Consider the following 288,358-nt stretch of genomic DNA (forward strand, 5'->3'; position numbering starts at 1 on the left):
TTGCGGGCGCAAGTCAGCCCGAATAAAGAGTTTTGTTTCGAAGACATCCTCGTTGTGTTCCTGTTCGCCGGACTTCAGTCACCACTACGTGACAATATTAACGTGCACAAACTGTTTCGAAATAAAATAATTATTTCCAAGCGTCCTGTTGCGAGTTCAAACAATTTTGTAAATTAAACATTTGTTATCAATGACAGTAAATTGCATTTAACCAGTTGCTGAGTCATTTGCACCTTCTTACGCATCACCTCCCCTCGACATTTACTCATTCAAATTTTGGCCGCCGCGGTGGCTCAGCGGCTATGGTGCTCGGCTGCTGACCCAAAAGACGCGGGTTCGATCCCGGCCGCGGCGGCTGGAATTTCTTTGGAGGAGAAATTCTAGAGGCCCGTGTACTGTACGATGTCAGCGCACGTTAAAGAACCCCAGGTGGTCGAAATTTCCGGAGCCCTCCACTACGGCGTCTCTCATAGCCTTAGTCGCTTTGGGACGTTAAACCCCATAAACTAAACTAAACTAAACTCATTCAAATTTTGTTTTTTTCCTACGGTCACCACCGCCGTAGCGTGTAGTTAAAAGCCTAAAACTGCCCTTCCTCACCTTTCGTGGATTTTCCGCACGTTTCATTAATTTGGAAATTGAGCAGCATCCTTGCGCTTCAGTGATTGGTAAAAAGTACATAGAGAGTCAATTCCTTGCGCACGGCTTGCTTATGTTTGACTTTGGACTGTTTTGAGAAAACGGGACGAAAACAGCAAAACTATTTTCTACATTTTGATATATTATGTTTTGTTCAGTTTGAAATTACACCTTCATCACGCATAACAATTCCGTTTCTCGTTCTTTTCATGGATATATATGCCATAATATAGGCCTACGGCGTTTCATGACGAAGCAGTAGTTGCTTCAGTCACATGAAGCAGTCTACCCAGTCATGAAATCCTTAAACACGGCCGTAGAGTGGACAGCATGTCTGTAGTCACTTGGGAAAACGCCGCTGGTACAATTCTGCAAAAAGAAAACAAATTGCGAAGCTCAGAATCTTAGCATATTAACTGTGTTTATGTCGCACAAGGAACAAAACGCATGTTACACTCCGATAGCACTACACAAATGCAGCATACAAGCGTAGCAAGCACTTCTTTCCATGCCTAGAGAGAATGTTTCCAGGGTTTGAAAATATGTTGTTGAAGTTGGGTCCACGTTGAAAACAGACCACACATGAAAGCACGTGCATCCCATTAGTCTTAAAGGCGCCGGTCTGTCACCCCTCCTGCTCCTATCCCGGGTTAGTATCTTCATTGATCTTCACGTCAGTCATGTCAGTGTGCATTTCTTCAGCCTCTACTTTTAAACGGATCACTACTGTGATCAACGCCCAACAAAGTGTACAAAAATAAACAAAGAATTCAAAGTGAACCACCCGCACATTAGGTTGGTAAAGAAGTGCTCAATTCGACTTCAAGAAAATCAAAATTTTTGTCAGCCACAGCACAATCTCAGAGGAAGCTTCCGGCTCTCAATGTGTACAGCTGTTAAATAGTCCATCTGAAATCACTAGGCGCTGATCGCTGATCATGTGACACCTTGACCTTTTTAAGTACTTCGCTGAATCTTTTGTCGCAACTGTCACAACAACTTCTTTAAAAATGCCTCAGTAAGTAACTCAGTAGAATAGCGCCTCATCTCTGAAAAATGGAGGGCTCAATTCGTGTAAAAGAGAACTAGTACTTTTTGGAGCACTGTAGATATACAGTGCAGTAGATATACGCTTCTCTTTAGTACAAGGAAGGGCAGTATGTTCAGATCCAAAACTAATCGACGAATTAGAGAGTTTATTCGTTTTATTACACGTGAGATTACAGTAAGTGAAAGCCGTTTATCAGATTTGTAACCGCTGAATATACCAAAAAACACAGTAAAATGAAGGAACCCACTCCCAGACGGACATCCCAGCACCGAAACAAGGGGCCATATGATGGCAACGCTATCTCGTTTCACACGCAAGATTCTGGTAAGGAAGCTGACAGACTGGAGTACGCATACGAGGTTGTAGTGGAGCTGGATCTGAAACAGCGTGTTATGCGTGCGTAGTGCCATCCACGTGCTTGTTAGCGTACTTTATTGATTTGCGTGTGCCTTACGCTGTAGCAAATCTGCCTATTCTGTCGGGGCTGACAAGAACTTTCACCGTCTCCTGTCCTACGATCATGAGTTCTAAGGTTTTTGTAAGAGTCCACCTACATGATTTAGTAGCACACCCGTTGGGCTTTACATTTGTGACAGAGGGTGTACTTTTGTACAATCACTGAACAACAGTGCTAAACAAGTGCGTTGCCATTCAATTGCTGTGGCGTTCTGAGGACACGTTGCCTTACGCCCTGCACGCTCAGCACAAAAGCAATGAAGGTGTAAAATACTCCTTTTTGGTGTGCATGATGCCCACTCTACGGTAACCATACAGGTGTAACTAACTGGTTTTTCATGCATGCGATGCATTTACCATTTACAGCTGCTTTTTGAGAAGTTGCATAGCTCATGCAAACCGTATTTTCTCTGCAAGTTTTCATTTTTTCAGCACAGGGGTACAAAGAAAAATGCTGCGGAGTTAGTTCTGAACATAGCAATGATATCTCTTGTTACTTGAACATGTGGTTCACTGACGTCGGTGGCCCTAATTGTCCGCTTACTGACAAAGGCCGTTCCCTATTAAGGCAGTGCGACATGCGAGTTCACGTGGTAAGAAACGCCGCGGCGTCGCGACGCACGGAACTCGATGGAGGACGCTAAATGGATCTCACAAGGGGAGGGCAGCTGCCACTGTGAGTTCCTCGATGGCAAAAACGACGCGATGAGCAAGTGCTAGATACCTCTGATTGTGCAACGTGGACACTTTTCGTAAAATTCTGAAAGCGCTCATCTGTGTCGCCTTACAATAGCTTTACAACCCTTGAAAAGAGTTTGAGCGGTCGAAAGTCCGAATTCACATTCTGTGGGACGTCCGAATTGAAATTAAGTCGTTTTAGTTCCAAGAAGCGAAGCTTAATTCTTTGGAGAATTGCTCGTTATATGGCGAAAAACACAATTCCGTGTCCTACACCATGCGCAGCACGTCCACATTGGCTGCCATATTGGACCCGGTAGACACATGTTGCCAAACCACAGAAGGACAGGTCGTCTGCGCTATTGGCTTACGTCAACCACCGCTTCCAATTACATCTGACGCAGCACGTGAATATCTGGCGGGCCCAGGTCGTCGGCAGCGGGCGTGTTTTTCGATGCTAGGCGCTCTTCACGCCGCATGGTCCGCCCGGCGCACGAGCTAGCGCTGTAAAATTTCTCTTTATATTAGATAATCATGACAACGCAGTAGCATTTTTTCACGGGCTACTTGGTTCTTGATTTTTGAAACCCATCCCCTCCACGGCAGCAGAAGGACGGAAACACAGTGACGGGCGCTTGCTCACAGGCGAAATTTATTGCTTTGCGCGCATGTTCAAAAGCGCAACGGTAAACATAGAAATAGAATCCTTAGAAAAGAAACACTGGCACGCACGCACAGACAGACAAAAGAGTATCGCGAAGCAGCGCATTTTGTTTCTTTGTGCAGTGGGCTTTCTTTGCGTCTTTGTTGCGTTCATCTAACAAAACTGGCTTTGAAACAGTAATATCTAGCTGCGAATTTGTTGCCGGCCTTGTGTTTCTGCCCTCTTGTCATCTTCCCACAGCAGACTTTTCAATTGGATGCTTGCACAACCTGCCCAACTTTTATTTATTATTTTGTGAAAGATATTTTAGGGTTGGCAAATTGCGACTCTTTAAAGGGGCGTAGTGCGGGGTTAAATCGAACGCCGTCCAAACAGACGGGTTGGAGAGATTTCGCGTAGAGCAGGCTAGGTTACTATGTACAGTTTTTAGAAATTTCGAAGAGGACAACCAATGACTGTAACACCACCACTAACACCACTAAGAACACCAGCGTTTATTTTTTACTTCCCCATGCCTGGCTAGAAAGAGAACCTTTCTGCACATACGACAAAGAAATGTGAGACGCCGGAGTCCCGCCATTCCTAGGTTCAGCTAGTGGGATGGACAACGGTGAAGTTAGACTCTATTTTGAAGCTGTCATGAACTTTGGATAGCTGCCCGCAAATTTTGCTTTGTAAAATGACATAATAAAGGTCATAAGCGTCAACTTACAATCAGATGGTGGAACCAGTCTGTTAGCGTCATGTTCCACCCTTTAGTGAGATCCTGACAACGTACAAAAAAAAGGCCAAAGTTTATGAGATGGGTCACGGTTATATAACAAAACGTGCTTCCGCACGAAATGCCCATATCTTGCCTCGAGAGTTTATTTTTTCGGACCTAGCGTTAGGCTAGAATAGCCGTTTCTGTCTGTGTTAATTGTGATCAATCCCCAAGGGGACGTCACCTGTGAAGAGTGCTGTATATCTGTGTGATTATTCAAAATATATTTCTCTTTGTGTAGTGTGCTTTCCAGCTAATCTGAAAACACTTTCAGAAGCATTAATTAATGCATGAGTTAATGCTCAGTTGTACCAGTAAATAGTTCGTAACAAAAACCAGGGTCTGGGCCCCCAGCGAGCACAAAATTGCGCGTTGTCACGTAAACGCGAAAATTAAAACATATGCTGACTCACTAGGAATCCGATTCGTTATTTTCCTTTAATTTGTAAGGACAGCAAGGCAGAAAAGGTACCTTGTTGTAGCCAGAGACGTAATAAATAAAAATCATAAATATAGCGATTACAGAGGTCATAAGATGAGTATTCAGCGTAGCGAGATATCTGCAAAATGGGGTATGCAAAGTGAAGGGGAGAAAAGCAGCTACGCAACAGAACATCGTAACGAAAGTACATATTATGTTCAATTAAATGCGTTTACTTTTTATTTAGTGCCAAATGTTTTTCAGAATAACACTTCACATCTACGGTAGCAAGTGTAGTCATTTTTAGTTAAAGCACAAAAAGCCAAAGCAAAAACGGCACGGAACCCACAAGTAACACTGAAGACAGGACGGGTGCGGACTACGAACAGGTTGTTGTGCGGACTACGAAACTCATTACAAAGCCGTAACAAAGACAAAGTGGCAGTCAAAGAGCCAATGAAGCCCAAAGGCAAAACGGAAAAAAGACAAACAATAGTAGGGTTTTTTCTTATTATATGGCTAACAATAGTGAGGTCAGTGGGCACGGCGTGAAGAAAAACAACAAAAACATAGGAATCAAGCATGAAATGCGAAAGCCGATTCACATTGCAAGAGTATATAAAATGATTATTGAATGTTTATGAGGGCCCACAAAGAACGCGACTAAACAGTGAAAAAAGAATAAACTAATCAGGCGGTAATCAGAAAGTAGATCTCAATTCGCTAAAACCATCAATATTGAAATAGAAGTGACTCAGGTTTCTTCATATTCGGTAGGCCGGTGACTCGTGTGTCAGTACACCATTAGTTTCATCCCACGAAGTAGAAATGGGCTTCCTCGCTCGTGGCTACACTTTTTGTGTCCTCCTGCTTGCGTACACTTTTGTCAGTGCAGTACGTTTTCCTTGGATGCGCATAGCGTGAACTTGCTTCTTTCAATGTTATCTTCGTACTTTAAATATACACGAAACTTTTTAATGTTTTCGCCATTGTCACCATTGAGAAAGGTGTTTTACTGGATTTCTCGATACCTTCAATGAAGCTGGAATGTCTTTCCTTACGCGCTTTGCATATGCCTTTGCTTTAATGATTTTAGCGATTTTTTTTCCTCTTTCCGGATTTCCCCCTGATTACGTTTTATTCTTGTTTTTACTGTTTAGCTGAGTTGTTAATTGTGCTTCCTAACGATTGAATAAGCTTTTATCTGTTTTTAGATTGAGACACTTCTTTAGTTTTGCTGTGTTTATAGTTTTTCATGCTCGTTTGCCATGAGACCGCCTTTCGGGGTCCCAATTGTTAGCCATAATCACAAAGTGAACAATGGAGGGGAAAGCCTCAGGGTGCTTGCCAACGTTTCGACAAGAGGACTTGTCCTCGCCTGACGAAGAACAGTCCTCTTGCCTAAACGTTGTCAAACACCCTGGGCTTTCCCCTCTATTGTTCACGTTGTGATTGCCAAGAGCCGTCGAACCAACCTCGCTCTATCATAGACTCCGGTTAGCCACTTAGATGCAAAAACTGTACTTTTTTGGTTTTGGTACGCTATCTTTTATAATGGCCATTCCCCGCATTCGGACGTTGTGTATTTGTCTGTTTGTCTGAAGACGGTTTCGTGGCAGGCTGCTGATCTGCCCACCTGTTGTTGGGCAACATGCTCACCGCGTTAGACGGCGGCCCGTTTAACCCTTAGAGGCTGCTCGGAAAGAGCAACTTGGGTCGCTACTCAACCCAAGCAACCCAAGTGCCACCTATGTCAACTCCTGCCGTAGCACCTGTTTTGTGCAACTGCGTTCTGTGTTCCGTGTCGTTTTTGCGCTGCCCTCTAATGTTTTAAATACGAACCCGATGGCTAAAAAACGAACTTTAATTTAGTCTTTGCAGCAGCCTGTATAAGGACAAAGCATCTACTGAGTAGTACGGAAACATCTGGGGTACTTCTGCTAGAGTGTGGTCATCTGTCAAAACGGCCTCAGCTTGATAATGCAGCGGACAGGACTAAGGCGGCGGCAGTGGTCCTCTAGGCTAATCTAGGATGGCGAATAAAGAGCCACTGGGTGGAAATTTTCCGCAAGATCCTAACGGCTGGCATCAATATGTTTAGATGGTTGCTTTTGAGATTGTAGAAAATGCATCGTGCCCAAAAACATCGCGGATATGTCCAGACACTCACGAGAAAGCAGTTCCTAAGCGATACTGCCCCTCACAGAAATAGCTGAACTGTACGCAGTTAAAAGGAGCCGGTAGCCTTTTTGACCACACTATGTTTTCGTGAGCGGGTGTGACGTTAAGCAAATAGGGCTACATTGATTTTACTGAAGATATTGGTAACCTCATAGGCTTTTTTCAGCTGTATGATTCAATAGCCTTCCTTTGTAAAGTAACTTCTATATCTATATGAAACATGATGGAAAGCATGCTTTATATAGATATTGAGGTTACTGGAAAGCATAAGCTTTGGGTGGCATGTACGGCGGCATTTTCCAGAGCTGAACATGCAGCAACAGCCCTCTTTTCGGATGGAGCATATAGTAAACTATTTTGATGTTGCATGCTAGTGCATTACCTAGCTATATGCGGTAACTGGTTTTGGCCTACTATCGCTACAAAAAGCTTACGGGACGCGAGTGTGCAGAAATACATTCATTTCTATGTAATCACGGATTACACTCGCCTGAAATCAATTCAGATATGAGAGGCGTGCATGCTCTATCCGCTAGTAATAGTAATAATACCACAAGACAGGGTGGCGAGGTAGAGCTACAATAGAGATTTTCCCTAAGAAGTCATCCCGTAATATTTTCATTGCGATAGTACATGCCACCACGCTCGTTTTGCCACACTATAGTTTACGGAAGAGCGCAGAAAAAAGACACGGATGCAAACAACACTATGACGCGCGCGCTCGTGTCGTCATGTCCTTTTCTGCGGTGTTTCGGAAAAAAATCAATTACCAAAATCCCAGTACTCCGTCTTTTCAGCTGTCATAATAGATATTTGCTTTTTTTTTATGTCTTCCATCATTCAGAAATATTGTTACTGGCGGATTAGAGGCATACTAATAACGCCGCTCGTCTTACGTATTCATCAACCGTTTATGCAGAATTGAAGAATGACTGGAGTATTGATTCGATAATTCGTTATTTTGTTTCCGACTCAAGCTATCGATCATGGTGGTGTCTCTCAGTGTGCCAAACTTAATGTGATGCTTTTCTGCGTCTTTTTATTGATGTCGCGTTTTCTATTTAGTTAAAATTATGAATGGTTGTTTATTTATTTACTTATTTATTTCAAAATACTGCAGGCCAATAGATTGGCCCATGCAGGAGGGGCTGTACAAGGCATTGAAAATGACAAATACTAAGAAAATGCATGGGGTTACAAACAATGAGGAGAATAACAAAATACAACGCTCATTCACTCTAGAAAATGCTTCTCAAGAGCTTTACTAAAATTTGAGGACTGGAAAATGGCCTCGAGAAGAGAGCTCCAGTCGGAAACAGTCCGTGGAAAAAAACTGTGCTTGAATGAGTCTGTCTTTGCAAAAATGGATTCCAGCAAATGAATTCGTGAATGGTGTGTTCGGCGCGACAATTGTTTGTGAATTACAGGGCGGGGTATGTTTAGTTTATGTGTTAAAAGGTTATGCATAAACAACAGACGGGAAATTTTTCTGCGTTCTTCAAGTAATGGAATATGATTGGTTTTCATTAGTGTTGTAGGTGAGTCTAACCTCCTGTATTTGTTATAAACAAACCTAACCGCTTTCCTTTGCACCATCTCTATCTTGTATATGTCTTTCTTTATGAATGGATCCCATAATACCGAAGCGTACTCTAATTTGGACGTAATGAATGTTGAGTATGCAAGGAGTTTAACTTTACTTGGGGCATCTTTAAGCTTCCGCCTTAAGTAGCAAAGCTTAGAAAAAGACGAGGAGCAAATGTCTGCAATGTGTGAAGTCCATGTTAAGTCATGAGTTAACGTTACCCCTAAATATTTATACTGTGTAACCTCGTGGATTACATGACTTTGCAGAGTGTAAAAGAAAGAACTAAAATGTTTTTTGCGCGAAATACGTAAGAGAACAGTTTTATCAAGGTTCAGTTGCATATCCCATTTTACGCACCAGTGATGAACAGCTAGAAGCGCATTTTGCAAGATGAAGTGATCGTTCTGGTAATTTATGGTCTTAAAAATTATGCAATCATATGCAAAAAGCTTTAAAGAGACATTTCCGGGGAAGGAAGCAGACAGATCGTTTATATAGATTAGGAAAAGCAGTGGCCCTAAGACGCTGCCTTGAGGTACACCTGAAGTAATTGGAAGATCGTTAGATCTGCCGCCATTAACGTCTACGTATTGTTTCCTATGTTTAAGATAAGCATGAATCCAGTTGAGAAGATAAGTAGGGACGCCAGTACCATCTAATTTAGAAATGAGTTTGCCGTGAGAAGCAGTGTCAAAAGCTTTGCGGAAGTCTAAAAAAAGAACATCAACCTGCCCGGATTTATCAAGAACAACTTGGAATTCATTAACCGTAGAAACCAATTGCGTCCCGGTGGACATACCCTTTCTGAAGCCGTGTTGCAAAGGGGATAAAATGTTATTTTCAGCTAGAAACGAATTAAGGTACCCAGAGACTATGTGTTCTATTAACTTACAACAAGAAGAAGTAATTGAAATCGGTCTGTAGTTAGAAATACTTAGCTTATCACCTTTTTTATGTATTGGTACTACGCGGGCCATTTTCCAGTCCTCCGGCACACCACCAGAAAATAAAGTGACTTGAAATATCTGTGTTAAAAACTCGGATAATTGTGTTGCAAAACGTTTAAAAAAAGCAATTGCAAGCCCATCAGGACCAGAACATTTCTTATCAAGTTTACGCAGCATCGACAGAACACCATTCACAGAAATAGCCGGTACGTTACCAAGATCTTCACCTCGAATTCCAGCTGTGGTTGCCCTCTCCGTCAAGTAGTAGTAGTAAAAACATTTATTTATTTATTATTATTTTTTTCAAAAGGAAGAGTTAGGGAGTAGGGGGAAACGTTGCCGTTTTGCTGCTCGCAACCTATTTTTTTTTACTGCATATTGCTGGAATGTTGCGTACAACTTGTGCGTGTCATGAAGTTTTTAAAGTCGGCCACAGTGGCAGCGCTTTGTTGTAACCGTCTTGTGCAGAAGAAATTCTTGTAGTGCTTTTATAGCTGTTTTTAATTTATTCTTTGCATCTATTTTCTTGCTTTTCTCTTTTGCCTGTCCTTTATCGCACTGCCCACTCCTGCCTATGGCCTGAGACCGAGGCAGGCAGTACTGTGTAATGAAAAATTAAAAATTCTTCATTGAAATAGCCTTCAGGGTTGAAGAACATGCTCATTATAGCTGATTTTTTACTCCTCATGCAATTTTCACGAAATATTAGCGAAACATTGTAATCATGCTTACAGGATAGAGTACGTCTCCAGCTTCGCTAATCTTCAGCAAACAGTTGGCTACGTGTTGGCGTAGTGTGCCTTCACCCTGCAGTAACACGCAGACACACAAAATAAATAACTCAGCGAAATGAACGCGTACAGTGTTCGCATCAGTCTGCGACGAAAGACTGTGTTTATCCGTCGCTATAACTGTTTCCAACAGTTCAAATGCGAAGGCAATACAGCTTGTTAAGGGGAAACATATTTTGCATTCGACATATATGAAATATATGCGATAAAATGGAGAGACAGTTACAATAGTCGGCATCGAAAAATTTGAGCTCAGCTCTTTATATGCCACCTATGCTACGCTAGGGGATCTTCCCGTGGCAGCCATCTTCCCGTTGTCGATTCCCGCGCTCTCACCTCTGCCAGCACCGTTTTGTTCTGCTACTACCTGCTAGCACGCGACCTCTCGCACGGCTACACAGGCCACCTGTCAGGTGGCGTGTTGTGTAAACTACACCGACTACTACGATGCGCAATGAAGGAACGGGCGCCTAAGAGTCGCGCTCTCAACACTATCGTCTATAGGAGGCAATCAAGTTCGAGCTAACAACACATTCATCCCACTATGGGGATGAGAATCGTACTTTTTAAAAACGAAATTGAATACGACTACTGCAGCTTTGCTACTGAGTCTAATACGAACAAGTTAGTGATAAAAGCAAACCGAATGGGAACAGGGTTGTTTTAGAAAAGTTACTACTCCTACGAATCATGCGAAACAGCGGAGAGCTAGAGGTTAGTGAAATAGTATGGTGATATAACTTGGGGAAGTTATAGTTTTAGCTGGCAAAAGGCAAATCACGGAACTCCACAAACGGTTATGTGGAAGTATGCCAGTATGACGGTGATGTCATACGTACAGACAAAATAGCAATTACTCGTTATGACGAATACAAGTAAACTAGTTACAAATGTAATGGTAAATTCACCGAGATCAAGCGATATTGTTGGGGTTGAAATAGGCTTATTTGCAGGTGACACCTGGGCAGACTGGAAGAAATGGCGCAGGCTAACAAGCGAATGTCCTTCGAGCGCCTTCACCTTCGTCCACATTTCACACGGCGCCCGCGTGCTTCGTTCTCTTCCAACGCGGTGGCTGCGTGGCGCGTGACAATTTCCCTGGTGGCCAACAGAGCTCGTCCTCGATCCACTCAGGATGGCTGACGGTGGCAGCACTCGAAATGGGCCACATGGGCTACTCGGGTCTTGTGAGAGCGGCGATTGTTAGCGGTTACTTTGGCAATGACGTAGTTTACATGACTCAGTCGACTCAGAACGACGAAAGGGCCAGAATGCGTAAACAAACATTTTTGCCACAAACCGCGTCGCGCTTGACACAACATGACGCTCGTACATGACGCTCGTAGCTGCAACATGACGCTCGTAATAGCTTTCTTTCGATCGGAGTTGAGAAGACGAAGTGCGCAAGCGGGCCAGTCGCCGAGCTTCTTCATCGTGACGTAATAATTGGGGGGTGGAAATTTCTTCTTGAAACGAAAAGGGAAAGATCGTGCCCAGAAATACGCGCGGAATCATAACGTAGAGTAGGTACAAAGGAGAATATCCGGTGACCTCATGCTTCTCAGTGTTGTATGCAAAGGTCACGAACGGTAGCACGGAGTCCTAGTTCCGGTGATCAGATGCCACATACACGAAGAGCATGTTAGTGAGGGTGCTGTTAGTGAGCTCTGTAAGGCCGTTGGTCTGTGGGTGATAGGATGAGGAGCGGCGGTAGTTAGAGGCGCTGAGCCTAGAGCCGCTCAGACGGTCGCTGATAGCACGGGGAGCACCATGACGAAGCACAATAGAGTGCAGCAGAAAAGATGACACGTCACTTGTCTTCGCTGATACAAGCGCTGCAGTTTCCAGTTGTCTTGTCAAATAGCCTATGCAGACTATAATCCAGCGCCGGCCTTCTGAAGACTTGGGAAAGGGGCCAAGCAGTTGGACGCCAACTTTTTCAAAAAAGTGCCGGTAATGGCCTGACAGGCTTTAGAAGGCCTACAAGAGAGCTGTGCTTGGCTTTAAACATTGATATTAGGGACAGCTTGCCACGTAGTGTTTAATGGTCGTATACATGTTGGGCGAGTAGAAGCGTTGGAGAAGTCTGTGCCGCGTACGGTCGAACCCAAGATGACCCGACAGGATGTCGTCTTGCATGGCGTGGTGCAACACATCGTTGCGAAGATTCTCTGGGACAACCAAGAACACGGAGGTACCATCGACCGAATAGTTCTGGTACAGGATTCCGTCTTAAAGGGTGGACTGCGTAGAATGTGCCCTCGTGTGCGCCGCAGCAAGAAAAGGTTGCAATGCGAGGTCCTTCTGTTGCTCTCGCCAAAAAGCTTCTCTGTTTGGAACGGTGGTGAGAGCAAAGCCAAACACCCTTCGAAGTCCTCCTCCCCGCTAGTGTAGGTGGCAACGGATGGCGTGAGAAGCAGTCTGCGTGAGTCTGGTGGCGGCCACTGTTGTAGGCGACAAAAAAGTCGTATTCCTGAAGGCGCAGAGACCAACACGCCGGACGACCAGCCAGGCCCATGAGCCAGCATACGGAATGATGATCGGTCATGATTGTAAACGGGCGTCCTTGCAGGTACGGGTGGAACTTGTGGGGAGCAAAGACAACAGATACGCTTTGCAATTCAGTTGCAGCATAGTTGCTCTCGGGCTTTGTAATGTGTGATTCGCATACGCAGCAACGTGTTCGGCACCACTTTAAATCTGGAGAAGCAGCCCCCCTAGGCATATACCACGGGCATCAGTGTGGACCTCTGCCGCAGCAGTAGGATCAAACTGGTGTAAAAGGGGCGCCTAAGTCAGCAAATTTCAGCTCATTGCAAGACGAATCAGATTGAGGAGTCCACACAAACTGCGAGTCCTTATGCACAAAAGAAGTGAGCGGGTGTGCATAGTGCGCAAAACCGGGAAAAAAGCGAACCGGGAATAACCGGGAAATATGGCAACAGGACGAGGAAACTCTGAAGGCCTTTCAGGATTTGTGGCTTTTCAAAATTCCGAACTTCAACAGCTTATTCACATAGGGTCGCATTCCTTCCTTATCCACGAGGAATCCAAGAACGATAGTTTGCCGCTCTCTAAACTGTGGCTTCTTGAAATTTAAGACAAGTTCAGATGCAGCTGAGAACTATACCGAGGCGTTCGTTGTTCTCTTGAAAAGTCTTGCCGAAGATAACGACGTCACCCAAATAATACATGCATACATTGAAATTTAAATCCAGAGAGAAACGTAGCCATTGAACGCTTGAACGTCGCGTCGCAGGTGCATTACACGTGCCGACCGGCATTACACTGGATTCGAAGAGGCCGTCCGGAGTCACGAAGGTGGTTTTCTTTCGGTCAGATGGATGGATCGATATTTGCCAAAAGTTCGATTGGAGATCAGCGGACGAGAAATATTGTGTCGTGTGAAGACATTTCACAGAGTCATCAATGCGCGGTAATGGGCACACGTCCTTCTTTGTGACCGCATTCAGCGACGATTATCGACGCAAAATCACCATGGAGTGCCTTTCTTCTGCACTACTATGAGAGGCGCGACCCATTGATTGGAAGACTCCCGCAGGACCGTCCTGCAGCCTCTGTTGGACCTCATCGCGAATGATTTTGCGCTCGGCCGTAGAGACTCGATACGCTTTCTGACGGATGGAATTGGTATTGCCCGGGTTAAATTTATGATATATGCGAGAGGCTGGCGAAGAAAAGAGAGATCCGGTCAGGGTAAAGTAGAGCACTGGGCATGAAGCACAAGACAAGCACGTCGCTCAGGAGATGGAAGAGATTTGTTGATCAAATGTCGCAACTGAGGAGAATAGCCCGACGGCTCGGATTCAGTTCGGGGTCAATCGAAAACGGCCGAGACAGTGTCAGCAACGTAGCCGTAATATCTGGCAAGTTTAAAGCAAGACCGAGGCGCATTAGTTATGCAGAAGGGTTCAATACCCACACGTGGGTGCAACCGAATGATGCGTCCATCACAACATGTGGGACCAATACATTTTCTTTAATACTCTAGGTATGTTCGGTTCAATTATTATGTGACAAGGCGCCAGTCGCATGCCGGAATATTTAATGGGGACGAAGCTGCTGTCTGAGCTGGCAGGAAAACCTCTTGCCTGAAGAAAAGCAGGCCGTTACGACTCTGGGGCGCATCTCTGACGAACGCAGAAAGCAACCGTAGTTACACATAAATTTCGCCAGCTCCAATGCCTAGTGTAGCTCCACACTCGCGCAAAGAGTCAATGCTCAGGATTACATCAAGCGTAACACATTCTAGTACTGCAAATTCTGTCCTGAGACGTTCCGAACCCACTGCTACAGATACAGAGCAAAAGCCGAGAGGAAATAAATTTTCATTCCCTACGCCGCAAAAAGTGTCGGCTCAGTCCCGTGTAAACATTACTTTTTGCCCAAGACGATGTCTAGAGGAAAGTGTTCTCACAGACATCGCGGCACCAGTGCCTACCAAAACAACTGCTGTAACGTTATTCACGCACACTGACACTGTTCTTCCGCATGAGAATGGGAAGAGGTATGGGTGAAGTATACCGTCCTGCGACCTTACCACCATCAGTAGCACAAGTTAGTTTCGCTGTAGTGGCGAACTGGAACGGCGACGGGCGACGGAGAACAGTCGGGTTGCAGTGGAGGCGGAGTGATGCTGCGCTAGGACACGGGAGACTGAGCAAGGCCGGGAAAAGGCTGCTGCCACGGCACGGAGTCTCGGAAGCGGGAAGAGCGTCTTTCGGAAGGACGCGTAAATCAACGGCGCGGGCAATAGCGGAATATGTGTCCACTGCGGCCGCAACTGTAACATACCAGCGCCTCTCTCTTGTAGGAGTAGATAGGAGGCCGCGTCGACCGAGAATACCCAGCAGGTGCGCATCGAGGTATTTCAGAAGGCATGATCTCGGGTAGGTTAACGGGTAAGTATTAGCCAGGTTGATGTCGGTGTTGGGAAAAGAGAGACCGATCTCCTGCGCCGTAATTGTAGGCGCTTCATAGGCGCGTCAATGCCAGGGATTGGGCTGCTCCATAGGTGGCCGAAGCACGGTACCCGGGGGGCACTCGTGATCGTGAGTGGCAAATTGCAGCTTAGAGGCCAACTCTTAACGCACTATACAGTGAACGACTGAGGAGATATCCTCAGATCCAGCAAGGACGATGCCGGCTACACTTGTGACATCTGCTCCCCGACCATTTTTGGGAGAAATCCGCCGCTACTTTAGTACCTACGTCTGCTGTAGATGCAAAGTTTTTTGCGTGAGAAGAAAGCTGTAGACAACAGCGGCGGGTTTTATTTGACCATTATGAAACCATTATTAATGACCATTATAAAAAAAAGGAACATTACCAAACTTTATGATATTTTCAAAGTGCGAGCTGCTTCAGGAAAGCCAGCCAGTAGTTTTTAAAAAGAGGGTTTTTGAGGCAAAAAAAATGCTTTTTGGGCCACAGTAAAACCACTGCTGGCGGATGTCAGAAAGCAGTTAAATCATGTTGACAAGTAAAGTGATTAACAAAATTTTAATAGTTAGCTTTTTAGCCGTTGCAGATGGCCGCCCGAGTGTTTATAGAATTTGTAGGGGGCCGTTAGTAATAGCCATTTCGATTTTATAAATTTCGAAAACGGCCTCACCTTCGCCGCTTTGTGTCATCGATACTAAGAAATTCCTAGCGCCGAGACTCCGTGATGAAGTGTCATGTAACAATCACTGCCCCGCCCGCGCTGCGGGGACGCCCGCTTTTCAACAGTTCGTTTATCTGGCGTGGGCGGGGCAGCGATTGTCACGTGGTACCTAGCCACAGAGTTTCGCGATTTTATGGACGTCGCTTCGTGCTCTCCGCTGGCACGAAGTTTTCAAAGAGTGCCAGAAACAGCCGCAATTTGTTGAGCCGTCGCGGTGATGGTACTCGCATTTTCGAAGTTCCAAAATTTAATATGGCAGTTACTAACGTAAGGTTACAAATTCGTAATCGTTAAAAGCCGCCTATCGGTTATAGTTCAAAAGTTCACTATTAGAATGTGAACTTCTGAACTATCCGCTAGTTTTTTGACGTCCACTACATTGGTATTACTATGTCGCAAAAAACGTTTCTTTACGCCAAAAACGCTGTTTTGGAAAATTAGCGGCGGACTTCAATGAAAACCCTGGTATATTCGATTCGCCTCAAACAATATTCAAATTACGCTATCAAAATCGTTCAGGGAGTTCAATGGCAGGTGATTCGATTCGCTATGAGAAAACTCCAATTTTTGCACACAGCTAGGCATTGTTGCAAAGGGAATGATGCGCCTCTAAGGAGCGGCTTTTATGCCCATTCTTTTTTTTTCAGCCAAGAATAAGCCATTCTTTGTTATCCTTACCTTGCTTTGGTCTTCAGCTAATGAGTAGCACAAGCGGAGCACAGCACAAAGTCTTTCAGCCTGCTGTAAAATAGAGGTTGCCTTTCCAGTTCTTGCTTTTGCACACAGAAACATGTCGCCAAGAAAGCGTCATTGCAATAGTCGCTTCGCGTGCATGATCAAAACGGTACATGCTAAGAATGATGCTTTATCAGTTCTGCTTCATTGAACACTCATAGTGAATCATTACAACCCATTATATCGCTGACTCTTGGAATTCATTTAAGGTATGGCGTTGCCTCTTGAAACACTAGAATATTCCGTCCGCAGAACTATGTCCTCTATAGTAGATATACTAAGGCAGGAGAAACGTATTTACTAGGTAAAATAGCAGTTAATCGAAGTCTAGTACATTTCACTGTAAACATAAACTAGCCTGAAAGACGGTATGAATGGATACCGTTCGCTTTTAAACTCCTTATCATAAAATTCTGCGACCCGCAGTAAGTGGTGAAAATGAGGAAATCCCCGTTTTTTACAGCCGACACGTTACCAAGAAGTAAAATGCAGCATACACGTGATTTATTCGCTTCCCAAAAGAGCAATACGTTGGCTTGAGGACTCCTTCAAACCTCTGAAAGCTCCTTAGCGGATGCCCGCCGCCTAGTGGCAGCTGCTGGTTAGCCGAGCTTGCAGGTGACGCCGCCACCTCCATCGTCGGTAATTGACCGCTCCTCTCCTCTGCTCTTGCTACTTCGCGGACGTTTGCCATCCAAAAAGAGACCTGGTCCCTGCCGCCTTACGCAGCAATGTACAGACTGCACAGACTCTGCCTCTGAAGCCGCCAGCGTATTCGCGGAACGCTGGGTATTGCTTCGTATGCGCCACCAGTGCGCGAGAAGCCTTGCCCAGTCGAGCCAATATAGTGCCGTGTGACGCGACGGCCTACCTGCAGCCGGCGGCTTACCGAACGCTCTTTTACGCACGCTTGGCGTGACATAAGACACTGGACATTACCTGCCTTGGTAGCAGCATGCTGCACTGAACGTCTCACTCAAGCCGGCAATGCGTATGATGCCAACAACTGGACATTTATTGTCTACGCAGCATACCAATGTTGGCGGCTGCCATTTCCCCGCGCCAACATGGGGGTGTGTGTGTGACGCATAAGTTTTCTCGACACCGACGGCCCCTCGTTCGTTCCCTGTCTTTTCACGTAAAGCTGCAGGGATACAGCCACCGGATTATCATCGTCGTTTACAGCGGTAAGCAGTACTCTACGGTCATGCCACTGACGAGCATACACTTAAAGCACTCTTCAGTGTGCAGCGGCTTGCTGTGATTCCCGGCTGCACCGAGACGAAAGGCTGAATCGTTTTCCCGAGGAGCCAACTCTCACAGCGGTCAGTAAGTATCTCAGAAACGTATTGTCGCATGCGGCTAAACAAAATATGTAGCAGTACAGGCGTGGCTTATTATGTTAATATGTACCACTTTAAGTATGATCAGTTTTCCTAGAGACCAAATTTTTTCCATCACTTTAGGCCCATGAGTAAGGCAAAGCTCTACGGGCAATGAACCGTAGGAGCCCGTGAAATTTTGTCACGTTATTACGAACAGCGATGAGAACAGAACGTCGCCTGCCCTAATCGGTCGCTTCGTTTCCTCCGTTTTTAGAGGGCCTTGTGATGAAAACAAAGCAAGCGATTTTATTCTTTGTAGTAGTAGCATAGGACATTACGATTCCTTAGCGCCCAAGCACATTGCCTAAATTGTTACATTTTCTGGGGTGGCATGCAACGTCAACGACGCAACACTTGTGTACAGGCAGACGAAGCTCTTCCTCGAGCGAGTCACGAAGACCCACGATTGCAGCGCTTCAACCTCATTCTCTTCTACCATGCGAACAGCGCCACGCCACGCAGCGCAATCGGCGTAACACTTCCGATAAACAGATCCTGGACGTGTTGAAAAAATGGGTTATACGGGATTTCGCAGACTGCTTCCATCATTTTGGTGAGGAAGAGACAACCCTTGGTGATTTTCTCTAGGTGATCGTCAGTTAAACGGCCTTAAGAAGAAGAACATTCACCCTCTTCCGCTTATCGATGATGCCATGGACTGTATTAAGTCAGGGTCCTATTTTCCAGTTGTACACATGAGGTCTGGCTAGAAGATCCGAACGCATCCGTCAGTTCGGAAGAAAACAGCGTTTGTGACCCCTGATGGTCTTTACGAATTTAATGTGAAGCCCTTTGGGCTGTTCAATGCCCCAGCGACGATTGAACGATTTATGGACACCATCATGCATGTTTTAACGGGGAAATATGCATGTGCTACCTGGATGCTGTGACCATTTATGGGAAGACATTTTTCGTGCATAATGAGCAGTTTATCCTTGTGATAGACAGCATTGAACCGCGTGGTCTACTTTTACACTCTTACAAGTGTAATTTCGATGAACGACAAGACCATGGTGCTGGGATTCCTGCTAAATCAGGATGGTATTCGACCGACCCACAAATGATTGGTGCAGTGCGCGACTTTCCAGCAACTGAAAATGCAAAGCATTTGGAAGATTTTGGGCCTAAGTTAATATTTCCGCCCTTTTATTCTAGGATTCGCCCAAATTGCCGAATCGCTCACCTACATGCTGGAAAAAGACGCTCCGTTTGTGTAGTCCCCGGCCTGTGAGTCATCCTTTCCGAAAGTCAACTTTATTTTAACCTCTTGTGCCTTTTTACGCCATTTTGGTCCGGCTGTTACCACCGAGTGTCATACCAACGCAAGCGGCGTGAGCGTCGGCGCGGGGCTGTTAGCGTCTTCGCAAGCCGCTCGTTAACAAAAGCCGAGGGCAACTACACGGTGACAGAAGTGGAAATCCTCGTCGTCGTCTTTGCTGCTAACATATTTTGCCGTTATCTATACGGCCGCCACTTCTACGTAATCACTGGCCACACTCACTCAGCGATCCTTATGATCGACCAGCTCGTTGGGCATTCCATCTCCAAGAATACGACTTTTCTGTATTCTCTCTGAGCGGTCGTCGCCACGCTGGCGTTGACTGCTTGTCCTGATATCATATTGTACACGACACCAAAGCGCTAAGTCACAAGTTGTGCCCCCTGCCAAAGCCTGAAGCGGTGGACTACGCTACCTGCTGACCATTTTCAGGCGTGCAGACCATGCATCACCTTGTAAGGGAATTAACATTGAGTTGATTGGTATTTTCGCCAAGTCGTCTGACGGCTGCCGCTGAATTATCCTGGCTGTTGACTACTTGACTCCATATTTGGAAACGGCTGCGCTCGTTTCTGCCAAAGCAGCCGACGTATCCCACTTCTTGCTTCTCCGAACCATCCTTAGCCACGGCGCACCCCTAGTGATCATCAGTGACCGAGGTCGACAGTTTGCTGCTTACATTGTAGAAGAACTGCTCCGGCTATGTGGCTCAGTATACCACGACCCTACTCCCTACCATCCATAGACAAATGGCCTTACAGGGCACCTCAACCGGACACTCATCAACACGATGCCGATTTATGTAGCATACAGCCATAAGAACTGGAACGCCGTCTTCCCGTTTGTGGTGTGCACCTATAACACCGCTAAGCATCAACTAACCAGTTATTCTCCTTTCTTCCTTCTTTATGCACGTTTACCGTAAACCTTCTTCGACATCGTCCTTCCCTTCTCCATACACGATGACTCTTCTTTCTCGCAAGATCTCTGCCTCACTGAGTTATCCCGTCGTCATGCTCGTCTCGACACTCTCGTATCAAGACCGTTACAAGGCCCGATACGGTGCAGACCATGTTACAATCACCTACGATCCAGGAGAGCTCGTTTGGTTTTGGGCAGCATTACGACGCCGAGGCTTGTATCAGTTCTTTTGCAGCTACACCAGGCCCTTTGTTGTCATCCCTCGGCTGAGTGTTGTCACCTATGTCATCGCAAAGGTGACCTGAATGAATCGCTGCTGACGGGAGCGGCCGCACGTTCTCAAGTGAAATGCTGCAATCCTCGGTCTTGTTCACTTGCTCGAGAGCGAGCTTCTGCCCACGTACAAGTGTTACTCCGAATACGCTGCGTGGTGTGGCTCTGCGCATAACATAGGAGAGAACAAGGTTGAATGGCGAAAACTTTAGCTGCAGTTAGCCTGACGCTTGCTGTTCCTTGTTTTGACTCATTTTCCCGCTTATCTTGCAAATAAAGCCATGCCCTGAACAATATATTGTCGTCAAGCTTCGTACTTTCCATTCGTTCACGCTCAAAGCTACCAGCTCTTCTGCTTTATCATTGTCTTTGATTAGCAAGATGCGAACAAATTTATCTGGAACGATCGCAGCCATGCAAAGTGCTTGCACAAAGCTCCGGGTTGTTGCAGTCGCTTGTGATGCCTTATCGGGAGGGTTGCTTGCAGCTTTAAATTTAGCGTGGCCGAGAGCGGCACGTATACTGTTCGACGACCGTCGAACACGTTTGTTGCTACAGGCGCCGCCGAGCTGTTCAGATCTTTGTGGGCGCAAGTGTGCCCCAATAAAGTTTTGATTTTTACGCTATTCTGATCGTCCTTTGTCCACGGCGTTGTAAACCACGCAATAGTAGCCATTTATAGCGCGCGAACGCTGGTGTGGGTGCATGTTTGGCCTTTACCAGAGTACCATAGAGTGGAGAAAAACTCTTTTTGAGACCGCAACAAAACAAATTTTTGGAGCCCTGAAAATAATCACGGTTTACAAACTTTCCAAGATTAGTATGACTTACATTATTGGAGTCTGCTGGTATGTTTATGGCAATTATTGTGCTCTTACAAGCCCAAATGATATCTGTGGCAACTCGCATCGCCTTGGCGTAGTCCCAGGGGTCTACGAAATGGGAAAATAAACTGTTTGTTAAATAAATGTACAGGGCCCCATTTTCGGGGCACATAAAACCGAACAGATACATATAAAACATTGATAATTTTTCGATGGCTGCATTTTACATTATGAAATGCTGCGTAATTAAATGAAAAATAATATACTACAGTTGCCCGGTTCTAATACGCACCTTTGTTAAGGCAATCCAGCACTGAAGAGGCTTGAGCGCTACAAAGTAATGAAACACCGATGCCCACGTACGAATAATCCCAGCGTGTTTTGTCTTCTTGACAACCTGATTCAGCCTTTCTGCGCTGGCAGTTTGCATAGTTGCTAACACTGAAAGCGTATTGCCGTGCTTAGGTCATCGCTTCCATCCATCCAGAAATGTAAGGCCGTGCCGCGTTCACGCAAAAAACAGTGGTAAATTCATGCCAAAATCGCTTCCGCTAAAAAAGAAATCAAACAGCCTTTTTTGAGCACCCAGGCTCGTTGGGCCCTCATATTTTCAGAGGAACGTTAGATATCGCGAGGGCAAACTTCTCGTTAGGGACCTCACAACCGGTAACATCCCTAGTGAATAAAAGGGGGGTACTGCGCACAAAAAGACAAGGACAAGAAGATAACACAACAAACGCAGACTCGCGACTTGTCGCGAGTCTGCGCTTGTTGTGTTATCTTCTTGTCCTTGTCTTTTTGTGCGCAGTACCCCCCTTGTATTCACCATGATTGACCGACTAGCCCAACAACGTACGCTCTTAAACATCCGTAGCCTGCGTCGGGCTGAAGTAGCGAGTATATGGCCCAGTTTTCAATTGGTCGCTTTCCATTGTAGTTGGCTGTGCCGAACACGACTGTGTATTTCGTAGAAGGTGCGCTCTGTTATTTCCTTCTATCCTAATATTCCTTCTTCAACTGCTGCCATTGCAATTTTGTTCCGTTTTGGCGGAAAAGAATAAGGGTGAATACAAATACGAGGATGACCTTAAAAGCCAATATGAACGTTTCTGTGGGCTTCTGAGTGAATATTATTCTTTTTTTCGCCAACGGTAGCACAATGAGGATAACGCCAACAACAAAAGCTTTTGTGTAATACCGTCGGGAAATGGCAGCATAATATTGGCGTAGTGTACTGGCAACTATGCACTGTTATTTTTGGATGGAAGCAATATCTTGGCCCAGTGTACTGCAAATTATGGACTCTGTTATTTTTGAAAAGTCGGCCTGCGTTGCAAGACGGAAGATACTCCCGAAGAACTAAAGCAATGATTAGACCACCTTGTGTAAGGCAGCATTGTAAGCCGCGTGGATATTTTTCTGCATAGCAGTACGTAACGGCGGCAGCTATCTTATATCTTCACTTAGTGATATTCGCCACTGCCAACACACCATCAAGTATTGTTTATTTTGCCCCCGGGGTTACGGGGAGGGGGCACGAGAATGATGCCAACTTGCTAATAGAGCTCGGGCTGCTCAATCGAATAAGAAAATATTCACAACACACTCTGAAACCTCAGTTTTTCTAGCGCACAGAAAGAGCAAAGATAAAATTTTGTGACAGATTAAAGAAAATAAAGCACTACCTTTTACAAACAGTCTACATTTGTGCACGTGCACACTACTTTTAACTAAAAAAATAAACGAACATAGCAGACAAGTATTGGGCTCGTTAAAAAATAGCTTGAAACAATTAACATGAAAACCAAAGTTTCCTCTCGGCGCGCTTAATGGCGCATTATAATCGCCGGTGCGAAGCACGGTTTCTTCCTCATTGACCATGAAGCGGGATTCTATGAGAGATTTGGACTCAAAATTTGGTTCGCGCTAGGCGGGACGGTCAAACCACACGATATACATTAACAGCAAGTAAGCACATTTGTGTACGTGTCACAAACTACTTGTAACATAAAATTTACAATTCAAAAAAGTTCGTGTAAGAAAATATTCGTTGCTCACTACCAAAGAAATGATAATGTTATTGTTTGCAATACTTTATGGCCTTGCCCATTGCGAATGCCTTTTTATTTGCAAAAGACCAACTCATACATGCACTACTTTATGACTATCCCTACCATGGCAGAGAAATACTGTAACGCTATAAGGGGTATAACATATCAAATATAAATCCTACCATTAAATGTAGAAACGAAGAAAAGATACCAATGCTTTACCAAAGGAACCAATAGGGCTCTGTCGCTGCCCTCAGGCTTATTAACTGAAGAGCTAATTTTAGTGTTATCTATAAAACCAAATAAAAAAGCATTTGTGAAAACTCACTCATTCGTACGAAGCAAAAGTCAACAGCTCCTCGTTTTAGACTTTCAGCGTTTACGGCCACGCAAAGAAGCAGGGCGGTGGCGCAGTACTTTCCCATAATCACAGCCATTCGCGAGATCCTTGACCAGCCGTTCGAAGTGCACGTTTGCGCCGAGGCTTTCTTATGTGTCTGACGCCTGCAAGAAACGACAGAGAAGTGACTTCGCGATGGCTGTCGCAAAGTAAAGCGCTAGAAAAAGATGGACAGCTGCTCTTCACTGGGTTCTGTAAACACTAAATGATTCATCATGAAAAAGCTATTGAAGAGTTGTCTTCTCCGGAGCGTTAAATGCAAGCAATGTCAGAAGAACGTTATTGGAGGCTGACAACCTATTCAAGCGCCATGTTTAGAGTTCCTCCAGTTCCCTTGCACAGTGTGAGTCTACGTGAATATGTAATTCACCCATAATGGGTAGCGCGAGCACAACGAATGAGAGAGAAAGTGGTACGCACACTTTGTCCTTCAGCCTGTTCACGCTAAACACCACGGATCATCGTTGCCGACTCGAACTTCAACTTTCTACACTTGTGAATGTTATTCACGTGGTTATTCAATCAACGACGCTAATAACTAGACACACGAATCGAATAATATATATACTCAGCTAAAAAAGAAGTGCAGGTAAAGTAAAATGGAGGAAATGCTCGAAGGCTCGAGGTTATTTTTTATAGTGTATTATGCCATCACTTGTGTGCTGTGACAAGCACAGCGCTCTTCACTGAACACAGATGCACGGCATGAGTCTTGTGTACAACAGTCTTTCGACACGTTCATATGTTTCGACGATATATATATTTGCAAGTCGTATAAAACTCCCTTCATATAAAATGAAATCACTCATAAAGCGATGACTTCGAAAGGCTAAAAGCGAATCGATGGCAAGGCTCGTTGCTTTTCCTGTTAGAGTTGTATTTGGGGCCGAACGGCCCCTAGCACCCGCCCATAATTCTTCTGCGCCGTTGGTTTAATTTTTAGGTTGCTTGTAAATAAACAAACAATGTGATGTGTCCGTACTCTCCATTTACTATACCATCACATATATCACCATTGACACCGTTGATGAAATTTTGATGTGCCATGTGCTGCTTTTGGTAAAGCAGGCTGGAACCAATGAAACAGAATGTTTTCACAATTCCGTAGTCACTTGCCCTTCACATAGCACACTACCTCATGTTCTACGTTAATTTTTTTTATCTCTAATGTGTGCACTTCTGCAGCAAGATGGAGAATCAGCATTTATTATCGTCCTAATACGTTACCTGCGAGCATTAAAAACTTCAATTAAAATTTTTAAGGCTGCTCATTAGGGCAAGCGATTGAGTCGAAACATCTTTTTAGGTCATAAGAGCACCCGAGTTCTGCACATGCGCTTCCACGCAAATGGTCAAACACTCTAGAATAAATTGCTATCTTTGAATTCCTTTCATTCCTATAATAAAATTTCTGCAAATATTTCTTTTTTGCCTGGTACCGAGGCAAAAGGCGACATAAAAGTCACCCCCCTAGGCTTACAGCACCGCAATAGATAACAGCAAGCCAGGAACAATGGAACGAAAAGTAGTCGGTTAACGATAATCATTCTGACATATATGCGCGCAATAATAATCAGGCACAGCACCACACAAAAGCGACCATTCTCTGACCATAATCGAGCAATTTGTAGTAGAGTAATGCAAACTGCAACGGACTCTAGCGCTGTGCATTGCGAATCGTTGTCTTCATTGAGTAATACCATTGGAATGAAGAAGATAATCATGCGCCGACGCCAACGACACCGAAGCTCTTCAGGCGACAGGCTGACGCTCATGCTTCAGAACTGCTATTGGTGTCCCTGCTTCTCACCCCGGTGCTTCGTCGATTACTTTGAAAGAGTCTTCGTCACCAGCACTTCACACATGAGAGTAAACCACACTTGATCGGACTAATTTATTTGCCCGACGTGCCGACGACCTAGGAAAGCAAAACCACGAGCCAACCTGGCTAAATACAAGCTTTAGCACGTCCACTCTGTTTAACTATCTTAAATTCCTACCACATTCTTTAGTACAGCTCAATTGCGACGATCAGGGTAATACCCGATGCCGTACAAGAACCGTACTCTGGCCAGAAGTCAGGGAATGACACACGAATGCACGACTACAACCGCCGGTCTCCGAAATGCTAGCAATATAGCCTGCCAACCACGGAGAAACTTTTTTCAGTGTCACTAAAAGGTCGTCAAATACAGCACCTCGGCACGAGCTTCTTTGATCTAAATTGCAGGAAGTCGGTAGTCATTACTGATAAACGGAATTCTCCGAGACCTTTGAACTGTCTCAAACAACCACTCGAGACCCCAAGAAGGTATTAAGGCGGAAGCCTTTAATGCCTCATCGTTCTAAGCAGGAGCTGTCGACAGAAATGTCGCGCTTTTCAGTTGGTCGAAACGGTCGTGACGTCACACTGCGCGAATTTCAAACGGGGCCAATTGTACTTTGGCTACTAACCATGCAACCAAGTAGAGGGATCGTATAGTGATGCTCCAAGTAAGTTTAAGTTTAGTTAATTGCTTACATAACCAATTAGTCCAATTAGTCCAATTAACCTTTCTAGTCAGACCAGATAAATAAATAAATCCGAGTAAGAAATTGGCCGAGCTTGGGAATCGAACCCCGGTCTCCGGAGTGCGAGTCGAGCACGCTACCACTCCGCCATGCCAGTTTTTTTTTTTATAAAGAAAATGAATTGCCCCCGTCTTATGGTAAATCCCATACAGTGCTAATCCCTAAATCCGATGACGCAGAAAAGTTAAAGCAGGTCACAGCATATCGTCCTATCGCCCTCACAAACGTGGATTATAAAGTTTTCATGAAGATTTTAGCCTGTAGACTACAGTCAGTAATTCAGGATATAGTCGGTCCCCACCAGACGTGTGGGATCAAGGGACGCTCTATTGTTTCCAATATTCATAAAGCGAGGTGTGTGCTGAAATGTTGTGATTACACAAATAGCTGTGTAGCCATCCTTCAGCTAGATCTTGAGAAGGCATTCGATTGTGTTTCGCACGATATCCTGTTCTGCATACTCGACCATGTGAATTTAGTGTCCATTATTTGTGAGGGAGTTGCCTTGGCGTACCGGAGCTGCACGACAAGATTAATTGTAAATAAGAGTTTGGGGGCCCCCATTAGCCTGCAGCGTTCGGTGCGCCAGGGTTGTCCCCTCAGCCCTCTTCTATTCTGCATTTACATTGAAGCGTTGTGTTTGAATATCATGGAAAGTGAAAAAATTCGAGGATTCCAGCTACAGGCAGCAGAAGCTCCGCCATGCCAGTTCGACGGTTTGGAATGAACAAAGGTGCGTCTAGTGAATACGGTGTCTTCGTTCACTCCGATCTTTCTCCCTTCCCGTTACGGCGAGGTTTAGGTGTCCACCGAGATATGAGAGACAGATACATTTCCTTTCCTCAAAAACTTATTTACCGACGAGCAAGGCGTATTGTCCGCGTTTCAGATTACTCCAAATTGTCGTGACGTCACCACGCGCAAATTTTGACGGGTGTCCACCGAAGTATGTGACACAGTTACTGCTCAACTTGCTTTCCTCAAATACAATTTTCGACTAGTGTCTACAGAGATATGTGAGACAGTTAATGCATAATTTCCTTTCCTCAAATACAATTTTTATTTTCTTCACTACGGCCCCTCTTTCTTCTTTCACTCACACTTCCTTCCTGTACCGTGCGGCTCAGGTGTCCACCGAGACGACAGAGAATTACAGCCACATTTCCTTTCCTCAAAAAGCGTTGCGTTCAAAGGGCAACGCATCGCGCCGAACGGGTGGTGGCGTTCCGTGGACTCCCGGCAGCGCTACAACACGCTGTCGCGTTCCACTCCTAAAGGCGAAGCTTAAGCGTCATTTATTGGCAGTTAATTAATGCACCCACAAAATGTGAAGTGAACAATCGCGTAGCAGAATGCAGCACTCAGGCTTTCGCCTTTCACCACTTTAGCCGCTAAAGTTCCTCGTAACTTTTTAAGCAGTTTCTTGACCACCATGGCTGCTCTCAGGATTAGCACCCTTACAAGTGTGCCCAGCATGTTCCAAGGAAATTTGGTAGGCTATTAGCTGAATGTGGAGCCAATCAGGCTGCTAACATTGAGCCCATACTATGCCGAAAGCAACGGACAAAATTCGAGAGTCATCTGGAAAGCCAAAAATATTCTTAGTTGATGTGGAGATACGGCGAACCCACTGTAAAAATCGAAAGATGGAGGGACCTGAAGATTTCTTCCCGGCAGAGCACTTTATGGGACTGAAGTTTTTCTGCACCCTTGCGGTTTTTCCAAATACCCTGAGACCCCGCTGGCGCCACACTTAAATTAAAGAGGAGCGGGAGGCAAGAGAAGCGCGTTACTGGAACAGGTGGCACTGCACCAGGGCAAGTGTTCCTACCACCACGTTCAGTGGTTTGGAGCACAACTGGCGCAGCAATAATCTTCTCCACGCTCCAACGCCTGTCAGGCCAGCCACGCTCACACCTGGTTCTCTCTGATCAAGAGACAGTACGCCATAGGAGGCAGCACTTTCAGCCTACGACACGACAGCAGCGCCACATATGGAGGCAGCTGGCTTGCCAACCACCGACAGTCACCATTCAGGTAAAGGGGCTGCCGGAAAATTAAGCCACTCGACCGTTATGGACAACGGTGGTTCTAAGGGAGGAGATGACATGTAGCTTGGGCTCAAAGTGTACATGTCATTTCTCATTTTTTGACGTGTCAGTATTCGCACACTGCAACCAGCGTGTCTCGGATGCCCCCCCCCCCCCCCCCCCCCCCCGGCAGTCACCTATACCCCAAACTACCCCGCCTCCTCCTGGAGGGCTGCTTTGTCGAAATCCAACATGTGCGATCAGCTCCGGCTGAACACGCAGGCCCGCAGGATAGCAAGATCGATCGGAGTTCTCCTTGAGAACCACATCCTCGAAGACCGGTCCTCTAGTCAACCTGTTCCCCATGACCACTTCGTCTAGAGCACCCTCTTTTGTTCTTGCATGAGCAGAAGGAATTTTGTATGAAATGACAAAGTAGACAAGGTAGATGGAATTTTTTTAAGAAACGCATTAGAACCCATGAAGAACGTGTACGCTATTTAAGTAGGATGCCTGCAAAGAATGGAACGCATTGTTTAGGCGAACAGATACGCGTACTATTTGCTAATAAGTGGCGAGGACTTATTTAGCATTACATCGATGCTTAATAGCCGCTCAGATCAATTCTAGCGCGTCATAAAGCTCAGCTTCTACTACACAACAAACTCGACTTATCTCATTGCTTAATGTTGCCTGCCTCCACTGCTCTGGGGCAATGAGCCAAATTTTTTAATCTTGGCACTTCTGTCAAACAGAGCGCCTAAAGCATCTTTGGTTTACTTTCTCATCAGTGAAAACAATATTCATTGAACTTAATAGCACTCAAATAATTTTGCATGTCCTGCTTAAACGCTTAATCATAAGGATTAAGGATAACGATTAAGGATAACGTCTTGAAAACGACAAAATATATTCCTCTGTGATAATTCCTGGTATCTATGGGAAACAAGTTTTTATTAACCCATGGTCGTGTGTGTCTAGATCTGATAGAAAGCTGTCACCGACTAATACGAGGATTGCGTTAGAGTGGATTGCGTTTAATCGCAGATGTTTCGAGTGCTAGATGAATGTGATCGAAATGTTTCGAGCGCTCGTGAATGATTACTAATTATTGATCGAAACATGACGTTCCTTATACGAAGTGCAAAATGCTTTAGGGGCTGTTTGACAGTGATCCAACAAACCAGTGAAGCATACTAGCTTTTTGCTACTGCCATTAGGTATCCCCTGCACACTCTTTATTCTTCTGTGCCAACATTTCGTACATGGTAGTTTTACTAACTGTAACTGGAAGAGAAAAAGAGCTCAATATATCAGGCTTGTTTGCAGCTCAGATGGTAGCGAAAGAATTGAATGGTTACCGATGGCAACACAGGGGCTTTTTAAAAGTTTTGCTTACGGATCACTCAAGAAATCGCTCGTCTACTTTTAGTTTCTCATGTGTTCTCATTCTCATAACATACTCATGTATTCTTCATAAGGGCGCGCTGCCAACAGTGAGTTTCATGGGGAAAATGGCATGGAATTGCATAGAAAACAGAAAAAAAACATCGTGATTTGTTGCACACAGATGCTGCCTGGTTTGGCGACAAGACTGAAGAAGAAATATTTCAGCAGATCAAGGAGCTGCCATGAAACATTTCAATACTACTATGCTAGAAGAAAGTTGCGCATCTTTCGTTTTCAACAAGCCCATTGGCCTATAGAATTCAGGCAGGCCTTTGCAAGATAAAGAGAACGGAAGCAGGTGTTCAGTAGCGTGCGCTTATCGAGCCATGGCGCCTACAGCGCTGTGGCATGCTCACGTAGAGAAACGCGCTTTGGCAGTGTTTTGGGCATGCGAAAATTTCCATGTGGGAATTGTGAGGCGCGTGTTTCATACGAACTGTCCACAAACAACTCGACCTATTTTCTCAGCTAAATGTACTGACTAGAAGTACAGAAACGTGGGCAAGTTGGTTATTACTATCCATGGTAAAACAGCGTGGAAAAAACACGAGGACGGAACAAACACGACAACACGAGCGCTGACTTTCAAATGACGATTTATTACGCACATGTGTACATATATAGCATTCCCGCCAAACACTAAAAAGAACAAAAAACACTGCGTCATCACTGAAAATATTAAATCTACATATCTACAAATGCATGCTCCAAAAAGGTGATTTCGCGGTTAGCCAGTGATAATGAGGGCTTACTAATGCATGCTGTACCCCCTTTGTCAGCGCTCGTGTTGTCGTGTTTGTTCCGTCCTCGTGTTTTTTCCGCGCTGTTTTACCATGGGTACTGACTAGATTACGCCAAGGCTGCCGGCCTTAGGTGGCTGGTAGTTGCGCCAAGGTTGAAAGGTGAGGTTTGCAGTAAACCTCAGTTGGGACAATCAGGGTAAAGTCTGATGCCGTACAAGAGCCAGAGGCTCTGTATAGTTGCCGGAGATAAGTACACAAATACAAACTATAATAGCCGATGCCCGAAGTGACCGCGATATCGGTCGTCATTGATGAATGATGACCGGCTGGTAGTTGAACCAAGGTTACAAGGTTAGGTTTATAGTACAGCTGAATTTTGACCATCGGGGTAATGTGTGATGGTGGAAAAGAGCTAGAGAGTCTGTCTAGTGGTCATGGACAAATACACAAATGCACACTATAATACTCGGTGGCTGAAATGCCAGTGGTATCGCCAGCCATACAGGGAGCTTCTTCTTTAATCGTCATTGTCGGGTAGTTCGCTGCAGGAGACCGGCACGAGCTGAATTCTACTAGATTATCGAACTCGTCAAACTACCACCCAAGACCACACCAAAGTGGTCAGCAAAATTTCTTTCCCGACATGGTTGCTCTGTGGTTATGCGTTTTGAAAATGGTGCCCAGCTCAGACTAATGCAATTTCGAAGATTCTTAGCTGACATGGAGCCCTCCTTCTAAGGTTGAATTTATACTGTGGCCAAAGCAAAGGAGTAGCTGCGGAAGTAATCCGGACCGCTAAGAAATAAAACGTAGTTCTGGTGACCCGCCAAAAACACTGTTAGCAAACCGAGAGATGGAGGGACCTGCAGTGCCTCCCCTGCAGAGCTCCTGATTTTCACTGAACTTGAAGTCAATCCTCAATAGTTTCATTTGCTCCAAAGAGTCTGAGACCTCGGTGACACCGGACACAGAAGTACCAGCGGAAATATGAGAAGCGAGAGGCAAGGAAAGCGTCTTACTGCAGCTGGCGGCACCCTAGCAGAGCAAGCGTTGCTACAACCATGCTCGGCGGTTTTGGCCTATGGAGGCATAGCAATAATCCTCCGTGCTGTACAATGCCATTCACGCAACAACGCTCACACGTGGATGAAACTCATCAAGGTACAGTACGCCGTACGCAGTACCACTTCCAGCCCGTGACAGAAGAAACGCCTACGGAGGCAGCTGGTTCGCCAAAAAAGGACAGTTCGCCACAGGACTAGGAGAGGTCAGAAAATTCGAGCATCTGACCGTTAAGGAAAACTGTGCTTCGAAGAGAGCATATGATATGGAGCTTAGGAACGCAGTGCACATGCCATCATTTCTCAGTTTTTGACGCGTCATTACTCGCGGACTGCAGCCAACCTGTCTCGAATGCTCGCGTGATAAAGAGGCTCGTTTATACTTCACGGGCCGAGTCTTCCATCATCTTCCACCCAAGGCGCTTGCTACTGGGCACCCAAAAGCAAAGAAAAGTATGAAAATGCTCTCCGATAAAGTAATTTATATTCCATAGGCCATTTGTATCTCCCCGTAGGTCCGTGGACACGCACTGTGCTTAAGTACACATACAATCAAAGCACCATTCTTGTGGAAACAGTCATCCGACAGGAGCTACTTTTCCTACGAATAATTGCGTTTGCATGAAATATGAATGCTTAAGGAGAAATGGTTTTTCTCCGTTTTGGCTTTTCCAAAGGCTCTAACCGGTAAAAATGAATCTTGGTGAATTATGCATGGTTCAGAGAAAATAAATGTGGCAAAAAATAACCTGCCTGCTTTTCCCACTTGTGGCAGCGCAGGGATGCATGACGCAGTAAGCGGGCGATTGACGGGCGCACATATCAGCGCTTAATAATCTCAGCCGCTTACCTCTCCTGCAGAGCCAGAACCGCATTTGCGGGGTGATGTTACGTGTGCCACCCATTTCGTTGATTGCGTAGTTTGTTACTTCGTGCTTTCGGTGCGTAAGGCATTGCAGTAAGTGGTTCGATCTTATCACGATGTGCTTACAAAAAATTCCCTAGTGTAAACTTGCGTTTGGGGAGTCTGTGTCGTAGTTTTTGCTTGTGCTGTAGGAACAGAGTGTCATTTTATCTCACGTGAGTCGATATTATTGCGATTCCATCATTACTAGGAGCTGCATCTTCATTTGTATATAAACATTGTTCAATGTCTGATGAAAAAACGTGCTACTGCCAATATCAAGAAAAAATTAACATAGTGCTTAGAGTGCGCACTTTAAATTGGAGGTATCCCGGCATCCCACTGCACGTGGCAGTGACCGAACTCCGACTGCCCCCTCCCCCAGCAGCCACCTACACCCCACACCCCACACCCCCACCCCCGTATGGAATGCTGCTCTGTCCTGCTCTAACTTGTGCGATCAGTTACGGGTGAATGCGTAGGCCCGCGGGATAGCAGAAATTATCAGACTTCTCCATTCAGGACTGCACCAGTGAGGTCCTCTCCCCTAGTCACACTTCTTAAGAGTGAGTTTTTCCTGCCGCCACCTGGGTTAGAACGCCCTATGGCGTTCTTGTATGAGCAGAAGGCATTTCATATAAAGTGACTAACTAACCAAGAAATGGAATTTTTTTTCAAGAAACACAATGGTACCGGTAAAGGATTTAACCGATTTAGGTTGAGAACTGTGCTGTCATACCCGCGGAGGTTGGAACACGTGTTTTGGTGAAAAAATCGGCGGATCATTTTGATAATTAGTGGGAAGGACTTATCTACCATCTCATCAGCGCATATAAGCCGTTCAGACTACTTCCAGCCCGTCATAGATCCCTCCCCCTATTACAAAACAAACTATATTGACCTCATCGCTGAATATTTCCTGCCTCCACTGCACAGTGGCAATGAGCCAAATTTTTGAAACTTTTTTCCTTCAAAGAGATTCACCGCCTAAAACATGTGCTTTACTTTGTGAGAGATGAGAACAACAGTTGTTGAACTGAACAGCATCGAAATCATTTTTCTTATTATCATTAAACACTACAGTGTACCGAACATTTTAATAGCAATAAATTCTTGAAATAGCAAAACATATTCCTGCATGACAATTTGTGGCATCTTTCGGATATATGCGTCTGTTAGCACAATGTCCTGTGCCTAGAGGATCTGAAAGCTCTCACCAACTATTAAAGGGGTGAGCATTACCCGCAATAACTTAACTTCATAGGTTTCTTGAAAACCTCAGTTTTCACACCTGTAGAGCGCGGGTTCTCAAAAAGTTTTTTGCAAAACTCTGCTAGGATACATCACACCGAAACTTTATAACCTTACTCATCGTCGGTATATAGCCGACGATGGTTTTATCATGTAACCAAAAAACGATACAAAAAGTGTGCCGGATATATTACTCTGCTGTCTAAGCCAGCTACGTGCAGGAATGTCTCGGACAATTTATACATTTTCAAACCAAATGATCACACTTGGGGCGCGCAAACAATTCTTACCCAATGTTATGTGCTGTCTATTCCGAGCTAGTGATAATGGTTGAGCCCCTGCATCTTTATAATTTGTTTTTGTGGACACGAATGTTTCTTTTCTGGTGTGCAACTATGATCTAAGGATGGCGGGGCCTGCTGCAAAACAAACCGCCCACTTACTAATAAACTATAGAGTAAACAATGTGGCAGACTGAATGAACAACTTTGTATATTAATTTAATTTTAGTTTCTAAGGTGAAATTTGCTTAAAATCACACTAGTGAGTCGCTGTTTTTTGTCTGCGCCCAAAGACAGATGAATAAACATTGCCCCATTCACTTCACCGAACAGAAGCCAAGTGCCAGACTTTATGATTTCCTCTTGTGTATAGTAATAGATGTCAATGTTTAGAAAAGGAGGATCCTAAGTTTTTCTCAAATTACTGATGGTTCCTCGTCTCACCCCTGTCCTAACATAGTTTTCGAATTAGCTACATGAAGTATAATATTTGCGCTAGCATAAAGGCCATTTCTTCCTGGACTTGATCGTCACATATTGCAGAAGTTCGTTTGGACAACTAATTGCTTGTGTTACCGTGACCAAAACTTATTGCCATGCTTTAAAGTTTAAAAGGTATGTTTTAAAGCATGCATGCATGCTTTAAAGTTCAAAGCTCGCAATAGCCAAGATGTGGTATAAACAAGGGCAGGGAAGGAATTATGAAAACAAGCCACACGCTGACCCCACCGGTAATCTTCTCAGTTTCAAAAATAGCTGAATAAGGGTCTATGATGTATTTCACCAGGAAATTTTTTATAGGGTCCACCTCATAATGGCTTCGTTCCTGTACACGGTATCACAGCACTATTAGACATGTTTGCAGAGAACAGTATAGAGGGACAAAAGAAATATGTTTAAAAGGGCTGGACCTCGGTTTCAGAAACTCACTTGACTTTATGAGCCGCATTACTCTGTGCATATTTCGTGTGTTGCGGTCCCTTAGCCTGCATATATTGTTGTGAGAAATTAGTTTCCGGGGCAAGAACTATATTCCTAGCTGTGGAAGTTTGCTTCGTAGTAATTCACTTTTGCAAACGGCAGTCCCGGAAAGTAGAACTTAGGCCACACGCTTTTTTTGACATACATAAGCGGCATGTCGACAGGTACTTGCGAATTCTATGAATTTGAGCAAAACTTAAGTTACTTGCAATGCATGGTTGCTGTAACTGTGAAAACATTGGGTGTTTAAAAGGCAATGTAACCAAGTTATTCAGCCGAATAGTACTAGTCCGACATCCGTGTTTGGCCAGCGAAAAAATTGATCACCGCATAGAGGTCAGACCGATGTCCATCTGACATTAATTATGGACGTACAAGTTTAAAGCCTACCGAGGGATGTTGGCTGAGCACATGCAGCGACGAGTGGCCGATCAAAGAATATAGGAATAGGCTTTCCGCGCAGCGCACATCAAAGGGGGCCTCTAATATCGGCGCTGACTAAGCCGGCCATGAGCTCCCACCAGCTGGTCGGGCAGTTTGTGCTGTTTTTGAAGCGAAAAGCTTCATTAGGCTAGTCAACACCGCACTTCGCGTGAGCCGGAGCCCAGATATGCCACTTCTGCGCATGCGCGAAACCGAGTGACGTCACGCACTGCGCAGGTAGCCGCCGCCGCTGACACAAACAAAAATAAAAAAAGACACGACAGAAATAGAACATCACACATAAAATAAACTAAATGAAAGACAAGCAGTGCGCCAGGAAACTCTCATATCTCGGTGGACACCCGAACAGCGTCGTAAGGGAAGGAAAGTGAAAAGAAAATTGGTCTTAAGGAAAGGAAACAACGCCTGTCTCCATCATATCGCGGTGGATACCCGAACCGCGCCGTAAGGGCCTTGAGGAAAATGAAATTAAAATTGCTTTTAAGGAAATAAAATGCCTGTCTCTCATATCTTGGTGTACACCCGAAAGGAATGCACACCACATGTCTCTAAAGCAATCTTCTAAGACGGCACCGCATTCACTACACGCGCGTCTCCTCCTTCGCCTCCGTACAAACCTTGCATACCTTAGACAATACGTTTCGGAAAAGCCAGAAAGCTATACCCTAAGTGTAACCGTAAGTATAACCTTAAGCTAAACCACGAACATCGCCGCAGCTTTTCTCTTCGAGATATCAAGGCTTAACCTTAGCTAAGCCACAACCAATTTCTTTTCCTCTTCTGTGAACACATGTGTGTGTTTGTGGGCTCTGTGTGAAACCGTGAACGCAGTGACTGTGGAACAGTGTACACTCTAAAGCTTTGAAATTTTCACACAATGTGTTCTGTGCTCGCGGTTCTGTTGTTTGAACTGAAGTTGTCCTTTAAGCCACATTTTGCTGCTGTTTTCTAAGTTCTTTCCCCTGGAAAATCTACACTATGCGCTGGCCAGCATTGGCAGCGATGAAAATGACGACGCCCGCATGTGGCATGGGCCCCTTTTACTCTTTTATTCTTGCTGTCAGAAAAAGTAAAAACGACATAAAACGAACAGAAAGGGAGCCTGGACAGGCAAAGCTTTGCCAGGCTTCACGCCAGTTTATGATAAATTAAAAGGAGCTACATGCTCGAAGGCAAAAAAAAAAAACAATTTAAAGAGAAATCACAGCAGTAAAAAAAAAACAAAAAAAGAGGAAACAAATGGCACATCACAGTTAAAGTCAGCCACAGGCAGACAAAGCACAGAGTGCAGCCAACGACGAAAAAAATGGAGAAAACTAAAGACACAGTGTAGTCATGGTCTGCGTAAGAATCACAGACAAAGCAGAAAGTTCTGGCCACAACAAAAATCAGAGAAGTAAAAACAGAATTATAACAAAGCCAGAAAAAACCAAAGTCACAACACAGTAAAGGTCACAGTCACACAGTCAAAGCACAGTATACAGGCTACGACGAAAGGCACCCATGCCCAACAAAGGAGCATGGAGCCCTTCCCTGTGCGGTGTTTGTAGACGAGAAATGAGAGGAGACAGAAATCGACGTCGATAATTGTGAATTGTGCTGCGTAAGAAGTGAACCATTTCAAGGAGAAGAGCACAAGCAGCAGGATCTCTCAGAAGGGAGGGGAAATTAGACGTTGTAATGCGTGATGAGCAAAGAAATTTTAAACGCGAAACTAAAGAAGAAGTACGGAAACAATCCCGGATGTAGTGACGGAGGTCTTCGAACAACATTCCACAGAACAACTTAAAGATGGAGAGAGGCTAAATTTATTAAAATAGAAACGAAATCTACGATGTCCAGTACGTAGAGTAATAAGAGGCTTCGCAAGTAGACAAATAAGGGGAATATTAAGTCTCTAAGGGGTCCAATGGAATAATTCTGTGCCGCCATTTTTCTCGCGCCGAAAAGTGCGCCATATGAGAAACGAAGAACGATGTAAACGGAAACCACCCAGTTGTGGCGGCATAGGTAATTGCGGGAAGAACAACCTGGTGATAAATTTGCTGAGTATGAGAAGGAGAAACATGAAAACGAAAACGGAACGAATATATGAGCATGGTGGTAGACGCAAGAATTTTCTTTTGCAAATGATTAACATGTGGAGTAAATCTTAAACGAGATTCAAAACGAGCGCCTAATAATGTAATACTCCGTTCACACTTGGGACTAAGAGTCTGAACACCGCACTCTATTAAAAAGTAAAACTGAAAAAAAAAAACACTTTTCTGCATTTCACTTAACGTGATACGTGGTAGAGCATATTTAGATCAAAGCTAAAGGATTTCAACCTAGCGTTGACAACTTGCGGATTGTCTTACGAAGTACCAAATGTTGTCATTTGCACATGTGTCCCGAGTTTGTAACGCGTCCCCAACGGCAGAAGGGGAGCGCAATCACGCACAGGTTCGAACGAGGCAATAGAGAGATCAAACAAAGCAAAACAAAGCCGTGTTTATATTTTAAAGGCGAAGAGCCAAGACGAGATGAAAAGCAAAAAAAAAACACGCACACACAGCACGCGCGACACTACAGGTTAAAAGAAAGAGTTGATCACATCTTGAAAGTCCCAGGTGAAGCGGGGATGCCTTGCAGACAGGGGGGACGCAAGTGGATGAACTGCGATGCGTCGCTGGCGTTGTGGCGAAGGAAGCGGCGGAAGGGAGCCAGAAGGTGGTAGGTAGTGAAGAGGAAGACAGAAAGGCGCCGGTGTAGTCCCGCCAGTAGCCCCAGGAATTCGGCAGCATCAGGAGCAGCGTAGCCATGACCCGTCGACGGCGTCACGAAATGCCGTTGCGTTGGCTTAATGCGGACAATCCAAGGTAAATCCACAGCAGTAAGGACCCAACGTACGACGGGTGCCACTTCCACGCTTGAATGCCGCGTCCTCCGCGGCGCTGTCTCCCTTCCCACTTCGGTTTCCTCACACATCTGTTCTCCACTCCTCGTGCTCGTCATGCTCTTAGTCGTCGTCGTCGTCTTGCATTAATCATTCGCACGTGCGCACGCGCCTGTTAAATAGTGTTATGGTGTTGTATAGTCCTGATTTTTAAGTACAATGAAAGTATTAGAGCTCCAAAGGCTTCAACGTGAGTTCGTTTAGAATCAGTGATATTTCTGCCCCATAAAATTTCTTTTGCATATAAAATCCGCTCAAATGATAATTTCATCAGTGGGTGAAGTCTGTATACAAGTGTTCAGCAAAGTCTTAGAGGATCCAATATCCGCACGAGGCAGTGTATACACTAGTATAAAGAGAAATCGATATGTCACTCTAGAACATAAGATAGGAACAACTTCCGGAGAAATAAATGTTGGAAAGATATCAAAGTTAGGATTATATACCAGTACGACATACTGGGGGTTTTTAGGAGATCAGATTTTGTGAAGAGTGGAGAGAATGCCTACAAATTATTAGTCGCATTAATATATGGGTCACCCAGAGTGGTTGTGATCTCGTTGTCCCGAATATATTTAACCATCGGGGAAGTCGCACAACGGGTGTGATCTAAATTGTCTCGGAGTAAATTGATGTGATAGGGCAGAGAACGCGGAGTCACTTGAGCGCTAAGGGCGATAATAAGTGCGCGCACGGACGCTATCCGCGTGTTCGCGATAAAGCGAATAAGACACATGCCGCACAGGATGACTGCGCAAGGGGAGCACTTCCATTTTGGATGTTGGAGGGAGGGATATGGGGCGACCAGCCAATGAATGTGAGCCCACACAGCGGATGCAACAAGCCTTCGAATGATCATTCTGCAGCTTACATGCATTCAAAGCATGGCGATAGTACGCGTAGCAGGTGCAGAGCGGCGCATGCAGGGAAGCCTACGCGGACCTCGACGGAAGTCCATCCGAGAGACAGGCGTCGTGCCGCGCATAGACGTGTGAAGGCAAGGGTGTCCACCTCGAGTACGTGGACGAACTGTGTCCGGATCTCTAGGGAAAGGAGAGCCTGTACTTGCAGGAGAATAGGTCCAGATGCAGATTAGGGTTCTGGTGATTTGGTGCCATGACGAGGCCCTGCGGCGGAACTTCGAGGTCGACTCCAGTCAGGCGAATGTGTGGGTTGCTTTGCCGGAAGCTGAGACATTAATCGAGGTTCTAGTGGCCTCGGTTCAAGTAATCACGGTATTGAGGCGGTCCAGGACCGCAGTGGCCCTGGAGACAACCGTGAGGGCATGACGGAAAGGCCGGAGGGCAACAGCTTTGATGCCTTCGATCTCGGAGTCGATGTATGCGTTCATCACTGCTGCCACATCGCGGCCAACGTCCACCGAGGCCACGACTGAAGTTAATAACAGCTGATGCCGCAGTTCGTCCGATCGGCAGTCGCCGGCAGGAGGAGGCTTTGGCGGGTCAGGGGTTGCGTGCAGGGCTGCAGTTCCCATATTCTTGTGTAGAAGAAGAACCGGAGCACCACGCACGGCGTCAGCGAATGTATGGGGAACGAGTGCCACCTGCCTCTGGTCGAGAAGTTCCGCCTCAGCCATGGTGACCCTGGAGGACATCTCTGTAAGCCGTGTTCTAACTACGTCCAGCTCGCGCAGTTTAGCTTGCAAAGAGGCCTGGAGCGTCCGTGAATAGTTTGTCTCGGCGACCGCGCACGCACAGAAATGAGCCGTTTGGCGGTATAGGTCGCAGACCAGAGACAGGAGAATATCACAGGCTGCACGACCGGCTTATCTCGTTTTCCTTTCCCACCGCACTGATAACCTGCTCATGTGATCTCATGGCGTCGGCGTCTGTGCCCAACTCTGTGCCCGACACTGTAACCTCAGCAGCCGGCTGCAGCCATATACCTCGCTGCTTCTAAAGCTGAGAGACTGCAGGGTCCAAAGCAAAACAGGAGGAACCTCCGGAGCGGATGACAAGGTCGGAGTCCTGAAGCACACTAGGAGGTAGAAGGTCATCCGAGTGGTCGAGGACTGGTCCGAGAAAGTGTCAGGATTCGCCCCAAACTAGGAAGAGACGGCCGCTGGCAACAGGCCATTTGGAGCAGCCCAAATAGTTCAGAGTATTAACTTGTAAGTGTTTTTATGGCCATGGCAAGCATGATAATCTGGTTCTCATGGACGTCCACTCCTCTACTCGAAGAGTCTCGGCGCTACCGCCGCTATAACTTTGCGGTGGACTGCATGAAAACCTCAGAATCCCAACGAATTTTAATCCCACTTGTTCAGATAGGTATGCCTCTTGACCTTCATCTACTTTGCCATGATTAGGCTTGTTATGGAACGCGCTAACTTTGGCGCAAAAATACCAGGACACCGAGTGTATCCCAGTCCTGACTGCGAATTTTTTAAACATGCCAATCTTGCGTAATAAACTTAGCAAGCATAAGAATCATAACTCATGATGTGTAATTCCGGAGCGAAAATGAATACGTTTTATATTTAGGGCGGGATATTTATATTGCATTGTAAACATATCTTGTATTCTTGAATGCAATAAAAATATGCAGGAAATACGTTCCTGAAAATTCCTTTTGGGTATCCGAAATATATTAAGATTCGTCCAAAGTTCCTAACTTCAAACAGGTTTCGAGCATGTTTCAAATACGTAAAAAAATAGAAATGCCGTTTTAGCTTCTTGTAAATGAATTAAAAGCGTAGTTTCGAAAATAGCAAACAAATTTGTTGAAAGTACGCTTGAATTTTAACAAAATGGCAGTGCTCGTAAACATATTTGCAGCACACTTCAAGCTTCCATGGAAGAATCTGGTGCACAATATCATTTTCGAGGAACAGTTAAAACTGTTCCTTTTCTGTCGTCCTTTCGTGAATAATAATTTTTAGCAGGATGACAACCACCAGTTAATTACGTTAGGTGTGAAGAACGCGATAGCATCAGGCCGGTAATTTCGTCTTGGGCACCACCTGACCCGAACATACGAACAAAAAGGACGCTGACCCTAAGTGTGACCGACTCCCAAGTACACCAATGTATTTGCGGGTTGAGATTTCTGAGCTTGACCGATGTTTGAAGCAAGTTATGACTAGCAATTTGGTTCTATAGATCGGCGCCAGATTCAAACGCGAACAGTCCCGCGCCTGTGCAACAATTTCGCGGCCCACACTCTATGCTCCAGAAAAGGCTCGCCGGGCAACATAATATGCCGCCTCTCGGGAGATGGGGAGGGCGGGGGGGGGGGAGGGGAGGTCATATTATAAGGCTAGCCAAGTATTACACTCGTCTGAACACATCAGTTTCCTGTCGTCATTATCTCTCGATATTTGTGATGTGGCCACCTGTTTCCCGTTTAAGTGGCGCCACGTCACCTTGCAACGTCATCGAACTCTTGATTGATGACAACGCCTCGTTTTCTTAGAGATAGGGAACCTTATACTTGTCCCAATGAAAGTGCCATCGTCCAAACCATTGTCTCGGCGGGTCCGTTTTTCTATCGTTGACTTCTACCGTTGGCAACTTTTCCACTCTCTTCCTGTAATGGCGACTGCAAGGCCGTTTTTAAGCTAAGCTGAAGATAATTTAGTGTATTTTTAATGTTATTTATTGCGTATTTTCTGTGTATTTGTAATATAAATTGTAGACACTGCGCTGGCAAAAGTTTTATTTTTGACATATTTGCAAGAATGTTCAAACTATTCCTCCTAGCATGCTTAAAAAGCATTGGTTTTGTCATTGAGTATAGGGGAAAAAATCCAAAATTATTGCGGAAATTATTAAAGTAGGTTTGAAATGCACATTTAGTACAGCGTTTTTTCGGTAATGGCTGAGCAGTAAATAATAAGCCGGGGCGTTGAGATCAATAAAATCGAACACTTCGAAAATGTATAACCACGACAGTAACCTGGCAAAAATACTACATGATTCATGTCACCCTAGTTACGCAATAATCGCATGAATGCCCTTGTGGTCACTGCCGGGTTAGTCGCCTGCCCAAGTTAACGTTCACCCGCCGCGGTGGCTCAGTGGTAACGGCGCTCGGCCGCTGACCCGAAGGACGCGGTTTCGGTCCCGGCCGCGGTGGCTGAATTTTGATGGAGGCGAAATTCTAGAGGCCCGTGTACTGTGCGATGTCAGTGCACGTTAAAGAACCCCAGGTGTTCGAAATTACCGGAGCCCTTCACTATGGCGTCCCTCGTAGTCTGAGTCGCTTTGGGACGTTAAACCATAATAAATCAAACCAAGTTAACGTCCAGAAGGTAAACTTCACCTATGAGGGACGCCATAGTAGAGGATTCCGGATAATTTTACTCAGCTGGATTTCTCTAAAGTGCGTTAATAGTGCAAAGTGCATCGCTTATTTTGGTTTTACTACCCATTCCCAGGGCTCCAGCAGTGCCTACTCTTTCGAACGCCTGTAAGATCGTGTTTCCCATGAAAGCAGCGCGGACGCCCTGTAAATAGTTCGTGAGCGATGCGCCTCGCTTCGGCGTGCTCCGGCAGGATATTCACGTTACGTCACTGCGGTGGTGAGCCAGAGAATGTACCGCACCACTTCCTGCAGCTTCCGCGACACAGCGCGGTGCGGAGGACCTGCTTGACCTGGTTGAGCCTAGATAGGCTGAAATGGTAGCCAGCGCGGAAGCGCCGGCAGGAGGGGCAGAAAAGCACGATGGTTGCCATTTTCGGCTGATCTGACAGCTACTGATGAGAGAGGAAACATCACTGGGAACCGTAGCGATGGAGGCCACCACTCCACGAGTAGCTTACGGCGAGTGCCACGTGAAACGTGGTGACGTTTCACATGGCGCTCGCGGTAAAGCAGGGCATACTACGCCTGCCGCAGATGGTGAGGGTGGCGCTGGTGAACACTCTCAAGGTCAGCCTAAACTAAACCCAAACACCCCCAAAAAGAGAAGGTTGGAAAGGCGTCGCGATAGCTCTGATGGTATTACTCCGGTCGCGAAATTCGGAGCTCGTGGCTTCGGATCCAACCACTGGCATGTGGTTGCTTTTCTTCTGCTTTCGAATTGGTTATCTTTAAATAACTGCCCTATTGATATCACCTTCAAGAGGACACACACACACACACACACACACACACACACACACACACACACACACACACACACACACACACACACACACGCACGCACGCACGCACACGCACACGCACACGCACACGCACACGCACATGCACGCACGCACACACACACACACAGTATGAAGCGATTGAATTTCTTGATGCTCTTTCGGTTGCACAGAACTATGGTTGGTAGATGTAAGAGTGCTTAGGTAACGTAATATATAGAAAAATCTGCAATATAATCACTGATGACTAGTTTCAATTCACTATAGGCCAGCCTGCTGCGAGAGTTGGACTGAAAAACGTAAGCATTAGCGGTTATGTTGCCCTATATGTGATTTATATATTTCTTACGCCTCGCAGCAATCCTTCGGTTGTTGTAACGAAAACAGCACGAGCGAAATTACTAAGTTTGTTATTTAGCGGTCGTAAGCGAATACCATATGGTTATTAATGTATCTTAATGCTTCGTGCATTATAGGCATGATAACAGAAAATATAATATATATCTATATATACAAAGCCGTTATAGTGCATTTACAATGGTTATGCGAAGTGAACGACGATATATAATTCCTTAGACAGTGAGCAAAACGCTACATTAGTTTGCTATCCCTAAACAATGAATAAAAATATACATATTTTTGCAACACTAAAAATTAAGCATTAAAATAATATTAGAATGTTCACGACATGAAACAAACAATGTTCCTTTCTTTTGCACTCAGAAAGGGCTTGAGAGAAACGGAAAATAGGGGTCTCAATAAGGTTTAATATGTTGAAAATGGGACAAAAAAGGAAAAAAAAACATGATTCTCAGAAATATATGGAGGTTGTGATGCTGTGTTAATTACAATGCAATCACATGCCACCAGTTTCAAATGCTATCCGTGATCGCTGCTCGCTTGTAATGGCAAAATTGAATACTGGTAACTAAAAGAAACATTCTGTGCATTAGAATGCGCTTTATAGTTTAAGGGAAGCTAATGTAAAACTACCTTGCAGGCCTTCAACTACCAAGTACTAAATTTCTTTCCGATAACTTTTAAAGAAAATCGGAGGATAGTGTATACTCTTTCAATATTAGTAAAAGTTCGCCATTTAGCGCGATGTGTAAATTCTAGAAGCATTTTACTTTGAAAAACTTACTTCTCTAGCACTATTTATTTTGCCCAGCATAGGAAGAAGGACCGACAAAGGCTGAGAAAAAATTTCAGCTTCATGTTCTAATTCCTTTTATCTGTCTATGACCTGAGAAATGCTCTGTGTGCTTAAACTTTTTTGTACTGTTTGAAATTTTCCCTCCCGACTTACACCAAAAATGTTTTGGCACTGTCCCCAAAGCGCAGAAATTAAATATATTGGCGCGTGCTCATGGGCGCGCGCCGACGATGAAGACGAAGTGTGCGTGTGTCGGTGGACGAAGACGAAGTGTGTGTGTGGTTCGGAAAGCCATCTTGTGAGTTCTCTGCTGTGCGCTGAACTTCGCTAAAACTGTTATCTGTGCCGGTCCTGTCCTCGTTACATTTTTGGTGGAGGTGCGGGGTGCTTTACAACATCTACGCGCCCCGAAGGCTGTCTATGAACACGGATTTGACTCCGATTCATCGCAGTGCGAGCCGCCGACTCCAAGGTCAGTCACCAGAGTTCGGCCCGTTATCCCCTAAGACCAGGGCTCCAGCCGCGACGCGCAGGACTGACGCGGCACTTATGGCTAACAACGGAGACGCGGCAGCTATGGCTGACAACGGAAACTCAGCTGCTCATTTCCTGGTCCTCCAGCCGCGAACACCGCCGACCTTCCATGGCGAAGTGTTTGAGGACGCGGAGGACTGGCTTCACCAGTTCGAGCGCGTTGCCAGGTACAACGGCTGGGATGCGGAGCGGAAGCTGCACAATGTTTACTTCGCTCTTGACGACTCGGCGCGGACGTGGTACGAGAACCACGAGACAACGTTTCCTTCTTGGGAACGGTTCCGTAGCCAGTTGCTGGCGACCTACGTCAGCAGCGACCGTCGGGAAGGAGCTGAGTCGGCACTGCAGTCAAGGAACCAGCGACCAAATATGAGAGCGTCGCAATGTATTATGAGGACATGACACGACTGTTCAGAAGGGCGGATCCAAACATGGCCCAGAACAAGAAAGTGCGCCACCTGATGCGCGGGATAAAAGAAGAAGTGGTTGGTTGGTTTATGGGGTTTAACGTCCCAAAGCGACGAAGGCTATGAGAGACGCCGTAGTGGAGGGCTCCGGAAATTTCGACCACCTGGGGTTCTTTAACGTGCACTGACATCGTACAGTACACGGGCCTCTAGAATTTCTCCTCCAAAGAAATTCAAAACAACTGTTCGCTGGGCTTGTGCGAAATCCACCTAACGCCGGAGTTTCTGTCAGAGTTCTATCGGAGGCTACTACCGTCGAAAAGACCCTGCAACAACGCGCCCGCTATTGCAATCGCGCCGTGAACACCGTATCTACTGCCGACTTTGCGCCAGCCTCCAGCGACTCCGCTGATACCCTGCGGGAGCTGGTTAGATCTATCGTCAATGAAGAGCTGCACAAAATGCACCTCTCTGCCCAGTCGCAGCCGCAGTGTCCGTCGTTAGCGCAAATTATCCGGGAGGAAGTGCAGCATGCGGTCGCTGAACCTGTTGCCCCAGCTGCCCTAAACCGACGCCCCGCGCCAGACGTACGCGTCGGTACTCCGGCAGAACTGCGACCTCACGCCTTGGAGCGCAACCCCATCCGCTTTCCAGCCGAGGCCCCCGCCTGTCACTGTAGTGGCCGAAGCGCGGCTGCGGAAGACGGACGTGTGGCGGGCACCTGACCAGCGGCCCCTTTGTTACCACTGCGGTGAGGCTGGCCATATCTTGCGGTGGTGCCCTTATCGCCGAGGTGGAATTCGTGGATTTCATCCGCGAGTCCCCTTTCCGCTCAATGGCGAACGACCCCGCGAAATTGAGAAGCACCTGTCAACACGCCGGGATCACACTGATTTCCCTCGCCCTGACTACCGCCCACCAACCTCTACCCGCTATCGTTCGCTGAGTCCCCGTCCTTCGACAAGCCGTTTCAGCCGCTCACCGAGTCCTCGCTAGGGAAACTAGACCCAGCGGCCTACGGAGGTAAGGCCGCTGACGAACGAACAGCCGAACATCCTCCATCGCGTTCCCGACCAGACGACGGCTATCAAACGAGGACACGTGACGATCACAAAGGATGTGCAGCTTCGGACTTACCGGTCGATATCCACGATTTAGCAGTGACGGCATTGGTTTATACGGGAACGGACTATTCGGTTATGAGCAACGAGCTAGCAAAGGAACTGAGGAAAGTTTTAACCGCGTGGACTGGGCCTCAGATTCGCACAGCTGGTGGGCACCTAATCACCCCTGTTGGCCGGTGTACGGGGAGAGTTACAATCGACGGATTTTTTACGTTTGTGACTTTGTTCTTCTACCTCACTGTTCGCGCGATGACGTTTTCGCTGACGCAAGCAATTGAAAGAGCCGACCCAGACGACTCCAGGATGCCCGCCCTGCGTATTGCTTCTGATGACGCGACGGTGCCTCCGCGGTGCAGCATGATGGTCCCCGTGAAAAGTGACTCGCCCGGTGATCGAGATGTTATGGCAGAGAGAAACGGCAGTCTTCTACTCGAGAAAGGAATCTGCGCTGCAAGAGGGCTTGTTCGCTTACGGGATCGCTCTGCGACACACTTGATCACCAACTTCGGTACCGAGTTCCAGCCCATTGCGAAAGGAACGGCCGTCGCATACGTTACCCGCCGAAATATGTGCTCTCGAGTTACCGTCGCCGGACGGACGCGATGCAGCAGCCGTTCTGTCTACTGTGGACATTAATCCCGGCTTGTCGGTGGGTAAGAAGCAGCGCATGTTAGAGCTCCTTCACGATTTCGCAGAGTGCTTCGCCACGACATCAAAGGTAGGGCGCACCCCAGTAGCCAAACACCGCATCATCGTCAACGAGGAGACTAGCCCCATATCCTAACACCCGTACAGAGTGTCGCCGATGGAACAGGAAGCTATACGATCCCAAGTGCAAGAAATGCTTGCAGACGACGTAGTCCAGCCGTCCACGAGCCCCTGGGCTTCGCCTGTGGTATTGGTGAAGAAAAAGATAACACCTTGCGATTCTGCGTCGATTATCGGAAGTTAAATCGTGTCACGAAACGTGACGTTTACCCACTTCCCCGTATCGACGACGCCTTGGATCGACTGCGTGATGCTAAATATTTTTCTTCACTCGACCTTAAGAATGGCTACTGGCAGATCGAAGTGGACGAAAGGGAGAGGGAGAAGACAGCGTTCGTGACAACTGACGGCCTTTATGATTTCAAAGTGCTACCCTTTGGACTCTGTTTGGCGCCAGCAACCTTCCAACGCATAATGGACACCGTTCTTTCTGGGCTGAAATGGCGGACATGCCTAGTGTACCTTGATGATGTCATTTTTGCTCCAAACCTCGCAGAACACCTCAACCGGCTGCCAATGGTGTTACAGGCGCTCCGTTCGGCACAGTTGACGATAAAGCCACAAAAGTGTTACTTCGGTTTCGAAGAGCTCAGTTTTCTGGGTCACATGATAAGCGCTGACAGAGTCCGACCTGACCCGGAGAAGACTGCCGCTGTGGCACAGTTCCCGCGCCCAATCGACAAAAAGTCCGTTCGTAGGTTTCTGTGCCTATTACAGACGTTTCGTTGAAAACATTTCCACAATTGCCGAGCCCTATACAATGCCTACTAGAGACAATGTATCTTTTGTGTGGCATGATGATCAGGAAGCTGCCTTCAACGAGCTACGCAGCCGCCTACAAACTGTCCCAATACTCGCCCATTTTGATGAACGAGCTGCCACTGAAATTCATACTGACGCCAGCAATGTTGGCCTCGGCGCTATTCTCGTTCAGTGGCACGACGCCAACGAGAAAGTCATAGCGTACGCCAGCCGCTCCCTCTCGAAAGCAGAGGCAAACTACTCTACCACAGAGAAGGAATGCCTTGCGGTAGTGTGGGCGATTAGCAAGTTCCGACCGTATCTCTATGGTCGCCCGTTTCGAGCTGTAAGTGACCATCATTCGTTGTGCTGGCTAGCCAACCTCAAAGACCCTTCGGGACGGCTTGCGAGATGGAGCCTTCGGCTCCGGGAATACGACATCACGGTCGTGTACAAGTCCGGCCGTAAGCACAATGACGCCGATTGTTTGTCACGTGCACCTGCCGACGTTGCTCCGGACGGAACAGAGGACGACTTCTCCTTTTTTGCTCTCGTCATGTCGTCCGATATGGCCCGGCGTCAACGGGCTGACTCAGAGTTGCGTCCGCTAATCGAGCATCTGGAGGGCCTTAACGTCGCTGTTCCGCGGCTTTTCGTTCGAGGTTTGGGTTCCTACAGTCTCCGAGATGGCGTCCTTTACAAGAGGAACTTCGCGCATAACACAGAAACCTTTCTTCTGGTTGTGCCATCCCAACTCCGTCCAGAAATCTTGCACGCCTGCCACGACAAGCCATCGGCTGGCCATTTGGGTGTTACGCGGACGTTTGCGCGCATTCGTGCGAAGTATTACTGGCCAAAGTTGCTCTCATCAGTCCAGCAATATGTGAGGACCTGCCGTGACTGCCAGCGATGAAAGACACCACCGGTTAAACCCGCAGGGCTTCTCCAGTCCATCCCACCGCCTACAACACCTTTCCAACAAGTGGCCATGTACTTGCTGGGCCCATTCCCATTGTCTTCCTCTGGGAACAAATGGATTGTTGTGGTGACGGACTACTTAACGCGGTACGCCGAGACACAGGCGCTCCCCACGCTAGTGCTGCAGAAGTGGCTCAGATTTTTATGACATCCATCGTCTTGCGTCACGGTGCGCCATCAGGTCATCATGGACCGTGGAACCGCCTTTACGGCGGCATTAATGCAATCTCTCTTCGAACTTACCCACACCAGTCACCGGAAGACAACAGCCTATCATCCCCAAACAAACGGCTTGACTGAACGCCTCAACCGGACGCTTGCAGATATGCTTGCTATGTATGTCGACGTTGAGCATCGCACGTGGGACGAAGTTCTCCCTTATGCAACCTTCGCCTACAATACGGCAGAACAGGAGGCTACCCGTCTTACACCTTTCCAGCTGGTCTACGGACGGTGTGTCACTACCATGCTGGATGCTATGCTACCCGCTGGTCACAACGACGGAGACATCGGCCCCTACGCTGACGTTGACACATTCGTCCAGCGGGCTGAAGAAGCCCGCCAATTCGCAAGGTGCCGGATTCGACATCAACAACAACTCGACGCTGGTCGCTACAACCTCCGACACCGATGCGTTCGGTACGAGCCCAGCGATTCTGTGTGGGTATAGACACCTGTGCGCCGCCGCGGACTCTCCGAAAAGCTCCTCCGACGCTACTTCGGTCCGTACGAGGTGGTTCGTCGTGTAAGTGATGTCACCTACGAAGTTGTTCCGCGGGACACGAGCTCCTTACCACGTCGGCGCCATCCGACCGAGACTGTCTACGTGGCGCACATGAAGCCCTACCATGACACGCTGCAACCCGCCGCTTTACCAGCTTAACAGCTCTCTGTGTTCTCTGCCCTCCGCCATCTCTACCGAACATTACCTTTGCCATCGGTGTTCGTTTCCGGCGTCGGGCCGCCGCTTTGATGGAGGGGTTAATGGCGCGTGCTCGTGGGAGCGCGCCGACGATGAAGACGAAGCGTGCGTGTGTCGGTGGACGAAGACGAAGTGTGTGTGTTGTTCGGACAGCCATCTTGTGAGTTCGCTGCTGTGCGCTGAACTTCGCTGAAACTGTGATCTGTGCCGGTCCTGTCCTCTTTAGAATATTATAATTATTATATTATAAATATTGTGTATATATATATATAGTGTAGAGCTATCCACATGGCGCCGTTTCATTTTTCGTTATGCCGAGCAGAAAACTCAAGATTTTCCGGAATCGAAATCAATATTTTCAGTCTGTACTGGCATAAGACTTTTTTTTTCACAAAAAAAAACTACAGATTTTTTTGCGAAACTAAGCTTCATTCTTTTCTTTCGACCCATTTGCCCATCATGCACACAAGTGTAATTGTAAATAAATGCGGTACTGACCCTTGACTACCGCCCTCATCTCAAGCACTCAGACTGTACAAATATCAATAATTTTCTCATTTATGCGAGCAGCACTATAGCATTTCTTGAGATTATTGTAGCAATTGCATTCTAAACATATCTTGAAAAGAATGTCAAAGTGGAAGGCACATAGACACCAGCCGAGTGCTGTGTGATCAATTGCAGGAAAGCTAGCCCTAGCGACAGAATATACTAAATCGCTGACGGTCATACCTCTCAATCTTATTTTCATTCAACAGTTCTGAACTTTGTACTTCATTTCTGGCAACGGGTGTTTAGTTCAGCGTGGTTCCAGCGCCCATTACCTCACCCAAATATCAATTTAATGGAAAGTTTATTTACGGAGCAATAAGAATTATCGATTGAAGTATATGAGATATTTAAATTTTTGCTGCTTAGGCACCACTAGTAATGAAAGGTTCATTGCTCATGGGTTTTTCTCCTCGGACAATTTCATTGCTTGTGGTTGGAACGCACAATATGTTAAGCTGCGCGAGCATTTGACAGTGCAAGAGTTAATAAATTTCGTCTCGATTCTTTTGACACCAAACCGTAATCGTTATGGTAGTGGTTGAGGTTTAACACTTTTATGTGAGAGAGAATGGACTCGGAAACATTATGTTCTTCAAGTTCGCAACTTTAAAGAGCTGATAAAGGGAAATGCAAAACTTAGATCTTCAGACAAGTTATACCCCTGAATTACAGCCAACATTTTTGTGTGAGCGGAAAGCAGACTGCATTCCCGAGAAAAAAGCAACTGACAGTCCCCAAACTTTTCCTCCTCTGCTCCCGTCAACGCCATTTTTATCGCGTTGTCATGATCCCACTCTCTGGCAAACCTGAGCGAGATACCCAAGACTGTGTTATATGAAATGATGCCTGCCGAGTACGGCGACGAAAGTTACAACGGCTCCGCCGATTGGCAGATCTCCGGCTGGATTGCTGTTAGAATTTCTTAGCATGCAGCAACTCTGCTATTTTCAGTGTTTTTTCGCGTTCAGGAATGATAATAATTTCAACAGTGCATGCTACACAAGGACACAAGACGAGGAAACACACACACGAGCGCTGAACTGTAACTTTATTTGAGAAAGGCGCCAACCTCTACATATACACCCTCAAGGAACCGCCCACTAGAGTAAAACCTAAAATCACTGCACGTGTCAAGCCACAAGCAAGAAAAAATATTCAAGAGTTAAGCATACATTAGACAGGTGACCAAGACCGGGATGATGCATCAGGGATGATTCACGGGTTACGTGGATTTCATTACCAATTATTCAATGCTCCGTCCGCAAGTTGACGTTACCAGGCTTGTGTATTCAAAATGAAAAAAAAAAACACAGGAAGCTAAAGTACGGATTTCTTTGTAGGTTAATTCGTCGTCAAGTGGCACTAAAACACTCACCTGCACTGTTTTCTTTGTCGTCAAGCACGAATCACCGACACTATGGTCGTCGCTATCGACGAATCAGTGTTCCGTGCTCTCTTGATGAGTTCTTGTTGCTGTTTTAATCCAGAAGCGGGGCACTGCAGCGAGTTAATTTATTCTTGTTGGACTTGTTTTCGCATAGAGCCCACGCAGTTAGGTATTCAATGCACGTCAATATAATTTATATTCAGGAATAAGAATACAAATTGTGGTCGGTGCTGAACCTGAATCTGTAGTGCGGATGCAAGAATTTCTGGAGAAATTGAAGTAATAATTGGAAGGAAATAAAGCAGGTGTCAGGAAAAAAATGCAACCTGTCGAAGGCGTCCGCCGGTTTCCATCAGCCAGAGTGCCCACTTGTTGTTCATGAGTAAAGAGCGAAAGCAAGTATGGCAAATTACGAAATTGCGAATGGCATGATGTTTATAACCCGTCCCAGTGTATTTTATTGTGCGCTTGTCCTTTAGAACCAATCTGAGATTATTTCTAACCATTGAACGACGTACAGAAAGCGTACGTTCAGCTTATGCGTTTGTTGCGGACTGAATGTTCGTGCACTATTTGCAGAATATTGATGAATATTTAGTCCTCACAGAATGTCAAACGTGAATAAATTTCACCGCTGTTTACTATGCGGATGACGTTTATTGGCCTGTGTTTATTTCTTGCTATCTTGTCCATTTTGACAGGGCTTTATTGCTGCTTTTTTTGCGTGATCATGGCGATGTTATTTGCACTTTGCATGTCATTATGAACACACACTCACGAAAACATTATTCCATGTTATGAATTGGTACTGCCTATAAACACAGATTAATGATGAAATGCAGCTGTTTCTCAGTCGGTATAGGAACGCTAATATATTATCCTGACCCATCACCTTGAGGCCGCTTCTTTTGGCTTTTCGGTTTTTTGTTGAGTAAAAGAAACGACCTGTTTAGCTTGCCGTGATTCACTGCGGTCGAGTACTGTCTTCTTCGGACGAAGTACACGTTTCTAGATTCACTCAGAGGCAGCGTCATGAGGCGCGTTAGGCCATCTACATATCACGCTCTCGCACCACTTGTTTAGAAACAGAAAATCATAGAAGCGCACTACCAAAAAGACGAGGTCGATTCACGGACGATACTTGCCCAGTGCATTCGGAAGGGCCATGAAGGAAGAAGCGATGAACCGATTTCAGTCGCAAGCAGGACCACGTCACCAGGCACAGTTTCTGGAATCCGCAAATAGTGTCGCCTCATGCGCTTCACTTTTACGCAGTTTTTTTCCTTATCAGTGCCCTCTTTTCAGCAATAGTGACTTATTTACTGTCACGCGACGCTAACATATCTTTGTACTTCGATTATTATTCCACCTTAGTGTCCATTTAAAACATTCACACTTAAAGCTGTTTCTGGAATCGGAAAGACCGACCACTGAAGCTCCAAATCTCTCTCTCCCCCAACCCCTATGCTCCAACTCATATCTTCCGAAATAAATGAGTTAACTACTACTACTAAGGATGCTTTTAAGGCGGTGCATACGAGACAGCGATGGCTGTTCCTGTCCTTTCATTTGATGGCGCACTCTTTTCCTAATATATCAATGCGCACACCTCGCGACTTGGACAATGCACACTTCCCAAACCAGCACCTAAATGACCAAAGCTAACTTGGGTCGCGCAGAATTTGACTAGCACGAGAAGACTAGGATTTTCGTTTCAAAACCAGCATGCTAACATTCCCGGCGCACCGTCTTGGGAGCGAAGCAAACTTTAGTGAAGAAATACTAAAGCAAAATATTGCACCCTTGCCCTTACAATAGTCGCATACAACTTAAGTCTGCAGTAAAGCTCCGCCCACATTCAGCCTCCGCGCACAGAATTCCTCCGAGACGAAAAAGTTGTCCGCTGCTTAAACGTTTCTTGTTGCCTAAACAAGAAGCTTATTACAAGAAAAAAATTATGAGCTCTAGAATTTTGTTACGTGGATTGTTTGATGTAGTCAAACATTAAGAAGCCGATTTCGTTCATTGTTGCGATTGGCCAGCGGAGTAATACAGGACACCGTGAACCGCAGCCCAGTGTAAGCAACTGCTGTTTTTTTAAGTTGTATCCTACTATAAGCTCGAACAGCCTTACTTTTCAAGAAAAGCGCGAAATGAACTGTGTTTTGTTCTCATGCCCACACAGCCTCCGATATCAATAAATGTGTCGAGATTTAAACAGAAAATGAGGCTTGAAATTGAACAAGACGATACAGCTAGTTGTCTGTGGAAACAGATTCTGTTGGCGCTCAGGGACAGGCAGAGGGTAGGGAGCAAGCACCATCTTACGACATCCCAGTAGAAATGAAGAAACGGAAATGGACACGAATAGGGCGAATCTTAAAGGGCAATAGGCACCGAGTTTTAGATGTCTATTTTCTTTTAAATTATAGATTTCAATTCACCATAAATAGATCAACGAGGGTATTGAATTTTTATGGCAGGCTGTTTTCGTTTTGGTTTCATCAGCCGAACAATAGTGCCGTATAGCTGACATTTCAGACAGGTGAGGTTCGAAAAAATGTGCGATATAACCACGATACGTAGTTTTTATTTCCTAAAGCACATACATCAGCTTGCTTCAAGCATTGCAATGAAAACAACCGACGTATCAGCAGTTACACTGTATGGCGGATTTTTCGCGCCTGACATGACCTAAAGGCCAACTACACATCAAAACCATCATTCGTTCGAGGGAACGAAACGAACAGCGGCAAGAAAAAATTCAATTATAAATTATTTAGTGACCATAGACGAATATTATGTGGTCATACATGTATACTAAAGTCCATGAAAACATTTGAAAGAAGAAAGCAAGCAATAAAAAATTTAGTGTCTGTAGACCTTTAAGCGTAGAGCCGAGAACCCGACGTGTTTCGGGCAACGGAAGGCATTTGAAGAAATGCAAAAGTAACAGGTGGCGCCAAATAATGTGATGTACGGGTGGTATTAGGATATTTGCGAGGATTAACAGGCCTGTTGTGACGTCGAGATCATAAAAGTAGTGCATCAGCACTTTCTGGCATCGCCGACAACAGGTGTCCGTAAAAAAAAAAGAAACTTGAACCAACAAAGCCAGACCAAAAAGGAGACCGTGACGTAAACAGAAAAAATTATATACATAGCAGACATCTGCTTGGTAAAAAAAAAAGTTGGTCACGGTAGCAGATAACCTTACAGCTTCTGGACACAGGGCTCCCTCGTTGACGGCGGGCCAAAGCCCACTCGCTGTGTCGCCCTCTCTACGCATCTCTCGGCTGGGCTTCGTGCTTACTTTTATATCTGCAGCGTTGTGCTAGCATTGCCCACTTAGCCATGTGGGATTCCTGACACGGAGATGCTCCCACATTGCACCATTGCACATTGCCGCCCCGCAGGTGAGCCTAAGAGTCTGAAGGAGGGTGACGATGATAGGAGGTGTTGCACTGCATCAGATGGCTTCCCGGCGGTTCAATTGCGCGTCGGGCTCGGTCCAGTGTGATGGCGACGCTAGTAGGCCAGCAGACTGAGTTGCACTGCGCGTTTCGCACAGCCTCGTGCTTTAACGGGCAGCCATTTACAGGAACTATTGTTGCAATGTCGCGTGGCACAACAGGCTGCAGATGGCGTTCGATATGGCGTGGCAATATATGAGAGGCCTTTTTAGAGCAGTGGGTGCAGTTGGGCTGATGATGCTGAAATAAAAAAAAGCCCTGACAGCCAGGTTGTTGGGGTCCCTACACCAGACATCCTTAGAGCGGGGCTGATAAGGAATTAGCGGACCTTTGCTGCAAAAAAATAAAACATGGAGGGCTAAACAAAGAACGCAGAGTCCAAAATCGCCAAGTTGCAGCCTGAATTTGTGCCTTATGTACGAAAGCTTCCACAAAGTAAATATATCTTGTACCAAGGCGGAATGATCAGCTGGTGTTTCCTACCTCTTACAAGCCTTGAAACCATGGTTGACAAATAACGAGTTCGAAGCATCAAAGGAAAATTAAGAATGAGTGCGGCGTTCAGAGGTTTGGGACAAGGATGCCTTCCAACACAACCCTGACCTGCCGAAATCTACCATAGTTAAACCAGCCGCTGCATTAACGACCTCCCACCGGCACATGGGCAAAAAGTAAAAGAGATTGCAGAAAGTTATAGACACTTACAGGCGCATCAAAATTTTGAGCGCTTGCTAACCCTTCGAGCGTTCACCTGGTATGCTAGAGGAACTGGGCTCGATCCCGAGGGCCGCGGGATACCCACCAGTTTTAATGGCCAGGTTCAAGCTTATTGTCGGCCTGGTACTCGGCTTTTCAGGTATAAAAAGCTTAGGAAAAGGGTCTTTACCTTTTCACCACATTTCCGCCTAAAACTAACGTAGGATAAGTCACAAAGTTAGGTGAAAAGGAACTTACTGTAGTAACACTTTTTTCGGATTGTGATAACTGAGGCTGGCCGCGTGAATATTTCAGCGATCCAGGCTGAAAATTCTACTCGCATGCAACACTCTTTTGAGAGTTGGTACGGGCGATACAGGAAAGCAGTGCTGAGCGCTCTGGCGAGATGCATGAATGCTGCGCATCGCCGGTGTTTCACACCGGCCAGTTGCACGGCAACCTCTTACGCGACACCGCGGCAACAGCTTGCGCGGCAACTTCAGCAGGGTATGCCCGGTACAAGCTTTCTGCGCTGTTCGCCCTCTTCCCATACGGCGAAGGCACCGTTAGCATGACGAGCAATAAACGGGCTTTATGGAAATTCCTGTCATTGCACCAACTAACAAAGGTCCGGGTAACTCGTCAGAAAAGCTGTTCTCTTCTCCACCGTATTTTTTGTTTACTTCGATATGTACGGAGAATGTGGGACTCGAGTACGAAACCGGACGCCCCCCCCCCCCCCTTTATTGCATGAGAGAAAGCTGTCATTAGAGGAAACAATGCATACGCAAGACAGGCTGACACACAATGGAAAATAATTGCTACGCAATAAGCAACCATAACCACAATAAAGGTAAAATCCAGTGAAACGATAAGAAAAATCCGCTCACACACAAGGACGTGGCGACTTGGAAAAAAGTAAAGAACGTGATCATCGGATTTCATCCTTTTCTCTGGAAAGATGGAATCATGAAAATGGCGAAGGAGCCGAATTTTCTTAATTTTCGCTTTTTCAGAGGCGTCTAAACGGAGAAAGATACTGCGGGCAAGTTTTCAACTACGTGAGGAACACTCTCGTCTTTGCACGCCGGTGCAGCTCCCGTAGTGTAATCTCTATGTCTACTGTGAACATGGCCAGTTCTAGGACGCTACCACCTGGCTGTCAAACAAACGGCTGCTGAACGACCAGCGACGAAGAAAGGTGACGAAGCAGCCGAGGATACCCAAATGCGCGGTAGGTTCTCACCGTTTCCTTTGTTGCACCGCTCCGCTTTGTAAGAGTGTTGTATGGCCGTTTGTTCCAGACTCTTGTGATAGTGTTGAAAATTTCGTAAGGCGTACCTTCACGTTTCTTCTTTATTAGTAGGAAAACATTTCTTATCTAGTGAACGGCGTGTACAGGACCTGTCGGCAAGTTTGTCCAGACGAAAATTACCAATCGAAAAAAGAAATGCGCCGGCATAGCGGTTGGAACCCGGGCCCTGTGTACCAGGCAGGCACTGAGTGAAAGCGCTGTGGTGTGTACGACGGCAAAGTGTGTTGAGGATGTGTACTGATATTAGACAGCAATAACTTGCAAAAAAATGTTGCTGACGTCATCCAACGGTTACGTGATAAGTGTCACGTGCAAACGATGACCTGCAAGAAAATATGGTGACGTTGAAACGCAGATGCTTTTGCATTTCTTCAGTGCAGCAGACTCCGGTACTGTTCAATCTTTTTCTCTTTTAACCACATTGAGGTGACGAGCAGTCGTTCATCTAAGAAATTACTGGTTTCATGTCCTCTCCAATTGAAGCGAACTGAAAATGCCTTGCATACACAAGTGCTTCTCGCAAATTTTTCAAGTTTTCCGTGTCTCCAACAGTAGTTGTTGAAGTTTTTGTCTCCATTTCACTGCTTCAAATTTTCATCACGCTACGAGTGTCCCGCTCAGTGCAGCATTTTTTAAAACTTTAATTGATCTTTTCATGTATCGCATCTCCTGATGATGAATATACTGACTCCCCGGGGGGAATCGTTTTTAATGTACGGCCTTGGTCGTGCTGAAAATTGAGATTACTGGACGTTCTGCTTCTCTTATTCATATCACGCGCCTCAAATGTTATATTCCGTTCGTAGGCAGTATACAGCAGGAAAGCATACCATATATATGCATATGTATGAACACGCTGCGAATATAGGAATATTTAATATTCTGCGAAATAGGAACACTCTATCATTCCGCATTTCGTAACTCTGATACGAACTCCTGGGAAAATAAAGTGGCACAATAATGGCAGAATTATGATTTCAATTCGGCTTTTTTTCAATTAAATTCAAGTTTATTTGCATCTATATATGTACAGATGACGGGAGTACAGATGACGGGAGATGACGGGCTTAACTTTCAAGCTGCGCAGGTTGTTCTTTTGCATAAGCGTCATTTCACGAAAGAAAACAAAACGAAGTGTGTGCTGGTCTAGGAGTACTTAAACTCCCAATCCTAGTCCACTCACTCAATGCTCCTGAAAGGGCGTCAAGCTCATTGCTTGAGTCATGAAGAGACGAATCATACAAGCGATAGCTGGTAATGCCTATGTTTTCGCAATTATCACCTGTGCATCCGCGACACCCTACGAAGACGACCCGCGACATTTTCACAGACAGCGGGCCGCTGACGTAAGTTAACTTAAAATTAGCAACGTTATTTTGCTAGCGACAGATGAGACCGCTTGCCCACGCGATATGGCTTATTTTTTATGGGAATGAATGTTCTAAAGCGACTAAGGAAGATGAACGCGGTATCTGAGAGCTCTGGATAACTTGCATAACCTGCGGTTCTTAAATGTGTACCGACATCGCACAGCACACGGACCTCTAGCGCTTCGCCTGCATCGAAATGCGACCGTCGCGGTCTGGATCGCAACCACGCCTTCTAAGTCCGCAGCCAAGCAACATAAGCACTGAGCCCCCAGGGCGGCTGCTTGCACGCATTCTCTAAATTTATAAGGCAGAATGCTTAAGTGAGGAAATATATGCTACTTATACCCCTGTCACACTAGCAATTTTAATGTCATTCGAACCTAATGGCATTCGATGCATCGAATGTCATTTGGTCTCTTTCGGTGCTACACGGAAAAACACAATGTCATTCGAAAATGGTGGCATCGACGATCAGTGAAGAAAACATAGTCCAACTGAACGACATCAGCGCGCATAAAAGATGTTTGAAATGTTGTGCAGTGTTTCAAAAGCGAGTGAGAACATTTGTGTGCCGTATTATAAGCTTAAAATATTATTTCCGGCCATTCTGCGCCACTTTAGACAACAAAAGCCAAGCCAAGTGCAGAGTCGACCACAAATCTGACAAATGTAAACAAACAAAATGGCTGACATGGCGGCGCATGACTTCCAAAAGGTGAACTGCTCAGTTACGTCTTTAAGTACCTTCGAGCTTAACAAACATGGCACGCCTACCAGCAAGAATCACGCAACCCAAAATGACCGACGGTCGCGGGAAGGACGCTGCCTCACGCTCGGCCGCTGCTGTTGGCTGCTGCTTAGCTATCCACGACAGCCTGTAGTGTGAACAGATTCACACCAACATTACCTTTTTTTATCAGAACTAAATAAATGCACTTTCTAAGTTCGGCAGTGTGCACATTATTTTTTCGCGTCGCTTGTTCCTGCTGCGTATCTGGTGTCCAGAGTACGCATTCGGTTCGAGATCGAATGCGAATGAGTTCCCCTAACTCATTCGATGGCGAATGTCATTCGAACCTAATGGCATTACATGTTCCCGTGTAGCAGCCGATTAATGACATTAGGTGCTAAGGTTTTCGATTCGAATGACATTAAATTTGCTAGTGTGACAGGGGTATTAGAATGGCAAACGTTCGTGGTTTTCATTTTGCAAAAGCTTCAATGCGCATTTCACACAAATGGTTGCTGCAAGATGCTACGTGCAAAACGAGGTATGATGGGCCCCTGCACATCACCTCACTAGTACAAGCTGAAGCATATATTAAATATTCCGCTTCTACTCCACCCGTAGCGAACTAAAGTTATATTCGTCGAGTAATGTGTACAACAAAAGTGATGTGTTCGCTTTTTGTGAGTGTATAGAAGTAATCGAAGTTGCTACTTCGGCATGATCTGCTGCTTCTAATGCATCGGTAGCGCCCCGAGCCTGTTGAAAGTCAGACCACTGGTCCTTCGTAGCGCTGCATAGCTGAGGACTTAAACGAATGCAGCGTCTCTTACTACACTTCATAAAACCAAACGCCATCAACTCCTTATATTTGACAGAGGGTGCACCTCACGAAAAGAAACCTTCACGACTTCGTTGATTTGGTTTATGGGGCTTAACGTCATAAAGCGACTCAGGCTACGAGAGACGCCGTAGTGGAGGGCTTCAGAAATTTCGACCGCCAGGGGTTCTTCAACGTGGATTGACATCGCACAATAAAAGGGCCGGGATCAAGCCCGCGCCTTTCGGGTCAGCAGCCGAGCGCCATAACAACTGAGCCACCGCGGCGACTCCTCCCCGACCCGTCTTTACCCATTGCATGCCGGCAGCCTTGAGCATGAACAAACAAAATTCTAAAGCTTTGTGGCGATAACGCTTCGACCATGAGGACCCATATTACCGCACAGAAGCGCTCAACGATATAGGTTGCACAACTGAGCAATAAATGGTCGGAATAAGAACGAACTTTATGTACAAAAAACCACACTGCTCTTCATACAACATCGCGTCTTTAGTTTTGAGAGAGAGAGAAAAAAACCTTTAATGCCTAAATTGGTTGTGCGGGCCCTCATTTCAGGAGCCCATTGTCTTTTGCCGCTGCTCTTCCCCAGCTCACCAGCGAAAGCTTGTCTTCGTAATGTCAGCTGGACAGCGGCGCCTCACAGTCTTTATATATTGGGTTATCGGTTCTTTCTATAGCTGGGTTTTTCTCGCAAGCCCATACCATATGGTATAAGTGAGCCACTTCATCATAGAGGGCGGAATGTGGGTCGTACGAATTTGGAAACGTATAGCTGAATTCGACAAGATGGATATAAGTATTCGATTGCTATTTCATTAAAATGACCCCTGGGCCTCGGTTTAGATTTCTGTGCGGCATGGTGTGTACTTTCCTCTTTAATTTGAAATGTTGGAATAAATGCCTGTAGTTGAATAGTGGCTCAGAATAACTATGTTCCTTCGAATGTTCGGGGACCCGGGTTAATAGCGCGGAGGCAGCGCAGTGAGATGCTTTGTTTCCAACATCCACACAGTGTCCTGGAGTCCATATCACTGTGGATTAAAGGTCTGTATCTTCTTTAGTTCTCTGTATTCTCTTTGCGTGTTTTCCAATCCTTCCTCTTGTATAGCTAGTACATGCGGCCTGGGAGTCCATAATTGCACACGAGGCCTTCCTGAAAACCATCGCCAGAGCTATCGCTGCTTCCTCAGCCTACTCGATTCGTTGGCATCGAATTGATGCACCATTAACTAATTTCTCTAGCGCATCTGTGCATTCCGTCGTTTATACCGCGTTGACCGGTCCTGGCGCGTCCACATAACTTGCCTCGTCCACCACGCCCCATATTCTCCTGATGGCGTTCGCCCTAGCCTTTCTTCTTTTCTTATCATATTTGGGGTCTATATTTCTGGGAATGGGCTGCACCTCGAACTTTCTGATAAGCTGATATCCAAGTCCTCTCTGTCCTCCGTAGACCAAATGCATGGGATCCCTAGTCTATCTAGTACGTCCTTTCCTGTCCTGCTTCCTGATAGCCGTATACTCTGGGGTATCTAATAGAATTCAGCAATTTTATCTACACTATTGTGCATTCCCACGTGTAGTAATCTTTCGGTTCCTGCGTTGACCAGTATATCAAGTGCTCTTTTATACAGAAGGGTTGAAATGCGGGCCAGTTGGTACATTGTAAACGAAAAAAAAAACAGTCACACAAGACGAGGGACAAGAGGAGTGTACACACCACAACGACTGGACTAACAACAGAAGTTTATTTACACTTTTATACACTTTGCGTATTATGCCGTCCAGTTTGTTCTTCTCACTTTTCTTCCATTTCAGATATGGTGCTGTGTAAGCGATCCTACGTACAATAGAAGCCTGTATTCGCTTTATAGTTTCTTTTCCTTTAAGACCATGCTTGTGTGATGCCCTCCTAATAATTCTCGGCACTTGCTTTGTTGTTGCCTTCAATCGCATAATCACTTCCTTGTTGTTGCCCTTGGCGTCTGTTAACAGACCTATTTTCGAAAGTGACACCTCTTGAATTTTTGCTCCCCCACAAATATTATAACAGGATGAGAGTCTTCTATGTTTCTAAACATTAGTAACTCGAATTTCTTGGCTGCTCATTGGAATCCACAGCTATTAGGCTATTGTTGCACGGTATCCGCAGCTTACTGTAGTCTTTCCTGCGTGCTCCCAGTTTACCCACCGGAGGTCCATATCTTAATGTCGTCAGCATACAGCACTTGCTTGACACCCTGTGTGCTGTCCAGCCTACTCGGCAGTCATAATAGGGCAATGAAGAAGAGCAAAGGGGCCAGCGCTGCCCCCTGCGCTGTGTCCCTATTTTCCAGTCGCGTGAACTCCGACTTTACGTATCCGATATTGAGCCTAACTCTTCGGTTCGAGAGAAATTCTTCGATATAATTATACGTCATTGCACCGCAATTGCAGTTCTGTAATTTTTTGAGAATGATATCACGTTTGACATTATCAAATGCACTCTTGAGTTCTAATGCGAGAATTAGCCTTGTCGGATAGCTTATAGGCTTGTCAATTTTGACAAAATTTCAGGCGCTCTCACATCTTCTCTTTGGGCTACCAGCGTAGCAGCAACGCCGGCTAGTGTGCGTGCAAGAAAAGGTAAAGAAAAAAGAAAGAAGTGCGGAAGAGAGCACGTGTCTCTTTGGAAAGACGGGCTCTCGACTCGGCTCTGTCACATAGAAGCCGCAAATACTCTTGCATTTTTTTTTATTTATTACTTAACACTATATTCAATGCCCTCTTTTGTGCCTATTGCGTAAGAAAAAAATGGAGCTATTCAATGATTCGAAAGTAGGAACACGAGATGTATTAATCTGCCTTCCAGATACCTCACCATTAAAAATGTCAAAAATTCTAGTTAATCAAAAGTGTGTAAATATTAAGTTACGAGATCAGCCAGCCAATCTGTCTCCCCGCGCTACTTGCTTGAGTGATGTTTCAATAAAATGCGTTCTGGGGCTAGTTGGTACATTGCATTTTAAGGGATCTTTTAGCACACAAAAATACGACACGTGAAGGCAAGAAATGCAAGAGAGAGCGCTACTTCCAACTAAAAAAACCGTAGACTTATGTACCCCTAAAGAGGGAGGGTGGGGGGAGGTGAACAGGTACATCAGCCCGTGCGAGGGCAACAAGTTAAAAACCGAAAGCCAAGAAAAGGCACAGGTTCATCACCTCTTTTCAAACATATCCAGATACGTGAAATATTTATCATAAATTGTCGCAGAAGGCGTGCTGACACTTGCGCTACCACACTTCCTGATATCATACGCCTCCAAAAGCCCCCGCGCAAGCGTACCAGTGCTCCTGCAAAGGATCCTCGTGCCTTGGAGCCTTGCATCGCAAGTTTATTATTGGTTCTCTGGTTACCATTTTCTTCTTTTCCAGTCTTTAATGTGTGCCGGCAGTACCTTTCCGCAAGGAAAAAGTGTGTTCCCTTATTCACTCAAAAGGGAATAGCATACAAGATTCCTTTAAAATGTGGGGAGGTGTCGGGCAATCGGGCCGGGGCTGTAATGAGCGCCTAAGGGAACACAATTTACCCTTGAGGAACGGCGTAGGTTCCCACCAGCCGTCAAACATTAAATACTGTGGAAAAAGAATGATGGTAAACAAAGAGCCAAGAAAAAAACGTGTGATGCAAGGCTCCAAGGCACTAGCATTTTATGCAGAAGCACTGATACGTTCCGCAGTAGCTCGTGGAGCGGATCATGTAAGGAAGTATGGGAGCGCATGTGTCATCACGCCGTCTGTGAGAATTTGCGATAAAGGTGTCGCGTTTGTGGATATGTTTGAAACGAGGTGATACACCTGTGCCCTTTCTTCGTTCTCGGTTTTTCAATTGTTGCCCTCGCACGGCCTGAAGTACCTATTCACACCCCCCCTCCCCCCTTTTAGGGGTATATAAGTCGACTGAATTATTCCGAATGAAATTAGTTGCAAGTAGCGCTCTGCCCCGTATTTCGTGTCTTCACGTGTCGCCTTTTTTGTGCGCTAAAAGAACTCTGATAAAGTGTGATGTTTGTTTGTAATGGAACATGAGGCATTTTGGACTTTCATTTGTGCAGTAGTTCACAGGATGTGAACTTACCATATATAAGTTATCAGACAGAAAATTCATACGCAACAATTCATTTTCAAACAGCATCAACTCCGCCTCTTTCCCTTACTTGAGTTAGCTGCAGATCACACACGTGCACTCGTCCACTGATGGCTGACAACCTCAGTGCTTCATTTCTGAAGCAAACTTCAGCTTATGAACTCTTCTCAGTCGTCGCTAAATGCCATCCCCATTCTTTGTCACAATTTCTTCTTTCTGTCCCGAAGTCAAAGGTCCAAATTTCAAAAGAATAAAAATTTAGGGGCGCCTAATTCAGTTGCGCATTGACACTGCGTTAGCATTTGAAGCCGTTGCGCATTATGTAGCGGTTTGTGTGGCTTTGCAGTTTCTGGGTGGATTTACGCATTTGTCAGAATGCTACCGATTTTTGAGGCTATACATCTGGCTAGTCGTTCTTTCATTTTGCTTACACATTTTTTGCGCCTCAATACTCGTTATTTTCATTTTTTAATCATTGTTAGCCATTTTAATTGTTCTGATTTTTAGTAAGTATTAGTCATAACCAATTATACAAAATAATTTCCTTTATCACACTTTCCTTTCTTTCTTATATTGACGGGGGGGGGGGGGGTTCTTCTGAGTGCAACGACCTTCCAGCCACTCACTACACTTTTCTTAAATTTCAAAGCGGGATTTTCTTTTGTCTGATTTGCCACCTGCCATTCTTGGCAGGGGACTCCATGTCCAACATTCTGCGATAAAAAATTTGAATATTGGTTGGGGGGCTTAACCCTACAAGGCGAGTGGTGCTACGAGGAACTCCGTAGTGAAAGACTCCGGAAATATCGACTGCCTAGGGTTCTTTAACGTGCACTGACAATGCACAGTACACGGGCCACTACGATTTCGCTTCCATCGAAATGCGACCGCCGTGGCCGCGATGGAATCAGCTTATTTCGTTTCAGCTGCCGACTGCCATTACCACTGAGCCAAAGCGATGGCTCAAAAAACCTTGAATATTGAAAAATTCTACCGTATCGTTCTACCAGTATTGAAGGTAATGGTCCATTGTTCCAATGTGTAGCAAAACCTTTCTTTAAAAGTTTTTCCATCGCTCGCGTCGAGCAGTTAAGGATGCCATAGAAAACCAATGGGGAAAAGTTGTTAAATCGTTAATAGCAAAAAAAAAAATGCAAGCGTGCCGACGTAAGATCTGCGGTTATATTGATTGTTGCAGTGAAATCTTACAATATATCAAAACATTCTGTTCATAAGCTCTCTCCCGTCCAATAAGATTTTTGTCCCGAAGTGTTGGCTATGTGCAGTTTACAAAACCCTGTATACGCCGACACACGTAGGAGGAGGAGGATATAGAAGAGGAAAGGCAGGGAGGTTAACCGAAAGAATAATCGGTTTGCTACCCTACACGGGGAGAAGGGGGTGAGGGGATAAAAAAAAAGGAAGAGAAAGGAGAGTAACAGAAAATTGAAGTCACTATAAAACGTCACTGTCCGTTAAAGTCACAGCCTATCGTGCAGGCCAGAAGTTCTCAAGAAGCGGAGCAGTGCCTTGCAGGTCTTCTCCGCCGACGACCGCCGCGGCCAGTAGCCGAGAACCTTCATTTCCGTGAAAGGGCGTGGATCTAGGCGCTCCAGCGCACGGCTGAGAGACTGCCTTTCGGTGGTGTAGGCAGGGCAGTCACAAGGAATGTGGGTTATGGTCTCGTCATGCCCGCAGATGGAACATGCAGGACTATCAGCCATACCGATTAAGAATGAGTAGTGGTTGGTGAAAGCTACACCAAGCCAGAGCCGACACAGCAAAGTTTCTTCTCGTCGTGGTAGGCCTGATGGTAGCCGGAGCTTCAGATCTGGGTCCAAGGATTGTAAACGGGAATTGCAAAATTGGCCGGAATTCCACGCGGCCAGCGTGATGTCCCGCGCAAGTGCGCGAAGCCTGCTCGCTGCATCCGATCTCGAAATGGAGATCGACACAAAATCGCCGTCGTCGTGAGCAGTTCGCGCGACCTCATCCGCGCGGTGATTACCTGCTATGCCGCTGTGCCCTGGTAGCCATCCGATTTAATAACGAAGCCTTGTATCTCACCGACGCCGTCGTCCCCATTAAAATTTTGTGCACACGTGCTGAGACTACCGCCTCAACTGCCTTGCCGGCGAGTGCATCCTGGAGGAGCGAGCGTATGCCAGAGGAATCTTGTCCTCCTCGTTCTCATTCTTCCGCCACTGTCCGCATTCTGACTAGCTCCCAGGCGTCCGTGGCTGTGCGATGTCAGTGCAGGCTAAAGTTCCCTAAGTGCTAAGAATTATTCGGGAGCCCGCCACTACAGCTCCCCCTTTTTTACCCCCCCCCCCTTCCTGCATTCCCGTACTGCGTGGTTGAGGTGTCCACCAAGAAGTTGGAAAACTGCTGTGCTATTTGCTTTCCTTAAAAAAATGACTCGAATCGGGTGCTTTTTTCATAGCACTTTGCATCTCGCCACTTCTTCTGTGCTCTAATCACGTATATCTTCCTACTCCCCACATTTTTTTCAGTTTGTCTGGGCGCCCAAAGTTTACAGTCAACACTGTTTTCAGGCGTACTAACGCGTTGGTTCTACTCTCACATGCGGCTTCCGTGCATTACTCCGCAACATCCAGTCATAGCCATCGTCATCAGTCTAACCACGTTCACTGCACAACCATGGCGTATCTCATAAACTTCTAATTAAGTCTGGTCTACAGCAGCGGCTGCCTCCATACTTTGTAATTTCATCTACACTCTTGAGTGGCTACCACCCCTTTCTGCTCTTTTCTTCTCTCGGTTGGCCTCCGCTACCCTTCAGTGTCAGCATTTTTTTTTTGCCTCAGCACCGCTTTACTGCCAGTACGTCTCCGTTTCGTCTTCCTGATTCCGAATTTCGAGCAGGATAATAATAACCCGCTTTTCTTCCTTGACGCACACTCCTCACTTCCTCCAACCTAAATTGACAGCTATCCTTTCCATACATTGCAGCGTGCCCTCACTCTAAGGACAACGTTTTCGTTAGCCTCCACATTTCCTCCCCATGTGCCAGTACCGTTAAGATACGGCTGTGATATATTTTTTTCTTTTCGAATACTGGCTGTTTATATATGCGTTATTCTTTTCGCAAAATGCTGTGCCCCTTTGCTTTATTTCTCTTTTTCGTCTTCTGTGTTCGTGTTCATGTTTCCATCAGACCCCCCCTCCCCCCTCTCCCTCATATAATGCCCTGCAGAGCTCTTACGGCATCTAAAACAAATAAATGACGTACCGTTTACGATCACAGTCTACCTTCCAAATACTCTCTGCTACGTTCTTATTCTCTTTAATATATGTCTGCCGTGGTCCTGGTCTGAGGTCACTACCTATGCTAAGTAGTGCTCGATTACCACTTCCAATGCTTTGGTGCCTAGACAATGTGCTCTTCCGAGGCTGTTGAAAATTATTTCACTTCTCTGCATATGTTTGCTCGGCCCACTGTTCAGCTTTGCCTTTGTATTTGCTCGATTATGTTGTGCTGCTCATTCCGAGCGTTACTTTGCAAGGCAATGTCATCGACGATGCAGATGTTATAACGACAACGTTTATCCCCACCTTTACGGACACAGTTCTTAGGAAACCTCCTGTAAGTATGTGATGAACTGAACAAAAGAGATCACCACTCCCTTCCTGACACCCTTCCTCCAACATGGAGACTAACTGCAATAAAACATTTTCTAATATAAAAGTTACATGATGCATGCTGCATAATGGCTACAGTGCCATTCAACATGTGGCGTAAACTTCAGGCGAATCTTTTCTCGCTCCCTCTCTTTTGCTCCAAAATATATTCGCTCTTGGTCTTTCTCAGTGCCCTATTATCCGCCACCGTCCAATCAAGCTTCTTTATGGTCTGGCACTGCTAAACCATTGCCACCCTCCCGTACCACGTGCCCAGCTCGGTAGGAGAGCGGCGGACCGACAAAACGGCAGGTGGAACTCGCCTACACAGCTGGCTGCCACTATGGGGCACTGAACTAGAGATTCCACCCAGCGGCTCCGCTACGCACCAGACTGCTCCACAAAGTTTATTGCTTATGCTGCCCCTTTTTAGCAGCATAAGCAGCATGTGCAGCGAGAATGACGACGACACCCCCAAACCAAACAGGCCTATCGACAACCCCCAGGCACCTGGCAGGATCTGGAAGGATTTGGCAGGATCAACATCACAGTCCTCGGGATCGCCACAAACGATTGCTGGCACACAACAGTCCACAGCCAGCATAGCGGGAGGTTCAGTGCTAGATATCTTGCTGGCCCCAGCTCTAAAGAGATCGCATTGGAACGCTAGGTTCCCAAACGACTTTGTTATGACGAGGTATTTAATGAGATCGCCTAACTATTCACATTAGTACGTCTGTTTTCGTTTGTTTCAGCGGGCATCAGGCGCGTGTATGACGGTGCGTCTATGTCCCTGGCATACGCGGTGCCACTGGTCTGTAATCCTTTGTGGGCTATATAACCAATACGTTCAAATAAACCACGGTTCGTTAAGTTCTGGCTACCGCACTTTTGTCACGTCCTTTTCGGCTCGACTACACCCTCCAAGGAAGTACATGCCGACAATGAGATTTTTGAAACAAACACGGCAACGCGGCAAAGGAGCCAGTGAAAGTGGCACCTCAGATCTGTATTCTCCTTGTGTGGACACCGCTCCACCACTCAGATTCAGCACACTGGCCATTAGCTGTGAGGACCTGCTGTCGAGAAAAAGGCGTAAAAACCTTTTTGAGAATTGAGACTAGCTTGCTGCTCATGACAGATAGTTCAATGCCGATATCCATCAGTGTGGTCACGTCATAGCTGTTAGCGGTTAACATAATACCGGCAAAAACCTGGAGCGATGGCCGATTTCACAGTGTGCCATTCTTGTGAACTGTTCAGCTTTTGTGTACTGTGTCGTCTCCTATGTTCCTGTGTATTCGTTGTGCTATGAACATAAAATTGGGTACCCATTAGTTCAAACCCTGACGCGGTTATACATTTCTCGAACCATGTCTTCGAGCTTTTTATAATGCTTTGAACACTTCCTAAGCATCCGGTCGTCGTCCCAAGTGACCACACGGTCAATAATGATTAAAAAGTCTTAGACATCCTCTAATCTGCAGTCGACGAAAGATAGCAGCTAACTGAGTGGTCAGCAGGACAAATGGCTTGGCACAAGCGGAGTGCTGATTTGTCCGACTGCCTGAGGCCTCACAGGCCGCGAGCCGCCTTGTGGACGGGTGCTTTGTACACGCTTCAGAAACCGCGTCAACGGCGCCCTCGGGGTCATCGTACATGGAGTAATACCTCGAAGCTCCATAAAATATGTCACCAGCAAGCGCAGCGCTTACCATGATAGCCATTTATTCGGAGTGGGTCCACAAACAGCAGGGCGCACCTGAGAGGTAGACAGTGTTAGGCCCCATGCCAAATCATACAGTTAGACCGCATGTTCGCGCCGGCAGAATGTAGTGGAGTGTGGTAACATGGAATTTCAATCATTCCCCCTGCTATAATGCCTGCGGGCGCTGAAGGATTATGTAATAAATGAAAATATGAGGTCCTTATGCAAGCTAGCAATGACTCAAAAAAGTTAGGAATATTAGCTAAATAATAATCACCTTTGTAAGTTTTAAATAACAGAGTTAAACTCTCATTAGCAGAGATTATTCCATCCTTTTTTGTTTTCAGTGCCCAGGGAAAGAATTTCATAACACTCAATGAGTAAAACTCGTTTTCCCTTTTTCCCAGTATGGCTGTTCCCGCAACAATAACTACAATAAGGAGAGGCCAGCACCCTGAAGACAACGCTCTACAGTTCATCAGCGATCAAGGTATGCAAAGAATTCGAAAGGTTCTGATTTTACCGAAAAAAAGAAAAGCTTGACGAATGAACGAAAATGAATAAGCGACAACTGGCACCGCTTTCCTGAGAGTCCTCAGCTAATGGACGTTCAAGAAGCTAACAACTAACCGTTACTCTAAGAACTTTCTTATGAGAACGCAATCGCTCCTCTTCAAAGCCAACCAGGATTAAACGGTACCTATCAAATTTGAGGCGTGATTCTGGTGTGCATAAACGGTGAAATATAAATATAAAAATTAGTCCTTGATCGCTCGTGGACGCCAACACTTAAACAAAACCTTCATCCTGCTTGCCCATGCGATGATTTCGCTCCCTCGTAAGGAGAAGTGTGTGCAATGGAATTTGGGAACAGAGGCGAAATGAGGGGGAAGAGGAGAAATAAGAGGAAAGGAAGGGAGGTTAACCGGAATAATAATCTGTTTGCTAACGTACGCGGGGGAAGGGGGTGAGGGGATAAAAAAATGAAAGAGAAAGGAGAGTAACAGAAAACTGAAGTAGCATGGAAAGTCAGCGTTCGTTAAGTCACAGCCTATCATGCAGGCCACAAGTTCGCACGAAGCGGAGCAGTGCCTTGGAGGCCTTCACCGCCGACGACAGCCGCGGCCTGTGGCCGAGAATCTTCATTTTCGTGAGGGGGGTGGATCCAGAAGCTCCAGCGCACGCCTGAGAGACTGCCTTCCGGCGCTGTAGGCAGAGCAGTCACAAAGAATGTGGGATAGAGTCTCGTCATACCCGCAGATGGCACATGCAGGGCTATCAGGCATTCTGATTGAGAAGGAGTAATGGTTGGTGAAAGCTAAACCAAGCCACCGGCGACACAGTAAACTTTCTTCACGTCCTCGTAGGCCAGATGGAAGCCGAAGCTTCAGATCTGGGTCCAAGGATTTCAAAAGCGAACAGGGAAATAGGTCCGAATTCCACGCGGTAAACATGATGTCCCGCACAAGTGCGCGATGCCTGCCCGCTGCGTGTGATCTCGAAAGGGGGATCGACACAAAGTCGCCGTCGTGGTGAGCAGTTCGCGCCACCTTACCCGCGCGGTGATTGCCTGCTATGCTGCTCTGCCCCGGTAGCCACTGATAGATAATGTCATGTCCTGCATTGAGGGCAGAGTGATGTAGTTGTCGAATTTCGGCGAGTAGTTCTTCATGGGCTCCACGACGAAGAGCAGCTTGTAAGCCTCGGATGGCAGCTTTGGAATCGGTGAAAATAGACCACTGCTGAGGGCGCCGCTGATAGATGTGTTCAATGGCGGCACGAAGAGCGGTGAGTTCTGCACCCGTCGAAGAAGTGGGGTGACCTGTCCTAACTCCAATTTCTGTAGTCCTTGCAGGGATGACCACGGAGCCCGGACAACTGTTATGGTTCATTCAAGGCCGACATGAAAGCGCCAATGCTGTCTAGGGGATAGTAGGAGGGTGGCGGTTCGTGACCATTCTTTCCAACAAGCAATTTCGGAAAAACTAAATTTGACAGACACAGGAGGACAAACAAGCCCATTTTTTTTCTCCGTCTCCCTTTGTTTGTTTTAAATTTATCGCTTTCTAAATGACTGCGGCCTACTGTCAACGATTTCAGTTGAGAGGCAATTCGATTGACGCGCGACTGTGGAATGGGTCTACAAACACTATGACCAATATTTCTAGCGCACATAAAACACACGGATCGAGGAAGGGTATATACCACACGGATGCTGCACTTCGGCTAGATTTTATTCCACAAAACGTAGGTTTTCATTTACAATGAGCGGTGCTGGGGACCCCTAGCACACGAATACGTTTCAGAAGCAGGAGGACAGTCAAACAGCAAAAATACACTGAGCTTTACATTTCCGGCAACTGAGGTTCAATCTTTCACATCTGGATATTGAATATCGTCCTGTTCCTGAAACATAACCGTGCGCTAGGGTTCACAAGCGCAGCGTATAGAATATAAAGACCTTGTTGAATAAAATCTAGTTGAAGTCCAGTGTGGTGGTGTCTATGCTTCCTCTCTCTCTGTGCTTTATTTGCGCTTGAAAGATGACTCATAGGGATAAAAAGCACCACCAGCCAAGCGATCTGCGCTTGGTGTCAGCCAATATTACTCGTAGAAACTGTTTAAACATGTATTTATGTCTTATTGACTTTTAACGCAAGGAAATGTTTACTATATACAGATATTTAAGCTACGAAAGCTTGAATAACACGTCTCCTGCTAGTTGGCAGTTCATCACGAACTTGCGTTTTATCAGGATAAGTGTGCCTTTTCCGCAAGTTGGTCGTCTCGGCACAGCTCCCGACTCTCTTGCGTTCGGCTGCTAGCCTTGAAGGGTATAAAGCGATGATGTGCAGCTGTACTTATTTTCTGATTCCTCTGTTGACAGAAGAGGATATAAACAGAAAAGGATATGCACTAATGAAGACCTTCAACAGATTCATTTAGCTTGATATCATGCTCTCAAGTCTAAAAAATTTAGCACCAATGAAGAATTTGTTCTTCTAATATGTGTTGATATTAGGATAATTTATCCTAACAGAGAAGGGTATGCTTCATGATATCTAGCCTTTTCTAGCACATAGGAACTTTGCTAGCTTGAATGTAGGCTGAAATATTTTTCTTCCTTCTGCAAGGTAGCTCTGTTCAGTTTTGTTCGAAACTTTTATTTCAACCGCGGCATAAGACTGCTGTCATACTACCACTGTTCCCGGATATCAATACAGCTGATGTCCCCGTTGATGGGTGCAATGTGCTTTCTATCTTGCCTGCATCTCAGGAGCCGGACCCGTTGTCTTCAAAGTCATGTTCTTCGATGCCGTACAGGGCTGCCTTATTCTGGTTCGAACCTTGCTCACTGGACACAGAGGTCAGTTTTGCTCCTCTTCAGCTTTTAAAATACTCTACAGTATAAAAGACGGCAGTCGTTCGGGGGCGTTATTTGTAATTGTGCCGTCTGTGGAAATTAAAAGTGCCGTATAATACACAGCGGCCGGGTGTTTCACCTAAGCCATTGAGCCATTTTTATATGTGGGCTTTTTGGGTTAGAACAGCGCGTTTCCCTGCATAGCCCTGTCAGTGGTGTAGCGCATCCGAATACAGAAAAAAACGTGTTAATTAGTAGTCTCGTTAACTAATACTCATTAATTAACTTTTAAACCATTTCTGTTAGTCGCCGTATAATTGGAAAGCGTGCAGCCCCTTGTAACTTATATCCATTTCAGGGTTTAGAACTTCGTAAACGCACTTTCACCCTAGGAGCTGTGGCCCAACAAATTTGGCCTACATCGCACAGAAACTCGCGCTCGCGGACAGCTTGCAAAGAAAGACACCTATTCAATTGCACCTAACTCGTCCAAATCGCAAAACTTTGTTGGGCCCCAGCGCAGAGGGTAACAGATTTTTCGAAATTCCAAAAAATGATATGGATATTATTTATGATGGACTACATGTCTCTTCTTAAATAAAGATGCATATTAGTTCAGAAGTTATCTAGAGCAAAGCAGAACTGTGCGAAGACAGCGGGACAAAAGAAGGCACGAATAATAACACACAAAGCGCAGACTGGATTTCGGGTGGCACAATTTTCCGCTTCAGGCAGTAGCCCAAGACTCTTGACTGGCGCGTTGACAATGCGATGAGGTTAACATAGGTGGTGGCCGCTTGTCCCTTGTTCATAGGAAGAGTGGTAGAGCCCAGAATAGAAGAAATGCATTGAAGTAAGACATGATGTTGGGCTAGTCAGTTTATGGTTAGAGCAGAACACAACTGCGAGAAGACGACGGGACAAAAGAAGGCACTAATACACACACACAAAGCGCTGCGCGTTGCGCTTTGTGTGTGTGTTTTCATGCTTTCCTTTGTCCCGTCGTCTTCAATCGACCAACCATGAACGAACTAGCCCAACATTATGCCTTATTTCGAAGTTATCTGATACATAGTCGTTAAGAAGCCTATTTTTTAGCATTTATTAGCAGTATTCGGATGGTCTACACTGCTGCTAATGTGCCGAAAACAGCTTTCCTCTGACTAAAAACAGCTGGGTTTAAAAGTATCAGGATAAATTAGGGAAATACCTGGTATGTGAGTGCAGTGCGACAAAATGAGCAGTCAAACACAGATACGTAGTTCACATTCTGTCACTACGCGAAATGATTGACGCTATCGGTGCTGCTTTCTAGATCAATTAATACAAGAAATTCTGGTCGTCTACTCCTACGTTTTCTGTGAACCAAACAGGTATCGCACTACTCAAATTATCCCAGTTCAATGAATGCTGCAGCCTCGTTGTATTCACCAAAGTTTCATAATATCACCCGAGAGACTGACTTTCTAACACACTCTGCAGCGTTTTTCCTATATTTGGAACCCTTTGCGTTGGCTTCACTGAGCGGTACTTACCTTTTTAGCGTATTGCATGCGCTGCGCATGCCTTTTTGTACTTTTTATTTTAGCTAAAGTATCATGACTTCTTGAATGTTATTATATTCATCTCAGTTCACACAAAACACATGCCAAACAAAATTACGCGAACTAAGAAACTACAATGGCTGAAAACCAGCTAGCCCGTCAGTTAACTCTTCTTGTATGATACCTGACGCACCCCACTCTCTTTAAGTCACTAGCGTTAATCCTGTAACTTTCATTTTATTTACTGATTTCCTTCTCAATTTAATAATAAGGCTTTCGTACGCCTAAATTTTTCGCCACCTACCTATAATGAGAAGATGCAATTATTACCTGTCTTTTCCGCGAAAGCAATTGGTAAGCTGCTCTAGATAGCTTACGAGTACCTGGGAAACGCTATTAACTGCATTTCTGCTTTCCTATTTAGTCCTATTAGAGATAAACTCAACAAATGCCATCTCAAGAGAATTAGGCTGTCATTGCCGTCCAAATATGAATGTGTAAGGGGAAACCTATACATCATTATTGTGCCATCCAACGGTCAGCTTCAGAGTGAAGAGGACTATTACCGTATCGATTTAATTTGAAGTGAATATGTTACCTGCTGTCATATGGCAAAGTTTGGTGCGGGTATTGTGCGTCAGCTGAGTAGGTCTTCTAGTTTTTTGGAACGGTGCACTGCGACAGGATTGAGGTGGGACTCCAGCTGCGTCTTCGTTTTGCATCTAGGCCACCTCTAGCGCGTTGTAACTTCTTGCTACTGTACCACAGGTACTCCGAATAAGATCGGAGGCCTCTACCCCGAAATCTCCTATATCCGGTGTGCAGCTTTTGGGATCTTAAACTCCACTACCGCACCGTAATATGTCATAACATACCTTACAGCGTTAGGTAATAAAAAACAAGTTCTTCGCGTGTTGAGGAGGGCGCTCATTTAGATTTCCTTTTTGCTCTTTTGGTTAGCGAAGCACCAAAATGTCTCCATTTATCATCCAGTGTTCTTACGCCCTAAGTAGTGATCACTGTTTTGTACTTTATGTACTAGTTATTTCCCGCCATGGTTCATTGCTGTTTTTCTTTCTGGCTGTACCGTTTTAAAGGCCTTTAATACAAAGGAAAACATTATTATGCAAATAGGCAGGTGATGCAATTATAAATGCAGTAACGGATGGTGCATCTCAAGCATAGTTATCTACATGAATCTCCTGTAATAGACAGGAAATCTGTTTTCTTTTAACGTTCAAATAGGATACCATTGTCACACCGAGGCAACGCCTTCATTAACATGAGGACAATGCGCTACCGAGGTAATCAGTTAGGAGTTTAAACATTGCAATTTCAATGGTTTTGTTATCACCGCCCAGGCTTAAGTACGAATGAAACAAAGGCTGCTAATGGTGACCCTCCAAAAATGGGATTATGAGGCTTTAGTGCATCGCGTCTGGCGGGCAAATCATGGGTCGCAATTACTATTATACACATTCATTCATATCATTGGTATCGCTATGTATGGAAGTGACTACAATATACTGAAATAAAACTATGTTTTGGTATTGCGCAGGGCGTTTGTATGACAGATGACAAGACGGCTTTTCCAGTAGGGTTCTGCTAATAGTACTTTTTTTTAACCGAATCGAAAACACGGATGATGTAGCTTCGAAACCGATGCGAATACGAATCCAATGTTTTTACAGAGATAATCGTAAAAACAAACAACATTCTGCCAAACTGAAGTGCGTATTGTGGCGTTGCGATACAGTGTTATTTAGGAGTTACAGTGTAAACGTGAAAGCCATGGGTCCAAGTGGGTTCTACACAAATCTGTCACGAAAAAGGTAACCTTATGATGGCGCAGACCCCACCATATGTCACAATGATCGCCTGTAATTTTTATAACCTAGATTTGTGCAGTAGTTTTTTCTGTGGTAATTTTTACAGCTGGATAGTTCAGGAGGATGTTGAGAAAAAAATTAAGAGGCAGTTCAAAGGAAGTGAATACAAACTGAATTCAAGAGCAGTGGTAAGCTCAGTGGTGATGGCACTCGGCTGTTGACCCGTAATACGCGGGTCCGGCCGCGGCGGTCGAGTTTCAATGGAGGCGAGATTCTATATGCCCGTGTTCTCTGCGGTGTCAGTGCATTAAAAAACCCCAGGGCTCGAAATTTGTAGAGCTTTTCATTACGGCGTCCCTCATAGCTTGAGTCGCTTTGGGACGTTAAAGCCTCATAACCCAAACCAAATAAACAAAACTTTCTCAGTTCACTGCTGGTTCGTTTGTGGGGGCTTAACGTGCAAAAGCGACTCAGGCTATGTGGGACGCCGTGGTGAAAGGCTCCGAAAATTTCGACTTCCTGGGGTTTTTTAATGTGGTTGCCTCCTTCTACGCTTGCGCACTTAACACTGAATTCAATGAACATTCGCATTATCATCAGGACAAATTGCGACCATGATTAAACAATTACCTCATGTGTGAGTCGATGAAATTAATCACGCATCAGGGCATGGCCTGTAGAAACTGCCAAAATAATGCCAGTTCATCCACCACTAGAGGCCATGTATGAGCATTATAAACGGAGCAGCACGAATGGGCCACGTTGCGGCAGCATGCCGTCACCCACTGCCGGCTGGCTACACACTGGTTTCTTCAAATAGGTACAAGCATATCCTCCGACCTGCTGTTAGGCTTTCGATGATGGATGGCTTAGGGAAGTAACCTGCGCTTTAAAATCCTGTTAATAAGCTTTAAGAAATAAACAGACTGTATGCAAGCTTACCGCACAAGGCGCATATCACTTGCTTGCCGACGAAACGAATGACCGACCCGTCAAAGATGGTTCGATGGAAGACCATTTTTCCAAGCACTTTAATCCTCAAAAGCCGAGCGCCTGGCCAGGAATAAGCTTGCTCTCATTGCACAAACTGGTGAGTACCCGTCGGAATGGTGACTGACCCCAGCACCCCCCGAATGCGAGACAGATACTCTATCATAAGGCCAGCGCTTGCGATAGAGCTTGTGATAGCCGGGTGCCGGGCGTGCTTGGCGTAGTAGATGTGGGTCTGCTTTTGTCACTGTCATAGAAGAAAACTACACAGCGCCTTATTCGAACTTCGCTCTAATTAATGAAGAATTACTTCAAAAATTGAAATCCTATTCGAATCGATTTCATTAGTTTTTGAATTTGCATATCTGAATCATTTCAGGTATCAAATATTATTGATCCCTAGTGTCTAGGCATAATGCACTGTAAAATTATGTGTGGGCATTGTAATGCAGCACAGTTTATATCTCCTTTCTCTCTTCTCTCTTCTTATCTGCAGCATGCCAGCTTCTGCAGACGAGTCGCACGGTTGATGGGCCCATTCCACCGCATTGCCAACATGTTTACAGAATCGCTTGCCCCACTCCAAGTATTGCACTTTACGTTAGGCGTTGCAAAGACCTGCTTCGACAGAGAGCTCGTTAAGAACACGGAATATCGCATACACTGTCTTTGTCGCAATAATAAAGACCTCTTGTTTTGATAGCACAATAGTGACGTGTAATTTTTTGGTCGAAGTGCGCCCTGATTTGAATCAACGCAATTTGATGTCTAGCACTATTTTTAAGGACCTGCACTTTGCATTGATTTAGCTTTCTTATAAGCCGCGTCCGTCAATCAAAGAGCGTTGCCTTTTATCAGGGTTTACAAACCAGCCTTCGTAGCTGCATTCAATTCACCCAACAGCATAGGTCACTATATGTCTAAGAAAGCTTGAAAAACTTCAGCCCATTATTTAAACAAACGCTTGTATAGTCTGCGACATCGCGGTTCAATCTGTTTTAGGGTGGCATGCGGGGCTATGCCGGTAGTTTAATTTCTTCTCAGCTATTGATTTACTATATCACAACCAATTTTAACCACCGCAGCTACCGTTTAACCGATTTATAACGTCATCAAAGGGCACAATTATTTATTCGTTGCAGCCACTGCTTTGTAATACCCATTGGTGACCTTGGTGGGGATTGACGCACAGGAATAAACAAACTTTTTCATGGTTATCTCGTTTTCAGTTGGTGATATAGCGTCGTTATCTGCTTCTAAAACGCGTACGATTTTCATAATGAGGAGTGTTTACTGTGTGAAAAGACTGAAGCGACGCTCATCTCCGCTTCCATGCTGAACTTCGTTGGTCCATTTCTGGCTCATCGTTGTCTCCGCGGCGGGCGCTCTATAATGTAAGATTCCTATGCAGCGTAAATGCAAGCCCAATAGCCAGAGGCAATTAGAAGTAGATTTACAGCGCTCATTGCCGTTGTCAGGTGGGACGGGAATGCAGCCTGAAAGCGTCGTGCCCCAAGGTCACACATGACCCATAACTCATTGTCAACCTTCCTTACGTCATCGCCGGGAAGCACCTTCCCACAAAACCCAGGCCAATGGGAGGAGCAGGCTTTTGGGCTGGGACCACTCTCCAGGCTGGACACGGGGTAGTCGTACAATCACTCGCGGATGGAAGTTGCATCTAACGGGAAAGTAGCCTTGATCTTCATAGCGGCAGCAAGCCGTCGAGGAAACCTGAACTTCTGTGGACCTCTTTGTCACGAATTATTTCCTGAGTACGACTCATATGTTGAGTCAGATTGTTCCGTCACAGACCGTGCGGATGCCGCATGGCGGACACAAAAGTTGATTGAACATTTGCACGCCGAGGTTACCTCGCTTATGGTACGAGAGGAACCGAGAATGAGCCCAACCAAACTTTTTTCTATACCCTTGCGAAAACGTCAAGAAAATTAATTTAATTGAGAAGTATTCTAAAGTGAATAAACTCATGTTATGTTCTGTAATCTAGTACGAAGCCGAATTGCTGTGGTAGTTCAGCGCCCTTCCAGATTCACCAATGTGTTATCGGCTCTATTCTTTCCTTCTGAAGTGAAGTGGCTTTTCCTGTCACCCACGACGCCTATGCTCACGAGCTCTGCCGTCAGCGGTTTCAAGTTCTCCAGTATTTAACCAGCGTTCGCTTGCTGCTTTGATTTTCTGGCTTCAAGCTCGACCGCTCTCTTCGTCCACTTCTTGACTTCCTCCTCGAGACCGTTCATGTTTTTTTACTCTCAACATGTTCAAAATCATTCTCAATTCATCAGGTTCCTCCTTGAGTTTATTCACATAATTTTCTACGACAAAGCAAGCAATTTTTCGAACTTCCTCTAGAGGGTTCACCTTGAGTTTTTCGTAGGTTACAATGAACACGTTGCCGTCGTTTATGGGTTCGTGCCAGGAGAGTTGGAGCATGGTGAAAGTAGTAGCCGAAGTGTACTTTCCCTTCGATAAACATATCAAACAACTCTTCGAAAGGCCCTCGTGCGAAACGGCAGGGTGGAAAGTTCTATGTGTGGAAGCAGCAGGACACGCAGCAGCCGTACGGATTCCGAGGGATGCATTTATTCATCGCTTCTGGTGGGTAAAGCTGATGCTTGAATGGAAAATAGGTCTCCGCTCCAGGAGATTGCATGTTTTCTGCGGCTTCAGGATCAAGTATTTCTGAGAAATGTCTCCTTCGCATGAAATCCTCTGAATCCTCCAAGCTATTAACCCTAATGTAATCCACACAAGTTAATGAACATTAAGCAGACAACATAACAACGTATTTCAACTGGTTTAAGGAAAATTGTTCAGTCCAAAACGAAGCAAGCGTTTTTTTTTAATGTTTGCAGTTTGTTGTTTGTCAAGGCAGCGTTTTGCGCTTCATTTATGTCAAAGCGGTATTTATCGCTGTGTTAGAATCCCTCTGCACGCCCAGCGGCACTTCCTCTCTTTTAAAGGGCCTATCTTTCGCGTCAGTGCAACCCATGCTCCCAGATTTACCTTCCGTAAAGTTCGAAAGTTATGCGTTGATTTACATTGTTTCGTTCGCTGTGAAGAAGAATTTGAGGACTCTTAAAACAGGCTTTTTGCACTCGCAGAAAAGAGGCTCTGTATCCTAGGCACTAAATAACCACAGATAGTCAGCGTCATATTTCTGTAAAACGCTTGATGGGGAGCACAGCTGAAAAGCCTAAATTATAAAACCGAACACAGATTTTGAGCAAGTGCTCGTTCCCACGTCGCTTCTTAGCCGGTTTACTTAGCCGGTTTACAGCCCTTAGGACGAAGCAGCTGCGGCAAGGGGCCACTTTGTTTTCTCGTCACGTTACCAAACCATCCCAAATAAAAACTTTTTTGGCAGTCAATTTTTGAACAAAGGCGCCACTCCAGCGCTTTGTGCAAGGAGGACTGAACGAAACGTAACGTTGTGTATCAGTGCCCATTCTAGCTCCCTTGGCATCATGGAAAGCTATCAAATTCTAAGCCATCTAAGCCTTGCTGCAGTACAGCTGATAACCATTAGACGTTTATTAACTTTCAATAGAAAGAGAGAGATATGGAGAGGTAGTTTGTTTTAGAGACAGGCAGACATATCTGTTTGAAGGATCATCATTTCGCCTGATACCTTGAACTGGCGACGGAGAAGAGGGAAAAGGTATTCTTGGTTGGTGGCGACATGGATTGAAGAGCGACAGAGAAATGTAGAACCACATCAAGTGAGCGCCTAAACAAAACTGCGAGTCGGGGCTCATGCTACGCAAGAAATTTAAAAGCGCCCGCTTTTTCCGGAGAGGTTTATACGCCAAGCGCCCAGTACAAGGTCCTCCGGGAGCGGCCGGCTTTCGAAACACCCCACGGAAGCGGCCAATGACAATCTTTCGCGCGCATGTGCAGGGCATATCGCAAGTGCAGGGTTCACAGTCTCAGTGGCGCTCAAAGAATTAAGTTCTAAGTAGCCTGCGAATCCACTAAATTACATGCACCTAGGGGTTATATCTTAGGCGACAGTTTATGTCAAGACTGCCTTAATAAACTCTTCGGTACAATAAGAGGACTGTCCAAGGCGACAGTGTTTGTGAGTGAATTTCTGATGTGCGAAGCATAAGGGATGTACGGAACTCCTAGCTGCTGTTACGTGACTGCAGATAAACATATTTATAGCATTAAACTGGAGAGACCCTGCCGCGGTTTATAGAAAATATGCGTTTACTACACATGCAAACATAAAATGTCTAAGTGCACTCAATTTTTGTTAGTATACACAACAAGCAATGTTATTCTGTAATGAATTGTGTTTCTCACGCGTATGAAAGGAACAGACCTAGGGAAAATATATAGAGAAAATGTGCTTTCAGTTTCTGTTCCACACTATTACTGCTTATCCACATTAGTACTAAACAGTTCTAAAACAGATATCCTTATCGCTTTCATTTTGTTGCATTTCGACAAATCACTCAATATAAATGACTCGGCGAACAGATTGCATGGGCTTAAGATGGGAATGCTCTACCTTCTCATAAATGCTAACGATAATACCGTACATAGCAAGGCCACTCCACCTAAACGCAGGAGTTAAACTGGAAACGCGCCAAACCTCTCGTTGCATGCCATCGTTATAGATAGAGGATGTGCCACATCCATTTACTGCTGCATTTCGGGTAAGAAATGACGCATCTGTCACTGGGCTTCGCATGAAGGCAAGCGCTTTTGTTATGATGGCCTCATGAAATATGCAGCTTACATAAAGTCTTTCCACATTCCACGAAGCGTTGTCAGACGTCATGGTGAAGTCTTTATGCGGAGCAAGAGATGTGCAGCGGTTCACAACACTACGCTCTGTAGTCACTAAGCGTGCAATAAAACTATAATCCGAACCATCACTGAACTCAACAAATGCATAACTTTCAGATTTGCCGCCTCAGACCGAGTAACAAATTCCCGCTAGCCGTGCTCTGAGGCACCTTTTCAATATTCACGAAAATATACAAAAGCAGAGGAGGCGATTTTTCAGTGGTTGCATGATTCAAAGTTTCTGCATTTTTTGACAAACTTAGATGCTTACGCTTTACATATACATGAGGACTGTCGAAAAGGCGAGCTCTTTTTAAAAGCTAGCATTTTAGAAAATAGGCCATTCTGGTACCGGAAAGAGCCTAAATCTTGGCCTCGAACACACGGAACTTGACTCAGCTCTATAAATTCTGGTACCAGAAAGAGCCTAAATCTTGGCCACGAACACACGGAACTTGACTCAGCTCTATAAATTTTTCATTACCTCAATTTGCGTACTGAACGCAGCGCGCAGCTGACTGAAACGAGGGCGCAATCGGAGACCGGAAACAGGCATATGCACATACCATAAGAGCAGAGGTTCCGGCACACGTAGCATGTGCGTAAGCTAATATAGGATAAGAAGCTGGGGCAGCTGGTAGGGACTGCATGTAACAAAGCAGCGCTAAGCAGTGAAAAAAACAATAAAATAAAAAAGAGCACGATCGCCGAACGAGATCAAATTCTACACACATCCGATGTATTCATTCTGCAATATTTTGTTTGCAATGAGCTATCTTCAGCATCGAAGCCTGGTTTATTGCCCCTCTGACTTGCATTGCCAGCTGCAACATTTCCTGGACAACCTAAATGCCTTCTTTTTGTTCCATAAAATTGTCGATTGTTCACTTATCTCTGCTTTTTCCACATTCACTACTCATCCTTTTCTTAGTTTTCTGGGCTACCGCTCACTATCGCCTGATAAAATTATTTTGGTTCTGTTCTGCACAGACCTTCAATCAGCTATTCGCCAATATCGCTGCCACCACACGTCAACCCCGTCACGTATAGAATGATTGAGGCAATTAGTAATTTTTGTAGAATAATTAGAGGAGGTAGAAGCTTTCTAGGAGTATAAGACCCGGCCAGTACTCCCGTCAAAAAAGGCTGGAATTGCAATAAATATAGTTCGAATCCCCAGTATGCCAGGGTCGCTTATTTAGAAGCAGCGTGTGCACAGAGCTTTGCTCTCCTAGCTTTGAGAATGAATGAGTTGTTTCAGACTGAGATTAAATTTACTCCTAGCTACTGGAAGGACAATGATTGCGATGCATAGGCAGCATCTGGTAATCTGGTAAAAAAAAATCCACTGAAACTCGTAACATTCCGTGGCGCAGATCTGTCTTAAGCGGCAGTGATTTTACCTCTCACGTAAGCAGCTGAAGACGCCTCCAGCTGCCACATCTACCATATGCAATCCAAGTCATTAAAACAAACATACAAGAGAAATCTGGAAACCTAACTAGGCGCCTCTCTGCTCCCCCAGGAAAAATGATGGCTTGCATGCAGAACTCCAGGAATTTTTTTTATCAGAAGCTCAGTCAGGACTCACCTCACTACGTCATGCTATCAATGCCACATAACGTAGACCCAAATCTACTCCCCCTTGGGGGATTCCCCTAAACATTTGACCAGACCCAAGGCCAGTCCGATCCGCGTGCGGTGGCCACTGATGATCATCTGGCGCGAAGCCTTGAAGCTAGAGCGGTCCGAATGAACGAAAAATCAGATACCAGCACTGTCGTGGCTGGTTGTTCCTGTTTTAACTCTAACAGGTTCGGTGATCCTGCTTAGAACACGCGACACCATCCCCTTTACGTCTTGAATTCCCCGGACTCTTCGAGCTTCCAACTGGCGGCGACGCACAGGAGGCTCGGCCTAGCGGCGCTTCGTTGGTCCTGTTCCAGCATGTAAACCTGCCGTCATTTTAGCCAAAATTCCTCAGCGCCTAGCTCTTCAGCGGCATATCACCAGCCAGAAGACCAAGACGCTCCCCAACGTGTCCTCCGTGCTTCGTGACGTCGCTGAGTCGGAGGGGGATATCATCGCCACGCTGGTCATTGTTCTCCCCTTTGTAACTGAAGGCGGCTGTCACTGCCCGTAGGTTTGAATCCGAGCGCGAACGCCTCCAGCAGCTCCTCACCGCTACAGAGCTCAATGACAGTCTGAGTTCGCTGCTCCTCCAGCGAGTGCGCCAGTTGCCGCAAGGCACAGCAGCACCGCATGAGAAGCTGCTGCGTGAGTTGTCACCTCGCACAAATCATGCTACTCGTTCTCGTGGGCGCTGGCGACGTGCCGCTGGACAAGACTGCTCAAAGTATTGACCGAGTTGCGAACTACTCGCGGGCCCCAAGCGTGAGAGCAGTTACCATTCCGCTGCATGCTACTGCTGCCCCCTCCTAGTTTTCTCCCATTGAGGGCAGTCTGGTCGTTTTTACCCAGCAGCGTGACATCCTAGCGCCCCTGTCACACCGTATTTCTTGCAGTTCCGTTTCTTTTGCCTCTCTTCAGCGCCTTCATGCTCCTCAGAGTCCCAAGCAACCAGAGTGCAGTTATCCCTCTATCTTGGCTATGTTCCGGTATCACCGTGTGTTCGCCAGCTCTGCTCACAACTGCTCGCGCCCGTGCACATGGTGGGGAAATGCGCTGACAGGCCACTTATTGCGGCAAGAGGCCTTGATTCACAGACATGCCGCCCCTAACATTTTTTTTACAAACTCCATGGCGCTGGCTTTTCGCCGGCAGGGGATCAGAGGTCAGCGTCATACTGGCATCTTGTGCAGAACGCTGTCGCAACCAACAGATCTCCAGAATCAAGGCGACTAACAGCTGTACCACTAGCTCAATGGACCAGTGGTTCCTTACCTTTTTTTCCCTTTCATTGTGGTTTCAGCGCCTACACTGCACCATAAATTCGCTAACTGTGCTTTATATCGGAAGTTACAGAGGATCTCCGTCATGCCAAACGGTCAGCAAACGCTACAGCTGACACATTATGCAGCGTCGGCTGTCTGCGTCCAAACTCCCCTAGTCATGTAGACAACAGCCAATGGTAGCATTCGCGGGTAGCGCCTCGTGACGGAAGACACAGGCTAAGGAGGGTAAGAAAAAGACGATCAACATGGTTAAGCACACACTACTGAAAGTTTATTCTTGCAACACCAACATGGCTTTGACACCGAGGTCGACGTGAAAAATTAAAGAAATCTGGGCTATCCCAAAGAGTGCAGTGCTTCGTTTAGTCTTTTTGCGCTGTTATTTGTCTCAGGCCTGCCATTTAGTCTCCATATAGATTCGAATCAACATTTGAATCTAGTCGAATCTTGTCTTCTGTCACCACTTTCAAAATCAATGTTCTATCGGTGGTTAAGTATTTTCCCCTTTTCTTCTTCCTTTAATTTAAGAATAAACCTTCAGTGTGTAAAGCGGACTCTATTGTGTTTCTCGACCATTTTTTGTCCCTTTATAAGCTGTGTCTGTCGTTACTCTGCAGCGCCCGCAATGCTTGCATTGGACAACAAAGCCGCCCGAACACCAGATATACTTGGCTAGTAACCGCCCTGCGCAACTATCTTGAGCTGCACCATCTTCAATCCTTATCTACGTCCCTGAGTTTCGCCGATCCTCCGCTTCTGTTTTCCTCCACGTTGATAAAATGCGAGAAGTCCAGTGGTGTTCCGCGTCCCTTCGGGCATTTGTTTTTCCGTCGCACATTTTTTTAGCCAAATGAGCCATCCTGGCATTCGCCCGACACAGAAACTAGTCACCGCTGGCTTCATGTGGTCAAGCATGAATGCCGCTGTCCATCGCAGTGTCCAAAGATGCTTTCGAAGCCACCAGCTGAAAGTTCACCGGGTAACTATAATGCCTGGCTCTTCTTTTCAGCCCCCGGACGCGCGGTTCACCTACGTTCTCACTGATCTCGCAGAACCCCTACCGTCATCACGTGGGGCCTGTGACCGGTCCGCGTGCGTCGATCAGTTCACATGTTGCCCGAAGCGAAGAAGGCAGGTGCTGCAGCCTTCATGACCTCCTGTGTGCTTTGTTTCGACTGGCTCCCTCTTGTCACCACTGACCAAGGCCACCAGTTTGAATCGGCCCTGTTCGCCTCGCTTCCGAACATCCTGGGCACTCGAAAGATACGCACGACTACCTTCGATCGTTCATAGCGTCGCTCCTGTCGTGTTTGCTGACTGCAACTCACGCTCCGTATTCGTTAGTCTGGACCTGGACTGCTGAAGTTATATCCGACTAGGCCACATACGCCCCCCCCCCCCCCCCCTCTCACTCCACGCCCCCTTAACTCTGGCCTATGATGTACCGTTCAGCGTTCTCCATCGAAAGACCTAGACATTCACTCCATACATGAACGATCATGAGGATGTCGCGTCTGCTGACAGACTCAAATCCACCGATGTTGCAGCTGTTGCACCTGCGGTCCCGCTGTCCATTCAAGCCTCTGCGCCGCCTCCCGTCTCTGAGGCTTCGTCCATGCACATTCACTGCGATGCTCCCGTGGCTGCCACTCTACGCGGGAAGCCCTCCAACATTACTCCTGACGATTGACGTCCGCAAAACTCTACGTCGATGATGACGATGTTGGTACATGCCTCGCACCGCAAACTGCGCGATTAATAGACCAGCTCGACATCCAACGCTGTTTTGGCTGATTGTTTCTGTTTGAGATCCAACAGTCTCGATCTCCTTAGCAGCTTATTAAAGACATCAAGATTATGATGCAAATGCGCTCTCTGAAGTTCACGATCGAGTTTCAGCCTTCTAGAAGAGGGTCGAATGCGGTAACGTGGCATGACAATGACACTCTCGAGCCTTTTGGTGCAGTGAGTCTGGCGGGACAAAAAGGAAGAGAAAGATGAGGAGGATCTGGAAGAGGAGTATTAAAGGGAGGGAGCTTAACCGGAAGGCGATTATGATTTGCTATCCTGTACTGAGGGAAGAGATAAGGGGTTAGAAAGGTTAAAGGGAAAATGGAGTGAAGAAAACACAGTCAGTATGCGATGTCAGTGAGCATGCGGTAAAGACATAGCCTTTCAGGCTGTGCAGGTCCGGCGCTGTCAGGAAGCGGAACATTCCTTGGCGACCTCTACCGCTAACAATCGCCGCTGCCAATGGCCGAGCATCTTCACCTCAGTGATCCGACGTAGATCTGTACACTCTAGCTCACGGCAGCCCTGCTGAAATAAAGTTCTATGATGCAATAACCTCATAGATCATTCATCATAGAATATCATACAATCTGTATGGCATATCATACAATCTGTATGATATATCATACGAATTGTATGATATTATATGATGAATGATCTGCGAGGTTATTGCATCATAGAACTTTTTTTCAGCAGGGAGGGAGTCTGCCTTTTGGCATTGTATACAGAGCATACACTAAGGAAGTGGGCTAAAGTCTCGTCGCACGCGCATTTGGCACGTGCAGGGTTATTAATCATACGGTCTACAAAGGAATAATGGTTCATGAAAGGTGCAGCAAACCACAGCTAGGCGACACAGCAGAGTTACTTCTTGAGGATTAAAGCATGCATAGTAAAACTTCTGAACTAAATATTGTAGAAAATAAGGTTAGAAATATTTTGGCAGAGAAAACGTGCAATATAGGCAGAAAGATAAAGGTTTAAATTCCTTTTAAAGTTTTGAGGACATACCAGAACGATAACAGCTTAAGCGCTCAGATAATATATTGACGTAGGGCTGTTTTTTATAAACTGTTCAATTCCGTTGCCAATTTCGTCTCCACTCGGTCTTCTGTAATTGGTCGCTCAAATATGCCCGCCGCTTGAAACCGTCTGCGGCAAGCGAACCCAGGTACCCAGGTGGTTGACAACCGGACCTTACCATTGGCTGCATATCGCAAATATTGGCAGCCAGTAACGTCGGCGAATCGCCCGCTGTTGACAGAGCGCTGTGATGGACCTCATCATTGGCTTCCAATTGCATCCAGTTTCAGGCAATAGTAGGGTCCGGTCACAAACCACCCCATGGCGGGGTCGATTGCCACAGACGCTTGAAAGCCGCGGGTATATCTGAGCGACTACTGCCAGAGGACCCAATGGACGCAAAATGGACATCGCAAAATGGAAAGCTTGTATAGAACAGGGCCCCTGAAGAGAATTTGGCGGATGATTCGAAGTAACTATTGCCAATTTAAGGTTATCTCTCCAGGGGGAAATTACCTGCTATTTTTATGTTGCATGTACTCACCATGAAAGGATCAAAACTAAAGTCAGAACAGCACTCACAGCCATTCGAGGTACTCGCAGATTGCAGAGAAGGTCAACGAACTAACGTGAGTTATTCTAACACTCGAAATGAAAAAGATAGAGGGCCACTGCCTGAATGCATGCGAAAATGAGGTAAACTACGGTTCTTTGCAGTAACTGAGTCGTTTCGGAGCGAAATCAAGTGATGTGCGCGCCGGAGATAAGGACGTTGGCGAGGACAGGATGGTCTCAGATGGAACCGGACAGGGTTAATTGGATAGATAAGGGAAGGCCTTTGTTTTGTAGTATATGTATTTGAACTCATTATGATGATGACGCGCACAGCCTCAGGATATTGTAGGAGGTAGAACAAATCCCTAATAATTGCATTCATGCATTCATCTCTCAGCATCTTTTTTTTTATTTGCATACGCCTGTTTAAATAAGTTAGCATGGCCACTAGCTCCACATTGTTATTATTGTCTCAGAGAAGCCTTCTATTTTATTGTGGCGCATCAGACATTTATTCCTTTAGGGGGTCTTTATTGGTAACACAGCTTGAATATCCATCTTTCTTTGCAAAAATACATGGGATACACAGCTTGTTTGCCAAACCAGCCTCTTCACAAAGGCACTGGGGTGCTGAAACAAGGTCAGCCCGAGGTTGTGTGAATCGTTATTCCTGCAGACCTCCGTCTCCTTTCCCGCTAAATATGAAATGCCTTATACGGAGTCAAAACAGAGTACAAGCTCCTCTGGCCTACCCTAATACGGGAATTGCTATCCTCAACAGCTTTGGTTTCACGGTTAGAAGTTTTTCTCAAGTGATAACTGCTGAAGTGGCTATGAATTGAGGGGGCAGCATGCCTTCTGTTCCCAACAGTACCGCATTCCGTTTGTAAAGATCAAAACCAACCCCGGAGCTTCGGCAGCACACACCGCTCTATTAGGGAGTGCCTTAGAGAACCGTGTACTCCATTTTACGACCTTTATGTTATTTGTTATAGGTTAATCCCATTTTCGGAGCCATCAGTACTTATTCAGCGACTAAATGCGAAGTCACGGAGTCGCTCGTGCACACGTGCCCGCAAATGTAAAGGTGGAAGAATGTGAAACAGGCGTACCCTATGTGCGCGAAGAAAATCAACTTCTATTGTCCTTCAAACTCAGCCTATAGACTAAAAAGAAGAATCAAAATCAAAAGGGATTTTAAAGTACAAACGTCACCGCTTTAACTCCAGGTGTGGGAACATTTACTCAATCAATCCGGAACAAGAACATGGTAAATGCGCTATTTTACTCCTTTTCGTGAGGAATTGAAGATGCAGAAGAAAGCCGTTCGCTTCATATGCCACAGGTCTGGTAGAGATTTTTCGCCTTCGACAGCACTTTCATCACTTGGCCTGCAACCACTCTCATCTCGACGAAGGACTGAGTCTTTAAAATTTTTGTATTCCGTTATTAACTCTTTCTGCCGGACCTCTGCAAATGATTACCTAATCCCTGCTATACCATCTAAACTAGAAGTCACCACAGCCTAAACATCACGCCTTATTTTGCCCGCACGGACACTTTTAAATACAGTTTTTTTCCGCGTGCAATCGAATATTGGAATTGTTTACCCGGTTCTACTCGCTCTCTTCCTTTAGAGCTGTTTTTAGCGTCTATTGAATAGTTTTCCGTTTTCTTGTTTCCACTCGTACTGTTTCGGATGTTTGCCATTGTTGTGCTCCATGTTTTCGTACATTGTTGTTCACACCCACCCCTGCAATAGCCTCATAGGGCTGCAGTATGTATAAATAAATAAATAAATAAAATAAATAAATAAATAGGAATATCCCCTTTTGAACTGACATTTGGAAGTTAGGCTCCCTATCGGCACTCTTCCGTCTCTTCATCGACAGATATTCATGCTTTCTATCTTACTTAGCGATCAAGCGACAGTAGATGCTCTTTTATGTGGCTTTTAAACTTTGGAGGTCCTTCGCACGAGCTGAATATTTGTCCTCCTCAAAAGGAGAGCCGAAAGCTCAGTGATTATTCTGAGAAGAATTATTCTTCGCAGCTAACACCCTAGTCAAGAACTTCATCAATAAAGACATCGGCATTGGAGACGTAAAGTAACTTTATTTCGGATATATTTTAAAGCGATCGTGGCAGAGAACGCCTGCAGTATGTTCCTTCTTGTGAGGTGTACCACACAGGAGTGGTTATGGCAGGTCAACATCTTTCCATAGACTCATAAGCGAGCTTCCTTTGGTTTTATATTTTATTCTTTCCTTCATCCGCTTCACCTGTTCAGGCGTGAAGTGGTTTTTCCAATCACCGACGATGGCTTTCCTCACGAAGTCTCCGGTCATCGGTTTCTTCAAGATCTCTAGTATTTCACCTGCGGGCTCTTGGTATTTCTGTGCATTTGCAGCAATCTCGACCGCTTTCTCAGTCCACTTCTTGAATTCTTGGTTGAAACCTTTCATGGTGCTCACGCTGATTGTGTCCAAGATCCTCTCTAATACTTCAGGCTGCTCCTGGAGTTTTCTGCCGTAACTTTCTCCAAGAAACTCTGCAATCTTCAGAACACCTGCTCGAGGATGGATGCTCAGGTCTTCGTAAGTTATGATGAGGACATTGTGGTCGTTGATGTGCTCGTACCAGGACAGCTGGTGCTCAAAGTAATCGCCGAAGTCAACTTTTCCTTCTATAAACATATCAAAAAATGTGTCGAAAGGCTCTTGTGCAAACTGGTAGGCCGGAAAGTGCTTTGTGTGGTAGTAGAAGGATACGCAGCAGTCATAGGGGTTCCGAGTGACGTAGATATACTTAGCTTCCGCAGAGTAAGGTTGGTGTTTGAACGGCAGGTGAGTCTTTATTGCTCCGGGGCGCGGCATGTTCTCCACAGCTTCAGTGCCCAGCATTTCTAAGAAGGGTGCCCTTTCCATGTAGTCCCCTATATCCTAAAACATTGCAGGGTAAAACATTGGTGAAAGTTTGAAAGAGGCAAACAAACAGTTAATTAAAATATATACAATAATATACTTTTTTACACAAATATACACAGGTAGGCATTGTTACAGCTACATATTTTTATTACAGAGTGTTCTGTTCCTTATCACTACCTCTGGCAATTTGAATTGTGGACGACTTTTTTGAACGTTAAAATATTTTGTTAACTAAAGAATAGGCTTCGCTCAGCGTTTTTTTCGGTATGAACAAATACGACTGGAAAAGGAGCTTGTTTAGTATTACTGAGGTTACAAAGGAACATTTTTGAAGCCAAAACTGATCTCATGGTCACAGATATTTCGAAACCATACTGAAGCTACTGAAAGACGAAGAGTAAAGTCAGCGCCACTCTTGTGTAGAACGCCTTAGCTTCGCGGATCATGTAATACAATGTTATATTATGCAGCACGGTACGTATTTGAACAAACACGTCGGATGCTAATACGATGACTGAATATGAAAAGAAATGAACCTGAGCGTAGCAGGTAATACGCACAGCAAATTCCTCTTACCACTCCAGAGTACTGCAACGCATGTATGGTTCAATAAACATAATAGAGGATATCTGGCTGGTCCTGCATAAGCACAGTTGGGCTTCTGGTGTGATGATGAAGATGACAGCGTTTTTCAGTAAGATTGTGCTGCCTACATTTCTTGTTGGTCGGTGTGCCTGTGCTTCTGTGAATTTTTTGCCTACAGGCCAAGCAACTATGGCGAGCTTGCTTTGTTTGGATTGCAGTGCGCCATTGAGCTCCCTACAGAACCACCACAGAGTCTGGGTGGTTTCGGACCACCAATTAAACCATGAAAGCTCACCATGAGGTCCAAGAAATATTTTCATCCCAGCCCGTCTTCGTCTTAATTCGGCATCAAGAAAGGAACTAAACATTCATTCACTTTCACCCTAGCACTGGCTTTATAAGCGCTCTAAAACAGTAACAGCTCCAAGCCAGAATAAACTAAAACGTGATATTACATCTGTTCGACATACCCAGGGCTATGAAAGGCTTCCTTCTCTTCATTGTGAAAATGGGGTTTGCGACTTAAATGCGAATGTACCTTCCGTTTAATACTGCTTACACCAGAATTACTAGTAAAAGGGCGACGAGCAAAATAGGCGCGCATGATTTATTCGTACATTTCTCAAAACTGAAGCGTTCTTTTTACTTAGCGTGACGTTTGAAAGGAAGGTCAGGTTATGGAAGAAACATACCTAAGCATTATGTTTGAGATCAAATAGTCTTGTTCCTTTACCAACAGGTTTTCTTCCCTCGCAGAGAGATAAATCTCGATGGCATATCTTGAAACATATCATCTCCAGATTTTGAAATGGAAAAATTTTAAATGATGTCCTCAGATTATATAAATGAAATTAGCATGCCATTGATCTAGATTGTTTCTTCAAGTTAGCAACAATGGCACAAATGCTAACCCACCGAGCAAATCGCGAGTGTGTTCAAGTAAAATAGTTCGTCAAACCTTTGGAAAAATGCCGTCGTTGTAGATGGCATGCACGATCATCTGCATCCAAGTAGTGCCGCATTTTGGGTAAGAGACGATGAATACGTCTCCAGGCTTCGGGTTATAAGCAAGAGCCTCCTTTATAATGGGCTCCCGGAATACGGGGCTCAAGTAAAGCCCGCACACATCCCGGTAAGCGTTATTGGGGCCGATGTTGGAAGATTCCTGTTCAGAAAAGAGCGTTTTCAGAACGGCTCTCTTAAATTAGCGTTAATATCGCGACACGCATGAAACATCAACAAATCTTAGACAAAAAATACTGAGTCCCACGCATGCGCTAAAGCTTTATGGTAAGATGCCTATGAGCATTCCAACCGAGCATCTTTTTACTATCAGATGCTCTTTTTGGTATGCTTTTCGGTATTCGAGCACAGCTATAGAATCTTCACTGGCTGCACGATAGAATGCAAAGTGAGATTTATTACAGTTTTTTTCTTTCTCTCTCCTGAAACTCTTTACGAAGACAAAGTAGCTTACAGGTTCTTCCGTTTCACAATATGTTGATGAGCTTTCTTCACAGAGAAAGAGTATGATCGGTGACGAGCGATAGCAATAATCGATTTGCCTGTGCTCTAAACGGGCTCTCACTTATGTTGACGACTGCGCTTTCGCCCAGTGCTTTAAATTCTCATTTTATATGCTGTTTGCATCCTGCATATCGAAAGAAGGTTGAAAACAAGGCTAAATATCTGGATTAGGCAAGCTAAGCCTAAGCTAAGCTAAGCTAAGCTAAGAGACTGCGTTGGGGCGGTTGGTCAGATTTAGTGTGGTAAAACAGAGCTCAGATGACAAAACGGGAAGCGCAGAACGAGTATTAAGATTACATGGCCTCAAGCCAAATCGCGGGAGAAAGCGCGCCAATTCTACTCACATGATCTCGACCCATTGATGGTTTTTTGCAGCCGCTTAGAGCTGTTTTGCACCGTATGATCGCTAAGAGCGAAATCCGGCTTTTTACAGATGTCGCTTGCATGATCACCTGCATGGATACCTTACATTCCTTCCATTAAAATTTTTTTGATGCTTTCCTGAGCTGCACACGTTACGCTTACCCGCCATCGCACATATCCCGCTGCACTCGTGGCCCCTTTTCCGACCAGATGCGCTCAGTGTGCTTTCTTTATTTATTTATGGTCCCGTGCAGCTGTACACTCCAGCAACGTATCCCCTACATCACTAGTATTACCTGCTTGTCCCCGTCACTTGAGTCTAGATTAACTTTCACAGCGCTATAACCGTATTTACCGCACGGTTGCGAAATCATAGCCGTAAGCTGCACGTCAACTCATCATCGTCCAGGAGTCAGTGTCAAAATTTTATCCTGACTAATCCGTGTTTTCCTAAAGACAGATCCACAGGCAAAAATGGTGAAGAATGAAAAATGGCATTACTGACAATGCGAGCAAGGATTCCCTCAGCAGGAGCGCCGATACCGTAAGAAGACGCAGTTTGCTTTAGCTGATTTCTTAGACCCAGTGAGATGGACTCGCCGCACATCGACCCCGAATGGTATGGATGTTTCGTTGCTGAATTTATAGTGCTGTTTCTTCTTTTGAGCTGTGCTGCCCTGGAATAACTTGCAAAAGTAAAAAGGAAAACAATTGGCACTGGTCTAGCTCTGGTTAAACCGGGTAAATTGCGTAAGCAATGGATTTCGCGTTCTTCTGGCGATTCTTCGGCGCGTTGCATTCGCCTTCTAGCATTGCGGCGTTCCTGAGCATTCTGTGAGGTAGAACGTTGTCGCCGAGCTGCATCCTTAGTACGGTTCTTTGCAAGGCGTTCTTGACGCAGTTCTGGTGTCTCTTGTGCACGTTTTCGCTTTCTCGCTTCTTCCTGTCGTTGTCACTTCTCCTTAGAGGACTGCATAGCAAAGCATTCATGCCAAGGCGAGCGCGTATTTATAGATGCTTAACAGCGCGGGAGCATGGGCGCCGCCATATTTGGTCGCGTGACCATTCCGCCACGCTGCCAAGGAGTCCACAGAACGCCATCGCCCATTCGGCTTTGCGCCTTGCCCGTCTGTAAATTGGTTTTTGAGGAAAGGAAATGTATCTGTCTCGCATAACTCGGTTAACACCTGCACCTCGCCGTAAAGGGAAGGGAGGAAGATGGGAGTGAAAGAAGACACCGTATTCACCAGACGCCTTCAGACAGACGTATTCACTAGGCTTTGTTCATTCCAAACTATCCAGCTGGCAAGGCGGGGATGCACGCCCTGCCCGAATTAATTTCCGAGAGGCTATCGATTGGTTTGTCGCTATACAAAAAGCGGTTGCGGAACCTCCCGACTGGCTCTCAAGCGTAGAGCCTTTATTGTCTTTGCGGGAGTTTTAACGTGACGAAGCCAGCCTGACGCTGGCTGAGTATGACTTCTAGTATGTACATTGCCTTGTGCTATTCCTTTTGTGACTTGTCTGTTCTTTTCGTGAAGTGTTGTTTTCCAAAGCCAGGAAATAAAGAAAAAAAATCTCTGCCTCTCCCGTAACCGAGAGTAGAGTAAGCATGAAATGTTTACGGGCCTGATGTCATCTCGGTGGACACCAGAACCGCACCGTACAGGAAGGGAGGAACGCCACCACCCGTTCAGCGCGATGCCTTGCCATTTGAACGCAAGGTTTTTTGAGGAAAGGAAATGGCGCAGTAATTCTCTGCCATCTCGGTGGACACCCGAACCACACCGTAATGGAAGGGAGGAACGCCACCACCCGTTCGGCGCGATGCCTTGCCCTTTGAACGCAGCGCTTGTCCCCCGGGCCCCTGTGCGCCTGCGCGGCTTTGCTTCGATGCGCGAAGCCCCTAAGAGATCACGTATGACAACGAAGTGTATCGTGGCATTTATGTGCTTTTTTCACGCGTTATTAGAAATCGGAAATTATAATTCCGTGCATTATCAAACGCACAGCGACTGATATCTTGATAAACATTGAGAAGGCACTGGCAGCAGTTATTTTTTGTGACTCCTTTGGAGACCAACCGGCGCTTGCATGCCGGTCGCGTAGGAGGGCTTAGAGAGTCTCGTTAAATCTCGTTGTCTCGTACGGTGCCCGGATGTTCTCGTTTCAGAGCCCGGATGATGGGTCTCGGCGTGACGTCACCACACTGCCGACAACGGGAGCTAAAAGCATTTCATGCTTAAAAATAAAACAGACTTTATACTATGCTATGCTATGCTATGCTATGCTATGCTATGCTATGCTATACTATGAGGGGCACCTCAGCACTAGTAAGTCTGCTCTCAACGTTGTATCACTGGCTCGCATTGTATCACTGGGCTCGTTGTATCACTGGGCTCGTTGTATCACTGGGCTCATTTGGCAGTCAATTGGTGGTTGCATCGGTAGCTGGTGGACGCTTCGGTGTGTGTTCCGGCCGCCGGCTTGCGTCGGTGGCCGGTGTGTGACCTTTCGACGTACTGTTTTGTTAAGGTGTCCTTCGGCTGGCGGGCGCCTCATTATGATGAGCCAGCCACCTACAAAGGCTCTGGCCTTTGATGTTGTCGTCCCTGAGGGGGCTAGTCCGGAGGATGTCGTCGATGCGACAGCCTCCGTTGTTGGATTGGAGGAAGTGTACTGCGTCCAGCACTTCGGTGGACGCAACTACCAAGTCACTGTGAAAAGTGAAGCCGCCATGGCTAAACTCGTTGAGGCTTCCTGCCTCACCATCGGCAAGGAACGCGTCGCCATCGTTCCCCTGAGCCCGCAGGTGACCCAGGTGACTGTTCTTTTTCTGCCCGCACGTGTACCCAGTGACGCCCTTGCCAAGGCTCTCTCCCCTTTTGGCAAGGTGCTGCACATTAGTCGCGGCGTCATGGGATCGCGTCCCACTGTCACCATCGGGACCCGCTACGTGCGGATTGAAATGAAACCAGAATCACCCGTACCCAACTACATCAAGGTCGTGGGCAACCGCGTGACGTGCGACTACAAGGGCATGCAGCGCGTTTGCCTGCGTTGCGGGTGCACTGCGCACTTCAGGGCACAGTGCACGGCTCCTTTCTGTGCCCGCTGTGGGATCTTTGGGCACCAAGGCCAGGGTTGCGTGCTGCCATGTCGTCGTTGTGGTGATCCGCACGCTACTGTGGCGTGCGCTATCAAGCCCTCGTACTCGGAGGCTGCGGCCCGCCCTGCGCCCCCGCAGGCCGCTCAGGGAGCGGTTGAAGCCATCAAGGAGACCGGCGGATCCAACACCGCCGCCGTTACGGGTGCTTCCACTGCGTCTCAGCGTCGCTGCGTGGAAGAGCCGGAGTCTGCTGTTGGTGCGTCCAGTGCTGCACCAAGCGAGCAGACAGTAAAGGTTCCTGCTGCGTCAGCCTCAGTCTCTCCGAGCGTCCCTGATGACACAGGGGCCAAGCCTACTGTGTCCCTGGAAAAATCTGAGCCCGCGGCCAGCGTTGCTGTTTTGAGCAGGGACGCCGACATAGCTGAGGTCGACGGTGACGACAGCAGCTTGACGTCCTCGGCCTCTTCAGTCAACCTCGTCATTGACGAGACTGTCATCACGCCTGAGGAGGACCCGACGCCGCCATCGCAGTCTTCGTCATCGCTTGTACGAGAGCCAAGATCATCTCCAGACGCTGACCCTGTGCAGTCGCCGTCCTCTTCTACATCGAGGACCAGCGCTAGCACTTCTAGCGAACAGTCGTCGGATATTGAGATGGTCGCTTTAAGTTCGAGCTTAAACCGTCCACATGCGTCGACTACGGACTCGGACAATTCTGCCGGTCGGCCAAGGAGGCCTCGTGCCTCCTCTGGTCCGACCCTCCGCAAAAAGTGAGGTGGTTTAGCGCCGTTCGCGGCGCGCTTTGTATTATCTAAGCATCACGACTGTTCAGGTTTCATTTTTCATTTCCAAAATGACTCACCTTCAAATTATTACTCTTAACGTGCAGGGGTTCCGCAGTGTTTTGAAGCAGGCAACGGTGGTCGCATTCGCTCGTTCCTCGGGTTGCGATATCGTCTGCCTGCAAGAAACCAATTTTTTTCGTCTCAGTGACGTGTTGAAATTCAAGCGTAGGTTTGGCGTCGATGCCTTCTTTTCGTACGCCAGCACGCGTTCTAGCGGCGTTGCCGTTCTTGTTTTGAACCGCTCACTGTTGCGCGATCATCATGTTACCTACGATGCGCTTGGACGCGTGTTGGCGTTCGACTGCACGTTTAACGCACTTCACCTGAGAATTCTTTGTATTTATGCGCCTGCGCATTCCAATTTGGTAAACGCATTCTTTAAAGATTTAGATGCGTATTTTCTTGGAGGGCGTAATGTTGTGATGTTGGGCGATTACAACTGCGTGCTCGATACGGTCGCCGATGTGCAAGGCCCTGGTAGGGGTAGGCCAGGCTGGAATGCGCGTGAGTTGCGCCGCTTAGTGAACCATTTCATGCTCACGGACGCGTATGAGCTCCTCTATGGCAACGTCTTTGTGTGGACTTGGCGTCGCGGGTTGTCGTCCAGTAGGCTAGACAGGGCGTACGTTCCGGCGAGCCTTTCGCGGTCAGTGTGTGTAGCTAATGTACTGACGCTGCCATCCTCGCCGGTGCACATATCAGACCACCGCCCTTTTCTTCTATCACTCACGGTTCCGGCGCCTGCATTATCACCCCATAGACCATGGCAGTTGGTTGTACGCATACTTCACGACGCCAGCACTAAAGAGGGGCTCACACGGGTCTTGCGTTTTTCGGTTGTTGGGGCGGTGCCTGGTGACTGGGACCGTCTGAAGGAGCAGTGGCGTCACCATTGCGCCGTATCTGGTCGAGCCCTTAGGGCTCGCGTGTCAGATGAGGTGCGTGTGGTGACGGCGAAGCTACGTATTGCTCAACGCACCCCGTCGCCTTCGTCGCTTATGTTCGCATGGAAAGAGGAGCTTTCGGAGCGCCTACAGCGTCTTTTACGTGCCTCCTCTTTGACAGCGGCTGCATGGCGTTGTCGACGCAGTCCAACTGCTCATCCTGAGGTGCTTCAGTTGGCCCGCCAAGAGCTGTTGTACACTCAAGGTGCCCCTGCGTTTACATCTTCCGCCGGGGCTACGTCCCTACCAGGTGGCAGGAATTTCAGTGCGTTTTTAGCCATTTCAGGGGTATTGCTCAGTCGGTCATTCTAGTTGATCGCAATGTCGTTTCCGCAGCCCCATTTTTAGCACTCTTGCCGCAGGTTTCAACTGAACTCCATGACGGCCTTATGGCTGTGCCAACAACAGATGAAATCAAGGAGGCGTTGGACTCCATGAAACGAGGCTCAGCGCCTGGTCCAGACGGCCTTCCTGTGGAGTTCTATTTAGAATTTTGGGATATTGTGGGCCCTATTTTCTCGGAAGTATTAAAAATATGCTTTACTGAGCACGTATTTCCTGAATCATTCAAAAGAGGCCGCATTGTCCTTATTCCTAAAGAGTCTCCTATGTCGACATGTCCGGCAGATTGGCGCCCTATCACCCTGCTAAATTCAGATTACAAAGTATGAGCAAAATTACTCGTTCGTCGTCTACGAGCTCTCCTCCCGTCACTTTTTTCCTGCCACCAGGTTTGCTCCATCCCAGGCCGTGAAATACACAGTTTATCTTCTGTAACGCGAGACATCCTAGCGTATACTTTACGACGGCGCGCACAGGGTCTTCTTGTTTCCCTTGATCAGGAAAAGGCGTTCGACTTCTTAGAGCACGAGTACATTTACGGGATGCTGGATGCTTTCGGCTTCCCACCTTCTTTCGTGCTTCTCATTAAAGAGATGTACAGAGATATTTCAAGCACTCTGTTCCTCGATGGCCGGGAAAGTACCGCATTTGATGTTCGGCGCGGCGTCCGTCAAGGCTGTCCGCTCTCCCCCCTTTTGTTTGTCTTAGCATTAGAGCCTTTCCTCTTGGCAGTCAATCGCCACTCCTTTATTAGAGGTCTGGCTTTGCCAGGCAGCGAAGCGGTACGCGTCACTGCTTATGCAGACGACATCACTCTGTACTTAGCTGATGAACGCAGCCTGCTTGAAACTTTAAATGTTTTCCGTGAGTACGCCTCCTTGTCTGGGGCTGCTCTTAATTACTCGAAGAGTTGTTACTTTTTTGTGGGGTCTACCCAGACTCGTATTACATCTTCAATACCTTTGCAGTGGTGCGCGCAGATGCGCATTTTAGGTTTGACCTACGACTGTGCTGGAATATGGAATGGTGTGTGGTCTTTGGTCGTCGAAGACATTACAGCTCGTGTGCGAAGGGCGCAGACATTCGATTTGCCTCTGCTTGAGAGGCGCTACCTGGTTCAGTCCGTCATGCCCGGTGCCTTCTGGTACCTGTGCTACACTGTTAAACCACCCCTCCGTGTCATAAGGCGAGTGCAGACTACAGTTTTTTCGTTCTTTTGGTCAGGCGGATCCGAGCTTGTGGCCCGTGCTGTTCTTGGACAACCACGGGAGAGAGGAGGGTTTGCCTTTCCAAATTTGTCCGTCACGTCCTCACTGTTAGCGTTGAAGAGTATTTTGCGTATCCTGCTAGGAAACGCGTCTCCGGCGCGAATCCTGGCTCGGTACTTTTTGGGCCCTTCTTTACGCCTTTTGGATCCGGCGGCCCCTGTTAATCATGGACCCCAGTCAGAGCAACCCACCGCTTTCTACGCTTCATCAGTGGCCTTTTACAGGCATGTAAGAGCAGTAGCACCTGCTGTGAACATCGTTGCAGACCGTGTGGTGGACATTATGGGCACGCTATTGTTACCTGTTGTGCCGGCGTCTCGCCGCTCGCCTATGCGCCGCGTTCAGTGGGCGCGTTTAGCGTCGACACCTCTCCCAGATCATCTACGTGACTTTGTATGGAAACTTGGCTGGGCAGTGCTCCCTACTTGTGATCGGTTAGAGCGGTGGGGTGTGTTACGCTCCAGTACCTGTCCGAATTGCCCGCTCCCGGAATCTAATCGCCACGCTACAGTCACCTGTGTTGTAGCGCGTGTCTTTTGGCGCGCGGTTCATGCGGGATTTCGTGGGCAGGGCATTTCGTGCTTCGTCTCCCGCGGCCGCTTCCCCAGCGGCCGTTTTGCTCGCCTGTTAATAGTTGCAGGTCTTTTTAGTTTATGGCGCAGTCGATGCGCCGCGGTCGCTAGTGGCTTTCGACGCCGCGCTGTGTGGCCAATTCTCGGCCGTCTCCGACGGGAGCTGATCAGCTTTTTGTCCGAGGAACTCTTTTTCTTGGGTGAGGAAGAGTTTCTCCGACAATGGTCATGCCCATTTATTTCTGTTAATAACGATCGTCTTGTCTTGGTTTTTAGGCGAAACTGGCGCTAAGGTAACCTTTTCAATGTTTCAATGTCTAATGATCGACTTTTCGCTCTTCTGTCAATCAGTATATATGCATTCCTATTTTACATTGCCCATTCCTGTTAGTTACTTAGAAATGTTCATGGTACCTCTTTAATTGGCTCGCCTTACATGCTTAATGTGATGTGTTCTTGTAAATGTGAATGCATCTTGTAACCTTGGCATGTGTACATATGTAAATAAATTTTTTCTAAACGGATGACTGGAATTCAGTGCCCGGATGAGCGGATTTCAGTGCCCGGATGACTGGATTTCAGTGCCCGGATGACTGGATTTCAGTGCCCGGATGAGTGGATTTCAGTGCCCGGATGATGGCTCTCGGTCTCGGCGTGACGTCACCACACTGCCGACAACGGGGGCTAAAAGCATTTCATGCTTAAAAAGCTGGCATGGCGGAGTTTTTAGCGTGCTCGTCTTTCACTCCGGAGACCCTGGTTCTATTCCCCAACTTGACCAATTTCGTGCACAGTGTTATTTTTTACATATGTGGTCTGACTAGAAATGAGGCTAATTGCTTAACCGATACCATTCGAATGACATCGATGCAATGCGCGCCAATGCTGCTAACGCAGGCTTCGAAGCCCAGAAGTGGTGGACCTCCTAGCGGCGCCACCTGTACTGCTCGGCGCCGCTGTCGAGCGGCGCGCGAACGTCGCTGCCATCTGGCGGAGCGCGGCTGAAGCAACGCTGTTTAAGGTCAACCGTGGCCACCGCCACCGCCAGCGCCTACACGACAGCTCGAAACCTTGCGCAGTATTGCTTACGCAATGAAAAGGGAACCTTCTGCTATGCTTTGCTTGGTTTAGATGAATGTTGGCTTTCTGCATTAGTATGACACAAGCACCGAATTTCGCCACCGTTGTCTCATAGCTTGACGAGAACTTCGGTATGATCGCGCGGCTGCCCCCCCCCCCCCCCTCCCCGTTTGATCAGGTTCCATTTTCATTTTACACTCGCGGTAATATAGAAGTTACTGCGTTCGCCGCTATGGATGAGGGTGACGCTCTGAAGACTGTAAAACTAAGGTATCACGCAATATAAATATCACCGAAAATAATAGACTGGACAGCCGCAGCCCTAGCTCATTTTGAAGAGCACCGTACGAGAAATTCGAAGGCTGTGGGTTCGCGTTCCACCTGCGGCATGGGGGTGGTTTTTCTTTTTACTTTCTTATAAATTATTTTTCAGCCATACGGTGATTTCACTATTAATTTCCCTTTGATCAACGCCACAAGTAAAAAAGAAGAAAAATAGAAACATTTCCCTATGCTTTCCTAGGTCTCCATGGCTGTTGGCTTCCTCCATTTGTACAACTTTGTGTACACAAGCGGCAAACTTTTATTTCCTCAAACCAATAGAAAAAACAGTTCCCTCCTAATTTATCAAAGCTGATATGTGAAGGAAAGCTACGGCTCGCGATATAAATTCCAGATTTCATTCATCTGATAGATGACTCCTTTTTTGTGTAGTCGCGACCAGTTTCCTTGACACTTTCCAATATTATAATCGCCTTCAAAACTAGTATAGCCGTATTTAAGTGCTTTTGCCGCGTTCCCCTGAAGAAAAGCAAATACAAAAGAAATTTTTCTCATGCCCGTTCTTTTCCCCATTAAAAGGCGAATTTTAAATATTTCCTACTCCAACGATGATATATTGAGCCTGTTGATACCTAACCGCAAACAATTTTGGAAAAAGAATAATCCTAAGCATTCGTCTAACACAACACAAATTTGTGAAGGCAGGGTGCTCTCACCAACACATATGGCAGCTGTAAGGAGTTTAGTAGGTCGGCTCTGTATCCGGACACAAAACTTCATTGCTCTATTTCGCATGCGACTGGCAGACCTTAGTTATTAATGATACTATTGGCACCTGTAAAGTACTGCATCTGCTATTAATCGTCTGGCCCTCTACTCCGCGCCAATTCCTTGTGCTGCTTGTGGAAATACATTAAAAACACGGAATCAGTCAATGTATTCCTTTACCCACCTTTTCTCACAAATTATTCACGAGTTTTATGGGCCCGATGATTAGAAATTGCAAGTCATTTCCATTTTTAATCCACTAATCTGTTGAGCTTTTATTACATGCTAATTTCGCTCAGAACCACACCTCGTTAGTTCATACAAGATAACATTCCGTCAATAATTATGAAGTACCCAACACAACAAATATACTTTTTTGCTCTACCAGCACGGTTTCTGCAGCAGTCGGTTTTGTGAAACACAACTATTTGCTTGAATATCTCACCTCTTCATTTAGCAATTCATCCTTAATTGCGAATTATTGACATGTTCATCGACTTTTCAGAACCATTCGACCAACTATCGCGTAAACGTTTAGCACTTAAACTTAACGCCCTTAGTACCAATACCAACGTTATCTAGTGAATTACACATTTTTTGAACCGGTCTTGATCTATCCATTTCCATACACTGCGTTTATTCCTCTCTGCCACACGCAAAATCTGTGGCGCCGCAAGGCACAGTGATCCGAACGATACTTTTGTTTATACATATTGCCACGACCTGAGAAGCCGTGCAGGTAGGCGTCGGGTCGGGGGGAATCCAAGATTGACAGCCTTTTTTTTTTTAATTAGAGAGCCAGGTACCAGGTCACAGAGCCAGCGCGCCTCGAGGGCCAACCACCGCTTCGTCGTCGTTTTCGACACAGCGCGGAGGCCGCGCGGCGCGTTAGGGCCATGGCATTATCCCCCCCCCCCCCCCCTGCGAGAGCAAACATCCTCGCGATGTGGAATGGGATATGTACAGGGAGAGATGAAGGAACAAAGAAGAAAAATAAGATTGAGGTGAACTATACAACCCGGGCTATTCGAGATGCGGGGAGAGTCAAGTTCGCGCGCGTGGTAAGAGGATAAAGGTACGAAACACAGCTTGAACAGAACACTCAGTCAGCGAAAAGTACGGCGTAAAGAGCACTACATGGAAGATTTCAGGCCGTTTCTTTCATTCTCCTCTTTCATTCTCGTTTAACAAGCATCCCTCCTGCCCTGCTGCAGCCATTGTAAACGGAACTGGGGGCCATTCAAGCTGCCTTCTTTGCAGCTTTTTCCCTTGTTTTCCAGCACAACCTTGAGCTTACTTGTTTATGGAAATAAATCAAATCAAATCAACAAACACAGAACAACCGCCATTCATGATAAAAACGAGCGCACGAAAATCGTAGGCGACAATCGTAGCTTTTCCATTTGAGCCTCGAAAAAGGGCGTCCATCATCTAGCGTTGCAACTGACGTGTAGCGTACAAGAAAGCTCGGATCTGCTACGAACCGTATCTGAAGGTAGTCAACACCAGGAAGCTGTTCGTAGATGATGCACCGAGCTGGTAGGCGTTATAAGCTTGGACTGTGAGCGGTAAGGACCTTGGTCGCTTGAATTTATCCCTGAAGAACGGACGCCCCCCAAAGAGAAGCAGTTTTAGTTTCGTACCGTCTGCATAGGTCCTTTTGTCACCAACTGGAGATGGCACTGCTGCCTAGAATGGTGGATCGGCAGCACCACCTTGGCTGGGGCTGGGGTTATCTCTGAACGCTGGGGTTCAGAGATGTCCGTCCGTCCGTCCGTCCGTCCGTCCTTCCTTCCTTCCTTCCTTCCTTCCTTCCTTCCTTCCTTCCTTCCTTCCTTCCTTCCTTCCTTCCTTCCTTCCTTCCTTCCTTCCTTCCTTCCTTCCTTCCTTCCTTCCTTCCTTCCTTCCTTCCTTCCTTCCTTCCTTCATTTTCTTGCGGAAAGAGTGGGTGAGGGAACCAACAGCGGTTAATGACATACTAGTCGAAATCTTGAGGAAAAAGTGGGGTTGGGATGGCACTTAATACGAAGGCGAGATAACCGTTAGTTTTTAAGCGTAACGGAAAGGATTCCAAGAAAAGAAAAGCGTATCAGGGGGAGGCAGAAAGTTAGGCGGGCGGATGTGATTTAGAAGTTTGTGGGGATACGGGGGCCAGAGCTGGCAAAAAACCGGGTTGATTGGAAGGATATGGGAAAGTCCTTTGCGTTCCAGTGGGTTTAGTCAGGCTCATGATGATGATGAAGGGTACAAATGCAACCACCCCGTTTCAAAGGGGACACTCCTATCCAGCCATACTGCTGAAGCTCTTTTTCGACAGTGACAGCACAAGATGATGTTGATTTCGACTACTTCCCGGCGAAGTAGCAAGGTCGCCACTAGGAGAGCACGTGAATGGAAACAGACTGCTATATTCGGCACATGGCTCACTGTTTACAATTACTCAAAATGGCAAGCTGCATGCTCGTTCACGTCCCGGAACACTGCACAGCGTTTTGGCATGGTAGCTGCACGAGAACTCTAGGCCACATTTGACAGAGGTTCATACATAGCACGGCCCAGCCGCACTTTAGCCGCCAGCCTTCCACTCGACGCGGACTTAATCTATTAACTTCTAGTAGAGCTGACTTGAAGCGAGTTCTCGGTGCCAGTGTTCTGGTTATATGCCTAACTGTACGGCACGCTGCCGGGTGCCTGCGGAGTGCGGAGCAGAGCTTTTTCAACAAAGCGGGCTGGTTTGTTATAATAAGCTTTATGAAAATCCCAACAAACTAAGAACAGTTCTAGCTTAAGTAAACTTTATTTGCAGATGGTCTTTCTTTTGCTCTCCCTAAACGTTTGTAATGACAGCATGAACAACGCAAAAGTGACGGTGCCAGTCCGTTCTCGCAGATCCACGCGCGGGGTACAGCGAAGTCGGTCGGAATGCAATACAAGGGAAAGGCTTCTGCCGAATTTCACCACGCTCTGAAATAGCGTTGGTGTAGCGAAGAGCACCGTGAACGACGAAAAGGCAGGACGCTTAGCACAAGCACACGGTTATAAAGAGAGGACCACAGATAGCACATGCTCAACGCTCCGCGCACATTCCGCTTTTATACACATGCTCAACCCTCCGCGCACATTTCCCTTTTATAGCGCAAGGTTCCACGAACCACTGAGAGCAATAAAGTTTTTGGTCCTACTCATCCGCTTTAAAATGCTTCGAACGGGCATATGTTTCTTCACGCTCATAAGCTATAGGAGAACGCGTACGCTGGAATAAACTTCGGTCGCCGTGATTAGTTGTGGTTTTCAATAACAGTCAAGTGAGGAAACTGAAGCCGAAAGCATCTGTGCACCGTGTACACTACTGGCTTAGTGTGTGGAACTTGAAGTAATTCTCCAGACTCTTGCAATACCGTCTTTGCGGCACTCATGACAGCTATTTCCGCAATAATTTTGTCAGTAAAAGTGTAAAGCAAGCCCGCATAGAAACACGAATGATAGCCGAAAAGCACTTAAGTCCTACGGACTTCGAAAAGTAAAATCCACGGACTGAACAGGGCTGTCCTGCGCGCCATTTTAGTAAGCGTGAGTGTTATATAATGCATTTTGTTTCGTTTCCCACAGACATGTCGCAGTCTTGTTTCTGTGCTTCCTTTCGAAGAACTTCCGGACAGGCAGTCTCGGGTAATGAAGGCAGCTTCCCTGAACGCATGCCATGTGGTGGAGAACGCAACAGGATACCGGCGAGGGAGAATAGAGCAAACAGGGGAACGATTTCACGCACGCTTGCACAGCTACGTAGATAACTGCGGCTGGAGCAGCATTGTAGATACTTCCGTGACACACCACACAATGGCTGCGTGTCAGCATGCTGTATAGTGTGACACAACCGTCCCGTAGTCACGAATAGGGGTCGCTCGCGTACGCTGCATGCGCCAAGCAACGAAGGGATGCATGTTTGGTCGCATTGCCTATTGTTTAGAGACGAAAACCGTGAGAAAGGGCCTTTGTAGCGCGTCTTTATGCATTGTCGAATGCGAAACCGCGGAAGTAAAGGTGAAAGCGGCACTACCGGTACTGTTAGACAACCAAAACAAACCAGGCTTCGGGCTTTCGTGCACACATATCTTTATATATCCGAACATGGGGTGCAATGTGTGAGAACGACTTACAAAGAGTGCGGCCACGAAAGTCAAGCGGTGGAATTTGTGATCGCAAGTGAAAAACACGGGACACGCAACGCCTGGTGCACTGCCAACCGAGAGTTGAAGACAGTGAAGAAAAACTCCTACATGCTGCTGAAAAATTACACAGATGGTGTAGTGTCGGTGTCATAAAGCAAAGAAGTTTGTTTTACTTAGTAATACTATTTACTTGTGCTTCGATGGAGGCGAAATTCTAGAGGCCCGTGTACTGTGCAATGTTAGTGCACGTTAAAGAACCCCAGATGGTCGAAATCTCTGGAGCCCTTCACTACGGTGTCCCTCATAGCCAGAGTCGCTTTGCGACCTAAAACCCCAATAAACAAATAAACCAACTATTTACTTGTGCAGAATTATTCTAGCAATATTAATCAGCTATGAAAAAAGCCTTCGCGCACAAACTCTCAACTCCATTGCGCCGTGACAGGAGAGATTGAAGTGAGGGGTAGAACAAATTAATTACCGAATCTAGATGCGCTACAGCATCCAATACATGCGAACGAAAGCAAGTAAATTGTTCAGTATCTGAAAATATACGCTTACTAAGAACGTTTTTTTTTTCTACCTGTTATTGAGCGATGTTCGCAAAGCTGCCTAGGTGCAGGAAGCGCAACGAGACGATGAAAACGAGCCATAAATCGGTCATCTGGGTCACAAACTGAATTTTTGCGTGGCCTGGGAGGTCCAGTAAACGCACGTTGACAAGGCATAGTCGTTGACACAAATAGTTTCGAGAACGCAGCACAAAGCAACTAGTAAATACCACATATATAGCATGCCATTCTTCGTAGCCAGCTATTCTCTGATATTCTAATGCATTAAAACAAAGTAGCCCACAAAGGAGATGTTAGCAGTATTCTGCACATTAAATTATTTTTTTGTTTGTCTCGTTCTATGTACCTTGGCATGTCGTATACATAAGCCTAGGACAGGCGCTATTAATTGGCTGTGGTTTTCTGCATTGTTCTCAAGAAACCCCTCGGTGAAGAAAACTGGCAGACAAAGGCTGGATTGTTGCGGCGTTGTACACAGATGATCGTACCAACTACGCGGGTGGTCTGTGAAAACGAAAGTCTACTTGCATACTTTATTCATTACGAAAAGTGGGGTGACAGTGTACAGTAAGTTCGAAACTAATCTTCCGCAAAACAAAATCCTGGAAGCGATTTCCATTCATAAGGTTTGTTTTGTTAAGAAAAATCGCAAATTTTCGGAAAATTTTCAAATAATTAACATTCCCAAGGCTCTCACTTTTGTTAAAACCAAAATCGAAGATTTTCTGTACATAAACAAAGATTTAAACCCGCTAGTGGCACATTTAAGGGGAGAGGAGGTCCCAGAGTGAGAACTTTTCTAGGGGAAAACACCCCCCCCCCTCCTCGCCATTCCGTCCAACCACCTCATCTAACAGTCACCCATAAATCCGCAGCCGAAAGTAGCCATCCCTTTATACGCATCGGAGGCGGCTCGATAAGGGAAGTCTTTTGCTGGGAGCGTGAAAATGTCGACAAGTGTTGTGTACAAATTATTTCTACCTTTAGACCATAAACAACGGATTATTGAAATGCTTAGCTTTATAGAGCACACTGTCAAGCTTCTTGCGGATTTAAACAGGAATGCTGGCCACAAGTTTCTGCAGTGGTATGTTGCTGCTGCACTACTCCACGCTTGCGACCTCATTTTTCGCTAACATTGTTCCTGGGCGTAAACAACCTGAAGCATGCTATTTTGCCTAAAAGCCTGAAAAAATACGCAAATAGTGGAAATTTAACAGGTTACATGTCATTTTCACTTACATATCAATGATATTTGTGCTCAAGCCAGGTTGGCGGAAGAACGGGTGAATCTGACGCAATTTTCTGAATGGTAACTTTCTCTGCAGCTGAAATAACAATAGATTATCGCGGCAGGTGGGCCTTCTAAAGCTTTAGTGCGCGTTTTTTTTTTCCTCAAGCGTCGGCATGCCTTCTTGGTCGATTCCGGAGGATATTGGCACAATGATAATAAAATGCATATAACGAAAAGCTACTCTTCCTTTAGCTAATTTTGTTTTGGCTCTTCAAAAGCTAACCACCTTTGCTTGTTCATAGTTTTGGAAAGTGAAATGACATCTAACCACCAAAAAGCGTACTAGGTAATATGGTGCTGGAACTGGCGCCTACATAAAAGCCAGCAATATGCCCTTGACAAATCGCAATTGCTAAATAAGAGCGCAAGAACTTTACATGACGCACGTCACAAAAAAATGCCTCCATCTTACTCAGTGCTTCTTCCCAGAACACGACCATCATTGAAAATCTTGTTACCTCCAGTAAAGCCCCGCAAAATTTTAACAGCGCGGCTTGCTCAGGCTGCTCTGTAATATATTAGTGCAGGGTGCGCTGAAATTTACCATACACAAAATTATTCACATGGACAAGGAGGAATGAAGATTTATTTGCCTTCTAAAAAGCTATCCACTACAAAGCATAAAGAGGGCCATTTATGATCCATCTTCACGCAAACGAATGCAAAGCCAAATATCCTACAGGGGCACGAGCAGCTAAAGGTCGGGGCTAAATGGGCGCTGAGTGCAGAAACTAAAAGTCTCGCATAAATGGAGCGTATTACTGCCATTCGCGGGAGTGTACCTCTTGGAAGTAAGCTCAGAGGAATATTCGGTATAATTCAGCACCGGGGTAATATGGTTACATAGCCGCCATGGTAGCTAAGAGGTTATGGCGCTGTGCTGCTGACCCGACACACGCGGGTTTGATCCCGGCCGCGGCGGTCAAATTTCGATGGAGGCGAAATTCCAGAGGCCCATGTACTCTGCGTTGTTAGCGCACGTTAAAGAACCCCAGGTGGTCGAAATTTCCATACCCCTTCAATGTGGCATCCCTGATAGCCTGTGTCACTTTGTGACGTTAAACCCCCATAAACAACAAACCGATAGGATTACAATTCTAAGCTATCCATTTCTTCTGCGGAATGAAGGGTTCTTGTCTTATATTAGCAACAGTGGTGGTGCATTTTCGAAGGTGCAGAACTGAAGAACGTCAGCGTTTTTTCACACTTCCGCGCAAGTAGGCAAAGCTAGTCACATCGAGATGAACTGAAAGCCACGGATTCTGTGTTTATCAAGGCGTATACAAATGCTGTCTCTAAAGCACTACGTTCTTGATTTTAGACAGTGAACTTAAGGGGACTTAAGATCATTTATTTTCTTTAGTGTTTGTTTTCATCGAAGGCTCGTACTGAAAAAATCTAACCCAGATATTTGCCCATCGGAAGATTGATTACCTTACTTCGCGCGCAAAAATATACATGTAATAGGTCGAAGCTTTCATCGCGATGCTGATATTTCAAGTAAACGTTTTCATGGGCTCAAGTTCATGCTCGAAATATGTAATTACATTTTGTGCTTAGTATTTTCTACGTCTGAATGAAGTTTTCTTAAAGACGGCATTTATGAAAAAAGGCATTGGCTGTAAACTGAAATTCTGCCGATAAACAACTACAGCCAACGTGTAGATGCCTCAAATCAAATTTAAGGATTCGAAGCTGGTGCTTACGCTGAAAAAAAAACACATCACAATTTGTTCAACTGCTTAATAGAGGCCGTTTCAGTTCCTGACAGTGTTGAAGCCTTTGCAGAAAAGAAATGGTGAAGACACTTAAGCTTCGTTTTAACGGTATGACCGGGTAGCGTTAGTGGGTTAATGCCCATATATGCGGGATTGGTCATTCTCGGCTATCATAGAGTGCTGACTGACCTCAATTTGACTCCTGTAGCAGACGTGCAACGTTTCAGCGATGCGCCACTGCCCCGGGGATAGCAGGTGCTATCATCGGTGACGCTTTTGCAACCCAGGTTGCTCTTCTCGAGCAAACCCTCACGACCAATTATTAATTTTAATTCCACCTGCCACGCTGGTCAGTTTGCTCACAATGCGGTGGCCAGGTTTGGATGACGCCACCAGGTAACATGACCTAGAGGCCCACCTTGTTTCTATGGTGATTTTTCACTCACAACCTCGACGACAACGCCGGATTTCGTGCAGAACGGCACCAAAACTATATCGCTTTATATGTCAGAGGAGGCGAAAGTATAAAAAAGGTATTTTTCAACGAAGCGTTGTTTTCGTCGAGCGCTCACGCTTTGTCATTTTTTGCGAACATGTTTTGTGTGCGTGTGTCTGTGTCTGTTTGTGTTAAAGCCAACAGTTGCCGGAGAAGTTCGTTGACATCCTGTTACCCTCCTTTTCAGGGGGCAAACAAGCGCTTTTATGGAATCCTAGCGTCTGAGTTAGTGTCATTCTAACGACGACCCACCTGGTGGTAAAAGTTTATTGTTCAGCATAAAGTACCCTTTGTGTGAGTTCAGCGTGCGAGCGTTCCAAGTGCGTAGGCGACGCTTTGCCGCACTATTATGCGCACTTCTGAAGGACCCAGCGCACAAAACACAACGGACAAGAAAAAGGTGGTACACGACGGACAGGAGCGCTGACCACCTTTTTCTTGTCCGTTGTGTTTTGTGCGCTGGGTCCTGTATGTATTACCAACTAGCCCAACAACAAGTGTTGCTCAAATATATTATGCGCAGCTTTTCTTTGTGGCGAACAAACACGTTTCCACCCTGCAGGCAAGTTAGAGAATGAGACATATACTCAACAACACATGGCAGAAGCTGCTACACTTGAAGCTTCCATTGAAAGTACGAGCTTAGATTACTCGCGCACCGGCATGACTATTTAAATGGAGCATTTATAGCACTAAGGGAAGCAGGAATCTGTCGGGCTGACAGGACCGTAGTCTACTCAGCAGGAGGAGGTATCAGTGGGCCGGATTCGGGCAGGGGCGGCTCTGACCCCATCTGTCCGTCATCGGTGGCGTGATAAAGATCTGCCTGCAACTGACAGGTGCCCTCACTGTGGCGCTGCAGCGGACATTTCTGATGTGCGGCACCTGTTGTGGACTTGCCCAGCGACGGCCCCTGTTAGAAAACGGCTCCTCGGGGAGGTGGGCCTGAGGTGAAACCGTGAAGGTGACTGTTTGAAGTGGACTATGAACAATCAGTTCACCGGCATCCTATGCGGCTATCTTGTCGAAACTGGTCTCCACCCCTTTTTAAGTTTCTATATCCTGCATTCCACTCGCCCTTTCTGAACTTTTGCCTCATGCACACTTCTCGAAAAAAAAAGTTCTTAGAATAACTTGTTCTATATTTGCACACTGAACTGACATCCCCTACTCACCTGTCTGTTCCGCCGCCCACCCCCTCCCTACTCTACACTGCCTCGCTGACGTCAGTGGAGCTGGAAGAAGAGGTTGCCTTATTAACGAGGTTCAAGGTAAACTAAGCGCTGGATTACTTTTCTTAAGTATTAACGCGCTCTCTATCTATCTATTGAGCAAAGGCCCTGGTTTTTTGAAAAAAGAGGCGAACAGTGAACATTACCGCTTCGTCTCAGATCGATTTAAGGAATATGAAAAGGAAACCAGCGGCGAGAGAGACACACACACTGACAAGTAAAACTTTCGTTTGGGCGAGTTGGTTCATCTTTGAACGGGCACGTGCTTGCGCGAACAAGACGGGACAACAAAGAAACACACGCAACATATACAGAGCACTCTGTATATGTCGTGTGTGTTTCTTTGTTGTCCGGTCTTCTTTGCGCAAGCACGTACCCGTTCAAAAAAAAGCACTGACAAGGCACACAGGTAATGTGCTACTAGAGCTTTCACAGGCATTCCAGATTCCCAATATGCACACAAGTACAGCTGACGTCAAAATGTAGGTGATGGATTGCATGCCAGCTAAAGAAAACCAGTTTTTCTTTTTTTTTCTCATCGGACGACACATCGTGCTCCCATTAAAGTCACGGTGAGGAAGATATTGACAAAAGAGCTGCTAATTCTCGTGTATTTTGAATGACCTTCTTGAAAACACAGTCGGCGGTGAAGCACTGTATCCGAGTAGATAAGCGTTTAAACGATCACCCTCCGGCTGAACACAGTAGGCTGCTTAGGCATTCTAAGCACCTGAAGAAATGCGGCATTTTTCGAGGCACCCTGTGATTAAAGTGGAATGAAGGTTTCACTTGGATTTGAAAACATTATTGTTTATCGTGCTTTTTTGTAATTGGTCCATGGTGCTATTACTGAGAGATGATGTACCATTTTATTCAGCTCAGGAAATGGGTCTAATATAATACTCCAGTTCCTTCCTCCAACCCGATGCTAGATTCTACTGCCTTCATAGCGTCAACTGGACAGATATCTTCTCCTGATGTCATTGAACTTTCTTTCTTACCGCAGTAACTCGGACGATTTCCACATTGCAGCCAAACCTGCAATGTTTTTTCACGAATAATTAAAGCTGGAAGAAAGCGAATCGACTCCTTTGGCACGTTTTGCCGATCCTGTTTGCAAATGTGAAATTTCTTTAAAGTAATTCCGAACATAGCACCTCACTCCAGTCTTCAGGCATACTTGCTAATGTGTCGAATATACGTATAAGCCACTGAAGCCCAAGTTTTGAAAACATTGCTTTGCTTCGAAAAAAGATGTAATTATATGTTTTTATGAGTGTGATCGAATAAATATCTTAGAGAAAATAAGTAGCAAAAAATGATTTCATTCTTCGGTATGAGCTGCGACTCAAAATGACGTGTACAACTTTGCATTTCAAGTGTACAGACTCGGCAGCGGGACAGTTCTGACACCTAGCGCAGACACAGGTGCGTTGGAAATGTGCGCTAGGTGTCTGCTACTATGCCTGAGCAAGCTGCATTTTTCGCGCAACATCCCTCGTTTGTCAGCCTTTTAGTTCATCGGCTGACTTTTGCACGCAGTCAGAAAGCGTACATGCTGTACAGCGCCTGCACAAGAGCGGTGCCATCTGGTTTTGAAGAGAATGGATATATCCAGTGGAAAGGTACACAGGCGGTCATGGTTTCGGAGAAAGGAAGAGGAAAAGGTAAAAGTCCTAGTGGGTGGGTGTGAGGATAAAAATAACAGCGAACACTGCTCAGCTGTCTGTCGCCATGCCTCAGAGCCTAGGCATACTACTGCCGACCGCAATACTACTGGCATTCAGTTCTTTGCGGGCGCAAATTAGCCCAAATAAAGAGTTTTGTTTTTGGAAGCCATTGTTTGCAATCTTTTGTTTGCGGACGCAGTCACCACTACGTCACAACATCGCGGATTCTATAACGCACGCTGGGATTGCATTTTCATGGAGGCGCAATAGAAAAATTACAATATTGCTGAGATTTTAGGACACATAAGGTGGTCATTGACTCGAGCACCTAATTAACAAACCTGCAGTGCTGTATGCAACACATGGCGGTGTTTACTAATGAAATAAAATATTAACCAAAACGACCAAAAATGTAAGCAGTCAAAGAGGCGGGTATATGAAAAACCTTTCACGACCTGAAGCGCCGTTCATGAGATCTACGATTTTACTACACGCGCGTACGGTGAACCCAGGCGGGAAGAGGAAAAATCAGCACCTTAATCAGTGCTGTGTAAAGAAGGCCACCTAATTGGCTAAACGGAGAAGTGAGCCTCGCGGGCCATTTCTTGCCGGTTCCATGTAAATATGACAGCTAATGTAGCGGTGCAGGTCCACTTCTGCAAAATGAATATCCTAATAGGAATTCATTTCAATCTGCAATACTTTACAGCTTGAAGAGGATTCACACATCATCACCATCATCATCATCAGGCCGACTACTCCCACTGCAGGGCAAAGGCCTCTCCCATGTCTCTCCAATTAACCCGGTCCTTTGCCAACTGTGACCACCATATCCCCGAAAACTTCTTAATCTCATCCGCCCACCTAACTTTCTGCCGCCCCTGCTACGTCTGCCTTCTCTTGGAATCCACTCCGTTACCCTTAAGGGCCACCGCTTATCTTGCTTTCGCATTACATGTCCTGCCCAAGCCCATTTCTTCCTCCTCTTGATTTCGACTAGCGTGTCATTAACCCACGTTTGTTCCCTCACCCAATCCGCCCGCTTCTGATCTCTTAACGTTACACCTATCATTTTTCTTTCCATGGCTCGCTGCCCTGTCCTTAACTTAAGCTGAACCCTCTTTGTTAGCCTCCACGGTTCTGCCCCATAGGTGAGTACCGGTAAGATATAGCTGTTGTAGACTTTTCTCTTGAGAGATAATGGCAAACAGCCATTCATGATCTGAGAGAACCTGCTATATGCGCTCCACCCCATTCTTATTCTTCTAGTTATTTTCCTCTCATGATCCGGATCAGCGGTCGCTACCTGCCCTAGGTAGACATATTTTCTTACTACTTCCAGCACCTTGCTACCAATTGCGAACTGCTGTTTCCTTGCGAGACTGTCGAACATTACTTTGGTTTTCTTAATGTTAATTTTTAACCCCACCGTTCTGATCTGCCTGTCTAACTCATTGGTCATGTTTTGCAGTTCATGTTTGAGTGACTGAGGCAATGTCATCAGCGAATAGCAAATTACTTAGGTATTAACTATTAAGTTTCATCCCAATTGTTCTCATTTCAGGCCACGGAATGCCTCCTGTAAACAGGCCGTGAATAGCATTGGCGAGATCGTGTCTCCCTGCCTGAGACCTTTTCTTATTGGAATTCATTGCTGACTTTATGGAGGACTCTGCCAGGTTTGCAATCTTTATAAAGATCTTCCAAATTTTTGCATAACACTCTTCTACACCCTGATTCCGGAACGATTCTGCAAGAAATTCAGACATGTTTCTTCTATATGACGATAACAACTGGCAGATGGGATAAGCGCGAGGCCCTCTGCAGCTCAAGAGCTTCAGAAAATAGCATGAAACTACTTACAATCTTGATACTGGTTCAAAGTAGTGCAGCAGTGGCGGTAGCATGATCATCAGTTGGATAGGATGATAGATTCGGGACTGAACATTCTTGTTTACGTACTTTAGGACTACATGCTCTCGTGTCCTTTTCTTGTACCTCTCACTTAATGATAGAATGTCTAATGTAGTCATTATACCCACATTTCTCGTATAGAGCGTAAGACCACAGTATGAGCCGATATGAGAGCGCCCGGTATGGGGCCCAGTCATCAGTCTTCTCTCAGCAGCTTCAACAAAGTGTTTGAGATTTTGAACCGAGCCAGGCTGTCGGCAGCCGCTGCGAACCTCCACAGAGGCTTAATAATTAGGGAGCTCGGCTATTGAGGAGCAGTAATCCACCACGACGGCCGCGTTTTGGTGGAGGCAAAACGCAAAACTGCCCGTGTGCTGTCCGAACACAGTTCAAGTTTATGACCCCCAAGAGGTGGAAATTATTCACCAGCCCTGCACTACGGCACTTTTTCTCTGTTCCTTATTTTCTCCCATCTCCATTCTTTCCCGTGCGGCTCGGTAGATGTGTCCACTAAGAAATCAAGCACTGACCTCATTATTTCCTTTCCCCGAAAAAAAAAAAAAACAGCCGCAGCTCTGCAGTTGTTGCTTTGGGCGTAGTTTCCAAAGCTCAGTATTAAATTAATTACCAGGGACTCCTTGCCGAACAAAATTTACGCTAAAACCTAGCCATGTATCTCCTGTGCGACAGAAAGAGGTTTGCTTATCATATTCAATTTCAGAACATTATATTCCGTTTCGGAACGCATGGAAAACAAGGGCGTCGTTTCAATGTTGTTATGTTTTCAGAAACGTGGTTTACTTGTGAAGGTGACGTCTATGTTATTCCGACGTACAAGTGTTTCTATTTGAACCGATCCATAAGAAGGGGAGGTGGTGTTTCAATGTTAGTTTCAAATCTTATGGAATCAGAAATGCTGCCTGAATTTTGTTGTATTACACCCCATTACGAAGTCCTGGCAGTCAAGTCTGGCACAAGGATATTTTGTGTCTGCTATCGTCCACCGGGTAGCAGTTCTGCTGAGCTCTTTTTATTTCTTGATTCATTCGTAGAATTTGTTAACATCAACCAATATCAGTTAATTTTAGGTGGCGATTTTAACATTGACATGCTGGCCAAGAATAACACAACAACCGAGTTCAATACTTTACTTAACGTTCACTCCTGTGAAAACGTCATCATGTCACCTACACGGATTACGACAGAATCAGAAACACTTTTAGATCTGTTCATAACAAACTTCAAAACAGAAAGCTTGAAATCTGGCACCATCGCTTATGCTCTAAGTGATCACATGCCAATATTCATATCTGTCAATCTCACTCTGAATTCTCAACGACAACCAGACCAAACATCCTTTTATCGAGTTATAAATGATCACACGTTATGCCAATTTAAGGAACGCTTATCTATTGTTAACTGGGAACATGTTCTTGAGGAAAGCGACCCTGATGAAGCTTACGAAAAATTTTTAGAGACATTTACTGACATTTGTAATGCTTGCTTTCCACTGAAGAAATTCTCCCAACCAAAGAAAAGTAAGAAACCATGGGTCGACAAGGACATGTTGCAGTTGATAAAAAAACGAGATAAACTTTATGGACTGTTTTTGCAAAGTAGGTGCCCTGAAGAGCTGAAAACGTTCAAAAAGTTTAGGAACTTCGTCACAAAGCAACTTCGCGTCGCTAAAAAGCAATATCTTTATAACCGCTTTAATTCAACTGCTGGACAATCTGAAAAAGTTTGGAAGGTTTTAAAATCTATCCTCGCTAATTCTTCCGAACCGACCACAAAAATTATTCATGAAGGGATTGAACTAAAAGGTGCTGATCTAGCATATGCCTTTAATGACTACTTTCTTTCCTTTGCTGACACATCAAGCGGCGACGTAAATCTGTCCTATATGACTGCCCGAAATGCTAAAACAATATTTCTAACACCGGTTACAGTAAATGAAGTAATTACAGAATTTTTATCGCTTAATAATAGTAAAGCTACAGACGCGTCAGGTTTCCAGATACAGCCCATAAAATTTACCATCGACATTCTTGCACCTTGCCTCGCCCATATCTTCAACTTCTCCTTGGTTTCCGGAGTTTTTCCGCGTCTTATGCAAAGGGCAAAAGTGACAGTAGTGCATAAAAAAGGAAACAAAAATGAAATGGCAAACTATCGCCCGATGTCAATCTAACCTGTATTTTCTAAAGGTCTCGAAAAAGTTATTCTTAAACGACTATCCTGCTTCACTGAAAGATATAACATTATCACTAACGCTCAATATGGCTTTCGTAAAAACAGATCGACTGAGTTAGCTCTCCTTGCTCAGAAAGAATTCATACTAAAACATTTTGAGTCAAAAAAACATGGTACTTGGATTATTTTTAGATTTTTCAAAGGCGTTTGACCTTGTTAATCACTCTGTGCTGCTTAAAAAATTAGATCACTACGGTATTAGAGGCATAGCCCATATGCTGATTTCCTCATACTTGCGACATAGGTCTCAGTTTGTCAGTATTGCTGGTGAATGCTCCCATTTGAAAGCGGTAGCTTCTGGCGTTCCGCAAGGAAGCATTTTGGGTCCGTTTCTTTTTGTTCTTTACGTCAATGATATTGTCCGCATTGATAGCACTGCTAAGTATATAATTTACGCAGATGACACTAGTCTGTTTTTTTCGGGTACTTCAACTGCTGATCTTGCAAATCGAGCTAATAAAACCTTAAAAGCAATAAATACTTGGACGGTTGATAATCACTTAAGAATTAACGTTAGTAAAACGGCAGCAGTCATGTTTCACCCACGTCACAAACACTTTGAACTACCTCTAATTGAATTAAACAATACCAGAATAGAGTTTGTGCAGTCTGTTAAAACTCTGGGCGCTTACTTTGCGGCAGATATGTCATGGAATGACCATATTAATTACGTAGTTCAGAAACTTTCCAGAACAGTTGGTATCATGCGCCGCAATTGCTTTAATTTTCCTATTTCAGTCAACATGTTACTTTACCACTCTTTGTTCTCTTCTATAGTCAACTACGGATGTATGGTGTGGGCAACAACAACAGCTGAAAATATTAACAAACTCACAGTGTTACAAAAACGAATTATACGCATTGCATGTAAAGTGCCATATTTCTTCCACACTGCGAGCCTTTTCCATCGACACAACGTCATACCAATGAAGTCCATGTATAACTATAGGCTGTGCTATAAATATAAACTCGCCATAGTGAAAAATGATGACTCCTTACTTACACTGGCTGGGCTAGAGCAAAGCAGAACTGTGTATGATACCCGCGCAGCAGAACCTTGGAATGTTAAGAAATGCCGCACAAACTATGGCAAACAAATGTTGCAGCATACCTTACCGACACTTCTGAACCAGTTGTACTGCCACAAGAATCTTGACCTATCCAATATTTCTCTGAAAGAATTGCCCCAAATGTTCATGTAGTTTTTTTTCTTCCTATTACCACTTTGAGTGCACCTGTCAATTTTGCTGTCATTTACTTTCTCCTCCCTGTGTTTGCCTTTATAGGCTCTTTGATCTAATGTAGTTCTTCTTTCTTTTATAAGCACAATGTACTGCGTATTGAACGTACATGTCTCATTCTCTCTACCGAACATACTTTACTTACATTTTGTTTGATGTCGTACTCCGCCACCGTCAATGCTGCACTGTAAGAGGAAGCCAGGACCTCTCAAGCTGTCTATGCAGCTTTTTCCCTGGCTGTCCTCGCAACACCCAGTTGCGGAAATAAACCTTCAAACCTTCAAACCTTCATGTTTATCTAGTCAAACTCGATGCGGAAACAAGGAATGCCCAAACTAACCGTATTGCAAATGATTCTGTAACAGTAATAAATAAGCGTTTATAGCGAACACGTCCGTTAATATAATATATTTTTATGTCTCAATCTGTTGTTTCAAATGTACGAGTTTTGCGAGAAATACGCCGCAGACACGAGTCTGCTTTCTAATTTAAACTTAGTTGTTGATTTCTGAATCAGCAAACCATTTGAAAGTTGTGGATTCCATATTTTGGTGCTTGTGTTACTTTATTTAGCCAAGATGCATTGAATGAAGTCTTTGCAATGTGAGCACCCAGAAGCGCAAATTTTCGTTAAAGTTTGGCAGCCCCAGAAAATAACGCTTCATAGTGTCTCTGTTTTAGACTCCGTTCCGTAATGACAAAACATCTGGTCAGTCAGCCTAGCTGACATGTAATAAATTCATCACTTAGTTCTTCATTAGATCACTGCGATTAAATGTAGACACTTATTTTCACAGTGAAATCTAAGAAGTCCTTACCTGCTGAATCAGGATACGCTTGAATACATCCAATGATAGCTGCTGTAATCAAATTTTGACATCAGCGCTGGAGTAAAAGGCGTCTAGCATCAGCACATCACATGTAAAGGCGCGCTTTAAATAGTTCACAAACAATTGCACCTTTCCTATGCAGAAAAACAGTAGTATTGAAGTTGAGTTGCGTCAGTAAGTTTTGATCTAAAACTGTCCATCAAAACAAGCGAATACGATACTCACACACTTAACGCATTCGGAGGAATTTAGAGGTCTGTTTCGAGCAATAAACAAACCCGGTTTAGATGCCGACAGTCCCTGTAAGTAGAGGACCGCAAATATTGCATAGAATATGCTCACTACAGTAAGCCACTACCAGATATCACACAGCTGCAAATAAATTAAAAATAAATACAAATCCTGATTTCAACTGTGCGGAGGAATTCTTCCATGAAAAAAGCGTGAGACCGCTCTACTACAAAGCGTGCGCTATTAACCGGGATTTGCGCGCTGGACTGATGCAGTATTACCGCCTCGAATCTTAAGGCCACGCGGGTTGTTTGCAGCAGATCTGTCTGTGAGCGTATTTCTTCCTCATGGTCCCACGAGGCCACCATCTAGTAGTTTATTTTCACAGGTAATTGGCGCTCTTAAGGCGAGCGCGTGTATTTCGCACCGACTCAGCTGCCACCCTAAGCGATCAACCAAGAAAAAACAAAGCGTCTGTCCCGCTGGCTTCAAGGCTAAGAACTAAGGTTCCCCTGTGATTTTTTTACCTTTCGAAGTTCCCATGTTTAAGAATCGTCACCATGATTTTTTATCGTGACCTCTGAAACACCTCGGAATAGCAAACAAAATTACTATTGTTCTCTAAAAAATATAAATATTTGTAACTAACGAGAACCCGTGAACGAACAGCGGAAGTTACACCCCTCTTGAAATGAGGCGATACGAGATAATTACCTGCAGCGTCAGCTTACCAGAGTTCCCCAGCCTGATCAATGTGTCCCTTCAATAAAAGGTTCGGGCAGGCCAATTTAAGAGCCTTTACTTTTCTGCCCTTTAATGGCCACAAAATACGCCCATATAGAGTTTGAAACTCCGCTAAAGCACCTTAACGATAGTTACAAAGTAGCCACGGGCATATGGTTTGTTTTGCAGACAGATATATAGGAAGAAATTTAAAATCTTGCATAAACATGACAAAAGGATCGCCCAAAATAAAACTCTTGCTGTGATCATTTTCAGGACAAATATTACAGTCACAAAGCAGTTGCCTCATACGCCAACATATATTGAAACGTGTACCTTGCAAGTAATCATGTTTATATTATTTTTTTAGTTTTTAGTGCCCTGTATAACTGGTATAAAATTTAGGCGAGGTTGACTGCAAGAACACGGGCCATGAGGCAGAGGGGAAACGACATATCCTGAATTATCCTCTGGAGATGTTGGCAAGAGTACAGAAGTGTGAAGGTAAAAAAAAAGAAACTCCAGGAAGTCAAGGGCAAAGAAGTCCGATTAAGATGCGTCCTGTGGTGTCAACACCACAGGACGCATGTTACTTGGACTTCTTTTCCCTAGTAGAAACGAAATCGCTCTGGATGAATGTTAATTTTGGTACCTTTGATACATAGTTAAATAATTGTTGCATAGTATAACAAGCTGCCAGTCAGCTTACGCTACATGTCCTGCCAAGCAGCTACGTGCACTACATACAGACTGTTACGACCCTTCCTTCTATTCTCGTGAGTTGAAGAACTGCACAAAAGCAAGCTCCCGCGTAACGCCGGCAAAGCATCCCCGTCTAGCTAGAGACACGTTGCCACCGCTGACTGAGGCGCCCGGTGACAGCGCCTAACTGCGACCATGAAGAAAAGGTAACAGTTGTTGAGAACAAAACTACACGGCCAAGTAGCCGTTTCGCCTGTCCTTTTGATAGCTGTATTCCACAGAGGACAGCAAACCGGCAGTTTTGAGCTGTCGCAAGTGGCGCCGTATTTGCACCTCACGCTTCTAGGCTGATCAGTATGCTTGCAATATTGGCATGGGAAGCGCGGTTTCGAATTCAATTTCTGCTAGTTCCGCCGTTATCATTCAAAGTAGCGAAGCGAAGCGAATCCGGAGAGTGAACAATGCTGTGGCAGACCTTGCGTCGCTTATTTAGTGTTAAAATCCTTACCGGGGGGGGGGGGGGGTTGAGTTGTGGACATAACCCAGAGAGCTATTAGAAACGGTTCTGTATGAGAGTACGCTGTGGTGGGCTCTGAAGAGGCTTCAGCCACAAGCTCTTGTAGCTCAAGCTAATAAAGGCTGATGGTGAGCAGTAGTGTCTTGAATTTCGCTGTATAAAAATTGCTTGCATGCAATCCCGCTCTTCTGAATGCTGTCTATCATTTTAGAGAGGCACCACAGAAAGTGGCCAGAAATGCGTTCGGGCCCTGCTTGAAAGATTCTGGAGAAGGCGACCTTTTTCATGCCTTGTTCTGAAAGGAAAGCCGGTCATTCCTGGTTATTCATGTTTGGTGTCCCTTATTAATTAGTGCTTTCCGCACAGATTAGCTAGACACTAGCGTCGCTGTGCAGCCTGCTAAGTCAAAAAAGTAAAATGGGTGCCATGAATAGCTTCAGGCAATAAACGTTGCTTTAAAAAGCACTGCTCTACCGCGCTGGTAATTTCAAATTTCCTAATTACATAACATAAATTATTTGACAAACACTTACATTTTCCTATACAAAGCCAACTGTTTGGATGGAATGATATATAATGGTCATAAGCCACGGTTCGTCCCCTATTTATCTGACACATGTAAATCGTAAAGTCACGCATATTATAAAGAACTTGAGGCATTAGAGGCGTTGCTGTCCTCTGGAACTGTGATTAGAGAGTTAAGGAACAGAACAACCGTGAGTTTGTGGGTTTCTACGTGGACACAGGCCACCACCCACCGCGGGTTCGAGCTTCGCGCGAGCCAAGGGCCCCGATCAGCCGTCACCACACACACACTGGGACACCGCTGCAGCGCACTCAACCTCCGCTGGGAGGAGAGCGATTCGCCACAAAGAAATAGGCCTCCAAGTTCACAAAGGAGACGTTTATTCACGTCGTCCTTCAGCAGTACACACACACTCAATCGTCACCCCGTCCCGGGGGCGCGCGAGGAGCAAGGCTCCGCTGCGCGCACGGAGCGATTCGAGCAATGCGCGCCGCTAGCACGCCGCTGCAGGAGAATGTCCCCGCGGCAGTGCTGTGATCTCTCTCTCGTGTCGACCGTTGGGCCGGTTGCGAGAGAGAGTGGGCATTCAACGCAAGGTACGCCTGTCAGAGGTCGCTGGACCCCGCTGGACGGGCTCGAGCCGCTGCAGGTCAGAAGACACGTGCGGGCGAGCTCGAGTAAGCACTGGTCCGAACGGCAAAGGCCGGCACGGACAAACAGTAACGTACGCACCTTACGCTGTCTCGGAGGGATCTCTCTCTCTGGGCCCCGCTCGGACGGTCGCGGGATGCGCGGCCGCCAAAACGGGTCCCGGATTCCCGCCAAAAGGCGCCAATGGCAAAGGCCCTTGGGGAGCCGGGGCGGAGCTGTGGCTAAATGACAGTGATTAGTCACCCAGCCGCCTCTCCACCGCCTGAGGCGGGAGCAAGGGAAAGAGGAGAAACAACGCGGGCGGCCGGCACAGCCGCGCAAAGGCGACGGCGGAAAGCCATGATTCCCACAAGTTCAGCTGCGCTGAAGCAGAGTTTAGTTCTCATTCTTTCTACGAGTCTTTTCAGTCCTTCGTGAGGATATCATTCTGCGTATGCTTCCGAACAGAAAGCATAGAAATCCCGTGATCTGGATTTCTGTGTCATCTATCATGTTGCGGTGGCTTGTCATTATTGCGACAGCAACCGCACTTAATGAGCATGGCTTGCATGGAGCAGTCAGTCTTCTAGAACTGCTGTCAGAGAGTGATCTCATTTCGCTGGCAGCTGCTGCAGGAACTATTTTTATTTTGGCGCAAGCAAGCACTTTCACTTATTTTATCGCTCAACAACCTAAATACATAGCGGCCTTTCAAATCAGTCGTCTTTCATGATCTGAATGTGAGTTAATGCGAACATGCAGCTTCGAATTAAAAGAAATACACTCGGGGAATGCCACGCAAAGCTGAGCTTCTTTTTTTTGTTGGGGGGGGGGGGGGGAGGGGGGGGCAGAACCTACTATGTGTATCTATAAAATAGTTTCCTTGGTAACAGCTTTTTGTTTCGCTTTGAGCGGAAACGCGAATTCTGTCACGTTTAGTATTAGGCGTCCAGAAAGCGTTGGCTGCGAATCAGTCTCTGTAGTGATTCTTGCAAGCATCTTTGTCGACAGCCATGAATTAAGAATTAATCATTGATAAAATCTGCTGTTATAAAACTGGCGACAAAGTTTTTTAGGAAAAGTTTGAAGGAGCTTTATTGAGGAGGTATTCAAATTAGTACGTCCGAAAATATTTAGTTACGTGCTTCATATTTTAAGACTTCTCACAAGCCGATTCTTACGGTAGCTCAATGTCCTTCCAGAGACTCATAAGCGTGCTTCCCTTTGTTTTGGACTCAATCCTCTCTTTCATGCGGTTGATTTGTTCTGGGGTGAAGTGGTTCTTCCAGTCGCCCACGATGCCTTTCCTAACGAAGTCTCCCGTCATGGGTTTCTTGACGTCGTCCGGTATTTCTGCTGCTGTCTTTTTGTGCTTCGAGCTTTGTGCCGCAAACTCCGCAGCTTTCTCCGTCCATTTTCTGAATTCGTCGTTCATACCTTTCATGGTGTTCACGCTGGTCGTGTTCAAGATCCTTTCCAAAACCTCAGGTTGCTCTCGCAGTTTCTTGCCGTAGGTTTCTCCCAGAAAGTCGGCGATCTTCAGTACGCCTGCGCGGGGGTTCATTTTGAGGTCTTCGTAGGTTATGATGAGCACGTTTTCGTCATTGATGTGCTCATACCAGGAGAGCTGGTGGTCAAAGTAGTCGCCGAAGTCGACTTTTCCTTCAATAAACATATCGAAGAACTTATCGAAAGGCTCTTTCTCGAAGCGGTAAGCCGGGAAGCTCTTTGTGTGGTGGTAGAAGGATACGCAGCAGTCGTACGGATTCCGAGTGACGTAGATGTACTTTGCTTCTGGGGAGTATGGCTGGTGCTTGTATGGAAGGTGGGTCTTTATAGCTCCAGGACGCGGCATTTTTTCCACGGCTTCAGGCCCCAGCATTTCTAGGAAAGGAGCCCTTCGCATGAAGTCGTCCATGTCCTAAAAACAATTGAATTGAAAAGTGAGAATAACGGTACGTAACACGTTAGACACGTTGCCATATCAAAAATAAAATAAAGAAAATGACATAGAAGGTACCTCCAGTGAGAGACTGGTGCGCATCCGGGTCAAACAGTACACACAAAGGCCGATTTTTTTTTCTGTAAACCATATATACTCATGAAGGGCATAAATCAGTGCGCCCGTCACTATTAGCCTGATTCACGTAATCCATATTTTTGCTGTTGCTTCTTCATGCTCAGCATGTGAGAAAATTGAACATATGATATTCCATCCGGTGAATACCATATTTTTTCAGCAGTCTTGAGTGCTCTCACCGATTAGGCTTACGGATCAAGCTGATCGCCTTCACAAAGGCAGTAGTGACGGCTCGATGTCAAGAAATTGACGAGGTTGTTTTGAATATCAAAGTTGAATATCTTTGCAGAAATGAACGAGTCATATTTTCTGATTCAAAAGAATAATGCGCCCATTATGTCGAGTTGTATTTGTTAATGTGCAAATATGAAAGCCCGCTTAGGTGTGACACACAGAAACACGTCTCAGAATAGAAACTTCAATGCGACCACTTGTCATCAATATATGAATAATGAAACTTAACAGAAGCATTACCGGATGTCATATACTCAAGGGAGTATTGCCCACCTTTGGTGGGTTGCCGTCATTGTAGATGGCATACACGATGTGCTGCATCCAGGTAGTACCGCACTTGGGGTAAGACACGATGAAGACGTCTCCGGGCTTTGGCTTGTAAGCTAGAGCCTCCTTCACGGTTTCCTCTTGGAATATACAGCTCACATAGACCCCGCCCACATCCCGGTAGACTTCAGAGCTCATGGCTGTAGCTTCTGCGGGGGAAAAAAAAGACGCCATATGATAACACTGCGCTGTTCAGGATGTCACCGCGAGTTACATTGCAAAAGAAATAAAAGAAATGTTTTGAAAGCTCCTGAAACCCAATGCAGAGTGAAGTGCGTGCGGGTACGTTCTCTCTTTTTTGCTTTTCTTTTAGAGCCTTCATTTTTGGCAACGTCCGCCTGCAATGTTGCTCACTGACACCGTTAGCAGAGGCAGGGTTAACGAATGGCACATAGTCCAAAGAGAGAAAATAGGCTGGGACGAGCAAAAGGAATGAAAAATAAAATGCGCGCATCCAACTGTCTAAGTATAGGAATTAAAGAGAAGGGGGTACAAAATATGGCCTGAGGTTGGAGCCGTCAATCAGGCAGGAGTGTTGAGACCAGCGTTCTGGGGCGCCATGGTGGTTGCTCAGCACTTGACTCATGTGTGACACCATGCTTAGTAGGATTTGAACACGAGTTTTCTTCAGTCTCGTTGAAATCAAGGTCCCCGGGCGTGCACCGATAAACAATCACACCTTGCACCCACCTCCCCCGACTCCAGCCTCTCCCCTAGAAAGAAAAAAATTGGGATATACAACGTTTCGTACATTTCTATCCGTCCCATTTCATTACTGAAGCAAAAGCTGCGAGTTGAACTTGAGCCCTTGTCTGCCCAGACTACCTCTCCCGGGTAGGAGAAAGTCTCGTACATTTTCATTTTCCTAAAGAAGTGGGAGGCCTGCAAATTTTGAATAGTACAAACGCGAGAATTTGGTAGGTATTCCTGAAGTAGATGATATATGAAGTAGGCAACATAAGCTCTCATTGGCATCATTTCTGTCGTTCCCACTCGGAAGACCGTCGCTCATTTCAGGTTGTTTCTCATTTTTTCAGAACTTCACTTCCCTTTGAAAGGTAACAACTGGCATTGCTTAAGGAAGTACGTGGATTTCAACATAAGCATTTTTCTTGATGTCTTTAATGGAATTTCTGAGCATATTAGAAGTAATTTTATGGCCGTTCTCATAAACTTTCACTGTTTTATCTCTATAAAATTGTTTTCTACTACGCAATTTTTCTCAGTTTTCTGGAAAAGCTGCAGAGTAAAGAAAATGGATCAGAAGGGTGGTTCAACATTTATTGCTCTCCTAGTGGCATGCGACAGGTTAGACATTCTTAGGTATTCTTTCGGAAAACAAATTTTGGTTTCGAATTCTTGCGATGCAGTGGCCGTTGGTGCATCTAAAGTGAGAAAAATTTCATACAAAATAAAATGCGGAAATTTGAAAAAACAAAGGCTTTTGTGACTAGCGCTGTAGTTCTAAGAGAGCCACCAAACAAACGGTGTGAAAATCGATCAGTCATGAAGAAATGTGCTCCGCCAGGTGAGTACCTGTGCATAAAACCGAGATGATGAAAACCACCCATTGTTTGACTGTTTCGCCGCAATCCACAGCCGGTTCACGAAGCAATGTTTATAGAGTACTTTCAACAATGAAACTTCCGTGCAGCACAAAAAAAGCAGGCATACAAGCGGATGCAACATTTATAAAAAACAAACAACATTTTTTTGGGTGATTTTCAGTAATTTCAAAGGCACGTCACCCTTAAGTATAGCGACATATCGAGCACCGAGATCTGCAGGAAACGTTCGTCATGGAAAGCCTCCTCTTGGTTTCCGGGGGTCCTGTAAACCGCGAACAGATGCACAGCTTACTCTTTGACTTGGGCACATTTTTTTGTTTCGTTGCTGGGACTACTGCGCAGAATAAGTAAACCTTACTTCACCAAGTATGCATGCATGCAAGTTTACTAGCAACCATAGCGGAGACACTAAAAGAAATCAATAGAATAGAACGAAAATTCACGCGGTGCTACTGTTACGTAACGGCAGCCTAACGGCCCTTCCAGCAGCGTTGAGCGGGAAGAGGAAGAATGGTGTGCTCTGGAAAAATACGCGGAAAAATGCCACACCTCCAACAGGTGTGGCAGCTCTCCTTACACTTGCGATTGGGGGCGTGGTCGCTACTGCCATATACCGCTGCACGGTTCGTGGTGCAATACTTTCAAGGTCATGTAAACTCGCTTTGTTCAATGAGAAAATAGAAGAACTCGAAGATTTTGCCGGTCCCTCTAAGGTGAGCAAGCCACAGCAGCAGTTATGGCGCAGTGTTTAAGGACACCTCCTCTCATTCTGAGCGCGGCACTCATATGGCTTCATAGCGCAGTTTGGTTTGGTTTTATGGGGTTTAACGTCCCAAAGCGACTAAGGCTATGAGAGACGCCGTAGTGGAGGGCTCCGGAAATTTCAACCACCTGGGGTTCTTTAACGTGCACTGACACCGCACAGTACACGGGCCTCTAGAATTTCTCCTCCAAAGAAATTCAACCGCCGCGGCCGGGATCGAACCCGCGTCTTTCGGGTCAGCAGCCGAGCACCATAACCACTGAGCCACCGCGGCGGCCATAGTGCAAAACATCCATGCTATTCCATGGTGCGGTGTAACATAGGTTCCTTCGCTTTTACTAGCGATAAGCAGAAAGCATACGCGGGCAAACATTTTGCTCTGTTGTCGTACTTTTTGCTGTGTTGTCATACTCGCGCAGTTTGTTATCTCAGTAGATGTAGCAGCAGATGTGTCTCAGTAGATATGGAGATGTAGAGAAACGTTCCCGTCAAGCCTTGCAGACGACACTATGGGACAAGCTGAGTACATCGTAGCTGCCCTCTAGAATCCCGCAATAGCGTCTCTGTGGCATTGAAAATAGCTCCATACGTAATAATTTCGTCAATGATAAGTGTGAGCAAACCGCATAGGAAGCAGGAATGAAGGCCGCAAGTGCGTTCAACCCTACCGCTTTGGCGATGTACACATAACGGCTTAAACAGAGCTGTCCTGCGTGCTGTTTAGGTATGCGTGAGTGTTGATCATCATTATGCATTCTGTTTCTCTTTCCCCACAGATGTCCCAACGGGGCTTGAGTGCTTCCTCTAGAACGGCCTCTAGACAGGGAATCGCATGGAATGCCGGCAGCGTCCCTGAACGCAATGCGCTGGAGAAGGCAACAGACCGTCAGCGTGGGAGAAGCGTGCGGGCTGGGGAACGATTTCACGCACGCATGCACCACTGCGTGGATAACTGCCTGCAGAGCGGCATTGTACCTACTTCCGTGACAGACCACACAATGGCTGCGAGCCAGCGTGCCACACAGGATGACAACAATCCAGCAGTAACGAATCGAGGTCGTGTACGCTACATGCAGCAAGGCATGCAATGATGTAAGTTTGGTTGCATTGTCTCCCTCCATCAGAGCGGAGAAATAGGGAAAGTCCGCTGCAGTGCTTTTTTTTTATTGGCGAGAGCGAAACAAACCGCGAAAAGTCGGTGAAAGCGGGAACAGAGGTAGTGTTAGCAGTGCGGAAGAAATTATGCATGGTTCTTCAGTGAGGGCCTTGTGTATATTATCCTTACGCTAATTGCGCCACACCAGCCGCAATGGATCAGTGGATTTGGCGATCGGCTGCTGATTACAAGGTCACAGGTTTGATCCCGGCCGCTGTGGTTTTATTTCGATGGAACCAAAATATAGTTATTGCGATGTGGTGTGCGGCGTCACTGCAGGTTAAAGCACCCCAGGTGGCTCAGATTAATCCGGAGTCCTACTCTACGACGTCCCTTGAAACACATTTCTGACTTGAAGGCGTCAACTCCACAATTTACAATTTGCTTGCAAATTACGCCACGTGACAGCTTTGCTGGGGCAAAAGCCGCCACCAGAAGCTGTGAGAACTTGTACAAGAACCAAGCATCTGTGATGCAGGCCACATCATATACACAATGTCTGGAGAACCAGAAACAGTGTGTTCCAGACACAACAAAAACTGCACGTTACAGAAGTTACAGAGGCGTTATTTTGTCGATGTCATGAAGGAAGTAAGGCTGCTCATCGTTCCACTAATCTTTACTTAGATAAATTAATCTAATGTTAATAAGTTGTGAGCGAAGGAATGCCGCGCTGTCTCAGATAGAGTTGATAGAGCAACGGCGCCGTGAAAAGAAGCAAAATAAATGATCCTGTCATTGACTGTTTAATATTTAAAGTAGTAGAGGCAGTTTCTGGGCCAAAAAAGAAAAGAAAATATATATTTGTTGTCCCAAGTTTACGTTTATCCGGAACGTTTTTTGAGACTTTTTTTCAATTAATTTCGCAAAGCTCAGCAGGTGCGAAAAGCACAAAGAGAGCAAGGACACCAAAATCTACAGTTCAGGTGTAGCTCACGACCTGAACTAATAGTAATAAAGTAATAAAGACAGCCTCACTCGTTGTCACTACCTGACGTATCCTTAGCCGCCCATTTACAAAACATGGAAATTCACGTAGCCCCTTTCTAGAACTTACAGCGGAGAAGTTGCAGGTATGAGCGAAGGTACAACACGCATGCATCAAACGAAACGGCACCGACGTCTCACGTCATTCGTCCTCCCTGGCTCTTCTGTTATATTTGGATGCATTAAAACGAAGCTTTCAACTTCTGAGATGTTATCTACATTCGTGCGCGGAATAAATTCCCGTCCCTGTCCCTCGGCGTACCTCAGAACGCCGTACGTTTTAACCATGGAGGTGAGTCGTTAATTGCGCGTGGTCATTTCATTGTGTTCAAGACACGGCTAACTAGCCAAAACATGCAGGCAAAGGCTTAGTTTTTATGTAGTTGCATTGAGGACATCGTCGTACCGGCGCAAGTGGTCCTCGAGAAGGAAGGTCTTTTATCCAGTGGGGGTCACTTTGCATTGGAAGGTCGTAATCAGTCTTTAGGAAAACAATACACTGAAACGGACTGATGCTTCTCCTTGCGTTTTTTTTTGTAAACAAGAAATCGCGGAACTTCTAGGGGAAAAGGAAAAAAAAAAGCCCATTACAGAATCTGTTATTCAGAATTTCAGATTGGAGACAGCTTAGGTAAATATTCCAATGTGAATGAAAAACGACTACTTTTACGAGTGCAATGCTTCTACTATAATCCTGCAATTCACGTATAACGACATCTTTAAACCCTTGGTGTTCTAGAAAGCATTTTTAAATGCCCTGGATATTACACTACTATTCTCAAATTAAGGCTGCTGTACTGGTACAGCGTTGTAGCCGATATCTCGTTACCTTCTGTTCCTAACTACTGCTTCTTCATGCTTACGTGCTCAGAATTTCGCTCACATGGTTCTTGGTTGAAAACATGTTGAAAAAGGCTGGTTACCGTAATAGCCGGAAATTACGAGCAACAAAAAAAATCAGATATGGTGTATTATATCCCCTTTATAATAATGCTAGACGCACTTAAAGGTATTTGGTGCACAGTGGTGTATTTAGCAAAATTTTTCCTTAGAATTGCATTGCTTGCAGAAATGCATTGCATTTCATTTGCGCCGTCGTCTTGACAAGCGGGCCTTCTGCACCCTTTGTGCCTGCAGACTTCTTCTATCGAGTTCAAACGCTTTAGTTACCGGTTTTGCACCTAAACTGCGTAGATGCAAAAATGGTGGTTAAAATGCGGAGACTCATATTTTGTTCTTGTTTATTAATGAAAAAAAACTCCTATTTCATTACTGTCGCTTCTTACTTTCAAAAAACAAATCCCTCACTTCTGTTACACCTTTTTACATATCTGCTCGACGGGTTTCCAAACCAAAACCGCAAGGCCGTGGTCTCTCTCAGTACGCTTAAGCAGCTGATATCTTCCGCCGTACAATGACACTTTTTAGCTCGAAAAAATATGCGCAGTCACGTTGTAAGAAGTTTCAGACTCGAAAATTTCTTCACGAAATCTTAAAATCCTGAGTGTTGTGTTTGCTGGCAAATAAGCAACTGAGGCCACCATGCGTCAAGCTCAGGGTATGGAGAAAATTTGTGTTTTTTTTTAGAATTTTTAAAAATGTAAAAAATACAGCAGTGGTGTAGAGGGGATAAGGTTGGCTCGCACTACCTATGATGACACATAAAGCGAATTTTAGAAATAGTTAATAGTAAAAGCAGGAAGGAAGGTCGGGTAACCTCAGCAGCTATCCTTGGCTGGGCAACGATCTCGAGGCTTTGTTTACTATTGGTTTATTAGGGTTTAACGCCCGAAAGCAACCTAGGCTATGAGGGACGCCGTAGAGAAGGGTTCCGGAAATTCTGACCACCTGGGGTTCTTAACGTGCACTGGCATCGCACACTACACGGGCCTGTAGAGTTTCGCCTCCATCGTAATTTGGCCGCCGCGCCAGGATCGAACCCGCGTCTTTCGCGTCAGCAGCCGAGCGCCATAACCACTGAGCCACCGCGGCGGGTAACAAAATCTCGAGACTACCAACCAATCAAATAAAGAGCGCAGCCTTCTTCTCAGGAATGAGAAAGTGGCTGAGGTGTATCAAAAATTAAGCGAAGTGGTTGGTAAAAATTTAGCTTCTTGAGAAACCCGGCTTCTCTTAAAAAGCTGAAAACACAAGACATGTCAACAATTGCATCAGCACCTCAAAGCATTGCTGGGTGAAATTTAATGCATTAGTTGTAAAATGGAGCAAACTACTTTTTCCTTAGTTTTTCAAGTTGTGAGCATGACAATAAAATTCGATTTATCGTAAATTCATCTCCTCATTTGGCTCAAACTGGTGTGTCACGTTTTGTCAGTATGCAGTTGTGTGTAAGGTGTGTGTACAGTGCGGAGGCGACATAAAATTTCTTGTATGAAGTGTTCATTGTCTGTGCATCTCTTCCCTTCTACAAGAACCGACCTTACTAAGCGCAGCAAGTTGTCTATTTCTTTATCCCAAGTTGTCTGCCATTTAGCTTTCAGATTACTGTGTACTAATTTCATGCAGTCTCTATGGGGCACGTTGGCTTTCTTGATTTCACGACTGCGGGCTTGCGTAGCACATACGTCGACTCTTTCATTAACATCTATTCCAACATGGCTGGAAATCAGCAGAATTTGATCCTTTGTTCCTGTGTTGTGACATTTTCAGTGTTTTGTATTGCATTTCCTTTTATGGGTTCGGGTGCATTTTTAGCATGCAGTGCCGTGAGCAGGCTAATTGAATCCGTGTAGAGTACGCTGTTTTCAATAGTGTTCTTTGCTTTCTACCTACAGCTACAGAAAATGCACAAAATTCGGCAGTAAAATTGGATGCGCAGTTTGGCAGCCTTATTATTTTTTTCGTTTCAGTGTACTACCGCACTTCCAACGTAGTCTGCTGTTTTTGAGCCCTCAGTGTAAAATTCTGTGTAGTTCACATATTTTTCTTACAGTGCCACGTATTCCTATAATATGTGTTCGTGTGGTGTTTGCTTTTTTTCTGAAGTGTGTTAATGAGAAGTCATGTACTTTCAAATCCTGTGACGGTGCAAGAAACGCTTAGCATATTTCAAAGTCAATATAAATTATAAAAAATATAGAAGTCTTCAACGGATATGAATGGCCTCTTGCCGCCTAACCATTTCTCTTCGAGGTGACACTGACGGAGGTCAGGCCGTGACTGCGCTCAGATACACTTCTGCGTTCCAAGCCGCCGCCTAGTCCGCCGATATAGATGAACAATTGATAAAGCCCGCGATGTTTGACCTGTTTTCTGGGGAAGCGCGCGGGGGCAGTAGTGCAGATTAGATAAGGATAAAGCTGAAATAGCGAGAATGAGGCCTAGTAGGGTGTTCATGGTGGTTCAACGCGTTTAACTTTTCACAGAACGACAACAGCACCGAGCGCGAACTTACGACTGGATAAGGCTGATTTTTGGAATATATGGTTATGACCCAAACCTCGACTAAAGGTTGCAATTACTACAAATAACCACACCTTGTGAACGCTCCAGTCGTCGTGTTTTCAATCCCACTGTACCAAGAACCTTGCAGCTTTGACAGTGAGTGTGCCAACGTCTTGGAATGAGTCCGTTGCTATGTACTGGATAAATTAGCCCTGCCTTTGCTGTCGACAGTTATTCGTAGCTACCCCTACGTAACAACTGATTTCCGCGCGAAATGGAGATTTCCGCCACCTCACGCTGCAATGTGCTGTCCAGACTGTTACTCTGTTACACTGAAGCTGCCAGCGAGTTCGCGGAACGATTGGTGTTGCTTCGCCTGCGCCGTCAACCTGTGGGAGGCCTACTTTCACCGGGCTTGAATGTAGGTGTGTGAACCATCAGATTCTCTGCCGCTGCCAGCTCACCGCCTACTCCAGTACGCCCACTTGCCATCACCATCATCACTCGGACTACGATCACTGCACGACAAAAGGCTCTCTCATATCGCTCCAATTAACCCTTTTTGTGCCAGCTACGGCCATCCTAACCCCGCAATCTTCCACCCACCCGTATCTCATCCGCCCACCTAACTTTCTGGCACCCTCTGCTATGTTTGCCTTCCCTTAGAATCCACTCCGTTACCCTTAAGGACCAGCGGTTATCCTGCCTTCGCATATCATGCCCTGCCCAAGACCATTTCTTCCTCTTGATTTCAACAAGGGTGTCATTAACCCGCCGTCACCGCTCGTCGCTTGTCGTCATATTCACCGCTTTCCCTCATATAAGAGATTTATTCCATCAACCAAGGGAACAACATGCTGGAATCAACGACTCACTGAAGCAGCCAATACGTCCTGAAGCAACGAGTGGAGTAGTCATTCATTGGCTCCGCAGCACATAAATGTTGACAGCTGCTCTTTCGCCGCACCGACCAGGCGGTGTTTCTGTGGCGCATCAGTTTTCTAGACACCGACGCCCATTGCTTCTCCACTCTTGCTTCACCTGAACTTGCCTTGATAAAAAAAGACCGGATTATCGCCGCCGTGTAAAGCTACAGGTCGAACTTTCCTTTGAAGCCACTAACGCACGTGCACTAAACGCCACTCCCATTCCAGTATGCGCCCTTGCGCCAAAAAAAAACCCTCATCATTTCAGTGAGCGGCTAAGGCCGTAAGCTCCGCATGGTATTTTGGTGTGCCGAATTGAAAGGCTTCATCGTCGCCCCAAGCAGCCAATTCGCACCATGGTCACTAACTAAGTATCTGAGAAATTTATTGTTGCATGCGGATAAAAAACATATGGCGGCGCACTCGTCAACCGATGCGTTAATATGTACTACAACTGGAAGGATGGACAGTATGGACAAATTTTCTCAATGTATTTATGCCGCATGAAATGGAAACGCTGTCCAGGCAATGAGCGCGGTGAAAATGCACGGAGCTATGTGGGGCCCATGCCTTTGTCAGGCTATTATGAACAACAATGAGAACAAACCCTTATCTGCCTTGATCGGTTGCTTCCTTTTGCTTTATTTTAAGGTGGCCCTGCAACGAAAATAATGCGTTTTTTATTACTTGTGTCCATAGCAGAGTACATGGTGATGTCCTAGCGCCCAAGCAGATGGTCAGAGAGATCGTCAAAATTTTATATTTTATGTTTCTACAGAAATATTAATGACAGCCCGATGTTGTGTAAGCATAGCGTCGATTTTCGCCAGCGGACATGATGTGGCAACCATGCTAAGCGCCGCCAGTTCCGAAATTTCTTATCTTCGAGCGTTGTAAGCTCTTCGCAATGAAAAAGCGGTAAAAGAAGCAGTTTTCTTTTCGTTTCCAGCTTCCCCGCTCTATTCATTTGTGTGAAAACGGAGACACGTGTTTCACTTCAACCTGCCGGTGGCGAGAAAACAGCGAAAGAAAAATAAAAACCCGGTTGACACACCCTGGCCAGGAATGTGAAAGCAAAGCAGAACAGAAGACAGGTTGGGCGAAGAGGGGGGAGATGGGTAGAGCTGACCGTAGCTTTCTATTCCCAACAAAACCAAAGAAATAACAATGACGCTTTCTGTTTCCCCTGCTATGTTAATCGCCCAAACCTTAACTGTTATTTCACGCAGAACCACGACGCCGTCAAACTGGGTGGCTACGGGTTCTCCCACCAAGGGAATTACATGCAGGCTTCCACCACGAGTGTGCAAGCCCCAGTCTTTCGTTTGTACGCTCTGATTTCCATCATTGCTTTTGAACTGCTTTCTAGAACGCATGAGGAACCTTCTGATCAGTGAAAAAAAAAAGTTGCGTTGGCTTTCTCAGTGCAGGAGACCACCGAAAAGCAGTGCGAATGTGCAAGTATCTCAGTAAGACCTTTTTCTTTTTGTAGTTTTATGCTGCGTGGGGAATAGGTGCCCGATCGACTTTGCTTTTCATTACCCGTATTGCATGAACTGTAACGAAAGCGGCTCTCGCTGCTGCTTTTACTACCCTCAAAACCGAGTTCAGACGCTGTCAGCCGACTGGGTACAGATATGTACTAGAGAGTAGATTAACGAGTAGTACAGACATTTCTACTATGCACTACTAGCTAATAACCACTGAAAACATTTTCACTTCGACAATGCCTATTTCAGTGAAAATATCCTCTGAATTTCGTGTATTAACGGTGTCTTAACGGTGAACTTTCTTTAACGGAGGTTATTTTTTAATCTTTCCTTTGAAGCGTCCTTTGACATTGTGCTTTGCAATCAGCAATAGCAGCACATGCCTGTATGTCGATAGGCAAAGCATTTCAATGTGTCGTCCTCGCTTGCAAGAGTGGCAACTCTATTTTTTATTTTTGGTGTTTTGGATTGAATTTCAAAAGTGCGCGGGTCAAAGCACTCCTCTTATTTTCTGCAGGAGACAGAGCATTGGTTCTCTACAAATATCCAAGGCCAGCTGCCGGTCACTTGACTAGAATGTTTTATATCCAAAAAAGACGTTGTTTCAGCTTAGTCACTATACTCTAATTACAGCCTTCACTCTGAAGCACAAAGCTCTAAAAGTAAGCTTGCATGGGAGCACTGCCGTTCAAATGAGCTCCTACACGAAGAAATAATATACTCCTTCGGGCTCCGTAAATGCCACCTTAGGGAAGGACAAATTACTCCAAAAACTCACCGTAGCAACTAATTTACAAAAACAGGCGCTTACTCCTGAACAGTTATTTACAGTCAGCTGCAAAAGAGCATATCATAGTTCTGTTATTTGCCGTACTAACTCCTCGATTAGCACAACACTTAGTCTGTAATGAACTCTCGTCTAGAGGGCGGGAGCAATTCACTCCCCCTGAGCCCCTTAATTAGTTTTTCATACATAGGAGTAGAACAGGTACTCCTTTCCCGAGGTTTGTAAGTAACACCTTTCGTGAGTCCGCTGTGCGGTGAGCCATTTACTCCTATCCAAATGGTTTTCTGTTCTCAGGTCATTGTTCCTAACACCACGGTGTTGTACCGTTCGTTTCGTTCCTCCGTGGTCTGGTGGCGTCTAATTCATAGCTGAGATACATGAATAACAGACCCAGCTTTCGCTGACGTTGATTACCGGCGCACTGACTTCTCTTATCCGATGTCAATGATGCAATTAAACCAGCAGTTATCGCTCAATCAACGCGCAGATTCCAAGAAGGCAGCATCAATTATACAAACATTTCATGCATTCTACATTCATTAAAGGATACGCTATAAGCGGCAGAACGCTGTAGCGGTTTCTTAAATTCGCTGCCACGGGCAGAATACATATGCGCTTGAAAACTGTGCTTTCAGGGAAGGTGTGAAAGCAGTATGTTTGTATCAAGAGCAAAACATTTTTGAGATCCTTAAACGAAATTTCTGCCAGTGAAACACTGCGTTACGTTCTGATGTATACTTTTTGTTATTTTTCAGCAAACACTAACAACAGCTATTAGAGCTTGTTTTCAAGAGTCAGAAGAAATACGCTTTCTGAATGCACTTTCGCTCTGTAGTTACCGAGGGCAGCGTCGCAATAAATCTTGAATCCTGGTTAGTGGCTGCTAGCAGTAAGTTGAACAAAGCCATGCGACGTACAATACGTACAGCTGCAACGGAATAAAGATTAGCACGAGTGATTTATGACGGGAGCGGAAAAATCGCGACTGCGACGCTGTTGCTCCCGAGCGCACGGTAGCGACAGTCCCAGGCTCATTCCATTTTCTAAAACAGGGGTGGCCGACAGAAAGCAGCACATCTCGACGTTGGCCCATCCGAAAGAACACATATTGTGCATTCCTTATTGGCAGAATCATGCGCCGACGTGGCTACGCACATAATTGTGTGTTTTTTTTTCGCCGGCTTTGCGAATAACGATGTCTTTATTACAGTTTTCCTTTAGAAGAAATTGCTAGGCGATGCATTGTCAAAAGAAACGCGGGGACGTGGCCACGTCACAGAGCAGCAAAAGGTTAAAATCAGGTGTAGTTCGCATGATTTTTGCCAGAACGACATAGTGGGCCATGAAACGACGAGGCGACATGAGTCCAAATCATTACCCTTGTTCAAGCAAGTCGGACGACGAGGAGAATTGTTGCGGAGGTCGGACGCTCACTTGAAAGCATTATGTGCATTGTTCAGGATTTTCGCAAGAGGTAAGGGTTGGAGACGCGGCTCGAGATGGGCGCTCAAGATACCCACTGAAGAAGAAGACAGGATGATTGTGGCCGCATCCTGCTGTGATCCTTTGATTACAGCCCAGGAGATACGACTGGAACTTGGCCTGCGGATATCCCTTACTACCATCACAGAAGGTCTTCGTTCCATTGGGCTGCGTAGTAGTATGTCCTGCCAGAGGCCGGTTTTGACGCGAAGAAAAAAGGCGCGTAAGTTGGAGTTTGCCAATAGGCACCCTTTGTGCATTACTGAAGATTGGATGAACGTAGTGTTTACGGACGAATTTAGCTTTTGAAGCAAATGGGACCAACACCACCGTTTTTGAATGCCAGATGGAACCCGGAAGGTCATGTGGTTTCCCGTCTACAGGGATAGAAAAGCAACACTGATTTTCTGCATGTTTTTTTTACCAATCTGTTGAGAATAAAATTGTTGCAATTTATGGCAACTGCACCGGCGATCATTTCACTTTTTATTTTACTTTTATATTCGAGGTAAATTGTGAAAATTGTGGCTAATCTGTTTCATTTTCATTTGAATGCTACTAGGCGAATCTTTGAAGAGAATTGTAGGGCTGCTTGGTAAGAAAAAGTGGTCATTCTTTTTTTTTTGCAAATTTGAAACAGAGTACACGCAACACTTCACCGCTATGTTGAAGTGCGCGGTGTAAGAGCATACCGACGGCTTGGTCGGCTTATCCAGATAGTCAGAGACCTGACAGCTTTGGTCTATGCGGGCATATTGGAAATAATCTTATTTCCTTTCATTCTGGATGACCCATTTCAGGATGGGTGCTTTATGTTTCAGTTGATGCTTGTGTTGGGTACATGACAGAAGTCCAATCCACGCAAGCAGGCATAATTACTTGTAACCTATGCACTTCTCCCATAAAAATTATGTAATAACTTTTTTTTTGCTCAAAATTCACTAACGGATGCTATAAATTGCTATGAGTGCATTAGAATAGAGGATGAACAGATTTTGTTTTATAAATAATACTCGAAGTTGAGGTTTTGAGGCCGTTACCGTGCCACCGATGCTTTTTGGCGCTTGTGAACTAAGTACTGGGGTCGCCTGCCTCTATTTTTGACTTTGAGTGTGTTCCAAGTTCGTTTCTGGCAGATGCTTCAATTGGGCCATTATTTTTTAGTTTTTTACATACAGAATTTAACGTCCCGAAGGGAGTGTTCTTTTCGAAATGATTAATTATTCTTTATTTAATTTTAATCACGCTTAGCCCGAAGGCGCTACAGCAGGGGGTTACAACGATGAAAAAACACACCTTCATTCATATAGCACACTTGCTGACCTGAAAGGCGATTCCATTCACTGAGAGAACACACAAAAAATGAATTTGCATACATATTAGTTCTGGTACGGTATTCCGAAATCTTAAAGCAATGATCAATACGAGAAGAGACATAATGGGGCCTGTGTCATTACTTTTCCTTTTGAATGCCGGTTTTATCATGAAATATTTGATACAGCAGTTTAAGGCGCGATTTCTTTCTTCGAGATGAATGACTTTCCCACCCTAATTCGTTTTTCATGTCGGTGCAGCTATCACATCTGGAGTATCGACGTAGGACGAGCCTTGCAGCTCTTTTGTGGATTTTTTCAACCTTATTGCACAATGTTATTTGCGATGGGTCCCACACCGCACATGCGTATTCGAGCATGGGTCGAACGTATGTGACAAAAGCAGTTGATTTTAGGTGAGGCGGCGCGTGACCGAAATTTCGTTCCAAAAAGTTTAGGTTCTTTGCAGCCTTCGCGACAACCGTGTCAATGAGCATTCCATGAACAATCGGCCGAGAATGTCACACCCGAATATTTATACTGCGATTTTTGCATCACTGTATTGTTGTTGATGGTGTACTGGGATGTTAACTTTGTTTTTTTGCGTGTGAAGGTGACATGAACACACTTTTTGCTGTTCAACTGCATTTGCCATCTCGAGCACCATTCAAGAACACATGATAAATCACTTCGTAACTGGGCAGCATCACATTCATTGCTAATTCTTCTGTATAAAACACATTCATCGGCAAACAATTGTACATTAGACCCGATCCCTGAACAGATATCATTTATGCAAACTAAAACAAAAGTGGCCCCAGAACTGAGCCTTGTGGGACACCCGATGTAACGTCGACAAAGCTAGATTTTTTACCATTCAATACCACGCAATGACGGCTAGTCGATAGATAGTTTTTGATGCAGGTAAGAACTTTACGGTCGATATTTAGTGCGACAAGTTTACTTAAAAGTAAAGAGTGAGAAAGAGTGTCAAACGCTTAGTGAAAGTCGAGGAAAAGGCAATCTATTTGTCCACCGTTGTCCATATCTGATGCGAGGTCATGATAAAATTCAATCAGTTGTGTTGTGCAAGATAAACCCTTACGCAAACTATGTTGTTGTGAAGCCAGTAAGTTATTTGTTAATGAGTGTGTTATTAGCTCTGCGTATAGAATGTGCTCCAAGATTTTAGACGGTATGGACGTAAGCGAAATTGGTCTCTAGTTAACTACATCCTTTCCTGAACCACCTTTATGAATGGGAACAACATGTGCACATTTCCAGTCGTCTGGAAGGGTACCGGAAGAGAGAGACTTCATGTAGATTACATATAGATAAAGTTAGTTCGATTATTAAAGACAGTAATAAGCCTCGATGCTTACACACAATATCGAGCTTTCATGTATTACAACCCCGTAACTTGTAGGTACTGTTCTTTTCTTCCTGCTGCGCACAAATCTTTCCAAGCATTATGATTATAAAATTCGTTTTTTTTTCGAGGCTAATGAGGCAGAAGCTTCAGGTACTCCGCATTCACGAGCTTCCATTGCCTCCAATAGGAGCGGACTTTAATATCATTAAAAACGTGTGGAGCCTCATGAAGCCGCAACTGGCAAGACGGAACCTGCACGGGGAGTCAGCAGACTTTATTATGGAGACTGTGCAAAACGTATGGACGCGACTCCAATTCCTATCTGAGTTCGCAAACAGTCTTTATGCCGCATCGCCCCCGAGCTCACAATGTCGTGGAGGCTGGTGGACCGTTCGCCGGTTATTAAACCACCTGCCTGGAATCGCTTTTCTTAATTTACATTTGCAGATTCATTTTATATTTTTCTTTATTTCATGAGTGGAGCTGAGATGTTTTGCAAATTATGTGTCATAATTAGTTCTGCGTTCATTTGTTGCCGGGAAATGAACATCTCTGCATTATGCGCAGGTACTTGTACAGCGGCTTGTATTTTCACTCGTGTGCACAGCCTTTGACAGTATATAGTACGGCAAAACAGTGCTTTGGGGGAAAAGTGAGATGAAGAAAACATCTCTGCTCGCAACGCCAGCTGAAAAAAAAAACGAGCCATGTGCGCAGCAATGTTGGCGCATGATGCTACCGATAACTGACGCACAAGTTACCATTTAAAACGCATGCTTTTGGTTTGCTGCTTTCTGCCGGCCACCCCCCCTTTGGGAACTGGAATGTGCCTGGCACTGTCGATGTTGGCATGTACGACAACAATAGCGGCCGTCTCGCAGTTTTTCCGCTCGTATCATAATTAACTTGTGTTAATCTTCTTCCGTCGCAGCTGTACAGCGCTGAAGGCAGAGAAATTATTTTTCAACATGCTAAATGTACGCTTTTGCACTTTGCACACAGATCCATTTAGTTTATGACTGTTCAACATCCCAAAGCGACACAGGCTATGAGGGACGCCGTAGTGAATGGGTGCTAAAGTTTCCACCACCTGGGGTACTTTTACGTCCACTGACATCGCAAAGTACACGGGCCTCCAGAATTTTGCCGCCTATAGAAATTCGACCGCAACAGCCGGGATCGAACCCGCGTCTTTCGGGTCAACAATCGAGCGCCTTCACCACAGGTTCATCGAAGCCGCCGTGGTGGCTCAGTGGATATGGTGCTCGGCTGTTGACCCGAAAGACGCGGGTTCGATCCCGGCCGCGGCGGTCAAATTTCGATGGAGGCGGAATTCTAGGGGCCCGTGTATTGTGCGATGTCAGTGCACGTTAAAGAACCCCAGGTGGTCGAAATTTCCGGAGCCCTCCACTACGGCGTTTCTCATAGCCTTAGTCGCTTTGGGACGTTAAACCCTATAAACCAACCAACCAACCGATTAATCGCTAACCTTCTGTAGAAAGACGAGCACGCGTAATCTCATGGCTCACCTTCCGGAACCGGTGCAATAGCTCACCTGATTCCAAAATTACAAAAGGACAGTGATCCTCTAAGGCAGAAGTCCTGTTCATAACTAGGCTATGCGCAGACAGAGCTACTGGCGTCGACATTCTGGCCAGAATGCACGCATAGATTTTGCATGACGAGCTGCTTTCATGCAGCAGCTGCGCTCTCCTGCAGGCGAAACAATGGGATTCGCATATTATATGTCAAAATGATCCGACTTGATTTGGCCATTTAGCAAGATGCCGTACAATGTCTTATTTAAGGCAGGACTTTCCGTTTTACTCATTCAAGCACCGCACGTTTGACCGGAAAAGCTTTTGAACATAAGTATTTAACATTTGTCTTTACGAAAGCCGAAAACTGGGCGCATTGCTATAAGCAGTGTTGCTGTTACCTTTAGGGCGTGTTCATTCTCATGTCCTGTAGTTAATCGCCCCGGTAAAGCAATGAAATGGAAGCTTCGAGTATAACCCAGAAAATCATAATTGGAAAGTGAGTTGCACGCACGGTATGTCACTATCACAGACACTACGGTAAGATTCTAAACATTCCTGCAGAGCTCATATTTGTCACATACACTCGCGAAGGAACGTCTTGCTCTCAAACCTCACTGAGCCGTTCTACGCGTTGTATTGCTATCCTGAAAGCGCCGCCAGCATTTTTTCCTGACCCTAACTGAAGGAAGTATTCTGGGAGAAAGACTGCAGGAGCCCCTCCGACTGTGAGATCTTCTGGTATCATGAGCTCCTATGTTCAACAGTATATGCCGAAAGAAATGTGCAAAAAGGGAGCGGTTTAAGCTCGATGAATGTCGGTTGCAGTTAAAAATGTCGAGCTAAGAGTGCGAGAAGAAGTACGTTTCACAACACCCTCCCAGAAGTTGCGCAATTGCGTACTCGGCAGTTTACTGGACACGCCCCCCTCTCGTCCTTATGTTTTAACGTTGAGGGCTCGCAAGCTTTCGCACCAACGAAGAAGCATTCAGTCCAAAGACCTAACCCTACTTTCGAAATCTTTATATAACAACGGACGGAAGTGAAATCGCCACATACCTGGCCGTTGATACCAGCCGTGAATATCTCAGCAGTCCAGAAGGCTGTGAGCCGAGTGCGCTCTGGGATGTCACGAGACACGAGCAGCCAGCCAGCTAGACTTTCGTCGAGTGAAGGCTCGCACGTTGTCAGCCTGCTCCCTCTCTCTCCACTGGTTTGCGAGAGGCACGGGCGCGCCTCACTCCCTTCGTTTTAGTTGTGTGCAGTGGCCGTACAAGCACGGCCACGTAACGCGCTCGCTGTATGACAGAGGAAAAGAGACCAAATAGGGCGTCGCTCCACTGCCTCTAGCAATAGCCGTTGTCGTCACGGCCACGCCCTTATCTCAGCGTCCACTACGAACCCTACTGGACCACAGATGCTTGGAACACTTATGCATTTGCACTCAGTGCTACTCCATTAAGGAGGACTTTCGGTGAGGCTTTTTGTCATAAGGAACTAGTTTCCATGCGCACAAGTGGCCGGAGTGGCACGGAACTCGTTTCTGAGCCTCCCCGCGGCAGCAGCGCAGATAGGGGGTGAGTGTAAGATGCCGGGCGTAATCGCTAGGCGTCCTTGACTCGGCCCTCCACTAGTGGAGAGGATGTGAAGCAAGGAGAAGGACCTATACGCCGCGCCGCCACGTCTTTCGGTTTTTAGGGGTTTGTTTTGCTTGCGCCGTGATATCTGCAGCGCGTGCAGCCATGGCGTATCGCCTTATTGATGACAAGCAGCACGGCAGATAAGTGTATTCTGCTGACGTCTGCGGATGCAAACTCTTCTGGACAAGCGTAGAGCTTAGGGCGAGGATAGTTGGTGCGCGGTGTCAGATGCGTTGAAAAGTGAGAATAGGGGAATGAACTTGCTTTGAATTCTGTGGCTGCCGCCAAAGGTAGAGGGGCTGGCAGCCTTCGTAAAACAAATCAGTTGTCGGTAAAGAGTTGACATAAGTTATACTGCACGCAAAATATTGCCTTTTGTCATTTGAAATAAGATTTCCATACTAACATAGTATGCACTTCATTGCTCTCATCTCAAATTCTTCATAGCATTGGCATTTAACGGAAGCTTTTACATCACGGTGAAAAACCGCGAGATGGTCTCGGGTATAATGGAAGACATTCAGAAAACCTGCTTTCATCCTTTCATCGCATTGGGCGGATGAGATTAAGAAGTAGGCGGGGACACGGTGGCCGCAGTTGCTAAAGGAGAAATTTAATTATAGATGCGTGGGAGAGGACTTTGCCCGGCAGTGGGCGTAGTCAGGCTGATGACTATGATGAGGAGTTTGTTCTGTTTCGTTTATTTGGAACGAGAATATTGAGCATTGGTGAAAATTTATCTAGGCGCATGCGGTGCTCGTCATAGAATGACTGTTTAATTTTTCTACCTCACATTAGAGCGCTCGTGTGAATCATTCAACATTTTCGATAGGATATGGAGCAATGGGTAATAATAGAGCTGCGGCTTCGGTAGCCGTTCATGCATCCTGGAGACCGACCTGATAGCATAGTCATAAGCACGTTTGTCTAAAGCGTTTGAACACTGTGCTCTCATGCAAACGAAGTGAAATTTTTAACAAGTACTGGATTAAGGAGACAGTGCAAGCGCTGCAGCAATGTCGCATAGACCACGCCCTGCCGGTTGCACTCTATCCGTAATCGAGAAGTTGAGCAAATATTCCCGCTTCTTTGTTACGTAGCTCACCGCTCCAGCACTGTAGACAAGCGTGCAGATAACTATACAGGGTTGATTCCAGGGATGTGTATAAGTTATCATCCCCTGTTATCATCCTGCTTCCCATGTGAGGACGCTGCGGCGCCGACCCAGAGTCCGGAGGAAGAAGAGCCACCTATCGTGGAGGTACTTGACCAGGCGCTTTTCGAGAGATTACACGTGCAATGCCCCTACGGCTGGCATTTGCTAACATTCGTTTCCACACTATTGTTCAGTACATTTCTGTGTTCACGTATAAAGAGGCAGCTTTCACTCAAACAAGCTTTCAAAGACTAGAAAGGACCAAGCTACGATATACAGATGTTACCGTAATAGGTGACTTTCGCTAGCAAATAGCGATGACAAAACGGCGATCACAGAGCCCTTTTTGGCCTTGACGTCTTGAGCTTGAATCCAGTAGCGGGAGAAAAACTATTCCATTCTGATATTGAATTCACTCGGCATCAGAGGCTTTTATTGCTGTGGAGGAAACGTCAGCGTAGCCGCAAGTAAGAAGCACTCGATTTTCCGAAGAATGAAGATTTGATCAACCATTTCTGAGGATTCCATTTAAAGATAAGGTTGGTTTATTTTCGGTAACGTGTGCCGTCATCGGCAAAGCCGTGCTTGTTGTTCGTCGTGCTTTTTTTTTTTTCACTCCTCCACTATTAACGCATCACTGCGGGCTCAGTTTACCCACATAATCAGTAACAACTCATGTTCATGCGGAATGCCGAAATTTCACCGCTCTTTTTATCGCTATGCGAAGCTCTGAAGTCAAGTGAGACCGTTGCAGTTCTAGATCCTGATAGGATGCATTACAAACGCAGTTATGTTTATTGATTTTGCCCTCACGCTTGTGTGGTTGCAATCAATGGCGTGGGTGAAATTGACACACTAAGGGGGATGACTGGGCTGAAATATAATCAGAGGGTGGACGTTTGCGATTGCTTGCTGTAATTAGTGCAGAAATCAAATATGTACTCATGAACGTGACGGCTGGATGTGATGGCTGTGCAGATATATAGGATTTCGCTCCCTTGATAGCAAAAACAGGTGTACCACCGCCAATCTGTTCTCGAGCCTGCTTACATTAGCTTCTCGCGACAAAATATATTCCTTTTTAGCATGTACTGTCGCTCATTTTTAACTAGATCCTGTGCTGTTCCCCGCCGTTATGCTTGTGTCAAGTTTTACAGCAATCAAAGAAAATATGGCGACGCCTGACGGAAGTAGCAGTGAAGGTGGCTCGCTCCTTACCCTTCATTTATCTCTCTTTGGTTCCAACACTGAATATCAAAACGCATCCCGGCACACAAACACGCGTTTAAACAGGACTGCTATTCATGTCACACTGAATATTGATTTGTATCAATCTTTTTTGCTCTGAGTTGGAGCCCCCGAAAAACTTAATTTCGTGTTAGGAGGATAGCACATTTAATTTATATATATATAATCTCTGTATACTAATAATGAACTGCAGGGAAAGCAGCAGAACACTGCTCATCTGTTTACTGTAGTGGTGCAGTTGAGAAGATCATCGCGTGTCCAATCGCCTGTGGCTATTTGAAGACGGTATCAGGGATTAGCCAGCTCATGTTAAAAGAAGTGTCAGAGACCATTCAGAGATTAGATGTTGCCTTGAAGCGTTACGATTCAAAGAAAAAATATTTTAATTCCGATTCTTAGAAACTTGGGATTGAGATTTCCTTGCAACACAGGAAGTCTGCAATTGCATTCGGCGATTCCAGGTACTCCTGAGGAGTGTGCGTTGGCAGTGCAATTTACTGGGACAATTCTTGAAACAAACTTTAATTGGTCGGATGTAGAAGGAAACCGCAAGAAAGGAGAGTGGGCGCGAGAAGAGAGAGAAATGTTGACCTCACCTGTCTCCCGGCTGTCTGGGCAGTCAGTCGCACACGATGGCCTTGCGTATCAGCGATGGCTACGGTGTCCTGTAGAAGATCGAGAATCTTGCGCTTGCAATTCCCATCACCAAAAGAGAACGAAGCCTTAGGAAAAGATGGCCGATCCCGAGTAGTCGAGAGGGCGCCACTTCACTTTTAGGTAGAGAGGAAGGAATATTGCGCCGTCCATGGCATCGCTGCAGGGGCAAGAACGCTGCTGAAACTAGGCACACGGAGACTGATGTGTAGAGAAAAGTAATGAATACAATTTCGAAACCAATCAATTTCCCTGAGAGGGATTCGTCACCGACAAAAGAAACAGGTGTTTCCAAATTAGAGGAAGCCAGTCAAACGTCTCGACATAGACTCAGGCTTCTGTGCGCTCTTTATCGTGGAATAGATAAAAAAAAAACTGAAATTGATCTAGACTTGGTTAGTGAAGATCTTGCTGTTCTCGTTTGCTGACACAATGAGGTAAAATTCGTAGTGATACATCCCACTCGCCAGACGGGCTGAAAGTGTGGGCCTGGCGTTCCAAAAAGAGAGTAAAAAGCGACAGAGTGGAAAACCAGTAAATGTAATGCACTATGACAGCTAATATGGCTGAATCTAATTTGTTTCGCGGAACGGCTCTGGTTGTTACAAACAAAAATGCTAGGTTATATTATAAATACTAAGGTAAAGCAATCATAATTATTTAAGGATAAAATACAGTCCCAGACAATGCTGCCGGAAGCATTGATCGGTAGCTTAGGAAGGAAATTGTAGCCGTCAGTCTGAGTGCTGTTTTTCACCAGCCGTTAGTGATTCCCATTACTGGTGCCCCAAATAGTACTCTTTTCTTTTGCCACCTTCTGACATTTCTGCGGTGGCGTTTAGAGTAAAGCGTCACCGTCTAGCCCTGGTAAAAAAAAAAGGAACGGAATATTAGGTCACTGAAGAAGTGGGGCCTTGAAACACTAGACATCTCAAGCCGTAGTGAACTAGGGCAAATGGTACTGGATGAGCTCTCTCTACGAACTCTATTTAGGCCTGGAGCTGCCTTCTAGTCTTTGTCGTGGTTAATCACAAGAGCGGCATGTTGCAATTACACATCTTCGATTTCAAGAGTTTCCAGAATGCAAGAAGATTGGGGAAAGGGCTGATTAGGAAATAACGGATGGTTAACTTCAAGGGAAGCCCTTCATAACAAGTGCATGATGTATAAATTGTCTTCTCAGGGAATGCGTTTTTTCATCAGACGGGGTAAGCACCGGGCACAATCAGGCGCGAAACTTGTCTGGAGCATTTTGCTTAAGTGATTGGCGGATAGTCACCTCTACCAAGCAGTTGTGTTGGCCAGATGATAAGCGTTGTTAACAAAAGAGTATTTATTTATTACAATACCTTCAACGCCTCAGGGGGCGTCACTGAAGGGAGAGGAATAAGCAATAGAAAAATAGTCATAACGTAGCAAAACAAAAACAAATAGTAATTCAGCAAACAAACTCGTAAGCTTGTACAAGATAAAGATAGCATAAGCTAACATGGCAGATTAATCAAACACTCTGTGTTTAGCGGCTGTTTTAAACAAACACGAGTCAGAAATATCGGCAACTAAAAATAGCGGTGGTTTTGTAGATTACAGTGCTGTCGTATAGAATAGACCGTGCGCTTGAGGTACAGGAAGACTTTGGACAGGCAACTTGAAAGAGTATACTATAGGAGAAAGTCTTGTTGGGCGATTTGGTACCTGTTCATTCGCATTCAAAAAGTATAATATGCACGTCATGCTAGTGAGGCGGAAACTTACGAATTTATTTATCAGAGGCCCAGCAACCACTGCCTAAAAAAATGTAACGCAGTGCACTACATCATTTGAAGCCAGCTTTTAATATTAGCAACAGCTTTGTCCGACTAAAGCAGCACGAAACAACATAACGGACTTGTAACAATGAGGTATACGACCCAAAAGGTGCATCAAAAACGCTTATTGCGAGGCTGCAAAAAGCTGTCTATTCAATCTATTCATTTTGCCGTACCTTCTCTTGCTTCCTAATTCTGTGAGCGTTTGATTGTATGCCTCGTCAGGTGCGCGCGGCTTTTATTTTTATTTATTATTTCTCTTTTATTACTGATACCCTCAGGTCCAAAGGCATTTCAAAAGGCAGTGGATATAAGTGATACAAAGAGAACAAAATAATTCAACATGCAAGCACCAAGAAATAAGCATAAGTTGTTGACGCAAAGATAAGAAAACAAACGAAGGTAAACAAAGGCAACTTAGAATAATAAGTACATATGTTGTGCGCATTAGTAGACAACTTTGGCTAAACTATAAAAAGCTCAGGTTGTCTTAAATGTTCGCTGTCGATCCAGGAAGGTGGTTCCAGTCTGCTGTTGTACGGGGAATGAACGGCTATGAACAAGCTTTGGTTTCGTATCATTTTATGCCGACTTTGTAAGCGCGAGTCAGCCGTGGGGGGGGGGGGGGGGTAAAAGACGGACGAGATATGATTTCATCGCGTCGATTGGACCAATTGTAAAACATTTGATGAAATAAACATAACCATGAAAATTTCCGACGGGAGGCTGAAGGTGGAAGGTTAAGTGTGTGTGTTTCATGAAGGTGACACTTGCAGTACAATTAAAGCTAGGGAGGATTTCATCGGTTATTTCTGTTATCCATATCACTTAAAAAGCAAGGCTAATTCCAGCAGGAAAGCACAGCATTTTTACAGCACTGTTAGGCTGTATATGCACTGCAGGCAAGCAGTTTATCTTGCTCGTCAATTGTGGATTTTAAAGCTTTTCCTGCGGCCTACTTCAGCTACCCCTTTTTGCGTCACTATTCTCAGTTTATGCTTTGGGTTATGGTTTTCAAATAAACAATTGTCAGCTTTAATAACAATAACAAGTTCCTTTTAATGCGAGCAAGACTGGACCTACATAGTAATTATGTATCAGCCGACAGCTTCCGTGTGCTCCAAATTAGCTCCCATACTTGCATTCAACCTCTTTGAACGGTGGTTTTCATGACTTAAAGAGAAATAGCTGAGCTTGTTGAGAATCTATCATCACGAAATTCAACGCGACACAGGAGGTGAGGACTAGGTAAGAAGGCTCAACGCGTGCCTACTATCCAAAAAGGCGGTCGGCATTCAGCACTTTCCTTTTCGCGACAACCGACACGTATAATATGAATTCAGTCTTTGTAGCTTAGTTAATACATAATTCCTTAGTCATGCAGTTACTTCGAAGATGGCGCTCTTTCCCCACCACAAGCCGCCATATTTCGAACGTGTGGGCTTCAATGCAAGTAACGCTACCGCTGTACATCTACCTGGCTGAAGGCGCACTCACACACACTCAGGTTACCTGCAGCAAACCTAGATGGCGCTGCAGTTCGCTGCTCGTTTTTTTATTCTCTCGTATCCCAACAACTGAGCGGCGAGGTTTTTGAAAAGAGGTTGGCGCTGAAGTTAATATCTTCCGCTGCGGACGCTTCATGCACGACCCGCCAAATAGACTGAAAAAGAGCCAACACGAGCAGAATGCCTGCTGAGCCGATATATCTCTCTGGCCACAGTTTATGTGTATCTCCTTCGGTAGCTTCAGTGGGCAGCTTCGCTGAGCCGTGGGCTGCCAACGCTCAGTGTGTAAGCGTGACAACTAGCCGTGGCGCAGCACGCATGCGTTCTGGATGTAAGGTTGTCCAGTTGTCACACGGAACAGATCGCGAATGTTTTACCGCTGCAGCAGCAATTTTTTAACAGGGCTGTGGTCTAAGACAAGGACAGCAACACATCTTGCTAAAACCAAGAACACGGAGGTGTGCTTCACGTACTAATGATGTGACGCCTCAATCACTTTCGTTCACCTCCCGCCCCAGATGAACTGACAGTTGTTAGCTAATGTGTCTAACTTTGGCCGCTTGTCGATGTGAAGATAACTAGTCGGGTCGGCATTCGCCAGGCCGACGTTACAACGGGGGGGCTCACGCTCTTACTGATGCTTCGACCAAAATGTACATCAAGCGAATAAAGAACGTATTTCAGTCTCGGAGTGTTTTTTTTTTTGTGGGTTCGCCTACGCGAACACACACTGAGGCTGTAGTACAAACAAATAGCGTTAACTTTACATATCTAACTGCGAGTAGCGACATTACGTCTCCTACCCGCTTCAGATGGCTCTGCAGTGAAACCTATCTTGCAATAGAAATATTATTTTTATAATGGGTAACACTGCAGTTAAGACTGCTTGTTTACGCTGCTTCCAAGGCGCAGTAGTATAGCGCTGCATTTTCGAACACATTCGACAGGGCTTGAAACGGCTTTCCTACAAGCAAACTTTTCCCGTCTATTTTATTTTCCGGAGCAACAATTAGCAGCAAGCAAGTGGTTAATAATTTCCCTTGTGGATGTGACACATTTGACGTCACGCTCTGAGGCTCTTTGAAGCCAAAACCACATTTTATACGTAACGCTCGAGATCAATTATATCTCATTTTTTTTTGCAACCAACATTTACGAACACGCAAATCGTTTGCTACGTCCCTTGGGAGTGCATTACCGCTTAGACCTTACAAAAAAGGTTTAGGCAGTGTATAGAGTGTCCGTAGCCTTCTGTATATAAATTCTATAGACTGTCTACAGACTACTCCTAGAAAAGAGTCTATAGGCAATACAAGCTCCATAGACAGTCTAACGAAAATCTATAGATTTATGGCCAAAGACTTTTAGTAGACTTTTGTCTATAGACAGTCTATAGACTATGAATAGACAAAAAGCAATTCTATACGAATTCAATAGAGTTAATAAGAAGTCTATATACTGTCTATAAACCATTTTTATAAGGGAGGGCACATTCTGAGACGCTTTTAAGCAGAAATCGTGTCACTTTATTATCATTTTAGGCATTTCCTACTCCCGCCCGCACTGAGTATTGTTTGGAAATATACCTCCGGGAATGTTCCACACAGTCCCCTACATGAAAATGCCAAATTAACTTATCTCCTTCCTCGCAGAGGAGCTCGCATCAGTTGCGAATGGCCCCGCTGTGGCTCATTAACGCATGCACAGACAACTTACAGCACTCTTAAACACCCTTATCATGTCTTAAGGTACGCGACAACTTTGGAAACTCAATATATGTGAAAAAATAAAAAAATAACAATTTATTTCATCAGAATTTCTTTTCACTCCTGAATAAGCTAGAGCGAAAATGATGGTTCGATATAACACCGTTGCTATGGCACCGGCGAAGTTGTAGTCCCCTGCGCAACTCGCGAAACTGAAATTGGAAGTTTTACATTAGATTACTTCTTTGTTTTTGCAGCATTAGTTATTTTTCCTGCTGTTTTTCCGTTCAGGCTAATAATTTTTTTACGGTCTATATCTGTCGTTTTATATCTGTCGTTTTACGGTCTATATCTGTTTAAGAACGCATTCAAATCAGTCAACAAATAGAGCCAACCATTCAAGCACTTATTCAATCAATCAATTATTTTCTTTCTAGCTGTCTCCACTTTGACACATACCCACACTGAGGCTGCAGCACTAATAAATCGCATTAACTCTATATATATCTAGCTGCGGGTACCCCCATCACGCCTTCTAATCTGTACAAAAAGCCCAGCAGCACGATCCATCGAAAAATAGGAGAATGTTCGTGAGAACGCATATAACCACTATTAAAATCCGCTCCTTTACATTCGTCCCCACGCATAATGAATCAGAGCTGCATTTTGAACGCATTCGATAGCGGTTCAAATCGCCTTCTTAGTAACGTACTTTTTCCTATTTCCTCATTTCCAAAAGGAACAATTAACAACAAGTTAGCCGTTAAACATATGTCTTAGGGGATGTGTTCTCTTTCAGTTTCCATTCTGAGGAGCTATGGAGCTAATGTAAGAGTTTAAACGTCGTGGGCAAAATCAATTAATTATTTTTTTTTTGTAACCCAACAATGCTATATCCCCTGTGTGTGTGCGCTGCCTTTTAGAGAGCGTCACAAGGCGCTTCTCAGAGAAAAATATGACATGTGATCACTCTTATAGGCGTCGTGTACTCCCGTTTGCCCAGAGTAAGGTGTAATTTAATTCCGCACTTTAGAAACAAATGTTAGATGCATACGTTTTTTCTTGACCTGGCACATCTGCGCAGTCTTGCGCTTAATTGATATTTTTGCGTTCGAGAGGCTAGCTCTGTTGATGTCTCTGATATCTCTTGTTTCTTGTTCTTTGCAGTCCGCCTTTGCTTTGAAGGTGGAGCGATGCTTAACACCGAAAAGGAATAGGTGTCCTTTTTTTGTCGCATGCGCAGTTTGATGCGTTTGTTTGTTCCTTCGGCAATGAGTATAAGCAGGCACTTAGAAACGACTACCGCAGAAAAAACCGCATTCTCTTTCGTTCTCTATCGCCAGTGATAATTTCTATGCGCTTACATCAAGCACTTTCTGACTTTCTCTTAAGCGTTGAGGAACGCACATACAACTACAATGCAAATTTCCTCTCGGGCAGAATAGCCCGCATCCAGTTTTGGAAGACACACTTGGGCAGCATAGGCACCCCGCAGGGTTTGATATTTTCCCTCTTCTTTTCCATGTGTCCATGATACGGCTGTGAGGCTGGAGGGAATGGATAACTTCGAACTTCTGCATGTATGCGGACGACATCCCCACGAGGATGGCCCGTGCAAGCGACCCGCACATCGGAAGTACTCTACAGAGGGTCATAAATGAGGTCGAAAACTGTGTCAACAAAAGGGGCTTGCAATGCTCGCCGGAGAAGCCCGAACTTCTTTTTTACTGACCTCTGAACCAGAGAAACTCTAGAACCATCTCTAACATCAGATTACAAGCGCAAGGGGCGGAGATCCCTCTGGTTGAAAAAAATCAGAATTCTAGGTATGATTATGAAGAGCAACGGGTATAACGGTGACGCAATAACTAGGACGGAGAGCTGCGCACATTAAACGATGCGCGTAATGCAGCGGATTGTCAACAGCAGACACTGCATAAAAGAGCAAAATCTCCCGAGGCAGGTACAGGCCTCCGTAATTAGCCGTACCGAGTGTGCTGCCCCCTTCCTCGATGTTAAAATGGCAGAAATGAACGAGATAAATGGAGTCATCAGGCAGTGCACGAAGCAAGGTCTAGTATTGCCCATCCTTACTTCCACTCACCGCCTCCTAGAGCTTGGCATGCACAATGCCCTGGAAGAAATTACGGAAGCAGTAAGAACGCCCCAAATCGAATGCTTAGCCGGGACCACAAATGGCAGGGTCATTCTAGACAAACTCCGCCTGAGTCGAGGCAACAGAACAACCGCCAAAGTCGGTATGCTCGAAGAAGTTCAGAACAGTATGTTTGCACCACCACTACGCAGGAATACGCTTCGTGTTCATCACTCCGTGCGCCGTGCCAAACTAGCAGAAGCGCTTGAAAAACCCTTCCGCTCCTACAAAGACGAGGATGTGGTCTATGTGGATGCTGTTGAGTTTGGTAAGAACACGATGACCCTCGCGGTCGTCAGAAATAAACAACTCCTAAAAATAAGTGCCTCTATACTGTCGGGTTGCCCAGAGACCGCAGAGGAAGCTGCCAGTGCACTTGTGTAGGCACACAAGCGAGGCATATCATCAGCGACTTCAAAGTTTTCATACTGAGTTTCAACAAGGGTCAGGTCTCCCAATGAAGAATGCAATTCTGTGCAGTCATGTAGTGGACTAAAAATTACCCTAGTCTGGCTACCAGCACGTGCAGCCGTGCGAGATAATAATACGGCCCACGAGTTCATCCGTGGCTTTTCTTTCCAGGCTGACCCGAGCGAGGTGGTCTTCACAGACGGGGAACGCTTGGTGGAATACAGAGAAATTGCACAGCACTACCGTTTTCAAAGAGCTAGACTTCCTCTAGCGGATAGATCCTTAACCAGATGCCGAGCCATCAGCCGGCGCCGGTTACAAACGTAGAGGATTTAAAGCCCGGCCCCTGGAGTCTTATGTACCCCGGGAAGTTTTCAGAAAAATGCGCAAACTGCGAACTTAGGGCCACCTTGGACCCACATACTATGAAAGGGTCCTCATGCCCCCGGAAGGGACGTCATATAAAGTCTAAAGACCAATGGGAGGCCTTACTACAGAGCTCCGACCCGGACACTTATCTACGACTCGTCCCACTGGCCAAAGCCGCTGCCGGTAGCCAAGACTTTTCGGCCGTCGTCTAGGCGGGTAGCCCTCTAGCTGCGCTCTTTCTGTTAAACCTTAAAAGTTTTCCTATCTAACTTTCTGTGTTTCGACTTCTTAGGAACAGGTTCTTTATGACATAATTGTTACTATGGTATCTCCTTCCTTCAGCACTTTCTTCAAGTCTTTGTTATATCAGACACTATTTGTTTACACATCTTAGAGGACGCAGGGATACCTCAGAAACGTTGTCAATAATTGAACGCGACTCTTTTTTAAACTTAAAATTGTTAAAGTCGACCAAGGTTCTCTTTCTCAAAGTTTGTGTCTACAAATGAGTGGCTAAGCCGTCCCGGAAACTGCATACTTTACAACACTATCAATGCGGCACACTATATTAAGATGCAACTCAATACTGAAGCGGCTTTCCCCTTAAAGGACCCTGTTCCAGCCAATGCGTCTGCCGATTCTGATGAACCTGTTAGCGTGACGCTGCCGGGAGTGGCAGATGAAAGGAGATAATCCCCTCCCTCTGTGGTAGCAGAGAGACCTCCCCCCCCCCGTTCTGCAATTTCGGGCCGCTTCCTGCATTGTCACGCTAGAAGGGTCGTGAGAATCAGTCGACGTCATTAGTCGGAAGGGGGTCCTTCGACACGAAACACCTGCTTCGTTCTTGAGTCTTATCCTACTTTATAGACATGACTACCTGCACTGAAAAAACAGTTTGTACCTACGTGCGGCAATTGATATTACTGCATGTCCTTTTTTTATTCAAAGAATTTTTGAAGCTGATGCTGCAGACTTCATTGAAAGGGATGGCTTAAGAAAGAATGCTCTCGGGGTGAGGGTCTGCTTGCTAGCCTTGGGTTCACTTTCTTTAGCACTAGTTGATGCGGGTGTAGGCAAACGCAAGACGCTTCTCCCAGGGATAGAGGCCAGTCTGGAAGATGGTGTAGACACGGCGCAGGAAGTTCTGGCCAAGGAGCCATGTGGAACCACCAGGAATCTGGTGTTCCGTGTCCACAATGAAACCGGTGTAGCAGGTGGAGTTCACCTAGAGGGGAGAGGGAGGGGGAACGAACCGTCTGCTTTAGCGATAGGCGGCGTTGAAAAATGAGCAAGAAGACAAAAAAAGCCCCAGAGCAGTTCACAAGTTATGCGTGTGGTGGTCAGACACCTCACGCCTGTGCAATCTGAGTTTATTTTGAGTGCGATAGTGGAGGCAAAGAATAAAAGCATGTTTGACCGCAAGACGTGATCAAAAGCTCGAGGAGTGATATGAATTAATGATGTTCAATTCATTCACAAAAAATTGGCAGAGGCTCAGCTTGATTAAGCCCGGAAACTTCATCCGTTTCTTCAGCCGGCATCCGTCGTGTCTACCGTCGCTCCTCGCCGACGTTGTTGTTGTTGCGACGGAGAGAAGAATGAAAATGAAATTGAACGGGCCTGCCAACTGGCTCGAGCCCAGCCACCACCGCTGCCACGTGCAGATATAGGAGCGTTAAAAGATCAGAGGAAAGAGAAAAAGATAAAAGGCGCGCGTCGCAGCAACACCCACATCCGCCGAATCGGACGCTGGCTAAAAAAAACAGATAAACGACCGTAGCCATGCTTCGTCCCCACCTCCTCCCTTGCGCCGATGGCACGAGCTGGAGCTCTGTTTATACAACTGGTATGATGTCACTCCGACCGCAGCACTCCTAGCGGGAGAAGCGAGAGGCTCACCGCCCGCCTTGTCTACCGCCGCTCTCCGCCGACGGCACGAGTTGGGGCCCTTCTCTTCCACAGATGGTGTGACGTCACTCTTATCGCAGCGCCTCTAGTGGGAGAAGCGAGAGGCTCACCGCCCGCCGTGTCTACCGCCGCTCTACGCTGACGGCACGAGTTGGGGCCCTTCTCTTCCACAGATAGTGTGACGTCACTCTTATCGCAGCGCCTCTAGTGGGAGAAGCGAGAGGCTCACCGCCCGCCGTGTCTACCGCCGCTCTACGCTGACGGCACGAGTTGGGGCCCTTCTCTTCCACAGATAGTGTGGCGTCACTCTTATCGCAGCGCCTCTAGTGGGAGAAGCGAGAGGCTCACCGCCCGCCGTGTCTACCGCCGCTCTCCGCCGACGGCACGAGTTGGGGCCCTTCTCTTCCACAGATAGTGTGACGTCACTCTTATCGCAGCGCCTCTAGTGGGAGAAGCGAGAGGCTCACCGCCCGCCGTGTCTACCGCCGCTCTACGCTGACGGCACGAGTTGGGGCCCTTCTCTTCCACAGATAGTGTGGCGTCACTCTTATCGCAGCGCCTCTAGTGGGAGAAGCGAGAGGCTCACCGCCCGCCGTGTCTACCGCCGCTCTACGCTGACGAGCCGAGCCAGGGCCCTTTTCTTCCACAGACGTCACGTCTAAGATCACGCTAAAGGTCAAACGTGGCCACCGCCGGGCTACGCTGAAGGGCTCAAACTGTGAGCAGTATTGCTTTCGCAGTAAAAATTCTCTCAATTAAACACGAAACCCGTTATTTCAGGCACAACCTTCCGCACTTATCTGTAGCAGCTTGAAAAAGTTAGACAATTTGGGCTTTTAAGCTCACTAAAACTTTGCATAAATTCCCATTCGCCCAAATTTCGCTCCTGCAATTCCCTCAAAAGGAGGCAACCGCCAAAGAGAGCATCACTTATATCAAATTAATGGATTATAAAACGCGTTTAAAATAAAATAAGAGTGATTGAAATTTCAAGAGAACTTGACAGGAAGTTGACAGGAACTTGAGGGTATCAGGACGGACTTACAAACGTCATTAAGGATAACTGGCGGCTTTAGCAATGCAAGAAGATCAGATGCATGAAGAAGTAAAAAATAAGACGTAAATTTGAAGTAAAACAAGACTAAGAGAAAGAGAAGTACAACAAAAACAAAGTATGGGGTGACTAGGCAATAAATCCTTATGCAAGCTGACTTAGGTTAGCTCGAAAATGAATTATTTTTCGTTGATAGTGGCTGTGAAGTTATGTTTTAGGGAATTTGTCCGAGAGCTGGGCTTCTTGGATCTTTAGGAAACACGGTGGCTGAGTGGTTATAGCGTTCGGCTGCTCACCCGAAACAGACGGGTTCGACCCCGGCCTCGGCGGTCCAATTTCGTTGGAGGCGCGAATATAGAGGCTCGTGTGCTCTACGGTGTCGGTGCACGTTAAAGGGCCCCAAGTGATCAAAATTTCCGCAGCTCTTGACTACTAATGACTTAGTTTGTTGTCCGCATATTGTTCGGTAATTACAAAAACTACAATGAGCTTAATTGGACTTAGTTATCGAATCATATAGTGCCCTCACTAGGTAAAGAACCCCAAGAGGTCGAAATTTCTGTAACCCTTCACTGCGGCGTGCCTCACATCCTGAGTCGCTTTGGGACGCTAAGCCCCCATAAACCAAGCCAAAACAGAATAACGAACAGCCGTTGCACGCGCGTGTCCCGACAGTGATGAAATATATTTCCAAAATAATTAAATTTACACTTGCTCCACATAGAAGGTAACGGAGTGGTACTTCGTGTTCAAAGGATGCATTTCTATCCTGGGTTCGAGATTGTATTGAAATATCAGTCAAATCAGTTGAGATGTCTTCACATAAACTGCGGACGTGTCGGATCCACCACGATACCGCAATCATATAATGACCATTTCTTTGTATTCCTCTTGCAGTAGCTAAAGAAGCTGAGAGACGGGCAAATTGAACTTCGGCAAGCTATCTCGCCAACATCAGTTGTGTTCAACACGCATCTTAACAAGCTCACTGCGTCGTGGGTCACCGCTGGAACGGATAGTGCCTTCATACCGTGCCGCAAAAATACTAAATCAAGCGACGAAGCCCTGCGACAGCTCAGATTTTGCAAATCCCACGAAAGCTACACATGCGAGGTCGGTGTTGGCATCTTTTGGTGGTTCCAAGAAGTTCGCTTAGCCTGTGGCTCAGTAGTGGGCCACACCCCACCCCAAAATATCTAAGTGTGACCCATAGGTGGGCCACGACTTACGCGGATTTAGGCTTTCAAAATTGCTCCTGCATTCTACGTATCGGATGCGTAAGGAAAGCAAGGGCGATACATATCGCAATTCGTATCGCCAAATCCTGCTGCATTGCAAACTGTCAGATTGGCACTGCGATAGTAGCAGCGTCATGAAATAATCGGGAGGCTCTTATTTTCCCTTATACCAACCAACCAACCAATCTTATCTTATTGTTGCTGCTCACTATTTTTGACCGTTCTGCCTCATGCCCTAAAATAACCCGTGGTTTCTCAAGAAATACTTTTCAGCGAAACAAGCTTCTTGATAAGTGATTAAGGCATGGCACCGAAAGACATCATAATGAACATGTATCAATAAAACTGCCATTGACGCCGCACCTCATCTATCAGGTTCCACGCGAGCTTCTTACCTTCACGATGTAGTCATTTGGACGGAGGTCGAAGAACTTGCCACCGATGTTGAAGCTAATGTTTGGGAGGATTGGGATGGTTTTACATTTCACGGTGTACTGGAAATGACAGAAAACGCTGCGTTAAAATGATTATTTTCACATGTCCAAACCGGACGAACGCAAAGTGCAAAAATTTGCGTAGCGTGCAACTGAATAAGCGCGCACGCGCACGCACACGCACACGCACGCACGCGCACGCGCACGCACACGCACACGCACACGCACACGCACACGCACACGCACGCACGCACGCACACGCACACGCACACGCACACGCACGCACGCACGCACACACACACGCACACATGCACACACGCACACGCGCACACACACATAGTATCATAGTCTTAGAAATTGATCCGCCGCGGAGGCTCAGTGGTTATGGCACTAGGCTGCTGACTCGAAAGACGCGGGTTGGATCCCAGCCGGGGAGGTTGAATTTCGATGGAGGCGAAATTCTATAGGCCCGTATACTGTGCGATGTCAGTGCAGGTTAAAAAACCAGGTGGTCAAAATTTCCGGAGCCCTTCACTATGGCGTCCCTCATAGCCTGGGTCGCTTTGGGACGCTAAACCCAAATAAACCATCTTTATTAAAAATTGAAGCTGTCGCTGCTAATAACAAAAGAACATCACTGGCTTCTCTGCTATAAGCTCTTCTATAACAAAATAAACCATGTTCATTCACAAAATAAAAGATGTTATCAAATCTCTGCCGAACTTTTGGGTCAAAAAGTCCTAAAAAGCTTTGTGAAAGTATGAGCAGTTCATGCTTGTTCATCAACTGCAAGACTTTGAGGTAGCCACAAAGCATTTTCTGTCGCCACACGTTCGATGAAATTTGGTGGTGAACGTGGTTCCAGAGAAAAACAGAAGCCGGTGAAGTTCATTGCCACGTGGCAGTGAGAGGATTCACTGAGCCGGAAAGATGCTTGCCCCGTGAACTTGGAAGGAGCGCGCAGGATCTAGCATATTTGGAGAGCGGATAACTTCGATCTGTCTTAGTGCAGGCGTACGGCTTTCAATTTTTGCGTGCTTATATTTTTACCTGAATATATTTTGCCCCGCAAATATGTGCTCTGAGCTATACACGCAGCGATTCAAGCACTACCGGAGTTTGATATGCCTGGTTATCGTTAAAATGTATTTCATCCCGCCTCAATAAAATTAGTAGTAGTAGTATTAGTATTAGCTGCATTAGAAGTGATATAACTTTTTATTTAAATGTTTAATTTATTTGTTTCTAAACATTCACTCGTACCGAGAACACATCAATCATCTGCGTTAATCAGTGTAAATTTTCAGAATCCTCGGGGTGCGCGCAGCCTCACCTCGACTGGAGAGGTCCTGGAAGCATTAATGGCCTTGTGAATCTTGTCGATCATCTTCTTAGGTCCGTAGATGAACGGCAGCGAAGAGACGGGCTTAGCGGTGATGTTCTCCGTCTGGATCCAGCGATGGCCAACCTTGATGCTGCGCAGAATGCACAAAGTAGAAGCATTAGATGAACATCTCATATAGGGACCCGGTGAAAGTGTAATTGCGGTTATGGGAGACAAAATTTTCCTTGAACAACATATCGCCAAGCGTAATGAGTTTCCCATATATATTAAGCACGAGGACTCTCGTCATTTTCAAAATGAATACATAATTCACGTGCAACTGGTTATTAGTTTTGAGAGTATCAGTTATCGATTTCTAACCCGACCGCATTAATGCACTCGTTCTGCAAGAAATCCGGTATCGTAGTCTGCAGCGGCGGAATTGTCAGCAAAAAAAAAAAAAAAAAACAGGCGCCTACCCGCAATATGCGTTAAATCATCTTGTGACGTTAGCGCACCCTGCACACTATGGAAGGTGGCGCCTGTCAACTGAATTCTGAGCAAAAATGCCCACCGTGGCAGGTGGAAGCGAAATTAAGATAGGTGGCGATAACTTTTCGTTAGAACAACCTGCGTTTCACACCGCCCTTGTTGGCAGTATTTGCAATCGTAGGGCAGTGGCGCATCGATTGTATGAGGACTCTGTTTGAGGGCTCTGTATAATATGAGGATAAATTGTGCAAGGGCTCTCAGCCATCTAAGAATGTAAAATTCGTAGACAACCAATTCAGCGTATGTGAAAATCAATCTCTTAAAGCTATCGCGTAACACTCTGAAGGCAAAGCTTAATTGGTCTTGAGATTCTTGCTTTGGGGCCTAGTGGGTGTTATTATGTTAGTTATATACAATGCATATAAATTTTATCTTAGAGGGCGGGTTTTAAGTGTTACTCGTGGGTTCGGATCCCACCGGCGGCATGTGGTTGTTTTTTCTTCTGCTTTTCTAATAAAATTAGCTTTAAGCGATAACATACTCAGTAATATTCTAAATTGATCAACACCACAAAATAAATAAATAAATAAAAAAATTCCTCTGTGCCCCTTGGTTTCTGTGGCTGTTGGCTTCTGTCATATTTATAACGAGCCCCTCAATCCCCTTCCCTTGTTTGCTTAATAACATAACTCAGATTTATTGTAAAACCAGTAGAACAAGTCAAGGGGATTGATATTCTCTCCTTTACATATGACCTGGTTGCTCTTAAGTACAAGTGCGTACACACGCAAGGCTGCCAGACTTCTTATTCTTCCCAGCACCGACCGAACTGGTAGAGACAGCTTCGTCGAAAGTGGCCACAAAACACACCTCTGCACAAAGCCGACCTCCGGCATGTAACCAGAACTGAAAGGCTACCACATCGCTTACGTAGCCTAGGCCTAACTGACTGCATTCTCATTGGCACTGAGCCGAATAAAAAATGTTCTATCACAACAGATTCCGACTACCGAGGCGCTAACCATTTTACACAAATCGGTAGGATAAAACACGAGCCTCGAGTAAGAATGCTGCCCCGGAGCATGAATGCGGCTTTTGAGGTACTGCCTAACACGTCATAATCATTATCCTGTTTGTGTCCACTGTAGTACAAAGGCCTCTGCCATATCAATCCAGTTAACCCGTTGTTCTGTCAGCTACGGTCTCGCTACCACTACCTGCAGAATTCCTAGGCTTACCCCCTCCCCCCCCCCCCCCCCCCCTTACCCACCTAACTTTCCGCCGCCCCTGTTACGCTTGCTTTTGTTGGAACCAAGTACGTCACCGTTGAAAACCATCAGTCACCCAGCCTTCACATTTCATGCCCAGCCTATTCGCATTTTTTCTTGGTTTGTACTAGGATGTCATTAACAGGCGTTTGTTCCGCGACTCACTATGCTCTTTACCTGAGCAGACAAGGAAAGGGAAAAGAGGGGCTCGTTATACATGTCAGACGTCAGCAGTCACTGGAACTAAGGAGCATGGGGGATTTCGCTCTCTAATTTGTGGTGTTCATCAATAGGATCATAATAGGGAAGTCATTTTTAAAGATAATTGATTAGAAAGGAGAAGAAACAACAACCACATGCCGCCGGTGGGGTGCGAACCTACGACCTCCGAATTACGCGTCCGGTTCTCTACCAACTGAGATACGGCGACGGCTGTGCAGTCTTCTGCTTTCGTAGCTGTTCATATAATACGGGTAACTTACCTCACCTTGAGAGTGTTTACCAGAGCCACCCTCGTCCACAGAGGCGGACGTAGTACTGCTAAGGCTAGTTGGGCTACCTGGTTATTGTTATCCCACATGCTAACTAGCACTTTTACCCCTTTGCATCCGGAATTTTTCGTGGGCGAGCACAAAAATTTTTGGTGGTTTTTTTCCGGGTAAGAACCAATTAAAAACATGCCAAAAATTATGAGGACAGGAAGTACAATCATTTTCAAGGGAGAACCATGTCCAGTATACTGGACTGGGATTTATTTGTTGCACCAAGAGTAGCACATTTTCATCTCCACTGAAGAATTCTTGCTACTTGCTTCCCTATGAAGCACACACCCTAAATAGAATTTTTCCGCTTTGTAGCCTGAGTATGGATTGACATCAAAATCTGACTCGTCTCCGAAGAAAAGTTCCTGAGTTTCCTCATTAGTGAAAGTCTTTTCTGCTAATAAAACAACCAAATGGTGCTCAAAAATACGTGACTTGCACTACAAGTCCACTTGAGGGTGTTTCTGCAACGACATCGGAAATTGTGTTATTTTGGCGGCAAAAATGATTGAAATGCTAACCTAACTCGTTTGCGCAAGGATTAGAACAATGCGCACCAATTGAATCGTGGCGACCATACACTGGACATAAAATATTATCGCATTGCAAAAAACTACTCGTAACTAGGGCAAAATTTTAACTGCATTGTTTCAAATCGAGGTTAATTAACTCGCACGAATTAATTTATTTAAAGTGCAATGAAATGAAACTTTAAAAGAAATTATTTATTTGAGCATGTCGCGCGCAGCGGTATGCTCGTGAATTACGCAGCTACTCTGTCCTGTCCTCCTAAGAAAATCCGGCCGAAGGAGACGCTATCATGATCAAGATATTCCTCGTCTCTTCCGGAAGCCGTAGAAGGAGTTTCGGTTTTGATTTATGCTTTGCATGCTTTTTTTAGCGCTTTTTTATATCCAGTGTACTGGTCGCTGGGTCGGAAAGAGATACACAGACACGTACAGAGGGAGGTGGTAGAGCGTGCGTCCTGTTCCACCTCTCTCTGTCCATGTCTGTGTATGAGCGCTAGTTAACGTGTGTGACGAAGTAGCACGTCGTGTATCACCGCTAAGGTGACGTGGAACGTCTTCTAGCGGTGAGGGCGGAGGCTGTTCGAGTACCCTCTTATGCTTCCTATGGTATCAAGACCGCCAGAATCGCTGCACGCAGTTATTGAGCAGAGAAGGAAGGAAAAAACTGCTGAGGTTCAGCTTGGCTAAGCCTGGGGAATGCGAAGCATATTAGTGGCTAGGCTTGGTAATACATGGCTTTGCTTGGTTGAATACTTGGTCATTTTAATACAACCACTAGAAGCCTTCGTCGTGGGGGAAGACAACGGCATGGCTACAGCGGAACGCCGACTAACCCCGAGACGCGCGTTGGGTGAGCGCCTGGATTGCCACGGAAGCCGCGTCTGCCTGCCCGGTGGAGCGAGCGTTTCACCTACACCGAGTGTGAACGCGCGCTCGAAATGCGCGGGAATGCGCGGGTGTGACAGCCAGGGGTCCCACGGCGACGGCGCGAGGTGGAGGCCGGCTCTCTCATCCGATGTCACGTGGTGTGACGTCACGGCGTCACGTGGGGGTCCCACGGCGACGGCGTGAGTGGTAGCTCTAGCAATATGCTTCGCATAAAAAGAGCGGTTTGTTACGATATACATAACGGAAGCCAACAGTCACTAAAACCATGGAGCATAGGGGATTATTTTTTCATTTGTGGTGTTCATCAATGGGACAATGATAGGGTACTCATTTTTTAAACCGTAATTGATTGGAAAGAAGAAAAACAACCACATGCCGCCGTTGGATCTGAACACACGACCTCACAATTACGCGTCCGGTGCTCTACCAACTGGGCTGCAGCTATGGCGATCCAGTCTTCTGCTTTCGGGGGTGTTTATGCATTGCGTGTAAGCTAACCGTGACAGTGTTCACCAGCGCCACTCTTGTTCACAGCCATTAACGAACACCACAAATTACTAAAAAAAATCATTTCCAACGCTCCTTTGTTCCGGTGAGAATTAGTTTCCGTCATGCTATCTTCCTCTCCCTCAACCTTGCACACAATTTTTTCTATACCTCGCTGCTCTGAGAAATTTAAGTTAAAGCCTTTTAGTTAGCTTCCATATTTTGCGCCATTAATGAGTACCGGTAAGATAAAGATTTCATATACGTTTCTCTTGACTGTCTCACAAGTCAACGATGCCTCAAATACGGGCAAAGTAACTGCGCATACTCACCCCTGTAACTTGATGATCCACTCGTCAGTGCCACTCTGCACGTACGTGAGCTCTCCTTCGTAGTGAGACTTGTCCTCACCGCCGAGCACGATTTCTCCGTCGGCGCCGTTGATGGTCGGGTGCAGGTAGAAGGCGAACTTGGGCTCCGGGAGGCGGCCCTTCCAGAAGAGGTTCTCGAAGATGGACCAGCGCTCGGCCAGAGAGCGGGATTCGATGTTCAGGCCGATGTGTCCGTCGAAGGGGACGCCGTTGTAGATCTGAAAATGGCTGCAGCGCTTCAGGACAGGAGCTTGGTTTATTTATTTATTTATTTATTTATTTATTTATTTATTTATTTATTTATTTATTTATTTATTTATTTATTTATTTATTTATTTATTTATTTATTTATTTATTTATTTATTTATTTATTTATTTATTTATTTATTGTACACCTCAAATGCCCCTGAATAGGGGTATTACATGAGGGGGTTTCTTATATACCGACGCTGTTTTTGAAGACAGATGAATTTTACTGCAGATTATCACACTGGTGGTACGACACATAGAATATCATTGCAATATAGAGAATAAGACGGAGGAGAGACGGAGCTGTGAATGGCGCGGAAGATTACAGTGGAGATTGGGAAATGGACAGAGATAGGTTGGCGGCTGCAGGTGTAGAATAGGTTTGGTGGGAACCCAGCGGCAGTGAGTTTAATCCAGAACCTTATTTAACCTGCCTAATAATGTCAACTATTGTGATAATGGCACCTATCGAGTTGGCGTTTGGTGCCGAACATACTTCAACCTAAGAGATCATGTTGAGAAAAAATACAATGAGGACAACAGCTCGCAGCTAGATCTCTGTTCGAAGACGTCGCCCTCAGGCTTTCGCATGCCATTAATTTATGAAGAATAGGTTTGGCTTATGGGGTTGAACCTCCACAAGTGACTCAGGCTATGAGAGACGCCGTAGTGAAGGGCTCCGGAAATTTCGGCCTCCTGGCGTTCTTTAACGTGCACTCCCATCGCACAGTACATGGGCCTGTAGAATTTCGCTTCCATCGAAATTCGATCACCGCGGCCGGGTTCGAGCCACCGCAGCATCGTAGAAGCTGATAGGAATGGAAAAAGCAACGCTTAGAATAATAACCCTTATGCTTAAAACCTTGTGTTGTGAAACCAAAGGTAACAAAAGCAGAATAGGCATCCAACCAAACAGACATCAAATTAAAAATAATTATAAATAAACAACAATCCGAAGATTAACGTGTTGCTAGGCATTTTCAAGCTGAACGCGTAGGTAACATAAAAAGCAGGAGTAAGAAAAAGAAGCTTGAACTTCACCAAAAAGAAACTTGAGATATTGCTGAGTCAACGCAACGATTACGCAGCCAAACTCAGCTCAGCATGATTATTTTGATATTTGAACCTACATGACCACCACTTTGAAACTGTTGCTTTATTTTCAAGTGGCGGCGCACCAAATTTAGTCAAACGTGTTTGTTCTGTAAAGTTTATGGTCTGACGCTCACTGAACAACTGCGCATTAGAATTTAACCGAATATGAAAACACAACGCTTCACATGTGACAGAGTTTGATCTGTGTCGAAGCAGCCGCCAGCACGTTATTTCCCGCGGGCCTGAAGAACAAAGCTCATGATGTTCTCGCTCAATGCAATTCGATATGCAGTCATTTGTGGTTGTCAAAAATTTGCTGGTGATGCTTTATTCTCGAGGCAATGTTGGCACCTCTAAACGTTGTCTACGCTGCCTGCTGATGGTTTTGCTTCTGAGGAGAGGTAAGCAAGCGTAATAATGGTAACTATGTGAAACCATTTCTGTGTCACACATTGTTCGACGGAACTCAGCAGCCATCGATTGCAAATAGTGAGTGCGTTTTCCCAGGCTTCATTATTCTCATCACTTCCATCGTCATCCGGCAGTTAATATGACGCTCAGGACAAATAGATGTCCTGCATCGTTACCGTACTGCGTTTTAAATAGAAAGAGAAGACACTCACTGAAAACTGAGCTTTTATAAACTTTATAATGCGCAAACATTAAATGCAGGTGGCGTCGTCACCTGCCGATTTTGCAACTGAAATGCCTGCGTCGAGAACGATTTACCAGCGCGGATACCAGAGGCAATGACACACCACCTTTCACTTCAAAAAGGTGGCAAGCGGCCGTCCTTTTAAGCAACGATTTTGAGTTTGACACGACTGAAGATAAGATGTGTAAGACCAGTTTTATCGTTGATAAATGCGTATTCTTCTGCCGTGAAAAGCCATCCACGTAGCTAGAAAGAGAGTCAATTTTTAGACTGAAGATAATAAGTGTATGAAGTGGTTTTCAGTGAACCTTTAATGTGCATTGGAGTATACAAATGGCTGGTGGTTTAGAATTACTAAGCACGAAATATTGTCTGAAAGAATGGTTTCGTGCATGTCTACACTACCGCCACGTACATAAAAACGCGATTTAGGTGTCCACACACCGAGAGAGCCGGTTATGCGCCTCTGCTGTGCTTTAAATAGACGGAGTCTAAACTTTCCGCTGGTACTGAGATAACGAAAGGGGCATAACTGTATCAATGTGTAGGTGGGCGCCACCGCCTACTCACAGCGCGACTGAGGTGTCCACTGACCCAGCAAACCAGTTACACTCGCTACTGAGAAGCTTCACACACATACGCTAACAGACGCCGCTGAAACCCGGGGAGTGCGTCTAGAAGTGCTTTCGTAGAACAACGCGTCTGATAAGACATCTGGTTAGCCATACCCTCAGGCTACCACGGCTACTTTACTTTCAAAAATTTCTCACTTTCACGACCTCACCTGACTTCTTCCTTCTACGCGGCTTTAGCACTCAAGGTTCCTTGAGGCCACCGCGGTGGCTCAGTGGTTATGGCACTCGGCTGCTGACCCGAAAGACGCGGGTTAGATCCCAGCCGCTGCGGTCGAATTTCGATGGAGGCGAGATTCTATAGGCCCGTGTACTGTGCGATGTCAGTACACGTAAAAGAACCCCAGGCGGTCGAAATTTTTGGAGCCCTTCACTACGGCGTCCCTCATAGCCTAAGTCGCTTTGGGCGTTAAACCCCAATAGATCAATCAAGTTCCTTGAAGGACCCTTACATAATGTTTGGGGCCTTTAAGTGAGGATGCTTGAGCTACGCCCCTGGTTATCAAAGTTACCTCAGCACCTTCTACTCCAGCGAACCTCATTCACTATTATTGGGGCCAAGCTAGCTTAGACAGGAGTAAATGGTACATAATGAATATTAGGTCGCAAAACGCCTACTGCGATAGTCCACTTCACGCCATTGTGAAGATACTCAGAATAAAGAGGTTTTCGTCCTTTAATGAATCCCCGCGTCTTTTCAAACTTTCACGGCAGTTTTTCAGGGTGGTAACTGGAATCACAGTCGATTGCTTCGCCGACTGCTGGCGCAGTGAGAACAAAGGAGTAATTTTCGTCCTTCCTGATAGAACATAGAAATACGGCCGCACCTGCGGGTCGATGACAGTAGCCTCGACAAAGAGTTGCCTATTAATGTAGATGCCGGCGATGTTAATGGTCTCGCGAGCAGCCGTACCAAGGATGCTTCCTCCTCCGACGTAGTCGTCACTCACCCAGATTCCGTAGGGAATGTAGGACGAGGAGCGGCGATTGTCGTACAGAGTACGGTTGCCTGCATGGGACGAACGCGAAAGGGTGAAATATATCTCCTGAGCGTTCATTTAAGGGGATCATTAGGCCAGCTACAGCGATCTATATCAAGTATAGCAATGTATAAGATGTGCGCTGCTTAGGTTGTCAAAGACGGTGAAATTCACAACACGAACTGTTATGCAAAATCTCCAGCTCTGTCAATCGTCACTCTGACCTTTTCAATCTAGGCGTAGCACGTCTTGCATATTATCGTGTTCTTACTAGCCCCAGTGCGAAGCACATCAAATAATAAATTCATCTTCATAATTACCCCTTGCGCAAGGAGTGCAAAAAGAAGTAACTGTGGCTTCCAAGCCCAGCGGCAACGGTCATAGCCCGTTGCAATTCGTGCAGGTCTATATATATGCCCTAATACGGTGCTACATCATAAGAGAAAATGGTGCTTAACAAAAAGGGCGCGGTTCTTGTATGCGCGATTTCGGAGTGTTATGCACGAAAAGTACAAATTTGTTGCGTTTATGTGACAATAGGCGTCTGTTCTCTGGCCAGGAAGTATTCCTGATTAAAAAACTGCTTCCTCCTTCAGAAACATCTTTTTTTATTATTTTTAAGCGCTTCTGTGAAGCGATGTACACAGCTGGCATTGCTTCTGACAGGCATGTCGGATTTGAAAGACACTGCAGTTATATACCGCCTAAACAGGAGTTGGCGATGTTCACGAGGGTTACTGAAATATAGAGAAACTGGAATTTGATAAAATAAAAAAAATTAAATGGGCCTGTAGTAGAGACAGCGTCAACATCAAACTAAAAAGCTTTTAATTTTCTTTGTGATAACCGTTCTGAACTGTTGCATAAGTACTTCTTGTGAACTCTGTTCATATCAGCTGAAAAACAGCCTCCGGTCTTAAATGGCAAATGTTACGCGGCTGACTTATGATAGGTGAACAACAGGACGGCCTTCGTCACTAATAATGACGAACAGGACGGCCTTCGTCACTAACTTCAATGTGGCGTCTTGTCAAGCTTCATTGCCACACCCCCTATATAGATTTACAGGGTTCATAGACAACGAATTAAACGAAAGGACCTTTTGGGGTACTTTCTCTCCAAAGCATGGAATGGCTGCACCACTGATAGGTCTAGGGTACAGCAGAAAAGCCTGACTCACCACACAGCTCCACGATGCAGCCAATTGAAGGCACCCATGTCAGGTTCGAGGCGGTATCGAAGATGACTTTGAAGGTCTGCGGTCTCGTGCCAATGGTGATGATGCCGTAGTATTGGAGCTGCAACGGCCGGGAATAGGAATGAATGGTTGGTTAGCCATGCTTTGTAACTACATTAAGTTTTTCTGGCTTCCTTAACATAGTTGTGCCATTGTTAACGAAAAAGGCTACCGGTATCGTTTGGTTTGGTTTACGGGGGTTTAACGCCGCAAAGCGACACAGGCTATGAGGGACGTCGTAGTGAAGGGCTCCGGAAATTTCGACCACCTGGGGATCTTTAACGTGCACTGACATATCACAGTACATGGACCTATGGAATTTTGCCTTCATCGAAATTCGACCGCCACGGCGGGATCGAACTCGCGTATCTCGGCTGAGCAGCCGAGCGCCATCACCGCGGCGGGCGCACGGGTATGTGTGCCTCCAACACGTCCATATAGCGGAAACGCACCGCGAGATATATGCCCATAGAAGCCAGCAGCAAGCTCTAACTTTTTTTCGGGGGCGTTATATGTGCTGCATTTGCCGACACTAATAAGATATCAAGGTTTATTTTTTTTTAGCCGTGTAGTGGAGTGCTTCTAGAACACAATAACTACTAAACCCCATTAGGGTAAGAGAGCCATTCCCGTCACCTTCAGAGACCTTTTAATTTTACGGTGCCGTAAGGGCTCTATTATACTATGTAGACGCAATCCCTGTTGCCTGATTACTCACCAAAGGCGGCACGTTATCAGGCTGCATGGACCTGTAGAACTTATTGAAGTTATTTAATACCTTTGAACGTCTCCCTGACACAAATGCCAACAATATTCACACACGGAAAAAAGAGCAGCTATTTTAAATGCGAAGAGCCGGCGGCAGTTGGCCTCGATGAGGCATAGATGAGTGTAATGTTGCATTCTTTCTTCTAGGGAGTATATGAAAGGTTTTCCATCATCCCATCTGATGGCGTTGAACTTTTCCTTTATGAAGATCAAAAAGTTTTTTTTCCTTCTCACACGCAGTCAGTGCTACACGTTTTCGTGTATGCATCAATGTTGGTTACGTGTTCGAACCATTAGATAACCCCGCAAGCGCTGTACGTTATCTCCTCACCCCGCATTTGTTCCGGCAAAGTTTTTTTTTTTGTCTGTAGCAGTGGAGGGGTAAACTGATTTGTTGTCTAAGATTCGGCTCTCGTTACTGGCATCGGCTGAATGTGCGCTGTAGATAGCTGCTCTCCGCATCATTTTTTTTCAAGGATAATTTGTTGCTATGAGGAATTTTATTCCATAACAGTTAAAGGAGTGGACAGTTAGTATGCAAAAAGAAAGTCGTTTTAAACTGCAGCCGCAATACTCTGAGGGACGCGGTTTCGAATAGGTATCGGAAGAATGCAACGGCCTTTCAGTGTTGGATGCCAGATTGGGTTCATTGGTCGATCTCGCCGAGTCCAGAAGCTCAGGCTGGTTTCCCTTGCAATGGTCGGCACAGTGCGTGCTGAGGGTAGTTAGAGTACTGAATAGGTTTCCGCAGCGGCGATAGTGCTTACCAGTGTTAGCTTCCGCTGAGAATGATATATATGTTCTGCGTCAACGACACTTATGTTGCGCTCTATGGCTGAGCTATCTTAAGTTTGTAGAAGTGTTAAGCTGGCTAGCATTGTGACACTTCACCGGAGAGAACGCAGCTTGCTGAGGCATGTTTGCAAATAATTACTTTCTATCAGTTCGGTAAACTGATGGTACAGTACCGTACCATACCGCAGCTACGGAACTTCGCAGATGCACTCGAGTGACGTCTTCGTTAGCACCCGCCAACCATACGTGTACTTCAAAGAAAGCCCGCACTTCGGCATGAGACTACTTGTTGTGTACACAACCTTCTCTATTAATGCAGAGAAACGACGTAGTGTGCAATTTTTTCCCCCCCAATAGAAAGCATCCAACACCTAAACTGCGTTATTGTTCCATGTCCAATATTGTTGCGGAACTTTTTAGAAGTTTGTAATCCCCTGGTATGGTGCCTGGGCATGAATAACGTTCACTACCACACTTGGGTTTCATAGGTCTTCAGGGGTGAAGGTAAACTTCTGAACTTTCAGCGCTTAGCAGCGCTGGACATAATAAACTAGTGGCAGTGGAACTCCGAATAATATAAATCGGCCGCCTCGTAATTAGAGGATAATAAACTATACCCTTCTCGCAGATGCACGCAAAGGGAACGTGTACATCCGGAGGAGCTAACCTTACCTGAGTGTAGTTGAGAGGCTCCGTGGAAAACTCTTCCTCACTTGCGTGCTTTTCTATCTCCAATTTCTTCAACGGAATGCTGTTGTGAACAAAAGTGCAATCCGTAGACACTGCAGCAAGTTTTCGCGCGGAGCGAAAATTTGCCTCTAGACAAAGGTGTATTCTTGGCGGTTCTTTAGAGAGGAAACGTACGCCCCTTCACGAAGGGTGTGATTGCTCTTGTCTTCTATCAAGCTCCTCGTAGTGCGGATGCACAGTTGCAACCAAACCAACTTTATTCTATAAATAGGGCACTATGCGCGATGTAAGATTTTCTTCAATTATAGGAAACATAATGCTGCAGCAGTAAGCTTAGGAAAGCGCCTGTGAAGCCTCAAATTTTGGGCAAAAAACGCATTGCCTCACCTAATTTGTCACCCATTTTCAAGTTTGCTGCGGCTGGAGCGCGCCCGCAGGCATCCGACTCCGCTTCAGCTTACCGGCGCTTTCGTGTTCTTACCGCAGACCACGCTTCTATGCGATTCCTCCGTCACCTGCCTCCTTGAGATTTGCCTTGCACTCTGGACTGCACCCCGGGTCACATGACTCTTGAGGGATATCAACAGGCGCATGCCTGTGCTCGCGCTCTTTCCTAGCGGGCTGACTTCCCTTCGCCCCCCCCCCCCCCCCCCTCCTTCCCAACCTCTGGCTCGGGACTCTGTTTCGACCCATACCGCAGGTCTTGTCCGAGACTATAGAGCATTTTCACTTATACCCCATTGCTCACCCTTGCCTCCTCCGCGAAGAGTCCTTTTTCCTTCGCCAACTGCAAACCGGCACCTACCCTACACTCGTGCGCTACCACCGCCTTTACTTTACCCGCTACTGCGGCAATTGGCCGTGATGTGGGGAACATGCAGCTCTATTTCTCACTGTGTGGTACAGCTAGCTCATTCCGCCCGCCCCTCAGCTGTCCGTTCTGAATGTAGCCGGCTGGGAGTGTGCCCTCCTGTTGCCCGACATTGTTGATCACCGTCACCTGGTCACCCGGGCTGCGGCTGCCATGAGGTTCTTTGGGGTCCTGAACAGAGCGCTCCACTCCCAGACTGACGTCCCACATAACTTGACGAATAAATATATTCCCCACCACCACCACCATCCCGTGGGCAAAGTAGCCCCAGTTAACAGCCTTTCCTTTTTAAAGGAATGAAACACCGTTTTGGTACGCAACTGCCAAACACACAAAAACGCAGAGGGAGTGCTTCTATACATTTTAATAGTCATCGAGATCAGCAGCTCTATGTTGTTAAGGCTTCAGCTGAGTGGTCAGTAATTTTTATTCGTTCCAGGATCAGAAGGGCAGGACAGTTGCATTTTATATGCTGGCTGCATTTTGTAACAATATAAAATGCAAGATGGCACCGTTCCAGTCGTAGTTCTAAACGTTCTGTAAGTATGTTGCCCAAATTCAAAATAAGATTCTACCTAATCTGACCTTGGTAAAGGTTTTTGATGCGGACATTTGCAAAGCAATTTCTTATTCTGACGAGAATTTTCCCCCTCAGTGCCCTCATCCCTCTTTTTTGCGCACGGAAGCCAACCCAACTCCCTTCTGGTTAACATCCCTGCCTTCCCTTTTCCTCTTTATCTCTCTCTCTCTCCCTCTTTCTCTCTCAAGCTGATGTCTCGCAAGTATTAGGTTCTCAACGGGAACTCGCCCAACTCTGGCGACGTCGGTGAACCAGGTAGATATTAGCCGCGACTAATTTCTAGTACAACACGATTCAATATAATTCTCACCTGATTCTGGCCGTGGCAACGCTGAACAGTGTGATCAGCGCGATGATAACGGCCTTCATTGTGCTGATGAAACCTCTGGCGATACCAGCGACGCTATTCACTCCACAGGCAGTACAGGGCCTCCCAACCTTGGGGACACTAACCGGACGGTTTTTGAAGGGCTGCTTCGAGAGAGCACGAAGCGCTATCTCGGCGGTGCTGAGCAGGCTTCGGAGCTTCGCCCAGCCAGCTCCGCGCCATGTTGCAAAGAAAGCGAGAGTGTGACAGAAAACAGGCAAGGACAGCAGCAAGCCTGCCTGACATGTATTTGCGCTGAGCTAGCCGAATGGAATGGCGCCGGCGTGGCAGAGATTATTTGGTCAGCCGTTCAAGTGAGCATGTTTATTCCTGTTAGCCACTTGAAGGAAAAGTGAAGCCCTGGCTACCTTCGAAGCGGCCTGACAAGATATGGATGCGTGCGCTACGTTGAATTTTAGGCTGCAAAGAATGATGGCAAGTACCTGTGGGAAGAACGGCACCGTGAGCGCTTGCAGCATGTCCGAATAAATTGGTTTTATGCGGCAGAGCTTAGGCCGGGATGAATTAATTCGGCGGATTGGGCTTTGGTACTAAGGGTATTTCGTACGATGAAAAGTCTTGCAGGACATCAGTGACCAAAATGTGCCGCGTGGTGTACGGACGCCCAAATGCCTTCCTCGCGCTATCCGTTTTGCTTCTCCTCAGAGATGTAAACAAGAAAGGTATGTAAACGAAACTGACAGTGTAACCAGATTAAATAGTCGCGGAGTGCTGACCTTGAACGCAGTAGCCTACAGTTGCCGTTTTAATGGCTCGCGCTTTTAATCATCCACAATGGCAGCCGACTTCCCGGTGCTTTTCATTTGAAGCTTGAGGGACCGGTGTGCATGCACTGTACGGCTTTCCAGGAGATTGCTTATATATTCACATCTGCCAAGCAAAATGTTTCTACTGGAGTTAAATATTTACATCCCTTTCCTACTTTTCGATTTCCAGAGCATGCATCGTACGCTATTCTTAAAAGGTGTCCTTTTCTATTAACTGTTAATTAACTTGCTTACACAAAGGTGAACAATGAAATATATTTAAAAAATGTAAGGATGCTTCAGTCAACTGAAGGTGGGAATGTGATAGCATTACATTTCACATTTTTCACAGGATCTGCTGCAACTTCTGTGTGTGTTTGCACCATCACATTTTTTTGCAACTGTCGGTTCAGTAACTGCCATATGCGGACTGCTAGCTGCAGTAGCGGGTATCCGCTTTGCTGTGAGGGTGTCAAAATTTGCATGCATTTCATTATTGTGGTGATTTCTTTTATATCGATACTCTATCTAGGTCGCTGTCCAAAGAGTAGGTTGTTCATAACCCGATGACCAGGTTGGGATGACGTCACCTCCGGAGAAATTATTAATTTAATTGCCACCAGTTACGCTCAACAGGTTGCTCGTAATGCAGTGTGGTAGCGTCGCAAGCTCACGTCACCTTGACCGGACATCGGCGGGGATTTGGCGGGACGAGAACTCTAATGATAGTTCATTAAAACGAAATGAAATTCAGAGCCTGATCACCTTTGTGCGTATAGGGTAACAGTCTAGAAGGCACCTGATCCGCTCCTCTTAGTAGTTGAGTACTCTTAATTGTTAGCACACCACGTCTAAAAAAACTGCACTGCTACCAAAGACGAACGGCGCATTGTTTCTGTCATTTCTGATCCAACGGCTTGTGTGTTGTCAGCTGTTTGGACGCTTGCTAAATTTGGGAGGAGAACGGAGTCTGTACCCGGCAACTTAGTTAGTGGAAGATGTCATCATGCAGTGTAGCTTTCGATTGTTACTAACACGCTGTAAACAACGGCAATATCGTCCTGCTTTGAGAATTTCTGATGGCATGTAACGTCGTATACCCACTCTAACTTGACATAGCTGCCTTGTTTATTCTAAATTGTTATCCGAAGGTGAGCATCCCGTCTATAATGCGCTTGAAGTCAATTTCATCTGTAGAGAACACCAGATTATGCATGTCCTCTTTCCGCTATTGCGAATACTCGTCGGAAATTTGTTTTGGCGGAAGAAGATGAACACAATATAGAAAGAAAATGGAGCGTTTGTTCGCCATTCTTTCGTAAAAATTGTAATCAAGTATATTAGTTTTTTAAACGTATAAATTTTAAGGTCGACAAAGGTTGTCTTTTCCAGAACTTGTGTGTACAAATGTGCGGCAGAGGCATCCCGGAAAGGTCATGCTTCTTTGCTCCACTTTCAATGCCGCAAACGAACTAGGCATATGGCTACAAGCACTCAATAACAGTTTGTGTTTCCCCCGATCAGGCAACTGATATTACTCGCAAGCATTTTCTTTATTCAGACAATTTTCGAGGCAGATACTGCAGGCTTCATTGAAAGGGGTGCCTTAAGAAAACAAATGCTGTCCGGCGAGTGTCCGCAGGGGTTGTGTTGGTTCTTTGCGGCACTAGATGATGCGGGTGTAAGCGAAGGCAAGACGCTTGTCCCAGGGGAAGATACCGGTCTGGAAGATGGTGTAGACACGGCGCAGGAAGTTCTGGCCGAGCAGCCAGGTGGAACCAGTAGGGATCTGGTGCTCCGTGTCCACAATGAATCCGGTGTAGCAGGTGCTGTTCACCTGTGAGGAGGGAGGGGGGGGGGGAGAGATTAGCCGACATTAGTGACATTCGGCGTTGCTAAAATGAGAAGTAGCAAAAACAAAACCCACAGCACTGTTCAGACGCTTTTGTCGGGTTGTTTCGGGAACACACGTCTTTACGCTTTGAGTTTATTCTGTGTGTGAGAGTGGATGCAAACAATACAAGCTTAAGAGGGTGTAGATTGAGCGCAATGAGTAATTTAATGCGGAAAAACTGATATACCTAAATAAGTGATGTTTAAGATACAACCGAAAAATTCCCCCAGTTAGACCCACAAATATTTATTTCAGGCACTTCCTTCACCACGTTTCTGCAGGAGCTTGAAAACTATGGCAAGTTCAAAACTTAGACAATTTGGGGCTTTAAAATTTCGTAAAACGCCGTGTACGTTCCCATTTTCCCAGATTTGGCTCCTGAAATGGTTGGAAAGGGGAAGAATTCCCGAAAGGAAACGTTGATCATATAAATTTAAGGATGCAGCAGAATGCGTTTGGAGTGAATTAAGAGAGCTTCATATTTCAGGAAGACATGACAGGAAAGTTATGGAATGAGGAGGGTGAATCAAAGGTCATTAAGGATAAATGGCAGCTTTAGCAGCGCAATGAATTGGGGTGCAGAAATAAGTAAAACATAGGCCTTATGGTGAACTACATGAGGCAAACAGGAAATAGAGCCGCATATGAGTGGGCTTAAGTTTGCTCAGGAATAAATTAATCGTTGTTGATGGTAGTCTCAAGTTGAACTTGTAGGTAACTGCCCGAGAGCTACGCTGCTAGGATATTTACGACACCCAGTTAAGAACACAGACAAGAACAGTTAAGCGCATTTCAACGACTGCAGATTTATCCACTTATGCTTCTCTGCCTAGTGTGCGGTAGCTAGAGGCAACGATTAGCCCGAGTGGGAAGTGACAGTAAGGGAGGAAACGCACCGCGGGGCACTGCAGCTTGCTAACTCGCTGATAGGGATAGTGCCAATCTGTTAATACATTTGCTACGAGGAGAGGTTTGCTTTCCCAAGTTTCGAAACGTGACTTTGATGACTCTGGCATTGACCTGCTCTACGAGACTTTTTATTTGGCCTTTCTTTTCACCCTACGATATTGCAGTGACACCTGCATTCATCTTAGCGAAAAAAAACCTCAGATATAATTTTTCACACGAGAACGCTCTCTCTGAACTCCCCTTGAACTAAAAAGTGGGAATGGCCTGGCACTCTCGTTATCTGCGTGAACTTCAACGGGAGCGTCCCATGTTACCATTCCGTCATGCTACGTTCCCTCAATCGCGCTGATTTTTTTTTACTTAGCACTGAAGGTCTACATTCCCTCCGTCTGTAGTCAAGTTTTAGTCGTCAAGTTTTATGAGCAACACTAATACAAGTAAAATTATTAATTGAAGCTAGTATTCTAGGAAGTCCCATGATTAAAAAACCGTCAGGGGGACCTCCTAATAATTCGTTTTCAGTGAAAAGCACGATATCTATCCATAATTTTTTTCGACTGGAATGTTCTTTCCCAGTAACAATACGCTTACCATTCTGGCCTGTCTTTGTTAACTGGGCCCGCGTGAACTGAAAAAGCGCAGGTCACATGCAACGCAGTTCCGACAAGGCCGACTGCAAGGTGTTGTTAACTGACTGGGCAAAAAAACAAACAAACTTATTTCTATGCTAGCGAAAAAGTTTTCATTTTTCCTTTAGCTTTTTAAAGTCTCAGTCCTGCAGTGCATTTTTGTTGCTGAAGATCGCAATCACTACAGTGGAGTGACAATGCGGAGTCTCAAGCTGGACTAAAGAATGGAACATGTACGCAATGTAGATCAAGGCGATAATGGACATTAAGAAACAGTAGTTTTCTGTACTCTGCATTTGTGCTTCTAAGGTCCATTTTTTATGTTCTGCACGGTGAGCAGTCCCTGGCCTGCATAACAATGAACCGTTCAAATCAAAACCATCAGTCTCATGCTCACATGTGATTGTTGGAGTGTAAGACATAAAAGGTGGACATGAAAAATTACTCTGTTTCTTTGTTGTAGGCATTATATATGATAACTACAAAAACTGAAGGAAGCCTAATTCGTCCTAGTCATCAAATCAATAGTGCCGTCACTACCGTTCTGCCTGATGCCCTAAAATTATGTGCAGTTTCTCAACAAATGATTTGCACCGGAACAAAGCATGACATCGGAAGACATCGTAATCGACATGTGTCGATAAAACTGCTATTGCCCACGCACCTCATCGATAAGGCTATACACTAGCTTCTTACCTTCACGATGTAGTCCTCCGGACGGAGGTCGAAGACCTTGCCACCGATCTTGAAGCTAATAATCGGCAGGGTTGCATTGGCCTCACAGTCCACGGTGTACTGAAAGTCAGAGAAAAGCTGCGTTAAAATCATGATTTCCTCTTCCTTATGATAGTGGCGAAACGCTAAGTGTGAAAATTCTGATAACGTGCAAATGAATAAGTCCATATACCGGGTGCTTCAGCGAACACACAAAAATTTTCAAAAATAGGCCTTTGTAGGTAAAAATATTCGCTTTGCGACATTGCATTACCACTTGCGACATTGCATTACCACTGTTGATGGACATCAGAAAGCAGTTAATTCGTCTTAAGTAGTTAATTGGGTAACTAATTTTTAATAACTAACTTTTTAACTATCAAATTTTCGCACCGAGTTGCAATTAAATTTCTAACCGGGCGTTAGTAATAGCAATATTAGTTTCAAGAATCTCGAAAATGCGGCTACCCTCGCCGCTGTAGCTCGGTAAAATTTGGATTTTCGGCTAGTTACGTGCACTGGAGGGGTTGCTTTGCCTTCATGCTTTCGAAAGCGCGTGTACTTTCGCACGATGCAGCCAGATTTTGTCGCGCCATAGCAAGCAGGGTAATCGTGTTCTCGATATTCTAAAAACTGATACGCCTATTACTAACGGCCGCCTACAAATCTCTAATTCCAACTAGGCGCCTAACATTACTAGTTAAAAAATCAATTAATAAAAATTGGTTTAACCGCAAACTATTTAAGACGATTCACCGTTTTCTGGTGTCATCAGCACTGGTAATACTATGCCGCAAAAGCCCTATTTTTACCCCAAAAAGCCTATTATTGAAATAGGTCTTAAAGTATTTGCTTAAACACAAGGTATATATTTTTGTTTTGTTGTGCGTTATACACAAAATTATGTCACTTTCTAAGAAGTTTGAACCCTCTTGCTGCCAAGGGATAAAGAACATGAAAGGTTCCTCTGCTATATGCTCCTATACAGCACTGAGTGCTGTTTTTTTCCATAGGAACCATGTTCTTCACAATATTTTTCAAACGTCTGGGTCAAAAAAAGTCTTAAGTGGCTTTGTGAAAGACTCAGTAATTGATGCTTGATTATGAAATGCAATACTTTCACATAGCCATGCAACATTTCTCGTACCCACACGTGGGGCTAAATTTACTGTCCAGCATAGTTCCTGGCAGAAAAATGCATGATAAGCCACTGAAGTTCATTGCAAAATAGGGGCGAGAGGATTCACTGCGCGGGAACGAAGCTGAAGCTTGTCCAGTTTGCTAAGAGTCAGGGCACAATATATCGCATGTCTCTAACGATGGAGACTTACAATCTGTCTGAGCGCATTCGTGGGGCTTTAAAACTACCTGTTTGTATTTTTACCTTAATATGTTTTTCGCAGCGCAGTCATCTGCTCTCAGCCAGACGCAGCCATTCAAGCACAACAGGGGTTTGGTATGGCTGGTTATATTTATAATGTATTTTGAATGAAATTATTACTGTTATTATGACTACTAGTAGTAGTATTAGAAGTAGTAGTGGTAACAGAACTTTAAATTAAATTTTAGTTTCCTAATGTTTGAACATTCGCCCGCAAGAAGAACACATCAGATATCTGAGTTAATCACTGTAGCTTTTCAAAATCCCTTGGGTGCGCGCAGCCTCACCTCGCCATGAGAGGTCCTGGAAGCATTGATGGTCTTGTGGATCTGGTCAACAATCTTCTGAGGTCCGTAGATGAACGGCAGCGAAGAGACGGGCTTAGCGGTGATGTTCTCGGTCTGGATCCAGCGGTCGCCAATCTTGATGCTGCGTAGAACACACAAAATCGGAGTATATCATATATTATGTATGTATGGGCACCTATAGGTGCCTGATGAAAACTATATGGCGGTTTTCCGGAATAATATTTTTTTTTGACCGCCATATCGTAACGCTGAATGTGTTTTGCGTATGCATCAAGCACAGAGAGTTTCGGTCATTATGAAAAAGAATGCATAATTTGCGTTCAACTTGTCACTAATTTTCCCAGTATCAGCCATGGATTTGTAACGTGATAGTGTTAAGGCACCCCCTCTGAAGGGTATCCTGTGTCGTTGTCAGCGGCTGGGGCATTGTCGGCAAAGAAAGCAGGTGGCCGTCTGCTGCACTTCTCGCGTGGCCATGTGACGTTGTCACAACCTGCCACAGGATTGTGAGGAAAATTCCCAGTGTGGAAGGTGGAGGTTAATGTAATGATCGGTGGCGAGAGGTTCCTCAGGAGTAGCAACTTGCGTCTCACAAGCCCCAACGGAGCCACTTCTTGCATTGGCAGGGAACTTGCGAATTGCTTAACTGCTTCAACTCTGCGCCTGAAGTGGATGACGACTGCCAGCGATAGATGAATGTAAAGTAGAGAATGATAAATTGCGCATATGTGGACATGAAAATTTAAGCTATCTCTTTAATCTCTGAAGGCGGAGATTAAGAGGCCCTCTAGGTTTTTGTTTTCGAGCTTAGTTGGTTGCTTTCTAATCGTTTTTAGTGCTTATGTAGAAATTTCCATAAGGGTGGGCTCAAAATGAAAATATACCACATACATAAATACGATTTATTGTAACACTAGCCCAGTCAGTAAACAGGATTAGTATTCTCGTCTATATTACCTACCTAGTAGCATTTCAGTACAAGGTTAATTGGAGATATATGACTCCGAAAAACAGCTCCCTTACAAGCAGCAGAAGAGCGAAAACTTTTGCTAGCAGCAGTATAATGACCGTGAAGGATTTATACGGCGAAAAAACTCTGTGTGCATAGACACGCAACAAATGACGACCAGAGTTCTTACTCTTCTCGCAGCGAGCAACCCATAAAGACTGCTCATCGAAATTGCCCCAAAAGAGCGCTCGGCTCAAAGACGACCTCCACCGCGTAACCAGAACTGAACCGCCAACGCATCCTAGGCCTCACTCACTGCATTCTCATTGGCAATGAGTTGAAGCCAGACATTTTTCCATCACAAGGTAGTCCCACTACCGAGACGCTTACGTTTATACGCGGCAAAAAAACATTACTCCATTTCAGGCCAAGAACGGGAATATGGCTTTTCAGATAGCGTCTAACTTGTCCTTATCATCATCCTGACTACGCCCACTGCAGAGGCCCCTCCATTATTACTTCAATCAACCCGGTGTAGTCAGCTGCGGCCGCACTACCCTCGCTGATTTCATAATCTGACCCGGCCACCTAACTTTCTGCCGCCCTCAGATGCGCTTGCCTTCTTTTAGAATCCAGTCCGTCACCCTCAAAGACCACCAGTCATCCTGCCTTCGAATCGCACGCCCTCTCCATTCTTTTTATCTTTGTTTCGACTAGATATGATTAACTCGCGTTTGTTCCCTGACCTACGACACTCCCTTTCTGCATCTTAACGTTACACCTATCATTTTTGTCTTCCATAGATAGCTGCGTTGTCATCACCCCAGCAGCACAGCTTGTCAGCCAGATATTGGAACTGTACTGGAAATGGTCAGTCCTTCATAGGGCCGGGTGACACCAGCCATTTCTAATGCTGGGAAAATTACTGATGCTGCCATGTCAATTTAAGGGGAACCTTTTCGCCAGCCTCCAGGTTTGTTCGGCATAGATGACTACCGGTAACATGTAGCTTTTCTATGGCTTTCTCTTAATTATCTGACCTCCGAGCTATAATCCAAAGATAGGCAAACAAACCACGGGTACATACCCCTGGAACTTGATGATCCACTCGTCGGTGGCGCTCTGCACATAGGTGAGCTCTCCTTCGTAGTGAGACTTGTCCTCGCCGCCGAGCACGATCTCGCCGTCGGAGCCGTTGATGGTCGGGTGCAGGTAGAAGGCGAACTTGGGCTCGGGCAGCAGTTGCTTCCAGAAGAGGTTCTCGAAGATCGACCAGCGCTCAGGCAGGAAGCGGGATTCGATGCTCAGGCCGATGTGTCCGTCGAAGGGGACGCCATTGTAGATCTGAAAACGGTCGCGGCACATGAGAACTCACGAGCTGGTTGGCTTCTTTCACACCCATGTTCTTTTTGGGGATAAAATTGTTTTCATAGCAGGTTCTCAGCCTGGTAGGAAAACATGTAGTTTGTCATTGCAACATAGAGAATTCGATCGGATGGGAGACGCAGCACTTAATGGCAGGGGAGTTTATAGGGGAGATTAGGAAATTGGGAGATATAGTGTGGCGGCGGCAAGGGAAGCATAGTTATGACGGAAAACCAGCCGTAGTTCATTTAATCCAGCATCTCACTTAATCTGGCTTATGACGGCTACAACGGTGATAATCCCGCCGGTGCAGTTTATGCTGGGTGAAGAACAAACTTTACCTCAATCTACAGCGGCCGCGTCGCGGAACAGTGTCAGCAAAGACGACATCTGGCAGATAAATCTGTCTGCGAAGACCTTGCTCATAGGCGTTCGCATCTGATTAATTTCTTGCAAATGCATCGGTGATGTTGACAACAATGAAAAAAACAACCCTTTTATAAATATACAGTTAAAAACTATGCGTGGGATAATCGAAGATGACAAAAACACAATAGGGATGGAAAAAATGATCAGATTCAAAATAATTAAAATAATGGACAATACGAAGTGAAGCCAAGCTTAGCAGGGGGTGTCCGAAAGTTTTATGGGCGTTTGAAATTCAGGTTTTCGCGGATGAGGTGGCTGCAGCTATAATACGACAAGGGCAGTTGGAGACACATGTTAGAGGCCTTTGCCCTGCAGTGGGCGTAGTCAGTCTCATGATGATGAAATTTAACCATCTGCTTGGAGTTCCCAAGATCAGAAAAGGTAAATTAAAAGCAACACTAAGAAAACAAAGGTTAAGATCATCACAAAAAAACAAACTTGAAAATACATCGCTCAGTCAGAGCAATAACAGCACACGACAACAAAAGGCTAAGACGCGACTATGTAGTTAAACACGGCCAAACATGTTTATTTCCAAATTTGAGCCTTCCGGCTTCAGCGGTCGAATACTAGAGGCCTGTCTCCAGCCCAATGTTAGTGCACGTTAAAGAACCTCAGTTGGTAAGAATTTCCGGAGGCCTTGATAGCCTGAGTCGCTTTAGGACCTTATGCACCCATAAACCATAAAATTAAAGTTCAACCGATATAATCACCCCTTCAAAACTGCTTCTTCAGATGCTGGTGGCGATGACGCAGATTGCGTGGCAACTCTGATATGAGATGCCATTTCCTGCGTACGTTAAACACAAAGTCCTGACGTCGCTTTCAATCCACGTAGTTCGTAATTCGATATGCAGCCATTTTCAATGCCGAAATTTCCTGGGGATGCATAGTAAACAAAACTGCAAACAAGTGGCGGAGCCAGACGTAATTAGGAGCTCGAGCTAAGATGCCATTTCCTGCGTACGTTAAGCACAAAGATCCAGAGTGAAGCAAGCGTAATAAAGGCAAAAAAGTGGAAGAATTTTAGTGCCAGACTTTTCTGGGGAACTCTGCACCGCAGCAATTACATATTGCATGACTCTCATTATACATGTCGTGAATAAATATGTTTATGAGCAAGTAAACAAAACTCCAAACAAGTGGCGGAGCCAGAGGTAAGTAGGAGCTCGCGCTAAGATGCCATTTCCTGCGTACGTTAAGCACAAAGATACTGATGTCGCTTTCATTCCACGTAGTTCGTAATTCGGTATGCAGCCATTTTCATAGCCGAAATTTCCTGGGTATGCACTAACCAAGAGGAAAAGTCGACACCCCCATACGTCATCCACGCTGTTTGATGATGGCTTTGCTTCTCAGGAGAGTAAAGCAAACGTAATAAAGGTAAAAAAGTGGAAGAATTTTAGTGCCGGACTTCTCTATGGAACTCTGTACCACAGCAGTGACATATTGCAGATGCGTTGACTCCCAGACTTCATTACTCTCATCATCTCCATCCTTGCCTTCATCCGCCAGTTTAAGGGACATAAAGGGCAAATTGACATTGCCCTTTTTTGATAAAATTCCAATAAATACGTTTTCAGCTGTGAGGCAAATATGTCCACGTAGCCAGATAGATACGCGGTCCTTTTGTATTGAGCTTAGTAAGCGAATGAAGTTGTTTTCGGAGTCTCTATGATGTCTATGGAAGGAGAAAGGCATCTGCTACGAAACCTAGTTAGCTGTGTCCTCAGCCCGTAACAGCTGTCCTACTCCCAGAAATTTCACGCTTTCACAAACTCGCCAGACTTGTTCATTCTCCGGATTTAGTACTCAAGGTGCCTTGAAGAATCCTTGCATAGTTGTTGGTGCCTATAAAAGCTGAGGCTGGAGTTGCACAGAAATTAGATTTTGGTGCGCGTTAAAAGCAGCCAGGTCATCGAAATTACCTTGGATCCTTCCAGTCCAGACCTCATTTGCTACTATTTGCGGCAAATTAGCTTAGATGGCAGTAAACGATAGATAATGATGATTAGGTCGAAAAACTCTTTGTGGTGGTTCATTACACGCCATTTTTATGAACAGCTTCGCTAACAGTACATTATTTAAGCGACTGTTCTCGCAGTCAATACAAAACTGTTTTTCGAGCTGTCTGTTGAACATACAAAGGCGGCCTTACCTTGGGGTCGATGACGGTGGCCTCGACAAAGAGCTGGTCAGTGATGTTGATGCCGGCGATGTCGATGGTCTCGCGAGCAGCAGTACCGAGGATGCTTCCTCCTCCGACGTAGTCGTCGCTCACCCAGATTCCGTACGGAATGTAGGACGAGGAGCGGCGGTTGTCGAACAGAGTGCGGTCACCTGCGTGGGACAAGCGGAAAAGTGTGAAACTTATCTTTTTGAATGCTTTCGTAAATGAATAGGAAGGAAAGGTAAAGTTTTCTATGTATATGCAATTCAAGTTCATTATTGCTCATAGTCCACAGAGTGTGAAAAGAAGCATATGCGGCGGACAAGACCAAGAGCGATGGTCACAATTCTTTACAATTGGAGGTCTACAGAATTGCCTTGATGTGGAGCTATGCGATAAAATAACACGGTGATTAGCAAAAAGTATTTGCCTTCTATATTTGATATTTCGGAACTAGTTGACTTAGAAATAATGCTAATTCAAGAAAACTTTTTTCTTTCAATTTTTGGTTTGGTTTGGTTTGCGGGGTTTAACGTCCCAAAGCGACTCAGGCTATGAGAGACGCCGTAGTTAAGGGCTCCGGAAATTTCGATCACCTGGGGTTCTTTAACGTCCACTGACATCGCGCAGTACACGGGCCTCTAGAATTTCTCCTCCAAAGAAATTCCGCCGCCGCGTCCGGGCTTTCAATTTCTAGCCTCGTTGTAGCTCCAAATGAAGACAGCCATTGCTTCCGACAAGGAAGCGGGAAGCATGTAATTGCTGAACGCTGCGGTGATAGACCGTTTACACGAGATAAGCCTTGTCGTCGGGGAAACTTGTAACATCGAGAATAATATTATTGAGTCCGGTGTGCAGAAACGTCCACGTCTCTGTAAAGAGTATCTCATTTTGTTTTTGAGTACAATTTCAACCATCCGCGGTATCGGCTGTTATTATGAACCCACTTCTTGATATGAGTTCCATGGAAAGCACCCTCCGGACTTAGATCGCAATTGTTACGTAGTTGAATTTGGAAACGGTAACGTGAAGAAGCCCTTTGCTACTAACGGGTCATTTTTATTTTATCGACGACCTTCGCGATATTCCCGTGCTCAAGAATTTTAATATATGCGCATTCACTTTCGCATCACGCCTGAGACCATTCCTGGGTGGTGACGCCAAGTAGGTTTTGATAAAGCCCGCCTGACTTTTGCTGGGAACGAGGACAGAACTGCTGCCGGTGGTGTCTAGAGCGTAAGAATCCGACGCTGAGGGTGTCAAAGGGAGATGGACTGGTTATGTTGGAAAAAGCTTCTCAGGCTATGGGGACGTCGTGGTAGAGAGGTTCGGATAATTTCGGCAACCTGGGGTTGTTTAACAAACCATGACATCGCACAGCACACCGGACTCTAGAATTTTGCATGCGCCGAAATGCGACCGCCGCTGCCGCGATAGAACACACGCCTTTCGGGAACGCAGCCGAGCGCCATAACCCCTCAGGCACCTCGGCGGCTCCTTTGCTAGTGTGTTCAGTGAGCAGATATGCACGTAACGCCCTCAAGTAGTTCACTCGTAAGTTTCATTTCCTCCCATTATATTACAGGCGTGATTTACGGAGCTAAGTGTATTAGACTTTACGGAGAGTTGAAAATAGCCGAATTTTGACCTTTCTAGTTTAATCTCTCTAGCGGTCGTTCCCCAAATATAAGCTCACTGGTTGAAGTACTGGAATACACGCTTTCTTTTTGTTTAGTTCTAATTTGGTCTTCATGTGAAGCTTTAATGCCATACCACTTTAAATATCACAACAGCGTTAATTGATGAGTGGTTAAACGAAATTAACATTGGGAATACTTTCTCTCACGAGCATCGCGCGGCTGCACCATTGATATGCATCTATGAGGCAGCAGGGAAGACAGACTTACCGCACTGCTCCACGCTGCAGCCAATCGAAGGCACCCAGGTCAGGTTGGAGGCGGTGTCGAAGATGACCTTGAAGATTTGCGGCGGTGTGCCGATGGTGATGATGCCGTAGTATTGCAGCTGCAATTGCCAGTGAAAAGGAATAAATGGTTCGTTAGGCATGCTCTTCAGTTACGTTAAACTTTTCTTGCTTTTGTAACACAACTGTGTGGCTGTATCGATAAGAAAAAGGCTATGGACATGTATAACTCAAACACGTCAGTATGGCGGAATCGCAACGCGAGACAAATGTCCATTGTAGTGATCAGCAAGCTCTACCTTTCGTAGAGGTCTTCTATGAGCTGTGTTTAGCAAAAATAACCAGGTAACAAGGTTTTTTTAAGCCGTGTAGTGAGAATTTTTGGCATCCCATAACTCCTAAGTCCCATTAAGATAAGCTGAACCATTGTCATAATTTTCGGAGACCCTTTGTTTTTATGGGTGCAGTAATGGCTATTTTACACAGCCTAGACGCAATCCCTGTTCCAGAATATTCTTGGCAAAGAAGTACGTTACCAAGAAGCACACACCTATTGCAATTGTTGACCTTATTTAATGGCTCTAACTCTATCCCTCGTACGAGTAACACCCACAAAATATTCACACACCGGTTAAGGACAAACTATCTTAAATAAGAACAACAAGTGGTTGTTGGCTTCGAGGCATAAATGGATGTACAATTACATTATTTCTTGGAAGTGGTATTTGAAAAGCTTTGCGCCGTCCAGCAGAGGTAAAAAACCACTTTCATTTCCTTCTCACAAGCATTGTGTGTCACACGTTTTCGTGCATGCATTAATGTTGCTTACGAATTCGAGCCATTAAATTACCCCACACGCACCCTACGTTCTCAAGTCACTCCGCATTTTTTCACGTAATGTGTTTTTTTTTGCAGCAGAGGAGGCGTAAACTGAGGTATTATCTCAGATTCGCTTCGAGTTACTGTAAACGGATGAATATTCACGTTATACAGCTGCTTCCAGCTTTGTTTCCTTCAAACAGTATTCGTGTCTGTGAGGAATTCTATTTCATAATAATTCAAGGAGGGCACAGCTAACATGCTAAATGAAAAGTGGAATCATTTTAAAGGGCAGCCGCTATCTTATGACGCAAGCGGCTTGGAAGGATGATCAGAAGAGCGCAACTGCCTTTAACTGTTGGGAAGTCAGATGAGGTCAGTTGGCCAATCTCTCCAATTCCAGAAGCTGAGCCTGTTCTACGTCGCACTGATGTTCTTGATGCGTACTAATGGAAGCTAGACTACTGAAAGCTCTTCTGCAGCGGCGATTGTGATTAGTAGTGCTAGCTTCAACTGAGAATGATACATCTGCATTGCATAAACGCCGCGTATGTTGCATTGGTTGGTGTGCTGTCTAGAGCTCGTAGAAATGTTAAGCATGCTGGCGTTGTTACACACCGCCGGCGAGAGCGCAGCTTGCTCAGATAAGTTTGCAAGAACATTTCTTGCTCTCGGTTCGGTGAACTCAGCGTACAGTACCATCCCAAATCTCAGCTATGGAACATCGCGTATGAACTCAAGTGACGTCCAGTTTACAGTAATCTCTGTATTCAGCACAAGCATATATATTCCGTAGAGAACCTCGTCCGTTGATGTCGCGAAGCTGCACGCATCCTATTGTGTTTGGTGCATCCAGCGTTATATTGTGTTTGGTGCATCCTAGGAAAGCACCAAACACTTTAACCGCGTTCTTGCTCCAACTCCGCCAATATTACGGCACTTTTAGAGGCATTTAAAACCACTTGGTATGATGGCTGCACGTGTAATCGAAGTTCAGTGTCACCCATAGTGTTTTATAGGCCTTAGGTGTGAAGGGAAAGTTCTGAATTCTCAACTATTTTTACCGATGCAGTTGATATACCAATTGCAGTTGGATCCACTCAATAGAATTGGACAACCTCGGAATGAGCGGACAATAAAGTACACCTTTTTACATCATGTGCGCTGAAATAGGAGCTGCAGACCCTTCGCAGCTAATCTTACCTGCGTGTAGTTGAGGGGTCCAGTGTAAAACTCTTCCTCGCTGCTGTGGTACATCTTGATCATCTCCATCTTCTCCTTCTTCAGCGGAATGCTGTTGCAAAGAAAAGTATAATTCAGCAACATTACAGAAGTTATCAGCGCGCAGTCAGAATTTGCCATACGCTAAGAAACATATATTTATGGTGGTTATTTGGACAGGAAACGTACGCCTGTTCACGCGTAACGTGATTACTCTGTTTTTATCAAGTTACTTTTAGTGCAGAAGTGCAACTGCAACCAAAGTTACTTTTTTCATAAAGCGTGCCCTATGCGGGATGTAGGATTTTGGTCAGTTGTTGGAACCGAACTTATGTTGCCATAAGCCACGTAAAGCATCTGGAGAGTCTAAGATATGGGTAAAAAATACATCGCCTTAATAAATTTAGTACTCAGCGTCCAGTTTGCTGAAGCTTAGCTGATGGCCTTAGGGGCCTATGTGGGCGATCTTTCTTATCGAAAAAGAAAATAAATAAAACGCCCTTGTAGTGTGTGACTGAGGAACGCATAAACCAAGCCATATGAAGTGTCACATTTCCATAGCCATAGAGGTTTGCAGTTCTTGTATGTTCCTGGGGCTCCTAAAGAATGGATAGGAACATTATTCCGTTTCGGGATCATGAGAAGAGAACAGTTCTGTTATTTATATGGGATGCATTTTAGAGCCCAACAAAATGCAAGACGCATACCCAACAATTTTTGACACAAGCATTGTTGTGCGGGAAACCTGTGATGAACGCAATTTTTTCATATAATGTAACATTTCACTGAAGCGATCAATATACCCGCAGATCACCCGGCGGGAGTCGCAATTTTTTTAAAAGAAAGTTTTTACTATCGTGAAAATCGTGCTCCATTGGTTTTCAAGGCACTTTTGAGTGTTCTAAGCGATCGGTAGGAATACTTTAAAAGAAATATTTTGCTACATGTCAGGAGAATGGCTCATTACCTTCAATATTTTCATAACTGTAGGTTACAATTGTCCAATTTAATAAAATTTCTCCTAGATGTTGGACATGTAAACAATAGCCTGCTAGCATGATGCCCAAATACATACTAAGGAAGTCTGCATAATACGACCTTGGTAATGAGTTTAAAAAAGGACACTAGCTTAGGAATTCCCTGAACTGGCACCTGACATGTATTTCGTTCGCAATGGAAATTCGCACACTTCTTGAGACTTCGGTAAACGAGGCAGTTAGTTGCGGCACATTTCTAGCATGATAAGCTTCAATGTCTTTCTCACCTGATCCTGGCTGCGGCGACGCCGAACAGCGCGATCAGCGCAATGCAAAAGGCCTTCATGGTGCTGCTGGAACCTCGAGCGAAACCTGCGTGATGCTGTTCACTCCACAAAAAGTACGGGGTCTTCCAACGTTGGGGCGCTCACCGGAGGGCTTTTAAAGGGGCGCTTCGAGAAAGCACGAAGCGCTATCTCGACGGTGCTGAGCAGGCTTCCGAGCTCACACCAGCCAGCCCCGCGCCATGTTGCAAGTAAAGCGAGAGCGCAACAAAAAACAAGCGAGGACAGCAGCAACCGTGCTTGACACGTATTTGCGCCGTGCTAGCCGAGTGGCGCTGACATGGCAAAGAGGATTTGGTCAGCCGACCGAGTGAGCATGTTTATTCCTGTTGGCCACTTGAAGGAAGCGAAAAGCCTTCGGCTCCGAAGCGGCCTGACAAGATATGGATGCGCGCTCTATGTTGAATTTTATGCTACTAAGTATAGGGGCAACGACCTATAGAAAGAACTGCAACTTGCCCGTTTGCAGCGGGTTAGAATGAAGTGGTTTTGTGGGGTAGGATTTAGGTAAGAAGAAAGGAAGTCATTTAATGCCTTTGGCCCTGAGGATATCAATAATATATAAATTGGGCTTTGGCAATAAGCGCATTTCCTCTGATGAAAAGTCTTACAGGACATCATAAACCAAAATACACTGCCTTGTTTAGAGAAGACCAAATGCCTTAAGCGCACTACTCCTTTGGCTCCCATCATATACTATATAAACCAACCCCCACAGCGTCACCAGATTAAATAGTCTTGGACTGATTACTTCAAACGCCCTGACCCAACACTTGGTCTTTGGTTGCCGTTGTAGAGGCTTACCCTTTCAATGATACGTGACGGCGGCTGACTTCTTTTCTGGGTGCTTCTTTACACATCACGAACACTTGGTCTTTGGTTGCCGTTGTAGAGGCTTACCCTTTCAATGATACGTGACGGCGGCTGACTTCTTTTCTGGGCGCTTCTTTACACATCACGAACACTTGGTCTTTGGTTGCCGTTGTAGAGGCTTACCCTTTCAGTGATACGTGACGGCGGCTGACTTCTTTTCTGGGCGCTTCTTTACACATCACTTCAAGCTTGAAGGAACGACACGCCTACACTGACCCATTTGCCAGTAGGTGGCTCACGTTGTCCAACTTGTTTTCGCCCTCATATTTACAGCTCCTAAGCAAAATATTTTCACTGAAACTCAAAGTTTTCGTATACTTCCATCTTTTCGACCTGCGAAACATGTTTCACACGCCATTCTCAAAGGAGGTGCTTTGAATTGATTTTTTAAATTTAATTTGCCGATATAAAAGTGGCCAATAGAAGCGTAAAAAATATATGGTGACGCTTCAGGTATCTTATTGTTGGAATGCGACACCGTTGGTTTTCACGTTTGTCGCAGCTTCTGTTACAACTTCTCTGTGTGCCTGCGTAAGCTTTTTTTGCAATTCATCAACGGCCATATTCGGACCCATAGGTGCTGTAGCAGGTAACCACTGAGCTCTGTATCTCGGTTGCTGTCTAAAGCCTGGGTTGGTCATAACCCGGTGAACAGGTTGCGATGACGTCAAATGGTTGCCTGCCTTCTCCCGACCAATCATTAATCTAATTGCCACCTTCCACGGTGGCAGATTGCTCACAATCCTTGGCCAGGTAAAAACGATGGGCGGTTGTGGTAACGTAAAAAATCACGTTACCTCTCTCATTTAATCAGCTTATTTCGTGACAGCAGACATTTGGGTTGTTTTGGTGTCACGAGAACTGTAATGATAGCACATTAAAAAACAGAATAAAGTTCACAGCGTAATCTCCTTTGTGAGTATAGGGAGCAGTCTAGAAGGCACCTGATCCGCTCTCGTTATTATGGAGTAGACTAAATTTGTTATGCATCATATCGAAAAAAATCTGTAGAAATGCAAAAGACGAACGGTACTTCGTTTCTGTCATTTCCAACCCTCATTCTTTATTGCGCCAAAGTTTTTGCGCGGTTTAGGATGGAAAGAGTTGAAGGCAGCGCTACTTCCAAGAAGAGAAGACAACGAATGGACATGGTTTGACAGTGAAAGGGGTCTGGCGTAAAAATGTGCACAACGAAGTTATGCAAATAATGTAAGAGGTGGCTTAGGCTCTTTCCAAGCGCTTAACTCCAACCTAGATTTATGCGGAAAAAGGCTTTTAAGAATCTCACGCTTTGTTCAAGAGCCAGGAAACCGTTCAGTGGTTCTGCTAGATATTAAAGGGCAAAGGAGGGCTTGAAGAATAAGGTGAGCTAATGAACTTTCGGTAAAGGAAGCGTTTAGATTTCTGGGCCTTTCAAAGTTTTACTAAGCCGACAGGTGTTAAAGGAAAAATTAAGGGTTCTATCCAAAGATTCATCATAAAGTGGGGAACATGTGCTCAGTCAGTGTGCAAAAAAGATTAGTGTTCGTTGACAATAGTGCAAGTTGTTGCAGGTGCAGCTGCTTGCATGTAGTCGTCGTCCGTTCGGCGTGCAAAGTTGCAGCGACAGACGCCTAATCTCTTCTCTTTGTGGTCTTGTTGCTGGTCTCCGTCGTCTATCTGCATGCGGGGTGATAGGCTGTTCCACTTCACAGCTTCCGTCTTTTCTCGCTCGGTCTTTGGCGGCCAGCTCCCTAGGAAAAGGTCGCGAGTATGTGTATTTGGGAAGGGCGTAGACATGGCATACACAGTTAAAATATCACGCAATATTTGCACTATGCAGCGTGAAGTACTTCATTAAAAAATGTAACGCACAGCAAGCCACTCTGCTGGCGACCCCCAATAACGATGTCTTCCCTCCTTCATCCTCTCGCAGTGTTCCTCTGTTAGGTGATATAATCGATGTAACTTCACTAAGCGATAAGTGGACTATGAGGAACACCGTAGTGGAGGGCTTCGGATTACTTTACACTATACGTGCTTTTTAACGTGCGCAGAAAGCGCGCAGCCAGGGAGTATTTGCGTTCGCCTACCATCAAAATGCGACCCCCAGGGCCGAGATTCAATCCTTGACCTTGGGCGACCTTCAGTAGCCGAACACCTCAAACACTTAGCGCTAAGGCACTTCCCATTTACTCACTAAGCGAACGCGGTTTTATAAAACGCATATGAAAGCTCTTCTGCGCTTTTTTTTAATATGCTATGACGTATGCACCTTTGGCGCGCAAGACACTAGTGCATACAAAGCTTGAATTACCGTTACTCCTTATCCAACAGCTGTCTTCGGTACGCAAGCGCCGCTGCAAGCAAGCACATCACACTCTTGCCTGTGCTTACCTCCTCCTCATGCTGCCAATTCGGCTGCACTGGCGCCCTCTCTACAATCCCCAAGACGGAAGAAATATTTCTATCTTTTTTTATTTTAACAGAATCTTTTACCTTTTGCTATCTTTCCAACCAACGATACCTGATTCAAGCCACCCCTATGGCGTACAGTGGCCACGCCTATACTGTTAATATCGGTCCCAAGCAAACGTTGGTGGTTCCACATAAGTTCGAGTTGAAGCCTCTTTTACATTTATTTCATCAGGAACGAGGCTCATTTAGCCTTTTTTAGGAGGGACACACCTTTACAGCCCTTTTATGCCTTTATTTATGCAAATTATGTGGCCCATGTTTTAATTACTGGATCAGTCAGCTCGTCGTTCTTCCTCCAAGCTTTTATGGGAAGCACAGGTTCCAGTTACTTCATGGCATGTTCCACATAGAACTAGGTCAGTTGAAACAGCGCCGCTTGATCCTTTTTCGTTCCCGCGGAAACATGCGGACCTGCGAATAGTTTTACGAGGGGCCCTTTCGTTTGCAGGCATTCATGCCAGCACGGAAGAGTCGCGGGGCTGGTTTCCTGCCTTGCGCGTCTTCAAGCGACACTTCCGCGATTAGCCAAGGAAATTACGCGCCTTGGCATTTAGCTAAAAAGCACGTCATTCTTCATGAGGTGGCACGTGGCTGCGGCGGCTATATGCCGGACGCGGAGATGCACATACAAAGGAGAAAGGAAGCGAGCATCACGCGATGAGGGCAAGGACTCCTGTGTGCAGAGGGTGTTGTGAATGGTACCGGTTAGAGAAACCAACTGAAGAGGACGCGTACACCGACTGGCCCAAGAAGCTACGATTCTACAAGTGTCGTGAATGTTTGCTTGTTGTGCTGAAAATTAGTTTTGAAGAAAATTAATGACGCACTAACTGTCTCACTTGTCTCGGTGGACACCCGAACCGCTCCATTTGTGAAGGGACAAAGGAGGGAGTAAAAGAAGAAGAGGAGAAAGAGCTACCGTAGTAGTGGTTTCCGGAATATGTTTTTCTTTTTAGCCGAGCCCTGGTTTCAAGACTGTGCCTAACCTGCAGTGGCTGTGGCGGCTTTGTATTAAAACTTCACTGCTTACGCGAAGTGTAGGGCGGAGCTCGTAAAGTGACCGCCCTAACAGATTTATTTGTGAAGCCATTAAAATGGGGCTTAAAAGCATTGAACATCATTCTAGATAGAGTTTGCGTGCTTAGCCCGTATTTAGAGGATATCTAGGCTTTAATTGAAACCCTTCGGTCGAGAAGGTCGAGAAGTAACAGTCGAGATCAATTCTTTGAATTTTTTTTGTGTTATCTGTGTGACTTTACTTGTGTAACTGAGTTTTCTGTTGTATATTTCCGTAAACATTTTTTTTTTCATTTCATCATCTGCATGATCGATAGTCTTCTGCTTCATCACCGCCAAAATACCACGTGTGGGGAGGTGTGAGCCGCTCCGATGGAAGGGACCCAACAATCGTTAAATTTAGCAACCTTATATTTAAAGTTGCTGGTTCAAGTGACTTCGCTGAACGACCTTGTATATTCTAATTGCTATAGTTCTAAACTTAGAGAGTGGATTACATTCTGCCCATATTTCATTCACAATGCGCGTTTACCGTATGTGTATGCTTGTTTTCGGCACAAGTCTTTTGTGTTGACCAACGACGTTCACTGCCGATGCACCTCGGAGTCGGCAGGGATGTGGCGAGACAACAGGACACCGCAGCCGCACTTACAACTCGTGATAACAAGCGGCGCGTACATATTGGCAGTACCTTTTTACTTTTTGCTTCGACATTTGCCGCAGTCCGGGACAAAACAGTCATACCCATAAGACACTTGTGTCGCGTACTACAATGCAGCTTTCCAGCTTTTGTTATACCTACGGAAACACGCACTTCACTTGTGGATACCCAGCTGGAGGTTTTTCCGCGCTTCGGATTAATTACCTACAGGAGAATGACAACAGTGAAGTGTGGCGTGTAGTGCACGGTTTTGGAGGGTATTTCTCGCTCTCCTACCTGCTAGTCAGAAAAAGTTGGAAGCACACAAACTCAAATTCGTTTGATTCGAGGAAAACAAGAAGCTCTTGTTTCTGCGAGCATGTCGATATTGTCAGTTGTGATGGAAAACTCCAGGGTGTTTCACGTAAGCTTGACACAATTTAAAATAAGAACTGGTTTTTTTACTTACAAGAGCGCTTTTTTCGGCATTGCTTTGTCAGCAATGTATTAAACCTGAATACTGCTAAAACGTGCTAACTAGTAGGCTGGTTCAATGGCATAGAATAGTTAACTTTTTAACTATTACTGTTAGTCTCCTTAGATATTGATATGCGCGTAGCCCACCGTAAGTAATATGCATATCAGTTTTTACAATTTTAAAGCGCGGTTGCCCTCGACGGTCTGGCCCAACAAATTTTGGCTGTTTCGTCCAGTTACGTGCACTGGAGAGGTTGCTTTGTCTACAAGCTTCTCGAAAGTACATGCATTTTGGCGCATTCTTGCCGATATTTGCTGGGCCACAGCGGCGAGGGTAAGGGAGTTTTCAAAATTCTAAAAACCGATATAGATACTACTTACGTACGTTGGGCTACACGCCTCTCAATAATTAAGGAGCCTAGGAGTTATTGTTGAAAAGTTGACTATTCAATATTAGTTAACCAGCCTGCTATTTAGCACATCTTACCTATAATCTGATGCACTACAGCGCTGACAAAGCTCTGCCGAATAAAAGCGGTCTTCTAACTCATAAAGCATATTTTTAAAAATTTTGTGAAGTTTTAGGTGAAATCTACTGTATTGAAGTTTTACTGACACGCATAATTTATCACATCAGGGGAAAAATTCCCAGTTTCGCCTCCGCTATTTTGCTAATATAAATAGGTTTGCCGGTTGGTTTAACGCTCATGAAGCAACAACCGCGCGAGAAAGTAAGATGTCGGCCCTTGACTTCGTTTCGTTTACACCGTGTCTCTGTTTTAATGCGCTGTGGCCGATTGATGCTTTTCGTCGCCTCCTGACGGGAGCTTGCAAAATGACAGTCGAATGCGCCGATGTTTCATGCACTGCAAGATCCTTCGATAAAAAAATGATAGCACAATTTTTTGTCTCTTGCTGGCCGTCCTTGACACTTTCATACTTAATCGTATTTATCCACGTTCTCCAGTTACTCTTTGTTGCTTTCACCTTTCAGCTACATAATACACTAAACGTCGATAAAAGCATATAATCATGCGTAACCAATATAATATTTAAAATATTGACGAATATCGTAATTTGCTCTATAGCAACGTTTCTGAAACGTAGCATTACTTTCTCAACTCGCTCATCTACAGCTCCGCTACAGGACCGGCGCATTAGAATTCATTATTTTCGCGTATTCAATTACGTAAGCTGCCATTAAGAAGTGGAACGCACTACCGTAGCATATAAATACAATACAAGCATAAATTACTGCCATGATTTTTCTAGGACACTAAAATAGCGCATTTTGATTAATATATAACTGCTAACGCGGCTCTTTATTGTTGAAGTTATATTTTTGTTTTTTTTTTTTGCTTGATCAGTTTTATAGAGTGATTTATAATAGGAACCTTTCTCACAACTCTTACACGAGTTCTGAGGTTCCGCCTGCATACTCACTGCGAAGTAATTCATTATTTTGCAAATAAAGATTTGGTCTGTATCCAGCATGTCTGTTTGGCCCAGTGAGTGGGCGTGACGCATGGCAAGTCTAGTCGTGGTTTTAATTTGCCACGAAAGAGGATCAGAACTGCAGGTAATGAGCCAGACACGGCCACCTAACGGTTGATAATGAACGTGATTCAACGAATGATAACCAACTGTGTGCAATAGACTGCTCGGCAAATAGTGATCATCAATGCAGCAAAAAACAGTTACACAAGATCGCGGTTTCTCAAGCAGCAGAAAAGTTCGAATGATCATACGTGCAATTGGTAAGAAATAAGCGCGAAGGACGTTCAAAGATAAAATCGGCAGGAAGGGCGGTGCATCTCTAGAGTGTCTCAGTGTAGGACGGAAGAAGGTTGGCATATGAGTGCAGGAAGGGTTTTAATAATACTGTAAATAGGATCAATCTCCCATTTTAAATGTGGCGACAGCCTGATTAAGCACTGTTAGGGTAGTTGTTTTTTGTTCGAAAACAAAGAAAAGGGGCTGAAAGCATGTTTTCTTTTGATATGATTCAGAGAACATTCTAGAAAAGTACACTCTGTGGGTGCATTATCGCTGCTTGTTAAAGTTGGAGCAGCATCAGTTGTTTTCCTTCTAGTAAGGTCTAATATTGAAAGGATAGAAGAGCTGACAGTTGTTTTCTTCTTTCCAATTACATTGTCAAGACACCGACGTCTAGCCTCACGAGAGGTCTGCGAAGGAAGTGCTTATATTGAGCAAAACATTGTGTCGAACTAGGTGCATTTCAAAATACGATGGTAAACCACACGGATATCAGGCTGATAACTAGGGCAGATTACCGGACCCTTCCCAAAAGCAAGAAGGGAAGAATGGGGAAGGAGTATGAAAGAAACGGCTTTAAGCACAGAACTCATTTTAGAGTTGTGACTGCGCGACAAAAGTCTTTAGAGTTTCTGAAAATGCTGTTATTTAGTTTTTGAGCATTGTTTTCTCGGTAAGCTCCTAGTTATTACTCTGTATAATTTACAAATGGAACTAAGATAATTCTATTTGGTCAGTAACGGTTTTCTTAGTAAGTGAATTTTTCTTTCTAACATGTGCGGAAATTGAGTCACGATGTAATGCTTTATTTCGTAAGAACTATAAAAAGCCAATTTAATTTTATTTCCCAAGAAAAGACATCTTCCTGGAAGCGAGCCAGCAAGATTCGCAACAGTGTCTTTATTATTTAATTAAAGATATTTCTCAAAATGGCAAAAAATAAAAAAATAAATATTAAATGACCGCACCATACACGACAAGCAATTATTAAACAATTTAGGCAGTATAGTGGTTCGTATTGTAAACTGACTACGAAAAAAAATACTTGAGTTTTTGGATCACGGCCAGGAATATTGGTTAAAGAAAGTGGATATACGTTAAGTTATTATTTCCTCTTTAGCCACCGTAAAACGTGTCCTGGTCCAGTATCAACGCAAAATTCGGACCTGACTGATTGCGCTTTAAAATGATCGATGGCAGAGCAAACTTTCATGGGAATAAAAACTTATGGCGAGATACAAGCGGCATTCAAAAAAGTAGAACTTACCGATGCCGCTGTCTATACAGTGCACACTACAAGCCATACAGCAGCGCCACGGAGCGCTGATCGAAGTTCATTCGCGGCGCAAGGAAGGGTAAAGTGTTTTTCCTGCGACTGAAAGATTACTACCTAAAGTAAGCGTGTTATCTGGGCTAAAATTCAAACCTGGCTCTCTCGTCCAGTCAAAATACATAAAAAAATTATAGCTGCTAAAAGCCTTGCACGTAGCCCACAACAACTATGCGTGGCTTCAAGAAAGTTCGCAAGAGCCTGCGCCGGCTCATTACTTGGGAATGTCCGTGTCTTTCCACAAGCTCATGACATCACTTCCACTTGTTTTTTCTTCAATCCTACGCTGCAGCCGTTTAATCTGGTCTTCTGAGAAATGATTGCGCCAGTCGCCGACGGTTCCTTTGCGAACGAATTCGCCTGTCATTGGCTTCTCCCAACAGTCTGGCCCTACGGTCTCCTTCATTAACTCGGCCCACTTGGGCAACTTCTTGCCCGGCAGAGATTCTACACCACCAAGGATGTTCTTCATGCTGTCGTTTATGCACCCCTTCATGCTTTTTACGCTGATATTATTCAGTACGTTCTCCAAACGAGACTCATCGCTCCGCAGCCTCTGGCCAAACTCTTCACCGATGAAGTCGGCAACCCTCAGCACCCAGCTTCTGATGTCCTTCTTGAGCTGTTCGTAGGTCACAAAGAGAACGTTCGGGTCTTTTCTGTGCTCGTACCATGAAAGAAGGTGGTCGAAGTAGTCACCAAAATCGACCTTACCTTCCAAAAACATTTCAAAAAACTGATCGAATGTGCCGTCTCGAAAGTGATAATCTGGCATGTCCCTTGTGTGGTAGAAGAAAGACACACAGCAGTCATAGGGGTTCCTCGTCACGTAGATGTACTTGGAGTCACTGCCGTATGGCTGGAAACGAAAGGGCATGTGAGTCTTGATGGGCCCCGGACGTTTCATCTCTTCAACCGCTTCGGCTCCTTGGGCTTCCAGGAAAGGCATCTCAATCATGGAGGCGAGCACGTTTCGTGGAGGGGGCCGGTTATTGATTATATTGTAAACTATGTGCTGCATCCACGTGGTGCCACACTTGGGGTAACTAACGATAAAGAGGTCTCCCGGCTGCGCCTTATAGGCAAGTGCTGAGCGAACAGATTGCACAGGAAAGCTCTTGCTGAGGTAGAAGCCATCAACTTCGTGGTACTGAGAGTCAGCCATCCTATTTTACAGGAGCCACGACCTTCAGCTGCATAGAACAAGCAATCAAAAGTGTCATTTGGCACCTGCTCTCTATTTTACAGTTCATAAAACAATGCTAGTTATTGAATACATCATCCGGAGAATGACAGAAACCGAACAAAAATCTTTATATTCTGTCATAAGGACACTTACGTGGCACTATACTCAGTTCGTCTTGAGTGATCCTCCACCCTATTCTTAATTTTAGATTTAGGCATCATTTAAATTTTCGTTAGGACGTTTGCAGCTTAGCTTTTCATCAGTGGCGAATGCTTTTGTGCAAACTGTACCGTTATATACGCGGACATTACATTACAGCAGCGAAGAAACAATCCGATCGAAACGTCGAACCATATAAATATGTTTCTTTTAATGAAACATTGACTTCGCTATATACTCTTTTATGCTGTACTGTACTTCATGCTCTCCCGATCCATTTTCTTCAATGGCTGCATTTAACGCTTCAAGGAAAGTTTTCTGAAAATTTCCGCTCCACTTGCCAACATGGGCTTTAACTGGAGATTCGCAGACGAAGCATCTCTAAACCACTTCGACGCGACAAGCCTCTGCGCCCCAGCCTTCATTTCTCAACCTGGAGTCGGTATCAACAATGCAAGAAACCGCCTGGACTTGGTTCATCCCAGTGACACCGGACTGGTTGAAAATTTGGGAACCAACAACTTCTACGGGACAAGCATTGACGCGGCCCTTAGTCGTTATGAGGAAGGGCTAAAGTTTATTGACAACGCAAGGCCAAAATTCGGGGTAGTGTATGTCACATTAGGTTGGTTTATGGTTTATGAGGTTTAACGTCCCAAAGCGACTAAGGCTATGAGAGACGCCGTAGTGGAGGGCTCCGGAAATTTCGACCACCTAGCGTTCTTTAACGTGCACTGACATCGTACAGTACACGGGCCTCTAGAATTTCTCCTCCAAAAAAATTCGACCGCCGCGGCCGGGTCGAACCCGCGTCTTTCGGGTCAGCAGCCGAGCACCATAACCACTGAGCCACAGCAACGGCTTTTTTTTCTTTATTGCATGGAAGAACTTCCGTAGAAAGGAGGAAAACTTCAATCAGACTGGTTGAGCCACAGCAACGGCGTATGTCACATTAGTATTGCCGCGGGCTTCTAATCACCGACGAGGTTCCGGAAAGACGCGGATGGTGGATAAATTCCACCAACGCACCTGCAAGTTAAACTGTAGGCTCGTCGAACTGTGCGCTCAAAGCAAAAATATGTTCTACATGTATTACTCCCTGGAGGCATTCCCCTCGACGAGGGTGCTAGACGCTGATGGGGTGCACCCGAGTTTTGGAGGCGTTTCGGTGCTCGCCTGGAATACCTTTAAACTTATCCTCAGTGCCCGACGGCACTGCTTAGCCCTGTGGCAAGATCACCTCAGAGCCTCAGAGAAGATCCTCCAGCCCACCTTGCAGCACAGCACCCGAATAGCTTCCAGCTATTTTTAGGTCACAAACAAAACCAATCATGATGCGAATTCTACTGGTTGTGTTTCTGCTGGCTTTGTTAGAGTGCATTATATTTACTATTCATCAGTTGCAAACTTTAGGAATATTTTGAAGATTTGCTGTAAATTTATCTAGAAATTTCTCTATTGTTAAATTTTTTATCTTGTATAAATATTATACTGCCTCGAACTGCAGAAACGCAGAGGCTCTGTGTGGCACCTTGCCTTTACCTCTGCCCCCAGCACGGAGATAATCCGTGTCACAATAAAAGTGATTGGCCCTGCATACTTCACAAAACTAAAGAGGCGGGTACTGCAAAGAATTGGCAAAGTCAACCACTATTATGATGATGTTCTGGAATCGACGGCAAGCCGGCGTGAGCATCGTGATCATCTGCTACATCACTGTTGCTTTTAGGTTTTCTAAAAAGCAATCTGCCACTGAAAAGTGTAGTTGCTACGGGAACGCTGTTTGAGTAAGCTAGGGTGTCTGCTCATGAAACTGCCCCCATTGAGTGCACGCCGGAATTCATTAGCGCAATGGTGAAGCACAGGTTCAAAATGTACACTCGTGAAATGAGCACATTTTCATGGGAGTTTCAACTTTGCCATTCTCGGCTCAAGCTGCCGACACAAGCGATATACGACTAATTATAACCTTAAATCGATGGAGCGTCACTACCAGTTCTTAGGCAGCGTACGAGGCAACACGAGACACGACAGGTACATATGCATGGACGAGAGAACGTCTGATGCTGCAGTTTAAAAAGAACTATAATCACAGGGCATAGCGCTGCAGTAATCATCTGCGAATATTAAAACCTTTGTGACAACGATCCTTACAAGACGTGCAGCGAGTATAATTCCCGTCGTGGGCAAGGTAAACAAAACTTAAGACTGGAGCAGTACATAACCGACCATACCCGTTTTTCTATTAAAGTCGCTTGCACCGCACGTCTCATAAGTGGAATTAATATAAGCGGCCCAGTAGTCTAAGCAGCCGCCGGCTGAAATGCCACAGGAATTCTAGAACGTAACAGAACCAAACGCATGAATGCTGCCTCCAGCGCGCGATCATGTGGCAGCGAGTGATAAATTTCTTTAATGTGGAGTGAAAATAGCCAGAGCAGACCACGGTTCAACAATTGACTCCAATGGTTTCAAATGAAGGGGGTCCTCTGTTTTCACGGTCTTGTGTTTGCTTTGCAGCAGTACCGCAAAGATATCTGCCAGCTGCCATTTTCGGTGACTATGACCCGCAACGACCACTCCATTTAGTGTGTTGGCTGTGAAGAACATGCGCACACCAGTTGGCATGTAGAGGGTCACTAATAAAATACCGTGCTGTATAACAGAGCAAGAATAAAGCGGGGAGGTCAACCGCGAGAAAGTACCAATTTGCTAACCTAAACTGGAGGAAAGGGATGGTGGCATATAAAGGTTAAGAATAAAAACCACAGAAGTCAGGGCTTTGTGTGCGAAGAAATCATAGGCGCTCGCTTAGGTTCAATACCCACAGAAATCGTAGCAGTGACAGACTGATAATACTGTAAAACAACGTAACCACTGAAACAACATGAGAGGACAATGTTTCAATTCTCTATAGCCTGAATGAGCATCTCAAGAGCTTCTTCTAAAAAAACTACGGAATGAATAATGCAAGTTTATGGTATTGAGAAACACGCCGTCTTTAGCTTCCATTCTCTAAAAATCTTGTACAATTTTGAAAGTTTTGTTGTTTAAAAGGGCTACGATTGGAGATAGTGGGAAATGATCAGCTCGAATGCACTAAGCAAACCTCAACGAGCTTTCTTACGGTTGCAGAGCAGTTTTAGTCGCCGCAAAGAATATTCTGCAGTGTTTGTATGAGGGCTAGTTGGTTTGTGTTATTGAAGCACAATACTCGTAATTTTTAGCGCAACACATAAATGGGACAGGACAGGCGCTTGTCTGTCTTGCCCCCTTTGTGTGTAGCCCTATATAGTATTCCGCCTTCAAAAAAGGAGAATATTCTATATTCAATGACAGAGTGTCCGCATTACACATGTTCAACACTTATCTCATGGAACGACGTATTAATTCAGCACGAATCCGTGGAACAGGAGCTGCGCATACTCTTTGCCATCTGGGAATCCCAAAATGCACTATAATCCGTAATATTGCGCGGACTCATATCGGCGCCCGCACGTGGCAATTGACGTTAGAGGTATTTCCAAAGGGCAGCTGATAATGTTCTTCCAGGCGAAAAAGAAATCGGTGAGAGAACGCGATAAGCTCCACTGTTTGCTCACCACATCATCTTTTTTTTTTCTGTTTGCAACAAAGACACAGCCCAGAAGGTGTCCTAGTCGCTCTTGGCAGGCCAAGCATTAAAGGCTAGCAAAAGTCGCTAGAGCCACCCGAGGAAAACAACCTTTCTTTAATTACCACTTGCGCATTTTAATGGGAGAATAACAGCAGCCTTTGTCGTGGTTTTGCATAACGCTTAATATTATGGAGGCAAGAGGAAGCGTTGCACTTGCTTTTTGATAAAGTGGTAACAGCCAACATAACTTTTGGGCCTCTCTTTGTTTTCGAGAAGATGGAAGTTCTTTTTTTTTGTGGGTGAATGAAGCGATGAGGAATATGCGGATTTCGGGTAGGCGTATCCCGCACGAACATATCAGCTCCCAATTCTGTAAAGGACGGCTGCTTGCATCTTGTTGACTCAGCCGAAGAGACTCTGAACGGTAGAGAACACGTAGAGGCAATAACGAATTTGGCTGATCGTAGACCTCACAGACTGTTAAAACCGCATTAGCCCGCCATTAGTAGGAACTGTACACGGTGGTTCCTATTTCTTAAGACGGCAATTCGTGCTCTGAAAAAAAAAAACTGCGGGTCTAAAAGACCGTTAATACGTTCTGTTCCGTATGGAGACATAATTCCAGGTCACAGTCAACCTTCTTAAGGCCTGGTTTTTGTCACTATAACTATCATCATCAGTGAAAATACATGCACAAAAACAGAAGCCCCTGCCTTTGCTTTCCAATTATTGAGGGCGGTCCTGCGCTGAACGACTGAGCCTCCTTCGCACTCTATATGTACGGGGGTGCTAAGTTAACGTCACACTCTTCGTAGTAGAACTATAATTGCTTCCGAGAGATAACACACAGCACACTGAGGCGCTTCCATGCTTTTCAGACACTATTTACCTGAAAAAAAAAGCCGGGATCCTTCTGTGATGTCCGACCACTAACTCTGCGGAGGATATCTTGATAATCGCCCGACGTAAGCTAGATGCCAGCGGATGTCACGCGGCTGCCACTACCTATTGTGACGAAAAGAGATTAGATTCTTCGGCAGCGATAACGTCTTAAAAGGGAGAAAGATCATAGTGCTGCCTGAGAGACGAAGTACATGATATTTGTGGATATATTGCGTTTCCCCCTATAGGATGATCAGTGATGGACTAATAGGCGAGTTGAAGCTTTTTGCGCTTTATGACTTTTCATTTAACGCTTGACTTACCTTTTTGCTTTTTACGTCCACTGTTGCGGCAGTCCGTGACAAAACAGTCATACCCATGAGACACTGCTGTCGCGTACAACGTAGAAGCTTTTCAGATTTTGTTATACTGACGGAAACACGCACTTTACGCGTGGATAACCAGCCGGAGGTTGCTCCGCTCTTTGGATTATTGCCTGGAGGAGAATGTCAAGAGTGAAGTGTGACACTTAGTGAACGGCGTTAGAGGCTATTTCTCATTCTCCTTCCTGCTATAGAGAAAAAATTGCAAACAGACAAACTCAAGTTCGGTCGATTCGAGGAAAACATTCTAAGAAGTTCTTCTCTCTGCGAGCATGACGACATTGTCAGTCGTGATCGAAAGCGCATGGGTGTTTCACCTAGGACTTTAAATATTTTTTTTAAAAATAGGTTTTTTGATTTAGGACAGTGCTTTTTTCGGCATTGAATTATGAGCAATATAGTACATCTGCATACAGCTAAAACATGCTAACTGGTGGGCTGGTTAAATGATACTGAATAGTTAACATTTAACTATTACAGTTAGCCTTCCTAGATTTTGAGATCCGCGTAGCCCACCGTAAGGAATATCCGTATCAGTTTTTACTGTTCTGAAAACGCGGTTAACCTCGGTGCTGTAGCAAAAGAAATTTTGGCTATTTAGACGACTTACGTGCACTGGAGAGATTACTTTGTCTACGAGCTTCTCGAAAGCGCATGTATTTTGGCGCGATGTTGCCAATATTTGTTGGGCCACAGCGCCGAGGGTAAGTGCGTTTTCAAAATTCGAAAAACTGCTATATATATCGCTGACGGTGGCCTATACAACCCTCAATAATTGAGGAGCCTAACAGTTAGAGTTAAAAAGTTAACTATTCTATATTAGGCATCTATTCTGCTATTCGCACATAATAGCTATATTCTGATGCACGACACTTATGACACAAGGCGGCTGTGGCGTGAGCAGCACGGACGGCACTCCCACTTACCTGGCTATCCGGCTCTTTCTTGTGCAGTACCACTGGCCTCGTGTGAGCAACGTCGAACTTCAGCGCATGGAAATCGGTGAACCGCATCGACAGTTATCGGCACGCCTGCGCACAAGCTACGCCTGGATAAGCTGTGACGTCAACGCATTTGCATCTATAAAACGTGACGACTGACCGGACGACTTTTTACAAGGCGGCTGTGGCGTGAGCAGCACGGACGGCACTCCCACTTACCTGGCTATCCGGCTCTTTCTTGTGCAGTACCACTGGCCTCGTGTGAGCAACGTCGAACTTCAGCGCATGGAAATCGGTGAACCGCATCGACAGTTATCGGCACGCCTGCGCACAAGCTACGCCTGGATAAGCTGTGACGTCAACGCATTTGCATCTATAAAACGTGACGACTGACCGGACGACTTTTTACAAGGCGGCTGTGGCGTGAGCAGCACGGACGGCACTCCCACTTACCTGGCTATCCGGCTCTTTCTTGTGCAGGTTGGTGCTTTGAAAATTGTGACATAACCGCTCGTTCTGTACTTTAAAGCTGCTGCGCCACTGCTGCCATTTTTTGCATGAAACTGTATTTGCATTGAAACCGCGTTCCTCGTGCAATCATGCCAAATAAGGATTTGCTAAGTGCGTTTGAAGATCTGAAGAATGAAATTAAAGGTGACTTGAAAGCTTTCAAAGAATCCCTTGAGCGGGACATCCGCTCAGAACTCAGAGACATAAAAAGCAGCCTGAACTTCATAAGCGAGAAGTACGATGAAATGAAAGATGACCTTAAGAAATCACTTGATGAAAATGAGCATCTGCGAAAGACAAATGAAGCATTGCAAGAGCGATGTGACTGGCTAACAACTCAGACTAAAATCTGCGAGGCACGCTTGGTGCAATGTGAACAATATTCAAGAAATGCTAACATAGAAATCAAAGGTATACCCGTTGAACCGGAGGAGGATCTAGCGGAAATCATGGGAAAAATCGGTAACGTTATTGGCGAAGAAATCTCGGCCTCAGACCTTGATGCATGCCATCGCGTTCCTGTGTATGGAAACCCTTCTGCATTTAACGTTGTTGCCCAGTTCGTCCTCCGCAAAAAACGCGATGCAGTCCTTCTAAAAGCGAGAAGCAATAAGAACCTTTCCTGCAAAGAACTTGGGTTCAAGGAAAAGACACAGGTGTATATAAATGAGCATTTATGCCCTGATCGCAAGCGTTTGCTAGCACTGGCAATCACAAAGAAAAGTGAGGCAGGCTGGAAATTTGTCTGGGTCCGTGGAGGTCAAATCTACGCACGGAAAATGGAAAAGAGCAAAGTGCTAAAGATTATGACCACTGAGGACGTGAACAAAATGACCTAAGTCAGTGCACTAAATCGATGGCTCCTCTTGAAAATGGAGAGTTATCATTTGCTTGCTCCGGTAGCTTTAAACAAGGTTGCCGAGGAACCAAGTCTGAAGATTTTCCATTTGAATTGCCGATCGGTGAACAACAAGAACGATGAAATACAGTCACTTTTCGACTCTTTTAAATTTTCCTTTGAAGTCGTAATGTTCACAGAAACCTGGTATCATGACGAATCGAACTATTTAATTTTAGAGGGTTACACGCATTTTGCCCTCAATAGATCTGACCGCAAAGGTGGTGGCGTTTCAATCCAAGTTTTGAATACTCGCGCAGTTACAGAGGTAAAACAGTTCACTTTATCTACTGCTGACTATGAAATGCAAACTGTTGAGCATGATCGCGAAGTTTACACTGTTTTATATCGCCCCCCAGACGGTAGTTTCGAGAAATGCCTTGATATGCTTGAAAGCCTTTTTGATTATGTGTCCACCAATCGACAATCACTGGTTTTAGCGGGTGACGTGAACGTTGACATGCAAAGCATCTCGACCAGACAAACAGAAATTATGTCCCTTTTTGATGCTTACGGACTTTCAAACCTTATCAATACTCCCACTCGCATAACCTGCTCTACATCTTCCTCTCTAGATATCATCGTTACTAACTCGGAAATTTCTAATGCAAAGGCTGGCACACTTCTATCAGACGTAAGTGACCACATTCCAACTTTCGCTTTCATTCCTGCTGCAAGGTCCAATTCTGCCCGACAAAAAGTTTTCAATAGCTATCAGCGCATAGATATGATAACCCTGGAACGCTTCCGAACGGATATGTGTGCAGCTAGGTGGGATGATGTGATGCGCTCAAAGGATGCGAATGACGCATACAGCATCCTGGTTAAGAAACTAAAGGCTGTGTACGATAAATGCTTCTTGGTTGATCGTCCTCGCAAACAAAAAGCTAAAAAGCCGTGGTTAACGCAAGACCTACTGCGCAAAATAAAGGTTAAAGAAAAGCTGTTTGCACAGTTTATTAAATCCCGCGACCCGTCAAAGCTAGAGAAATACAAGAAATACCGCAATTCTCTTAACCGAGAGCTGAAATCCGCGAAGTTCAATTACTACAACAGCACTTTCTCATCCATGTCTGGTAAAAATGTGAGTGCGAAATGGTTCCAACTAAACAAACTCTTAAACCGAAATCCCAAATATCCTGTTACCTCAGTAATGAAAGACGGCATCGTTATTACCGGAGACGATCTCTCAAATGCATTTAATGAACATTTTTCGAGTATCACAAAAACCCTACTTTCTTCCACCGCACCGAATCCCGGCTACGCTTTGCAAACACCAATTGTTGCCGAGTCTATATTCCTTTTCCCCACAACTGAAACTGAAGTCGTAACAGTTTTTAGCAACCTAAAATGTAGCAGTGCAGAGGACAAAGATGGATTCCGCATAAAACCTTTTAAGTTTATTATTGACTTACTTGCTGTACCGTTAACTCACATTTACAACATTGCTCTCGCTACAGGGATCTTTCCGACAGAAATGCAAGTCGCAAAAGTTATTGCCATTCATAAAGGAGGCGACACATCAGAATTATCAAATTACCGGCCGATCTCGATCCTGCCTGTGTTATCAAAGGGTTTAGAAAAAATTATGTGTTCCAGAATAACTAAATTTTTAGATAAGCATGGTGTCCTATCTGACCAACAGTTTGGCTTTAGGCCTAAAAAATCGACAGAGACAGCTTTGATTAAGCAAAAAGAACTAATAGTTGAAGCCTTTGAGAGGAAATGCCTGGTCCTTGGCATTTATGTCGATTTTTCAAAAGCCTTCGACTTGCTCAACCATAATCTGCTGCTGCAAAAACTGGAACACTACGGAATTAGGGGAGTCACTTTGTCTCTGCTCAAATCATACTTAGCTCATCGCAGACAAATGGTTTCTCATAATAACAAGTTATCTAGCCTTGAGCCACTTCTCTCTGGTGTTCCCCAGGGCAGCATAATGGGGCCCTTACTTTTTCTTGTTTACATTAATGACATCTTTTCTACCCCTGCCGTTGACCTTGTGGGCTTTGCTGATGATATTACAGCACTGTTGTCGGGTAGCACAGAAGCCGAATTATTTTCGCGAGCAAATAAGTTTCTGGAATATCTTCACGAGTGGTCAAGAAATAATCATCTAAAAGTTAATTCTGAAAAAACGAAGGCCGTCTTATACCGAACAAGAAACAAAACTGTTCACACCAATTTCACCCTATCATTAGGAGGCAAAACAATTGCAATCGTGAAAAACATAAAATGCTTAGGAGTTATCTTCTCAGAGTGTCTCACCTGGGACGAACAGGTCAATCATGTTCGGAAAAAACTGAATCGCTTCAACGGTCTTATTTGCCAACATAGGGACACACTTCCGTCTCGAGTAAAGGTCCTCATTTATCAAGCATTCTTTCTCCCATCACTGACTTACTGTCTCACAGTTTGGGGAACGACGACCCAGCACAACATATCCAAACTAATAACAGTACAAAAGCGGGCAGTTAGACTCATAGCAAACGTATCGAGGCAGACCCACACACATCCATACTTCATTAAATTTGGCATTCTAAAGTTCACTTCTTTGTTTCCTTTCAGATTGCTATCAATGTACAAAACTGCGGTTTTTACTAACAATGAAACCACTCTCTCACTTCTAAAAATGTCTCGCTATTCAACCGTCTACGATACCCGCTCTCATTTTCCTTGGTCACTGCCTCTTTGTCGGACCAAATACGGTATGCAATCTTTATCTTTTATTCTGTCAAAATACCTAAACGTTTTAGAAAATAACAACATATCGCTAAAATGCATCACGGTAAAGAGCTTAAAAACCATTTTGTATCTTTTTGAAGACATTTAATTACAACTTGTTCCGAACTGTGATTAAGCTGTAACACGTGTGAATTCTGCTGTTGTACACCTGGTTGATGTGATGCTTTTGGTTTTTTTTTTTTTAAGTATTTATGACGCTTTTTGTTGTGATTGTGATACTAATGTTTAAGTGCCACTGTAGATATTATATTCATGTTGATACTTTATTTATTGTTTTCGAGTGCCTCACCTGTAGCTGTCTTGTAAACTAACAACTGAGGCAATACGTTGCCTCAGCAGTGTGGGCGCAGGGTGCCCCTCAAGCTGCATTCAAGCAGCTTTTTTCCCTGCGTCCTCTCTCTCCCAGTAATACTTGTACTTGTACCACTGTAATATTTGTAATACTGTAATACTGTAAGTAATACTTGTACCACTGAGAGCGAGAAATAAACTTCAACTTCAACTTCAACTTCAACAATGCTATGCCGAAAAAAGCGCTCTTCTAACTTATAAAGCGTGAATTTGAACAATTTGTAAAATTTTAGGTTAACCATCCTTTATTCACGTTTTAATTAGACGCAAAATTTTTCACTGCAGGGACGAAAATTCCCCGCCTCGGCTTTTTTGCTAATATATATAGCTCTGCTAGTTGGTTTAAGATGACTGAATCAACAGCCGCACACTGTATGTCTAACTTACGAGTGGAACTAACGTAGTTGTATTTGGCCAGTAAAGGTTTTCTTAGTAAGCGAATATGTCTTTGTAACAAGTGCGAAAATTGAATCATGATGTAATGCTCTATTTCGTAAGAACTCTAAAAGCAATTGTAATATTAGTTCCCAAGAAAGGACACTTTTTCTGGAAGCGAGCCAGCAAGATTCGCAACAGCGCGTTTAATATTTAATTCAAAGATACTTCTTATAATCTAAATAAATAAAAAATTAAATAATGAACTACCTACCGCATTATCCTTGATATGCATTTATAAAATTATTTAGGCAGTATACTGGTACGTATTATAAGCTGACTACAAAAAAAAAATAGTTTGCTTTTTGGATCACGACCGAAATTATTGGTTAAAGAAAGTAGATTTATCTTAACCTATTATTTCCCATTTAGCCATCGTAAAACGTGCCATCGTAAATCAGCGCACAATTTGGACTTGACTCATTCTGCTTTAAAATGAAAAATTCCAGAGCAAAAGGTCACGTGAGTAAAAACATATAGCGAAATATTAGATCAATACGTCACCTGAGATTGAAGAAGCCAGTGGGTCAGCCGCGAGAGGCATTCAAAAAAGTTGAACTTAACGATGCCGCTGTGTATAGAGTGCGCATTACAAGCCAAGCAACAGCGCCACAGAGCGCTGATCGAAGTTTATTAGAGGGGAAAGGAAGGGTAAAATGCTTTTTCCTGAAACTGGAAGATCACTACCTAAAGTCAGCGTGTTATCTGGAGTAAAATTCTAACCTAGCTATATCTCCCAGTCAAAAAACATTAAAAATTTTATAGCTCCGAACAGCCTTGTACAAACAGTAGCTAGGCGTGGCTTCAAAAAAGTTCACAAGAGCCTGCGCCGAATCATTACTTGGGAATGTCCGTGTCTTTCCACAAGCTCATGACATCACTTCCCCTTGTTTTTTCTTCAATCCTGCGCAGTAGCCGTTTAACCTGGTCGTCTGAGAAATGGTTGCGCCAGTCGCCGACGGTGCCTTTGCGAATGAAGTCGCCTTTCATCGGCTTCTCCCAACAGTCTGGCCCTACGGTCTCCTTCAGTAACACGGCCCACTTGGGCAACTTCTTCCCCGGCAGAGATTCCTCTCTACCAAGGTTGTTCTTCAGGCTGTCGTTTAGGCATCCCTTCATGCTTTCCACGCTGATGTTCTTCAGTACGTTCTCCAAAAGAGACTGATCACTCTGCAGCTTGTGACCAAACTCTTCACCGATGAAGTCGGCAACCCTTAGCACCAAGCTTCTGATGTCCTTCTTGAGCTGTTCGTACGTCACGAAGAGAACGTTCGGGTCGTTTCTGCGCTCGTACCATGAAAGAAGGTGGTCGAAGTAGTCACCAAAATCGACCTTACCTACCAAGAACATTTCGAAGAACTGATCGAATGTGCCGTCTTGAAAATGGTAATCTTGCATGTCTCGCGTGTGGTAGAAGAAAGACACGCAGCAGTCGTAAGGGTTCCTCGTCACGTAGATGTACTTGGAGTCACTGCAGTATGACTGGAAACGAAAGGGCAGGTGAGTCTTGATGGCTCCCGGACGTTTCATCTCTTCAACCGCTTCGGCTCCTTGGGCTTCCAGGAAGGGCATCTCAATCATGGAGACGAGCACGTTTCGTGGAGGGGGCCGGTTATTAATTATATTGTAGACTATGTGCTGCATCCACGTGGTGCCACACTTGGGGTAGCTAACGATAAAGAGGTCTCCCGGCTGCGCCTTATACGCAAGTGCTGAGCGGACAGCTTCCACAGGAAAGCTCTTGCTCAGGTATAAGCCATCAACTTCGTGATACTGAGAATCTTCCATCCTTTTTTACAGGAATCAGGATCTTCAGCTGCACAGAACAAGGAATCGAAATTGTCAGTTAGCAGCAGTTCTCTTTTTTTTCCATTTTATAAAACAGTGCTATAAATTGAATAGAGCGGCTGGATGATGACAGAAACCGAACAAAGCAAAGTTTATATTGTGGAAGGTGGGAAACTGTGTGCCACTGTAATCAATTATTCTTGAGTGATACTCCGTGCTATTTATGATTTTAGATTTAGACATATTTTGCCTTCGTTGTTTTTTTCGCTGTTATATTTTAATTTTTTGCTCTTCACACATATTAATAACCTTGATATTTTGACCGCGCGTAGTCCCCCGGTTGGTGATCATGGCATCTGTTGAGTCACGTACTCCTGGAAGGTGCAGAGCTACACAACACACTTTATTGTAGAACAGCAATGGTTAGTTGGAGAACCAAATGTGAGACTTCGTCCCAGAGGCATGTGATATAAGCGCGTGATCGCGCGCGTTTCATTTTGCCGCTCGCATTGTATTTTATGCAGTGCGATTGATTTGTAAATGATGAGAGTGGTATTATTTCCTGGTTTAGGGTGTTTGCAGCATACTGCCAGGATGTTTTACCAAGTACAAAAGCATAATATATTTGATTAAGATGATGACAACAAGGGCCACGCCCCCTTTAAGGCTTCCTCAGTATATATTTTTGATTTTATTTTTATTTCTAGCCGGCAAAATAAAAATGCCAAAACGTCTGAACAGAAAGCACCGCTATAAAAACAAAAAACAAGAACAGAACATAGAACACGTGTAATGTGCATAACATTCCTCATCTACCTCCATATCATGTCCTCACGTGACTGCTCTCTCTAGTGGACAGCAGTCATATTGCCTAACTTGAAAGGTTGCGGCAGGTGCAATGGGCTCAGCTGAATGTCACAAGAATTTTAGCTAAGAACACGTTCAACGTTTTGGATATTTTTACTTTTGTAATACATTTCTGGCTCATTGCAGCGAAATATTTCTTTTGTTGTATTGTTTTTTGTGTTACCAGAATATTTTTTTTCATTTCTTCATGGTATGGAAAGTGTTAGGGAATATTGGTGCAGTAACGAGGAGAAACTTAAAAGTGAAGGGCGAGCTGGAAGAATTACGGTGGAGATAACATAGCATGCGATCAGCGTTATTTATAACATAATTAAGGTGCCCTGTAGAGCATAAATATCAAGATAGCAAACGCTCAGCGAAAGCAAGCATTATATCTTTTTTTGATTTAAATGTATGCTGTTGATCAATTGAAAATTGGTAGCGTAATCATTTTTGTGGCTGAATGTTGTGCTACGAATTCAGCTATGGCGGTGATTCTCCGATCTTCTACTGTCGAGTGTGTTTATGTTAGTTGTAATCTTTCCTTGAGAGTGTTCACCACCTCCAACCTAGTCTATACCGGCGCACAAGGAAGCCTTTCCAACATGGTCGAGTGTTAAGGATGGCAGCTGTGCTTGAACCTTCTTATGCAACTTATGGCATTAATGCTCCCAGAACTGAGACCCTAGTTAAGCTCTTCATGGGACAAAGTAGAGGTATGAGTTCGTTCTGACGTAAGTTGAGGAAACCAACAGCCAGCTGAACAGAGGAAAACATGGCGGAATGTTTCTATTTTTTTTGCAGTGTTGATGCATGAGGAATTAGTAGGGAGATTATTTTGTGATTATCATTTTTGATAATAGATTAGAAAGCAGAAGAAAGACAACCGCACTGGACCCATGGGATCCGTACCCACGACCTCTGAATTTCGGGTCGCGTGCTCTACCAACAGATGTACAGCGGTGGCTCTACAATGTTCTGCTTTCGTATGTATTTATTTTGCGTGCGATCTCACCTTGAGAGTGTTCACCAGCGCCAGCATCGTCCGTAGAGGCGGACATAGAAAGTCCTTTGTTACCGCGATGTGTGATGTTGAACGTGATCGAAAGGTGGGAATGCCAGCTGTGCTAGAAGCTGGTGGTGCTACCTACGGCGTCAAGCCTGCTAGAACAAGGCCCTCCTTAAGTTATAGAGAATACAAGGGCTCGGGAAAATGAGGAGCTCGCTTGACGTAATAATGAAGCCAACATTCACCCAAACGCTGGTATAGCTAGTAGATCGTTTCTTTTTTAGTCGTACCATAATTCCGAGATATTTCACGAAAGATAAGGCATTCATAGAAAAAAGTTAAATTTCAAATTGGGTGAGGAATAAATTTAGCCCAAGAACAGAAACATGCGGAACACCACAGTGCAAAAGCATAAGCGTGGAGTGATGTGGTTAGCTGTAAAAATTGTGACTGATTAGGAGGGAGACATTCAATCCATTTCAGGAGATTAGTCACAACATAAATGATTTAGCTAGGGAACTCGAAGCTTGTTAGAGGCCTTGTCAACGTTTTGAGATTAATCAAAAAACTTCAGTTGGCATGTGACGGACGGTCTGATACGTGGTGAAGTTTATGCGTGAGGGTTACAAGATGCGTTGCACATAAATATGATTTATCAAGAGCCATGCGTAGCCGTTGCTACAAAATGACATTTTTCTTGCTGGCAGTATTTCCGCCGTATGTGTGCAATCGAACAATCTTTCCTAAACTCCAAGGAGGTAAAGATGGATCAAGTGGTTGTTGAAACATTCTAGCACATCTACTTTTGAACAACTTGGCTAATATGCCCTCGCGGCTGACCGGGTCAGTTCATATCAGTGAAAAATAGAAAAGAGCGCAAGTCTTTGGACAAGCACCAGAGATAGAACAAGTTCCACCGCACTAACTTCTGCTGAGTGGAAGTCATCCATAATCGCCAATTATTCATGTCTTCTATGAATTCGCGAGTCATTTCATTTGGTTGCTTGGTAAAGAGAGTGCTGTCAGAAAATAAAAGCTTGCGGGAATGCATGGTACGCTTTAAACAATGCGCTTTCACAAGCGCATTCATAGTTCTGGAAGTGCTGTTTAAGTACTCCACGACTGTTTTACTGAGGCATTGCTCCGTTTTTGAAACAGAATCTTTGCAGCTGCTTAGCGGAATTTTATACATAACCTCAACATTGCAAGTATCTCTCATTTGACACCGGAGTATTCTCTCTTTGACAATGCTTCGACAGCTTGTTGGGAAGTGAAAACACAACCACCACATTAAACTCTAGCCTTATCTTCTTGAGCCGGTGAGATTAACCAATCAAGTCGGAGACCACAGCGACTTTCTTTTGTGGCCGTTGGGATTTCCACCAGCGGCGGTTCAACCCGGTGACAAAGACTCTCATCCAAACGTCTTCCCCCTGTTCTCTCTATCCTGTCTGCGACTATGAGAACAAGGTGGTCTGGCCAATGACCTTTTAACTCGGAATTCCAGCCCCCGGCCGCAAGCGGGGCCTGCCAGGTGGATCGGCGCGAAAGTCTAGATTTCGTCGCAGCCTCTGATTCGTCGGTTCCGGGCCCCGGGCTACCTGGAAATTATGGAAGAGAGGCACGCCACGGTGGGTCTGTGCAATGGGGCAGAGAGCAGTCGAGGTGAACTTTTGCGGTGGCGGTATGCTTGCTAACTGTGCTTGTTTGTGGAGTGCCAGCCGAGAGCTGGACGGCTCGTCGAAATGTGTCCGAATAGCGAGGAGCGAGTACGGGAACCTGACATTTGCAGCCCGATGCCCATGTTATACCGGACCTCGACCACTCGAACAGCTAAGCCCCCCCCCCCCCCCCCCCCACACACACACACACACCGATTTGTGCACCCTATCCTTAATTCTTTTCTTAAAAAGTGCCTTGTAGTAGAAGTTTCTTTCCCCTGTCATACTGAATGCTGTAAGTAAAAGCGACACTTTCCTCGGTCTGTCTTGTGCCCAGGCTCTGTTAATACTGATGACATTGTATGAGTGCTGTTTCTGTTAATTAAATTGTAATAAATCTCATTCAAGTCTCCTATCTCCTGCGTCCTGTGCGCGTCTGGTCAAGCGTGGGCCTGTCGCAGGTTAGGCTGCCACCCCGCTGGCTACCCCGAGCACCTACTTATCTCAGTAGCCAGCTCCCTCTTGAGGAAACTCAAAGGAAGCCAAGAGAGTGCTGCCCCAGACCACCAACACAAAGTCGCTGTGGTGCCGTACCTGCATGCTCTTTCTCAAAGGCTCAAAAGGATCGGACAAAAAGCAGGTGTCCGAGTTGTGTTCTCGGCGCCCGGCAAGCTATCCAAGCTTTGTCGCACAGTGAATGCCCCGGCTGCGAGAGGGCCAGACTGCCCTGTTAGGCACCAGGCACCCTTCGTGCCTTGCGAGGTTGGTGTAGTTTACAAGATATCCTTGAGCAGTGGCGAAGCCTACGTGGGGCAAACCGGACGTTGGCTCAATGAGCGTCTTATGGAGCATTCGAATATATTTTTAACACTGTCAAGAAAAACCTGGGTGTTCATTGCATAAAGTGCCCCTCCGGTTGCTGTGAGCCTTTCCTTCAAGAATGCTCTGTCATCGCGAGAAATGCGCATCAAACCACGCGCGAAATCATAGAAGCCACCCACATTCTATAAATAGGTGAAGATTGTGTAAGCACACCATCGATAGCGCTAACGAAACGTGAGTTAGCTTGAGCCAGGCACATAGTAACTTGAATGTGTAGGATTCCGGAATACGTCCTTTAGCCTTTTTACATTCTGAACTAGGTTGTTTTTTGTCTTCTGCTTTTAATGCCCCTTTTGGTTCTTTTATCGCTTTTGAATTTCTTCCTATAGTTTAATTTTCTTTTTGGCCTTTTAGTGCATTGTGTTCACTTGTTATCTCGTACTGTTGTTTCTCTTGTACTGCTTGTTCGCGTCATTCTTTTAAACGCCCTTCCACTTGTCTTTTTTATAATTTTTTTTTGTTTTCATTTTTTTGTAGCCTCCTGGGTTCACCCTTGCCATCATGTGTGTTTTAAACTTTAATATGTTATCTTTCGGTCGGGTGCAAACTCACCAGCTGTTACCCATCTCTTCCCTCCCACTTTTCGAACATATATATATGTCGCTCTACAATAAAATAATCAGCTGAAGTCAGCGCTGTATCGTCTTGTTTTTCTTCGTCCTTGTCTTAGGAGTGCGCTGTGTTTTTCCCCAAGATGGACTACCAACTAGCGCGCTCTTCCGCCCTTGCTGGTTAGGCAGTCGGTCCTGCGTAAGGTCTCAATGCTGGAGAAGGTGTCTGTTTCTCATCCCCTAGAGACAGGTAACCGAGAATGTCGGGCCTATTGGCAGCGTACTCCCATTTCCTCATAAGCTGGCATCCGCGACAGGAACCTGTGCTAACCTCTGAGTGGCCCTGACCGCGATGCAACGACGCAGCTGCATATGCACTTTCTTATTCCAATTGCTAGTGTGTTGCTAGTGTGAGACAGGATGGCGGAAGAAGAACGCTTGGTCGTACACGGTAAGGAGCTGGGTCTTGAGGATGCAGAGCTCCATGGATTACTGACGAAGAGAAAGCAGTGGAACTTGAGCGCGTGAGTTGGAAGAGCAGCGAAAAATTGAACGGAACAAGAGAGGGAAGGAGCGAGATTCACCGAAGAAGGATCGTTCTGAACCAAAGCCCCAGAAAATTGAGGAGATGGCACTCCTTGAATTAAAGAGGAATGCCGCCATTAGCGGCCGTTCAGTCTTCGTCCCGAGCACGTGGGGGGTACACCCAGAACTCGGCGTCGATCCGCACAAATTGATAGTTCCATTTAATGAGATCACTGGCGACCTTAACGCGGATCTGACAGTTCTTGTGAGCGCGGTAGAACCCTAGCAATTACCGTAGAAGCAGTGCGCCACAACGCTGAGCACTTGCCTCACGGGAGAGGCTTTGAATGTGTTGGGAGGAGTGCCTGCCTCTGAAAGTCAAGCATGCGCTGCTCCTCAGACTGCGCTTGACAGGAGAGGGATTCTGTTAGAAACCAAAGTTCAGAACGAAGCGCCCAACGGTCACAAGTCTTACGAGTCCGCGGATGGGCTAATTAGAGAGCTGTTAGGGAGCGGCGCGCATTGTAGTTCATGGTCGAAAAAAAGGCCACGGGCCTCAAGTAACTGCGTCAATGCGCAGATTATTTCGTCATGGCAGGAGGGCCGTTAAATTTGGTTTAAGAGATTCCAAGAAGAGTCTGGCAACAGGCAAGCTGATCGAACAGCGCGTCTGCCGGGATCGCTTTCGCGGGACTACATCTGCTCGTGACCGTAGCCCGTTGCGGCGCTGTGGGGCGCAAACCATGGCCCTCCAGTTCAAAAGAACTGGACACCGCCTACCTCCATATATCTCTTTGCATATATCCAAGATGGTCCTTTATAATTAAAGGATGGACAATTAACACAACCCGGTCGTAAATGTGACCGTGCCACAAATGCGCCTGACTCGCCGGTAGTAGCCTGATTAGCGGAAGGAAAGGTAGAGCTCCGAGAAATACATGTTGCAGTATGGTGATCATCAATCACTCGTTCATGAAGAACGATGAAATGACCGGTGAGTTCCGGGTCGTCTACTCAGTAAACTTTACCAGGGCGAAGTTAAACCGGGCGGCTTGGAGGTGCCCTCTTTCACCTTGACCTCGGAGATAGTGAAGCAGTATGTCGCCGAGGAACACCCAACACTGAATGGAAATCCGAGGACTCATAAGAGGCTGAAGCTGCTCCATTTCAGCGCCATGATTCCCGTGACAAGGGTCCTGACCAAGTAACCATGCCCACGGCGGCGGTCACGACCCGCAGTGAGTAGCCTGACAATCCAAAAGGGCATTTCATAAGCTGCAGGCGCCTACTGCTCTTCCTGATGACTCTTGCGACAATATGAAGCACAATCAACGAGAGGACAGCGGTCTTATAGTTTTCATCGAGGCACAAAAGGAGAGAAAGAGGACAGGGTGGCAGAGAGGCGGTTCGTTAACATTATGCCTTGGTGACGGACTGCTACACTTGGAAGATGTTCTGGACATTGCAGCGAAGACGACAGACGTCGGCTCAAGACGGCGACGAGTGTGCTGGACGACTGATTACAGCTTCAAGTTAATAAAGGGTAGAAACCGATTCTCAGGTAGCGCATGAGTAAACTCGTGAGGCGACAGGCACAGCTGCAAGAACCAGAGCACATCTGATGATGTAGTTTAAAAAAAAAACAATAATCAACCTCCATAATACTGAGGTAAGTCAATGAATTCCCAGCGAATCATAAATCCTTTGCGACAAGGCCGTCACAAGTCTTCCAGCGAGAAGATGGCTGTAATGGGCAAGGTAAATGAAACTTAAGTCCGGAGCAGTACAAGAACCGATGCGTCTATCGTTTCTATCAATAAAGTTGTTTTTACCGCACGAGATATATGTGGAACTAAGATAAACAGACAACTACTTTGGAAGCCGCCCACTGAGATGCCACAGCAATTCTGGAACGTCACAGAATCAAGAGCATTAATGCTCCTTCAGCGCACTTAAAAAGCTCGTCATGAGGCAGCAAGTAATACAATTCTTTATTGTGGACAGTAAATAGTATGCGCACACCCCAGTTGACTCTAAATATTTCAAAAGTAAACGGCCCTCTGCTTTCACTTTCTAGTGTTTGCTTTGTAGGAGCGCCGCAAGGATATCTGCCAGGTGCCATTTTCCGTGACTCTGGCTAACGGCGGCCGCTCCATTTTGTGTGTCTTGGCTCCGAAGGATACGCGCACACCAGTTGGGGTGTAGACAGTCACTCCTAAAATACCGTGCCGTATAAGAGAGGAGAAGGAAAGCGGAGTTGTCAACCGTGAGAAGATAACGGTTTGCTAGCCTTACTGTGGGAAAGGAATGGGGATATATAAAGGTGAAGAATAAAAACTAGACCTTTAAAAATTTTATCTGCGGCGAAATGATAGCCTTTCGCACAGGTGCTATACCCACAAAAAACGGTGCAGAGCCTTACTGTTAAAACCGCAAACCAATATAACCACTGAAACAACCTGAGAGAATCTTCTCAATTCTCTAGAACTTGCACGAACATCTCCCGAGCCGCTTCTCCAACCCCGAGGGAATGATATTGAAATGATATTGAAAAATATGCAGTCGCTAAACAGCTGCTAGCCATTCAATACTTGTGCGCTATTAAATGATGTGAAGTTTAGAAGGGCTACGGTTACAGATAAATATAGTGAAATGATCAGCTCGAACGTACTACGTCAAACGCCATGAGCTCTCCTACGGTTGTGGAGCAGTTTTATTCGCCGCAAATAATATTCTTCAGTGTTTGTTATAGGGCTGGTTGGTTCATGCTATCAAAGCGGAATGCTATTTAGCGCAACCCATAAAAGGAGCAAGACAGGCGCTTCTCTATTCTATGTTCCATGAGGTGTGTCCTCAACGCGCGTGTTCAACAATGATCCCATGGCACAAAGCATTAATTCACCACTAATGCCTGGCAGGAGTTGCGTATAATCGTTGCCAGCTGGGAATCTCTAAATGCAGCGTAATCGGTAAGTATTGCCCGGACTCATATCGGTGCCCGCACGTGGCAATGGACGTTAGGGGTGGTTTTGAAAGACAGGTGATAATGTTCCTGGAGAGCAAAAAAATAGATAGGTGCAGAGAGAGCGATAAGTCCCTCTATTTGCCCATCGCACCGGACATTTTCTTCTCACAATAAAAAGACACAAAGTACAGGCGACATCCATGTCGCTCTTGGCAGTCCAGGCGTTAAAGGCTGGCAACAATTGCAAGAGGTGTCAAAGGAAAATAACCGATCTTTAGTTGCTACTCGCACGAGTTAGAGCGAGGATAACGGCAGCCTATGTAATGACGATGGATGACATTCAATGTTTTAAAGGCAAAATTAAGCAGTGAACTTGCTCTTCGTAAAGTACAAGCAATCAAGTTTTTTTTTTCAGTGGCTCTCTTCGTTTTCGAAGACATTGCCGTTCTCTTCGTTCGGGTGAACGAAACGTTGGAGAATAGGTGGTTTTCGGCTGAGCGTTTCCCGCACGGCTACACAAGCTCAAAATTGTGTAAAGGTTGGCTGTTTGTATCACGATGACTGAGATTGATCCCAAGAGCCTCCGAACTGTGCTGAACTTGTAGCGAGAATAGCGGATTTGGCAGATTGTCAGTATAAGAGACTGTTAAAAAAACGTTAACCAACCGTTAGTGGAATCTGTCCAAGCCGGTTCCCGTTTCTTAAGGCACCACTACATGCTCTGATAAAAGCTTCATCTCTGCAAGAGCGTGAATATGTTCAGTAGCGTACGGAGACTTGCGTCCCTGTCGCAGTAAATCTTCTAAAGGCTTCATTTTCACCATGATAATTGTCATCATCAGTAATATTACATCTACAGCAAGACATAAGTCTTGATCTTTTCTTTCCAATTACACAGGCCTGTCCTCCTTAGGCACAGGGATGCTAAGTTAACATCACTCTCTTCGGCACTATAATTTCAAGCGAAGCATAATACACAGCACATTGAGGTACTTGCATGCTTTCGAGATTCTATTTACCTGAAAAAGGCTGGCTGGGCTCCTTTCATGATGCTCCACGACTAGCGCCGCTGTGGTTCTCTTGATAATTGACCGACGAAAGCTAACTGCAAGCAGATGTCGCGGCGCAGCCACTCTCTATTGTGAGGAAAAGAGATTACATTCTTCGGCAGCGATAACGTCTTACAAAGGAAGAAAGATCTCAGTGCTCGCCTTAGAAAAGAACTGAATCATATTTGCAGATATATACGCCCCACTCCTCCAGCACAGGATGCTCGTAGATGCCCTTATAGGCAGGGTGAAACTAACATGTTGCGGTTTCTTTTACTTCAGTGCTTTCCTTCGCCCTACACGAATAAGCTTCAGTATATTCGAAACTATATCAACCTAGTTGGCAGCGTCATGAGACGAAACAGATTTTTGAATTGGAGATTTTAAATCCCGTATTAACGCAGTATTTACAGGCGTGTGTTGATGGACTGCACTCAGAAAAGCAATACGATGGTGGAACGCACTTCGCGCTGAGTTCTAAGACGCACTCACACAAGCGTCATACGCTGAGTGCACATGACAACATAGATTGAGCGCACCAGCAGAGTGTAAATACAACCGACACCTACGACCGTTATCTCCAAGGCAGGTGCGGTTTGGGCCCAAACAACCGGCATATCTACATGCAGTTAACCAGTGCATTGCGCACTAACACTGATGAATAGTGGTGGCCAGCATCGTATACTGCGAAGTTGATCCTCATTACAAGCACTCCATTCATGCTTCCTCTGCTGCCGTTTTTTTCCCCTTAGTAGTAGTCTCTGTGCGAACAACATTGCATCTTGTTATCGACACCTGACGAGTATAAACACATGCAGTCACGAACGTGTGCTCTATAGTGGTGGCTTTAGTAATAGTTTTAGTGTCTGGATTTTAGGGAAGGTTGGTGGAGCTGCACATTTTTGAAAAATGTGCCGTGCAGATTTGTACACCTTTCTGACCGCTTTCTCGCTAGGACTCACTTCCCATTTTTTTCGATGCTTAGAAGCGGCTATTCAGGTCCGCCTCAAATTCTATCGTTCAGAACACATCGCTCCATACACAATCTAAACATAAAGTTAAAATGACCCTTCATTTAAAAGTTACAGAAGCGCTCAGAAGTAAAGAGTCGCGTTTACCCCACTCTTTACAGCTCTCATGGTAGCAGCGTTCTACGTGACACTCAAGCGCAAAGCACCATTCGTAGTATGTTCACACAGAACCAGCGCACAAGTTCTACTTCGGAATGTCTGTGTCTTTCCACAGGCTCATGACGTCATTCCCGCTTGTCTTCTCTTTAATTCTTTGCTTCATCCGTTCCACCTGGCCATCTGAGAAATGGTTGCGCCAGTCGCCGACGACTCCTTTGCGAACAAAATCTCCCGTCATCAGCTTCTCACAAGCTTCTTGTCCTATCGACTCCTTCATTAGCTCTATCCACTTGGGCACCTTCTTCCCAAGCAGAGATTCCATTCCATCGAACATACTCTTCATGCTGTCGTTTATGCATTCCTTCATGCTTTTCACGCTGATGTTCTTCATGACGTTCTCCAGATGACATTCATCACTCCGCAGCTTCTGACCAAACTCCTCACCGATAAAGTCGGCAACCTTCAGAACCCAGCTTCTGGTGTCCTTTTTGAGCTGTTCGTATGTCACGAAGAGAACGTTCGGATCATTTCTGTGCTCGTACCATGAAAGCAGGTGGTCGAAGTAGTCGCCGAAGTCAACTTTGCCTTCCACAAACATTTCAAAGAACTGATCGAACGTTCCGTCTTGAAAGTGATACTCTGGCATGTCCCTTGTGTGGTAGAAATACGACACGCAGCAGTCGTAAGGATTCCTGGCTACGTAGATGTATTTGGCTTCGCTGGAATATGGCTGGAAACGGAATGCCATGTGGGTCTTGATGGGCCCCGGACGTCTCATGTCTTCAACGGCTTCAGCTCCTTGGGCTTCCAGGAAAGGCATTTCAATCCAGGAGACGATCTGGTTGTGCGGTGGTGGCCGGTTATTGATTATATTGTAAACTATGTGCTGCATCCATGTGGTGCCGCACTTGGGGTAGCTGACAATGAAGAGATCTCCCGGTTGGGCCTTATAGCGAAGGGCTGAACGGACACACTCCACAGGAAAGCTCTTGCTGATGTAGAAGCCATCAACCTCGTGGTACTGAGAATCTGCCATCCTAACGGGAATCTGGATTTTGAGCTGCATAGAACAATGAGTAAAAGAATAGTCATTATGCATAAATTCTCTAAATATATGCGCTTTGTAAAACACTGCTAAGAACGAAATACAACAGCCGAGTGCACCCTGAATTAAACAAAAAAATTTCTAATCAGAGAGGTAGAAGTCTTTTTGTGTTCAATTAATCAACTAATTACACCTCATCAGCGAAATTTTTCTCAAGCCAACATTTTATGTCGCACTATCTCCCACATGAAGACGTTCACACATTTAGCCTTCAGGGACCGAGTAATCGTGCGTACAAAATTACGAACACTTTTTGCTGACGCGACAAGGCCATAAAATGCTCTGGCATTAATAATAAAGTGCAGAGAATTTAAGCGAATATTCCGGACGGAGCATACATTTGGGGCAGCTCCGCCCTTTGCCCATTACAGCATGACGCAGCGGGGGCGTCTATTGGTGTGTGTGTTCAGCAGCTATGAGCTCCTTGATCATAACATTATTTCAAACAAAAGTTTTACACTCTTCACGCATGAGCCTCCCCCCACCTCACAGCAGTGCGCAGCCATAGCACCCACAAGAGCTCGAGGGAAAAGCGCAAGGCTGAGTTGCACCAGTGGAGGCCACCGACATAAATCTGAAATGGTCTAAAAAGCAGGTTCCAAATCGCCTTTTCGCGTCAAAATACGTCTGCTGCAATGTGCGAACTTTGTCGCTAAGTGCCACGAGCGTGTCCACGCAACTGCGTGTACAAATAAGTTTTTTGGTGCGGCTACGCTATAGGCACAGTTCATACGCTAAACCAGGAAGCGCTGCACGCAACATCTGGCGCCCACAGAGTGGCCCCTAATATACCCGCCGTTATTACAGAGGGCAGGCTGTGAGGCAGGGAGGTAAACCAGGAGGGGGTACGCGTTTGCAAGCTTGCACAGGGTGAAAGCAATTCCAGCTTCCTCGGACAAAAATTTTGAATAACGGAATATTGCAAGGTATGGTTATGGAAGTATTGTAGGTAATGGTCCACCCTTCTGATATGTTGCGAAATCTTTATTTTAAAGTGTTTCCAACGATCGCATCGAACAGTTAAGACTGCCATATAAAACCAGTTCGGATTGCTTTTCAGAAAACCAAATCCATTAATAGAAAAAAAATACAAGACTGTCATCGGGTGACCTGCGGATATATTGATTGTTATAGTGAAATGGTACATTATATGAAAAAAAAAAGCGTTAAAAACGGTTTCCATTTGAAAAATGCTTTTGTCCCGGATTGCGGAGTACGGAAATGGGGCTTTATAAATGCAAAAAAGATGAAAGAAGAGTAAGGACTTTGTGTGAGGCGAAATCGTAGTCTATCGCGTAGGTTCACTACCCTTAACTGTTTTCTTACCGTCGGAAAAGAAGACAATTTAAGGTTGGTGTGCGTACAAAATTCGTGCACCTGTATATTATAAAATAAATAAATCTATCTCGGCATATTTTAGTCTGTGTAACACAGGTCTCGTTTCGATTAAAGAAAATGATACGCATTGCGCACGAAGAACAAAACTTCGAAAAAAATTGAGCTACTCGCACAAAAAATCACGCAATCACTAAATATATTTGGTGCAAAAATAGGAGACCAATAAATCTAAAATATGCCTTTTATGCCTTACTCTGTCGGCAGCCAGTATTCGAAGTGACAGACCAATTAACTATAAACTTTCGAATCAATAATTTGTTCTCGCAAAGCGCTTTCGGCTACTCTGCAGTGCAGTGCCAAGGATTGCCGCGGGCCGTCTTGGAGAAAACTGGATCCGCTATACCACTGGTGGCACGACATCGTTCAGAACACGCCCGGAGCCTTTAGAGGGGCTCGGAAAGCAGCGAATCTCCTTGGCAACGGTAAAAAACTAAAGTTACAGACGGAGACCCGTTGATATAGTCAGGGCTGGGTGGAGGATTGATCTCTCTACGGGCAAAAATGAGACCAGTGGACGTCATCTTTGCACACAAAGTTGTCGCCTGCATCTGGAATGTCCAGCGTTAATGTTCCAAAATCGCAAGGACCCCGTTATTGCCGGTCATTGAGAGTCGCGGACGCCACCTTAGAACCTAATCCGGGAAGACTGGGAGGCGACCCTGCTCGGCTGCCACGACTTGCAGGCCTAACAAGACTTAGTCGGGCGCGCCCGGGCGGCGGCCACCGCCACTGGGGTCGCAAACTAGGGACCTCCACCTAGTGTTTGTAAGGATCGGTCCCTTACAGGCTGATCCAAATATACCTCCTGTCCCTTCTAAATAAATGTTTTCGCCACCACCACCTCAGACGCCGCGCTCACCATTATGATTCTGCGTTCACAACTTTCGCCGGAAGTTTAAAAATCCTCCATCGTTCGGTTAAAGTCAAAAGTCATTGCTAAACGGAAGTGTAGTTCTTTTGCAACATGCTGATTGCCAGTACTTGTTTAGAAGCACGAATTGCGAAAATGTGCTATTTGGGTTATCGTTGAACCTGAACGATTTCTATTTGCGCGGTAACGAAAGAGTTAAGAAATGGAGGAGTGTTCTAATGTTAAAACTATAAAACAAGTTAAGAACTGAAACAACATAAGAAGGCCATGTTCTTGGTTCTCTAGAACCTGCATGAACAACTGACGAGCTTCTCTCAAAACCACAAGCGAGACAGTAATCCTACGTTTATTGAACTGAAAAAGACGCGGACGCTAGGTGGCTGCTATTTATTCAATCCTAGTACTACCTCGAGCAGTGTGACTTGCAACATGAATCAGGTGATAGGAGCTGATGTCACGAAGCAATGCGAGTCGAGCGCTGCTGCAAAGTTCCGTATATAGCCTACTAGCAGCGTGCCCGCATGCTGGTACTGTGTAGCACCACGTATTCATTCTCTATCAAACGCAAACCAGGATAAGGTGACCGCTGGAGCTGGGAATAGAACCGAATGTTTATTTCAGGCAGACAAGGCACAGAAGTGCAAGTCTGTCTAAGAGGCTGACAAAAAGGCACGCATGCCTGACGAGTGCCAGTCTCTCAATATACGCAACACCTCAGCATATGGCGAGGGGAAAAAATGAATAGGTTACATGCATGCAGGTCATCTTGTTTGCGGCTTCCGTTTTTGAAATTTGTGTAGTTTATAACGGCGATACGTGGAGAGGAACATTTATTATCGCGGTGGCTCAGTGGTTATGGTGCTGGGCCTCTGACCCCAAAGAGGCGGATTTGATCCTGGCCGCGGCGGTCGAATTTCTATGGAGGCGAAATTCTAGAGGCTCGTCTACTGTGCGCTGTCAGTGCAGGTTAAAGAACCCCAGGTGGTAGAAATTTTCAGAGCCCTTCACTACGGCGTCCCTCATAGCCTCAGTCGCTTTGAAACATTAAACCCCGTAAACCAAACCAAAAATATTTATTGAGACCATCAGCTCGAAAGCATGCAGAAAACCACCACCTGCTTTCCTGCGGTTCCAGAGCATATACGTATAATTCTCGCGAAAAATATTCTGCCCATATGCTCTAGTTCAGCCCTAATCACCGGAATGAGTTATGCGGAATCCTTGCTGGCTGGGAATCGCTATAAGCAGCGTAATCATTTCCCGTTGCCCGGACCCTTATCGGTGAAGGCATGCTGCAATTGATCTTCGGGGCGTACTGAAAGGCCACATCGTCTATTGCACGTGATAATCTTCCTCCAGAGCAAAGAAAAAAATAGGTGCACAAAGTGTGATAACTCCCTGTATTTGCCCACCACACCGCCTTTTTTTTTGCTACGGTAATAGGGCACTAAGAGCCGGTTGTGTGCAAGTCAATCTTAGTACGCAAGTCAAATGCTGACAAAAACTTCTACTGGCGCCCAATAAAAACAACCAATCTTCACTCGCCGTTCGCCCACGATAGAGGAAGAATAAGGACAGCCTTCGTATGCCTTTGGATGACGGTGAACGTTTTGAATGAAAAAAGACGCGCTACAATCGATGTTAGGAAAGTATCAGGAGTTAGCAGTTTTGCGCATTTCTTTTTGTTTGCCACATTATTCATGTTCGCTTCTTTGCGGATGAATGAAGTGAAGGGAGGAGGGTGCATTTCGCACGCGCGTCTCACGCACGGCAGCGTGATATCGAATTTGTGTAAAGTAGTGTCGCTTCCAACTTGTTGACTGAGACTAAGCTGAAGAGTCTATCAACTTTGCTTAACGTGTTGCAAATACAGAATTTGGCAATTACTCAATGAGGAAGACTGTTCTTACAGCGCTGGACCGCAATTAATAGCGTGCTTACACGCAGGTTAATGTTACTTAAGACACTTATGGCTGATCTGAAAAACTTCGTGGCTAGGAGACCATTAATGCGCTAAGCTACCAAGGGAGCCTTTGTGCCGGGTCACAGCAAATATTCGAACTTGTTAGTATTAAACTTGATGAATGTATCATTAACCTAACCACATGCATAGCAATGCAGAAGCCCGTATTATTGCTTTACAATAACCTAGGGCTGTCCTGCGGCAGTAAGTTCAGGCTTCATCGAACTGCATAGGCCACGTGATGGTATGCTTTCATCAGAATCTTCCTCAATAGAACTAAAATTACTTCCGGAACATAATACACGGCACAGCGAAGTGCTTGCCTGCTTTCGAGATGCTATTTACCTGAAAAAAAGCTGCGCCCTTCCGCGATGCTCCACGAATGGTCGCTGAGGATGTCTTGATAGTCGATCGACGCAAGCTAAATGCTAGCGGATGTCACGACGCAGTCATCGTCTCTTTCGATGAAACGAGATTACATTATTAAGCAGCGATAACGTCTTATCTGGCGGAAAAATATCGCAGTGCTCTCCTCAGAAAGAAGTGAATGATATTTACAGATGTATCACGCACCCGGATAGTATGCTCAATGATTATTTTTAAGCGGAGTGAAACTGACCACTTATTAATATATACGTGTTAGTTCGCGTAAAAGAAACGCATGAAAGGGTGACATATTCCACCTGGAAAAGGGTTCTTCAGCTTAAAACCTACCGGTTCCGAAAACGACGATCTCTACTACCCTTGTGTCTAGTCGCGCTACAGAAGTGGTGAGTACTTCAAAGCTTCCGAAAGAGCCAGCAAGTGTCCCTGTGGTTTCGGGTAGAACCACAGTGTCTGCATTTCTTCTATAAACAGTGCACACTGCCAGGCCCACAATAATACTTTTAAGGCAGTAATAGTGCCATCCCGAAAACAAACGCAGCGTAGAACCGTTAGAGCAAAGGAATGGAGCCCACCACCCAACTTCGCACACATAATCGCCCTCTTTAAATCCCTCACCCTTCTTCACACTCCAGGAGCCTCCACCGACCAGAAGCCCACGCTTCAAGGAGCGAAAATGTGACAGCGAAATATAAATTCAAAGACGCAGTGCGAAGGCAGCTAATGTGAAGCTAAAGACAAAAGCCGCCTGCTGTCGCAGCTTAGCGGCATCAGTTCGTATGAAAGTGTGTAAATTCTTTTTTGTTAGTCACCTGTTTTCAGCAAGCACACATCGCAAAACGTGAACTGCGTATATTAAGGTCGTATATTAAGTTGCTTAACCGGTTTTTGTACTAAGGTGGCATTTAACCACGAAGATGTTGAAAATGATGATCTGAACTGCAAACGGGGGAAAATTCTTAAAAGAGGAGATAAATGGTAAGATCCTAAGATCCATGCTGCCTGTAACCAGTTCTAGAGTACGACTGCTCCTCATCATAAACTGCGAAGCTTGGCGGATCTGTCGCCCTGGCATGTCCTTTCATAGCACCAACCCAGGTCGGAACCCAGTTCGCAGCACCCATAACTTTATCCGACTGCCTTTTGTCGTGTCTTTAAAGTCACATATGTCCGTAATATCCCACTGCACGGGTACTGGTTGGCCAATCATAAATTGTTCTTATGTGTGAAGATCGTTGCGAAATCGTCGAAGCCACACGTAACTTCAGTTCTTCGTTGCTCACTGATACAGTGTTTGAGTGAGAGAAAGATTATTCCTGCGACGCAACCACTGACTTCAGCACGACGTAAGAGAGCTACCTGCGAGTGTCAGCGGGAGATATCGAGCTGCAGTACGCAGCAGCTGATAGTTGCTTATCTGGGAGAAGGTGGAGACAAAAAAGAATCAAAGCTACCGCCACGAAACAACCGTCGCATACTGCACAAGGGACGAGGTGAAATAAAAGTAGGAGCGCCTCAAAATAATAACCAACAAAAGAAAATGCATGAAAATCGTAACACGATGGTGTGACGGTTTTTTCAGACAAATAGTTTAGTAAAGAAACACATATTAAGAAGTTCAAGCCATTATTTTTGGAAAGAAATAACATGACTAACTAACTAGGCAACTAACTTGAGGCGTTTTAGCCGCCTACCTTTTCAGCTTAGCGGCTTGCATGGCGAGCGACTGTAAGCATGTTCAATTGCTAGGAATCGCTAACATTGTGTATACGGCAACGTTCAAATTCTCCCACGTCCAATGCTTGCTAATGACGTCGTGTGCGACGAAATCATTTGACTCCTCCACAACCCCTTGGGTCATCAGCAGGCATCGCCTCTGGTCCTTGATGGTGCGCAGATCAGTTTTATATTTTCGACTTGAAGCGCTCTCAACGTACAGACTTTGGGTTAATGCATGTTGCAAAATAAGAACGCGCGTTTAACTCGATGTCAACGTTTCCCAGTGCTGTTGTTCATCTGCAAAAACAATGTGCTGGTAGTTCAGCATGCCCCTCTGTGGATCTTCAAAAAGGGAGAATAAATGGGCGTATATATAGTAGTGCCTTTAACAGCTATAGCTTAGAAGCTGTCTCAGCCTTCACTACAGAGGTATCACATAGGTAAGACGTCAAAAAAGATGTAAATAATTCAGGAACAATCCTAATTTGAATTTGCACTCCATTCAATGGGTGGATTTTTAATATGCGTTAGTGACATATTCATAACGATTTTTCTCTTTCTGTGATCTAAATAATTTTGTGACCCAATTTGTGTGTACATCTTTGTTTTTCTGCTGAATTATCAACTTTGTCCCAGACGTTAATTTTCATTTACATATCTCTGCAATAAATATAGTTCGTTTTCGCCCCTCACTGAAGGAAAAATTGCGAATGTTGTTTTTAGGAGGCCTCCTACCTTTGCTGTTCTGTTTTCTGCAAGTACATACTGGTAAATATGAATCGAGAATTCAGTAAACAGTGATTTGTATGCTTCATTATATCGCATATGCTCGATGCGCCATCCTCGCTTGCGTGCGTTTTTGGCGAACATCTCGCTTACAGGGATCACTATATCGGCCAGATGGCAGTTCAAGAGCGAGAAATCGGCGACCCCTTTGGCTCGAGATTCTGAAAGCGTGAGTGGAATTGGCTTGGCCTGCTAATTGCAAGGCGATGCTCGCATTTAAATCTCGCGAAATCAACGCTCGTAAACAAAGCTTGGGTTCCCTCTGTACTATGGTGTTCAATAGTAGAGGGAACGAACTTTTCGCACAAAACATCAAAGTTTCTTGTTATTGCTCCACCAGAGTTGTGAATTTCTTTTGTATAATATACGCCTAGAAGAAAACTAGTCAGAAAACAGAAAAAGCGGAGGCACTTAAGACAGCTTATGTGGAGTAATACAAAAGCATTTGTCCTTTTATTGTGGCGCTATCTGCTGGACTAGCTTTGTACATTGCGAGGGGGTTTTCAGTGGGTGCCGCATGATTGCGCTACGACAAGCCAAGGAAGTAAATTTACTGGAAACGTAATTTTGCACTCGTCAAAATGCGGCATATATCATTTATATGCTCATAATTATCCATTGAGACTTCTAAAACAAATCTCTATTCACTAGACGCGAATTTATTGAGCTGCCAACGTCGAACCATCACGGCGCAAAGAAACCTTGAAAGAAGCTGATGAGCAAACCGCGCTGAAGACCAGCTCCATCTGCCTCCAGAGGGAGAAACTAATTGTCTCGGCGCATAGGCTCCCATTGAGAGCGCCACACAAAAGTCGCAAAGTTATACAAATTGCCTGTACTTTTTTTCTTGCACAGTGCAACACCTGCATGACATACATAAGCTTGGAATCCTTGAAGATATTGCAAGCTTGTGTTCGCGCAAATAGAGACAGCTCCCTGCGCAACCACACCCGAGTTTTTTTGTCTAACTAACCAGATTTGAGAATCCCAGTGAGGCCTACTGTTATGATGCTGTTGCAAGGGAATCCCCAAATACTGTAAATTTTCGGAATCCCACCTGAGCCGCTAAAAAAACCTGGTTGCGTACCCACAACCCCTTTGCTTTATCAAGTTTAAGAGACACACCCGAATTTTCACAAAGCTGTTCAGTTAGACGCAAAAATTCAAGCATGCCCTTTTTATTGCAGCCCTATACTATTAGATTTTTGCCTACAATGAAAGGTTCTTATGTTCCATGTGATCTTTTAGTACTCATAGGGCTGTTTAGCCTGTGGAAGAGCCGCATTACTGATCACCACGCAGAGCCAGCACGTCCATCGAAGTCTCTGTTCAGAGAGCAGTGCGCTATGGTGCCGAGGGGGGGGGGGGGGGGGGGGGGTATATGCTGCGCAGGATTGAACTACTGCCTGGCTCCCTCTCCTCAATGCATGCGAGTGTCTCCGGGAATATTTAAGTGCTGACAAAGTTAGAGTAGATGCTGGTGTGATTGTGTATGACGGATGGTGTGATGCGACCACGTTCAGTCGGACTTGAAGCCTGTCAGTGTGGGTGTACTTCCATGCAGTAAAGAAAGAAAAGCAAACCTTCGCGGAGCAATGGAATCGCCCCAGTCTTGCACAATACGGATGGTTGGGTTCCCACATAGATTCAAATTTTCTGTTCTTCCTTTTCTTCAGTGCAGTTCGTCCATTTTTGAATTATAGATTGGAATGTGGATTATAGTTTTGTTTTTCTAATTATGATTTTAAATATGGATTGGCTTTTTGGATGGCTACAGATTGGATTGGCTATGGATTGGTGAAAGCGTAACACACCCTGTCCGCGCCACACATGAGCCATAAAAGGTTTTTGCTTGAAAACTGCACTTTATGAAGGAACACAGCGCAAAGGAACGTTGCGGAAGAGGACCGACGCACACGAGCGCTGACTGGCAAATGAATTCATTTATTTCGCGAGCGCGTAAATATACGTGAAGAATGTTTGCGCAGCAGCAGAAAAATCAAGAAGCGGGAAAACATCACCAAAAGCAAAGGCAACCTGGGCCGTCATTAAGTAATTAAGATGCGCCGACTCGTGGCTTCAAAGATTTCCCTTGTCCGTGAATTGCGCAGTGAAGACTGAGAACGACACACCGAGCAAAAAGAGACTTTATAGCGGAGTGCAATATTACTGATGGGGGCGGCGGTATCTAGCGACGCCCCGCGCTGTATGGGGCGATCATTTCTTTTTGATGCACTCGCGCGAGAAATGCACACACTGGCCGGTCAGAGCTCGTGCCTCTGTCCCCTCCTATCCAGTTCTTTTTGGACTCTAATCCTTCATAATGTTCATTCACCAACTCGCCCAACAAGTACCTGAATGCAGAAAAATCTGTGTTCGCGTCAATAATTATGGAGTAACATATAATTGAATGCTCACACATTGTTCCCTCTCAAATCACACGACTGTGCATCTTTCTGTCACGGCTTGCGAGCGCCTGATAGAAGCTGCAGAGAAGTTTTTTCTACATCCGATTTACAGGTTCAGCAAGATAGCGCAAAATCGCTTTCTTCAGAATTCAACTGAGTAGGTACAAGTCAGCACTGAAAGCCTCAAGGCGCTCCAGTTTAACAATATCTTGCGAGAACATGCTGGTATAGATATCAAAATACTTTCCTTCAGTTCGAAAAGTTATGAATTCAATTCAATTGAAACTAATTTCGTATCAGAAAATCCAGAGGCTGCCGCGCGATAGGCGTTTAGCTAGAACGTTATTGCAGGCTTGTACAGTGAGCTTAGCTGGTGTGGTTAACGCAAAAAAAAGCACCACACCCGCTCGCTCTCACGAGGGAATGAACTCTGTGCTCCACCACTTTGTTTCGCTGTTTGTGCGTTATTTTTTCTCATTTTGAACTGACAGTTTCAGCTCAGAGTTTTGATGTTCCACTTGTACTCGCTGAGAAAAACCAGCGAGCTATCTCATTCCAGATACTATGATTGGCGTTCTACTTGACCAGCGTGCCAAATTCAAACTAGCGATAAACGCAGCACAGATAGCCCCGCCCCCACACGCGCACGTACCAAAATCGCGGTCTACCGAAGCCTGCCAACTGCAAGAACGGCGGTCACCACACACCCCTTTTTAAGGGTCACTAGAGCTTACGACCGCACATACTCGTGCGGAACGCTAGCGTTCCGCAACTTGAACGAAAACACTTTCCTTCAGTCAGGTCTCTCATACTGCGTCCAATAAAAGTCGTTACCTTATTGGCTGGGCGACACACCCCTCTTTAAGGGTCACTAGAGCTTACGATCGCACACACTCGTGCGGAACGCTCGCGTTCCGCAACTTGAACGAAAACACTTTCCTTCAGTCATGTCTCTCTGACTGCAACGACGAAGAGACGTTGCCTTATTGGCTGGGTTAGTCAATTAGGAAGTCAAGAACGCCTGCACTTACTTGTGCAGCTGTCGTCTAGTGGTCGAGTTGGGGAAAGCCGGCGGAGCGAAGCGCTTATTTCTTCAGGCAGCTCGGTACACGCGCCCAGCGCCGATGTGCACGCCTGTGCCAAGGTCGAATTCACTGTGGCGTGGCAGGAGGGAGAGGAAGCTGCCGTCGCTCGGCCTTGAAGGCGAGTGCGTGTTGCGTAGTGCCGCGACCGCCCCGCACTGAACGACAGAACGGTTGATGTCATCCTGCCTCGTGAGGGGACGAAGAGCGCTGACGCTAGCTGGGAAGAAAGATAAATGGACAAGGCGGCGCGCTTAATTTATATGTTCTATAACTATATAGTCATCGTTATGATCGCGATTTCTCACCCTCTTCTACACTTCTCTCATTGAATTTAACCACGCTGTCTGCCCGTCGCCACACTGAATCATTGAAATTCTTGCATTGTATCGTCAATTCCACAGTAAGGCTCTCAGCTAACCACTACATTAACTTTGCACCATTATCATCTACAAGAAGACATCACGAGCTTAATTTGATACCGTATTTTGCGCACGCTAATTTCTTCAAATTCAGTTTTTTTCCCCGTTCAATAGAAGCCTGGAATTCTCTACCTGGGTCCATTCATTCTTGTCCATTTCAGAACTTTGTAACTGCCGTTGAAGACGCATAATAGATGTGTATTCTTACCCTGTCGTTAACAGTTCCTTTCTTGTTTGATATTTCTTTTGTGATTTTAACTTTTTATAGTGCTCACTTTGTACATTTTGCTGCATTTTGTTACCTTGCATTTTGTGTTTTTCCCACTCCTGCCATAGCGCATATAATTGCGCTGCAGTATGTATAAATAAATAAATAGATAAATAAATAAATAAATAAATAAATAAATAAATAAATAAATAAATAAATAAATAAATAAATAAATAAATAAATAAATAAATAAACGTCAGTAAAGGAAAGGTGGTCTAGGGAGATGAATAAAAAGAACGCACGTGGCCTTATTTTAACTGAACTGTGCGTAATTTATGCTTGACTTTGAATTGCATTTTGTTTTCTTCGGTTTTGCGATAAGGGGTACTTTTTGAAGAATTTCGACATGGTGGGTTCCACGAACAATCACAGCGTAAGGTGCATATAATCACTTGAGGGTGTACGTACCATCTTTCTTATGTTTTTCGGGGTGTTAGACAAATTAGTTGATTTACCTGCCAGCTTAAGGAGAGGGGGAGTGAAGTCATTGCTTTTATGGCGATTGTTGGCCAACGGGCGAAAACCGGATGGCTGGCTATTCCGGTAGCGAGCGGATGGCGAAATTCTGTGCCATCTGTAAAAACACCGTTTAGGACGCTGCACTTTCTTTGTCTATATAATAAAATCCTTTGCGTTTGTTCACTGAACGCTGCTTTGTTTGCTCAGCATATGAAGACGTCCGCATTTCTGTCCCATTCTAACGCTTCACTGTCCGCCATGCTACGTTGGGAAGCTAGAAAACAGCGGCAAACTGCAGTAGCGACAAACGTGCTACTAATATAGAAAAGCGCGGCGTCATGGTGAAGGAGAGGTGTTCGCAGTTCCTGCTGTGCCTTTTGCCAGCAACGCGTGGACCGAGGAAGTTACGCTCAGCTCCTGGACTGATGTCTGGTCTGTTTTCAACCACACTCTGCATTCACTCGGCTTTTATGAAGCCTCGTAGTCTGGGGTCCAAGATCCGAACGTGCCCTAGTATTACACGCTGGTTTAATCATCTCTTTGCGCTTCTATTTTCTTCTCGGCTGTAACGTCGCCGGCTAGACAAAAGTGTCTGAAGCCTACCTCACTCTTTTTCTTCCTAAGCAATTGTTACTTTGGGTGCTTTTGGAAAAAGAAATTGCTGGTCTTAGGAAAATGCATCAGTGCCAGTACAATATTTAAGGAGCACGCGCCTGTCGAGGAGATTGAGCGCTGAGACAAAGCATAAGCAATTTTTTTCTTTTGTTGGCGTGGATACGGGAGCCTTTCATATCTGGTTCTCTTGAATTGAGAGTTTGCATATCTGAAACGCGTTGACGTTGGTTTCACGCGGCGCCTTTATTATTCATTATGCAAAGCTTCCGTACCTCCCCCGCTCCCCTGGTTTATCGCCGACGTTTGTAGCACACTTGGAGACGTATTAGCGTAGACGAATAAATGTTTACTGGATGCCTCCTGCGCACCCCCAGTGTATACCCCCCTCCCCCATTGACTCCCCTACTGTCACTGCGACAGCACAGGAGGCATCCGGGGAACCAGTATACGTCTACGCTAATACATCTCTAAGAGTTCTAAAAACGTCTACTATAAACCAGGAGGACGACGCCGTTCGCCCACCGCGCTGTTTACGTGAAGGCGTGAAACACGGCTTCATTCACATTACGTCGTAATTAGGGGCAATGCTGCCGAACGGACAACGTTCGTCACAGTTCTTGCGCCGACCTGTACCGCTCTTTTTTGGTGATGCGCGGCCCTTGTTTTCCCGTCGAGAAAGTTCTTTTTGATGCTCTTGAGATACACACTATAAAGTATGTCCTACACGTTGTGAAGATGCTGTACTGCTGAACTTGCGTGTTGCCGCGTAAGTGCTGTAGACATTTACGGTTCAAGCATTTCAAAGGATTTAGGCTGCTATACCTCAACCGAGACGGCGGTGATGAATTAAGCGGTTGCACTGAGAAGGCAACGACATTCCCACTTTCCTCTGCACTTCCATCGCACACGTTCTTGCGCATCGTTGGATTAGTCCCCATAAAATGGACAGAACTCATAAACGAGCGTGAAAAAAAAACAAAAAAGGATTGGCTATGTATTCTCCGTCCAGAGTAGCGTTTTACAATTATTCCACTCATTTTGTAATCATTCGTGAAGCTGGTCGTTCAGACGGCTTCAGTGCAGCTATGTCTTTCGCACCCACAGAAGCTTTCACCCAACAGAAGAAAAGGAAACTATCACCGCTAGCAACGAGTTGCCTTCTCTGGCTACACTGGACCAATAAGAAATGCACTGGGGTGTATAAAAGATATGCAAGTAAAAGCGATCGGGAAGTTGGCAATATGGAAGAATTACGCTTCCATGAAGTGGAGGAGTGAGCGAACATTGGCCTGGTCGGGGACGTCACATTAGATTGCGAAAAAATGGGCACGGATAAAAAAACAAAGACCATGAACGAGACGAAGATACCATTTTATTGTGAAGAAGGGTCAACTTGTTCGACGAAAACAAAGAGCGAAGAAACGTGAACTTATTGTTCACGCTTTAAAATAAAGCACCTGTCTGGGTGAAGCGAAACCCCTCACACCGCTCAGCTCACTGGTGAGCTGCTTCTGTAGAAACTAGGTCACGGGCTCGTTCTCGCGTGATGTGGTGCTGCTGGTCCGAGGTTAGAATAAAAACCGGGAGAAAGCACAAACGGGAGAAGGGACTATGCGTCCAATCGTATTTCGCTGCTTCGAAAGAGCCGTGGTCTTCGTTCGCGGCGAACCTTTAATAAAGGCTTGGAATGCGGTGTTTCACCACCTCGGCCATCGGGTCTACCCGCCGAACTCATTTCATTGTTCCCAGAACGCGACCCAACTATTTAATAACGCCCGTGTGGATAGCAGGCGACTGGGTGGAGCAAGCGATGAACATTGTTTGCTCTATGACGTATTAAACGCAGGCTTCTTTAAAAGAAAAAGAAAAAATGTGCTCGTTTGTGTGGAAAAAATAAAGCACGGAGAAGAGAAGTCGGCTGTATGACCTTCTGCATGGTAGGCATCTTTGTCATTTTGGGGTTCCCCAAAAATAGCGTTTGTAGTTTATTTTTAACGTTGTTATATAAATGACCTTGCTAGCCCTCGCAGTTAATGAAGGAAACGAATTTATTTCCATATATTTATTCCTACCTCTTTGTGCAATCGGTGCTCATGGAAACATAATTTAGAGTTTCTAAACAGAATATCACTTGCTATCAGTAATACAACCATCCAGCATGAAATGGCGCAGAACTACAGAGTGAAATAGGAGCATATGCTCTATTTCTTCGATCTAATAACACCCATATTTTAAGACAGTCCTGTAATGACAATGTTCATGATAGTGAAACATTATTCTCCGTGACTGCAACTCCTTCAATCTTCAAACACAGAAAAGAAGGCTATTTTTGGTTTTCTGTTGCCGTGAATTTTTTCTCATCGAAGTGATATAACTCATTCTCATTGAATATTGGTCATCGTGGGCTATGGATTCGACTGCGGTATGAATATTCCGGTACCGTCCCTGTACGTGCTTCCAACATGGTAAACTGGTTTAGGATAAGTTATGTGTGGAATTGGTTTGAACTATCTATAATATTTGCATGTGCCTTTGTCTTTCTGCCGCGCGATTAATCCTGGCGGCAGCATGATACCTCAGAGCAGCCTCCCTCAAAGGACAATGAAGTGAGGCGTAGAACGTTTTATCGCTGATATAAGTATGCCATCGTTGCACTAAAACCGCACTAGAAGCGCTGTGTCCCACTTGCGCTAATCGGGCATCGTCGGGCTGACACAAATATCTTTGCTGAATTTCCTAACCATTGAAATCTGAAACTACCCCTGCTGCTCATTTTTCAGCTCGAAGCTACGCGCATGCCAACGAACGATAATTAGAAGGCCGACACTTGCATATTGGAACGTACCGATGAGAAGTGCTCATGGTGAAATGTTCTGTCTTCGGCTGTACAATCGGTGCAAGAGCTTTTAGGAAGGGCGATAAGCTCGAGCATCCCGCTTCCACGAGTGCAACAGTTGGTTCAAGGAACCCTTCTGGTTTAACTGTTACAGATGTCTTCCGGTCAACTTTAATTCACTATCATGAACATCGTCATGACATGACTAGTCTTTCTCGCATTCATCGGCCCTATCCTCCGTAAACTTAATTCTGCTCTCATACTGCCAGATCATAGAATCATTTAAGCTTCCCCACTATATAGCGCATTCTCCTTGCTGCCTTTCACTAGGCAGTCATATCTCCTTAACGACATCGTCCGCAACTAAGCGTCAAAAGAGCCTAAAGAATACACCTATTTTTGCTCACAATCGCGGTATCGAAAGCACCTTCTTTCCCCGTACTCATTACAACTGATTACAAGAGAACGTTAACTCATTATCTCTTTCAGATTTCTTGCCAGAGATACTGCTTGTCGGGGTTCCTGCATTTACGCCCTGTCCCATCCCCACCTCCCCGCACCTGAAACCCCCCACCAGCCTGCAGTACCTACGCCCTCCGGACGCAGTGTCCCTCGAGGTCCTCGCCATTGAGCATGCCCTCAGGTCATTTGCCCTCCTTCCCTCTCTTCAAGAGTACACATACACAACACACATACACCACCACATACATAACCGCACCCTAACCCGTTCTCTGCACGGGAGGTCGAACGAGCAGTCTCCGCACTGTAGCCTTCTATAATTTTCTTCCGCTGGGTCCCTGGGCATTCAGGGATTGACGGCAACGAGCTGGTTCATCAGCTCGCCCGCTACAGTCTTTTCCGAGCACCGTTGATCCCCTAGCCCAAGCCCTCGGAGGACGGTGGGAGACTCACCCTGCGTCGCACCATAAAAGAGGTCTACCCCGAGCTCCATCTCGAAAAACACCTTTATCCTCCCCCTCATCCATCACTCATGGTTCCGGGGGCTCGCCTTCTTCGGCACATCCGAATGAATGCAGCCATCACCCCGCTCCGCCTCTTTCTCTATCGCTATCTGTCGGACCCTTCCCGTCCCAACTGGCCCTGCATCTATGCGTACCTGGCCCATTGCCTCTTCTATTGACCGGCTGCTCAGCAGTCGGTTTCGTACCCTCCACCTTCTCTATCTATCGCCTCCAAATGGCTGGGCACTGAAGGGAAGCAAGAACGCCGACGTCTGGTCGCCCACATGGTCGACATGCTCAGCCTGTAAATTATGCCGAATAAATGTCTATTACTACTACTACAGCTCGTTTAAGATCCCGTGGTTTCTTATTTCTTCATAATTTATTCTTCATCGTGCGCTTTTGGTGCTAAATATTTCTATTATATCGCATTTTCATATAACCAGCTCCTAATAGAGGCCCTGAATTGAGCTGCAGTGTTTTCAAATCAAATAAATAAATAAACTCCTAGGGGCCGCACGAAGCCTTGAATTCTCTTGAAAAACAGCGCCTCCAGCTGACGAAGTGTACGGTTTATAAATTTTGCGAACTACACGACAGGCGTATTAAGTACTTTTCATTTACCAACGATAAAAGCTGGTAGCAGTTTCTTGCCCATTGAATTTCATACCAAGGCAGGAAATCGGAGAGGTACCAAGAAATAAAAGTTTGTATTATCCAAGTATCTTTCAATAAAATATCAGCTGTTATCCCAGAAGCACAGCTTGAGCTGTTACCCCAGTAGCACAGCTAACCGACCCAATATTGGAAATGCACTGGCAAAGGCCGGTGCTATAAAGCACCAGAGTGAAACCATCCATTACCAATATTGGGCCAATCCCTCTGTGCTGCTTGGATAGTAGAGCTTGTCCTTCTTCATCTGCACTCGCAGCGCTGTTTTTGTAATTAAAGATGTTCCGGCTAGCTCATCTTGCTGTTTTAATACAGTTTGGCTGGTCCATACTTGGCAGGTAATGTAGAGGGTGTTTCAAATTTAGCAATACATATTTTCCTTCACAAAGCCGTAACAGATACGTCTGTGCGTTCTTTTGAGGCTGGTTACACACGTGGCGGACATTGTTTACGTAATACAGTGCGACGAAAATACTAGCAATTAACTAAAATAAACTGCTTGAAGGAATTGGTGAGCGCTATAAAAACACGGAAAAGAGACGAACACACAGGACGAAGCGCTTTCTAACAACTGTTTAATCTCTAAAGAAACATGACAATATACTCACATTTTACGTCATATCATACATAGAAGAGGGAGGTACGCACACGCTGACAACAATGAAGGTAAAACAGGAAAAAACTACGAACAACAGCCGAAGATTACTATTCTTGAGGTAGGCTAATTCAGTTCCCCCTAACATCACCGAAGGGGAGCTGACGCATTGCTTATCTGGAGCAACGTGCATAGCGAAAGCTTCGATAATTTCATGTTCCCGTCTGTTTCTAGCCCTACCTATTACCTTGGTAATTTTAGCAGTGGTATGCATTTACAGTGCATACTGTAAATAAACTGACTCAACTCAACAAAAGTGTAGCTCAATTTACCAACTTTACTCATCGGCATCGAAATTCTAGGTATGGAGCGAAGGAAATACATTTTTAGCAGTTTGATAGGTTGGTTTTCCGCGTTACACGTCGATAAAATGGCTTCGTTGCACGTGATATCATTATGGGAATCATGTCAACATCATCTACATCTTAAAAGATGGGAACTGTGTTGGCATTTGCTCTAAAGAACGCCTATTTTATCAATATTCAACGTGGAAAAGTCTACTTTAAAACATTTAAAAAGCGTATTTTTGATGCTTCATCTCTCGAAGCATCATGTCTACTATGAAATTTCGAAAACAACGCTCGCATTTTACTTGCACGGCCATCAGTTTCGCAATACAACCTTGTGCGCTAAAATAAAAAATAAGAAAGTTAATAAGGTGATATTAGTTATTATAAGCCATTTAATCGTATTCTGTCAGATAACTAATATGCGCCTTCGCGTAAAATGAAATTGCAGACACTGAATCGAAGCACCGTTCACGGCTTTTTGAAGAAAAACTTGTACTGAATAATTTCAAACACCCTCCAGACCTTTGAAATAAGGTGTGCATGCTTTTCTCTATTCTTTCTTGGCGAATCTTATTCTGATTTATTTCGCTTCCTGAAAATCACTTGCCTTTCTCTTTGCGTGCTTACTACAGTGCTGTCGCGTGTTCTGGCTGCAGTTCCTTGTTAAGTTGCAGAAGTTATCACGTTGGCGCAGTGTTTATGTAAATAGTATGTACTTTTGGTCTGTTTATTTTTGGTGATATGATCGCAAATGCAGCAAAAACATGACCGGCAGGTTGGTTGTAGAGCACTTTTCAGAAAAAAAAATTATCAAAAAGGTTATTTCGCGCAAAGGCGAAGTTTCAGTAATCATCACCTTCAGCTAAAACAGGACGACACCAGGCAAACATGGGCTCTCCCGTTGACTCCCATATTACCCGCTCCTATTCTATTTATGTGTGCCCGGCCAATCCACTCAAACTTGGTGACCTCCTCCGCCCAACGAATTCTCTGTCGTCCACTCTAATGCTTTCCTTCGCTTGGAATCTACTGACTCACCCTCAGCGACCATCGATTTCTCCGCATTACATACAATGTCTAGGTCCTCTCATGCTCTTGAATTTCGCTAGAAGGTCGCAAATAGGCATTTTAGACCGCAGCACTTCTGCTCCCATTCGTGGGTCGAGCCGCGCCGCCGTCGCCGTAACCGAGCGCGAGGGGACGCGAGGAGAGCGAGCGCGCTCCCATCAAGAACGGTTGTGCACAGCGAACGAAAGTACTACTGCTCGCTCGTAGATGGCGCCAGAGTGGTGCGCGCCTCGCGCGCCGTCGTCCATCACCACTGCATGCGCGGACGTAGATGGCTAGGGGAGGGTAGGTTTGTCTGCTGTAGCACGCGCACCCACGCCACTCGCAATGTTGTCTTTCTGTTATAAATTGCATGCTTAGGAATCATGCACTGGTACAGCAGGTTGTACATATCTCCATCCGTTTCTCCGATCACAAAGCCACCATCATGACAATCAAAGACTGGGAGAAGAGTGTTACTTGAAGAATGTCCGTGAAAAACAGAGTGCTTTGTAACTGTTGATACATTCACGTATTTATAAAATTCTTTACCTAAATATATGACAAAATCAAATATCTACAGAGCTGCGCTCAAATTTTGCATTACGGAGTATAATAATCATTCATAGATATTTTTTCCCTAACCCACTTACCTCTCTTACAATTTGTGGACGTAGACCGTTGTACAGATTGCGGAGCGGAGTGGGCACTTTTCGCGGCTCTCTTAAAAGAAACAGCCAGATCCTCTTCGTTGTATTTCAACAAAGGTAGCCTATGTTTGTTCACATGTTAGGGGAGGGTTGCTGCCTGACAGTCGTTGTGGAGAAGCAAATGCGTCGACTCCTACCGTATTCGACGAAAATGAGCCTTCGGTATTGAAAAATGTGTATGGGTTCAATGGGTAAGCAAATAGCATAGTGGCCCATTTGGTTTGCCTTTATAAGATTAACGTCCCAAAGCGACTTAGTCTATGAGGGATGTTGTAGTGGACGGCTCATGATAATTTCAATCACGCGGGTTTCTTAACGTGCACTGGCATCGTACAGAACGCGAGCCGCTAGCATGTTGCCTCCATCGAAATGCCGCCGCCACGGGCTGGAACGAAGCCGCGACTTTCGAGTAGTGAGTGATGTCAGTGCGTATTAACGAACACCATGTGTGTGATATTATCCGGAGCCCACCATAATGGCGGCCCTTATAGTCTGAATTGCTTGGGGACGTTAATCCTGTATATCCAAACCAAATATACCATGATCCTGTTTGCTGATCTATTCAGGTCTATCCACATTTTTAAATAGGGTTGCCAGCCACGTCTGCCTGTCAGCCCTTCCCGACTGGTGGATATTGGAGGCCCTCTAGCGCATACAAGTGGTGGGTCTCTTTCCCTTATGGCAGAACTACGTGCTTGCCACCAGATCCTAACTCAGCCGTCGAAATGTCTTTTGACACTTTTACACTCAGATACAACTCAAGAATGAAGTGGCTTTTCTCTGTCAAAGGACCCCCTTCCAGCTAATGGGCTCGGCTGTTTCTCATGAGCCTGCTAGTGTGACAATGCACGGAATGGCAGATGGAAGGGCATATTACTTTCCCAGAGAGGTTCATGAGAAACAGCCGGCGCCATTGGCTGGCAGGAGGTCCTTCGTTGGGGAAAAGGTGCTTCGTTCTTGAGGTGTATCCGACTAGAACAGAAACTGTAGTCCCCATCTACAGAAGGATACAAGAAGGCAGTGGAAAATACCCCTCATGGGGGCCCCCGAGGGAATACTGTCGACTGACTGTGATGACGTCCCGCTTAATCCCAGTTAACGAAGAAACTTGCCAGTCATTTACGATGTCACTCTATACTCGACGAAAATTTTTATGGCAATGCAGCAAAGGCTAGACAGGAAAGAAGACGGCCCTTTGCGCTCTGAAGTGGGGAGTGACCTCATCAATACAAGTGACCATGCACCCTTTCTCCAATTTCCCTCCTCATCCTACCTCACCCCTAACCCGAATAGCGAACAACCGACTTCAAACGGCACGGGGACAATGGACCGTCTCATTCTTGCCTGCCGTCTGCTTCACTGCTGCCGGGACTTCTTGAGAACCGGTCGACAACTTTGGCTGCAGGGCCCCTTTTGAGGGGCATTCACCGCTGTCTTCTTGAATTGTATCCGACTGTTGGAAAATGTGTGTGCTAATGGCGCTTCGCAATACTCTTTTGTCTCCCTCCTCTCTCTCCTCTCATGCAGCGGAAGATGGTAGATAATTAAGGTGACATGTGTGCCAAACGCGTAAATCGCTCTATATCACAGTGAGCTACAGTACTTCCAATTACTGTGATTTTTTTCTTGCTGCACGTGCGCTACTTGTGTACAACAACGTGCCTATATATACCGATGCGTGCTTCACAACAAATTGTTGAAGATTAACACCCATGTGTCTCTTTTTATTCGCTACTGTCATTGCCTTGATTTCAACTATATATTTTAAAACCATTTCTATGAAGCAGAAGTAGCTTGCATGATCAGGATGACGGTGATGCTGATGCCGATGATTAACCGTTCCTCGTGTTAACCAGCTGACCGAAATTTACATTGAGAAATGAACAGTGCGTTATTAATTTGGTCCACAGTAAGCTGGTTGAAATGGTGGTTTGTTGTTAGCCTCTATTATTTCAGACATTCCTTGGTATACAATAAAATTGTAAAAAAGAAAACGATGGAACCCAAAGTATTTTGTGTGCTATTTTCTGGATTTCTTTCATTTTATTCACTGTGCCAGAAAGCGTCCACTCCTTCTCCTGTCAGAAGTGACCGTCATTCTGTTCACATCTACCTTGCTTGCCCAAGATCATTAAGAACGAAAGTTTTAGCATCAAGCGGCTTTGACGCATGTTTTCGTTTCCTTGTCACATTTCAAGCCTTCCGCACATTCCGCTGTGGGTGGTGTTCCTCGTAAAAATTCTTGAAAGCACGACTCGCCCTCACCTACCAAAGAAAGAAGGGAAGAATAATTAAGAAAAATGATAGAACTCAACATAATCAAGAATTCTTGGACTCCAAAATTGGCTATAATATTTTATTCCATAGGAATGAAGCAAAAAGGAGCGCCGGCCACTGTAACTGCTGCCTTCATGGTAGGCATCCAAAAAGTGGCTGGCGGAGAGTAATGCTAATGAGTGAAAAAAGAAATATGTATAAAAATTTAGGGTGTAAAAGGTTAGACGACTGAAATGTAGGCTATTTGCATAGTATATTAAATTAAGAATCGACTTTCATTCAATAAAAACCATCAAACACAGAGAAACAATCAACTACTGCACACAAGGAAAGATGTAAAATATACGCAAAATACAGTTGTTTACTATAGGAAAACGACCTAATTATGTGCAGAAATTATACCCTTGCTCAAAAATATTAGTAGTGTCATGGCTGCTTATGCGTCATTTCAACTCCTTGATGAACAGCAAAAAGTGCTGGTATCAATGCACGCAGACAAAAGTTATTCAAGACAAAATTCGAAACGCCAGCGAAGTGTTTCCTTCAACCCCGTTGTTCAACGCAGTGCGAGCTCCGATTTCGCTTTCCCATTGTCGCAGCTGCAGGAAACGATTTCCACTAGCCTACCCGAATACACATAAGCGAAGATTTGTAAGCCACTGGGAACCTGCAGGAAACGTTTCAGTGTCGCCTCGAGCCCGGCAGTACGAATCCTAACGAATGAAGGAAGCAACTCTCAGTAGTAGATATATTGCGTTCACAATACTGCAGGATGTAGTGTACGCAGAGGCACGGAAGCGCACGCTCTGTCGCATTACTTATTTCCGGCACAGGTGGTACGATGCCGTTGTCCTCACCCCATCGTTCAAGCTGGCAGACGCGAACAGCATAGCCGAAGCCTTGCGGATCGCACGCTGACTCCAGGGGAGTAGGGAGATCGTAATTATAAAAGAATTAAAAATAAAGCGCGGAAAAACACGCAAGACCACAGTGGCCGTACATGTCACGTTTAGACAGTTGTTCTGTGCACTCCCAGACACCCTTAGAGAGTGCGGCGGTAGCAGTCTGTGTCTCGGAACTGATACCCTCGACTCTGCGTGACAAGATCAGCCAGAAATCAGCTGACAAGTCAAGAATCACAAAAAAAGCAGAAAACAAGTGGCAAGGGAGGCGGTCGTATGGTGCCCAACTTTCGCCTCTCGCAAGCTAGATAATAGGCCGGAGCAAAGGTTTACAAACAAAAATATACTGCAAAGAGAACATAGACTCTTACTATCACTCGTAAGAGCATGTGTAAAGTAATCTACAAAGAAATGCAACGTTTGCAAGTGTCACTTGCAGAATAACACCAGACAGAGGCTACAGCACCAGACAGATCTCGTCCCTTAAGATTCCTAATACATTAAAAAGACACTACATAACACAATTTGTTCCCCGGGCACTGCGTCAGAACAACGACCACAGGTTTTCGACGAGGTAGTCTCGAAGACATTCACGCGCTCCCACACAAGTCCGTGGCTGGGCGACAGCGGCGTCCCTCATGAGTTGTGCGCGTGCGCTGATCCCAATCTTGACCTATGACACGGATTGATTGACGGCAGCAAACGTCCTTTCTATAAACGATGCTTCACGGCTGTTCGTTTATTCGCACGAAGGCAGGCATGGACTTGCACACAATTGCTCTCTCGCCTTCCACCGGGCGCGCATCGCCATTTGTCAGGTGTGAGGAGAGGCATCTAGAAATATCCAGTCGCATCTTCCGGTGAGATATCTTCCGCGCCGTGGCAGCTTTCCAAATGTGTGCCGGTTTTTGTGACACACGAGTTTCCTTGATTTGTTTCGGCGTGTTCTTTTTCCTGCTCAAAAATGTCGTGTAACATGCACAAACAAGCTTAAAGTCAGTTCGTGTTATTATTCACTTCTAACTATATGAGCTTCTGTGAGCTCGTTATTGAAGCACTTCATCAAAGCAGCATCATCCAGCTAGTGGTCGCTTCCTGTTTTAGGCCCTCTGTTAAGCTCACATATTTTATGCAAGATACGAAATAAGCGGCTCACATTCTGTCTATTGTAGGATTACTTTGAAATTTAATGAGATCATTTCCTTCTTAGCTTAATCTGCTTAATCCAAAGGACTGATTTACGCGCGCACTCCTTCGTTCAAATACGACTTGGGCCCACCTGCAACGCTGCCCTGTCATGTTCATACCACTTTGTTATTAAGTTTAACCATAAGCGACAGACTATACTAAGGAGAAAAGTGTTCTACCAGTTATTTCATGCAAATATGGCTGCTCGGGACCACGGCGTCCAACATTCCAATCCATTTCTGGGGGTCCAGTGAGCGCGGAGCTCAATGCCACAGGGTCCTATAGAAGGTTCCATTGTTTCTAACCGCCGGCTAAATTCCCTGCATTTCATTAGTCTCTCTCTCTCTCTCTCTCCAACCGCCGGCTGCGAATCCAGGTGCGCAGCTGGTGCCTACAAGGCCTCCGGATATGTACAAATAAACACGACTGAACGCCTCTCCACATGTACTGACGCCGCCCTTTTACTCTGGATTTTGTATAATTCAGTGATTATGCATGAATATTTTCGCCTTTTATATAGCCCGTCATAGTTCATTGGTGGTATGACTCTCGCATGAAATATTTTTTGCATACGAGATGCCGAGAGTGAAAAGACAGACCACAAAAATCTTCAGCTTGTAATAAAACTGAAGACTTTTATTAATGACTCTAACTTCAATGAATAGGTAACCGCTTCCTTTCGTTTTCACTCTGATTTCGTTCCCTTTTACAAGGCGCACTCATATAGGCCTAGGGTAACTAGAGTGTTACAGAGAAGGCCTTTTAGAAATTTTTATTTAGTGCATACACGCTGATGTAATCGCTACTATCGCTTACTTTGCGGTCAGATTTTAGCCACTGCCGATAACTGCGTTTTTTAGACAAATATTTGCCCAGTTCGTAGCGAATAAAGGGTAAATAAAGCGTTGTTGATGTTCTTTGGTGTGAGAAGTCACGCAAGTGCATTAATTGCGAGAAAATGTCACAATGTGTCCGAACAAAAAAGAACCATTGAACTACACTAGAAAAACAATCTCCAAGAACATTTGACAAGTCATCAACACAATCTTGACACAACTTCGCCCACTGGAGGAGAAATCCCCCTCTTTCATATCCATCCGGTTAAGCCTGTGAATAAACAACCTTAAAATCCAAGCTGAGGTGCCAGAGGCATGCTTAGGAATCAAAATCTTCCGGCGCTTGCACCCACCAATTGGTAGTACTTCAATGAATCCTACAGAAGCCCGGCTACATGGCTTAGAAGCAAACTCATTGGCTCTAAACTTTTGACAAAAGCTTCTAAAACTCATTGGGCTCTAAACTTTTGACAAAAGCTGTTCATAATGTCCGTCTTGCTGTACAATTCCGCTCAACACACTGCATCGAAGTATCAGTAACACAATTTTAAATCAAATATTTAAGGTTTCAAAAAGTCACTATAGCTGTAAAGGAGTACACTGAGGGCCGAGCATAATTCCCTTTTATTTCAGAAACTCCTGCAATGTTTGAGGCAGCCTAATTCGTAAGTATGAAAGGAATTCCTAATTAGCGCCCTACCTTATCCATGGTGGCTAATCCGCCTAAGATTACTCAGGGCGATTGTGTATACATCCTTCTTCATCTGTGATCGATTGTATAATACCCGGCTAGCCACCACACTTTTTCATAGCTACAGCACTTAAACGTCCCTGGAACACTGAGCGGTACGCGGGAGGTGAACTGGATGAGAACAAAAGACGGCACTGCACAAACAGCGCTATTGATTTTGTGTGTCGACTTGCATACCAAGCAGAGAATGAAACGTCCAGAAGTGCACTTCGGAGTACGCGAAGATTCAATGCTTGTAGCTCAGTAAACAGGCATGCACTGTAGTCAATGCTAAAGAATCTCTGCGCCGTCGCTCACCGAGTTGTTTAATGCAGGCGGGGCAACATCCGCAGTAGCTGGCTTTTGGTTTTACGGCCCCGTCGCAGCTGCCCTCGTCGATAGGCTTGCATGGATTGTTTTCGCAGTAGTCCTGAGGGCATACAATGCAGTCGACATCCCCGACGAGAGCAGCAAATAATGCTGCACTATAGGCAAAAGTAATGAGGTTCGCTGGTGTAATCTTCATTGCCTCTCCTGAAAAAAATGAAATCCATAAATAAACGTCAGTGAAGAACTAAGGCCAATGATTTTGAGTATCGGGGAAAAAGCATTGAACCCAGGATGCCATATGTTAAACTTCAAGCATTATTATATATCATTTCATCCCCCGGGTAAATTCTTTTGCCTGTCAATAGTACCAGCTGCCGTGATGTCAACGGTGTGGCTACAGAGCGGTGTCAGTTGTTAGCTCTGGCTATGATAGCGCAAGTAACCGACAAAAATAGCAGTAAGAGTTCAACAGGACAATGGCTTCGCACAAATTTCAGACCGGCTCAGGATTTTATGACGGCGTCCGCCAGTAGTGCCTGTGGCGTACTTCTGCATGAGGGCTAGTTCGGCTGCTGGGGCCCTTTAATTTCAGCACAAGAGACGTAAATGGGCGCTGAAATACAGCACAGTGGTGTGGTTGAAATGATTCGAAAATTCCACTGAATGTCGGATACAGCACCGCCTAAATTTTGAGAGCATGAAAAGTTTATTTCGGCTCTATAAAAAAAAACACGCACAAGAAGTCTGCAAATTTTGTATCTCGTTTCAAGGAAACTGTATCATTGAAACGTTTTATATAAGAAGGCAGCGGCTACAGCAAGTTCTCTCACATTTTTTCTATCACAAAATCTCGTACTTTCAGACACTTATGACATTCAACTTAAGTAAAGTAAAATCATGGCTAGATTTAAAATAGGCTTGAGGATTTTTATTTTTGTGTCAAAAGCGGATCAAGAAGACTCTTTGGTGCCCGAAGAAAATAGTAAAACGGTAAATAATGATTAAGCTCTGTTCGAGGTGATTCGTTTGGTTTATTGGTTTATTGGGGTTTAACGTCCCAAAGCAACTCAGGCTATGAGGGAGGCCGTAGTGAAGGGCTGCGGAAATTTCGACCACCCAGGGTTCTTTAACGTGCACTGACATCGCACAGTACACGGGCCTCTAGAATTTAGCCTTCATCGAAATTCGGCCGCCGTGGCCGGGATCCAACCCGCGTCTTTCGGGTCAGCAGCCGAGCGCCGTAACCACTGAGCCACCGCGGCGGGGCCCAGGTGATTTGTTTTAGTCCGCCGGTTTGCAAGCAGGATGCGATAGACGATGTCGCGACGCCTATAGACTATTACATATAGTTCGCGGGGCTGCAGTAGTAAACCTGCAGAAGATTTCCGTCGTAGAATGGTGCGCTGTTTCTCACAGCTCTTGCCATCAACTTGTTATTTGTATGCTATTTAAATGATCTTCTAACCTTTACCGCCATGCTGTCGCGAATATGTTCCTGTCACGTTTTGTCACTGTATCTAGACAAGAATAATGTGTAGTTATTTTAAAAAGAATCGTCTTCAATGGCGAAGAAAACAGAAAAAATTTTCTGCTGTTGACATGATTTCGAAATTAAGAATCACTAACCCTTCACTGATCACTATTCTGAAATATAGCTTAAGTCATACTTGTGATGGCGAAACATCCTCGGAATTACAAATCGGAGACCGAATTCAGCAGTCACATAAGTTAGTACGCTTTTTAAATTACGTTCAAAGTAAGTGAGCTCCCTCAGATATGCAGCTAAAATAAAAAACGTGCGTAGCAATTCAACTCTTCTAAGGCAGAGACAAAGATCATCCTCACCTTTCTGCCGGCAAGTCAGCGTTGTCTGTCGCGTACCGACTGCATACTCCGCTTTATACGGTTAAGGGCAAGCGCTATGGCAACCGCACTTCAAACCACCTGTGTCGTTTTCACTTCCCGTTGTAACTCGGCACATGCTATTGCCTCATGCTAAGCCCTTCCTCCGGAGCAGCAGAAAGCAAAAACTCGTGAAGCGGTGGTGGAGGGAGGCGCAGCTGAAGGCGATGGGATCGCAACGCACGGACTCTATTTGCCACTCCTCACATACTCCCTCAATAAAAACAAATTCAAAGTTCGTTGTTTGCACGTGTCGTTAAGAGCGACGTATGTTTTTGATGCGCCGGCAGCATCAACGTGCACTGGCGTTCTCATACGCTCTATAATTTTCTTTGTTTTTCTGCCTTATATTTGGTAGCATGTCCACGCAGGCTGTGTTGAACACATAAATTCAAGGCGCCCTTCTACTAGCTTCGGTATCGTCGCTTGCTTTCGCATTAGGGTGAAGAGTGTATATTTAACCAAAGCATTGGGCATTTTAAGCTTTACTATGGGAGCCGGCCTTGATTATTATGAAAGCGCCTAGAATAAATTTACTGATGGAACTCACAAACTTTGAGATCACTGCGGCAACCCATAATGCAGCAATGCGAAACAAAGCGTTTCACACACTATATCGACGTCCGTGGCTGTTCTGACGTCCATTACTATATCGACGTCAATGGCTGTTTTGACGTCTAAGTGTGTTTTTTGGGGGGTTTCTCGCCTTCAATTAATGAACTAATAGCACCTCATCAACCCACGCCGACATTTTATCACGCATTATCTGTCGCAATCGCACTTTCACGCATTTATCTTAAGAGAACGACGTAATCGTGAGGACAAAATTGAGGGAACTTTTTGCTGACGTGACGTAGTCAAACAATGCTTTCGCATTGAAAGCAACAGGCAAGTGATGTAGATTGAGCAGCGCTCACGGAACGCGTTAGTTGGGACCTGTGCGCTAGCTGCTTCTCATAGGACGGTAGTACTATTGAACTCTTTGGACGGTGTACACTATAGCAGTACGGCTGTATTGGTTATTTCGCAAACTAGAGAGGGAGCATTAATTTATCCAAAAGGGGGGCTTTACAGAGGACTCCTTCTAGAATCGCGATTATTTAAAAATTTGGAGGTAGACTCAGGCTTATCGTTGATGGTAACAGCATCGTGTGAGCCAAAAAATCTCGGTTCTCGACTGCTTAAACTGCTTTAGAAAATAAAAGAGAAATGGAAGCAGTTGCTTTCAGGTGTTTGAGAAGCGACAGGCGCGAAAGCGATGCGGTGGACACGGTCGATGCACGCTTTAGAGAGCAGTTAATATCCATGTCATCGTCAGTAAACACACTTCTATAATGGCGAAATGAGGAAACTAGAAGGGAATTTTTTTAGTACTTAGCACTGCTGCTAAGCACAACCGATGGTGTGCAATATTGCTTGCAGATAAAACAAACCAGGAATCCTTGTAACGCTTTTGCTTGAGTTTTAACTATAAACCTACGCCCTTTTGCCTTTTTTTGTGCTTGTGCATAATATTACCAACTTCAACTTTAAATATCAGTTTAAACTTCGAACAGTGTGTAGAGGTGTGAAGCGACAACAATGAGGTAGCGTTTTTCGGCGTTTTGTCTTCTCTGCCCAATTACTCCTGCCTGGCGCTCTCAGTTCATTTGTAAGCAGCAGGCCGAATGCAGGTAGTGAATGTCAGGCTTTTAATATAATCTGCTCGTTTCTTACCATCCTCCCGTCTCAGTAAGTGATTTCAGTGAGAGCGAGGCTGTACTGAAGTAACGAAAGGAAAAACAATGAGAAAAAATGAGCCAGACTCGCTTTGGGACGTTAAAGCCTAAAAACCGAAAATCAAACCTATTTTCTACCGCCGTTTTCATACAGTGCTTTTTGCACATGAACATATCTTAAAACACTATTTACAGCACAGGACGAGTGCGATCGTAAGCATGTGTGATTTTCTATAGGAAGTACCAGCCCATAGTTATAAGCTCGTGCAGATGTGTCGTTGTGATTAGTACGGGATTATTGCCAGTAAATAACAGTTGCATGACACGGTATTTCCAGCTCGAATGAAGTATGATTCATAGCCCCCGGTGACGGACAAGCGTATGGGCAACGAATGCTCGCATTCCTGCGCGGCGCCATGGTGGTAACATACAAAGCCGTGGAAGCGAAGTCGGCTCAGGGGTGGCGTGATGCTATAAATTAAAAAGGATGCCGTATGTCAAACACGTGCTATAGCACTGTGGTTGCGCTGCTAACAGTGCGATTTGCGTGCCATGATGCAATCGGGTAAGATGAAAGCAGGTGGGGCTCGTTGTAGCGGTACCGCGGTGAAACACAACGTAAAAATGTAACGGCGCGGTAAAGATACTAGTGACGAAGTGCAGCTCCAGCAACCCAGGAGTGAGCCATGAGAGCAGAGTTGCTGCCTCTTTCAGTAAACGTAATAGAAAAAATCCTGGAGATTTTCGTTCACTCTTTTTCATGCATGAAAAAATAATTGTCAGGATAATTTTTTCCTTTGCCACCGTTATTGATTGCGCTCTACAACAATAGACGCACGTCCGCGCACCGAAAAATAAGTGATGACTTTCTTTACCTGCCGCGTGTGACTTACTGAGAAACCTGAACACACCTGGCACGAAAGCTCGAAGTACCTACAAACTCCAACTTTTCAAGACCATTTGGGAAATTATAAAATTGAGAACTGGCCTGGTTGCGCAGGCCTCTGGTAGAAGTATTCCTCCTTGGCGTCTATGCACTAAAATCGATACAGCAACACATGAAAAGTTGCCTGTCACGCACCTAAAATTGTTTCCCTTGTAATGTTGCTCCCTGTAACAAAGTTGCACTCAAGTACCGCTTTGGGGCAAATTTCATCTTCATCAGCATCATCAGCCTGCCTGGATCGAATGTGAGACGAAGGCCTCTGCCGTGTTTTTTTTTTTCAATTAACCCTGTATTCTGACAGTCGTGGCCCCAAAGGACGAAGTGATGAAGTATGAGGAAGGCGACGTCGCGGGCAGTAGCCGCGGGGAGGGCAGCGGTCTCAGCACACCGAGTGAGGTAGTCCACGGCGACAGTGATCCATCCATTCTCGGAAGTCGTGAAAGGTAGCGGTCTATAGAGGTCGACGCCCACACGGTCGAAAGGGCGAGCCGGGCACGGAAGTGCCTGTAACGGACTGGTCGAGGGGCGAGAAGTTAACTTTCGCTTGCTGACAAGCAGTACAAGAGCGAACATAATCACGAGCAAAGTTATAGATTCCGCGCCAATAGTATCGTTGGGGGAATCGATCGTATGTTTACAGCATGCCAGCGTGAGAGCTTTGAGGGTCGGCATAGTGACGTGCACGAATCTCAGAACGAGGTTGTCGCGGAATCACCAAAAGCCACTTTCGGCCGTCCGGACCCGAAATCCGAAATATATTGAACATAGCGGCTGTCTAATATAGGCAAAATCAATACCAGTCACCAGCCGAGCAATTAAAGGAAGATATCCGTTATCGAGCGGCATTTGTGAAAAAATTACTTTTATTCGCTGCAAAAAAAAAACATCGCCTTTGCTGCCAATTAATGAACGTGGGCAATTGCGCTGAAAAGTCCGCGTAAGCAGAATCAACTTGAGGGTGGGAGGTCGAGAGGCGTGATACAGAGTTAGAAATTTTGAGATCGGTAATACTTTATTATAATGAAGCCAAATCTGAATAACAGGAGGGATAGAACTCATGACCCCTAATTCGGCACGATTTACGCTGTAACTCTATCTTATATGTGTAACAGAAATGCTGTGAGACCGTAACTAGCAAATTCCATCCGAGAACGAATGAAAAAGTGTGCTCATGACAGCCGAAGAATCACATCTTTAACGATAGTTAGTCTGAAAATGCCATTGAATTATCCCTATTACACGGGTCATAACCATTTCTAATAACGGAATGGATTGCCTCGTCGTAATAGCAATATACGTTTACCTTTCCATTTTGGCTTTAAGAATCCATCGTTTCTAGCTGGGGAGCACAACGGAAATCGCCATAGACCTTTGAACTTTCCTGCAGGCGTCGGCCAAGCATGGGCGTGGGAAGGTCCAAGAAATTAGCTATTAAACTGGTGACGTCTACAACAGCTTTAGTTGCAAAGCCTCAATAGCGAGAAGGAAATGTATTTAAATTGTTCCCACATCTTAAGAAATTAGCTATTAAACTGGTGACGTCTGCAACAGCTTTAGTTGCACAGCCTCAATAACGAGAAGGAAGTGTACGCAAAATGTTCTCACATCTTAGTAATTTGCCCCGCCGCGGTGGCTCAGTGGTTACGGCTCTCAACTGCTGACCCGAAAGACGCGGGTTCGACCCCGGCCGCGGCGGATGAATTTTGATGGAGGCGAAATTGTAGAGGCCCATGTACTGTGCGATGTCAGTGCACGTTAAAGAACCCCAGGTGGTCGAAATTTCCGGAGCCCTTCACTACGGCGTCCCTCATAGCCCGAGTTGCTTCGGGACGGATGTTTAACCCCAATAAGCCAAGCCAAGCCAGACATCTTAGTAATTTATTGTTGCCCCAAGAGAAATTTTTCGCAATAGCGACGTGATGTGTCATGTAGCCTTATTTTGGCTGGTTCGATAAACTCGCTGCGACTCCTTTATGTACGGGCCGCACCTACAGGCAGGGTGCACACTGCAAGAATGCATTTAAGGTAGTTTACATTACTACAGCTTCACTATATTTCTGATAAAGTACAGGCTACATTTCATGAACGTTGTAGCTTTATTAGTTAGAAGAGGCGGGGAAGGATGTGCTGAGGTCGCTGGCACTAGCTGCTTTCACACTTAACAGCGATGACGTGAGCAAATTTCACATCGACTTCTGTGGGTAGGCTAAGAGCCATTCACTTTTGCAAGACGGTCACGGAGAACTTTTCTCAGCTAACGTTCCAGTCATGAATACAGTGCCGTGAAAAACACTTTCCATTGTGAGTAATTTTTTCTCATCCATAAATGCACCTTTTGCTTTCAAACATCATAACCACTAATGTTATGCTGAGATCGAGACTGAGACGAACTTGCCATAAATGTCCCTTCAAATAGGTCCAGCTTTAAACATTACGGTATTGGCCTGATACCGCGAAGTTCAGCCGCTACTACATTGTCAACTTTTTACGAGCACATTATACGCCTCAGTGTCCATAATTTGTGATAGAAAATATACGCAAAGGGCCGCCACAAGCTACACTATGGTGAAGATAATGTCATCTACGCAATTTTGACTTCTTCAAGGATCGGGAGAAGTTTACGAACAAAAACGGCGTACATCGCTCCTGTGCATCACTGTTTGTTCGAGAAAAATAGGTTAAGTTTAGAACTTTTCAGGGGCTAACATGGAGTGTATTTAAAAAAAAAGCTATATTTACAACACTGAATCTTTAACTATGAAAATATGGAGTGATGCCTGGCTTTTGCACCTAGCCGCATCTTGCGTTTATATGTATTGTGCATGCTACTTTCAGTTATCTGTTTGTTTACATTTACATCTGCATGCCACTGCGGTGACGCCAGCCTAAGAAGGGTTCAGGAAAACTTTCATCTTTTTGAGAAACGCAGAGCACTACCAGCAGCCATGCCATTAATGTGTGCTTCGTCCAATTTTCTACCACCTCTGCCACTGTGGCTCAGTAGTTGTGGTGCTTGGTTGCTCACCTGAAAGATGCGTGTTCGATCCCGGCCGCGTCGGTCGCATTTCGATGGAGGCAAAATGCTGAAGGCCCGTGTAGTGTGCGATATCAGTGTGGGTGAAAAAAACTTCAGGTGGTCGAAGTTATCGGCAGCCCTACACTGCGGCGTCTATCCTAGTCTCAGTCGGTTTGGGACATCAAATCCTAAGAACCGAAAACCAAATCAATTTTCTACCACCAGTTTCATGTAATGCTTTTTGCGCTTGTACCTATAGCACTTTTTGCATCACAAGACGTATGCGATCTTAGCATGTGTGATACCAATAAGAAGTACCAGCCGACAGGTATAAGCTGGTGCAGGGTATGTATCATTGTGATTCAGAGAAGCTCTCCCCAGTGCGTCTAAAAATGGACAAGGTTTAGATGCCTTAGCCTGCCTTAGGCAACAGAGACATGCAATGAACGTCTTTATTGCATATTGTTACGTGGCAGGAGGCGTTCACAGCCCGCAGAACACTGGTGTCAACCTGGTGACATAAGGCAAGGACGTCTTGAATATACGTGATGTAACTTTCACAGGTGGACTGAGCACGCGAGTCAAGATGTTTTTGGGCTGCGAGCTTCGAAGCATCTGGAGGTCCGAAGAGAGCGCGAAGCTTTTCTTTAAAGGTGTCCCAACTCGTTAATTCGTCCTCATTGGTTTCGTACCATTGTCTCGCTGTGCCAGACAAATAGAAAATGACGTTGGCCAGCATGACGGTGGGGTCCCACCTGTTATGGGCGCTGACGCGTTCATACATCAAGATCCATCTGTCGACGTTTTCAGTTGAGGCACCGGAGAAGATGTCGGGGTCACGGGGATGAGCCATGACCATGAATGTAGTGGCAGTGGGACTTGGCGAGTCGCCGGGCTACGTCATTGTAGCGGTCCCGGTGTAGCGACCGCTGCGAAGCTCCGTGATGGAATAGGCCAGAACGAGAGGAAGGGGAAAGTCCTCACCTCCACCAAGATGTTACGTGGCAGGAGGCGTTCACAGCCCGCAGAACACTGGTGCACTCACACTGAACAGAACACAAGCACAGGGCGCACCGGACGTCAAGACACAGGCCACTGCACAGGATTCAGAGCCCGAGCACGCGCCAAGCGCCCTCTCACTTCGTCTGCCTCATCGTCTCTGAGTCGACCCGTAGCAATATTTAAATGACACAGAACAACTGGACAAGCTCTATTTCACCTTGCATGTTACCTCTCACCTTACTTGCCACGCAGTGAACTTTTTCAGTCTATTTGTCGTACTACGCACTTCATTATTTCATATGCAACATCATGGTTCAACGATGCGCCTTAGTACGCATTTAATGGCCGCATTTTATGTTTTCCCCTTCTTCTTTATTTTATTTTACCTTTTTCTCTCCCCTCTCAATCCGTCTTTATCTCCGAAATTTTCTTACCCACACAGAGTAGCATGGCAGCAATTTTTAAACGATGACTAAATTTTCTCTTTTTTCATTGACATGTTCCGCTACCTGAGTGCTTGCGACAGAGGCCTGCTATTCACTTCTATTTCCTTATGTTGAATCACTGGAGGGCCCCTCATTGCACACAATGAATGCTCCTCTTGCATTTTGACTTTATGCACTGCCTAATCACCTTTTAACCTCATTTTAAAAACTAAGCTTGAAAACAACAGTAGAAACCAAGTTTTCGGAAGAAAGCTGCGTCAAATCCAGTTTTCAGCTAAAAAAAGTCAAATCAGTAGTTACGTGCTGATTGTGATTAAATTGTTTGCATAATTTTTTCGCCAAGTCGTACTGTAGAGTTCATTTAACCAATATATAAAGTATATCATATGACAGCTTAGATAGCGTGTCGGTTACGCCGATAAAAAACGCTCGGGGTTTTCGCAGTTGGCGTTTAGGAGGATTTTGCTCAATTTGAAAAAAAAAACCGAAAAATCTTCACATGTCTTGACACCATGATGAATGGATTCGGCAATGGGGAGCCAGATACTGAATCTCACTCCCTTATGTGCCTTTATTTTTTCTTTGTCTTCCCAGCGCATATTTTCTAACACGTGTGCGTAGGCTTACGCCTTAGTACATGCCTCCTAACCGCTTTCTTTCGCATCCGATTCCGGAGTGAATAATGAACCAAGGTTTTGCACAGGCATCTTTTAAGCTCTGTAGTGAGCCATGATTTTCTGCCAAACGAAGTCCTGCCTTAAATTCCGTTTGAGCAAAGTAACGGACAATGTTATGTCTGGCAGGGACACAGTTGGGGTGGACAGTGGATGCTGAGGCTTTCTTACCTTCTTTTATTAATGAACCTATTTGGATTAAATATTTTATAAGGTGTAAACAGCAGTACTGATGCTTTATAGCATAGCTATAGTTATTATAATCCACTTTTTCTACGTCTTGGCGACCAAAGGCTGGTCAGCCGACAAGATCGGCTTCTGTCTTGTTCAGACGGGAACAACTCACACCTGCCTGTCATTTTGCATATTTTGCACTTAGGAAGGTCGTTAAAGCTATTTGTATATATGTCCGTCGTCATGACATGAAGATATATTGCTTCGTGAGATATGTCGGCTGAAATAAGTAAAAGTTGTCACTATTTCCTTTTTGCTTTTAGCAGGTACTCTGATACGTCTACAGGGCGTCGCACAAGGAACTGATTCTTACGCTTCAGAACACAGAGCGCTTTATGCAGAAACTCCCAATATTTGTTGCCACAGAGACCTCCTCGAAGTGATTGCCCAAGAAGGTAAGCCTTCGTTTAGTGTCTTTAATGTGGAAAAAGGTTTAAGATAAGGGTTTTTCTGCTTTTTGATCAGTGCTGAAATGTTCGTGATGGAGATCGTTCGCAGATATAAAACTATTCCACAAAAAATCAAAAAGAGAGGGCGCGGTGCGAACCAGCACTGATAACAAACGTTTCATAGCTGATGAAGAAGCACAGCGGTCCATATCTTGGTCATTTTTGCACACGAGACACATGAGGGTTCTTTGCCTTTCTGGGTCATCATTTCGAAAAGGTCCACATGGCAACAGCCTTCGGTTAAATATCTCCAAAGAGTGCGATGTCAGTGCACGTTAAAGAACCCCAGGTGGTCGAAATTTCCGGAGCCCTTCACTACGGCGTCACTCATAGCCTGAGTCGCTTTGGGATGTTGAACCCCAATAAACCAATAAACCAAATATCTGCAAAGAGCCCGTTCTGAAAACTTGACAATCCGTTCCTCGTGAGGTTCGTTCATCGTAATGGTTCTGTCCTCAGTAATGCGTTTTGCAATCTAATACGAAATTTATTGTTCAATAAAGGATGATTGGAATGAATTTGTGATATTCATTTATGATTGGCATTGCGCGACTACTAAAAAGGGATTCTTTTTTATGCTTTTCACATGAATCCAACAGCAATGTGCAGAGGCTTAATGTAAGCAGTATGACATGTAAATAAAACGTATGTACTTGTGCTCACCCAAACACTCACCACTCTTTCATTCTAAACTGCATGCTTTGTATGTATGTAATACATAACGTGCGTAAAGGAAGGTCTTCTACGTAATACTTATTTCTTCGGCACCTGGACTGCTATATCTTCAGTGAACATTGTGGCCAGAAACTATACGAAAAGATTTGTGCGTGCATGTACTGTAGAAACCAAATAAATACAATACACATTATTTCCGTTTTAGCTCAGATAACTTCCGTGAGAACGTAGGAAGTATGCATGCACATTACGAAACCTCTGTGAAGAACACAGAAGAAGCGCCCGTTTAAAAAAAATCCGTTTCCATGAGTAGCATGACGGAACTTTCCATCTCCAAGATTATGACAATCGTCAAATGGAAACTCTGTTTCTGACATTCAGTCCGTAGCTCATGTTACAAAAATCTACAGGCAACACATTACCAGCAGGTTTCTCTGTACTGAAAAATATTTTTTTTTTTTTGCAGTGTAACCGGCTCCGCGGTTGTGCGCAGCAAGAACCTTCAGGTGGACGCTGAGCAGTGTCACATCATTTTTACGACGTCCTTGGCTCGGTAGTGAAAAGCTCCAATTAGCATCAAGATAACATTACAATTACCTTTGCCGCATGAACTATAGTACGGAAAGCTATTCACGCTGATGGCCTAGTCGCCTTGTTCATATTAAAGAAGCAATGGTAACACCGCAAACTCGAGCAGTGAAAGCGCACATTTAGAAAAATACGCACGTTGCTTTACCGTAAGAAATGTGGAAAAGAAATGATCGTGTTTGTACCGGTAGTAATCGGTAATACAAGCTCTAGCAGATTCAACCTTTTGCTTTTGCAGTTATTGTATTCCCTCTGAATGCTGCTGCTTGATCGGAATGGGGTGTGGCGGATCACGCCACAATCCTCGGACACATAACAACGTCTGTTAGTGAACTTTTCTCTCTATCCTTTCTATACGACGGTCACAAAGTAATCAGGATTAAAGCGTGACAAAGACGGCATTGCGACCCGAGAAGAGTGTACTGACGTTAAAGATGTTCTTCACTGTCTGTATCACATACGGTTCGGCGGGTGTGGCGACGAGTCGTATTCTGCATCAGCCCGTTGACGCCTTCGCGCCGGGGCAAGCGAGCCTGCTTCTGCAACCCGTTCGTCATCCATGACACTTACGCGACTCACCGATCACATAGCCACTGCTCATGGAGGAAGGAAAATTCAGGAGAGGCCCTCACCAACCGAGCTGCACGCAAAAAAATTGCCGCAAGTCACACGCTCCCGCAAGTACTACTGGGAGCGGCTTTACACAGCGCAACACACAAGAGACAAGAAAGAACTGACACCACGACCTTTTAAGTATGTACCAACTTGTCCAAACCTTCGCTTTAACACACTACTGGGAATGCTAGGGCGCTGGCGCAGCCAATAGTAACGCTGGGCGCAGCTGCGTCGTCTCCAGCAATGCCTCATTAGCATGCGCAAGCGCACTGAGATCGCGGCCATGTAGGAGGGGAGCAGCGGGGAACACTTTCAAAAAATGTCACCTAACCACCCCTCCACAGTTCTTTCCTTCCTCCATGCCACTGCTGGACTGGTCGCCATGTTTCCACGACGGTGCACTTCATTTCTCCGGACGCACACGGCGTCCTCTGGGTCCCGTGGTACTCTTTATATGCGCCGCTTTCTGTCGCTGGCATCTCCGAAGGCTTCGTTCCATGAAACTCCTTTCCTGCATCTCTTTTCTTGCGGATCTGCTCATGGTCGACTGAGGGCGCATGGACTCGATACTATAGTGGCCCCCTTATGCAGCGCGATGCCCACATGCGCTAAAGATTCCTGTGTGTTCGAAATTACTCTGGAGTATTCCACTATGAAACCCCTTTCACCCACGGTCTTCCTTTCCCTCTCTCCTTCGTACATTTTCACGGTGGTGTTCGGGTGACCACCGAGAGTACTACCATTTACTGCGCCCTTTCTGTGGGGTCGAGATAAATGTTAGGGCAGACACTGGTGTCCGAATGTTCACGAATATGAGGGTGGTTTTGTCGATCGAATCTTTGACACGGCAGAATTTTTCTGGCAGGCAATGAAAGCGCTGATAGGAGAGCGTAAAAAGTACACGGCTTCTGCGAAGAACGTCCACAGAGAGGCCACCATTCTCAGACAACTGCAGACAAACACATCTCCAAGAAGAGTCGTTTATCATAATGTGGCCGACTAGAAACATGAGTGCCTATGGTATGGCGGTTAAGCAACGAAGTACCATTGTGCTAGGGGCTGAGAAAAGAGGTCCTTATTACTCAATATTAATAGCCGTAGTCTAGAGCAGTGTGAAGCACTCCTGGCCAACTCCGACCCGAGCACAAAGCTCATTCTGGTGACGACGTCCAAGGCGGTGGCGGAGACCAAAGGTATCCTGGACAAACGAAAACTGACCATCGGAGCTCGATATCTATCTCTCCCCACCCCTATGTCCCAGTTCATCCTTACTTCAGTATATAATTTTACTACTCCTACTACTTAACCGCTAACCCTCTAAAATAAATTCGTGAAAGCATCAGATTCTCCTTTAATTAACCGATTAACGCAATGTGGTCATTTCGCTGATCTTTGTCTGGAGCCTGCTTGATCTTGAAAACTAGTCTTCAATCGAAACTGAACTGAAAATATAATTGCAGCGTACCTAGATCGCATTCGGCCCTACCACACTGACTCGTCCGCTATATTTTTTTCTTTTCAGGCGGGCTGTGTATCCTGCAATTGCCGAGCGACCTGTCGATTTGCCAACTTCAGTTACCGAGAGGATGCCCCGGCTATTTCATGGTCTCGGTACCGGGCATTTCTAATCATGGGCCATTGCCACCTCTACTTATAGTCAAAACCATAGTAGCGAGATTTTATCTATCCAGTTTGCAAGTAGGAACTAGAAGTGCAGTTTTTCCGCTCATATTGAGTGGCCTCAGTAGGAACTGATCAACTGTCGCTGACCTCGGATTGTATTTTCAGCATACGTGACCGTGGTCGCAAACGCAAATAGTGGAGCCCTATTGGCGCATTGAAGGCGAACTGTAAACCAGAAGCACACATCCTCAACACTTCGACAACGCCAGACACGCGAGCCGCAAAACGCCCGCGTTCTGATAGCCCACGTAGTCGCCAACATATCTGATGGTCTATGGGTGTAGTCCTGACAAGTTGCTTCCCCTTTTCAACTTAGATTAGAACAAAATCGCGCATGAACGCAGAAACGCTGGACCCGATACACACTCCTGCGCAAGCTCACGGGCAACGAAACCCAACCTGTGCGTTGACCAGCAGCAGCGGTCCGAAAAGTCCAAGATAACATATTCCGTGGTATCAAAGAAAGATAAAATTTGCGCCGAAGGTGTGGGGAACAGAATCGAGGACTTTCAAATAATAAGAGGAACACGCAACACATTGGCCACAAAATGGCATGACATCTTTACAAAAAAGGTGTACCTAGTATATGAGTTGCCTTACGACTGTATGCTGATGCGTACGTGTCACTTTAGGAAGGAAGAAAAAAAAATTAATAAGAATGGAAAAATGAAAACGAAATGAAATAATACAGTAACCAATGCTTTCGCATTTAAAGCACGTAAGTATTCCTAAGATCCCACGAAATTTTTTATGAAGAAAGGCGTCTCCTCATTCTGAATGAACGTACCAAACAGGTACAGGTGCGGCCAGAAAAAAACGGAGCACAGGAAGGGTCGCGGAGCAGCGGAAACGTGCTTATGCGCGCTGCCTAGCAGTGGCGACAGCAAATATCTTAACTTGGACGCAGCCGCCTCGGTGGCTCAGTGGTTATGGTGCTCGGCTGCTGACGCGAAAGACGCGGGTTCGATCCCGGCCGCGGCAGCTGAATTTCTTTGGAGGAGAAATTCAAGAGGCCCGTGTACTGTGCGATGTCAGTGCACGTTAAAGAACCCCAGGTGGTCGAAATTTCCGGAGCCCTCCACTACGGCGTCTCTCATAGCCTTAGTGGCTTTGGGACGTTAAACCCCATAAACTAAACTAAACTAATTAACTTGGACGCGCCGAGATGGTGCCGGTAGCACGGACCCACTTTTTCCGCAGGACTATCAGCATCACAGCATATAGCATGCAATCCCTTAATCTATGATCGACTGATACTCTGCTGACAGCGCCATGCGCTTCGTTGCCCCGTTTCTCGCATCGAGAAGCGGCGCGCGCTGTAAACGGGCGCAAGACGGCCGTTTTTGCATTACGTGTTATCTCGGCCCTTGAGTCCGCGCGGCCGCCGCTTTGCAGTTTAGTCGACCGAGGCTGAAGTGAGCACGCCTGTATGAAGGCAGCACCTGGCGGTGTTGCCCGAACCAGCTCAGCATCTTTCGAACAGTGATAATGGCAGGGTTGCAGCAAAGAGGGGGGCTCGGCGGCAGGCACTCTCGCTTCGCGTGGATAGCAAGGGGTGTCTTTGTTGTGCTGATAGGTGGCGCTTAGCTGCAGTTTCTGCTAGCTTGGCCGCCTTTCGCGTGCTCCGTATTAATCTGGCCGCACCTGTACACTTTTGGCGCAGCTTTTTCACCCTCTATCGAAGTCAACTAGATTTGCGCACCGATATAAAGGAAAAAGGATTCCAAGGCGAACGAAAGGTTGCGGAGCCTCGACATCGATAAGCTCATTCCTTGCAGCAGCGGTGTCTTACGCAGTATTCCCTTCTCCTACGCAGCAGTACATATATCGGCCAGGTTGGACGCTTCCTAAGCAAGCGTTCGCTGGCACAGAAACAAGCTAACGGGCAACGGTCAGTCTCACCTTCTCACCGTCAAGGGCGAAAGGTAATGAACAAAATGAAAACGAACGCTGCATGGTTCCTTCACACAGTTACGATAAACGTGCAAGAATCTGACAACATAGCGAGTGGTTGAAGCCTTCATATCTCGCGAAAGCAACAAAACTACATTAGTAAATAGTCGATATGTGTGATAAGAAGCAAGTGTTCATTAGCCAATGTTGAGCGTTGTATGCATTTTTTGTTCTTAAATTTACGATTGTCACTCACGCTTTTCAATGTTTATTTATAAACGGTAAGCTTTGGGAATAAAGGCAGTTGTGAGGCAGCGCTCTACGTGTGTCTTACTTTTCGTCCGTCTTTTTTTTTTGGAGCTGTAGCTTGACTTCTAGAGGTCTCGGGCTCAGGTCGCTGTGCGTTGCCTAAAACCTTCAAGGCTCAATCAAGTTCAAGCCTTCAGTTTATAAGTTTGGAGAAGCAGTGGAGAGAGACCAATGGTCAAGCAATTGGCCAGGTCAAAGGCTGAGGTCATTTCCAGGTCAAGTCAAGGGTAACCCAAATTTGGTCACGTGGCCGAGTTTGGCCTCGCCGAGGAGCCTAAACGCGGCGTTCAAGTGATAGGGCGTTACGTCATGCCTTCTTTAACCGAGTACATGACGGAAGGAGCTCCGGCGATCCTAGGAATAAGTCGACATGCGGTGTTCACGTGATAGGACGTGACGTCACGGTCTCCTAAATCTAGTACATCATGGAAGTAGCACCGGCGCGCCTGGCACGAAGTGCTCATGCGGTGTTCACGTGCTTGGCCGTGACGTAACGGTCTGCAGCAGCGGCCTGCATACGCATTAATTCCGCATGTGGTGCTCATGTGCTAGGCCGTGACGTCACGCGTTCAGGCCAGCATAATAAAATGAACGGTGATTTAGCATTCGTTAAACCAAGTGAGAAGCCGTAGCTTCACGTTTGTTTTAGCCTCGAAAATACCAAACAAAGGCTCAACGAACAGCATAACAAGGCTGCCATGCTAAGCCGTCGTGAAGCCTACCGCTTCTAACTCGGCCTAACCAAACCTAAAGCACCGTTAATTTTTGCGCTCTGCTACAGGTATGAGCCTGGTCTGCCTATTCTCCCGAGGTGAAATGTGCTACGGACTGTAAGTGTTTGTCCGCGCGAATGTGAACCGGCCTTTGTGGCGAGCATCGTGTGCTTCGGAACTACGGGTTAGGTTATGTGGCAGAGCTGGGCGTGAGGCTCGAGAAACTTATGTCTTCAGCTAACCTAACTGCTCCTAAGCATTAGGAACAGGCATGTGCACGGCATGCTACGCAGACAACTAAGAAGCGACGGTTTCTGTGGCTAACAGGGAAATGCAACAGAACGCATATAGTTAGCGGGCGCATGACACTGAAATTTTAGGAAACATGAGAGCCGCAGCTTTTGCAGCAAAGGGTAACTGGCTATCGATCGTGGGAAGAGGCCTTTATACTACTATGGATGTAGCTTAGGTGACGACCGATAATGCTGATGGCCTGCTTCATAAATAACGCCGCAGTGGCTCATTAACAAAACTTATGTTTGGGCTAGATGGTGCATTGCTTATATTGAAATGAATTCAAGCGCACAGGAACACGCACACAAGAGGAGGAACACACAGGACAGGCGCTATCCTGTGTGTTCCTCCGCTCATTAATTCGAGCTGGACGGGAAATCATCAAGCACCTACTTTCCGTTAAAATTAGCGTGTCTAGCGTCTGGTCCGACAGGCTGAATCAATGAGGTGGCATATTTGCTAGGGAGGCGAACCGCAATCGCCACCCCGCATATTGTGGCAAACACAGTAGAACCATTCAACACCACAGGTACGCTCAGTGAGCTCTTTGCAGGCGTAGTCTCAAGTGGGCTCTTTGTTGGCTTAAAAATTTCCTTTTATTTAGTAAAATACAAATAAGGAAATAGAAGACCGTCGTTCATGTTTTGGACTGTTGCCGGCATCTCGCTTTTCTGACATAGCTCATGGCGCACACGACGATCAAGCAAGTGGGACACATAGCGCCTTGTCTACGTCGCACCTCAAGCCTTTTCCGCATCGTGCTGTTGGCGGTAGTCCCCTGATGAGTTCTTGAAAGCAGGACTCGTTTACACCTGGGAAAGAAAAAAAGTAGTAGAAGTCAGGATAAATGACAGTGCAGAGAAAGAAAACTTGACGGTTCAACGAGCTTTCTTGAATCTGAAAAATGGCCGCTGAAGCTGAATCAAATGGCAACGTAGTAACGTAGGGCGCATGGAGCTTTAACTGCACCCTCACTATGTTGCATCCGAACGGATGCATCATGCTTATCTTATCGATAAGCAAACTAGGGAAATAGGAGGTAGGATCCTGGTATCACCACGCTTCCCCTAGCGAGAGGAGGAAACGGGTTACAGTAGTACCCGTATTGCTAGCTCGAGGCCCCCTAGCGACCATGGAACACGTGCAGACAGGGCAGCAGCGCTCTGCAGGAGCCCTGTTACCACATGTCGAGCCCGGTGGAGGAAGGCAGAGTATAAACTGCCAGCATTTCAAAAATTGCAGATGCCTGTAACGACTGCTCACGTGCTCTGAATGCGGAGGCACTGGCCGCATTTGTTTTTCCAGTCCCGGACTACTTGCTGACACGTCTCGGCTTCCGCTCCGACAGGAAACAGCCTCATGGTCACATGACCTACTTGCCATAGGCTGCTTTCGAACTCGGCGCCAGAGCCGGACTCCCCATCAGTTACCGTACAAGGACGCTGTCATCTGCTAGCAGACGATGCAAGCCACGGCCACCACGACGCCGAAGCAACGCCGAAGCACGCCGTGCGCTCTATCATGATACTGAGTCGATTTAAAGACCGTACTGTCAGCTTAGCGTAGGTCTATTACAGAACTCAGCTTCGGAGGTATGCTCGCCGCTACTGCTTGCGGCGAAGTTCGCACGAAGTAGCCCAACTCGTTGCGCATAGGCAGACAGACGAAAGCCTTCACAAAAATGTTGACAACAAGCTCTATAGCTGCTCCAGTATACGAGTGCTCCACCTGCGATGCTTTCAGGTAAGCGTACAGACAGCATGTCGCAAAACAAGCGAACGAGAACCTCTTGACGACACGAGCAAACAATACGCGCTCGCAGCTTCGAACGCGCGTCCGTGTGCGGTGGATTTCAAAAACAAACGAAGATGCAAGAACAAAAAGTCTTGCGATGGCTCAGAGAGCAGCTACGAAGCTCATGTGAAGGTTTAACGCATGATATCGACCTCCAGGAACACGAAAAGTACTCGAAATGCACACGTAGTCTAACTCAACATGGCTGCCAGCGCGGCGCGCAGCTATCGTCTGCTGCCTTCTCAGCAGCCCCAAGCAGCCCGCGGACTGCCATAGGCTAAAAACGAACGCGTTGCTATGGCGATGCAGGCAAGTGGGCGGAGCTTTCAGGCTGCCCGAGGAAAACAGATACCGGACTCGAGTCCGCAAGTAGGCCCGGACACACCGGGACTGAAAAACAAATGCAGCTACAGTCTCATCCTTTGTAATTGTACTGCTAGTCATCAGCATAAAGACGTAAGGAAACGCATACGCTAGGTTCACCGCTATTCGCCAAGAAGCAAAGCGGTTTTTGTGGTCTGCGTGCATGCCTCGCAGTCTGAAGGAACTTTGGTTAAATTCCTCGCACCTTCGACGTCACAATGTTCTGGTCTGCTGCTCACGACATTCGAGAGCAATATGACGTCACTGAAGAATTTGATGCTATAGAAGGCGACAGACGCCGATTGGCTTGTTTTGTGCTGATGGGGTATGCAATGCTTGCTCATTAAAAATTCACCTACGATTGCGATATTCTCTAATGCGAAATTTGAGTGCTGCTTTTTAGGTGTGTTTAGTTTGCGATATATTGTGGCATGAGCGACCAATCTCAACTTCGGCCGTGGGAAGGCCAGACTCCTATCAAAAGCAACGGCAAGCCTGTGCTTCGGCTCCGCTGTCTACCGGATCCTCACTTTGGCGTTGTTTCGAATCAGAGGCTGAAATGTAGGATACGCAAGTGCTGTCGATAAGGCCCTCAGGATATGAATAATGAAAATTAAGAAGAAATTGGACAACACTGCGGTTTGCTGGATTGGAGATTTGCGAAAGCATTTGCGCTTGAACGTCAGTAAGTGCTTTGCAGGTCGTCGCTGTCACGTGACACTTATCACGTGACTGACGCTGGCAACTTTTTTCCAAATCATTGTTGCCGCGTCGTACTTAAGTGACCACTGAACGACATCAGCATGTATTTTGTGCCGTCCATCGTTTTCTGATATTAGTACTCATCTCCAAAAGAATTTACCTTCGCGCACACCACAACGCGTTTACTTATTTCCCCTTTAAGACGCTTGAAACAACGACTCTTCAAGACGTACGCGTTGCGTACCCGCCTGGCACTCAGGGGTCCTGGGTTCGACCTGCAAAACCGGCGAATTTCTTGTTTCTAATGAGGTCACGTGAGAGGTGCCACGTCCTGTGAACATTTGTGCTGACAGGTCTTGTACAAACCACTCATGAGGGAAGAAATGCTTTAGCATTAAAACAGTGCGCCGTACCGACAGCGAACGGAATTGAAGGCGGCCCCTGCGTCCTTTGCAGATGGTTTAGAAAAAGAATTGTTCCGAGGCTTCACTATTGTTAATGACAGCATAACACACCAGAAATTTCTCGTTCTATGATAACACTGATTGTTTCTTGTGACGTTGACTGGCTGAACACATGCGCCGAAGACAGCATGGAGCGTAAAATCCTGCGTGATGTCAGCAAAGGCAACAATGATTCTAGGACTGAAAACTAAGAACTCTTAATTCCAGGCTCACCAATCCTGCGGTGACGTGTGTACAGACGGTTACTCACAGTAATAGCTACCTTTATTCGCTCTACCTCATGGATCACAGTCTTGTTATCACTGCTTTTCATACAAGCATCATATAACGGGCATGCGCGTTCTTGTGCGATGAACAATCCATAGGAAGTAATAGGCACGGGGCTACAGATGCCGGTTCACGTAACGCGCATCTCTTAGAATATGCTAGGCGGACTGTGGATAAACGATGACATGACTGCATCGTAGAGTGGTTTAGAGAGAATGACGCTGTTGCCAACTACGAGCGCACAGGACGCTGCTGCTGGCGGTAAAGCAGCTTTATCGTGTTACTCACCGAGCTGTTTGATGCAGGCAGGGCAGCAACCACAGAAGGTCGCGTTTGGAGTGACGATTCCGTCACAGGTGGCTTGATCTACGGGCTGGCAGGGTATCTTTTGGCAGTAGTCCGGTGCGCATTCGATGCAGTTGACGTATGCGACGTATGTAGCGAGTAGCCCTATAGCACATGCCAGCGCGAGGTGATTCCATGGTGTAATCTTCATTTTTTTCTGTGAAAGGGAAGAATTTGTTAGTGGAAGACATGACAGCGCAAAACGACAACACGGACGAGTAAGAGAACAGGACGAGCGCTGCCCTTTCAACAGGATTTATTCAAGGAAGAACGTATATAGCCTTTGCCCTTATCCATGCTCTTGATCGCGGACATTCACCTCTCAGAGATATGCATCAAGAAACAGCATTTCACTGTGGCGAAGAACAACTGGTGTGTCACTGATGCCACTATCACCTCGCTTCTTGATATAGAAGGCTTCCACAAGCTCACGTTCTGTCCTATCTCGGCTTTTCTATAGCACTTTGCAATCAGATAGTCGAGGCTTGCAGGCTACCCGCTTCTCTATTGAGCCGGTTTGGCAGTGGTCTGGAAGATGGCCTATCTTGTGTAATGAATTCTTGTGTTCGAGCAGGCGTTCATTAAGACAACGTCTGGTTTGTCCAACGTACACCTTGCCGCATGTGAGCGGGAACTCGTAGACTACTCCTTTCTTGCAGCCAACATGTGGCATTCGGTGTCTAATGGTGCACTCTTGTACTTTTTTCTTCCAATGCGTGAACACATCCCGGCGAGTTTTCGCGGCGCTGAAAATACCACATCGACGCCATACTTATTGGCCACATTCTTGAGGTTATAAGAAGTGTGTACGTAAGGTACAACTTCCGGCCTTGCCTGCTTTTTATCTTGAGGTCGGTTGTTCTCCTTGCTGCCCTCCAGCTTTTTCAGCTGAAGATTTTGAAAGTGCAGCGCGCGTCCTGTTCCCTTACTCGTCCGTGTTGCCGCTTTGCGCTCTCATGTCTTCCACGAATATGCACCAACAAGCCCAGCTTCAAGTACTTATTAAGAATTGGTGATTTTGGTGTTTAGGGTCTGACGCCCCAAAGCGACTCAGGCTATGAGGGACGGCGTAGTGAAGGCCTCCGGAAATTTCGACCACCTGGGGCTCTTTAACGTGCACTGACATGGCACAGTACACAGGGCTCAAATTCTGCCTCCATCGAAATTCGGCCACCGCGACCGGTTTCGAACGCGCGTCTTACGGGTCATCAGCTGAGCACTATGGCCACTGAGCCACCGCGGCGGCCCGAAAGGGGAGAATTATGAGGTCGGAGGGTACCAAATTACTGCGCTTCCGAAATCAAAGAAAGCAGCGTTCAAAAGAACTGTGGAAACGCTAGCGGCACTCATGAAAGGAGAGAATGAAGAAAATCCGAACGCTACCAGTTTTCACATTTCCGCTGTGAAGTAAATATGAATATAAAACGATCCAGCTATATATAGAATTAAGAGCATTTTCTAATGCTTCTATAAATAAATTCTGTCAAACTACAGGTGCGGATATATCTTAACGGAGCAAGTAGCAAAAAGTGGACACTGCGTTGAGTGTCACCTACTATTGGCGACTACCCTCCTGGCAACGAAGAATAAGTTAGAGGCAGGCGGATAGTTAATCCGCTAGTAGTTGGGCCACATAATGTGTCCTGACAGATTGCTCGTTGCGGTCTTGCCTTGCTCCATTGCTGGTGTAGCTGGCGCCATCTGCGGAAGCTTCTGGTAACCTGACGTTCCTGAGGCATTCGTTGTGAAATATTAAGTTTCATTACTAAGATACTGACTGCTACCGATGACTGTATACCACTGCTTAGGAATAGAAAACGTATTTCGAATTTTCGAGCTTTCGCCACATTGCCAGAAAAGCTGCCGCGGTGTACAGTTGACTGCCAAGGAAAGAAAAATAGGCACGGCTCCTATAGCGGCACACTCACAGCGCCAGCTGGCTGCCACTCCCTCCTAGCTAATGTGGAAATTTTTGAACCAGGGGCCTGTATTCAGAAACATCAATATTCTCTCTATTCGGTTCTCCACCTTTGGGCGCTGCTTCCTCCCACTAGCGTCGGGCGTTAAAGCACACGCTACGCTGGTCGTGACCGAAGCATGCCCATGATGCCACCTTCTCTACTTCCATAAGCGCTTTTCGAGCACTTATTCGTATTGTGCACTGGCCGATAGGTTCCGAAGACGCATGAGCGACGCAGCGTGAGGACACGTTTGACACACCTGACTAGTTATTATCGCCACTAAACTCATCCGTGCCGAAAACAGACCGGATGTTGCTGCGATTAGCCATTCGTTTTCTAACCTCTATTGCTGCCGTCAGTGATTTCGCAGCTAGACGGAATGAAAAATAAAGTTGATCGTTAAGGAATACGGCCCCAGAACGCTGATGGCTGTGCGTTGTCCAAGCACCTGTGGCACACACAAAAGGCAAAGTTTTCTGTCCATAACTTTCGTAACCGCCGGTACGGTGCAGTATGAGGCTGCCAACCGAGCGTGAGCGAAATGCGTGGTGTGGCAGCGCTCCCACCAGTTAATTTAATGGTAATACTTTATTTTCACCCTCCTCTATCAAAGCGGTGTCGCAGCACAAAAGCGCTCTAGTGTGTGTGCTGTTGTACCTGGTTCTTGTACTGGCGCTGCCTCAGGATGCTGCTGTTGCAGCTGCTCGAGTAATTTTGCAGGGCTGGTGGGTGCACGATACGGACCGTAGAAGCTCGAACAGAAAAAAAAACACGCGATACTGACTCGGGCAAGGCAGCTGGTTGGTACTCCTGCTTTCTGCAGCAGGGGCTATAGTTGCGCAGAGTCTGTGATCGTGCTATTTCGATGCTGCTATATGCGACTAGTCAGCAAGGCGCATAAGGGCTTTAACGGAGCTGAAGCATTAAGTTCCAGTCATAGTAATACAAGTTATAGCAATGCAAAACGCAGTTTGAAAGGCTGACACAACTTCGACCTATGCGGAGTAACTCTCCGAGACACTCCTGTGGGTGTTTCCCGCACATTTAATCACTTGCGTGTCAGAGCAGTGTCCCGGTGACAACGAAAAATCGAAAACACCCGTTTAAGCAGCGGTGAACGTGCCTACAGCTGTCGCATTCAGCCCCACTAGAACCGTAAGCGGTGTAGTTCAAAAGTCACATTGCCCCTGGAAAATGGAAAGCATATGTGGCGTAGTTTAACGATGCCACACAAGTAACCTAGCCTGCCCTGAGCGTTGATTTTTTTTTCACTCTGGGCTAAGAGGCACTCAGTTAATTAGATTGCCCAAATGCTTTCTTTGCTCACGTTAGCACCTGTGCGCCTTGTAACGTCGTGTAGCAAACTAATAAGCCAACGCTTGAATGGAAGAAATTTGCAACGTCAGTTGCGGGTTGGCACTGGTGTTTCGTTCTTGCTATGTCCATTGCCTGTGCTCGCTATTAGTCTTCAATGAAACAGAACAATTCGTTCAATTACCTATTCTCATGCAAGTAACAGCATGCGCTGCAGAGCGACCACCGTATGTCTTGTCGTGCGATTCTTCTCTTGGAGCTTTACGGTGATGTAAAACTTGTTGCGTGGTGAATCTATCAATAGAGTTGGTTGGTTGGTGTTTATGGGGTTTAACGTCCCAAAGCGACTAAGGCTATGAGAGACGCCGTAGTGGAGGGCTCCGGAAATTTCGACCACCTGGGGTTCTTTAACGTGCACTGAGATCGCACAGTACACGGGCCTCGAATTTCTCCTCCAAAGAAATTCAGCCGCCGCGGCCGGGATCGAACCCACGTCCTTCGGGCCAGCAGCCGAGCACCATAGCCACTGAGCCACCGCGGCGGCTATCTATCAATAGAGTGTGATGATCACAGGCTGCGCAGAAACAATATACACCTTCTTTACATCTGTCAGTGCCTTTAGATATCTTCAAGGTGCAATTTGTTGACGTACGGATGCAGTTCATAAGCTCATGCCAAGCCTGGACTCAGGAAACTCAGTACGCTATTGCAATGCGGTTAAACATCAGTAAAGTGCCAGGGCTATGTCACTAAGGTGCAGTACGCGCTGTAGTTCACCTCACACAATTCGAAAAAAGAAGAGCGTGCCTTACCTTTCAGTCTAGCAGTCTTCCTTTCGTTGAACAGAGGCCCTTGTTTTCGCGTCCGCGGGCTGTGTGCTGTGCCAATGAACCACGATGCCACCACCTGTTTCCCTTACGCTTTCCGTTTAGCTTGGCGCGTGACCGAGGCTAACGCGTTATATGTTGTCGTGAAATCGCATGAAATAATTCTTCGAGCGAAGGTTCAAGAGACGTACAGGCGGGTGCTGCCAAATTATGAGCTTCCAACTTCCGGTTCCCGCAAATTTATGCGAGAAAAAAAGATAAAATGTTCATGGCTCACACGTGTCTTTGCGTCGTTACGTATGCGTTCGATAAGCCAGGAGCATCATATGCAAACTCACCCATTTTCGTGCCATTTTTTTTCTTTGTCTTCGTGACGTATACTTTCTGGCATGCATGTGTGGACTGCGGTATGGACATGTATGCGTGCTCTTTGTAACAAAGCGCTCCAGTGTACCCTTGTAGTAGCTTGCCCTGGGCGGTAGTTTTTGCTTCTGGCTTCCGAATAATCAAGCAAATGACTGAACATCTGCTTTTTAAATTGCTTCACGCACGCAGTCACAATATCCTGCCAATTGTAGTCCGAGGTGAAGTTTTCGCTTGGAACAACCAACCGATAGCTGGAAACTAGCAACTGAGAAGTTGTGGTGCACTGTGGAAGCTCTGTGATTTCGTACTTTGTTTTGCTCTGCCAAGAAAGCTGTTCAATATTTCGCATCCTCTATACTAGACCATTTTCGCTTTATACCTTGGCTGTAGGCGTGCTAGCCCTTTTTCTTCGTGACGATAAAAGCAGCGCACACTTTGACAGAACACAAAGAAAAAGAATTGAAACGGAGTAGGAAAACTTGATGAGATCAGTAAGGCATATTGAGGGGCTAGTTGGTTTTTCATCCTAAATCTTGGGGAAAAAACCCACCTAGGTGCAAATGATTTCACGACACAAAAAGAGACACGAGGAGACAACGAACAGGCGCCTGTCCGTTGTCTCCTCGTCTCTTTTTTTGTGTCGTGAAATCATTTGCGCCTAGGTGAGTTTTTTCCCAAGTTTTAGAACTTGATGAGAGTTGCCCTTTTCAGGACGCCTGAACTCGAATATGCCTGTGATATGGCAAACTGATTTCAACTTATAAGCGATTGGCGCAGTGCAAGTTGTGCAGAATTTATTTCGGTCGGTATGTCAGGATTATCATTTGCAGTGATTGCAATGTCTTGTTACATGTGCACACTCTAATAATTAAAAGTTTTTTATGTGTTCCATACCGATGTCTGTTGTGCAAGCCTACCACTATTTTCCTTTCAGATTTTTCCCTTTTTTGGAATTGAAAAGGCAAACTTTGGATAAAATCGGATCTTTACGCAGTTTCAGGGAATTTTAAGAACCGAAACTGTTTAAATTCACGGAGGATTTCAAGCTGCTATTCCCAAAAGTCAACTAAAATCGGCTTTGTTCTGTATATTACAGAGAATTTTCGATTACTTCATGCAGCATCAGAGTGAAATAATATTCGCTAAGACTACAGGATGCGCCGTGAAGTGCCGCAGCTTCACTGGCGTAATACGGACGGTCGCCATAGATGGCCAGAGCATGCCACTTCGCTGATGACCGTTGAACGAAGCTGTCCGTGCTGTCCTCGCTGCTCCCACTGAATAGTGGATTATACGACAAGGAGCGATATTGTAGAAGGTGGTGGTTTTAGGCAGAAGCGATTGGAATAAGTGTTGTCGGTCTACGGAATGCAACATAGCCTTCATAGTCTTCATAAAGAGAAGCCACGAATAAAGTGTCTGCCACAGCGCTCTTCATTTTAAACTAAGTGTCTCACCCGGAAGAGGAAAGTACCCGAACTTGCTGCACTGAAATTGGAAGCATAAGTAATTAGGGATATAGTTTCAATGTTTCCTGAGCAAAAAGATATATATAAAGGCTCAATATATAACAATGCGCGGCATGTCTGCGTTTATTAAAAAAGTCCATGACTTTGTTTACTTGAGCCAATAAGAGCATTGGTGTGCTCACGTTCTTGCACATGACCAAAGAACATTATAAGTACAGGCGCCTTATCGTGCTCAGATAATTAACACATGACTGTAACCGCGTGGATTATGGAAGGAGCGCTTAGTAGGCCGTTTGAAAGGCAGTGTGTTGGCATGCTTGATTCCTTCACATTTCCAAGTTATTCAGTTAAACACTACAAAGAAAAGGAAGCAACCCAACCCAGTTTGGTTCGTTCGTCATTTCTGGTGTCTGGTGCTTTCCTCATTATGGTGCTGGTGCAGTCGGGCAGCGGTGAAGCGCTGCGCTGCGCCACTGCCTGAGATGGCAGATGCTGCCAATGGTGGCGCTTTTGAGACGTAGGTTGCCTCTTCCGGAGGAACCTCTGCGACCAATCATTAATTTAACGGCCAGCTGCCAGTACGGTAAATTTTCTCGCAATCTGGTGGCAGCAAGGGATGGCCGGCGGGAAGAGCGGCCGGTTGCTCCTGCTGCGAGGCCTCTAACGGTAGCTAACAAGACCTACTGAACTACAGACCTGCACATTTGGCACTGCCCCAGCACGCATGTTCTAGTTCATACCTTTTGCCGCTAGGATAGAAACACTACGGGCAGCGTGGCGCTAATATGTACCTGTTGTGAAAATGGCCTCCTCCATCATTTTATTTCAAACAAGGCAGTTTTGTCGTTTGTCCACGTAATCACTAACATCCATTTAGCTGTGCTAGGCACGGTGGTGCTGACGAAAATAAAGCGGATAAAAAGAAAGACGTTTCTTATACTCATCCAGAGCGATAAAAGTCGTTATTGTGGATATTTGTATCGTTGATTTTAAGATAGCAGAGGAAGACGAAACAAATGTATTAAATATCTTGCTCAAATTGGCAAACGATGAGGATGATGACAGCAATTGTACAGGTCAACCGAGCGCCCTCAACGGCCAATAAGCTAACGAAAGTTGGCGCACGCTGCTCCATAGGACCCCGCCATATGTGCAGGTCTGTAGTTCAGTAGGTCTTGGTAGCTAACGCCGACGCCGAAGCCTGGCAATTTTTTTTTCAAAAGAAGGATTCTACCACCCTGGCGTTAAAATAAATACAGCTGTGGTCTACCGGATGTACGTGTTTTCGGCCTGCTGCATTAATTTGTCCAAACGGGCAGTAAAGTAACAAAAAACTGTGGTTGAGTGGGAAACGCTCCGAGTTCCCAAACGACGAGAGAACGGTTAGATTGCCACCGCGGGCGCAAAACTAATTTTTTCTTTCCTGTGTTGTTCCCTTTCGATGAGTGGTTGCTCCGCTGTGTTGTTACTTCGGAGAAACCGTTGTGCCCTAGGGGTTGATTCGAAGCAGACTAACGGTTAGTGGGCAAGCACTTGGTCATCTGATGAAACTGTTTGAAACACTGAAAAGCACAGCACCGAGCCGATAAATTTTTTCCAACCGATTTGTAAAAAATATGGGTGGCCGTTCCCTCAGCGCGAAATCCTCTTATGTTGCTCTTATTATCCCTGGGCTCTTCAAAGCGTGGTTATGTGTTAATAAGATAGCATTCAAAATCAGTAGACGCAAAGGTTTTGACAAAGTCGAGGTGTCCCTGGTGGGCGCACGCTCACCTTATGCGGCTTACTACCTGTGCCTTGCGCAGACTATGCGTACGTCTTCGACAGTAGTCAAGTGACCACCATGCGCGTGCAGGTCGTGTAAATTTCGTTGTCACCTGACGGTACGAGCGGCTATAGAGCATCGTGAAACGCTTCGGAACTGCACTCAGGCGTTCTGTGCGAGTTTCTGCAGAGGTTTTAAGAGGCTGGAAGGAAAGGCTTGGTAGTACCTTGCATTGCGGGTGTACTTGGACCGAGTGGGTCAAGGAATAGAAGAGGAACTTACATGCGAGTAAAGCGAAAGGATCGCAATTCTCTTTCTACATAGCCTGGTGAGCATTTTATTTTTTTCCCGCTTTCGATGACGTCACACAGTTTTGACTGTTCGATAGTTTATTAACGGCACTTTTTGGGTGACGCCCGGTTTTGGTGTCGATGAGGCATCTAACGTTTTAGCATAAAACGAAACGCTCATGGGGCAGACATTTTCCAAACCAAGATTTCTGCTTGCTTTTCCTTAGGTTCGCGACCTATGTTGCATACTTTCAGAGCAGTGAATTTTTCTTTTCTACCTGTCTGCTGCAGATAGCTGGTTGTTGATTGGAATGCTAGAATAGGAGGCTCTTATTACAGATGCAAACATGAGGTATTTTAGGAATTGTTAACTCTTACTATATAACTTTACAGAATATAACCAACCCCCATATATCGTCTCATTGATTGCGAGAAAGCATTTGACGCAGCGGAAACTTTTGCACTCATGCATGCATTGCAGAATAAAGGTGTAGAAGAGCCTTATGTGAAAATACTGGAAGACATCTATAATGAATGCAGATATAGCATAGTACCCTATAAAGTCAGCAATAAAATTCCAATAAGGAACGGTGTCAGGCAAGGGGACACTATCTCGCCAATGCTATTCACCGCCACAGGAGGTATTTCTAGGCCTGGATTGGGAATAGTGGGTGGTAAGGGTTAATGGGGAATACCTAAGTAGTCTGTGATTCGCTGATGATGTTACCTTGCTAAGTTACCCAGGAGATGAACTTCGAAGCATGATGAATGAGTTAGACGGGCAGAGAAGAACGGTGGGTTTAAAAACTAACGTGCAGAAAACCGAAGTAATGTTCAACAGTCTAGCAAGAGAACAGCAGGCGGAATTGATAGCGAGGTGCTGGAAGTGGCAACGGAATACGTCGACTTAGGGCCGGTAGTGATCGCTGATCCAAATCATGAGAGGGAAATAACTAGAAGAACAAGAATGGAGTGGAGCGCACTTGGCAGGTTCTCTCAGGTCGTGAATGGAAGTTTGCGATTACCTCTCAAGAGAGAAGTATAAAGCAGCTTCACCTTTTTGATACTCACCTATGGGGCAGAAACGTGGTGCAAACAAAAAGGATTCAGCTTAAGTTAATCACAAAGTAGCGAGCTATAAAAAGAAAAGTGATAGGTGCAAGGTTAAGAGACCGAAAGCGCGCAGAGTGGGTGAGGGAACAGTTAGTTAGTTAGTTATATTGATTTTTATGGCGCGAAAGCAACTGAGGCTATGCTGCGCCAAACACAAGGTTAGAGTTTTTGTTAATGGTGAAGCTTTCTAAAAATACTTACAGTTTGTTTAAAACGTTGGCTTCCTTGAGAAACCTAAAAATACGTGAAATATCAACCAGTGCTCGATCACCTAAGAGTAGCATGGGGTGTAATGGGATGCTTTCCCTGTAAAATGTTGTGAAATATTTCTTTCTTAGTTCTTCTAGTTTTATGCATGAAATTAAAATGTGGTTCACTGTGAGTTCAGCACCACACATTTCACAGAGAGGTTTGTTTTGTTTGGCTAGCAGAAAGTTGTGCGTGAGGTGGGTGTGTCCAATGCGGAGCCGACATAAAATAACTTCGGTAAAACGTTCTTGATGCCTACATGATTGCCATTCCCCTAAAATTGGTTTCACAGAATTTAATTTGTTGTTTACGTGATCTTGCCATGCGGCCTGCCACTTATTTCTGAGTTTACTGTTGATAAACTTTAAGCAATCCCTGTGCGGTATGCTCACTTGTTTTATTTGGCCATTCCGGGCTTGTGCAGCGCATACATCTGCTTTTTCATTACCTACGATTCCAACATGGCTAGGAACCCAGCAGAATTTAATGTTATGTTTTTGTTTTGTGATTTTAACAATGCTATGTATGATGTTACCTATTATGGGTTCAGCAGCATTTCTGGAGTGCAGTGCTTTGAGCATACTCAGGGAATCGGTGTAAATGATGCTATTTTTGATATTCTCTCTTACTATTTTTTCCACAGCTACAAAGATGGCATAACACTCAGCAGTAAAAACCGATGCGAATTCTGGTAGTCGCATTATCTGTTTGTTTTTTCCTTGGATTACTGCACTTCCAACGTGACTTTCTGTTTTTGAGCCATCGGTATAAAATTCAATGTAAGTGTCATACTTTTCTTGTAGTGCAAAGAATTCCTGTAATATGTACTCATTTGGTGTTTGCTTTTTATCTAAATGTGTCATTGTGAGGTCACATACTGAAGGCAGGCTGTACCATGGTGGTAAATATTCATTCCTTTGTGCAATATTCGGTAGGGCATCTAGTACTGTTAGCTCTTCACATTTATCTTCAAAGCGCAGCAGTAATGGTCTGATAGAATGTGGTTTGTTGATGAATAATCTTTTAGATGGGCACTTGGTGACAACTGGATGGCAGAGATGTTTCGGAAGAGAACGGATTTTTAAGACATATGAGCATGTAAGGGCAATTCTTCGATCCTCAAGAGCGGCTTCATTAGTTTCAACGTAAAGGCTAACTACTGGTGATGTTCTGTATGCTCCGGATGATAGGCGCAGACCAAGATTATGAATGGGGTCTAATCTTTTTAAGTAGGATGCTCTTGCCGAACCATATACTATGCACCCGTAGTCCAGCTTGGAGCGCACCAGAGAGCGATATATTTGTAAAAGGCTTGCTCTATCGGACCCCCACCGCTTCCGTGAGAGAACTTTTAATATATTGAGGGCTTGAGAAGCTTTCTTTTTAAGGTTGTTAATATGTGGTAGAAATGTGAGTTTCTTGTCGAAAGTTACGCCTAAAAATTTGTGTTCTAGTTTAATTGGTAGCGCAGTGTGATTCAAGTATAGATTGGGATCGACCTGTAGGCCTCGTCGCAATGAAAAAAGAACAGCTACTGTTTTTTGAGGAGAAAATTTAAACCCATTTATGTCTGCCCAAGCACCTAGTTTATTTAGTGTGATTTGTATTTGTCTCTCACAGGTTGATATGCTGGAGGACGCGTGCATGCTATTTGTAGGTCATCTACATAGACTGAATACATTATGGACTTGGGTATTACTTTAGCTAAGGAATTCATTTTTACTATGAAGAGTGTCGTGCTTAGAATGCACCCCTGGGGTACGCCGTTCTCTTGGGTGAAAGTCATGGAGAGAGTTGCTCCTAGGCGGACTCGGAATGTGCGGTTAGCCAGGAAGTCGTTCAAGCAGTTCAACATCCTGCCGCGGATACCTAGCTCTGCTAGGTCACGGAGGATGCCGAACTTCCACGTAGTATCGTAGGCCTTCTCCAAGTCGAAGAAGACCCCAATACAGTGCTGTTTGTGGATGAACGCCTCCCGGATGGTGTTTTCTAGACGGACAAGGTGATCTGTGGTCGAGCATGCTTTTTTAAACCCGCATTGGTGTGTATCTAATAGTTGCCGAGATTCAAGTATGAAGGTCAATCTAATGTTTATTACACTTTCGAAAGATTTAGCAATGCAGCTGGTGAGGGCTATTGGTCTGTAACTGCTAGGACTTGTTGGTGGTTTTCCGGGTTTGAGAAAAGGTATTATGACTGCTTTTTTCCACTCGTCAGGTATATTGCCAGTTATCCAGATTTTATTAAAGAATTTTAACAGTGCCTCTACAGCAGCCTCGGAGAGATGTGCAAGCATAGCGTAATGCACGTTGTCTGGTCCCGGTGCTGTCTTTTTGCCAGAAGATAGTACCTTATTTAATTCTTGTAGTGTGAGAGGCTGGTTATAATCCTCATGTACACCTGCTCCAGATGGAAATTTTTGTTTTTCAGCTATTGATTTGTGTTTCTGAAATGTGTTTGTGTAGTTAGATGAGCTTGAGATCTCAGCAAAATGCTCGCCCAGTATGTTGGCCTGTTCTTCTAAAGATGTTTGTGTCCCGGGTGCTGTCAAGAGAGGAAGTGTGAAAGGGGTATGGTCACCAGTAAATTTACGCACTTTTTCCCACATTTTCTTTGATGTTATTGAACTATTTATTGAGGAGACATATTTCTGCCAAGAGGTTTTCTCTGCATTTCTTCGCACATACCGCGCTCTGGCTTTTGCCTTCTTAAAGGTGAGTAGGTTCTCTGCAGTGGGATATCGACGCAGAGCGCTCCAGGCTTTCTTTTGTTGTTTTTTTGCTAATGTGCATTCTTTTGTCCACCACACTTTGTGTTTCTTTTGTGCAAGTCCTGTTGTTTGTGGTATAGCGAGTGTTGCGGCCCATATTATGCATTCAGTAAACTTCTCATTAATTTCATCTGTGCTAAGGTCGTCACAAAATTCCTTTTCCAGAGTGGCACTTTTTGTAAAAAGTGACCAGTCGGCGAGCTGAAGTTTCCAGCGCCGTGGCCTTGTGGGGATGATTGGAGTGGACGGGAGTGTGGGATTGGAGAGCCTGATGACGGTAGGTAAGTGATCGCTGCCCATGGGGTCATTTAAAACATCCCAATTAAAATCGTTAAAAAGTAATGGTGATGTGAAAGCTAAATCGAGAGAGCTCATTTTTGCTGAGCTTGGACAGCAATATGTGGCTTTTCCCGTATTTAAAAGACAGATATTATTTGAGAGGATAAAATCTTCGATTATTTGGCCCCTCGAGTCACAGCGTTCGCTTCCCCAGAACGGTGAGTGAGCATTAAAATCGCCAACTACCAGGAATGGCTCCGGTAGTTCATTTATCAAGCCTTCTAAATCTTGTATTGTTAATGTCATGTGCGGGGGAAGATATAGAGAACATATAGTTATGGTTTTGTAGCTCACGACGCTAACCGCAACCGCTTCCAGTTTTGTGTTAAGATTGATTTTTTTAGCAGGGACGCCGCTCTGAGTGACGATTGCGACGCCTCCTGAGAGTCTGTTAGCATGCTCGCGATCACGTCGGAATGTTTGATAATGTCTCAGGATATTCGTATGTTGTGGACCGAGGTTGGTTTCCTGAAGACATAAGGCTACAGGAAACATTGAGCCAAGAAAATGTGTGATATCATTGTAATTCCTGAGCAATCCTCTACAGTTCCATTGAAGTAGGAAAGTCATGTTTATATTTTTGAGTGAGGATTGAAGGGATTTACTTGTTTTCTGGGCCCGTTATTGGGGTCCTGTCTATTCTTCGCTCAAGAGAGCGGTTCCGCCGCTGCAAAGCGGGCGGATCGGGAGTTACCTCCATCACCTCACTAGAGGTGCTGGTGGACCGCGGGGAAGCCGCGGATGTGTTAGTGTCAGGCCTCCCCCGACGGGGGGAAGTCCTGCTGGGTGCCGACCCGTGAGCCGGCGCTCCTTGCTTTGGGGATGGCAGAGCAGCGTTCACTGTCTCTGCCTGGGGCGTTGATGGCACTGCCACAGGCTCCGTGAAGGTGGCCTGGGCAGATGCCGGAGTGCTGTGTGGTGCGCCGCCCCTGCGCACCACATCAGCAAAGTTTGTTTTTGTGGAAAAGTTGAAGCTGTTCTTTGCGTAAAACAGTCGTCGCGCTTCCTTAAATGTGATATTCTGTTTTGTTTTGATTGTAACAATTTCTTTTTCATTTTTCCACGATGGACATGACCTCGAATAGGCGGCATGATCGCCTTCACAGTTTGCGCAGCGAGGTGCTGCTCCTTCACAGTTGTCGGAAGCGTGTTCTTTTGATGCACATTTAGCGCAAGTTTCGCGGCCACGGCAGCTTTGAGACCCATGACCGTACCGTTGACATTTGAAGCACCTGCGTGGGTTTGGGATGTAATGTCTGACATTTATTTTGAGGTAGCCAGCTTCTATGGATTCGGGGAGTGTGCTTGAGTTGAAAGTCAGTACTAGGTGCTTTGTAGGTATCTCTTTGTTGTCTTTTCTTATTTTGATACGATACACACTTATGACATTCTGTTCTTTGAGGCCTTCAAGCATCTCTTCCTCGGTGAGGTGAATGAAATCTGCTTCGGATATCACACCACGGACGGTGTTCAGAGATCGGTGTGCTGTAACTGATACAGGGATTTCCCCGATGGACACTAGGCTGGAAAGTTTTGAGTATTGGGCAGTGTCTCTGAGTTCAAGGAGCAGGTCACCACTTGGCATTTTAGACAGTTTGTACCCGGGACCCAAGGCCTCAGTTAGACTTTTTGCAACTAAGAATGGGGACATGGTTCTTGCGGTTTTTTCAGTTTCTTCGCTATGAAGAACGTGAAATTTTGGAAATGGTTTCGGTTTTTCGAAAAACTCTGCAGTTGCCTCGTTCCGCCCTCTTTTATGAGGGCGATCTGGTTTGGAAAAGGGGGGAGCCATGAAAAATATGTGTTGTTCGGCCGTGGTGCCAGCCACCCACCATGGAGCCCAACGAGGGGACGGGACAGGAACTTGCGAGCAAGTCCTGCCCACGCCAGCTGTACACCTCAACTATAACCCAATATGACGCAACTCAGGTTAGTTGGCCACACAAGGTTAACCCTCGCCGCCAGGAAAAAAGGGAAAAAACTAAGAAGAGAGGAGGATACAGGAAAGTTGTAAGGAAGGAAATAGGAAAGTCAAAGATAGAGGGGAGGACAGGAAAAGGCGACTGCCGATTTCCCCCGGTTGGGTCAGGCCGGAGGTGCCGTCTACAGGAAGCTGGGGCCAAAGTGGTGTGTTGCCTCCGCCGAGGGGCCTTAAGGGTCCAAACGCTCGGCATCGGCTCAACCACCAGGATCCCCTTTTCCCCGGACACGGCAATGCCACGCACGGCTAAGCGCGGATGCTCGGGTCCGTGGTGACGCATTGTTCACCATCATCCCCCTGAGGGGATGTCCCTGCGGATGCTCGGGTTAACCCCGTGGTGTCGCCACTCACCAACGTCTGCATGCTGCAGA

The 288,358-nt window shown here is 45.5% G+C and overlaps 9 protein-coding genes across 11 annotated transcripts; all 9 read right to left on the reverse strand.

Annotated features, from left to right (window-relative positions):
- Positions 1 to 753: 753 nt before the first annotated feature.
- Positions 754 to 23,831, reverse strand: LOC149333125 (uncharacterized). Its single transcript, XM_089555989.1, has 5 exons — positions 23,662 to 23,831; positions 21,290 to 21,390; positions 16,544 to 16,606; positions 10,121 to 10,195; positions 754 to 1,008 (listed from the first exon to the last, which is right to left on the reverse strand). Exons 1-5 carry the CDS (start codon positions 23,768 to 23,770, stop codon positions 925 to 927), a joined length of 432 nt encoding a protein of 143 aa, XP_089412115.1. The 5' UTR covers positions 23,771 to 23,831; the 3' UTR covers positions 754 to 924.
- Positions 23,832 to 90,882: 67,051 nt separating this feature from the next.
- Positions 90,883 to 93,424, reverse strand: LOC149333126 (sulfotransferase ssu-1-like). The gene is made up of 2 exons (XM_089555990.1): positions 93,258 to 93,424; positions 90,883 to 91,729 (listed from the first exon to the last, which is right to left on the reverse strand). Exons 1-2 carry the CDS (start codon positions 93,303 to 93,305, stop codon positions 90,986 to 90,988), a joined length of 792 nt encoding a protein of 263 aa, XP_089412116.1. The 5' UTR covers positions 93,306 to 93,424; the 3' UTR covers positions 90,883 to 90,985.
- Positions 93,425 to 125,177: 31,753 nt separating this feature from the next.
- On the reverse strand, positions 125,178 to 144,764 carry LOC149333127 (sulfotransferase ssu-1-like). The gene is made up of 3 exons (XM_089558566.1): positions 144,605 to 144,764; positions 126,705 to 126,907; positions 125,178 to 126,038 (listed from the first exon to the last, which is right to left on the reverse strand). The coding sequence occupies exons 2-3, from the start codon at positions 126,894 to 126,896 to the stop codon at positions 125,295 to 125,297; spliced, it is 936 nt and encodes a 311-aa protein (XP_089414692.1). The 5' UTR covers positions 126,897 to 126,907; positions 144,605 to 144,764; the 3' UTR covers positions 125,178 to 125,294.
- Positions 144,765 to 157,254: 12,490 nt separating this feature from the next.
- Positions 157,255 to 174,917, reverse strand: LOC149333128 (lysosomal aspartic protease-like). The gene is made up of 8 exons (XM_089557651.1): positions 174,814 to 174,917; positions 173,819 to 173,897; positions 171,527 to 171,644; positions 170,194 to 170,375; positions 166,697 to 166,953; positions 162,168 to 162,309; positions 160,796 to 160,894; positions 157,255 to 157,425 (listed from the first exon to the last, which is right to left on the reverse strand). Exons 1-8 carry the CDS (start codon positions 174,915 to 174,917, stop codon positions 157,255 to 157,257), a joined length of 1,152 nt encoding a protein of 383 aa, XP_089413777.1.
- A 3,040-nt stretch (positions 174,918 to 177,957) lies between these two features.
- Positions 177,958 to 193,657, reverse strand: LOC149333129 (lysosomal aspartic protease-like). Its single transcript, XM_089558570.1, has 8 exons — positions 192,398 to 193,657; positions 191,116 to 191,206; positions 189,077 to 189,194; positions 187,158 to 187,339; positions 184,293 to 184,549; positions 182,236 to 182,377; positions 180,550 to 180,648; positions 177,958 to 178,258 (listed from the first exon to the last, which is right to left on the reverse strand). Exons 1-8 carry the CDS (start codon positions 192,454 to 192,456, stop codon positions 178,088 to 178,090), a joined length of 1,119 nt encoding a protein of 372 aa, XP_089414696.1. The 5' UTR covers positions 192,457 to 193,657; the 3' UTR covers positions 177,958 to 178,087.
- A 1,023-nt stretch (positions 193,658 to 194,680) lies between these two features.
- Positions 194,681 to 206,931, reverse strand: LOC149333130 (sulfotransferase ssu-1-like). Of its 2 annotated transcripts, XM_089558568.1 has the most exons (3): positions 206,875 to 206,931; positions 201,243 to 202,217; positions 194,681 to 195,060 (listed from the first exon to the last, which is right to left on the reverse strand). In XM_089558568.1, exons 2-3 carry the CDS (start codon positions 202,187 to 202,189, stop codon positions 194,829 to 194,831), a joined length of 1,179 nt encoding a protein of 392 aa, XP_089414694.1. In that variant the 5' UTR covers positions 202,190 to 202,217; positions 206,875 to 206,931; the 3' UTR covers positions 194,681 to 194,828. The 2 variants fall into 2 exon arrangements, with proteins under 2 accessions (XP_089414694.1, XP_089414695.1); XM_089558569.1 differs by lacking the exon at positions 194,681 to 195,060 and having other exon boundaries at positions 198,699 to 202,217.
- A 6,812-nt stretch (positions 206,932 to 213,743) lies between these two features.
- On the reverse strand, positions 213,744 to 225,325 carry LOC149333131 (sulfotransferase ssu-1-like). Its single transcript, XM_089558573.1, has 2 exons — positions 224,377 to 225,325; positions 213,744 to 214,946 (listed from the first exon to the last, which is right to left on the reverse strand). The coding sequence occupies exon 2, from the start codon at positions 214,916 to 214,918 to the stop codon at positions 213,968 to 213,970; it is 951 nt and encodes a 316-aa protein (XP_089414699.1). The 5' UTR covers positions 214,919 to 214,946; positions 224,377 to 225,325; the 3' UTR covers positions 213,744 to 213,967.
- A 134-nt stretch (positions 225,326 to 225,459) lies between these two features.
- On the reverse strand, positions 225,460 to 237,314 carry LOC149333132 (sulfotransferase ssu-1-like). Of its 2 annotated transcripts, none has more exons than XM_089558571.1 (2): positions 237,202 to 237,314; positions 225,460 to 226,596 (listed from the first exon to the last, which is right to left on the reverse strand). In XM_089558571.1, exon 2 carries the CDS (start codon positions 226,570 to 226,572, stop codon positions 225,622 to 225,624), a length of 951 nt encoding a protein of 316 aa, XP_089414697.1. In that variant the 5' UTR covers positions 226,573 to 226,596; positions 237,202 to 237,314; the 3' UTR covers positions 225,460 to 225,621. The 2 variants fall into 2 exon arrangements, with proteins under 2 accessions (XP_089414697.1, XP_089414698.1); XM_089558572.1 differs by lacking the exon at positions 237,202 to 237,314 and adding an exon at positions 231,219 to 231,284.
- A 48,680-nt stretch (positions 237,315 to 285,994) lies between these two features.
- LOC149333133 (uncharacterized) lies at positions 285,995 to 288,221 on the reverse strand. Its single transcript, XM_089558574.1, has one exon. It carries the CDS (start codon positions 287,796 to 287,798, stop codon positions 286,608 to 286,610), a length of 1,191 nt encoding a protein of 396 aa, XP_089414700.1. The 5' UTR covers positions 287,799 to 288,221; the 3' UTR covers positions 285,995 to 286,607.
- Positions 288,222 to 288,358: the final 137 nt, after the last annotated feature.

This window comes from Amblyomma mixtum, chromosome 8 (genome assembly GCF_055824585.1).
Source record: "Amblyomma mixtum isolate Tamu chromosome 8, ASM5582458v1, whole genome shotgun sequence".
In the NCBI taxonomy this organism is placed as follows: Eukaryota; Metazoa; Arthropoda; class Arachnida; order Ixodida; family Ixodidae; genus Amblyomma; species Amblyomma mixtum.

Excerpts from the sequence above, each read along its gene's own strand:
- LOC149333125 (XM_089555989.1), bottom strand. The coding sequence starts at position 23,770 with ATGGCTGTGATTATGGGAAAGTACTGCGCCACCGCCCTGCTTCTTTGC. Across the intron at positions 21,391-23,661 it reads CTTTTGCTTCGTACGAATGA|ACCCCTGGGACTACGCCAAG; the intron begins GTGAGTTTTCAC and ends CCCATTTCGTAG. Across the intron at positions 16,607-21,289 it reads TACCAGCAGACTCCAATAAT|CAGGCTGAAAGACTTTGTGC; the intron begins GTAAGTCATACT and ends TCTATTTTACAG.
- LOC149333126 (XM_089555990.1), bottom strand. The coding sequence starts at position 93,305 with ATGCAGATGATCGTGCATGCCATCTACAACGACGGCATTTTTCCAAAG. Across the intron at positions 91,730-93,257 it reads ACGACGGCATTTTTCCAAAG|GATATAGGGGACTACATGGA; the intron begins GTTTGACGAACT and ends GCAATGTTTTAG.
- LOC149333127 (XM_089558566.1), bottom strand. The coding sequence starts at position 126,896 with ATGAGCTCTGAAGTCTACCGGGATGTGGGCGGGGTCTATGTGAGCTGT. Across the intron at positions 126,039-126,704 it reads ATGACGGCAACCCACCAAAG|GACATGGACGACTTCATGCG; the intron begins GTGGGCAATACT and ends AATTGTTTTTAG.
- LOC149333128 (XM_089557651.1), bottom strand. The coding sequence starts at position 174,917 with ATGTGGGACGTCAGTCTGGGAGTGGAGCGCTCTGTTCAGGACCCCAAA. Across the intron at positions 170,376-171,526 it reads CTGCATCGTGGAGCTGTGTG|GCAACCGTACTCTGTACGAC; the intron begins GTGAGTCAGGCT and ends CGTCCCATGCAG. Across the intron at positions 166,954-170,193 it reads CTACTGTCATCGACCCGCAG|ATCTACAACGGCGTCCCCTT; the intron begins GTGCGGCCGTAT and ends AGCCATTTTCAG.
- LOC149333129 (XM_089558570.1), bottom strand. The coding sequence starts at position 192,456 with ATGAAGGCCTTTTGCATTGCGCTGATCGCGCTGTTCGGCGTCGCCGCA. Across the intron at positions 189,195-191,115 it reads GACCCCTCAACTACACGCAG|CTGCAATACTACGGCATCAT; the intron begins GTAAGATTAGCT and ends TGGCAATTGCAG. Across the intron at positions 184,550-187,157 it reads CCACCGTCATCGACCCCAAG|ATCTACAATGGCGTCCCCTT; the intron begins GTAAGGCCGCCT and ends GACCGTTTTCAG.
- LOC149333130 (XM_089558568.1), bottom strand. The coding sequence starts at position 202,189 with ATGGCTGACTCTCAGTACCACGAAGTTGATGGCTTCTACCTCAGCAAG. Across the intron at positions 195,061-201,242 it reads AAAGACACGGACATTCCCAA|GGAGCTGGCCGCCAAAGACC; the intron begins GTAATGAGCCGG and ends ACCTTTTCCTAG.
- LOC149333131 (XM_089558573.1), bottom strand. The coding sequence starts at position 214,918 with ATGGAAGATTCTCAGTATCACGAAGTTGATGGCTTATACCTGAGCAAG.
- LOC149333132 (XM_089558571.1), bottom strand. The coding sequence starts at position 226,572 with ATGGCAGATTCTCAGTACCACGAGGTTGATGGCTTCTACATCAGCAAG.
- LOC149333133 (XM_089558574.1), bottom strand. The coding sequence starts at position 287,798 with ATGGCTCCCCCCTTTTCCAAACCAGATCGCCCTCATAAAAGAGGGCGG.